At 38.0% G+C, this 270,094-nt stretch overlaps 55 protein-coding genes across 55 annotated transcripts; 25 read left to right on the forward strand and 30 right to left on the reverse strand.

Moving 5' to 3' along the window:
* The first annotated feature begins 20,339 nt into the window (after positions 1-20,339).
* Positions 20,340-22,844, forward strand: EAF02_005365 (uncharacterized protein). The gene is made up of 4 exons (XM_038901413.1): positions 20,340-20,749; positions 20,860-21,618; positions 21,670-21,844; positions 21,893-22,844. The coding sequence occupies exons 1-4, from the start codon at positions 20,659-20,661 to the stop codon at positions 22,335-22,337; spliced, it is 1,470 nt and encodes a 489-aa protein (XP_038758753.1). The 5' UTR covers positions 20,340-20,658; the 3' UTR covers positions 22,338-22,844.
* A 2,277-nt stretch (positions 22,845-25,121) lies between these two features.
* EAF02_005366 (uncharacterized protein) lies at positions 25,122-28,432 on the reverse strand (the record flags this gene model as incomplete). Its single annotated transcript, XM_038901414.1, has 2 exons — positions 25,122-26,036; positions 26,093-28,432. The coding sequence occupies 2 exons, from the start codon at positions 28,430-28,432 to the stop codon at positions 25,122-25,124; spliced, it is 3,255 nt and encodes a 1,084-aa protein (XP_038758754.1).
* A 338-nt stretch (positions 28,433-28,770) lies between these two features.
* EAF02_005367 (uncharacterized protein) lies at positions 28,771-30,493 on the forward strand (the record flags this gene model as incomplete). The annotated part of the gene is made up of 7 exons (XM_038901415.1): positions 28,771-28,778; positions 28,836-28,876; positions 28,939-29,105; positions 29,173-29,355; positions 29,403-29,696; positions 29,747-30,211; positions 30,260-30,493. The coding sequence occupies 7 exons, from the start codon at positions 28,771-28,773 to the stop codon at positions 30,491-30,493; spliced, it is 1,392 nt and encodes a 463-aa protein (XP_038758755.1).
* A 749-nt stretch (positions 30,494-31,242) lies between these two features.
* On the forward strand, positions 31,243-31,515 carry EAF02_005368 (uncharacterized protein; the record flags this gene model as incomplete). Its single annotated transcript, XM_038901416.1, has 1 exon — positions 31,243-31,515. The coding sequence occupies one exon, from the start codon at positions 31,243-31,245 to the stop codon at positions 31,513-31,515; it is 273 nt and encodes a 90-aa protein (XP_038758756.1).
* A 1,171-nt stretch (positions 31,516-32,686) lies between these two features.
* EAF02_005369 (uncharacterized protein) lies at positions 32,687-33,610 on the forward strand. Its single transcript, XM_038901417.1, has 2 exons — positions 32,687-32,779; positions 32,938-33,610. Exons 1-2 carry the CDS (start codon positions 32,759-32,761, stop codon positions 33,514-33,516), a joined length of 600 nt encoding a protein of 199 aa, XP_038758757.1. The 5' UTR covers positions 32,687-32,758; the 3' UTR covers positions 33,517-33,610.
* A 617-nt stretch (positions 33,611-34,227) lies between these two features.
* EAF02_005370 (uncharacterized protein) lies at positions 34,228-35,469 on the forward strand (the record flags this gene model as incomplete). The annotated part of the gene is made up of 3 exons (XM_038901418.1): positions 34,228-34,434; positions 34,524-34,841; positions 35,044-35,469. The coding sequence occupies 3 exons, from the start codon at positions 34,228-34,230 to the stop codon at positions 35,467-35,469; spliced, it is 951 nt and encodes a 316-aa protein (XP_038758758.1).
* A 351-nt stretch (positions 35,470-35,820) lies between these two features.
* On the reverse strand, positions 35,821-39,207 carry EAF02_005371 (uncharacterized protein). The gene is made up of 2 exons (XM_038901419.1): positions 38,662-39,207; positions 35,821-38,608 (listed from the first exon to the last, which is right to left on the reverse strand). The coding sequence occupies exons 1-2, from the start codon at positions 38,933-38,935 to the stop codon at positions 37,902-37,904; spliced, it is 981 nt and encodes a 326-aa protein (XP_038758759.1). The 5' UTR covers positions 38,936-39,207; the 3' UTR covers positions 35,821-37,901.
* EAF02_005372 (uncharacterized protein) lies at positions 35,877-37,541 on the forward strand (the record flags this gene model as incomplete). Its single annotated transcript, XM_038901420.1, has 1 exon — positions 35,877-37,541. One exon carries the CDS (start codon positions 35,877-35,879, stop codon positions 37,539-37,541), a length of 1,665 nt encoding a protein of 554 aa, XP_038758760.1.
* On the forward strand, positions 39,208-40,268 carry EAF02_005373 (uncharacterized protein). The gene is made up of 4 exons (XM_038901421.1): positions 39,208-39,321; positions 39,451-39,493; positions 39,611-39,641; positions 39,698-40,268. The coding sequence occupies exons 1-4, from the start codon at positions 39,298-39,300 to the stop codon at positions 39,783-39,785; spliced, it is 186 nt and encodes a 61-aa protein (XP_038758761.1). The 5' UTR covers positions 39,208-39,297; the 3' UTR covers positions 39,786-40,268.
* A 471-nt stretch (positions 40,269-40,739) lies between these two features.
* EAF02_005374 (uncharacterized protein) lies at positions 40,740-41,394 on the reverse strand. The gene is made up of 2 exons (XM_038901422.1): positions 41,281-41,394; positions 40,740-41,158 (listed from the first exon to the last, which is right to left on the reverse strand). Exons 1-2 carry the CDS (start codon positions 41,359-41,361, stop codon positions 40,757-40,759), a joined length of 483 nt encoding a protein of 160 aa, XP_038758762.1. The 5' UTR covers positions 41,362-41,394; the 3' UTR covers positions 40,740-40,756.
* Positions 41,395-41,434: 40 nt separating this feature from the next.
* On the forward strand, positions 41,435-41,922 carry EAF02_005375 (uncharacterized protein; the record flags this gene model as incomplete). Its single annotated transcript, XM_038901423.1, has 2 exons — positions 41,435-41,646; positions 41,745-41,922. The coding sequence occupies 2 exons, from the start codon at positions 41,435-41,437 to the stop codon at positions 41,851-41,853; spliced, it is 321 nt and encodes a 106-aa protein (XP_038758763.1). The 3' UTR covers positions 41,854-41,922.
* Positions 41,923-42,121: 199 nt separating this feature from the next.
* EAF02_005376 (uncharacterized protein) lies at positions 42,122-45,019 on the reverse strand (the record flags this gene model as incomplete). Its single annotated transcript, XM_038901424.1, has 1 exon — positions 42,122-45,019. One exon carries the CDS (start codon positions 45,017-45,019, stop codon positions 42,122-42,124), a length of 2,898 nt encoding a protein of 965 aa, XP_038758764.1.
* A 2,554-nt stretch (positions 45,020-47,573) lies between these two features.
* EAF02_005377 (uncharacterized protein) lies at positions 47,574-49,358 on the forward strand. Its single transcript, XM_038901425.1, has 3 exons — positions 47,574-48,153; positions 48,215-48,458; positions 48,529-49,358. The coding sequence occupies exons 1-3, from the start codon at positions 48,040-48,042 to the stop codon at positions 49,020-49,022; spliced, it is 852 nt and encodes a 283-aa protein (XP_038758765.1). The 5' UTR covers positions 47,574-48,039; the 3' UTR covers positions 49,023-49,358.
* A 1,109-nt stretch (positions 49,359-50,467) lies between these two features.
* On the reverse strand, positions 50,468-52,436 carry EAF02_005378 (uncharacterized protein; the record flags this gene model as incomplete). Its single annotated transcript, XM_038901426.1, has 10 exons — positions 50,468-50,682; positions 50,743-50,812; positions 50,874-50,926; positions 50,985-51,068; positions 51,118-51,168; positions 51,222-51,311; positions 51,402-51,636; positions 51,713-51,885; positions 51,943-52,148; positions 52,204-52,436. The coding sequence occupies 10 exons, from the start codon at positions 52,434-52,436 to the stop codon at positions 50,468-50,470; spliced, it is 1,410 nt and encodes a 469-aa protein (XP_038758766.1).
* A 2,850-nt stretch (positions 52,437-55,286) lies between these two features.
* On the forward strand, positions 55,287-56,499 carry EAF02_005379 (uncharacterized protein; the record flags this gene model as incomplete). Its single annotated transcript, XM_038901427.1, has 3 exons — positions 55,287-55,407; positions 55,458-55,891; positions 55,954-56,499. The coding sequence occupies 3 exons, from the start codon at positions 55,287-55,289 to the stop codon at positions 56,497-56,499; spliced, it is 1,101 nt and encodes a 366-aa protein (XP_038758767.1).
* A 459-nt stretch (positions 56,500-56,958) lies between these two features.
* On the reverse strand, positions 56,959-60,359 carry EAF02_005380 (uncharacterized protein; the record flags this gene model as incomplete). Its single annotated transcript, XM_038901428.1, has 5 exons — positions 56,959-57,298; positions 57,350-60,007; positions 60,059-60,103; positions 60,152-60,197; positions 60,248-60,359. 5 exons carry the CDS (start codon positions 60,357-60,359, stop codon positions 56,959-56,961), a joined length of 3,201 nt encoding a protein of 1,066 aa, XP_038758768.1.
* A 299-nt stretch (positions 60,360-60,658) lies between these two features.
* Positions 60,659-61,534, forward strand: EAF02_005381 (uncharacterized protein; the record flags this gene model as incomplete). Its single annotated transcript, XM_038901429.1, has 3 exons — positions 60,659-61,093; positions 61,157-61,298; positions 61,353-61,534. The coding sequence occupies 3 exons, from the start codon at positions 60,659-60,661 to the stop codon at positions 61,532-61,534; spliced, it is 759 nt and encodes a 252-aa protein (XP_038758769.1).
* A 437-nt stretch (positions 61,535-61,971) lies between these two features.
* Positions 61,972-62,435, reverse strand: EAF02_005382 (uncharacterized protein; the record flags this gene model as incomplete). Its single annotated transcript, XM_038901430.1, has 3 exons — positions 61,972-62,016; positions 62,070-62,224; positions 62,417-62,435. 3 exons carry the CDS (start codon positions 62,433-62,435, stop codon positions 61,972-61,974), a joined length of 219 nt encoding a protein of 72 aa, XP_038758770.1.
* A 2,556-nt stretch (positions 62,436-64,991) lies between these two features.
* EAF02_005383 (uncharacterized protein) lies at positions 64,992-65,912 on the forward strand (the record flags this gene model as incomplete). The annotated part of the gene is made up of 1 exon (XM_038901431.1): positions 64,992-65,912. The coding sequence occupies one exon, from the start codon at positions 64,992-64,994 to the stop codon at positions 65,910-65,912; it is 921 nt and encodes a 306-aa protein (XP_038758771.1).
* Positions 65,913-74,265: 8,353 nt separating this feature from the next.
* EAF02_005384 (uncharacterized protein) lies at positions 74,266-75,333 on the reverse strand (the record flags this gene model as incomplete). Its single annotated transcript, XM_038901432.1, has 1 exon — positions 74,266-75,333. The coding sequence occupies one exon, from the start codon at positions 75,331-75,333 to the stop codon at positions 74,266-74,268; it is 1,068 nt and encodes a 355-aa protein (XP_038758772.1).
* Positions 75,334-76,769: 1,436 nt separating this feature from the next.
* Positions 76,770-79,116, forward strand: EAF02_005385 (uncharacterized protein). The gene is made up of 5 exons (XM_038901433.1): positions 76,770-77,219; positions 77,308-77,494; positions 77,550-77,822; positions 77,891-78,356; positions 78,418-79,116. The coding sequence occupies exons 1-5, from the start codon at positions 76,944-76,946 to the stop codon at positions 78,944-78,946; spliced, it is 1,731 nt and encodes a 576-aa protein (XP_038758773.1). The 5' UTR covers positions 76,770-76,943; the 3' UTR covers positions 78,947-79,116.
* Positions 79,117-79,721: 605 nt separating this feature from the next.
* EAF02_005386 (uncharacterized protein) lies at positions 79,722-80,381 on the forward strand (the record flags this gene model as incomplete). The annotated part of the gene is made up of 1 exon (XM_038901434.1): positions 79,722-80,381. One exon carries the CDS (start codon positions 79,722-79,724, stop codon positions 80,379-80,381), a length of 660 nt encoding a protein of 219 aa, XP_038758774.1.
* Positions 80,382-80,904: 523 nt separating this feature from the next.
* EAF02_005387 (uncharacterized protein) lies at positions 80,905-82,395 on the reverse strand (the record flags this gene model as incomplete). Its single annotated transcript, XM_038901435.1, has 2 exons — positions 80,905-82,097; positions 82,161-82,395. 2 exons carry the CDS (start codon positions 82,393-82,395, stop codon positions 81,847-81,849), a joined length of 486 nt encoding a protein of 161 aa, XP_038758775.1. The 3' UTR covers positions 80,905-81,846.
* A 215-nt stretch (positions 82,396-82,610) lies between these two features.
* EAF02_005388 (uncharacterized protein) lies at positions 82,611-83,027 on the reverse strand (the record flags this gene model as incomplete). Its single annotated transcript, XM_038901436.1, has 1 exon — positions 82,611-83,027. One exon carries the CDS (start codon positions 83,025-83,027, stop codon positions 82,611-82,613), a length of 417 nt encoding a protein of 138 aa, XP_038758776.1.
* A 737-nt stretch (positions 83,028-83,764) lies between these two features.
* Positions 83,765-85,175, reverse strand: EAF02_005389 (uncharacterized protein; the record flags this gene model as incomplete). Its single annotated transcript, XM_038901437.1, has 4 exons — positions 83,765-84,020; positions 84,075-84,748; positions 84,801-84,957; positions 85,084-85,175. The coding sequence occupies 4 exons, from the start codon at positions 85,173-85,175 to the stop codon at positions 83,765-83,767; spliced, it is 1,179 nt and encodes a 392-aa protein (XP_038758777.1).
* A 349-nt stretch (positions 85,176-85,524) lies between these two features.
* EAF02_005390 (uncharacterized protein) lies at positions 85,525-89,912 on the reverse strand. Its single transcript, XM_038901438.1, has 4 exons — positions 88,141-89,912; positions 87,895-88,091; positions 86,786-87,867; positions 85,525-86,729 (listed from the first exon to the last, which is right to left on the reverse strand). Exons 1-4 carry the CDS (start codon positions 88,812-88,814, stop codon positions 86,652-86,654), a joined length of 2,031 nt encoding a protein of 676 aa, XP_038758778.1. The 5' UTR covers positions 88,815-89,912; the 3' UTR covers positions 85,525-86,651.
* Positions 89,913-94,254: 4,342 nt separating this feature from the next.
* EAF02_005391 (uncharacterized protein) lies at positions 94,255-96,171 on the reverse strand (the record flags this gene model as incomplete). The annotated part of the gene is made up of 7 exons (XM_038901439.1): positions 94,255-94,416; positions 94,487-94,882; positions 94,947-95,611; positions 95,672-95,865; positions 95,913-95,979; positions 96,033-96,087; positions 96,145-96,171. 7 exons carry the CDS (start codon positions 96,169-96,171, stop codon positions 94,255-94,257), a joined length of 1,566 nt encoding a protein of 521 aa, XP_038758779.1.
* Positions 96,172-96,726: 555 nt separating this feature from the next.
* EAF02_005392 (uncharacterized protein) lies at positions 96,727-99,263 on the forward strand (the record flags this gene model as incomplete). The annotated part of the gene is made up of 5 exons (XM_038901440.1): positions 96,727-97,116; positions 97,176-97,203; positions 97,670-97,905; positions 97,958-98,222; positions 98,270-99,263. Exons 1-5 carry the CDS (start codon positions 97,038-97,040, stop codon positions 99,261-99,263), a joined length of 1,602 nt encoding a protein of 533 aa, XP_038758780.1. The 5' UTR covers positions 96,727-97,037.
* Positions 99,264-101,655: 2,392 nt separating this feature from the next.
* Positions 101,656-106,479, reverse strand: EAF02_005393 (uncharacterized protein; the record flags this gene model as incomplete). The annotated part of the gene is made up of 2 exons (XM_038901441.1): positions 101,656-106,168; positions 106,229-106,479. The coding sequence occupies 2 exons, from the start codon at positions 106,477-106,479 to the stop codon at positions 101,656-101,658; spliced, it is 4,764 nt and encodes a 1,587-aa protein (XP_038758781.1).
* Positions 106,480-106,922: 443 nt separating this feature from the next.
* On the reverse strand, positions 106,923-107,882 carry EAF02_005394 (uncharacterized protein; the record flags this gene model as incomplete). Its single annotated transcript, XM_038901442.1, has 1 exon — positions 106,923-107,882. The coding sequence occupies one exon, from the start codon at positions 107,880-107,882 to the stop codon at positions 106,923-106,925; it is 960 nt and encodes a 319-aa protein (XP_038758782.1).
* A 264-nt stretch (positions 107,883-108,146) lies between these two features.
* Positions 108,147-109,281, forward strand: EAF02_005395 (uncharacterized protein; the record flags this gene model as incomplete). The annotated part of the gene is made up of 2 exons (XM_038901443.1): positions 108,147-108,194; positions 108,256-109,281. 2 exons carry the CDS (start codon positions 108,147-108,149, stop codon positions 109,279-109,281), a joined length of 1,074 nt encoding a protein of 357 aa, XP_038758783.1.
* A 2,891-nt stretch (positions 109,282-112,172) lies between these two features.
* On the reverse strand, positions 112,173-113,747 carry EAF02_005396 (uncharacterized protein; the record flags this gene model as incomplete). The annotated part of the gene is made up of 1 exon (XM_038901444.1): positions 112,173-113,747. One exon carries the CDS (start codon positions 113,745-113,747, stop codon positions 112,173-112,175), a length of 1,575 nt encoding a protein of 524 aa, XP_038758784.1.
* A 2,085-nt stretch (positions 113,748-115,832) lies between these two features.
* Positions 115,833-118,153, forward strand: EAF02_005397 (uncharacterized protein; the record flags this gene model as incomplete). Its single annotated transcript, XM_038901445.1, has 2 exons — positions 115,833-115,979; positions 116,048-118,153. 2 exons carry the CDS (start codon positions 115,833-115,835, stop codon positions 118,151-118,153), a joined length of 2,253 nt encoding a protein of 750 aa, XP_038758785.1.
* A 2,193-nt stretch (positions 118,154-120,346) lies between these two features.
* On the reverse strand, positions 120,347-121,783 carry EAF02_005398 (uncharacterized protein; the record flags this gene model as incomplete). Its single annotated transcript, XM_038901446.1, has 3 exons — positions 120,347-120,369; positions 120,427-121,678; positions 121,748-121,783. 3 exons carry the CDS (start codon positions 121,781-121,783, stop codon positions 120,347-120,349), a joined length of 1,311 nt encoding a protein of 436 aa, XP_038758786.1.
* A 950-nt stretch (positions 121,784-122,733) lies between these two features.
* Positions 122,734-124,782, forward strand: EAF02_005399 (uncharacterized protein). The gene is made up of 3 exons (XM_038901447.1): positions 122,734-123,077; positions 123,136-123,956; positions 124,151-124,782. Exons 1-3 carry the CDS (start codon positions 122,786-122,788, stop codon positions 124,571-124,573), a joined length of 1,536 nt encoding a protein of 511 aa, XP_038758787.1. The 5' UTR covers positions 122,734-122,785; the 3' UTR covers positions 124,574-124,782.
* A 1,578-nt stretch (positions 124,783-126,360) lies between these two features.
* On the reverse strand, positions 126,361-128,238 carry EAF02_005400 (uncharacterized protein; the record flags this gene model as incomplete). Its single annotated transcript, XM_038901448.1, has 4 exons — positions 126,361-126,710; positions 126,777-128,057; positions 128,110-128,161; positions 128,212-128,238. The coding sequence occupies 4 exons, from the start codon at positions 128,236-128,238 to the stop codon at positions 126,361-126,363; spliced, it is 1,710 nt and encodes a 569-aa protein (XP_038758788.1).
* A 317-nt stretch (positions 128,239-128,555) lies between these two features.
* On the forward strand, positions 128,556-129,624 carry EAF02_005401 (uncharacterized protein; the record flags this gene model as incomplete). The annotated part of the gene is made up of 3 exons (XM_038901449.1): positions 128,556-129,080; positions 129,139-129,306; positions 129,371-129,624. The coding sequence occupies exons 1-3, from the start codon at positions 128,774-128,776 to the stop codon at positions 129,622-129,624; spliced, it is 729 nt and encodes a 242-aa protein (XP_038758789.1). The 5' UTR covers positions 128,556-128,773.
* A 1,013-nt stretch (positions 129,625-130,637) lies between these two features.
* Positions 130,638-131,910, reverse strand: EAF02_005402 (uncharacterized protein; the record flags this gene model as incomplete). Its single annotated transcript, XM_038901450.1, has 2 exons — positions 130,638-131,522; positions 131,668-131,910. 2 exons carry the CDS (start codon positions 131,908-131,910, stop codon positions 130,638-130,640), a joined length of 1,128 nt encoding a protein of 375 aa, XP_038758790.1.
* Positions 131,911-132,192: 282 nt separating this feature from the next.
* Positions 132,193-134,109, forward strand: EAF02_005403 (uncharacterized protein). Its single transcript, XM_038901451.1, has 3 exons — positions 132,193-132,383; positions 132,529-132,776; positions 132,868-134,109. Exons 1-3 carry the CDS (start codon positions 132,301-132,303, stop codon positions 132,942-132,944), a joined length of 408 nt encoding a protein of 135 aa, XP_038758791.1. The 5' UTR covers positions 132,193-132,300; the 3' UTR covers positions 132,945-134,109.
* Positions 134,110-136,285: 2,176 nt separating this feature from the next.
* Positions 136,286-137,899, reverse strand: EAF02_005404 (uncharacterized protein; the record flags this gene model as incomplete). The annotated part of the gene is given in 4 exon segments (XM_038901452.1): positions 136,286-136,849; positions 136,867-137,457; positions 137,513-137,617; positions 137,699-137,899. 4 exon segments carry the CDS (start codon positions 137,897-137,899, stop codon positions 136,286-136,288), a joined length of 1,461 nt encoding a protein of 486 aa, XP_038758792.1.
* A 3,059-nt stretch (positions 137,900-140,958) lies between these two features.
* EAF02_005405 (uncharacterized protein) lies at positions 140,959-142,475 on the forward strand (the record flags this gene model as incomplete). The annotated part of the gene is made up of 3 exons (XM_038901453.1): positions 140,959-141,038; positions 141,120-141,820; positions 141,877-142,475. 3 exons carry the CDS (start codon positions 140,959-140,961, stop codon positions 142,473-142,475), a joined length of 1,380 nt encoding a protein of 459 aa, XP_038758793.1.
* A 1,164-nt stretch (positions 142,476-143,639) lies between these two features.
* EAF02_005406 (uncharacterized protein) lies at positions 143,640-145,181 on the reverse strand (the record flags this gene model as incomplete). The annotated part of the gene is made up of 2 exons (XM_038901454.1): positions 143,640-143,999; positions 144,057-145,181. The coding sequence occupies 2 exons, from the start codon at positions 145,179-145,181 to the stop codon at positions 143,640-143,642; spliced, it is 1,485 nt and encodes a 494-aa protein (XP_038758794.1).
* Positions 145,182-145,999: 818 nt separating this feature from the next.
* On the reverse strand, positions 146,000-147,996 carry EAF02_005407 (uncharacterized protein; the record flags this gene model as incomplete). The annotated part of the gene is made up of 6 exons (XM_038901455.1): positions 146,000-146,222; positions 146,280-146,608; positions 146,658-147,119; positions 147,214-147,514; positions 147,566-147,665; positions 147,723-147,996. 6 exons carry the CDS (start codon positions 147,994-147,996, stop codon positions 146,000-146,002), a joined length of 1,689 nt encoding a protein of 562 aa, XP_038758795.1.
* Positions 147,997-149,980: 1,984 nt separating this feature from the next.
* On the reverse strand, positions 149,981-150,469 carry EAF02_005408 (uncharacterized protein; the record flags this gene model as incomplete). Its single annotated transcript, XM_038901456.1, has 2 exons — positions 149,981-150,076; positions 150,182-150,469. 2 exons carry the CDS (start codon positions 150,467-150,469, stop codon positions 149,981-149,983), a joined length of 384 nt encoding a protein of 127 aa, XP_038758796.1.
* Positions 150,470-152,477: 2,008 nt separating this feature from the next.
* Positions 152,478-156,312, reverse strand: EAF02_005409 (uncharacterized protein; the record flags this gene model as incomplete). Its single annotated transcript, XM_038901457.1, has 2 exons — positions 152,478-155,835; positions 156,110-156,312. 2 exons carry the CDS (start codon positions 156,310-156,312, stop codon positions 152,478-152,480), a joined length of 3,561 nt encoding a protein of 1,186 aa, XP_038758797.1.
* A 3,310-nt stretch (positions 156,313-159,622) lies between these two features.
* On the forward strand, positions 159,623-162,822 carry EAF02_005410 (uncharacterized protein; the record flags this gene model as incomplete). The annotated part of the gene is made up of 3 exons (XM_038901458.1): positions 159,623-159,704; positions 159,831-159,974; positions 160,037-162,822. 3 exons carry the CDS (start codon positions 159,623-159,625, stop codon positions 162,820-162,822), a joined length of 3,012 nt encoding a protein of 1,003 aa, XP_038758798.1.
* A 3,231-nt stretch (positions 162,823-166,053) lies between these two features.
* On the reverse strand, positions 166,054-166,938 carry EAF02_005411 (uncharacterized protein). The gene is made up of 2 exons (XM_038901459.1): positions 166,562-166,938; positions 166,054-166,455 (listed from the first exon to the last, which is right to left on the reverse strand). Exons 1-2 carry the CDS (start codon positions 166,750-166,752, stop codon positions 166,449-166,451), a joined length of 198 nt encoding a protein of 65 aa, XP_038758799.1. The 5' UTR covers positions 166,753-166,938; the 3' UTR covers positions 166,054-166,448.
* A 2,849-nt stretch (positions 166,939-169,787) lies between these two features.
* Positions 169,788-172,299, reverse strand: EAF02_005412 (uncharacterized protein; the record flags this gene model as incomplete). Its single annotated transcript, XM_038901460.1, has 6 exons — positions 169,788-169,946; positions 170,000-170,238; positions 170,396-171,278; positions 171,366-171,600; positions 171,653-171,807; positions 171,859-172,299. The coding sequence occupies 6 exons, from the start codon at positions 172,297-172,299 to the stop codon at positions 169,788-169,790; spliced, it is 2,112 nt and encodes a 703-aa protein (XP_038758800.1).
* Positions 172,300-179,263: 6,964 nt separating this feature from the next.
* On the reverse strand, positions 179,264-180,472 carry EAF02_005413 (uncharacterized protein; the record flags this gene model as incomplete). The annotated part of the gene is made up of 5 exons (XM_038901461.1): positions 179,264-179,542; positions 179,652-179,950; positions 180,006-180,017; positions 180,075-180,136; positions 180,282-180,472. 5 exons carry the CDS (start codon positions 180,470-180,472, stop codon positions 179,264-179,266), a joined length of 843 nt encoding a protein of 280 aa, XP_038758801.1.
* A 3,645-nt stretch (positions 180,473-184,117) lies between these two features.
* On the reverse strand, positions 184,118-185,375 carry EAF02_005414 (uncharacterized protein; the record flags this gene model as incomplete). Its single annotated transcript, XM_038901462.1, has 3 exons — positions 184,118-184,345; positions 184,403-184,735; positions 184,797-185,375. The coding sequence occupies 3 exons, from the start codon at positions 185,373-185,375 to the stop codon at positions 184,118-184,120; spliced, it is 1,140 nt and encodes a 379-aa protein (XP_038758802.1).
* A 1,314-nt stretch (positions 185,376-186,689) lies between these two features.
* Positions 186,690-188,435, reverse strand: EAF02_005415 (uncharacterized protein). Its single transcript, XM_038901463.1, has 4 exons — positions 188,234-188,435; positions 188,037-188,163; positions 187,231-187,986; positions 186,690-187,179 (listed from the first exon to the last, which is right to left on the reverse strand). Exons 1-4 carry the CDS (start codon positions 188,369-188,371, stop codon positions 187,130-187,132), a joined length of 1,071 nt encoding a protein of 356 aa, XP_038758803.1. The 5' UTR covers positions 188,372-188,435; the 3' UTR covers positions 186,690-187,129.
* Positions 188,436-188,641: 206 nt separating this feature from the next.
* On the forward strand, positions 188,642-189,400 carry EAF02_005416 (uncharacterized protein; the record flags this gene model as incomplete). The annotated part of the gene is made up of 4 exons (XM_038901464.1): positions 188,642-188,676; positions 188,730-188,738; positions 188,801-189,023; positions 189,089-189,400. 4 exons carry the CDS (start codon positions 188,642-188,644, stop codon positions 189,398-189,400), a joined length of 579 nt encoding a protein of 192 aa, XP_038758804.1.
* Positions 189,401-192,547: 3,147 nt separating this feature from the next.
* Positions 192,548-195,907, reverse strand: EAF02_005417 (uncharacterized protein; the record flags this gene model as incomplete). Its single annotated transcript, XM_038901465.1, has 2 exons — positions 192,548-195,551; positions 195,609-195,907. The coding sequence occupies 2 exons, from the start codon at positions 195,905-195,907 to the stop codon at positions 192,548-192,550; spliced, it is 3,303 nt and encodes a 1,100-aa protein (XP_038758805.1).
* Positions 195,908-196,471: 564 nt separating this feature from the next.
* Positions 196,472-197,457, forward strand: EAF02_005418 (uncharacterized protein; the record flags this gene model as incomplete). Its single annotated transcript, XM_038901466.1, has 2 exons — positions 196,472-196,477; positions 196,567-197,457. The coding sequence occupies 2 exons, from the start codon at positions 196,472-196,474 to the stop codon at positions 197,455-197,457; spliced, it is 897 nt and encodes a 298-aa protein (XP_038758806.1).
* A 3,867-nt stretch (positions 197,458-201,324) lies between these two features.
* Positions 201,325-203,354, forward strand: EAF02_005419 (uncharacterized protein; the record flags this gene model as incomplete). Its single annotated transcript, XM_038901467.1, has 4 exons — positions 201,325-201,529; positions 201,582-201,707; positions 201,809-201,898; positions 202,036-203,354. 4 exons carry the CDS (start codon positions 201,325-201,327, stop codon positions 203,352-203,354), a joined length of 1,740 nt encoding a protein of 579 aa, XP_038758807.1.
* Positions 203,355-270,094: the final 66,740 nt, after the last annotated feature.

The raw sequence follows: 270,094 nt of genomic DNA on the forward strand, positions 1-270,094 counted from the left end.
TAAAGCTAAATAGTTTTATAAAGAATATAATATTCAAGATAGGGATAGAGTACCAGATTGATAAATACTTTCTTTTTCGAATGGCTATATATTCGAATACAAGGATCACTGATGTATTTCTTCAGAATACAGTTATATTCGATTTCGAACTTATTCGACAAGCCCTATTTAGGAGTGTTGATAAGTTGATATTATATGACTTTTATAAGGTTTTGCAATATTATAGAGTTTATATTAATATAAAATGCAAATCTCGATAATACTTTAATGAAAGCATTTCTCTACAAAGAGTATCACGATTGAATTGCGGATTAGCTTCTGAAATACTAGATTAATGAGGTATAATTATTTGTATCTATAAAATGGGCCTACCTTCCTGTTGAATTCGATTTGAGACTATAAGCCGAATCTTTTGTTGAACCTCAGAATAGTGCTCCAGCTGATTATTTAACTTTACTAAAACCTGGCAAAGTTACAAGTAATTCGATTATTTCTCTTGATATATATAGAAAACCAGTTCCATTCTAATCTGAGGATATACAAATCCCATATATACCTTTACCAATACTAAAACCAGACTTTAGAATTCTATTGGTTGATATTCCTATAGAATTACCTGATGATGGTAATGATCCGGATGATAATGACGATTAGGACGGCGATCGAGGTAATAATAATGATAGAGGCAGTAATAATAGCAATAAAAGTAGTGATAAAGGTGATAGGGATAGGGATCATTCTGATTATTCCAATTACAAGAATGATAATCAATATAATTAGAGTTATTGTCTTATTGATTTTTCGAAAATCTATAGAAATAACGATAGATATAAGGATATCAATAACTTTTTTGATCTGAAGATTTTTATATTTAGAGAATATTGTTTACAGGGTATTTATATTAATGGAGATAATTATAATAGCCTTTCCAATTATATTTGTAGATATAGCTAGAGATTATTATTAGATAAATCTTAATAGTCTTTCTGATTTGTATTAAGGTTGTGCAATATAATGATCAACAATTTCGAAGAACCTGAATATTAACAGAATATGCTTTTCAAGTGGAATAATATCATTTTTAAGGATTATATCGAGAAAAACCCATTTATAAAGCCTCAGGAAGTGTTTAATATAATGATTACAGATTTACACTTCCTCTAATATACTATTCCTAGGACAATACATAATCCTCAATTGTATTACATTAAGATTTTATCTGTGTGTAATAGTATTCCGGAGTGCTACTCTGTGATATGTAATCCTTGTTTAATTGTTGTAGAGTTTATTAATCAGATTAAAATAGATTATTAACTTTTATTGAAAGGCATTTCTGAAACTATACCCTCTACCTAAGACATTCCTTACAGATCGATATTTCTACAATAATATATCTTCGGGCTTTTTCTCTCAGAAACCTTATAATAAATATACCGGTCGATAATCCTTTTTTACATCAGCTGATAAGGGCAAGAATGATTATTACTTCCCTGGTTACAAGAAGAAGGGCTATAGATACTATAAGCATATATAAGAAGAGAAAGACCGACTTAAGACAAATTACCATACCAAATATAGCAATCTCGACAATAAAAGCTTTACAAAACGATATAATCAATTCGTTATTGATATCAAATAAAAAGATAATCGAAATAGTGATAATAATAATAATGATGACCATCTCATTAATCAGTATCTTACTGATACAAATGATTCTGGAGGGGTCTCCAGGATATTCTTTATCTTAATAGATACTTGTAATAGTTTTTCAATAACAACTAATCTCAACAACACTGCAAGCACTTATAAATTGATAGTTAAAGCATTCACTACAAACAGCGAGCAATATAGTACTAATACATTCTTCAACATCATGATTGATACAAATACGGCTAAGAGATTATCTATCGGATATAATTAGTATTTAGTATAAAAGAAGATTGAGGATATTGAATATAATAAAGCTATTACTAAATAAGTGATAATTCAATACAGCATTAAAGTAATGATTTCTATTAGTTCATTTTATATCAAGTTTTTATTTAAAAAAATAAAATAAAATGTAATAAAAGCCGATCTTCTATTCTTGCTTTCTTTAATCAATATAAACAGACTTAGATTCAAGTATAATAACCTTGATAATATTACTATTACACCTAAAGGCATCTATCCTATATATCAACAATTCAATCATACATTTTTACTATAGAATATTAATATTGAGGAACTAATCAACTATTCTATTAATAATAATAATTACTATCTTACCAAAATCGAGTTATAACAAATTTATTGTTAATTTGATTATCCATCTATATACAAATTCTATAAAATACTTAAACACTCCAAACACAATAAAGACTTTGAAACGATTAAATAGCTTATCAAGTTTTGTTATTATTATCAAGTCTATAAACAAATCACCCAGTAAATTCAAATTCTCTTTACCCAATAAGAATTTTGAGTTTAATTATATTATACTTATCAATATACTTTATATCAACAATAATCCGATTCTATATATTGTTAATAAACCATATATTTTCAAGCCGCTTGATGATTAAACAATATACCTGCAAAGCATACATAAAATAAACTCTGTAAGTACTAGATCGATATATATATTGATCCACCAGAGTATATTATTCATAATATTAGTACCAACTTCATTGAAAAAGAGTTTCAATAACATATTATATCAATATCCATTCAGACAAAGATAGTCCCTATGGAGGTATATCATTTGATCAGTATTGTTGAGAGATTTCATACACTATTATAAAGATTTTATAAGATTATTTATAAAGAAGTTTATAAACTCAATATTTGCAAGGCAGCTATACTCCAGATAACTATAAAAGGCAATCAATAATACTACCAAATCTGATGGTTTAATACCTACTTTACTTGTTTTTGGTATTTTTCCTTGTATGGTTAATACCAGCCCTTCAACACCTACTATTCAACAATATACTACCGCAATCTCTAAAGCTATAATAGAGGTTTGCAGATTATATAGTTCTATACAAATACAAAAAGCCTTGAATACACGCAATAGACCCTTTACAACTGTACTTCATGACTTGCTACCAAACAGCAAGGTTTTGGTCTAGAGAGAAGGCAATGGAACAGTTATTGGTGAGTGGAAAGGACCTTTTTCATTTATTAGTATAGAAGGGGAGATATATACTCTTGATTTATCTTATGGACCTACAAGATTTAAATCTACATCAGTAAAGCCATATTATAAGTATTTAGAAACTAAACATATTAAGGAGATTGAAGAAATTGATTATAATATTAATCCCGAAATAACTTTACCAAATTCCGGCAAAGTTATATCACCTTCTTTAGGAATAGCGATTATATATACAACGAATCCAAAAGAATCTCTCTTGGATTTATCCAAAAACAATCAGATGCTTATACTAATATCTTTCCCACGAGTAATTATACCTCAGATTCGAGCTCATATACAAGATTACTACCCCGAATGTTTTTGCTGCTAATCCCAAGGATCCTATTATATATAAGGAATCCAGAAAGAAAGAGATTAATGGATTGATAACTAAGGATATATTCGAGATTATATCATTTTCGGATATTCCTTTTGATATACATATTTTTAAATCGCGATTTGTCGATAAATTAAAAACAAAGGAATGGATATTGAATTCCGTAAATCGAGGCTAGTCATTCAAGTATATAATAATGCTGATAAAACATCTGTATTGATACAATCCCCAACAATTCAACAATTGTATCAACACATTTTAGTCTCACTAGCTGCGAGTACTCGAAAAAACAGGCACAGGAATGTATATTCGAGATATCACTCAGGCATATACTCAATCCATTTCGAACTTATATCGCACTTTTTATATCTATATTTCGGAAGAAATGAATTTATTAATCGATATGATTTTACTTGTTGTTAAACCATTATATAGTATTCTTAAGACAGGAAATTATTGGTTCCGGATATACTATACTTATCATTGTGAGAAGCTTAAGATACAGCAATCTATATATAACCCTTGTCTTTTGCATACTAATAATAAGGGGACTGGATTTGGCATTATAGGGCTTCAAATAGATAATACACTTATTATTGGGGATAATGTATTTATACAAACTAAGGATAAACAACTCAAGTAAGCTGGCTTTATGGCTAAGGATTGCAAGGAACTTATTTATGATTATTTATTAAAGTTTAATAGTATCACTTTTACACTCAAAGATAATAATATTCATCTTGATCAGAAAAAGCAATACAGCAATCTACAGCTTGTATCTACAAGATCTATGGATATACATAATATACATAGCAAGGTTTGGAAATATACTTCTACACATAAATAATATATTATATAACAAGCCTACAGAGTATACATTACAATTATATATCAACCCGAGGCATTTTTCGATCTGTTTATAGCAATATAGATGATCCAACCTGATAAGGATGATATTGTGGTGTTAAACAAATATATCAAATAACAAAAAGAAAACTTTGCTAGAGGACTCAAATACATGCTATTTGACTTAAATTCACTTAAGATTGTTATCTTTGCTAATACCTCTTTTGCGAATAATAAAAACTATTCGTTCCAAATAGGCTATGTGATCATCATAATAGATAAACACAACAATGCTAATATCATTTATTGGTTATCCATTAAATGTAAGAGAGTCATATACAGTGTTTTAGTATTCGAGCTATATAGATTAATTCAGGGATTCGATATTGGTATAGCAATCACTTCTATAGTTAGCGTTATTCTCAGCAAGGAGATTCTATTAGTTTTGTGCACTGATTCCAAATCATTATACAATCTATTTACAAAATTGGGAATGACTAGTGAAAAGAGATTAATGATCGATATCATGACATTACATCAATCCTACAAGCAAAAGGAGATCGTTGAAGTGATTTGGATTGATAGTCCGACTAATCCGGTCGATGCAATGACAAAAGGAAAGCCATATCAAGCTCTTGCTAATCTGATCAATACGAATAAAATCGATATCAAGGTAATAAAATAAGTGGAATAGGATTAAAGAAAGGGATTGGTTTTGCTAATAAGAGGTCAAGGACTTTAGCTAACAGATGAAGGATTTTATGATTTTACGAATTTCTTTTCAACCATTATATTTGAAGCTATAAAAGAGAGTTCCGAGTATATAAACAAGGAAATTCATTTCAAAAGAATGATTTTAATATAATGGCTACTATATCAAAAATATTTAGGCGAATACAAAGAAGACTAGCTTTTTCAGTAGTATTTATATAAGGCTTATTACTTCCCCTCATTAACTAGCTCTTTAAACAGAATACAATACAGATATTTAGGGGCCTACTAATGATAGTGGGAACCACGTCTCCCGTATTCCTGATCTCATTATTGAACCAACACAAATAAATAAAAACTAGGTGTAAATAGAAGATCATCTTTTTTTAAAAATAAGAATATAAAGAAAGCTTTAAAAGCAAAGGTTCAAAGTATAAAAAAGTAGTTTAAAAAAGGAAAAGCAGAAGTTGCTAAAAGAGTTTATTGATAGAAAGCGGGGAGTAAATAAATTTTTTCTTGATTTATAAGCTTCTTTCTTACTAATTGAATATAGCGATTGTATTATAAGAAATTAAAAAATATCAAAAATCAACCGAATTACTCTTGAAAAAAGCCTTTTTTCAATATTTAGTTAAAGAGGTTTCGAATCAATTTACATTTGATAAAAAGTGTTGAAAATGAAATGCTACTGTTCTTATAGCAATTCAAGAGATAACTGAATCCTTTATAGTTACTCATTTTGAGAATATATTTTCTATCCTTTCTATTTATTAATTAAATAGATTATTGATTTAATTTATAATACTATAATATTGTGCATTTTATATAAAAAGACAAACTATTAAAGATACAGATAGTATTTTTCTTTAAAGAATAATAAAGCTGGCAACTTCTGTTATTGGTGGATATTACACCTTGAGAGGCTAAACTTTATAGTTTTCTCATTAGTCATTTCTCACTAACCATTTCTCACTAGCCATTTCTTACTCGCCATTTCTCATTAGCCAGTTATTACATACTTATATTCTTTATTTCATATATCTAGGGCTAATAAATAGGTGTTATTCGTACTTATATATTGTTAATATTAAATAAGACAAAGATATTAAAAGATATAATATTAATATTTAATTAAATAAATATAAAGGTTATATTAATAAAAATATATAATAAAGAGAACAGAGTGAATAGAATTACTAAATCAAAAGTTATTAGAATTTGGAAGCTATTCTTTATTTAAAGCTTATTATAAAAAGCGGATAATAAAAGCATTTCATTATTTTCCTTTTCGTACTGTTCTTTAAGCTTTCTATAGATTTTATTCATAAATTCTACTTGAAATGGGCTTATATGCATAAATATTAGCAGTTTATCATAAGATTGGTAAACACCAGGCACTGGATATTATAGAAAATCAATAAGCTTGAAAGCAATATCAGTCTTTAGGGACTCATATTTGCTAGGGTAGTTTTGTGTGATTATATAGTATACTTAATGCCAAAGAAGTAGTGGGTTGTTGACTTGAATATATAAGGCATTAGAGTAGTTTTTCGATTTATTAAAATCTCTTAAAGATTTATTAATATAAAGTAAACTATCTGCAATTTCAGAAGAGATAGTTTTTTGAGGCCTTTTTGATGGTGTGTAGCTTGTAATAGATTGTTTATATCGCTTTGTTTCTAATTATAAATCAGTTAATAATAAAATACATCTCAAAAATATGAATTCCTTATTTTGTGTATCCTAGAGCTATATTTATTCCACCTTTTAACGCTTTTATTTGAAAAAGGTATAGAGTGTATTGAATCAGCAAGATTATTCTCCTTATCCGAAGAAATAATTGTTTGTTGCATTAAAGCTGTAGGGTAATATACAAATTTATTATTAGCTATATAAATTTCGAATAGAAATTGAAGAATCGATCAGCTCTTTATATAATGACTTCGATATCAATGATATTTTCGATTATTAGTTTCGCTTGCTTATAGAAGCATTTTCCATAGATGATCAGGTGTATAAGGCTATATAGTATCATTCTTTTTATTGAATCTAGTATCCTAATTAGATAGATTAAGAAGATATCGATACTCTATATAATGTCCTTTAATCTAAATCAAATCAATTAGATCAAATAAATAATAAAAAAAAGAGGATGTTTATATCGAATTGATTTTCTTTTTAATTTGATTATTAGTTAGATTCTCATTACTATTAGTATGTATCTTGTATTCTAAAACAATAGCTTATGTAAATTAATTATAATGAAGTATTCTCCATTTAGTGAATTGATCTGATTATTGACTAGTCTTTTGTAAATAACTTTGCATTAAATTTAAAAAAAGCTTTTTATAAAGTTTCCATTTAAACTGATTTGTAGATTTCTTTAAAATATCTTTAGTCTTAGTTTCCGGATCCATTGATTTATCCTCTCTTTTAATGGTATCGGTAAAAAGGTTTTTTTCACTTTCTAAACCACTATAGATATTATATTTTGGGTTTTAATTAGTATTATAGCTATTATCGACATCCCTTTTATCATTATTATTCTTATTACTATCTATATCGATATTTATTGAGAGTCTCTCATTAATTTCGGAATTCTGCTATATATTATAAATTAATATAATTAAAATAAGCTTTATTTGAATCAAATATCTATATATAGCTTTTCTTTTTTATAGAAAATATCTTTTTTTAATTAAAAGTGATGTTGTTATTGTAAAAGAAGCTGAATAGTGAATTTCTAATAAAAGAAAAGGAGGAGATATCATAATCTCAAAGTTAGCTTTGAGATTTGGTTGCTTTTGCTATAGGTTTAGACTTTCGTTTGGAATAACAAATTGGAGAAAAGAAACTTCGAATTTGAGATTTTCTATTTCTTTTTTATATAGATATAAATCTTTGATTACTATTGTTATTAATAATTTTCAATTTCCTAAACGCTTTCGAGGTGTTTTAAATAATAATTGTATTATTAGCTATTGAAATAATTTTATATATAGAAAATAGCTTTAAAAATACTTCAAAAAAAGATTCTTTTTTTAAAAAGAAAAGAAAAAAGAAAGATAAAATCAAAATATATTTCTTTTCCAATTCTAAGCACTTTTTCAAGATTATTATTTTATTAAAGCTTTTTATATAATTCTCAATTTTAAATATAAGGTTTTAATATCGAATTGAAGTTTAAATTGAATATTCTAGAAAAACCATAAATTATTTGGCAGATTTGATATTTAAACTATAAAACCATAGATTAATAATCCACTCTTTTTGAAACAGATTAATACCACCGCAGAATCTGTGATGGCATAAAGTACAGATTATTTCAGCGGATTCAGTATGGATTTTACATCCAAACTAGCCCTAAGAGGCTATATTTACCAACACAGTAATATAAATAGTAGTATATAAGTAATAGTAATTGGGACAAAGCTACTCCGGATAAGCAAAAAGATTTTAGTTATATTGCTCGGATTATGGAATTGGAAATTGGGGAGCAATTGCTAAAGGAGGAGAGGTGCACTTTTTATTACAATTATGGATTCAAGTGCTAGGTTTATTCTAATCAAGATCTATAATAAGTAACTCGTCCTGGTTCGATTTGTGCTCACTGTCGCTAGATTGCTTATAAAGGGGGATATAGCCTATCCACTCGTGTACAGCATAAAAAGAATGTGGCTGCTTCTCCTATATGCATACAATCGGTTATTACAGTCGGGTATAACTTATAGATCTGATTAGTTTTGTAAAATAATATTAATAGTTTTTTTTCTTTCTTGAATATCAAGATAAAAATGTTTGATGCTTAATTATAGTAGCCTTTGTTTACATCTGTATTTATTATAATTATATAAGGCATTATAACGATTTTCAATAGTTTTTCGGTACGGAAAAATATTTCAATAAAAATATAGCTATAGAATAGAGTTAATCAAATAATGTATTTTTATACTATATGTTTTATAATTTAATATTTATTAATTACCTTTTATAAAATTTGATAGAAGCTAATAGGAATTGACAAGAGTTGATATAAGCTAACAGGAGGAGATAGGAGATAGCAGGAATTGATAGGTTATCAAAAATCGAATCGACTAAGTATTAAATCAAATCAACAATAATAAATTTATATTAAATTATTTTAAAGCTTTATATATATCATTACTAACTATATGTTCAAGTACTTGAGTAAGATCTATTACAATATCTAAAAGTTCTGATAATACATATAAAGCTTGAACTAACTCTTCTATATCTTTAACAGCAATATTCTAAAATCTTTTTTTTTTGATTATATATTGTTTATTGAATGATTTTATCTTTATTTTCAATATATTTCCTTTATTTTCCTAAAGATCTTCGGATAAATAAATCTCTTTTCTGGAATCTATAAGCTTGGGATCCGTTTTATTATCTCAAGCTAACCTTATAATCAAAGAAAAAATATCCTTTTTGATATTACAGGTTATATATATTTCAGATATAATTTTTCTGAATATATTTTCAATCTTTTTTTTGAAAATGTATTAAGAAATGTTTGTTAAACAAATATAATCAAATATCTTATTTATATTGTGAGTTGAGTTTTTATAATATTACATATCAATTTGGCAATTAAGATTTATATGTTTTTATATAAGATCGATAGCTTTATGTATCTATAGCTTCCCTAACCAATTGATAAGAGATAAAGCAAGTATTCCATACTGCAATTTGGGAGAGGATATCTCTGGTGTAAATAACTATTTATAATAAAATATTTCCCTTTCATATTTAATTTAACCAGCTCTTTAGAATAGGAGTATAAGCGGATCTATTATCTGATGCATAATATTAATATTACTATATTTAATAGTTTTATTGATTATCATATATATCTTTATCTCCTAAAGTAAACGATATATAGTAGTATAGTTTGAATCAATTCCTTTACCTTTATTCCAACCTTCTTAAGTGAAAGTTTTTTGTTAAACCATCTCTATTATCTTAAGGAACTCAATTAGTGTTATACCTTGAATAGTTTTTTTGATAAATTCAATTATCTCTTTTGTTTGATGTATATCATTAATTATTTCAAGGTATTTTTGTAATGTATAATGGAATAATAGTACAATTTTTGCGCTGAATATTTGAGACAATAAAGAATGTGTTTGATGATATTTGAGTGAATCTCTTTTCTGTTTCTTTCGCCCTAAATCTAGAAGGTTGGTTTGTATGTAATGAGAGCTAGTTTTGTTAGGGGAAGGCTTGAAATGGATGTGAATTATAGTATCCTGAATTGCTATAGATATATAAAACTATGAAGTTAACCCAAGCATTCATTTTCTATATTTATAAGGGTTAGTAGACTTGGATTGCTGGATTTTAATAGTCTATATATAAGTTACTATAAATTAATTATTATATATTAATTTAAGATTGATAATGTAATCAAATAGTATGGATTCGCTAAGCTCTAAAAGAGCTAATTGCATTTTGAAGATATTATCATAAACCTTGTATATCCCATTTATGGTTTCCTTATTTGCATAAATACCATTGAATTATTAATACTTTGTTTTATTGATAGGAATACATTCTATATAAGACATTTTGGGGTATAGATTAGTTTTCCGAAATATTGATTGGATAGTATCTCCTAATATATATTTAAGTATATTGTATATAAAATGAATATTTATTTGATGAGAGAATGTATTTGCTGCAAGATTAGTAGAGTCAAGGATATCTCGGAAGTCTAAAGGAATTGTGGGATTGTATATAGCTTGTTTGAACCCCAAAAATAAAAGCTCTGAATAAAGAACAAATATAGCTATAATCAAATTCTTTATACCTTCAATATAGCCAAGACTTTTATCTCTTTTAGTTTTTTTAAAATTAAAATTATTATAAACAATTATTATTTATAGGTAATTTCCCTATACTTTGATCTCCTTTTTAGCTGTAGAAATTATATGTTTTATTTGATTATTGTAATGATTATAAACTATTGCAAATTCCAAAACCAGAAAGTATTTGGATATAGTAACACTTGATTCCATAATTTATCAAATAGAAATTAAGTATACTATATAAATAATTTAATTGATATTTGAATCAAATATATACTACTATATTAGTAATTATATAGATTTGTTAACCTTGGGTTTCCATATTTGGTTTATTCGGATAATTAGAATAATAAGAGTATTTGTTGGTAATAAGAATTATAAGAATAGAAAACTAAACCAAAGCTTTCTTCTTTATTGACTGATTAACACTAAAGAAATTGATATCACGAAATTTGTTTGAAGGGATACTTATATCGAAAGTTTGTGTCACGGATCGCACCCAATCGCAGCTGCGATCGCTCATGTGCGCGCTTGCGTACATGCACGATCACGTGTACATAGCTAGTATATAGAAGTGTTCTATAAGCGTTTTGCTCCCGATTCTGTAATTATAGATTCTAAGGATAAATTGTACCCTGCTCTTGTAATTCTTTTAAGACAAAGTATTATATTATCTACAACTCATTATACGATTATACAGCTATCTAATAACCAATCAAATAATATCTTATAACTATAATACCTTCTTGGATATATCAAGGACATTCAATATTATTTATAGGAAAAGAACTAATTCCAAGTAAATCTATTTAACAGAAAACAATAAACCCTCAATATATAGAATTATAAGTATCACTATTATATCCAATCCATTTACCTTAAAGAAACTCTATTACTCTTTCCTTCTCATTAGCCGAGCGCCCCCAGCCGACAATAATCAATCTCAATAAAGCAATGATTACAGTTCTTATAATTCTAATATAAATATTAATAGATATGAAAAAAGTAAATAGTTTGAAAACAACTCCTCGATTGAAATATTAACTCTCGAGAATAGTATATCGATATACATTTTCTTGTTATAAAAAGAATAAGTACTGATTCTTAAAGATTTTAAGAATTTACAAAATGAAATTGTAAAATTCAAAGACAAATTATTATAATATAATCTTAATATCATTTACTTATCTCAATCTTCAAGATATCAATAATAATATTATACAGATTCCCTTGCGAATCGCAAAGTCCAGACTCCTGATATTCTAGTTGATTTTATTGAAAAAGTATCTTTTATTATTGGGAAAAGAAAGAATAAGAAAAACCCCTATTCGCGAAGTCAGTCTTTGCGACGATTCCTTCTGAATACCGATAGCAAACTCCTCTCAAATCTGATTGCTTTGCTAAGCGATTCATAAATTCATTGAATACTCTATTCTTGTTTACCTATTATTACAATAGAGTATCCATATATTTCGAAGCCTATCAATCTTTTATTCAAACTCAAAGATAGTATAGAGCCGAAAGTAAGCTTCTAATAATTATTGGTTATTGAGCGACTTGAACTTTACGAAAATTCACTTATTTCGAAAGTGTAATAGCGATTTTATATAGTAGATCAGACGGAAGAAGAAATACAAGAATATATATTCTCATTATATACTCAAGTCCCCTATTTGATAAAATAGTAATTGATCAATCAGCTTATAGCTATTATAAGAACCCTGCTGAAGCCAATCATGTACAAACTGAGTATGAATACTGGGTTATATCTAATAATATTCAACAAGGAAATTTCCTAGTATAGTATTGCAGATTTAGATTATTAACTATATAAACAGAAATCACCAATCCAATAACTCTTTTTTGTAATCTGAAAAGAAAAATATTTGATTTCCTTTAATAAGCTATTAGCCTTTATATCAACAAATACTATATTATTAAGAATCTGATTATCAAGTTTATTAAGATCAATGAATTCGAAGTTATATTTTAAAAATATAATTGTTATAGAACAATTAAAGAGATATCTCTTAAAAAGCTATTTAGTAATACCAACTTATCGACTATCTCTAGAAACACTCTTTATTTATTGAATAATTCGAATCTATCTATTCAGTTTCATATTCAATATCCTCCTCGCACTTCTATTAGTTATACAGAAACCTTTAAGCTAAATAATATTCTATCTTCAGAAAACAATTTCAATTGTAATACTATTATTCTTACATTAGAAGTGAATTATAGTTTCATACTACATACAGATAATATAAGTATTATAGTTGAGATTTAAAAGATTAGAGAAAACAAAGAGTTCTATAATATAAAAGAGAATATTAAAAAAGATATAAATCAAGAAGTATAAATAGAAGTTATTAAGTCTATTTGTATTATTAAAGATTAATATTTAAATCAATATACTTAGATAGAAGTTCCCTTCTAAGCACAATCTGGGATATAAGATTCCTCAATTTGACAAAACTAATAGAAGGTAATTCTATGAATTTATTATATACATTTTCGAAAAACGGATATTCATATAATACTTAATCTCTTATAGATTCCGGAATGAATGGCTTTGCTTTTATTGATAAGATATTCCTTTCATTATTATTCCCTATATTCAAATCTCGCTTTATACTATTTAAATCACTAATTGAAGTCAAAAGCTATAATAGTATACAAAATAAAGTTATTACTCATTTCATATTTTTTAATTTCATAATTAATACTTAATAATAATCTTATTTGCTATTTCTTATTATCGATTTGGATTTATATAATATAATTCTAGATTGCAAATGATTAGTAGAGATCCGAATTAAAATCGATTATTTTAACTGATATCTCGAATAGTCTTTTAAGTATTCTTTTACTGTTTCCTTATTAAAAAATATATTTTTAACTAGAAATAGTCTTTAATAATCCAGAATCAATTATTTGAGATAGAAAGATATTGATAATCGGAATGCCCGATTGAAAGAGATGTACTATTGATTTGATAATAGATAATCGATTATAGCATCAATCATATCTAAAATATTTATTACTCTTCCTTAAGAGATTAATATAGTAATTCTAAATATAATCAAAGCTCAGATTCCAGTTAATTTGAAGAAGAAATCTATTCTCGATCAAATCTTTATTCAGTTTGTTTACAAATCCCTCCTACTTTGTATCTCTAATACATTCAATATCTATATATTCAAGTCAACTCAATTTCAATTTATCTGTAAGAGAAGTAAGGATTATAAGATCTTTATAATTATATGTATAAAGATTAACAATATTATCTCGATTTACAAATTTAATCAAAACAATAATTATCGAATCTCAACCGCAATTGCTGTTTTAAATAGTTTCTAAATCAAAAACTATTATTACTCTTAATTGTGTTATTGCAGATGTTGAAATAAAGCTTCTGATCCTCGAAGCTTATTAGCAATATTATTGAGCGTTCTCCAAGCACGAGTTCGATATCCTATCTCTTTTCTAATTATATGATTACAAGATTATATTTAAAGAAGAAGATGAAAAAGCTTTCAAATATAATTTCTTATATAAGATATCACTCGAATAGCTTGAGATCATTAAAGAATATATTATAAAGAATCTTGCTAAAGGATTTATAAAACCTAGTCAAGCATTATTCATAATACTGATTCTCTTTATAAGAAAGCTAAATGAAAGCTTAAGGTTCTATATAAACTTCCAACTACTTAATTTTTTAATATATAAAAACAGGTATCCTTTATTTCTTATTAATGAGATATTTGTATAACTCATTAGTGTAAAGATATATATCAAATTAAATATTCAATAAGCATTTTTATTATATTTATATAAATCCAGCTTTCAAAGAATATACTATTTTCCGTATTCAATATGATTCCTATAAATACAAAGTTTTATCTTTTGGATTAATAAATAGCCCTGTGACTTACTAATGATATATAAATGATATCCTATTTGACTATTTAAATGACTTTTATATTGTTTACCTCGATAATATTTTTATATATTCTGAAAACAAAGATAAATATGAGGAATATATTAAGCATATTCTCGAACGACTTGAGTCCATTAGTTTTAGGTAAATTTTAAGAAGTGTAAATTCAATATCAAATATATAAAGTATTTAGGTTTTATTATTTCTATAGATAATATACAAATTGATTCAGAAAAGATTGAAGTGATTATTACTTGGACTTATTCTATTATTATAAAGGATATCTAATTATTCTTAGATTTTTGTAACTTTTATTGCTGATTTATTAAGAATTATGATATAATAGTAAAACCTTTTTATAAATTCATAAAAGCAAATATCAAATTCCATTTTGATAAAACCTATCAAATTGTATTTGATATACTCAAAGATAAACTTATCTTTATTCCTCTCCTACAGCATTACGACTATACACTACCCTGTATACTGAAAACCAATATATCCGATAGTATAGTCACTAATATACTATCTCAAAAACATAGTAATAAATAGTTATCAGTTATCTACTTTTCGAAAATAATAATTGTTACCAAACTAAACTATAAAGTTTATAATAAAAAAATGCTTGCGATTATCAAATCCCTAGATTATTGAAAAGCCAAATTTGCTGGATCCCTATATTAAATCAAAATATATATCAATTATAAAGCACTCAAATACTTCATATTAATTAAATAGCTAAATATTTGATAAGTATACTGAGTAAAACTACTTACTGATTATAACTTCATTATTATATATTGTATTAAAAAGAATAATCCATTTATAAATATGCTTATATATTATATTAACAAGTTGGATTAATAGAATAATATTAAAAAGAAGAATTGTCTTTAGTAGCTTATAAAAAATAATTAAATGGATACAAAGATTATATACGAATCTCTATAATAAGACCTAAATGTAGTTGTAAATATCAATATATATATAATCATATCGCTTTTCAATATTATAAATTGTATTATTGAAACAAATAGATCCTATCCGAGTTTAGAAGCTTTATATATTCAGACTATCAAATTGTATAAGCATTTTATATTCAAAAAAGAACTCTTGCTTTATAACAATCAACTTTATATACCGAATACTGAAAATCTGCGAATCTATTTGATTCGCGAAGTTTACAATTCAATCTTTATTATATACTCTGATATTAAAAAGATCTATGCTTTTTTAACTAATCAATACTATTAGAAGAATATAAATAATATAATTAACCAATATATATGGAATTGCTATAAATATAAGTATAGCTCTATACCAAAAGATTACATTCCCAATCTTCTCTATCTGCTCCCAATCCTTATACAAGTATGGCAATACGTCACTATAGATTACTATAGTTTTAATAAGAATAAATACAGTTATAATAATGTATTCGTTATTATTAATCAATTAATCAAATAAGCTATTTCAATATCCTATTATAAATCAATCAATTCGAGAAATTAGACTTGCTTATATCTATATTATATATATAGATACTACAATACCCCGGAAACTATAATTTCTGATTATAATCCTCAATTTATATCCAAATTCTAGTAAGAATTCAATAATATCTTAGAAATACAAGTTAAGTTATCTATTGCTTACTATTTGCAAACTGATAATCAAACTGAGATTTATAATCAATATCTTTAATAATACTTGTAACTCTTTATAAGCTATTATCAAGATAATTAATCTGAATTCTTATCAATAATGGACTATACTCAATTCACACTTCTCTATAAATTACTAGGTAATCAAACCCTATACAAGACCTTATATAACTATCTACCCCGCAATCCTTGGGATTAGAAACTTAATTTCATTATACCTATTAATAATTTGAATATAATCAATATTAGAGAGTATACCAAATATAATAAACTAGTATTTAATCGAGCAAAAGAAAATATCTTGTATACATAAGAAAAGATATCTCGATTAGTCAATTCGCATTGCCACTTAATCGATTTCGATATAGGAGATTATATATAACTCAGTATAAGGGACTTTCTGATATAACAATCATCTAAAAAACTGGATTACTCTATTCAAGATAAATTCAAGATTATTGGTTAGACTAGAGATTCCTTTTGATTAGACTTACTATTCATTATAAAAGTCCATCTTGTGTTTCTATCTAATAAACTTCGTAAAGCGGTAGACAACCTATTTTCTGAATAAATCCTTAAACCACCACCCCCAATAAATATTATTAATAATATTGAATAGGAAATAAAGCGTATTCTAATTATAAAGAAAGTATGTTAATAGCTTAAGTATAGAGTATCATAACTGAATACTAATGATAATCTTATTTGATATCTTGCTTTTAACTTAAAAACTGCTTTGCATCATCTTTATGACTTTCACCTACAAAATCTCATTTTGCCAGAACCCTCTGCATACCTATTGAAGTAGATTTATCTCTATAAGAGTAAAAAGGATAATTATGATTTCACAAATAATAATTAATATATAAATAAAAAAGATAAAAAGAATTTCTTTAATTCATTATTATAATAAAGAAAATCCTAATTATATAAAAGGTTGAAAGTGACTGGACAAAAATAAAATATTAACAAAAAAAGTCTTTTCCTCTGCTCGATAGGCTTAAATCAAATTAGAAAGAAAATCTCTATAAATATCAATGGTTATAATTGGATGAGATATAATAGTAAAGATTGAATAATTTAAATCGAAATATTAGCTAAGTTCTTAGTTAATAGTAATAATAAGTATATATAGGATAATTACAAGCCAAAAGATAAGACGACTATTAGTCATAGTATGTACAATAATAAGGCCAAGTCTGTATTCAATTGTATCTAATTATTTATAAGTTGCCAAAAGCTCTGCTTTTATTTGAATTAGAACAAGCTAGTATTGCTGCTTTAATTTGTTTTCTTATACTGCAATTTCCATTATGCAACACTTTGTAGTTTCTCAAGTAAGGATAAAAGAAAGCATTTCTTTCGAAATGTAACTCTTTAGCTTTTTTTGTATATCAAGTTATCTCAAGAGTTAATTTTATTAAAAACTAGTAAAATTGTAACTTACCTTTACTATATTGTTATACTCAGTAATAATCAATTGGTATTGAAAAAATATCTTATATATATTTCTATCAAGCAAGTGTTTATACTTATATTTGCTAATCAGACAAAGCAAACAGCGAGATTGACCAAACAATTATTTAGGAAGTCGATAACAGATATTATTTCCCTTACCGGAAATATAATTGTATATACAGTCAATACAAATCCAATTGTTTTTCTAAATATATTATTCTTGTTGTAATACTATCTTTTTGATAACCTTTTGTTTAGAGATTCCTATTTATTGATATTAACAAAGCCAACGCTTTTATAATAAAATATATCGAATTTGTGACCAGATTGACTTTGATGCAAGGCCTCCAGAATATTTTCCTCAACTATCTCGCTATCATTTTCGAGATTATGAAAATAATATATCACTATAGTCAATTTATTAGTAAACTTCTTTCATAATCATCAATATAATTGATTAAGGGATTATATTCTTCTTTTGAATTCTATCTCAAAAAATAATGGAATAGATATATTTAATGAGTATATTAAAGATCAATCTTATCCTTAGGTATATTGCCTTTGATATTTGTAATTACACTTGTTAGATAAGTTGATTGTAAGCTAGAGATATCAAAAGAAAGCCTTATTTATATGCATTTTTGTTGTTCAACTTATCTTCCTTATTATCCTCCTTTTCGCTGATAGGATTACTATTACTTCTGCTATAGCTCGATTTCTCCTTTTCTTTAATAGGATATTTGCCTTATGTAATAGAAGAGGCAAATACTCTTTTCGTTATAAGCTATAAAGAAGTATATCAATAAAGCAAATACAAAAGAAAAATAAACAATTTATTACTATATACATATCCTTTTGCTACTTCAGCTGTACTAACAATAACTTGCTCTTACTATTGTGTTTTCTTGATAGTATAAAAGGCATATTAATTATTAATCAAGAAATACAAAAAAAATAAATAATCAAAAAAGATTTGAAAGAAAAAAGGAAATTCAGGCGATCTATATATTTCAAAGGCTTCATATTGTTACTAGACTATAAAACAGTTTCCTCCATTTCCCATATACCTTCCCATCACGAAAAAAAGCAAAATTTGCACATATACCTGTTTATTATACTATATTACAATATAAATAATAATACCTTATTGGGATTACCGATGTATCTACAGATTAGATAATTGTAAAGCTTGAGGACAAGCTTTTTCGAAAGAAGAAATAGTATTACAGATCATATCCAATTATAGCTGTGATTGCTTATATATATACTTATATATATACACAATCACATATACATAACTAGTATATAAAAACACTCTACAAGCGCTTTGCTCCCGATTCTATAGTTATAGATTCTAAGAATAAATTGTACCCTGCTCTCGCAGTTCTTCTAAGGCAAAGTGTCACAGTTTGAAGCTTTGGTTTAATAAGAAGAGCAGCGAATTCTTGTTTTAATATATTTTTAAGGTATTCTATGAAGATATTTTTGTATATTATATTTTCGATAGATATATGATTTAAAGCCTTTTTGAACTTTAATTGTTGTATTTTAGGAGTATTATTAATCCCAATATATATATTATTAGAAGCCCAACTTATTATAAACTTATTAAATAATATTTCTTTTTGATTTATTATATTTAAAATATATTGAAATTTAAATTGAGATATTCTATTAGTAGAAGTATTAGAAGTTTCAGGCTCAGAAATAACAGTTGAAGACCCAGGTAGTGGATTAAATGGCTATGGTAATAGTAGGCTAGATAATAGTAATATATTAAATAGACTTATTGGGGTATTAATCATTAGAATATCAATCATTTTGATTATTGTAAAAAGAGGTAAAGATGTATAGAACTTAATAGGAGAAGACAGGAATTGATAGGTGTAGACAGGAGAAGATAGGAGAAGGTAGGAGTTGTTAGGAGTTAACTAGAAGATATTCATTTCAAAATTTATTATAGCTTTTTTTATTACATTTTAATTATAATAATCCAAATATTACCAATAACATTTAAATTCAACTAATCAATATATTATTATTATATAGATTCATAAAATACTAGAAAATCAGGGCTTTCGAATCATATATTTACTTTTTAAATAGATTGGGTTTAAAGGATACAAGTATATCTTTAAAGTTCTTTTACCAAAGGTTTTCAGATCCTTATCAAAAACGTAACCAAATACTCTTAGACTCTCGAGGAGATAAATATCCCTCCGATCCCTGATTGGCTGAAAAAAATTTGATTATTAGTAAACAGCCAACAACACCAATACCAAAAAGATTAATAGATATAATTCAGAATTCAATAAGAAACGTTCTATCAACGAAGAGGGTCTGAATATTGAGATAATCTATATGTCGTGTCGTGAAAGTTTTTGAGCGAGGCATCGGATTGGTTATTTGTCACATGATTTGTATAATTCCGACGCTAGCGAAACGTAAACATTGAAACCCCCATGATATTGCCAACCAAACCAACGCATTCAATCACTCAACCCAGCAACCCGCGATCCCCCACGAATTCTCCTCTCGAACAATCCTAACTCGAATCCCAATGTTCATCAATTAACGCGACGATACACGAGATAATCACGCGAAATCTACCTCGATCTCCAGTTCTAAAGCGACAATCGCCCCGACAACAAGAAATTCAAGAAAGCAAATGCGCCACTAGGACATCAATGACTACCCTCGTACGAGCTCGGAACCCTCTAGAAACTCTGAAAATGAGCCAACAACCTGCGACGCGAAGAAAGAGTAAAAGATTGGCTGGTGGGTTGCGATATTTCTTACTTTTTGGGTTTGCGATTATGGGAGGGGAATGTTGGAAGCTGGATTTTTTTGGGAGTGCATTGGCCAGAAAGTTACTGACAGAAGTACAGGTTATGAGGAAGAAGATGGAGATTTTCAATTCACGCGTGTATCCAAGAAGGCCAAAACTACTGTATCTGTACCTGATCCAATGCCAGAGGCACCGCCTGTAACGACGACGGTTCCTAGGAGAACTAAAAAGGTAGCCCGCGAGCGCGAAAGCCACAATGTTACACCGGCGTCATCACCGCCTGTCAAGAAAACGAGAGCAGCACCCAGAACAAACCTTTCAACGCCGAAAGAATCGAGGGTAGAGAAGGTACAGAAACCCAAGAATGAAGTCGAACCGAAACGAGCAACCAGGAAAAGTACGCGTTTATCGACTGAGAAATTTCAAAATGGGGCCAGTGGTTCAATGAATGGAAGCAGGGATTATGACAACAGTATTGATATGATTGGCGGTGCACCTTTACCAGAAGAGTCGAACAGGTCAACTATAGAAGCTCCGAATAACACACACTCTACGGTCATTGCCTTGCCATTCAGCGATACACCAATTATAAATCGAAATAAGGAATTACGAAAGAAAGGCGGGACAGGCCAGAGGAGGAGTAGCTTGGGTATGCGTGGGAGGAGGGCAAGTTCACTCATTGACAGTGGATATAGCGCAATACCCCACAAAGAGGTCGAAACCTCGCAATTTTACAAACACATTGAGGACGGATTGCCTGAGCCGAGAAGGATGAAACAGCTCTTAACTTGGACCGGCGAAAGAGCTTTGCCGGAAAAACCTGCACATGGCGATCCGGATAGTGGTGCAAAATTGGCAGGTGAATACTTTCATCACATACAAAGTCTAGAGACAGGACTAACAAGTACAGCGAGAGCAATATCTGAAGCTCTTCTCAAAGACTTCGGGACTAATAACACATTTTCGAACTGGTTCGATCGAGAAGAAAAACAGCCGACCAGGATAACGAAAGTGGTCAAGAAACCCAATCCTAAGAACATCGAAGCAGAAGAAAACATACAGGCTTTAGAAGCACGAGTGAAACAGTATGGCTTATCTTTCCACTACCCAATATATGGGCTAACAATCACTAGACTAGAAATCGAAAAATCGCAATGGATATCCTACAAAAGGCCCACTGCTCCTCTTCCACCCCTCTTCCCAGATACGCATGGCGAAACAAACCCACTCTCCCCCACTCAGATAGATCCTACTCTCCTCGACCCCGAACAATCTGCCATTCTCTCCCTAATAACGTCCTCGTCATCTCTCTCCCTACGCGAAAACGCCTCTGAAAGACTCAAAACTATTCATCAAGAAATCGAAGGGAAAGTAGATTGTTTCTTGGACGGCATACACAAAATCGAACGATATGCGGAAACAGTAGGAAGAGTCGCGGATAAGATATTGGCGTTGAGTGCGGTGAGGCTGGAGGAGAGAGAGAGGAGGGAGAGGGAGGTAGTGGGGACGAGGGATGTGCCAATGGTAGAGGTGCTGAGGAGTTTGAGTAGGATTCTTCCCGAGGGGAGTACGAGATAATCTTGCCCGTGTCTATCGATGCAAGTCTCGAACAATTTGCTGTGTAGTGGAAAACTCCATAATTACAGGGGACTCAGTTCCGCTTCACTAGAAATTTAAGGCTTGACAAAATATGTGGGTTCAATGGCCAATCCCGGAGAAGGCCTTTGCGATGGAGATTTTATGAGGGATGGGAAATGAGTAGAGCGAAGATGGAATGTTCAATGAATGATGATAAAGCGACTTTTGGCAAATAATCTGTTTTCTTTTTCACCCGTTTTTGGCTATTTTGGTCATTGTGAATTGGAAGAGTAGATAGTAGGCTTACTTCCTTGTTGAGGTTTTTTTGTGCAAATGGATGGATTAGGGTGTGGAGAACGCAGTTTTCATGGAGTAAAGGGAATATTTTGGGGCATAGGGGTGTTTGTGGACAATGCCTGACATTGGCATTGGCATTTGCATGTTGCGATGGTGACAGTTGTAACGGTGGATTGATAGATCAAATTAATCAACCATCAAGACATATGACGGTCTTGACAAAATTGACGCTGTATGGTCTCTTGGTTTCATAAATGTGGAATGTGCGGGGTATGTAGTGCGAAGCTAGATAGCGGCTCGCTTTTAGCCTCTAATAGTCGGCTCTTCCAAGCGGCCTCCTAGTTCCTAGTCGGGGAAAGCGGTTGTCCCCAAAAATTTTGATAGGTATTTTATTCAATTTTTAAAAAAAGAATAATGGATTTCGTATTATTGAATTGCTATAATCTTATTGAATTCAACAATATAATCTACCACATTTAGCTTTAACTTTATTTGTTATAATAAATATAATAAATAAATAATAAGAATCAGTATTTTATTAACAATAATATAACTTAAAAGGTTGTGGTTGATATAATTCAATTATTATGCTATTTTCGAAGTTTTTTGGGGACAACCGCTTTCCCCGACTAGGAACTAGGAGGCCGCTTGGAAGAGCCGACTATTACCTCTTCACCGTCTATAAATCGACAATCGATTTTTAGTTTCGCTAATAAGTGTCAGGAAATAAAATTAAAGAATTATTTCGTCATTGCAATGAATGTAGTTTTATCGGATTCTAAACCCGGATCGTATATGCTGGAGAAATATTATGGTAGGGGTATTAGTAAGGAGATGGTATCGGAGGCTGCAAAACTTTTTATTCGAGAGTATGGTGTATGGGGTTCGTTAGCGAGCGAGAAAATGGGGGTAAAAAGAAGAAAGGTAGGTGAATGTTTGGTGATGTGTTACTTGCGTGGTTGTGGTTATGTTTCTGCACGATTTGATTTAATGGATTTGAAGTATTGATTTCAGTTGGGAAATTCAACTGCTTTGAAATATTCAACTCATTCGTGCATTCAATTTGCTGGAAAGCTTGAACTTACTGAAGTTGTCAATTCCATCCAGACATTTGCTATATTCATATATTAAACACGCAGAGTACTGACCAAAATTCAAACCCCCACAGCCTCACGAATCAAAATGTCAAGTCAAAGACTCATCGCCCAAATTTTACCCCTCGAGGCACAAAACATATACGTCCGCCTCCTAATCGACGGTAATTTAGTAGGCAACGTTTTTGCTACTCGCTAGCAGCACAAAAATCTTTCTATTCTGTGGATTACACAACTTTGCGTGAATAGCAAATATAGAAATCAGGGGGTGGCTAAAAGGATGCTTAGACATTTAAGAGGGGAAGAAAGAATGGTGGGGATTTTATCAAGCCATCCTTTTGCGTTGATGGCTGTTTTGAGGGTTTGGGGAAGAGGAGTAGAGGATATTAGGAGGGGTTCGGAGATGATGAAAGGAAATGTGAAGGAGGTGATGGAGGGGTGTCCGGTGGGGTATGTAAGGGAGGCGAGATTGAGAGGTTCGCTGTTTAGAGAGGGGGACGGAGGAGCAGTGGCGTGTGCCGATACGCAGTTTTGGGTCGATCATGAGGAGCCCCTTGAGGCGTTGGGGAGAGTCGAGGAGAGAGGTAGTGTTTGGCCTTTTGGAGAGTTGCCTGATGGTTGTGAATTTGTGACGTTGGTGGATGCTAAGGTAGGGTAAATAGACTTTCTAAACACTTCTTGTGTGTTTTCAAGGTTCAATTCATATCAAAACAATCATTTTGCTAATACTGATTACTTTGTTACGAATTGTCTTCTCAATGCTAGTTGTCAATTTTAGCTCACCGGGTGCTGAAAGAATCGGGAGCATTTAGCAAAATCTCGTTGGAATACCCAATTCGAACAGGGGATGACAGCTCTACTCGATAATGCAAAGATGAAGTACACACTTAACACTGTACCGTAATGAAAATATCTGAACGCGGCTCGGCCACTAGCGTAGGGTATACACTTGTGTATTTGTGTCAGGAGTATATCAATTTGCCATTAGGAGCCGAAACTGGAATTGAAATTTGAACGTGAAAGAAAAGATAGGTAGGAAAAGTTTCGAAAGAAAATCGTAAACGTTGCGCAACATAGCTCACCAGGCAGGGAACCCCCCCTTAAAATTGGATTTTGTTCCGTATCCGAAGAAGTCAAGAGGACTCATGAAATGGGGTATCAAGACTTCTATTCCTATTCAATTTCTTTTTCACAGGCCACACCGCTCTTTATGCGGTGTGATATAACGCTATTATATGCATAGCGCGTTCCACTCTATTGCATCGAATCACCCAACAACTAATATCTCCAGAATCATATTATTCCCATACACATGATGAACGCCTATAACCACCCCAGAATTCCCACGCACGCATTTTCGATTCTTACGTGCCGTCCTTCGTCTCATTCAATCTCACAACATTTCATCCGACTCCCTCAACCACGCCCTCGCCAAATCCTTCGCCAACCCTAACCTTAATACCCTCAAGATATCCACATCTGTCATCCCCGCATTGATTCCTTTCCTCCAATCCCACCCCCTCTTGATACCCCCCTTGTTCATCAGAATTCCACTCGTCATAACCGATTTATGGAATTGCGACACCATCATTGAACTTCCTACCATTGAGAAGCTCCCAGAGGTACCCGATGACGATTGACTTAATAAGTCCATGGGATTAGACCCCTTTAGACCTGAAGCGTTTTTAATGACTGTTTCGAGAAAGGCGTTGCAGACGGCATAAATACGTGGACCGATACCCTGGATATCTTCGATCGTGCGGAGGAGGATATCGATTTGAGAGGTGCCGAGGAGGGAGTCGGGCTGGTTAACGAAGGGCATGGCTTCGCCTAAGAGCGCAAGAATGTAATGAACAGGGATGACGGCCCCACGATCTTCATCGTAGATACCACCACGAATGTTGTCGTCGGAACTGATTATCAATGCTAGTAGAGCATTGGCTGCTTCCGACCTTCGGGTGATTGCACCCATTGCTGGTTTAGAACCTGGTGATAACATGACTTCTTGGTCTCTCAGGGTATAAAACCTACGGAGCGTTGCGTATCCGCTTAATGAAGTATGAACAAGTTCTGCAGCTTCGAGGTCCATGCTAGACATTTCATTTAAAGCGTTCTTTGGAGATGAGATTAATCGCCGCAAATGGTCATCAAGATTGGCCTCTGGAGGATAGGCTGTTGAGTATACCAAACATAATTGAATTAGAGTATCAAGGACATCTTTAACCTTAGCGGAATTATGAGCTAAAGCATAATACCACAAGGCTTCGCCAGGTGAAATGTTGTCTCGGGCAAGTGAATCGGCATATGACTATAGATTGTTAGCTAACTGTGTATATTGATAGCGAAAGGCCATGTAACACTTACCATTGCGATGGCTTCAGCTTGAGAACTCATATCAAGATCATTGAGTAATCGCCAAAGCTTATCGACAATCCCAGCACTATCTAGCTTAACTGTTCTCATGATTTCACCCACCATCTCTTCAGATCTCTTTTCCGAATCAAGTCGGCCCAACACAGCAATCGCTAGTTCCCATCCTTCTTTTGTTATCTCGGCGTGTCCAATCACTGCAGTCAACTCCGGTAGCTCTTGTAACGACCTTGCATATGTAATGAGAGTAAGGTCTTTGACGCCATCCTGTACTGTTGGTGCGCCAAGATTGATAAGATCAAGGTCTTCTTGGTCAAGTTCGCCGTTTGCAAGTAGACCTTGAGGTTCGGTACGAGGAAGCCACCCGGCCAACGATGCGACTTCAGCTAAAGCGGAAGATACAGGGCCGGACCAAGCGCGCAAAATACAAATGAGGGATTCAGTATCACCTTGAAATAGGCAAGCTAATCCCACTTCAACCATATCATTGCTATTGACATGAAAGTCGGTATTGCTTGCAGCTACAACCTCAAACGCTCGTTGAAGTTTGCGAAGATCATTTTCTGACTCATAATTGATGGCAGAAGCGCGAAGACTATTGATTGATCGCCCAGGAGCTAAACGTCTGTCGTCTTTCTCCTCATCATGCCATACAAGCAAACCGATAGTTGCTTCACACCAATCCTGGGAATTCTCAATGATAGGGATAGACTCTCCCATAACCAAACTATAAAGTGTAAGTAGGTTCTGGTAGATATTCCATGGTACCCTACTTGCAGCCCTCTTTGCAAGCTTACTATAATCTCCACCTAGACTACTCCTCATGGAAGACTTTCCAAATCGATTTGATTCAGGGCGAGAACCACCTTCTGCGAATTGTTTTAGATCCTCCGTAGCCTGTGATATCCGAAGTCGAAACAGTTTCCAGTCATTTCCATAGATATTCCAGTCTCCATTTATTGCCGGACATAGAGAGAGAACATTGGTCGCATCCTCTACTACCTTTTCAACATTAGTCAGGGCTACTCCAGTAAAGCCGTCCACCCCGCCTTGAGCATTGATATCGTCTGCATCGGACCACGAGTACCTCCAACCAGCACTTTTGAGGCAATTGATAACAGCTACAAGTCGCCCACGAACGACATTGTTAAGTATAGTAGTCCAGAATAAGTGATGAGAAGCAGGGCTCGGTCTGGTAGCCTGAACTTCCTCAAGTTGTTGTGGAAAAGGATCATGAAACTCCTCCAGCCAATCTAGCATGATTTTGGGAAGAGGCTTAACCACAGTTGTAAATCCCTTTTCCACCGGTTTTGAGTGATGGATTTGCATTGCAAGATGAGCCAGGTAATTAGCCTTTGCAAATTCTGAGGCTGCTGGACCTGGGCCAATGATCGAAGCGTACTCCTGCTCATTGTAGACTCCACTTCGTTCACTGTACTCCTGCCAAAGTGCCGTTAACTCGCTTGGTATGAGTGCCAAAGCACGTTTAAGTTTCTCTTCGTTGTCTGCCTTTCCCACACCCTGTTCGTAAAGTCTTGTAATTATTGCCTCCGTCTTCAATATTAGATCGTCTTCTTCATCTACGGCTGGTATTCCCTGGCTTTCAGACAGGGTTTTCGCAATTCCAGCAAAATCCGAAGCGGGCACCCTTTTACTTTGCGATTGCGCCAAAGATGCCTGAAAGTCTATCGAATCGTTCCCCATACTCTGTCGCATTTGTCCACCAGATGTGCTTGCAAACCGAACCGAATTACTGTGCTGATTGAAGATGTTGCGGTTCATTGACTTTGTTCCGCGATAGTCGTCAATGTCATCGTCCTCGTAGCTGGCATCTTCACTCTCCATATCTTGTTCGTCGTCATAAGAATCTGCGAAGCGATTGCGAGCCTTTGTATTAAATCCAGCATCTTCTTCATCCTCATAATCCTCTTCCTCCTCGCTTCCCGATGGCGATCGTAAATTCCTTTGCGACTTTTGAGATTTGTTGCCAAATACCGCTCTCTGTAGTTTTGATGCCGGTCGTGTGAAGAGAGGAGAGGAGAACTGTGGGCTCTGGAGCTCGGAATGACCGAAGTCTGATTGGGAGTGACCAAATTCCGATTGCTGAGAGTACTCTGAGTATCCAAAAGCCGACTTGTTTGGTGTTGGGCTTCGCATAGTGCTCTCCAAAAATGACGATGGCGCAGGTCCAGCGGGAGTATAAGAGCCGGCCGATGATGGAGGGGCTCCAGCAGGTGTAGTCGATGGATTGTTTGAAGTTCCAAAACTGAATCGACTATTGGTGCTTCTATTTGGTGTTGAGGGAGGGCTTGAGGAATACTCAAAGCCAGGCATCTTGCATTTAGCTGAACGTGTTCGACAATGGTAAAAGGTTGTACTTATTATGCAATTTTTTTACTCAAAGCTGTATTCTTTAATTAACCAATTTGAGCTTTGTCGGCAATGCCAATGAAGTTTTTGTATACAATTAATACCTAGGTATTCATTTACAAAAGTTCATCTACAAACCCCTGTCCAACCATTTTCAAAGAGCTATCGCGATAACTAGCGCAGAACCTTATTTCACGCGTCGACAATAAACAATTTCCAGAACGTCAATAATTGATATATTTTGGAGTCTAATTGCAAAATATTGCGCCTCACAACTGTATTGTTTCTTTGATGCTTCAGTAATGCCAAGGTAACCAATTTTCCCTTCCTCTATACATCATGGCTGCTAACATTGTTTTGTTAACAGAGAAATAATTACGGTTCAGGCCGGCCAGTGCGGCAACAGCAGTCAGTATACCCCTCGTCTGGCCATACGAAATGGATGAAATTCTAATTGGGAGTTTGGGTAGTTGGTAGTCAGTTCTGGCAGCAGTTATGTCAGGAACATGGCATAAGTCAAGATGGTAATCTTGAGGAATTTGCGACGGAGGGAGGAGACAGAAAAGATGTATTTTTCTACCAGTCGGACGACACACGATATATCCCCCGAGCCATTTTGATCGACTTAGAGCCCCGTGTATGTGCTTCTTGAGCTTCTATGCTATGTGTTGGTATATTTAGGGTGTTAATTTGTGGTTATCCAGGTCCTCAATGGTATCCAAACCGGTCCGTACAAGAATATCTACAATCCCGAGAACTTTTTTGTTGGAAAGAATGGTTCAGGTGCCGCAAACAATTGGGGAGATGGATACCAAACGGGTGAATCTGTGCATGAGGAAATTATGGAAATGCTTGATCGAGAGGCCGACGGTAGTGACTCACTTGAGGTGGGTAATCGACCAATTTACACGAACGATGAAGCTAATCTAAGCAGGGCTTTATGATGTTACACTCCATAGCAGGTGGTACTGGCTCAGGATTGGGATCTTTTCTGCTCGAAAGACTGAATGATCGCTTCCCTAAGAAGATTATACAAACATACTCCGTGTTCCCAGACACTACCAATTCTGGCGACGTTGTTGTACATCCATACAACAGTTTACTATCCATGCGAAGATTAACACAGAATGCCGACTCAGTTGTTGTGCTTGATAATGGAGCACTGTCTAGGATCGCTGCGGATAGATTACATGTACAGGAACCTTCGTTCCAACAAACTAATCAGCTGGTCGGTTTTCCCCCTTTTGGAGCCAGAGCTTGCTTTATTAATATGTACAGGTTTCTACCGTTATGTCAGCTAGCACCACTACACTCAGATACCCAGGATATATGCACAATGATCTCGTTAGCATAGTTGCCTCACTCATTCCAACTCCTCGTTGTCATTTCTTAATGACGGCCTATACCCCATTCACAGGAAACAATGTTGAACAGGCGAAGACGGTACGGAAAACTACAGTTTTAGATGTCATGCGAAGACTGTTGCAGCCAAAGAACCGCATGGTCTCTACAATTCCTGGCAAGAAGAGTTGCTACATATCCATATTGAACGTCATTCAAGGAGACGTTGATCCAACTGATGTTCACAAAAGTCTTCTCCGAATTCGGGAGCGACGGCTTGCGACATTCATTCCATGGGGTCCAGCAAGTATTCAAGTTGCGTTGACCAAGAAGAGTCCATATATACCCATGAATCACAGGGTCAGTGGTCTTATGCTGGCAAATCACACAAGTATAGCAACAGTAAGTGTCTTTAGAGCTATTTTGCCCCAAAATATTGACATCTTATAGCTGTTTAAACGTATCGTGAGACAATACGATGGAATGCGCAAGCGTAATGCCTTCATGGAGGGTTACAAGAAAACTGCACCCTTTGCTGACAATCTCAATGAATTCGATGAAGCCAGGGAAGTAGTAACAGATCTTATTGCAGAGTATGAAGCCGCAGAAGACGCAGATTATCTGAGCCCTGATGCTGGAAATGCTACTCCAGCGGGAGAAACAAGTGATAGAAGGCTTCCTTAATTGTCTGCACATTTACAGCAGATGCGTATGTTAGCATTGTTGGAGTCGAGGATTAGGATTTAGGATGGGATGAAAGGTGTGCCTAGGAGCTGAGGGTACATCGAGTGTCCTATCTACTGGCGCCTAGATATTGAGGACATTGCAATTGGCGTTTTTTACAAGGATGATTAATGATACCAAATTATGAAGAAGTTTCTAGTATTTTTTTCATAACCCTTTTTTACCATCGAGATTTCCATCTGAGATCGAATTCTACCGAATCAAATAATTCAAATTGACGTTGGTTTCGGTTTGTTCCCGGCGGTACCTAGTCTCTTAGTCATGTCATAGGAGTTTTTGCCCCACCAAAGTTTGATGCTTGACATGATCGACATCATAATTACATCACATCTTTTAGAGCCCCTCAATTTCTCAATTATCTGATGTTCCGGAGCGAAATCTCCAAACTCAACAAGGAATAATTTAGCTATGCCTTGGTACAGTACCTGAGTAAGGTGGAGTATGATTTTGTCATTGAACATGACTTCGAGAGTTCCAACGCCTTTTTAATCCCCCGTTTTCCCCCTCGTTTTTCCTTCCTTCTTCATACTACAAACAAACATCACACACAAGATACCAATTAGCAACGAATACGCTCACAAGTAACTACTCTACCTCAGAACCAGACAGTGAGCTTTCCTTCAAAACCTTTCACTCGGTCTCATCTAACAAACTCTAGAACACATACAACCCCACACACGTATATCAACATGCCAGAACAACAATCCAAAGCCGACCTCATCGCTGAGCGTCAAGCCAACCTCCCTCTCCCAGAGGATCCTCCTGTCGCCAGCGACTGGAACTCTGCCGATGCTACCAAAGTCAACGTTGGATCGGGAAGAGATGTAACTAGCCAAACCTCAACTGGCAATGCTCAACAATCTGGATTGGAGGGTGCTGCTACTGGAGGAAGCGGTGTTAGAGAAGCTGGTGGCGTTGATATGAGCAACATTGGACGCGAAGGTGTTGAGAAGAAGAACTAAGTGTTGGACCATTATGAGAATGGGTGTATTATATTTTTTAATCATTGGAATGATTGATGACGGTTATGAACGAAAATAGCATTGATGGACGGGATGGGTGGGATGAGATGCTGTATTATACGCATCGTGTATGAAATAGACATGAACTAGCTCTGGAAAGGCTACGAAAATACAAAAACTTCACCAAACCTTTTAGGCGTACTAATTGGAAGTTGCATTGTGTCCAATTCGCATTTCTAAACGAAATGTTGATTCATCAAAATCCCTTATTGTTCCTCGAATACTCGAATATTTTAATTTTCTGGATGATTCGGAAGCTGGTCGCATGAATTGCATATACATCTGGGAAAGACTCGAGAGTATTCATCTTCACGTGAATACCCCTCTTTCAAGGGCGTGTATTCCTGCCTTGATAATAAGTCTTCTGAATTAGATAGAGATCAATCAACCATTATATTTCCTCCACTGCAGCTGGTACTGAAACCTCAAACTTATTGCCTCTTTATCACTCGACAACAGCCACAACGGGTAGTAAGTATATGGGAACAGCCAACCGCGAAGCAGATAGACTGCTTGCTAATCTGATATCAGCTGATAAAACACTATGATTCTTACAATACAATGGCCATTGTGAATAAGCATCTTCAAAGCTCGGGGCCCTTAAAACCTGGGGAAGGATTTCGATGTTTGACATGCAACCAAATGCTCAACCGGATGAAAACATATTTAGTTGGACATTCAGCATCAATTTTTAAATATTCATAGATCCCTCTGCTTAAATCGACCCTTCCGTTTCACACTAAAGATTTTCGAAAGCATGTGGAAAGTATGTCACCAAGAAATACGAGGGGGCATCATTCTTATATGAAGCACGTGATGAATTACCCCTCAATTTCCAGACGCTTATCGCTGACGTCGTCCAAAATGTGCAGAAGTGCCACCACTATCTTTAGAATCTCCACAAGTCTAACATTCCTATGAGTTGATTGACGGGAACGTGCCCGGCGCCATACTTATGTAGTAGAAGTAATAACTAGTAGAAACAGGAAAAGATTTGATTAATGTGATTCTTTGAGTTTAAGAATGATGTCATGAGAGCGCCAGCTGTATATGTTAGATTTGAACAAAGCACTTCCAGGAATGAATTAAACAATCAAACAACTTGTCTGTATCTTCAAATTGCGAAGAAATAATTGCTTGAATCTTCTAATATCAAGTTTATAATCATCAATTCACATTCAAAATGTCTGGAGCTGGTACAAAGGTAAATGCTTGCTTACAACATTTCATGTTCAACTCCCTGTAGCTGCACCTCGAACTGCAAGTCAATCATGTAATTTCTATTCGATGGGGATCGTGTTGGGAATTCTTCGCCTCACACGACTCAAGTTCTATGATAATTGCTAACACAACTTGTAACAGGTCAAAGATCCACACTCAATCATAAAAGAGGGTGCCGGAGCAATAGCATCAGATTCTCTTGCAGCCGAATCTACGAGAGCTGGCGGAGGCTTCGCTGGAAATCGCGACGGCGAACCATTAGGCGTTGCAGGCGCAAACTCCACATTTGCAAATACCAATACATCTGGAGCTACTCGTCTAGATCCTGCTTCCGATGCTGAAGCACGAATGGCGACTGAAGATTGGGCGGAAGAGAAGATACTTGGAGCTACTGGTTCATACCAGAAAGATGCTGGTAACCCCAATGTAAGGAATAGCACAAGTAATGCGGGGGTCGCACCGAGTTATGTCTCCAATCAATACCAGTCTGGCGGCAACCCGAAAGGAAAGAATTTGACGGAAGGGGGATTTGAGAGTAATGATGCAAAGAATGCCAGTTTTACTTCAGAAATTGGATCAAAGAATGATCCGAGTCGACTTGCTGAGCAGAAGATGCAGAGAGAGAATGCTCAATCAGCGAATGATGCAGGCTTCCCCAGGGATAACAACGCAACGGGTGGAACTCCATATGATGTTTTAGGTGGTGATACCGCAGCTTGAGAGATTACATTTGATAAGTTCAGGAAACAGTCGAAGGAAATTGTTTGGAGATCGCTTTAATGACATGATTTGATTGAAAATAAATGAGTTTTGTATGTGATTCTACTTCTGATGCCTTTGATTGTTTTATTATAGACTTCATACATTTGCATACCCATCGAATGACCCATATGGTATCACGTGATTCGACATGCCGAAGAGGAAATTAGATCAAGCCGTTACTTCCTTTGATTTTCGAAGACTGACAAGACTTCATGGCAGGAGCACTTGTCTCGCTGACTTAAGACTGAATATTATTGCTCAGTAAGAGATTGATTGATTCACTGTGTCCATATGATTCAATCGATAGAATGAATGAAAACAACACTCAAAACTGATCTGCTCGGACTTGCCCTACAAGAAAATATGCCTGAAATTTAAGGGTATGACTGAAAGGATTCGATCAATTCAAGTCAACCATTTCCTATCAGGATCAAGTACTTGTTCTTCCCTTTTTCCATCAAAGAAATTTCTGAAGTCCTCAAATTGTTGTGGTAGAAGAAATAATTTTTCGAGTTCTAGGTCAGAGTCCATTATTTTTGGAAGTGGCGCTAGTACCACCTCGCTTAGGAAACCTCCCACCACAATTTCTCAAATATTTCCAACCAGCACTGTTACCGTTGCCATTTCGCCCATCCTTCAATTCTCCGTTCACCAGATCAATACTCCAACATGGCGGAACAACTTATCCTCAAGGGCACCCTCGAGGGCCACAGCGGCTGGGTCACCTCTCTCGCAACTTCTCTTGAGAACCCAAATATGCTCTTGTCTGGTTCCCGCGACAAGTCCCTCATCATCTGGAACTTGACCCGGGATGAGACTTCATACGGATACCCAAAGAGATCTCTCCACGGACACTCCCACATTGTTTCTGACTGTGTATGTTAAAACTCACTCAAAAATCGGTGGCTCTGTGAGACGAGCGCAATCTGCAAATTACAATTGAATGCTGAGACTTTGATTTATAGGTGATCTCTTCCGATGGTGCTTACGCTCTTTCCGCATCCTGGGACAAGACTCTCCGCCTTTGGGAGCTTGCCACTGGTACCACCACCCGCCGATTTGTTGGACACACCAACGACGTCCTCTCCGTTTCCTTCTCTGCCGATAACAGACAAATTGTCTCCGGATCCCGCGACCGTACAATTAAGTTGTGGAACACTCTCGGTGACTGCAAGTTCACCATCACTGAGAAGGGACACGCCGATTGGGTTTCATGCGTTAGATTCAGCCCTAACCCACAAAACCCAGTCATTGTCTCCTCTGGATGGGACAAGCTCGTCAAGGTAAGCTACAATCAGTCTTTATGGTACTTCAAATTGAAGTTGTGCGAAGTTTTCATGATGTTCTACAAAGTATTTGCTACTTCAGAGCTGGGGGAGACCTTGCCATGAGACAATTAACACTATTTTTCTGAAAATTGTCTTCGCACAACTCATTTGGTACCACAATCACTTACTCAGAAAATGCTAATATTCAATTCTTCAGGTCTGGGAGCTCAGCTCTTGCAGATTGCAAACCGACCACATCGGACACACCGGTTACATCAACACCGTCACCATCTCCCCAGACGGATCCCTCTGCGCTTCCGGTGGAAAGGACGGAACCACTATGTTGTGGGACTTGAACGAGTCTAAGCACCTCTACTCCTTGAACGCTGGTGATGAGATCCACGCCCTCGTTTTCTCCCCCAACAGATACTGGCTTTGCGCCGCCACCTCCAGCAGCATCATCATCTTCGATTTGGAGAAGAAGAGCAAGGTTGATGAGTTGAAGCCAGAGTTCCAAGCTGTTGGCAAGAAGAGCAGAGAGCCAGAGTGTGTCAGTTTGGCATGGAGCGCGGACGGACAAACTTTGTTCGCAGGTTACACAGATAACATCATTCGGGCTTGGGGTGTTATGTCGAGAGCGTAAGGGGGTGGTTAAACAGGCGTGTGTCAATTCATCTTGAGGTTTTACGGCTTTTCCGGGGTTTGTGGTTCCTTGTCGATTGGCAGGATGTACTTCAAAAACATGGCATAGCAAAAGGCTCATGGACATGAAAAATGCAAACAACGTAAAAAGTAATTTCCATGCATTATGATTATCTTGCCGTGCGTGTGAAAATGCTATGTTGACCCAGGTATTAATGAGTGATTGTACATGATTCGGTGTGCATAAGCTGCGGGGAACAATAATCTATAGGTAAGCTAGTGCCACTTTAACATGGACTTTCACGGGCGCGTCCCCCGAATTTTAAACGCGTTGTGTTGAAAGCCACTTTGTGTGATGATCATGAACCAAACCTATTACTTAGAGTCAATTCCCACTAATTGCTCAGCATGGTTGCTTGCCCCATTTGCGAAAAGCAAGTGAAAGCTAAAGACATTAATAGTCACATTGATTCGGGATGTGAAGACTTCATTGACACATTCTCTCCTCCACTTACTCAGCAGAATGCATTTGTTTCACAGAAACCAACCTCCACGCAGAAGCCTTCCGTCTCCAACTTCTTTTCGACACCTGCGACTAAGAAAACAGCATTGCATCCTACCCCAAAGATAGAACCCAATTCGACACCCAATTTTCAACCGAAAGTGCAGAATGGAAATACAACTGCGAAGCGGCAAGAAGATGGGAGTGCGAGTGGATCCCTGACTGTTCAGCGGAAGAGATCATTTGACGATGCCGAGACAGAGATGCAGTGGGAAAACGAGACTGTTGATCCGCCGGCGAAGAAGACTAAGACCAATGCCTTTCAAAAGGTCGCTCCGCTAGCAGAACGAATGCGTCCGAGAAGTCTAGACGAAGTATGTGGACAAGAGTTAGTTGGGCCACATGGAGTTTTACGCAGTCTCATTGAACAAGATCGTGTCCCATCAATGATACTATGGGGTGGCGCTGGCACGGGTAAAACTACAATTGCACGGTGTGTGGCTGCGATGGTAGGAAGTCGGTTTGTCGAGATCAATAGTACGTCTACTGGGGTGGGGGAGGTGAAGAAGATATTCGCTGAGGCAAGAGGGGAACTGGGGCTTACTGGAAGAAAGACGATAATATTCTGCGATGAGATTCATCGATTTTCGAAGAGTCAGCAGGATGTATTTCTTGGGCCTGTGGAAAGTGGGCAGGTTACTTTAATAGGAGCTACGACCGAGAATCCGTCTTTCAAAGTCCAGAATGCTTTACTGTCTAGATGCCGGACATTCACATTATCGAAGTTGACGGACGATGACATATTGAAGATATTAGAGAGGGCTTTGAAGACCGAGGGGCCAAATTACACCCCTACAGATCTTGTGGATACAGAGCTCTTAAAGTATCTATCTGCCTTTTCTGACGGTGATGCTCGGACGGCCCTGAATCTCCTAGAGCTAGCCATGGGCTTGTCTACAAGACCCAATGTTACTAAGGAAGATATCAAAGCGTCCCTTACCAAGACGCTGGTGTATGATAGAGCTGGCGATCAACACTACGATACTATCTCTGCTTTCCACAAGTCAGTAAGAGGTGGTGACGCAGATGCTGCTCTATACTACCTTGCAAGAATGCTTCAATCCGGAGAAGACCCTCTCTACATAGCTAGGCGGATGGTAGTTATGGCATCAGAAGATATAGGACTGGCCGACAACACCATGCTAACGCTCGCAACCAGCACATACACCGCGTGCGAGAAAATCGGTATGCCTGAATGTCGAATCACAATGGCTCATGCTACTGTGGCTCTGTGCCTAGCCCCCAAAAGTACCAGAGCATACAGAGGATTAAACAACGCATATTCTGCCCTGAGGGAACCTGGGGTAGCTAGTTTAAGCATCCCTATTCATTTGAGAAATGCACCTACGAAATTGATGAAAGAGTTGGGGTATGGAGATCAGTACAAATACAATCCTAATTACAAGGAGGGTAGAGTAGTTCAAGAATACCTACCCGACGAGTTGAGAGGCAGGAAGTTTTTAGAGGACAGGGATTTGGGGACAGAAATTGATCCGGGTGCTTGGCCTTGAGGTCAAATAGATGATTGTATTGGATATACCTGGTGCATTGCGATGGTGTTCAGGTCTATGATTGGCGTTACAACAGGTCCATACTCTTTTATGAGAATTGTTGATTGAAAGTATGTTGTTTTGGTAAGGTGTATGTAAAGTTGCGCATGAACAGCAACGGTTTATGTAGATTTACATATATAAGGAAATACCTCTCGCTCCTGCAAGAGTCCGTCCTTCATTGAGCTACCGGCTCCCAAAATTTGATCCTTTTGATTGATTCAACCCCAGAACTCCTCGCTGATAATGCATTCCACCGCCCATACCTGAGATTCCAAACCCAAATTATTATTCGTATCTTTTTTGTTATAATCCATTTCCCTACGACTCCAACGACACCAAATCCTCATCCATAGGCGAAGGTGGAGGCTGCGGCTGTGGTTGCGTTCTTTTTCTTGCCGGTGCACCTTTTCTGAAATACTGCTTCTCTGCATTAACTACCATACTGCGATCATCTAGCGCCAGCCTTGTATTTGCACTCCCACTTCCACTACCAGAATTTGTAATTCCCAGTTCCAACATGGTACGTTCCCACAACGCATGCCGTTCCTTACTCTTTGGATCTCTACCAGCCATTCGTTTCATTTCCCTATCTTTGCCCACCTTTCCAACCTTCACCAGACGTCTCAGAGCCTCCTCCCCCATCTTGGCATTCTCCGCAGCCTTCTCCCGGATTTTTCGGGGATCAGTTAAGCGTTCGCTCTCTTTGGGCGTCCATTTAAATGTATGTTTACTAGGAAAGGCGGGGAATCCTTTCGGTATATATGATTTCTGTGCCTTTTCCACCTCACCATTGAGCTCGACTCCTAATATCCTTATGACATTCTTCGTCGTAGGATCTTCCTTTGGTATAGGTTCCAATTCTAATTCAAGCTTCGGTACGGAGATTGGAGGTCGCAGATGCGGTTCTAACGAAGCGAGAGGTAATTGATACCTATTAAACGCGTACGATATATCGAGGGGTATGGGAATATTTCTTCTCGCATTATTCATCGAAGAAGTGACTTGAGCAAGTAGATGCGTCGTATCTTAAATCTCGTCAACAAAAGGCTTCTCAGCCCACAGGTGAGGATATACAAACAAGTATCGACTTCGGCACACATGGCCTCCAACGCTTCTTCCGTCGCCCGGTCAAACCCAACGTGTTCCAATGTCTGACAAATCGTTCGTCGCAATAGCATCCGTACGTCGCTGTCGAAAAGTGAAGACTCCATTTTATCGGGACGCGACAATTCGAGCTCGGGCGGAGGGGTTTGTGGGAGGACGGGCGACATGCGTTGCCTTTTTCGATAAGGCTCCTCCATGTCGTCGTCGCTGGATGTAGGTGTCGATCGTTTTCGTGACACTGGGACCATGATCGCAATGCTTTTCTGTATGGATGTTATTTTTTCGCGCCCACAGCAAGCTTTAAATAAATAAATCGCGGGTATGGGTGTGGAAAGAATGATTCATGACCGTAGTGTGAATTCAATCGAATGAACGTTCCGCGTTATCGAAAGCGTAAATTACTGCTTGTGAATACCAAAGGTTCAGAAGTATCGATCACGTGGGGCAATCGAGTTGGCAGTTGCGGATTTAGCGTTGCTGCCTCAGGTATTAAGAGCGCGCTAAAATTGGACGCTCGGCGAGCGTGGGATGCATCATGCGATTTTGAATCTGAGCAAGCAAATAAGAGATACAGAACCTGATATTCTTCCCCTCGAAAGAAATATACAAAATGGCTATCAAACCAATTACTGGAGTACGTTTTCCTCTCTATCTGTGGTGGGAAAAGTGAGGGGCTCGGAATTGGAGTTGGAAAGTTGGAAGGACATAATCGAATTAATTGGGTGAATGGAATTGGAGAATGAGCTGACCTTTTGTACTGTAGATGCTCCGAAGAGGGCTCGTCCTTGACCTTAGCGTCGCTTTCGGTATGTGGTGAACGGATGTCTCGTGGAATGCGAAGGGAGTGGGAGGTTGAATGGAGGGAGAGAATCTGCGGATATCGCAGAGGTAAAGCAAAGCAGTCAACTAACACGACCCACCAGGTCTCGGAACCACATTCGGATATGCTTTCTGGTAAAATTCTCCATGTTCAAACGGCGTCAAGGCACATGGTATTAACATAGTAACAGGTACGGATACCACGTCCCAGCCGTCCGCAAGCGCGATGCATTCTACGCCAAATTGGAGGATCAGAGAGCTGCCAATGCTGCCGCATAAGGAATGAGAATAGACAAAAGGACATAGATTGGACTAGGTGTCTCGGTATGGTGGATGGTTGAAACAGGCAGAGGTGGAGGGAAGGAATATTGCATGCTGGGAGGCTGGAATGGGTAGGCAAGCTGTACATTACCAATATCGATGATGCTTTGGCAATGCATGCATTTTTTTCTCTTCGGAACTGTGAGAAACTCTTTTGGGAGAGGTATGTGTTTATTTGGAGAAATTATGTGATGGGCGGATGAGACCTTGGATATCTTGCAACGAAAAGCAGAATCTGGGTGCACTGGTTGTCATGAGAAATGCATTGGATATTCTTGGCCTATTTGTTTGTATGGAGGCATCGAGATTGGGAACATGCGCTTGAAATATACGTTGTATCGAAATCAAGGTGCTGGGTGGTAAAGCCGTACCATGCCCTTTTGATTGATTACTTCATTCAAGCAAAGCAAAGGTTTGATATTCTTGCCATCCCCATGATATGTCGAACAACATTTATTATTATTACACATACAGCACATAAAAAGCCCTCCCAACTCAAGGCTCTCTCCATGTTCAAATTGATGACACGCATTGCGCATGAGCATGGCATCCCATCACGTGTACCATACTCCATCTGAACGACCATTGTAGAGCATAAGCCGAAGTAAATTCACCATCACCAACATTTCCAATGCGTTTTTCATCTCCTCCCTCTACTCCAACTTCCACACAACTTCCCCACCCTTCTCCCCCAACCCTCTCCATCCCTTCCCCCTAACAACCTCTTCTCTCCTCCCCTCTCCTCCAACATCTCCTCCAACACTACCCCCCATTCCAAACGCCCCAACCTCTTCCCTCTCCACCCTCAACCACCCTCTCCACCCCATCACCACCTCCGGCCTCCCCATCCCCTCAAACTCCCCATATCCACCCCCTCCCTCCCCTCAACCCCAAAAAGTATCGTCCCTCCAAACTCCCTCCCATAACTATCATGATCCCCATACAAACATATACTCTTCCACCCCCTTCAACGTGCTTTCCAGATTCTGAGCTGAAGGTCTAAAGATATGAAGATGTTTGAGATCCGACTTCTTCAATCTCTCCTCCTGTCCAGCTTCAAGTCTCTCATCACCATCTTCTTCTTCCTCTTGAAACGCTAAAAACGAAGGAGAAAATCTCGAATGCACATCGATTAATACAACGCACTTTCCTACCTTTCCATCCTCATTACTCAGAAGTGTGGTTAATATATGAATTAGCAGCGGCAAACTGTCTCCCGAAACAGACAGTCTCGGTTGATTTTGATACGAATGAGACCACAGTTCATCTAGAGAACGTATATGAGTTCTCGACGGACGGGGATCCAATGTATTTGTAACAGTTGTTAGAAGCTTGTGTGATTTATCAGCTTCATCAATTTCTTGTGTGAATGCAGGTAGATGCAAGGAAATGCAATGAGGGAGGGGAGATTCGTTATCGATAAGCAATGAGATCGAATATCCTTCCTACATACCGATTCCAAACTCTCTTCGCTCTCATCAACTTCTCGTAATAATCTCCCGCCGTATATCTCTTCGCTAGATCTTATATCCATTTTATCTTCACTCTCTCCTCTCAATCTTCAATCTTCAACCCTCAACCCTCAATCCTTCCCAAACAAAGAACAAATGACACCACCCCTCCTCCCCTTCCCACCCAGTGCCCTCCCCTTCGAATCAACCCTCACGTCCAAGTCCCAACACCGAAAAGGCTTCGACGGGAATCTCAAAAACTGTGAATTACTGGAATTATGGCAATACAATTGCGATTTGCAAAAGGATAGGGATGGGAAGTTGGGGGAAAATATTGTTTGTAGACCTGTGGAACGGCTTTTTCGTCGGTAAGTTTTTATTCTTTATTTTCCTGGGGAGAGATTGGAAAGTAGTGGATATTGCGTGTTTACCGGAGGATGAGTGATGGATGTTGATCGGTTTGTAGGTGTAAGATCGAAAGGGAACTTTTATGGTGGAGACGACGGTTTGGGAGGGAGAAGGAAGTGCAAAGTGATAGTCGCGGATTTGGGGTTGGATGCTTGTGGTTAGCGTGAACCCTTGCGTGGTGAGAAGATGATACTGCGAATTAAGATTGGTAGACGGAGAGGGCATTACACATGATGAAGTCGATGATAAAATTGATTGAGTTTTACATAAAGTATTCACATTTTTGCTTTAGATGCTGTGCGTATTTTCAATTCTCTACAGACCGTGAGACATTTGTTTGTCCCCAAATGCTTCCAAACGCCACCATTTCATGACCCATCTTTGATAGCAACTCCTTAAGCATTTCATCATCACGCCCGATACCCAATGTAGAAATTACAACCTCGAAATCGCATCCAATAGCTCTTCGATCTCCTTGCTCTTCCTCTTGCCCTTCTCTTCATCTTCCGCTGCCAAGGAAGAGTGGTCCTCACTGTCCTCTTCTTGCAAAGACTTATTATCCAAGGTATTAAGTTTCTGCCGCACCGCACAAATCTTAGCTTGATCCTGCAGCGCCTCTAGATTTTCGTTTGGGAGAACCTTCCAAAAACTCTCCGTCTGAACCATCATCTTCCAATAAACTGCTAAATTTTCATGTGCCATACGATCACCCCACACCTTACTGACCAACTCAAATACCGGCATTATTGCAAAATCTGCAAGACCAATTTCATCGCCTGCTATGTATTTTGATTCTTTGGCGTAGATATCCCATTTAGCGAGTTCGGCACGGAAAGGCTTCACGCTAAAGGGAACTGTTCTCCAGATCTTGAGTAGAGTGTTGGCTTCTTCGAAACGAGTGTAATGACGGGCGAAATGACCCGGAGATTTACAGTTCTGGGGAGGTTTATAGATAGCTTCAATATAGAACATGATTGGCATGCATCCTTCGACAGTAGTTCTGTCATGGTCATTATCAATAAACTTGATCACTGGTGTCTCTGGTACAAGCGAATCGTCAACTTCAAGACCTTCTCGTTTCCAATGGAAAGGTGGCGAAATGGTTGCTTCTATCCAAGGGATGCCGTAGTGGTTGAGCATAAACTTCACCCGGTGGTCGGCGACGGGATCTCCCGACAAAAAAAGCTTTTTATGATTCGACATGTGCAGTACGTCGAATCCTTTGCCGTAGATCTCCTGCCAGTCGAAATCGCTGTCATGATTTTCTTTCCCGAAAGCTTGTAGCATTTCTTGGGTTTGCGGTGTATCTCCATTGATGACCTGCACGGCGTCTTCTTTCCTCTTGGCAGTTGCACCTTGACCCCAAATCTTTTGTTGACTTTTATCCAGGTATGTACCAATATGTCTGAATGTTAATGATATACGTCCGCAATCGTAAGCCAATTCAGCCTTGGATTTCTCACTTGCCATTCTCTTATCTGGTCGAATACCATGTAACCACTTCTTATTGGTTTCCAAGCCCATCTTGCACAATGAATTATGTGGAAGAGCTGCCCTGCAAGATTCTCGAGGGGCGCTCTGAGATTCTGCACATACGGCGTTCTTCACGGGTTTCTTTGTACGAAATACCATCGTCCGTTGAGCTCCCAGGCTCACATTAGCAATGAAAGTAGTAGGAATGATATCCAATGTTTTGTCACTATGCTCGGAAATATTATCATTCCCATCTCGATAGAATTGGATCAGTACATGGTTCAGAGAATGACCAAGTCTTTTCTCAACTATCTTCTTGACAGTTTCAACTGTGGGTGAAAATGATAGGAGAGCAGGCGATTCATCTGCCGGGTGACGATATATCGGAGTACTGCCATCTTCTTCAATTTGACCCTGAACCGCTACAAGCCTCGGTACCTCACCACCTTGATGGCCCATCTTCTGCCAAAGGACCTCGTCCCGAATTTTCTCGAAAATCCCGCTTGCCAACGTATCGGGCAGAAGGTTTTGGATGACGGTTGTATCACCTTCACAAATGGCAGCCCTATCGGTCAATGCATTATCTTCGTCTTTTGGCATCTCCTCAAGAGATTTCTTCGTTGATGAAGGTTTTAGTTGGAGTTCCTCCTTCTCGATTGCCGGGTACTTTGAACTAGGCAGAGTCACTTCAGCTAGGTTTGGGGAATTTGACGAGTCAGGCGACGGAATTTTTGAAGATGCTAGACTGCGTTGCTTTGATGGGATAGAGGGGTCTTCTACTTCCACAGGCTTTGCAGTGTGTCTACGTGATTTCACTTTCGACTTAACCTTTTCTCTCTTTTTAGCTTCTGCTTCCAGCTCTGCTGGTGGTTTCGCTCGTCGAATTTGTGATCGCAGGAATTGACTTGTGGTTTCGAAATCGTCTTCGGTGGCTACCGTCGATGGGGCTTTGACGGTGGTGACTTGCGGGTCTTCTGCTTCTAGCTTTAAGTTCCCCATTAGATTTTCAATCCCAGTATTTCGAGATTCTTTTGGCTGTGGCTCTCTAGGTTTAGGACGAGATTTCTTACTGGAAGTCGTTCTCCTTTCAGCGACCTTCTTTTGCTTCTGTAAGCTATCAATGAGGTCCTCGCTGCTTATGACATCGCATCCCGTGTAGGCTCTGAGCTGACGTAAAGCTTCCTCATGTCTAGCTTTACTCCTGTACCCCAGACAATCCTCAATGATGGTTATGGCATAACCGTGGCGGGCAGCGTCCATTGCCGTGGCAAATACACTGACATTCGTAAGAGCCCCAGCAATGTAAATCTCTGTCACAAACTTGCCCCTTAGTTTTTGGACTAGACTGCCATCCTTGAATGCGGAATAGTATGTTTTGTTGAATACCAAGTCTTTCGTAGAGATGGGCGCAAACGCATCTGAAATGGCTGAACCTCTCGAATTGGGTTTTAGCATGCGTGATTTGCCTTCGCATTGGACTGTCAAAAAAGCTTCTGCTGCATCCCCCTCACTGCTAGCTACCGAAGGCTTGCTTTCTTCATTGGACACGGGCTCACTTTCGGGTGTCACTTTGTCGCGTCGATGTCGTAGAAGCTCGTTATCCGTTATGATGGCCTCGCTATCATTGTGCGGTTGATTGACTATCCTCGAAATCCCCTCTGTGGAAATGCTGCATATCCATATTATGTCACCAGAAGGACGGAACGGCTCGATGAGATTCTTTATATTGTCGACATAGCTCGGGGGGGTTTCGACCGGCAGCAGGCTCTCTTCTCCTATAAAATCGTTCTGCAGATCTAGGAGTAGTAGGGCCTGGCGCGTTCGTATGAACGGTATGGTTTGTTCGTCAATTTCAAACATTTGGGGCAACCTATGATGGATATCAACCAAAGTGTTTTCAGACGAATCGACTTTGCTGGATATAGAAGATTTAAAGATTGGCACTCTGTGCTACGGGCTGCACGACTCTATATGTGGTGTTTACTAGCTAAGAAATATCCATTGCTTACATTGGTCATTATTCGGAAAGACCACCAAGAGGTAGGAGCAACGTCGATGCGTATGTAGCACCGCATGATGCTGTAAGATTCCGTAGGCAACCAACACTGCAAATAATATGCACGGATCTGGTTTCAATCGAATAACAGACAATGTGACATTGGGTAGTACATAGGCGAATGCGAGCGACGGAATCCTCTTGGTTAGTCGATACGATGGAAAATGTTATTGTTGTATGTGGATGGTTTGGATCTTGACATTTAGAGTTAGAGTGGCTCGAGTGGAAATGGAATGTTTCTGTTCTGATAGAAGAAAAAAGAGGATAAGGAACACGGGCCCCGGCAATGATGACAAGCTAATCCTGTTCCGATCATTTTACCAACATTTTGGTGAGTGATGAGAATATATAATATTATATACTCGTACTGGGTAGGTGGTTAAGACATGATATATCTACTAGGTATCCATCTCACAGACATGGGTGACACATGGTTAGAGTGAAAAGTAGGGAAGAAGGAGTGAGGAAAGAAGTCAATTGATTGGGGTCTTGTCTTATTTTTCCTTCTTGATGGATCGATATTGTCTTGGCGTACGAGCGTCCACAATTAGATTGATTGACCGTTGAGAAAAGAGTTAACCGTTGATCTTCCCTCCCGGCCCCCTTCTCCCCTCCACTTCCCCCTTCCCTTCCCTTTCCTTCCCTTCCCTCCCCTCCCCTTCCCTTTGACAGTGGGCTAGGAGAATAAGCTAAGAGCCCTATCTACTAGGTCCTATCTACTAGGTCTTATCTAGTCCTATCTGTAGACAGTTAGACACTAGTAAAATGACCTCAAACGCTCAACCCTCGCAACTTAGCGAGCATAGCCCTTTTCAACATCGGCCTTTTTCTTTGGCTTCTTATTTTTCCTGCAGATCAACGCATATGGAATGGAATCCCATGTTGCATATCACTATTATCATGCCACTCGCATCTCTCACCTCTAGCCATTGACCAACGGTACGAAGAACGCACACACCGAAACATGTACTACAGCATATAAGCAAGTTACATAACCCGAAACGGTACTCAGCCCACGAATCAAATCGTCTTGTGAATTAATAATCTACACCCTCTCTCCGTAAATCCATTCACCGTCATACAGACTTCCGTCAAACCGTGGGATTTCACACATTCCTTTGCACGAACGAGCATTGTAGTCTGTACGTTCGTAAGGAATAATCTCGGAGTCCACGTAGCGGTGATCACAAGTGAAAATAACGGGGTCTGATTTGATACAACAGGGGGGAATTTGTCCGATGGAATAAAGCGAAGCGCCAAGAGAAACCTTTCGATGATACCGTTAAACCATCCATGTATCTGATAGGGGGGCGGGGAGAGGAGACATCAGAGAATATTGATTGGTTTCGTATTGTGAAGTTTGTGTTTTCTTGCATTGCACCGGAATCCATTTCCTTTGCATTACAATACGCACTTCTCTTGCGCACGTAGCTTGTAGGTACCTACCGAGCTACCTAGGTATAGTAGTCACTTTACACGAAAAATCGTCTTCCAAAGCAAGGTGTTTTGTATGTATGACGGATGTCTAATGGAAAAAGAAACACCCGGTCAACCAACGCTACATTGTATTTCTCTTCTCCCTCCCGTTCTCGTTCTTCTGGTCCCACAACTCGATGATACCTACTCCCCAGGTAGCTAGGTAGCTAGAGCTTGAGCGTTGATAAACCGTTGAGAGATCAAGAAAACCCCCTTCGACACAGCCATCGGAAGTTTTTAACTAATCATCCAAGACTCATTTGATAGATGATAGTTAAAAAACCCCCCACAAATTAAAAAAAAAATTAACAAAAAAACAAAAAAAAACAAAAAAAAACAAAAAAAAACCTTGCACTTACCGTCTTACACTGAAGCATCATATGATCAATCATCAAGATTTCATCGAAACAATTCCATTATGATCTTCGCGCTACTGCAGTGCTGTTGTCGATCTACCTGCAGCTTGAGTTACGGGGCTCGAGCGGGGGGGAAAGTGTGGTGTGGATGATACTGGACATATTAACTTTTGAACATATTGGCTCATTTGCATGAAGCTTCGACAGGCACAAATGCTTATTATTGCCAACTGTCAAACCTACTCAGCCGTCCACTTGCATATATCTCGTCGGCTATCTTCTGACAATCGATTGATATGGAAATATTTACCTCGTTTAACAATTAGACTTGACAAGCTTGAAGGGCCAGGATGGTTGGTTGAGTGTGTTACGGGGAAATAAACTATCGCCAACATTCAGAGTTTACAAAGTATTCATCCCAAAAGCCTCACATTCACATGGACAATATTCCTCGCAACTCTTACCTGCAGAGTCGTATTCCGGGACCAACCGGCTCAAAGGGGACCTTGAATGGCCAGATGTGAGGTTGCAGTGGAAGGAAGTTACTATTATGCTTTAAGTTTGGCATATCACTTGATATCGACATGAATTTTATATCAATTATCAATTCTCTTGGCTGAATTTCTCGACTTGAGTTGTCAAACTTCTTCCTCGATAAAGAGGGGGACGAGCTTGAAAAGCTACCCCGCGAAAAGACGGAAAGTATGATCACGTGCTATCGAGCTTCGAGATACCGAGGCTCGGTGATGTTGAGGTCAAGTTGGCCGACCATCCATCTCAAGCTTCAGTATTACAGTTGTAATTCACAGAGAGCTTATTGACTTACAACACTTATCTTTAAAATTTCATACCTAGAAACTTACATCTATCTGTACCAATCTTCTGTAGAAGTATATCCTACAAGTTAGTGACTTGATTAGCAATCCAATCAGCAATTCAAAACACAAGCAAGCCGCAGAAGCCTGCCCATTGCCCTCCCCCAAACAAACAAAATGGCCTCTTCCAACCCTACCTACAAATACTTTCTCGTCACATACCCAGCACCATACATAGCACATGTGCAAATCAACCGTCCCGAGAAACTCAATGCCTTTTTCGAAGCAATGGTAAGGCGCCCCTTATCCACAACCCGCACTACCTTAATCATTCGCTAACCCCTAAATCTAGTGGCTTGAATTCCGCACCATTTTCGACACCCTCTCCTATTCTCCCGATGTCCGCTCCATCATATTATCCGGCGCCGGCGAACGCGCATTCTCAGCTGGTTTGGATGTAGAAGCCGCCGCACAAGATGGCGTTTTAGCCGAAAAAGAAGGAAGATCTACAGATGTAGCGCGAACAGCGCAAGCTATCAAACGACACGTCGAAGAATTCCAAGCTTGTATAAGCAGTGTTGAGAAATGCGAGAAACGTATGTTTTCCCTCCCCCATTGTCTCCTTTCTTGAGATGAAAGTGGATTCAATCTAATCGCATCAAATAGCCGTGATCTGTGTTCTGCACGGCTACTCCCTTGGTCTCTCAATCGATATATCCACCTGCGCCGATATCCGCATCTGCACCTCGGACGTCAAGATGGCCGTGAAGGAAGTGGACATCGGACTCGCCGCCGATATTGGAACTCTCTCCCGCCTTCCCAAGGTCGTCGGTTCTTTCAGCTGGGTCAAAGACGTATGTCTCTCTGCCCGCGTCTTCGGAGCTGAAGAGGCGCTGCGAGTAGGTTTTGTGACGTACGTTGAGCCTTCAAAGCAAAATGCTATCGACAAAGCGCTCAGTATTGCGAAATTGTTGGCGGAAAAAAGTCCAGTGGCAGTGCAGGGTACGAAGGAACTTTTGAATCACGCGAGGGACAATCGATTGGCGGATAGTCTGAGGTACACGGGGGTTTGGAACAGTGCGGCGATCCAAACGAAGGATGTTAAGGATGCGATGTTGAGTGGATTACAGAAGAGAAAACCTACTTTTGAGAAACTTTGAGAGGGGTTGGAGGACAACGGATCACAATAATTTGAAAATATCAAATTTAGGAACAAGGCGGTTGAAATCTTCCACTTCTGAACTTCCCGTGCGGCGTTGCTACACCAAAAAGATGGATATATAACGCAGCACTCAGACCTGCAAGATAGCACACGGGAAACAAACCTCCAATATATGAGCTCTCAGATGATAGTTCAAAGAAGCAAGCAAGAAAGAGATATACTCAAAAGCACACTACCTACATAGACTTATCCAATCTCATATTCACATACCGCAAAGCTACAACGCTATAGAATCTTCCCAAAATCAAATGCATAGATAGCATCACAGTATTGAGACCATTCCATCCATCCATCGCATCCTCTCCTTTCTCCAGCGGTCAATCACTCTTCTCATTTCACCACCGTTTCTTCTCCTATTCCTCACACAAACTCCCTCTCCTCCCTCTTCTCCCTCTCACCCCAAACCCTCACAAGACAAGTTTAAACAAACCTCCTCACCCACTCTCCATATCTTATCACACTCTTATTCACATTCCCATCCCCCCTTCCCCATCCCGCATTCACCAGCACCCAAACAATCTAACAAAATCAATCTCATTCATCTCTCTAGTCTCATTAATCTCTCTAGTCTCACTAATCTCACTACCTAATCTCTCCCAAATTGGTTCCATTTTCTTATGAGCTCTAGTATTAGCTCCAAAATTAACTCTTTCAGCCACTGCAGGTGGTGTTTCAAAGACCTTGGGAACTCTCAGTTTTTCTCTCTCTCTAATTTTCAAGAATGATTCCCTTGCCCATGCACAACTATGATACTCCTTCTTTTGACATGGTTTTACCTACCTGTCTGTTCTTGTTTATCCAGAATATCTTTAGAGATGCCATTATTATCAAACTTCTTTCTTTATTGCTTGCCTGTCTTTTGGTTCACCATTATACTTCCCAGGTTGCTTGTGTCAAGACTCCGGTGATATCGCTCCGTTTTCTATATCCAAGAAAGCCAAGAGCAGATATATATCCTTGTCAAAAAAAAAGCCGCACAACAAAGTCGCCAAGTCTCGAAACTCAACACTCTTATGATATAAATCAGCTTTCGATTTTATCTCAAATATCTAGGTACTAAGTAGCTATCTTGTTTGAAATCCCAAATCGCAGCGACATGTTTTTAATTCCGGCCTGTCCTATTATAACAACCATGTGCTTTCATCGCTTTTTTGATGGTATCCTTGCCTAATCGAGCACAAGTATCCATGAATGATCGCAACTAATGAAGAAAAAAAGAGAATCTGAGCCAATACTACGGTAGCACCAGCCTATTTACCTGCGTTCAACAACAGAGTGTTCTTGAACTTCTTCATTGGAAATCCGAAGCTCATCCCATCACGCCAAAGAGTAAGTGAGACAAGCAAGCATCTTTTCTTGAGAGAAGTTGAACAAACTTGTCATCTACCAACCGCCGTCGCCTGCAGCCTCTTGACCACCACCAGTAGCCCAGTTGTGATCATCACCACCAGCCGCAGGAGCAGAATAGTCATCGTTAGCTGCATCGCCACCTCCATAGTCGCCGCTATCAGCTGTGGCATCACCACCACCGTAGCCGTTGACATCGCCAGCGTCCTCCTCAGCAATTGGCTCCTTGCAGCGAACCTTAGTGTGACCCACTAATCTATGTCAGTACATCGCAAAGAACAAAGACCAGAGGGATGCGAAGATTTACTTACTCTGCTTGCAGTTCTGGCATTGAACGCGAGAATAGTCACGAGGCTTTGGGCATTCCTTACCGGTATGTCCCTGTTCATGTCAGTAGTCTTTTCCAAATTAGATAAAAGGAGATTAAAGGTATTTAACGAACCTCTGCGTCACAGTTGCGACAGATCATGACACGCTCATTTGTACAATCCTTGGCTATAAGCAAGAAAATCAGCGAATTGGATAACTATTAATAGATTGCTACATGACTTACCTCTATGACCAGGTTGATTGCAATTTCTGCAGAGACCGCCATCGCCTCCACCGCCGGTTGGGCAGTCACGAGAGAAATGACCAACTGTGTTTTTTTCAATAAGATCAGAATATAAGGAGGTTGAAGTACTTACTCTCATTGCAATTCTTGCATTCAACACCCTCGGCGGAGCGTGGCTCTGGGCCTAAGTTCGATGTCAGCCTGCGTTATGAAACCCTAGAATATCGCCGAACTTACACTCCTTAGAAACTATGACCAGACTTCTTGCAGTTGCGACAAGCGAACTTATCCTCACGAGGAATTGGGCAATCACGAACACGATGGCCACTACTCCAAAGTTAGTATGCTTAAAGGAATGCCAGTGTAAGGAAACTTGCATTTCATTGCAGTTGAAACACTGAACTTGAACACGTTCACCTTCAACTCGCTCTTCGGTGCAATGCTTTACGGTATGACCAAGCTCATTGCAGCGGGAACAGAGAGGAATGCCACGATCAACAGGCTCTCCAGCATTGGCAAGTCGCTCCAAATTTTCCTCCGGGGTAGCTGGCCAGCTCTCCTTCTCTTTTGGACGACTGTGTTTACTCGACTTGCGCCAAGAAACAGAAAACTTGCGATCAAGGTTGCCCTGCAAGTCCATGTTGGTGTAGGTCTGGTTGAGTTCCTTCTCCATGGCAATGAGATAGATGGGGATGTTTTGAGTACGGAATGCATTTCTCCAATTGAACATAGGTAGCATCTGGAGAAGCCTTGATGTATTTCATGATCTCATCCTTCATGTCGTCGAAGTCACCTTCTTGAGATTGCTTGATAAGATTCTCCCAAGCAACTTCAGCTGCGACATCTTCGACGTCGTTGCGCTCGATCTTGCGAGGATTCTTACACTCAAGGATTGAATGGCCTGCAATAAAAGTCAGCCTCAGTGAAAGTGTTTAAGAGGTATTAAATTTGAACCTACCTTCCTCCTTACAATTGTTGCAAAGCTTGGGTGGAGCAGAAGGGCACTCAGATGCGCGATGACCCGATTGCTCACAGATGCGACAAGTGCCGGTGAACTCACGAGCAACTGCGGGATTAGTGCATTCTGCCTTTGTGTGTCCTTCCTCGCCACAGTTGTAGCATGGACGTGCCTTCGCAGGTTGTGTGCATTCGGCCTTGGAGTGACTGCCGGAAAGTGAGTTAGCGGAGTAACGAAAAACTGAAACATTAGAAATAATACCCTTCTTCACCACAGTTGAAGCAGCCTCCACTGCGACCACCACCACCGCCTCCATTTTCCTCACCACCACCATATCCGCCATGGTCGTTACCGGCGTCATCATTGAATTCATCTGCTGCATGATGTTCGGAAGAACCAGTTGCAGGAGAGTCATCCCACTCTCCATCACCACTGACTACTGCAGTATCTCCCGTGCCCCAATCATTGCCACCGGCAGGAGTCTCCCAAGACATTTTGAAGGACTTGAGTGTTGCAAAGATTTGATTTTGATCTGTGCCAAAAAAAATTAGTCGTGTGTTAAGAAAAATGGTAAAGGGTGAAAAAATGCGCAAGATATACCAATGTATTGCTCCAACTCAAAAGCCTTTTTAAAGTTGGTGTCAAGAAGTAAATCGAGAGGACAAGTAATAATCAAAGAGCTTAAGAAGTCAAGCTGATAAGCAAGACCACACAAGTGCACGCGAAAGGAGTGTTAATAAGAAGAGAGAGGAGGGAGACGGAAAACTTTGTCGTTGTGAAGGAAAGAAAGATTGAGAGGATGAAGGCAAACACTCAAAAGGTGGCGTCCAACTCAAGTGAATTGGCTCCCAATCAAGAAAGTGCGACTTTGATTTTCCCCTCTTCCCAATCAATCGATCTTAGGCATCTTCAAGTGAGTACGCACTTAAGAGATCGTTGATTGCGTTGATTGAAAATATAAGAGGGGAATTTCAACAAGTCAAAAGTGGCTTTGAAGTGTGCTTTTTGAGTGAATTTGAAAGGAGAAAGGAAGGAAGGAGATGGAGATGATGTTGGCGATTGTGGAGTTTTGAGAAAAGGAAAAACTGAGATCGAGAAAAAGATGCTCGCAATGAGAGGAACACATGCTTGAAAGTATATTGGATGTATAAAAGAAAGGATACATGAAGTTCTTGTATGTGTTTGTGGGAACGCGACGTGAAAGTTTTCTGTTTAAAGAAGGAAATATTGGAGAGATGATGACTTACTCACAGAGTTTTGGATTGAATTAACAGATACGAAGATCTTGAAGGACTCTGCGATCTCAATATCAGTTAAGGAAGGAAGTATCTTGATGAATTCCTTTTGTTTGGATGGAAAAAGAGAAATTTGAAGAAGTTGTTGTTGTGGGAAAGAAGGAAGAAGAAAGTGCAAAGAAGGGGAGCAGACGCTTTACTTAAAAAGGCGGCGGGCTTCTAGCGAATGTGATCCCAATCTCTTCCAATCAGAGGTTCAGATAAATATCAGAAAGGAAGCTAGTCATGATCTTTCAATTCTTATTCAAAATTACAACAATCAAGAAGTTGATCCCTGCAAGAATATTGACGGGGTATACCCCGAGTCAAAGTTGTGATGAGATTCTACCATACATCATGAAAATGAAACTCAAGAATGACACTTGAAAGTCTTTGTGGCCCCCTTCATTATTGAAAGTCCCCTTACTTTTTCGGTTCGAGAGCCAATGAGCATCTTCGTCAAATGTATGATATATTTCAGACATACCACTTCACCAGCACTGTGTTTGAGCACTTATCATTGGGTTTTACTTAGATTGTATTGAATGTTTGGACCTCTACAAAGATACATAGAAGACTTCCTTTTACCTTTCTGTTCTTCCACCCTTCTTCCACCGGTGTAATTAATCAGATGAGATTTTGTCAACAGACAAGTTTCATTGCTTGAGTACCTACTTAAAAGGATTGTTTGACAAGACACCTATAAAGTTGTTCTGACCGCAATCTGCATCGTTACAGAACTACAATTGGATTGTACCTTTTAAGACAGCATATCAAGAAGTCTCAACCTTTGATGCCTCCCCTTCTCATTATCCTGTCACTTCGCAGGCTTACCTTACTATTCAAGTAGAACAAAGCCTGTTAACAGGATGTCATAGGAACGAGGTATAAGGGATACCGCTGGGATGAGATGAAAGAGTCTTCATGCTCTAGAACGCAGCAAGTATCCTCAATTTTGGAATGTCAAACAAACGGTGCAGTACTTATTACGCGGAAAAGTTTAAGTTACAAAATTTGATCCTAGGAACTACCAATTGAATCTAAAGGCTTACCTCAGTACTATTACTCGAGGTAATTATAAGATTTTAAACAACTCTTGATGATAAATTGACGCCTCATCTGCTTCCTCGCCATTCAAGAAAGAGATTCTAACACTGTCATAGCAGTAGTACAGAAATCAAACTAGACTTCAACACTATTTCCTACATCTCTTTGCATACAAATGAGTTCCCTACTGATTCTTCTAAATAGAATGCGTAATGATCGACTTTGCCTGTCTAAAGTTGACGCATTCTATCAGCGTCGTTGAAATTTTCCTCCTCGCTCCTCGCTTGCTTACGATCCCCGAATGTGGAAACATGAGGACATAGCGAGGAATTGCGAGGGACTGCGGGGAGCTGGAACCTGACTACATTACTAAATATTATTATATGTGCTCAGCAGATACTCTAAGTCTTGTCGGCTTATAACAACGAACAATCCGCTGGTGATGTTGTGCAGCAGATCTCTTTCTGTAGTCTACCCACCACGACAGTTTCCGGTCAGTATAGGGTGACCATGGGTTGATTGTGAGTTCGTCGGACGTTCATCGAGGTTAAAAGAAGGTTTTCGACCAATTCCGACGCCGTTTCCTGAGATATGTGGAGCTCATGACTAAGATTGGTTCTTCTGTCACATTGGCTCGATTGGCTACCTATTAGTTCAACGGCGTCGGTGCATGTTCATCCGAGCTACCTGACGGCTAAAGCAGAATCTCGACGCCCAAAAACTGATGACCTTCATGAATTGATCAGAATGATAGTATCTAGGTAGCCATTGATAATTACCTAGGCTCGGAGCATCCCACTCTTCGGATAGCGATAAGCAATTGGACCTAGGTAAGTTTTGATATTTAACAATGAGAGACCCCCGCTTCGACATGCCCCCGCTATATCACGACATCTTCGAAGGGTAAATATTTTCTGCAGATTGGATTCTGTTTCTTTACACCTTGAAGCATCTCCAAGAATCTCTCAATTCCTCTCTCGCACTTTCTATTTTTCCGAAGAAATAACAAAATCATCCTTCAAAATGGTGCCAGTTCCAGAAGACCTCCCAGAGATGGAATACAGATACCTAGGCCCATCTGGTCTCCAGGTATCTGCCATCGCTCTTGGTGGTTGGCTCACATATGGTGGCCATGTTGAAAAAGGTATAGCTTCTCAACTTCTTTGGGCTCATTGCAGAATTAACATACATTAGAAAACACATTTGCATGCATGAAAGCTGCCTATGATGCTGGGGTCAACTTCTTTGATTGTGCTGAAGGTTATGCTGGAGGGGAGTCTGAAAGGGTAATGGGTGAGGCCATCAAAAGATTTGGATGGAAAAGAAATGATCTTGTTATCTCGACAAAAGTACCTCTCCATACCCCTACATTTTTACCCCATAAGCTTACAAGAGGCAAAATAGATTTACTGGGTCAAGCCAATGGCGAGAAACTTGTCAATAACATCGGTCTCTCCCGCAAACGTATTATCGAAGGCACTCACCTCGCTCTCGAACGTCTCCAATTGGAATATGTAGATCTCATCTATGCTCACCGACCGGACCGTGCTTGTCCTATGGAAGAGACCGTCCGGGCATTCAACCACCTCATCAACACCGGCAAAGCATTCTACTGGGGAACATCCGAAGTAAGCCCCACAACCCCTCAAAGTTAATTTCCATTCCACCCTCAGAACTAACCCCCCCATAGTGGACCGCTGCCGAAATCGCCTCCGCCCACTCCGTCGCCCAACGCCTCAACCTCATCGCCCCCATAATGGAACAACCACAATACAACCTCCTCGCGCGCCAAAAAGTCGAGGGCGAATTCCTCCCCCTCTACAACGAATTCGGTCTCGGTCTAACCACCTTTTCCCCTCTCAAATTCGGATTCTTGACCGGGAAATACAACACCGGTATTCCTTCCGATTCCCGTCTTGGAACATCCAAAGACGCTTTCGCCGACCGCATGAGAGCCAAATCCGGCGACGATTCCTGGAAAGAAGATATTGCCGCCGTCGAAAAACTCATGCCTATTGCGGAAAAACTCAATATTAGCATGGCGAATTTGGCCATGAGTTGGGTGTTGAAGAATGAGAGGGTCAGTAGTGCGATTACCGGCGCCAGTAAGCCGGAACAGATATTTGAGAGTGTCAGAGCGTTGAAGATTAGAGAGAAATTGACCCCAGAGATTATGAAAGAGATTGATGATGTTTTGGGTAATAAACCAGAGCCATTGGCTAAGAGATATGTTTAGATCTATCCATGGGAAGGTTAGGCTGGGAATTTATAAAAGTTACTAGGTATATAGATGATGATGAAGGTGTGGGAACGATAGATAGCGATATCTGATACTACATATTTTCTCTGTTTCCCGCGTAGACACAAAGGTTTGAATAAATATGAATTGCTCAGATAAAATCAAATAAATCTCTAGGATTTATGGTATTGCCTATTTCACATGTCATTCGGCTTGAGTGACAAAAACTACCAAAATATGTGCAAGAAGTTGCGAATCGACTTAACTTGGCCATCTCCTCCATTTCGACTCCAAATCATGTCGTATTGCTTCATTACTTTCACCACTCTCGCATCCTGCAGATACAACCATACAGATCAATAATTATACACCACCAAAATCTCTCCAGCAAAACTCATCTTTTTTCACCCCCTGAGATAAATCAAAACTCCCCATCAAAATCTTCCATCCACCCATTTATTTCTTGCCCTTCTTTGCACTAGCACTCGCCTTCTTGGCTGGCTTCTTCTTGGGCTTCTCCTCTTCCTCATCTTCGTCATCAATCATACTATCATCTTCATTACTCTTAGCCTTCTTCTTCGCTGGCTTCTTGGCCGGCTTCTTCTTAGGCTGCTTAATATATTTATCCTTTTTCAAATCGGCCTCTTCATCGTCATCGACTGGTTCTGCAATGACTTCTCCGTCATCTTCTTCCTCGAATGCTTCTTCCAAATCTGGTTTTACGGCAGCGACCTTGGCGGGCTGGAAGACGTTACTTGCCTTCATAAATGGAACAGGATGAGAACGTGCGTTATAGCTTTTGGTTCGTTAGTATTGTTAAATTTGAGAAGGATTAGTGAAGACTTACGATCTTGTAAAATTGGCTTTAGTTTGGGTTTCCAATTTGATACTTTCCATATCTTGTTCTCCAACACCCAGTTCCATGATATAGTCCCAGTCCTCCCTGGTCAAGAAATAACTGTCCATGAGATCGATCACATCTTCCACAGAATCTCTGCCCTCGACATCGAGTCGGCGAATGAGTTTGTCCCAGAGAACGGGTAAATATTGTTGACGAATTTCATGACGGTCTCCAGAAGATCGCAGTCGCATGTGTGATTGGATTTCTTTCACATAACGAGATAGCTTTCCATACTTGCTATTGTTACCAAGCCAAGATGTAAAGTTGGTTCTTCCGATCATCGAACCAGATATAAAGCTTGATGGTCGAACTGCACTGAAGACTGCGTGTGTAGGCATAAGAGACCATTGTTGTTGGGACCCGTGAATCATTCGATCAACTAAGTCACCATCGCTAATGCTCTCTGCTGCTTGGTCTACAAGTTGAAGTACTTTGAGTCTGTGCTCTTTAGGTGTATCGGAGCTGACGGCTAGTTGTGGCCTGGTATTCAGGTAGTTTTCTTGAATCATCAAGGGTGTAAATTCATGATCGTTGAAGTAAAGCTCGATCTTGTCGTTTAAGGTAGATTTGCTAGCAGGAGAAAACATGTGACCACCGAGGAGCTGACTAGTGATGTCCCATGGCTTAAGAACAACATGCTTTTCCCAAGCTTTTGACATTTCCTTGCCTTGGTCAAAATTCATGGCTGTTTGATCAAGTTTGACTGTAGATATCATATTGATGATCTGTCGGATATCCTTATTGCTGCCCTCGATAAGAGCATCGATGACTTGAACCGGGAGCTTCATACCTTCTCGATGACAGATGGTAGCGATACGTGAACGTACCATATCAACCGTTGGTCTCCTGAATGGCATGTCGAATGTCACGAAATCAAATGGCTTCATTTTCGGAAGCTTGCGGTCATTACAGATCAATATCATGGGGATATCGGTCGTCTTGCAGATTTTGGCAAGAGCCCCTACACCACCTCGATCTCCAGATGACATACCATCAACTTCATCCATGATCAGGACCAATTTCTTCTTAGTCTTATCGACATCTTTCCCGTCGCCTGCGAAATAACCTAGAACGGAAGTGTTGTTCAGTACTTCACTTAGCCCAGTTTCAACAAGTTTTTTGCTTCGAACATCACTAGCGTTTCTCTCTAGTATATCATAACCAGCAAGTTTGGCAGCCAAATGGGCCGCAGTCGTTTTTCCGATGCCTGGCGGACCATGAATAATGATGGCTCTGTAACCTCCAAGCCCATCCGCACCCCTCTTTTGAAAATTATACTTGTGCGCAGTTTCCCAGCCCTTAAGCCAAGCCTGGATCTTTTCAACTTGACCTTTATTACCACAAATTTGATTCATTTGCGTTGGTGCATACTTTGTAGTCCACAATTGCGATGACGTTGGCACTATCGCTTTGCGGGGAGCTGCTGGTATGGATGATTTTCCTTTTGCTGCAGCAAGCTTTTGAGCCTCCTTTTCCGCTTTCTCCATCTCCGCAGCCTTTATCCGCTCCTCTCTATCCATCTCAGCCGCGTCTTCTAGGATCTTCTTTTCTTCAGCTGCTTTCTTTTCGTTGTTCTTCTCCGCAGCCTTTCCGTCGCCACCATTGGCAGGCAGCGTTCTTAAAAGATGAAATAGACCATCTTCGTCAATGGTCTTAATTTTTAAAGTACGTATCTTTCTAAGTTTACTCGGGCCAGCATCCTTTCCAAGTACGACGAAGTTTGTTTTGCTGCTTGGTGCACCGGTGATTTTGCCTCCATATCGCTTGACGAGCTCTATTCCCTCATCTCTTGAGATTGTCTCAAGCATTCCCGTAAAGACAAATGTCAAACCTACCAGACAGTTTTCAGCACCTTCAGGAATTTCCGCACAACCTGCAGCTGGGCCTGAGTTGCCACTGCCTCCACCAGCTCGCCAGTCAAACTTGGCACTGTCATCTATCGGAGGAGGGGTTGGGGCTCGAATTGTTGGAACGCTGTCTAGTATTGCCTGTATACTCGAGCTCTCTGGAGCAGATGCTTTCTTGGGCGGGGCGCGAGGTTTTTTGGCGGGTGGTGGCTTTGAACTCTTGCTATTAGAGGGTTTCTTAGCAGGAGCAACGTCTTCTTCGTCCTCGGATTCCAAATCAATAGATTTACGCTTCTTGCCATTCACAGCAGAACTTTTCCCTAGCTTCTCAACTATCATCATGTCGTCGTCATCGTCGTTATCAGGCACAACAAAAACGTCTTCATCGCCTACATCTTTCATTTTGATGTCCTTATCCTTTGTGGTTGGCGTAGATTTCGACTTTGACATAACTCTCTTGGGTTTTGGTAGGACCTCTTCGTCGCTGTCAATTTCGATATAACCATCATCCTTTCGCTTGCCTGTCTTTTTTGCATCTGCTGCAAATATATCATCGTCTTCATCGAAGTCATCATCATCTTCGATCACTTTGTATGTTGTAGACGCCGTTTTCCGAGTAGAAGATCGAACATTCGCTTCAGCTGGCGGTAGTTTTGCCTTTGCAGGAGTCGATGTTACTTGTTTAGCTTTGGGTTTACTGCTCGAAGCAAAGAAGTCATCCGCGGTCGTTTCCTTTCCTTCGGGCTCTTCATTTTTTCTAAATTATCAAGTCAACAATGTAAAAAGAGGAGGAACTGGGCAATCAAACATTGATTTCTTAGGCGCAGCTTTTTTGGGTTCGGGCTTTTTTGGCCTGGAAGACTTTAGTAGGAGCTTAGCAGGATTGCTTTGAGAAGCATACAATGGTTCTTCGTCATCTTCGCTATCTTCAATAACCTTGCGACTTTCTATAGTATATTAGTATCATTCAATGACGCAAGAAATTTGAGCAACTTACTGCTCTTCTTTTTCTTAGAATCTTCCTCCTTCTTGTTCTCCTTTCCTCGAATGGGTGTAGCCGTAGAAGTTCCAGGTTTACCTCCAAAGAAGCTTCTAATATCCGCAGGCATACTGGGCGGATTTAGCATAGCTCTCCTTGAAAATACTACGAGTTTTACAGAAAACAAATTCGTTGATAGAAGCAATTGCTAGAAGAAAATGATGCTGTGAAGTACCTTGTATCTTTTTGGTTACCTACAGTACGGAATACGCGACGACCCGACGCGGAAGTAACGCGTTGCCACTTTAAATTGATTTCACCAAAAAATTACTGCTGCCTCAAATATTAGGTAAATATACTGAACCATCGAATTTGAGGATCTAGGATTTCTTTAGATTTGGTCGACAATAACGTCCATAGCCATCCACCATGAAGCCTCAAAGTTTGCAGAGCTTCACGGCTCAATTCGGGAGGCTTTCATTAGCCTCCAATACAATCCGACCTCTTGGTCCCATCCTAGCCCAAGCCTCAGCTTTCTCCGCACCTTCGAACCACACTTCCCCTCAGTCTCATCGCCCGTTTTCTAGCACAGCCGTCAATTCAGGCAATTGGCTTCTGCCTACTATGCCAGAAAAAAAGAGATCGCGGAAAGGAAGACCTCGTGTGCCGACAGGAGGATCAGCTAGAGGTACCACTTTAGTATGGGGGGAATATGGTTTGCGAATGTGCGATCATCATCGCCGTGTTAGTGCGCAGCAATTGAAGGTTGGAGAGGATGCTATTAAGGTCAGACTGAAGGGTATGAGATATCGATTGTATAAGAGAGTTGCTGCCCAAATTGGTGTATACAGCAGTGGTAACGAGGTAAGCACATGCGCCAGGGATAATTCTAAGATCACAAGAATAGAGGGCCTAATGGTTTCATAGGTTCGTCAAGGTAAAGGAAAAGGTTCCTTCGATCACTGGGCTTCCAGAATTGCTGTCAGCAAGATCATATTCGAGTTGAAGGGAGATGTACACGAACAGGTCGCAAGAGATGCGTTTCGATTAGCCGGTAATAAAATGCCAGGTCAGTAAACACCACCGCCGTATCCTTCTTATATGCTGATTTGTACAAACATAGGTCAATATGAGTTTGTCAAGAAGGGAGATCCTCCGGTTGTTGGAATCACAAAGTTAGATGGAGTCACCATGGAGGAATTGAAGAGACCAAGAAGAAAGATACCTTTGGACTCGATACCTGTCGGCTCTACTGCAGAAACTTTACCATCTAGTGTGTCGACGTCGACATCACCGGATGCGTAGGACGAGGAAATGTATATTGTATCATAGAGCGTATCGGCATTTCTAGCCCATAAATGAATGGAGATGTACAAAATCACACTCCAGATTGCAGTAAATGTTTGACCAGATTATGGGTAAGCGGTGTCATGTAGAGGTCTCAGTATACCGCCAGTTCCAGATTACTTACAACAGTCGACGTCCTCATTTCTAGATATGTCAAACGCGGCGCGGCCAAGGAGCTTCAGATAACAATATCAATACATATCGGTAACCCAGTGCTTCTCAAGAAATAGAACGACTGATTTGTAACTTCCGTTGTGATCTCAATGAAGATCATTTTTGACAGAGTAAAATACTCCATCCCAAAAGCAAAAGCATGCTTCAATAATCAATCGTATTGAACGCCACAAATCCCTGTCTGACGCCAGTGCCTTTAACCCAACGTGATTCTCTCCGCTCTATTCAGATTCCGATTCATCTTCAACCTGCGTCTCCTTGAGTGCCTAGGAGTAACCAAGTCAGCCACATCAAATAGACCATAAACGTAAAAGCATACAAACCTTTTCAGAAGTGCCTTCAAATGCACCAACTTGCTTTCTTGGATAAGCAAAGTTTCGTCATCTAGATCCTCAACGATATATTCATGATGCGACTCTGCATCTATCTTGACAATGAGAGATTTGATAGATGGATCGCACTCCACAAGGGTGCCTTGATTTCTTGTTAGAATGGTTACATTTATGTAATTCTAAGCAAACTTGTACCAGACAAAATGCGCACTTGCATCATCTGTCGGTGTATACTCTGAAGTGTTCTAGAACACTGGCTGGATGATCCAGGATCAAAGGGGCAGGCTAGTGAAAGCCTGGTAAATAACATGGTGAAAATTTGCTAAATACATACCTCTGATAGCTCGTGTCATGATGGATGTATGGAGCGCTTCCTTTTCTTTTGACTTTTGAGACGCCTGAATCCTCGTGGTATTTTATGTGCCTCTTTGATAAATGGTGAAGGTCTATTGATATAAAGCAAGTCGGCTGTGGATAGTGGCCCGTGCAGATTGAGATTCACCTTTCCTATTACGTATTTTTGGGACCAGAGCGCACCAGGAAGCTCCAGGCACTGCTAGTCTACAATATGAATTTACCAATTTCATAATGAAGCAGAATGAATATCTGTGTAGACAAATCTTAACATAGGATCGCTACTGTACCTACTGTCCTCCATGGTGCACTTTGGCAAATTCTAGGGTGTTCGAATTCAGGCTACATGGGGGCATTGTTCTACTCTTTCGCAACGAATAAATTTCTCTATAATCTACTAGATACGGTATAAAGCATTGAAAACAAATATCTGTACAAACCGTTTTCAATTTGGCATCAAGCACTCCTTACGATTTGGATGACCAGTCTGCTATGAGAATTTAATACCCCAGATTTACAAATCAAAGTATCCTGGGATGATGAATCTCGGTAATCTTCCCCCTTTATATGGTGTGCCAGTTATACCTACTTATAAAAGCTTAATGATTGCTGTGCATTCTTTCAACCAAAGTCATTGCATGTTTGAGGAATACTTGAGAGGATATTCCGGCAATCGTTCATACTACCAATGGATAATAATCTTCTGCGTTTTTCTTTTGGCGAGGACGAAAAGGAGGAAGGGTCTTTGGCTTTCATCTTATGATTATATGTTACTATGGTAATTTGAAACTGCTGCGAAAATTTATCGGAGCACAAAGTCAAAGCTTGATGAGTGCAAGAATTGAGACCTCAAAGGAGAGTCAGCTCGCTGCTGGACAAAATATTTGATCAGTTGACTCAGTCTATGCCAATGGTTATTCGATCTTGCATAGTTGCTGAAGTCTGAATGATCAAATACGTCTTCGACATCAGAGCCATATCGAGGCCCATCCTCCATAGGTATATCCGCAAAGTATCGCATCTTGTGTGGTCAAAATTATACCTTCTCGGTCACCTAACAATTTTGAAAGCCTTGTTTGAGACACCAGGTCTGCTATTGAATCTCTCATGCGGTCTGACAATCTAGTCTCCCACTGTTGATGTATTTGTTAAACATAAAATGGTGGATTTGTTGATACAAGGAAGAGTTTCAGCTCTAACATTATCCACCTTGTCACTCAGAGTGTAGGGCACTTGCCAAAGGGTGTACAACATACCCAGGGAAATATAGGTTATGAATGCTCGGCATCAACCTGCATTGATGATTCCCTGATGAATATTTCTATCGACAATTGAATAATCGATCATCAACAACCGGTCGTCGAAATCCAGCCTCCCAATCAGTACCCACAAAACATCGACAAAATCTTGAGTGTGCCCATTAGCCCCTCCTTGGAATCCTCCAACCCACAATGACCAAACCCCCCATTAGCCCCTCTGTATTCTCTTCACGGCCCCCTTTAGTCGTTTTCTTCTCTTTCCTGCTTTCACCGCGTGCCTAATTCCATGCATATATCCCGGCATTTCATCATCCCCAGCCTCACAACCCCATGTATGCACCGCCTTCACAAATTCACGCCCGACGAGCACAGCAGAGGTATCGCTATGCCAACTTCTTCGATCATTCTCTTCCTCTTTCACAACTTCTGTGACACATTGCTCGAGTTTGTATGTTATCGATCCGCTTTACATCTCTGTGTTTTAGCATTCGATGTTGAAACGTCTGGCTTCGCGATTGCCAAACTAAATTCGTGACGCTTGTCTTCCAATTTGTGGGCTTTGATACTTCTTCCACTTAGAATTTCAATAACAACGAGCCCTAATTTTGAATTTATAACTCCCTTATGTTGAAGCGTAGTATAAATTAAGATAATGAATGTTCTTTGCATATTCTATTTTATCTGGAAAAATAAAATCGGCACGGACAGAGCGGAACACGCGCCGAGCCCGTTATCCGAGAGCTGTTTCCCCAGCTCTCTTCCAATTGGTCAGTTTCAATACAAGCTTCCTAGGCCACCGTCACCGGCTATTTCGGAAAGGGAAAGACCAAGACACAAGGACAAACTGACACACTTTGAATCCATTTTGTCTAGAATGTACGGGGTAGCAACAGCAGAACGAGGCGTAAGTAAAGTGTTAGGATTTCTGGTACATATTGTATTACGTATCCTGGGTATCCGGATATCCTCACTCATTTCTTTATTGTTTATAGGATTCTTCTTGTCCTCCGCCAGAAAAGGTATACAAGCAAGGCTTACTCTCTTATCCATCCTTTGTTTTTACTCACCAGCGTGCTTGTTTGTTGTTGGAATTCGTACTCGTACAAAAGCGCGGGAATACCTTGCTTGCCACTGTTTGCGACTGCGAGAAAATAGCTCATACAATTGCAATTCTTATTAATACAAAAGAAGGTTTTGAATGACGAGTCTACCTTAACAAAGCTATACCCATATCTTTCCATCTTCCAGAGCGACTTGGTTCCTTTCTTACCCAAGATAATCATCAAATATATAGATATGCCATCAAGATATCAGAAAGATGTCTGCCAATGTATCAATCGTCATCGTTTCTCCTCAGTTCTCCTCGTGTTTTCGATAATCTTTCCCAAATTTTCCTGCGCACAGATCCCAAACGCAGTGTCAACGACATTCATCACTTCGGCTACCCCTCCTTCATCCACCCCTCACATCTTAAATGTCCGTCAACTCTCCTCCAGTACAGATCCTGACGGGGAAGAAAAATCAAGCCATGTCTACAACTACTATTTCGTCATAGTCGCTGTTCTCGTAGTCATCGTTTTCTTCCTTCTCCTATATATTACCCAGCGACGGAAACGAAAGGCACTACTCATACGACATAATGGTCAGACTGCTTTGGCCCGCGATGTACAATCGTTTGCAGATTTCAGAACGAGATTTGGACCGAGAAGAGCGGGAACGGGGCTGATGGGTATGACGATGGGATCGGTGGGCGCAAATAGAGAACGACAAGAGGGCTTGGATGAGAGGGGTGAGGCGCCCCCGGCTTATGTGGAGGGCGATAAACCGCCGAGTTTGAGGAGTGAGGATGGGGTTACTATGGTGGTTTCTCGTGAAGATCATGCCAATGAAAATGGCGCATCTAGTGTGCCAACTGTGGGGGCAGAGACTACCAACAATTCTATGGAACGAAATATGTCGGATGTAGAGTCGAGACTATCTGCGGAGCTTTCGCGACCTAGCGCTACGACTGCGAGTAATTCGGCAAGACGGACATCGATAGGGGGATCATCAACACCAATCACAAGCGCAGCAGATTCGAATGAAGAGGTGGGATTAAGGCCATTGAGTCGAAGTACATCGGCGCGTCCACCGTTAGGACCACCTACATATTCCGAGACCTATCTGGGTGGGCAACCTGATATAGCGAGACCACCTGCCGCGGTGACCCACAACTGATTTTATTCAGAAAGGAGATTGATGAGTGGGACTAGAACCTCATCTGAAATGCGATGTAGACAGTTTTAGTCGCAGGATGGCCGAATTAACATACGAACGATTTTTATATTGGTCATTTTATATGGGTTATCATTGAACGGCAGGCCGGCTAACGAGGATACGGATGGCACGGCTGGATTGGACGAGGTTCTGGGCATGGAATTGTATATGGATATCCACAGGATGTAAGGGCTTTGCGAAGGCGTATCTTTACGTTTATGAATATTAGTTATGAAGGATCATTGCGATGTGGTTATTTTGTAATACAGTCGGATCATAATAAATATGTATATCAAGGTCAAATACCCCCTATTCTAAAATTATTTTATGGTTAGAAGCCTAATAGTTGATGGTGATTTCATTCGCATATTCTAAATCCGCTTCATCTTTCTTCCTCTTTCGAGAATCTCACATCTCACATCTCACATCCCACATCTTACAGCCCCAACAAAACAAACAACTAACTCCCACACCAGTCCCCATAATCCAAAATTCAAACCCCAACACACACTACAGTAACAAATACATTCGACCCGCATACATAATTTCACAGCGCCTCCTATACTCCCATACTCCTACACAATTTTTTACTTTGAAAGATCCGTCAAGTCTGGGTAGTGGAGATTGAAACCCAGTGGAATAGATGGGATGGGTTGACTTGGGTTGAAAAGAGGCAAAGACAAGATAGGCGAATTAAGGAGGCGGGGAAGTGGATCTTTTCGGGTTATGTGTTTGGAAATGGATTTGGAAATTGTGGGTTGTCTTGGAAAGGTAGATAGATGGATGATGGGTTAGATGGGGAGGTTTGTGGGATATATATTGGTTATGTGAAGTAAGTGAAGTGAGGAGAAGTGGAAGTGGAAAGCAAGGGGTTGATTATTTTATTGGCTGTTGATTTTCAAAGAGGTAGGTTTTGGGTTTTGGGTTTTTGGAGACGGATTGGAATGGGATAGCGTGGTTGGGTGGAGTAGATGGATGGGTAGATGTTATCGGAGTTTTGGGTAGAGAATCGTTGGTAGTAAGGAGGGGGGTGTGTGTAGAGTGTATTTTTAATGTGTTTTGTTTAGATAGGGAAGATGGAGTAGTGAGTTATGAAGAATATGGGTGGGGTTTTACACCTAAGATAGGGTGTGTGGAAAACAGAAGTGATGCTGAAGAGTTCGTATATGTTTATTGTATGGCTGAGGTTATATGCCTTTCACTTCAGTACAGTCAGATGGAATCATATACATGTAGAAATTTAGGTAAATTCATTGAAGATTATGGAAATAGCTAATTCCTGGAAACGATTTGGTTGTTAGAGAAGAGTTTGTGTTGGATATAGGAATTACAGATGATGCTTCGCTACCCCTACCTGATAAATTCACAGAGTCGCATGTCCTTGTCATTATTAAAGTCCCACGTAAAATCTTGTGACCTAAGTTTGACCAGCCATTGCCCTTGCTTTTTGTTCCTATCTTGTCTAATAGAGGACATAGCTCTGCCATAGTTCGCTCGGTACGAGAGACAATTCTTTAGCGAGGAGATTCTTTCGCATAAGGCGATCTTCGAGTAGTAGGTGAAAGAAATGGCCATGGTAAATGAGGCCCAAATCGATGATTGTGTCGCAAGTATACTGTGCTTCGGGCAAACGACAATGCAACCAGGAGATTCCCACTCTTCAAAGGGTCAAATCATTCTTTATTCCATCAAAAACTTCTCCCCATTCGATAATAGGTTATTTCAAGAAACAAAACCGGAGCGTTAGAGCTCTTATAGTTTTGGCATGTCTTTGAAAAAATCTGGTAAGCGATGACTTAGGGCTAGTTTTGGATATAAAATCCGTGCTGAATCCGCTGAAATAATTTGTACTTTATGCCATCACAGATTCCGCGATAACATCAATCCGCTTCAAAAAGAATGAATTATTAATCTATGGTTTTATAATTTGGATATCAAATCCGCCAAATAATTCGTGGTTTTTCTAGAATATTCAATTTAAACTTCAATTCGATATTAAAACCCTATATTAAAATTGAGAATTATATAAAAAGCTTTAATAGAGTAATGATCTTGAAAAAGTACTTAGAATTGAAAAAGAAACACATTTTGATTTTATCTTTCTTCTTCTTTTCTTTTCAAAAAAAAACCTTTTTTTAAAGTATTTTTGAAGCTATTTTCTATATATAAAATTATTTCAATGGCTAATGATGTAATCATTATTCAAAACACCTCAAAAGTGTTTAGGAAATCGAAAATTATTAATAATAATAGTAATTAAAAATTTATATCTATACGAAAAAGAGGTAGAAGATCTCGAACTCGAAGTTTCTTTCCCTCAATTTATTATTTCAAACAAAAACCTAAATCTATAGCAAAAAATAATCGAATCTCAAAACTAACTTTGAGATTATAATACCTCCTCCTTTTCTTTTATTAGAAATTCACTATCCAACTCCTTTTATAATAATAATATCATCTTTAATTAAAAGAAGATATTTTTTATAAAAAAGAAAAGCTATATATAGGTATTTAATTTAAATAAAGCTTATTTTAATTATATTAATTTATAATATATAGCAGGATTCCGAAATCAATAAAAGATTCTTAACAAATATTGATATAGATAGCGATAAGAATGATGACAACGAGAGAGATGTTAATAATAGCTATAATATCAATCAAAACCCAAAACATAATATCTATAATAATTCAAAAAGTGAAAAGAATCCTTTACTGATATTATTGAAAGAAAGAATAAATTAGTGGATTCGGAAATTGAGATTAAAGATATTTCAAAGAAATTTACGAATCAGTTTAAATGGAAACTCTACGAAAAGTTTTTTTTAAACTTAATACAAAGTTATCTATAAAAGACTAGTTAACAATCAGGTTAATTCACTGAATAGAGAATATTTTATTATAATCAATTTATATAAGCTATTGCTTTAGAGCATAAGATACGCATTAATAGTAATAAGAATCTAATTGGTAATCAAATTAAAAAGAAAATCAATTCGATATGAATATTCTCTTTTTTTATTGTTTATTTAATCTAATTGATTTGATTTAGATTAAGGAACATTATGTAGAGTGTTAGTATCTTCTTAACCTATCTGATTGGGGCATTAGATTCAATAAAAAAAACAATACTATACAGCCTTATGCATCTAATCATTTATGGAAAATGCTTTTACAAGCAAGCAAAGCTAATAATCGAAAATATTGTTAGTATTGAAATTACTATACAGAGAGCTGGTCGATTCTTCAATTTCTATTCGAAACTTGCACAGCTAGTAGTAAATTTGCATATCACCCTACAGCTTTAATGCAATAAACAATTGTTTCTTCGAATGAGGAGGATAATCTTGCTGATTCAATATACTCTATACCTTTCTCAGATAAGAGCGCTAAAAGATGGAATAAACATAGCTCTGGAACACACAAGATAAGGAATTCATATTTTTGAGATATATTTTATTATTAATTGATTTATAGTTAGAAATAGAGTGATATAAACAATCTATTACGAGCTACATATTATCAAAAAGGCCTCGAAAAACTGTCTTTTCTGAAGTTGTAGATAGTTTACTTCATATTAATGAATCTTTAAGAGATTTTAATAAATCGAAAAACCACTCTAGTGCCTTACATACTCAAGTCGATAACCTACTACCCCTTTAGCACCAAGCATACTATATGATCGCATAAAACTACCCTAGCAAATATGAGTCTCTAGGGGCCGATATTGCTTTTAAGCTTGTTGATTTCCTATAATATCCGGTGTCTGGTATTCGTTAATCTTATAGTGAGCTGTTGATGTTTATATATATAGGCTTATTTCAAACAGAGTTTGTGGATAAGATCTGTAGAAAGCTTAAAGAGTAGTACAAAAAAAAAAATAATAAAATACCTCTATTATTCGCTCTTTTATAATAAGCTTTAAATAAAAAATGGCTTCTAAGTTCTAATAGTTTTTGATTTGGTAATTCTATTTACTCTATTCTCTTTATTATATATTTTTATTAATATAATCTTTGTATTTATTTAATTAAATATTAATATTATATTTTTCAATACCTTTATCTTATTTGATATTAATAATATATGAGTACGAATAACATCTATTCACTAGTCCTAGGTATGTGAAATAAAGAATATAAGTATATAATAACTGACTAATGAAAAATAACGAATGAGAAACAACTAATGAGAAATAGCTAATAAGAAATGGTTAATGAGAAATGGCTAGTAAAAAATGGCTAATGAGAAAACTATAAAGTTTAGCCTCTCAAAATATAATATCCATTAATAATAGGGGTTGCCAGCTTCATTATTCTTCGAAGAAAAATGCTATCTGTGTCTTTAATAGTTTACCTCTTTGTATGAAATACACAATATTGTAGTATTATAAATTAAATCAATAATCTACTCAATTAATAAATAGAAAGAATAGAAAACGCACTTTCAAAATAAATAATTATAAAGAATTCAGCTACCTCTTGAATTGCTACAAAAACAGCAGCATTTCATTTCTAACATTTTCCACCAAATGCAAATTAATCCGAAATCTTTTTAATTAAACATTAAAAAGAGGCTTTTTTCAAAAGCAATTCAATCGATTTTTGATATTTTTTAATCTTTTGTAATACAACCACTATACTCAATTAGTAAGAAAAAAGCTTAAAAATCAAGAAAAGATTTATTTACTCTCCACTTTTTATTGGTGAGCTTTTTTAACAACTTCTGCTTTTTCTTTTTTAGACTGCTTTCTTGCATTTTAAACCTTTACTTTCAAAGCTTTCTTTATATTTTTATTTTAAAAAAAGGTGATCTTTCATTTACACCTAGTTTTTATTTATTTGTTAATCTCTTTCTGATATTAGTATATGATATAGCTTCTCTATATAGTACGTTTGTAGTTTATATTACAACTACAGGATTTCCTGGAATGTAGTGTTTTCAAAACCTAGATTTGAATTATTTCAGTTTATTATAAAAAAGGTTTCAAATATTCAAGGGGTGCATACCTAAAAAGCTTTAAGAATAGGGGCAAAAGGAATAAGCATTGAAAAATTAAATATTTAGAAATGTGTATTTGTAAATTAATATATTATATATCACATAATTCAATTAATTATATTATTTATTTCTCATGGAATATAGTTATTTCAAATACGAAAATATTACAAATAGTACAAACAATATACTTTTAGAAATAATAATAATAATAATAATAATAAGCATTATATTTATAATATTGAATTTTTTCTAAGCTTCAAAGAATCAAAAAGATACCAATAGTAACTAAATCTAATAAAAAAAAGCTATAGGGAAAGTAAGAAGAATATTTGCAAAAACAAAAAGCTAGAAATGTATACAATCGAAAGGCAAAAATGATATTTAAAAAGCTAGAAGTCGAAAAAGAGAAAGATAGAAAAAAGTATCAGATTTCCTACACTTTGAAAGTACTTTGCAAAACTTCTGATTTTTTAAAGGTATTGAAGAATAGATAAAATAAAATGGTTGTACAAACTCGATTGAATATTGAAATACAATAATTCTAGTACATGGATCCAAATGAAAATCTGATTTTAATTAATTTTATTTAAAAAAGTATTAAAAACAAAAAACCTTATTCAAAATAATAATAACTCTATATTAGAGTTTGAATCAAATAATTCCGAAATAGATTTTGAGAATTGGAAAGTCAATATTGATAAGAAAGAGAAAGAGGAAGAGGAGGAATCTAATAATAAAGAAAAAAACAATAAAATTAGAAAACTTGAAAAGATTAATTTGAAAGATTAAAATATTAATCAAGAATTAAAACAAGTATAAAGGTATAATATTTATTAATTCTATAAATGCTAATATATAAGTTTAGACAGTTAGACTTTCTGGGATTTTGATTTGAATTAGAGCTTGGAAAGTTAGTGTAGAGTAGTTTATGATTAATTTAAAGAGTTTAAACGAAAAAATTAATAAAGAATCTTTGGATTTTTTATGGATAAAAGATTCATCTAGATAGGTTTATTTTGATTTTTTCTTATTAGTTATTTTTCCCTAGCCATTTCTCACTTACTATTTTTTATTTATTATTATATCAAATTATTAATATATTAATAGAGTATATTTATATCCTAATAAATTTCTTCATAAAATATTTAATTGTTGACAATGTGTTGTTTAGAGAAATCTTGTTTTTTGGAGTTTTGATATTTTGAAGCTAGAGGGAGAGAATAATATCAAGCTTTTTGGACCTAAAGAATGGTGGATCTCTAATAAGAGCTATGATTCAAAAAGATATGGATTTTGGATTTCTAAAGATGGGGTGAGATATAAGCAAGCTTGGAATCTATTCTATTATATAGAATGGAAAGAAAGATTTCTTTCAACTCCTTAAAAAATTTGAAGAAATGCTAGAAGTTATAGCAGAAGATAATGGTAAATAGAGAAATCCTAATGATTATTTTTTATTTTAATTATATATACTTATCAAATTTTATTTCAATACGGTATTGCTTTTCTTTTTCTCACGCTTTTCGAATTCTTTTTATTTTACAATAATCTTTTTATATAGTCTTTATAATTCCTTATCAAAAATAGTTTATAGATTGTAATGAAATAGAATCTAATTTGTTATTACTTGAATTTATTATTATATCATCCATAATACTTGAAACACAATTGATAATACAATCAAATTAAACTTCGAATAGATCTTCTTCAAAGCTATTTTATCAAATAAAATTATATAAAGTGTATAAAGTATAAATTATACATATTTGAATTATATATAAGTATTTTTGTTATTATATTAAAAATAGAAAGTGTATTTTAAATATTTCAAAAAAAATTTTAATCTTATTTTGTAAAGAAGAGTATTAAAGATTAAAAGCTCTTCTAATATTTTGAATATTTTATTAAATCCCAATTACTTTTGTAAATAATATCTTATCCTTTTGAATAAAATAAGAATCTACCCAATATTTACATATTCTGCATTATCTAGATAATAATAACCTTTTGAAATTTGTAAACCTTTTGAAATCAAAGTATTTGAAAGTATTTTTTGATTATTTGCAGAATTTTTTTAATTGGCTAATATATAGTAGAATTATAAATTGAAAGTAATTATTACAAGAATATTCTATACAATATACCCTTTTCAATTGAAATAAGCAGATCAATCTTTGAAAGGTACCATTGCTGGAATAAAGGTGCTATCGAAAGCTCCTAGACAATTTGCAAAATATATATGATATTTTTCATCTTTTGCTATTCGAGAAAGAGCGAATTATATAGTTGGATCTGGTAACTTTATTATTAATAGATATAATATCATTATAGTATCTAAAACTTGATAAAACCATTTTAAAACACATTAGAATAAATTAATAAATAGATTTATATAAAGTGTTTTTCATACCTATAAATTATTTCTTCAAAATGAGAAAAGGCTTTAGTTGTATTACATATAGTTCCACACTAGCCTACAATATAGAGAAATACATATAATTTTTGATTAATTGAAGTATATTGAAAGTATTATAGCTTTGTTTTTTCATGATAAAATTTAATCAAAAGTCGAAAAGTACATAAAGACATATATAGTTATTCTTGATAACATTGAGGGTGTTTAGAATCAAAAAAAGATTATATTTTAAATTTATCAGGAATACCAATTCTTTTTTTCGAAATTGAAATATAATAAAAGAGCTAATAATAGTAGTTAAATTATAAATCAAGATAGGAATAAATTGTTCAGAATTATTAACCTTATTGTCGTTTATTATAAATAAGAAAAAGGCAGTTTATAATTTAAATTATTAATAGAATCTAAAGCTATAATAAAAGAATATTAAAGAATCTACTTTTAAACTAAGCTATATATATTTTAGTATATAGAGAATAGAAATATAAAGTAATCTAAATCGAAATCAGAAACAATTTGAAGAAAAATAAAGATACCCTATAAACTTAGGTATTTGAAGTATTAATATCATTATAATATTATATGGATATAGAATAAAAGGCCTATAAGAGTTTATAAAAATGTGGATTATTTGTTAGATTGAAAATGAGGATTACTTTTTCTAATTCTTGTTTTCAATCCACACCCTTGTTTTCCCATACAAATTTAATGAAAAATGCGAATTATTTAGTGTCATTTTAGAATAATTTACCTTCTCCCACCTCGAAATATATTAAATTTATTGAAATACAGATTATTTAATAGAATCCGCAATTTGACATCCAAATATAAATTCAAAATCCGCTTTCAAAAAGAGCAGAATATTCAGCGGATCCAGTGCGGATTTGTACATCCAAACTAGCCCTTACTGCCCACCATAGACCATAAATCCAGGCTGTTCAAAGATGGCATGGTTAGACCCACTATGATTTCGTCCCAGTCTATTCTTGACAATTCGCTGTTACCAAAACTTTGCGTGATGAGGAGATGTTCGAGATTAGATGTAGCTTGTAGTAGTTGCTTCAATCCGTGATAAGCCTTGGAAGAAGGGGTGCTCATATTCCAGAGACGAAGATGGCGAAGATACCGAGCATCCGGCTCATATGGAAGTATGGTGTTCGTGCCAATGGGAGCGTCAAATAGCATATGTAGATTCAATCTTTGAAGATAGAGATAATCCAGCTTCGTACCAGCGTTAGCAGCAGCAGCAAGAAATATTGAAGCTTCTTTGTGATACCTCGCATCATGGCCCATACTGTCGCAAAAAGTTGATGTAGGCTTGACATCTAACCGTAAATGATCATATTGCTTGGGTTCACACCGTACCATAGTTAAGCGATCCAAAGAGCTGAGTTTTGGCAGCACTTGTGAAAATACGAAACTACTGAATTCGCTCTTCACCATCAAATCTTGTTCCTCACAAATCTTATTGCGAGCTTCAAAACCACGAACCATCTTGGTCAGGGACTCCGATCCTGGCTGGAATTCCACATCTCTCAGGAGATGGTTGTAATCATCTTCACCAACCGCCCTCATTCTCAACGGGTCGTAGTGTATGGCCAAGACACGTTTCGACATCCTGGGATGTTTTGAGATATTAAGCAGTTTTTCGAAACTCTCTCTGGTGAATATAACATATATATTTTTGGCGAGACGATCGATACCACCTGCGGCGCAAACATTGCTCATTAATCGAAAATTAAGTATATCTTTTATGGGGAGGTATTTGCAGACGGTCTGGATCATTTCGATGGGTAAAATTTCAGTAAGTGAAGGCCCAAACCCATCTTCCGCATCTGTGCTCATTGTGGCCCCAAGAAAAGGATCAGTCAAAGCAAGCACTAAGGTGGGTAGGAATATATTACCATTAGACATAGTTTCTAACTGTCTGCTTGTTGACAGAACATCCATCCCTTGAACAGACATTGTGCGTATGTTCAATTGCCGTTTTTAACTCGAATATCTGTTAGACCTCAGGATAAGAGATGAGAAATGTGAAGTTTGATATGGGAGACAACAGAATCTTAATCAGAGTGTATACAATAGGCAAATATCCCCCAAAAGTTTTCTTAGTTGGGTAGATCGTAAGAGAACGATACTCATATTCTTTTGACGATGTTTTAGTTGTAGAGGAGGATGTAGTCTGTCTACTTTCGAAAGACTTATCCACAGGAAGAAAATTCGCCTACAAGTTCCTACCATGGTGCAATTTGAGACCATGTGAGTGGAGCGAATACTTCATTCGACTTCTTTTGAGTATTCAATCACCAGCAATATTTGGTTTTATTATCGGGAGGCTTAGAGGTCTTTGGGGGGAACCAAGTCAATCTTCAAATCCCAAAATATCATGTTACTTCTGTCCGTCAGACTATTGTTTGTATCTGATTCTATTCAGAGATTCATTCTCGTAGTTCTATTTGTATTGAATGGTTTTACCGAGGCTTTAGTCCAATCAACAGACATCAAGTATGTGAATGTCGTGTGTTCATCTTGAAGCCATTTCATGAGTCCAAGTACTCATTGAGCGATGCTGCAATCTTGGTATTGCAAACTTCAGCGATTCGAATTGTTAGGAAACGAGTATGAGCATTTGCAAAGAGTTAAACCACACAGATCCCAATCTTGCCCAAATTTCATTGAAAGCATTTTCTCACGATTCAGCATATCGATGAAATTTATGTAGTACAGAACGTCGTCGCGAACGAGAGAGCAAGATTAATATTAATCGACACCGCTTTCCGTAAGTATATTCTGCCACTTGATCAAAAACATGTGGAGGGACGTGAAATGTTGTGTAACCAGAAGTCATTGTTTCTCAGAGTGACTCATCTTCACTCACTCTCATTCGCGTATCCTCTTTCGACCGCCATCTCCGCCGAATCTAGCTATTTGTTCACCATTCTCTTCTGCCGCATTTCGGCGGAGAATCGACAATGACATAAAACTTATCATATTATATCCCATTCAACTCATGATCCTTTCCTTTTTGATACCCAAATATGCAAGCATGCTGACTACACGTAAATCAGATAAGGTTCCTTTGATGAGAGCGGTAAGTTGAGGGCTGACGGATGTAAGCGCTTGAAACTTGGCCCAATGGGTAAAGCATTTGTCGGGGTATGGAATGCAGTTTCGAAGGTTCTACAAGATATTGCAATATCTTTGATGAAGTTTTGTTAAAGTTTCGTTGTGATTCATCGGCGGAAGTATTGCAAAATGTATTGCAGAATATGTCAGCGCATATATCGACTACCCTGCGTGATTAGGATGAGGTCCATGCCGTCTCCGTCACACCATCTCCGCAAGGCGGTCTTATGAAAAGGATTAACGTCTAATACCCGAGTGTGAGTGCGTTCGAGTGAGATGAGGAAAGAGGCTTCTATAAAGGGATTCCGTTTTGCTATGATGAAAGAAAACAATTTTGAACATTAATCGGATTCACTTTTATACTTTCCCATTACTTCTTCGAATTTTGATTACAGTTGCTTTGCGATTGTTTATTCTACTTTGATCAAGATAATAAAATAACAAGTTTGATGTCTCGAGACGACCGAGCAAAAATGGAAACCTCAAGGCCAACAACAGTGGTCTCTGATACTGATTTGGAAAAGAGTACTGCGCCTTCGATTCGTGATTCGATATCGAGAGAGAAAAAGAGCAGCACAGATGGTGCGGATTTAGAAAGTGGAGAGATAAACAATAATGGCCCAGGGGAAGATGGTTTAGAGTATCCAAAGGCTTTTGCAATGGTGATGATAGTGATTGCTTTATCGCTCAGTATCTTTCTTGTCTCTCTGGACATGACGATTGTGGTATGTATATCTTCTCTCCCTTTTGCTTTGCGACTAGGAATCACAATATATCATCATACAGTGGAGTGTAAAGCTAATATAATCTCAGGCTACAGCAATTCCAAAAATCACCGACCAGTTCCACGGCTTAGATCTTGTCGGCTGGTATGGTTCTGCATTCTTTCTCACAGTCGGTTCCTTTCAATCAACATGGGGAAAAGCCTACAAATACTTTCCGCTAAAGATAACTTTCCTCATTGCCATTTTCATCTTCGAACTCGGGAGTTTAATCTGCGGTAAGTTGTCTCAAATTTCGAAGTGTAGCACAAACACTAATTCGAAAACTCATAGGCGTTGCTCCGAATAGTACCGCTTTGATAGTAGGTCGAGCCATTGCAGGACTTGGTGGTGCTGGAATTGCCTCCGGAGCATATACAATCATAGCATTCGCAGCACCTCCCTCCCAACGTGCAGCTTATACGGGTATTCTAGGCGCATCTTATGGAGTGGCATCTGTAGTAGGGCCACTTCTCGGAGGTGTGTTTGCAGATAAATTGACATGGCGTTGGTGTTTCTACATTAATCTGCCGATTGGTGGACTCGCAGGAGCTATCATCCTATTTCGTGAGTATTTGACTAATTCTCATACTCTATATCTTAAACATACAAGTGCTAATATATCGACTTCCTAGTGTTCACTACACCTAAAAATGCAGTACCAACTCCTGCTACCCTCAAGGAAAAGATCTTACAGATGGATTTCCCAGGAACATTTACAATCATGGCCAGTCTCGTCTGTTTCTTCCTGGCTCTTCAGTGGGGTGGCCAAACGAAAGCCTGGAAATCTGCCGATGTCATCGGTACTCTCATCGGCTTCGTTCTTCTCCTCATTCTCTTCATTGTAATCCAATATTTCCAAGGCGAGCGTGGAGTTATCGTCGGCCGTTTGTTGAAAGAACGTACAGTTTCTGTAGGAATGGTATATGTATTCTTTCTCTGCGGCGGATGGTTCCTTCTACTCTACTATCTCCCCTATTACTTTCAAGTCGTCTCTGGAGTTTCGGCTTCTCAATCTGGTGTGCGAAATCTGCCAATGATTATAGGTACCACTATCGCAACCATCATCTCTGGGGGATTGATCTCTGCATTTGGCCATTTGTAAGTTTCAACTCAGCACGACATCTTCCTGAAGTCCCAACTCTACTAACACATTTCCCAGCGTTCCATTCATGATCATCGGCGCAGCCGGCGCAACAATCGGATGCGGACTCCTCTACACGCTCGGCGTCGATTCCACCTCGGCACAATGGATAGGCTACCAAGCCCTCGCCGGCCTCTCCACGGGCTTTGTTTTCCAAATCCCCGTCATCTCCGCCCAAGCTACCGTCTCCCAAGCCGATCTTTCTTCCGCGACGGCAATGGTGTTGTTCGCCCAAACAATCGGTGGTGCATTCTTCATCTCCATCGCAGAAGCGGCTTTCGCAAACCGTATCTTGCATGTTCTTCCTCACTACGCACCTTCGGTATCCCCAGCCCAGGTATTATCAGTAGGGGTTAGCGAATTGCGAAATGTGTTTGGAAAAGAGGGAGAGTTGATCGAGGGGATCATAGAGAGTTATTTGCAGGGACTAAAAGTTACATATGCGTTGGCAATAACCTGTTGCGGAATCGCAATGTTTGTAGCTTTCGGAAGTCACTGGCCGTGGAAGAACTTGAAAGGGAAGGCATCCATGAGTGGAGCTGCCTAGTTTGAGAGCTGCCGAGTAGATATGCAGGGGCGTACTTGAGGAATTTTTTATGAAGGGTAATAGACAAATTAATGACGAGGACTGGGAAATATAGAATTGGGCATACATAGACTGCTATCAAGTAATAAATGGCTAGCTCTTCTTAATTGAAATGATATAATGTTTTCTCCTCTCAAAATTCATCTATACACAATCTATAACTACTAGGTAACTACCAGGTATCTACTGATGGGTATTTATCCACTACTTTCTACCTCTCAAGAATTCCTGAAAGCTCATCATGTACTTATCAAAGCAAATTCGCCGAGAGATGTCAGACATCAGACGTCCGACTAACCGTCAAACAAGACGTTAGACTCTACTAGGTAGATAGCACGGAACTAGTAAAAATAGCTCCAACGTCATTACGACCATTACTTTTCTTCCATGAGCAACCAAATCTAGAAATTTATTTCTCGGTTCCATCTATTCGTTCATCTCCATATCAGAAATTTCTTGAGCAAGTAAAACTTTTCTTACAAGTTCGATTTCTTCATACATCTTTATATTTGGTATCCATCTTCGACGATCACATAAACACGACATACAACCCGATATAGAAAATCGACCTATCTCGAATACGGAGGACTGTTGAGACATCGAAATTCGAAGTCATATCATATACGTCATCCAAAGTTCGAACAACCATCCATATATATAACCGACGACAAATAACCCTCCCAACCGAGCCGACGAGAATTCCACCCCTTCGAATCCTCATCTCGAAACCGAAAAAATGAGCGAAACAAACATTTCAATTCCGATGAACAACCCGGATAACTCTATCCGCCGTCTCCAGGCGGCGTCGCCCATCCGATTCGACCCCCTCAACGAAGTAGCCGCCTTCGACATCTCGCCTCCCAACTCCCCTCCTCCACCCTACTCGCGCATTCCCCCACCTGACGCCCCCACTCTTCCCCCGTACATCATCTGCACCTGCAGCTCGTACGAAAACCCCACGATCCTCGTGGATCTCGGTTTCCACAGCGAACTCTCCCACGAAATTTGGGACAAATGGCAGCTGCACAAACGCCAACACCCAGAGGTCTATCAGAACGTGAATTCGCGGTCGCTCCTCTATTTATTTTTCTCCTTCGTCTTCCAAGCCACACAACTCCCGTTCGCATTCCCCGGGTACGACCCTCGTTATTTTCATTCGGAAATGTGTGTGTATTTGTCTAGGTGGGGGATACCTCACAATGAGTATTTCACACGAGAATGGGACGAGGCGCAGAGAATTGAGAGGTGTGCTTGTGCAGCGGCAGAATGGACGGTTCTGATTTTGAGCAAAGACTGCGAGGGCCACCCTCGATTGACATATGATTTGACTGGGTGGGATGGAGTCCGAATGTCTGAATTGCGGAGGATGGCGATGGCTGCGACATCAGTAATTTGAGGACATGTCGACGAGCTTTCGCATACCCGTGAGATAATTCACCACCTCATCAACGGCAAATATATCTAATACCTGGGTAGTGATAGTTGTTGTAATACTGTAGATCTCCTGCGAGCACTGGCATTGTAAAGGTTCAAGCTATTGGTCGCTTAACATGCAAGCCAGTATCGTACTTTGCAGTCAGAGCCGCTACACCCTATCATATTAGCGACGGTTCAATTTGGAATCGGGTCCACCAGAGACCCATATATTCACCAAGCCAAAGCAGGATTAGATATCAGATTAAAGCATACCCGTTGGTATGTGGAGACTGTGTCGCTCATCAACAAAGACTCTTCCGCGAAGGAGAACAGAATTCTCGCCTCCCCGCCTCGTGCCGGCACAGGCGACACCAGCGCCACGTCCCATAGTCTCAACCATAAACCGACAATCGAAGCCTCTCAATCCTCGAATCCAATCCAAAACCTCAAACCATCCAAAAGATCGAATACATCTCGAACATCGATCCCTTTTCAAATTTCCAAATACTCTCAAACATTGCCAGCTCCTGAATATCAGACTGCGATACGGACTATCGCAAGCAGACACCCATAATCATAACCCTATCTATATTTGGAGATGTCAAATGAGATATCAAAGATCTTGTGGACCAGAGTATTTAAAGATGAACCCATGTTGTTGTATATATGGATCAAGATATATATGATTCGATATCCCGGGATGAAAAGAACATAAGAGGAGAGAAGGGCGGATCTTGTGAGGTAGACCCCTCGAGAATCATATGTCGGATGGATCTGGACTATTGGAACTATATCTGCGAGAGAGGGGAGAGGTTTGAAAGTTCTGCTTCATTGTACACCCACTACTTGTTTTATAAAGGTATTAGGTAGTGGAATACAACGAAGAAAAGAGGAAAGAAGAGAAGGAAGGAAGGAAAGAAGGAAGGAAGGAGAGAAGAACGTAATTAACAGATTCCTACTTCATTGTATACCCACTACTTGTTTTTTGAAGGCATTAGGTAGTTGGATGCAATGAAGAAGGATATAAAGAAGAGAAGGAGAGAGGAAGGAACGAAGAATATAATTGGCAGATTCGCGGACAGAGAAATGGGTTAAGACAGATGAGAATGGCATAGAATACAAGAATAAAACCAAGACATTTAAAAAAGAGGTTGATAGTATCTTCCAAAAAGCTTTTTGAAAGAGAAATGCGCCGTGTAGCCCATGCTAGATTCTCAATGTCACTCGACAAAGAGTACCTAGATATGCGTATCTACATTTCCTTGCCGAAAGATGAATGAATCATAACTCATCTCGTCTCATACTCAAAGTATCCAATTCGTCTTTCACTTTATTCAATTCATCATCATTATATCATGTACCCCAATCCCCCAAGATCCCTCAAGAGTCAAAAGTCAAGAAACGCCAGGTATAAACAATCTTTTCCCCTCACCTCTCCTCACCCCCTAACTCTCCACACTCAACGCCTTCGCTCCAACCAATCTCCCCCCCTCAACCCCTACAACCCAATACTCAACTCTCGCTCCCTCCCCCGACACCCTATAAACCCTCACATCACTCCCCTTACTAGCATCCCTCACTGCCTGCACAATCTGCTTATACTGTCCCTGCGGATCCCACTCCCCAATATCCATAATCTGTATTTCTTCCGCTGCGTCTGCGGGAGCAGGATGGGCTATGAGCTTCGCGAATGTTTCTATTTTTCGTTAGCACAGATACCAATAATTTCGAAAACTTCTCAAAAGAGCGAGAAACAAACCTTCATCCGGCATTCCTCCTTCACATTTCAGCGCCACAACAACAAATGGTTCATCGGTATCACTGGTGTACCACGCATCCTTGGTTGCTCTAACCAACACGCTAGGTACATCCACATCATCATCCATCGTCTTGAACTCGGCTTTTTTATTACTGCTCGTAGCCTTTGATGTGCCAGCACTGGGATCCTCGTTGGCTTTGTCGAGGAACGCCATGTAATCTTCGTCTGATCCCATTTTGTCTGTGTAGTTGTTCGTCCGTTCGGATAGTGTTCGAGGTTGTGTACTTGTGTTTACTTCCTCCGGACTTCTATTCTCCTTCGTATTTCTCGAAATCGCAGAGCTATGCAAGAAACGCTGCTCAGTTCTAGAACTTCTCTCAGACCCAGACTCTCCAATTCGTGCTTGTCGAGAAAACAAAGTAGTAGGAATCGCAAGCTTAAATTTTCCGTCTACGCAATAACCTCTACCTTCTGTGTAGCGTCCAACGCAAAATCTCTCTGCGACGTCGTCCTTAACACCGTTGACAATTTCTGCAGCGAAGCCCCTTCGATTTCCTTTCCCTTTCCCTTTTCCTTGTTTACTCCCTCGCCCAAATCTGCCTCCAATTCTGCCCGAGGCGTCTCGAACGATGGTAAATAACCTAATGATTGCGATCTTCCCTTCTCTGGACTAACTCTTCCTTCTAATCTCTCTGTTCTCTGTGTTCTTCCTCCCGTCTCACGATAAACACTCGGTGTGCGACTTGCCGGTGCAGATATTGTTTGTTTGTTTACTTTTTTATTTTTGTTCTTCTGTTTGCGACTTCTTTCAATAGATTCTTTGATGCTTCGATAAGGGATGGCGAGGACGGCGGAAAGTGCACCCATTGATATTGACAATGTAGTGAAACTAGTAAATAAAGCTAAGAAGAGAGGGGTTAAGGAAGGACCAGAGGATGTTGTGTGATTTCGGTGACGTGGGGTAATGGGGAATCTCTCTTTTTCTTGTTTGTGCAACTTAAGAATCTATATACAGGGGTGTTTGGTGGGATGACGATTTTTACAATTGAAGAAAGATAGAGGATATAGGAGAGAAGGGAAAAAAAGAAAATTACTCAAGGGATCACTGGTAGATTGAAGAATGCAAAACAAAGTTCACTATCTTGCAAAGAGAACTTATATCAGATCGAGTTATAGAAAGTTTGATTCAAGTGATTGCTAATAAAGCCAACTCGTAAATTGTTCCTAGGGTCTCAGTGCAAGGTCTGTTAAAATTTGTTGGAAAATACAAGGAAAAAAGGGGTCAAGAGGTCGAGAACGAGGTCCGTCAAGTGCTAGCCGTAAATATAATACGATAAGAACCATCTTGTCAAATTCTTTCACTGTATTGAAACCAACATGGCCTGGATCAAAGTTCTCAGTTCTCACAATTGGCTGGGCTCGCCAAAACATCATCATAAGTTGAATCATTATTGAAATTATTGGATATCATTGACATTTCTTCATTGATGGAATGCTAGTATATCCATAGGTAATCATGGACTGCTTTATTGCACATATGATACCCCCACCGACTACACCTATCGAAACGTAAGAAACCCGAAATGCGAAACCAATTTTTAAATTTATGAGGATTGAGCAATGTCCTTCTTGAGGGTACCCAAGAATTGGTGCTTCTCCTCGGCGGTTTGGTAAGCACCGTGACCGAACTTGGAGGATGTATCGATCCATTTCAACTCAACCTTCTCCAAGGCCTTTCTTGAGGTGTGAACGAACATGGATTTTCTGAGAGTCATGACACGCTTCTTAACACCTGGAACGGAACCCTTGAGCATGATGAAGTCGTTCTTGACCTCACCATATCTGACAAAGCCACCCATACTGAAATTATGTTAGTCAATGTGATACTGAAAGTGACATACTGTTAAAACTTACGGGGTGATGGCCTTCTTGGAGACATCGAACTCGGTGGCGGCGTTGTTGGGGTCGTCACCACGTCCGATACGGTAGACCTTGTGGTTGCAAGAGGTACGATGATGGTATCCATCTTGACCAGCACGGGCAACAGTCCATTGGACGTGGGCTGGATGCCAGGCACCGATACAGGCGACCTTACGGAGACCCTTGTGTGTCTTTCTGGGAAGCTTCTTGGTTCCCCATCTGCTGGTGACACCAGAGAAACCGTGACCCTTGGTGACAGCGATGACATCAATCATCTCATCTTGCTCGAAGATGGAGCTGATCTCAACTGGCTTCTCGAAGAGACCGCTGGCGAAGTCAACCTTCTCAGCGACGCTACCTCCGTTAACTTGGATCTCCATCAAATGAGCCTTCTTTTGTTTGAGAGGAGTCTTTCTGATTTGAGTGTGGGCGAGGACACGGACGACGGTGCAGTACTTCTTGATACGCTCGAGTTCACGGGTGATGGAAGATCCGCTGTTCTCGGAGTGCTTCTTGGCGTACTTGGTGAAAGCCTTCTTCTTGCTCTTGTACCAGTTCTTGTAGAATCTGCGCTTAACTTCGTCGCTCAAATGTTCGGCCCAGACGGTTGTAAGGGATCTGAGACCACGGGGAGTCTCAATGTAACCCACTAGACCAACAACGATAACCTAAAAAGATATTAGCCATTGGCTTAAGCCAAGCGGGCTGCGTTGCTCGTACCGGTGGTGTCTCAATGACAGTCACTGCTTCAACGACCTCCTTCTTGTGTGTCTTCGCACCAGGACGGTCGAGGTCGCGGACAATGGTAGTCATACCAGCCTTATAACCAAGAGTGGCAGTAAGGTGGACTGGCTTGGTCTTATCATCCTTGGGGAAACTGTTTGTAATTGAAAAGTTAGTAAATGTGATCTTCCTTCAAAAAATTGATTTGCAGACGGATATCGATAAATTCGTAAAATCCTCAAAAGTCGCAAAAGAATGGAAATTGGGGTAAATGCTTCACCTCTTGACCTTTCCGCGGTGACGGCTTGCTCTCTTTCTTGGGAGATAAGCAAGGGATCCGTGACGGGGAGCTTCGAATTTACGGTGCGACATGTTGGCGGTGGTCGACTTCTTTAGGTGTTGAGGTTCAAAAGTTCAGAAGGATTCAATGAGAAAAGTTCACGAATATTGAGAGTGTGCGATTTCTCGGTTTAGAATTATCTTAGTGTCCCAAAAGTGGCTTAGCGTTCAATTGAAAAAAAAGTTCTGAATACTTGCCCCATCAAGTCTTGGCATCAATAATCGAGACCCTTCGCTACACGTGATCTAAATTCTCGCGGTTTTCTAAACCTCTTGTCTCATGAAGCCTTGGAGAAGTCTTTGTACAAGTCTATTATTATTAGTACGATTGGCCGTTTATATTGTTTATATTGTACTATGAAGTTGTAGAGTGAAATCGCGGCCATTGTATATATAGATCGTGTTTCTGTGTCTTTTATGTTCATCGTCTGCCTGTCTTGACTTTCCACACTCCGAAAATTGCAATCATATGTAACAGTTGAATTATGTAACATCAGAAACACGTGAAGAAGCCCAGTGAAATATTATTGAAGTCTCTTTACTATCATGACACTGGGTATCGGTATTGGTATGGGTACACCCTCTAAAGGTTTCGACACCTCGCTCCTCAAATTCGCTCATTGCCTCGCGAACTCTCAACCCCAATTTCCACCTCTCTTTCGAGTTTCTCTTAAACACCCATTCATTTAAATTCAGCCCAGTCATTCCAAACTATTCATATCAAAGTCGATCAAAGGATCCCACCCACATTGCAAAATCCAATCAAATACAATATCAAACCAGAGACCAAGCCAGCCAAGCCAAACCAATTGATCCAATCCAATCAGTTAAGTCAGTCAGTCAATAAGGTCAATCCATTCATTCGTTTATCCTCACTTCCACTCCCCCAACTTCCCCCTGCCTATTTTTTTTTTTTTTTTTTTTGGTAAAGATACCCATCTAGAGCTCCGTTATCTCTCTTTCTAAATTAAACACAATAATCGAGTTGTGAAGGTCACTCCATCTGTCAACTCAAAAACTTAAACTGAAAACTGAAAACTTGTAAAATATGAACCAGTGGTATTGTTGTACAACAGCGATAGCACAAAGGCTTCAAAATGCACTTTAAACATAACCAACAACAGTTGGTGTGAAGCTAGAAAGGCAAATCAATAAACGTGCTTGATGCTGAAAAGTATAAAACGCCGACGCCGCTATGCAATTGTGTATTTGTAGGCGAAGAAAACAAGATTAATAACAAAAACGCGCGCTCTTTTGTAATATTCGGTGAAAGAAAAGATGAATCGAAATCGCCAGGCGCCGCCATGTCCGACCGCCTTCTATATGTCCTTTGGCGTGTGAATATTCGTGCCACGTCTCGAGGGGTATATGATTCGCTTTTGCGCTTTTGCAAAGCAAAGTACGTCCTTTATACAAAAAGTTTGTGAATGAAATGAAGAGTCTTTAGCATTTGTCGACATATTCTGTAGCTGGCTACTTGCATTTGTCGACAAATTGATTTGTAGCTGGCTAGTCGCACTTGTTGACAAATTGATTTGTAGGCCACGAGTAGCCAGCGTCTGACCAAGTCGTATGATTTTGATTTTTCTAAATTCATTAGCATGGTGCTCTGAGCAATTGAAGAAAGTGATAAATCAACTTACATATGCCTTCGGGAACTTTTCGATGTATTCGGTGGTTGGGTATCCTTCAGGGTCACAAGTGACCGATTCGGATCCTTCTTCTTGATATATCCGGATGTAATCAAAACGCATGGTAGCGGGGAATAGAGTGTTCAAATTAGGCATCATAACTTCGGAGAAACTGGTGCCCATTCCCAAATTCATGATAACAGTCATAGGCTCCTCCGGCATCGTTCGTTGGCCAACGTTTCCGTTTGGCCTCAATGCACGGGCATCCATTTTCCAAGTGTACTGATCACCAACGAACCATGTCACCTGTCCCTCGGATCCAGGAGTGTATTCAAATCCATACGTTTGATATCCGTGGCCATCATACCAATCATTGTTGAGCCAAGTCACTGAAGACATAGCTTGTTGATAACCTCCACCTCGGTAGGTGTTCACAGAAGTCTGTTCGTTGTCATAAACCTCAACATAGTTGTAATCGGGCATGTAGAATATGTCGAATGGGGCAATCTGGTAAGATTGAGATGCGAAACCTGTACCCGTTCCCCAGTTCTCCGTCATGAATGCAATGCTGGCTTCTAGTGCATCAATTTCAGGTGCTGATCGAGAATTACCTTTTGAAGGATGCGTTTGGCCCTGGCACGTACAAGCTGGCAGCTTCATACCGGGTAACCAACTGATACCATCCGATGAACTTTGATTTGCCGTGATTCCGTAATCGCAATGATCCCAATAACTGTAGGGCCACATGCCCTCTGTGGTAGCTAGGTAACCGGGTCGTCCCAAATTGCCCATACTCCAGAAACCGGGCCAGAAACCGGGCCAATCTCCTCGGCCAGGTAATGAAATGCTAGCTTCCACACGACCACCCTTAAAGCACAACTTATTCCACGATTGGACCATCCCAGAGCGATAATTCAAGTTGTGACTTTGAAAAGCGTCGAACTTGATGTTCATAGTGCCGTTTCCGGTCGTTACAGCATCGGGATCGTACCATTCCAAATCCTGAGTAGCACCATACCAGATATCCACGGCTTGAAAGAATGGATCATCGCCATCGTAGAAAGTTCGTCCATCGGTATTGAATTCGTCAGAAACTAAGATCATTTAGCATTAAACCAAACTCCATGATGTAGAAAACCCTACCACAAGCTTCAATTTGGTGCCATCGTGAGCGGTCTTGCTCTTGACGGAGTCTGGAGTATCCGGATCTATGAGACCCGTTCTCACATTCTTGAGAAGGGAAACTTTATCTGATAAACAATCTGCTGCTGATGCACAGGCACCATGAGTAGGATCGATTTTGTCTTTCACGAATGTACTAGACAATAGTTAGCAGAAGTTTTCCCGGCGATCGATTAATAACATACACAACTGGATATGCAACGAACAAGGCCAGTACGCCCAAGACGATGAAGATCAATCCTCCAACGTTTGTAAGACCTCTCCGATTCCATATATCGCACTTATCCAGGTCTTTATCACTTGGATCCGGGTTGTGAAGGTAATCGTCTTTCTCAACATCTTCTGGGAAAAGTAATAATCCTGCCGATGGCATGATGTTATATTTTTCGGAAACAGTTTGTGTATTGATATTCTCATCATCGCTGTCGCCGGCTCTCGAAGAAGCTCTCGAGTCATCAAAAGGTGAGCCAAATGGTCCTGCTCGACTGTCTCGACTTCCCGCCTCTGAGCTCCAACTTGTTCTGCGTGACGAAAACCCTGATACTGAGGGAGAAGGTAAAGGATAGTCGGAGTATGATGATGATTGATTGTTCGCTGCAGGCCGTGATCTCGAAGGAGGAAGTAGCATTTCATTTGACTGAGCCACATCGGGTGAGCCATATACTTGAGGGGCAGCCATGCGTGACTGTTGCGAGCCTGAAGTCGGTGGTCGCGGCGGCGGGATCAACTGCCTCGATTGACCAGGAGTTCCTGCAGTAGAAGGAGAGGTAGTAGATGAATTGAGCAGATCTCCACCACTGCCCGAATTGACTGTTATGTGAGGGGGCCTTCGCCCGGAGCCACTGTAGGAGTGGTCCATATCGACGATAAAAACGAGCCCAAATTAGAATCTTATGAGTGCAATGGCATGTGCTACGTCAGCCAAGGCGGTTGTGGTTGATGTTCTGGAATGTGGAATTCGTAACGGGTTCGTAAAATGGAAGAGTGAAAGTAGATCAAGAACACGCTCAATTCCTTTCAAAGTTCTCGGGCGGCAATCAACAGCAAGCTCGGATCAAATCGTGAAGTTCGAAATTCATAGAGTATTATCGTAAAAGGTATCGAGTGTCGTTAGTTTTAACGGCTGAGAAGTGAAGGATGAAGATTGAGGTCTTCCAGATGGCCAGCAGAATTTACAAAGAAAGGAAGTGTATCCAAGAATCCTTCTTGATCGAAATGAGAAGGGAGTGAGTACAAACGAATGTCAGGATTAGAATCAAGGTCGAAGTCGAAGTCGATGGTTGGATTAGAGTTTCTTGAGATCCTTTGGAGAATATCTCAAATACTGTGTCTCTTGTGTAAAAAAAGGTGTTTTTGTTATCAATGGTTGGTTGAGATTGAGATTGAGGTTGTGGTTGACAAACTAGGGCGTTCAATTCAACATGAAGTAGAAATCTTTTGGCGTCAGATGAATGAATGAATGCTGGTTGGGTGGGTGGATGGATAGATGGACGGATGGATGGTGGCGCGGATGAAAAGGAAATCAGCAGGCTTTCGGCTTTGAATCAAGTTTGCTTTCTTTAGAACATGCAGAAGTAGAAAATGCGCAAGGCAAGTTGACCGGGAAGGTTCAAATGCAGATTGCTAAGGGTTTGTTTGAGACTTTTGAGATGTTCTTGGGTTGTTCTTTTCCTCGCACGTTGTTATTTTGGAATCGTTCAATCTTTCAATCGTTCAATCTTTCTTTCCTAGCACCGCCTGGGTATGTAGGTAGGTATGTACCTGGGTAGATAAAGTAAATGAATGGATAAAGGTTGGTTGGTTGATTGTCGAGTCGAGTCGAGTCGAGTCGAGTCGATGTGATTTGATTTTGAATGAGTGATTGATTGATTGATTCAGATGCAAAGTGCCCAGGTGGTTTAAGCAATCCTGTTTCCCCTCCCAAATCCACTTATAACTTCTCTCAATCAAGGACCAGCTCTCGCCGCTAAACAGCATTGGGTATGTTACGACACATGCGGATACCATTTATTACCCAGGCGATATCCATTTATTAGCTGCAATTAAAGATTAATACCTGGTAATCAAAAAGAGGGCGGAAGCACATTCAAATTTCAATGGCACATTGCACATTGCACACGCAAGATTGCTGATTGCAAAAGATTAGCTAGGGTGGCTATGGTAGGTTGTTACCATATCCCTAAAAGGGGGTCCCTCCCCAGAAGAAAAAAAGAGGAAAGTCCAAGGGTTTTTTTTTTTCTCATCACCATCCTGGACTGACTGATTGAAGAAACAAGGGTGATTGGGCCTTTTTTTGTGGAATTGTCAAGAATTAGAATTACTAGCTCAGGTACGAGGTAGTACAGTAGGTACACATGTGAAATCGAATAATCGAATCAATCCGGCAGAACCTTTTCTCGATTCCAATATCAGAACATATCAGAATCTTCAGAATACTTCAGAATATATCAGAATCTTGATACCTGGGTAGGTCTTAATCACATTATAGTTATACACCTTTTAACAGACTACCTATATATCCTCGAGTATTGATCATCCAATTCAATTATACCATCCGCTTACGCTCGTGGGACTAGCCCTTCAATCGTGAATCCGTGAACCAAATCCATCCTAACTTCTAACACACCCATGCCGTCCGGTTTGGTGCTATGTCAAGTCTGTTTCCAGGCCCGTTCCAATGGTTTCCGCATATTGGTGAAGCATAATCGCCGGATCTATTCTCAAAAGCTCCTGGTCGATCAATAAAAGGCTTCTAGTGATTTTAGTTTGATGAGTCGGACCAATTCTCTCTAGAGAATGCACTGTAGTCTCATCCAGACTCGAGCCAGACTCGCCAGAGTACCGACATCTCACGCCTTCTCACGCTTTCTCACTGCCGACTAAAATGTTAGTGTGTTGGATTACAAGCGCATGTGCAGTACTCTCCTCTCTCCTTCCTGTTCATCGCTTTCTCTCCCCTTAACGCTGGGAAGGTAGGATGTTCTTTTATATCTCAAACGACTATATCGATACCCAATAGGATTTTTCGACTTTTGGAGCCCGCAAGTCATGACTGCCTCATATTCCTCATCTTGGCTGCTATGATTGAGTCAATTCCCAAGTAGAGAGCGCCGCTCTTGTTGGCTGACCAGCATGCTAACCATAAGTATTCTTCGATCAATGCAAAAAGGCTGCCTACCTGGGTAAGTAATGCTTTGTTTGTTTTCGTGGCTCTATTTTCAGTAATCTGTTTACTCAGCGAGCTCAGCTGGAATATCAAATAGTATACCTAGTTCTATTGGACTCTAAACACCAACAACAGACGACCAACCTCACCGAATAGTGGGCAACCCAACTACGGTCTACCATCTCGTCCAGCAGTAACAATATAGCTCATCACAGGATAAATCTGTCACTCACAGGCTCACAGCCTCAACTTGTTTACGCGTCCAAAATAATTTAAGTGGCACCTTTGCCCTGGCTATCTATTAATACCCCTAGCTACTATCAAAATTCAATGTGGCCCGCTTCTTGACCATCGTTCGCTTTACGCGATTAGGATTAACTTGAAATGCAGTATCCTGGAAAGCATGCATGTAAAGAGGACTTTGGTTTGAATCCCAGATATCCTTGAGCAATGGGCATGCTGCAATCTGAAATCCCCTTCATGACCTCATCAATACCGCCGAATACAAAACTCTCTGGTGACTTGTCTTTTTTCTGACCTCCTTTTTGGATTCTCGACCAATTACTCGTTCTCATTCTCTTGCTTCTCAAGTGAGCAATATCCAGCCTCCAGATTTACTCAGCAAAGGACAACGGCGATCACAATAACGGTTTTTCCATATCCACTTCACTCCAATTCTGAAGATCTCATGGCAGATCCAAACTGTCTTTTCCACTCAGAAACATGAAACCCCAATCAATTCCGGTGAAGCTTACCTGGCAAGCGTACCTGGTCGTTACAACTTACGGAGTACAAAACGGAGTATCGTACTCGTAGAGTCTTTTGAGCTCAACTCGTTCATCAGCTTGCATTTGCATGATGGATCAATATCGGAACAATTTCCCACGGTAATCCACAAACTATCATCAATGATCAGACTCTACGGAGTAAAGGCGACTTCTCTCACGTGATAAATTCCTCTATCCGGAATCAGGATGCAAAAAAGTAATGAGATCCACTGCTGTGATATTTCTGTTATCTTCCATCTTTTCGTGTAAAGCTTGGCGGCGCAGGTACCGGTCGGGATGATGGAATGCGTGTCCGTCCCTACATGCGTATTTGATATCATAAAAAAGCGTACGTACGGAGTTCAAACTTATATCGGTAAAGGGGTGTGATTGAAGGATTCGGGTTTTGCATCGGGTTTTGCATCGATTTTTCCAAAGAGTCTCGTATAAATATTAATATGTACCGCAATTTCAGATTATAGTGCCGGGAAGCTACCTATGTAATGGTACTTATAACCACAAAAGATCGAAGGAGGCTCTGGGATCTAGAATAGTTTCATATTCACGAAGCTGCTGCTACTATTGAAACGTTATAATCCGCATGTTACTGACATCCAGTACAGACTATACAGTACTTTCCTCCTCAACATCGGTACCTACCAGTCATTATACTTTCTTTACAATTCTACGCCTACATTCTTACTTTATCCTCATATATTAGCCATCCCCAAAGCTTCAAGAGTCACGACATTCGATACCTAGGTCCTGGAGCCTCACAGTCCTCTTGCAGAACCGTGAAAGTCTCACATTTCCTCAAGTAAATCATTTATGTCATCATACTTTGTTCCATCACCAATCACCCAAATGTCAAGGATTTCTCTTGCCTCACTCTGATCCTATCGGTCTGAACCAGGTGTAAGGGTATATAAATTGAGGATCTACCGTAGATTACAATTTATAAAGATATGATTGAAAGCCAATATGGTGGGCTTTCAAGACATATGAAGCATCCAAGTGGCATGTATGTATTTTGTTTCATGTTTTTTTTATGTCGATTACTTTTGCTGCTCGTATTTGAGAGAGTTAGCATAGAGGCTGTGCAAGGGAAGGCCCGTTTTTATTCTCGAGTTGAGTTGATTATATCGCGGTTATGTGCAAGCATAAAGTTATGCTTGCAACGTCGACCCACGAGCTCCATTGTAAATCGTTTAGCAAGGAAATAATACAAAGTTCACTCTGTACATAAAACTTTCAACGGTTTACCAGAATTGTCCTTCCATTCTGTGGAGCGCTTTCGTCCGAAGTTAAGTACGTACACTTTATGGACGTACTCGTTAATATATTCCAAATTGTTGTTACCAGATTTCGAGTTCGAATGCCCGGACATGAAGGAGAGAAACTGCGACAACTTGGCAGATTCTGGACATCAAAAGGATCGACGAAGAATAGTCAATTATCTAGCAGTGATTTATTGTCTCATAGTAAACAAATTGTCACCGCTTTCTTGACAAGTGCCTGTGTTTACATCAGAGATATTGTTTCATGCTTCAGGTAAGATGGGCTTCACAGTCTAGATTTGAGATATCAATACCAGATGCAAGAGTTTCATACCTTCTGCCAGACTCAATAGACTCTTGTTCTTCATCTTCAATAGTGTGTTTGGAGAGCGAGGTTTCAATTGGGATTCACGATGGGCAAGCGTTGCAAAGAGAGTGGCGATGTACACTATAACCGCTTGAATCAGTCCAAATTGATTGAATTCCAGCTCAATAGAATGGATCTGAACATCGTATCTACAAGTTGTAAGCTTTTACAATTTTGATATATAACTCTGATTATATGTATATACCCAGAGATATTTGCAATGTCGTATGATCTTTACTGGTAATTAGTTGCGAGATTTCCTGCGAGAATTATGGACAGCTTGAATTCAACGAGAAAGCATACAACGTGACGATGAAATTTCTAAAGTGTCGGTTATCATTTCATTCTATTCCATCGCTCGCCTCTGTTGAGATACAAAGTTCAGTCTCAAAGAACCAGAACGATATTCTAGAAATTATAGGTACGCTCTAAACTAAACCTCAAACATTAGAAGAATACTTTAATGTCATTTCCGTAATTTCTATTGTCCTTACAATCTTGCACAGCAATGGGTATAGACCCAGCCGCAGGATGTGTTCCCCAATGTTCAATCTAAGTATATACATAACACAGGATCGCATGGGACAGCGAGCCAAGTAATCACGTATGTCATCCAAGTACACAGCACCAATTCAACAATTCAACAAATAGTTAATATTAATATTCGGGTATCCAATCTCTGTATCCATGAGGGATATAATCATAACTTCATAACTGATCCATCATGCCACACCCATGGCTGGATTGGCACCAGTGCGATGCTTCTCAAGGTCGCCTTGATAGTGCTCAACATCAACCCCGTTCTTGTCGCTAATCTCTTGAGCTCTTCGCTCGATATCTGCGGCGTAGCCAGCATTGTATGATGCTTTGTCTGTTCCAGGAACCTGTTCTGCTGTTAGGATTTGGGTTTTTTGAATGTGTAATTCGAGTTGGTGATAAAAAGGAAGAACTTACGAGAATGGGTGCATGAGTAAAGAGATAATTCATCTCTTCCAAAGGCTTCCTCGCAGTTTCGGGCAAGAAGAGGTAGAAGAATAGCGCGTTGGTGAAATTGCAAATGATGAAGAGGAAGTAGAATTTGTATCCAATGTTGGTCATGGCCATATCGGTGATTTGACCGATCAGCGTGTTGAAGGCGAAGGAAACCATGGTTGCGATCGAGACACCCTTAGAACGGGTACGGGTGTCAAAGATTTCGGCAGGAATTACCCAAGAGAGAGGTCCGCAGGTACAGGAGAAGGAGAAGTTGTACAGCCAGGTCATGATGATGAAACCCCAGGAGGCGCCGATGTTATGGTTGGTGGCGGGCGGAAAGCTGGCGATGAGGACACAGGCAATGAGGAATGTGAGCTGGACCCATTGTTAGTATTTTGTGATCTTGTATGTAGAGAAGGTGAGGAATTGGATGACTAACCATATTAAACAGATTGCCCCAAATCAAAGGCCATCTTCGTCCCAACTTATCGATGAACAACACGCAACACGCTTCTCCAAGCAAAGCAATGATATTGTTGATAGCTTGATATTTCAAAGCATCACTTCCTACAATGCCAATCTGTCCATAGATCTTTACGGAATAGTACTGGATGGCGGAAACACCAGTCATTTGAACCGATGCCTGCAAGGCACACGCGATGAATAATCGACGGAAAGATGACTTGTTTGTGAACAATTCCAAGTAAGATTTTGCCTCATGCTCGTGCTCATACGTGATGCTGTCTTGGATTTGATCGAATTCGGCTCGAACCCAGGGATCGTTTTCATCCCCATGGGCGTGCAATCTGGCGAGCGTCTTGAGTCCCTTGTCTGGGTATCCGTGATCGATGAGCCAACGTGGAGATTCGGGAAAGAGGAAAATGAGACCGGCGAGAACAACGGCGGGGAGCATCTGGAGTCCCAGTGGCAAGCGCCATTGTGCAGAGTTGCCTTTGATGCCAATGTATGTTCCGTAACTGATCCACCCGGCGACGAGAGCACCTATTCCCAACATGAATTGTTGTAAGGATGTGATGCGACCTCGAATGCTGGGATGTGCGATTTCTGCTTGGTAGAGGGGGATAATCATAACGAGGAAACCAACTAGTGATTGTTTGTTAGTGATAGGTTGCTGGCGCAGAATGCTGGGTTTTGAAAGCTTACCTCCTAATCCGGCAATCCATCTACCGGCCCAAAGATAATGAATATGCTGTGCACCTGTTTGGAGACCGCCTCCGAGTATAAAGATAAGACATCCTGCAAAGATGGTCCACCGACGACCGAATCTATCTCCAACTGGTCCTGCAAGACCGGAACCACAGAAAGCTCCACCCGTGAAGAAGGAGACTACAATACCACTGAGCCAGTTAGTTTTGTATCGTATCACTGGAGGAAGGTCTCTTACACTTCTGTTGAAGTTGGTTTGAATTGTTCGACAAATGTTTCACTTGCAACGACTTCTGCGATAACACCTAATTTACTGTTAGAGCTGGGATATAGAGTCTTGATTATACAATCTACGCACCTAGATCATAACCATAAAGAATAGAACCCACAGAGGCGAAAACACCCACGAGGAACTGTGATTCAGTATTAGCAAAGATCGAGAACACTGAGTTTCAACACATTAATCTTACCTGATAGACTTTTGGAGACAGAACCATGGCTGTAACAATGCTCGAAAGCTACAGTATCAAATAAAGAAATGTTCCCAAGAAGAGATACTGATCGGAAGGGATCATTATTTGCATGGGAAATCTTCACATCTTATATGCTTCACCTCACTTCACAATTTAGCAACACCAACAACATGCCATATGATAATACGCTAGTTATGCGGGATCCTGGGGAAATGGCACCTGGGAGCTCTCGACATGGCACTCTACAATAGTCTTCTAGCTCTCCGCGTTGAGGAACCAGCCACTCCCTTGCTGTGATTCGTTCTTGAGCATGTTCCTGTGCATCTTAGTGGGCAAGGGTACTTTTGGCTCGCTAACGCCCATTGGTACGCATCTGCACGTTCGATAAATGTACGGTAAATTCGTCCTCTCCCAAGATTCCAAGCACTTTTTTGGAGATTGACCGCGGATTGCTCTTGCTCTATTGTGGAGGGCGTGAGCAGACCAGGGTGTGCCAATTCCAGCGTGGGGTGCGGAGACGTACAGGTTCGCTTGTTGGTGGCTCGAGATTTTCCATCCAGTCAGAGGGGCTCGCTTGTCGGGAGGCGCGTGCAGCTTCGGATTAAATGGTGCAGTGGCTCGGAGCAACGTATATGCGCACCAATGAGCGCACAGGACTGTGACCGACTACCCGCACGCTTCTGGTGTGTGCGCGGGGATTTGTGAGTCGATGTCGTTCGTGTCAGGTGGATAGGGTGGAGACGGGAGACGGTCTTCAGGTCTTGTTAGATGCGCTTCCGAGGTTTATTAAGATGGCAGGATTCCGTGGGCAGCGCTTTGTGTTGTTTGTTTCATCCCGTGAGGCACAGAATACTACTCGGATCTGAACAAGGGAAAGAGATATTGACACGATGACGACGTTTACGAGGATACCCGATGGGGAGACGCCTTCGATTAGTATTGATGCGTCGAGGAGGTTGTCCAAGATCGGTATGTTTGAGAGAGCTTCATAAGTTGTTTGATGTGAAAGTATACTGACTTTGATATAGACCCTATGATATATGGAGGGTTTATGGAGTGAGTGGTACTTTTTTATATCTTGAAAAGTCTGGTGTCGTTTGACTACTTGGGGACAAACGTACGAGGACTTGTTTGATATCCTCTAAAACCAGCGTCTCATCTAAATTCGCATGATCCGAGGTTTAAATGAGATTTCCATATGGTGGTGCTCGCTAAAAAGTTGAAGCGAGAAGCCATCATGTGAACTATATTTTGACTAGTTTTCAAGAGAGTTCAAATCTCAAAGAATGTCAAAAATGTCATTCTGTGCAAATACTGTCATCTACTACACATTAGACCTTCTCGAGTGGGAAAGTCCATGTATACAGCACAACCGGTTGAACACGCAATGTCATTTCACAACATTCTATTCTACATCACCTAAAGGTTCCCCATATCACGAGCTGGTAGACTGGGAGATAAAATACATACATCTCAGCTTAAAGCCATTTTCCCTATTTGTATATCTGCTCACACGTAGTAGACATATGGGCCGTTGCATATACGGTGGAATATACGATCCTGGAAACCCTCTCTCCGACAAACATGGTTACCGCACGGATGTCCTCGGTGCGCTCCGCGAACTCGATATTCCTGTGATTCGCTACCCTGGTGGAAATTTCATCGCTACATATCACTGGGAAGATGGCATCGGGCCTAGAGAAAATCGACCTGCTCGACCTGAACTTGCCTGGTTAGGAACCGAGACGAATGAATTTGGTATTTGTCCCTGTTAGTTGTTCATTTGAGCTCGGAAGCTAACAGTATCCAGGAACTGATGAATTCATGCATTATCTCAGTGTTCTTTCAGAAGGAAAGGAAAAACGAGTCGAGCCCTATTTCTGTCTCAATATGGGAACAGGAACATTGACTGAAGCATTGGCATGGGTAGAGTATTGCAACGGTACTCGAAATACCTACTATGCCAATCTTCGAAGAAAGAATGGACATGAAGAACCATACAATATCAAATACTGGGCACTGGGGAACGAAGTTTGGGGACCGTGGCAAGTTGAGCAGATGACTGCTGAAGACTAGTACGTTGAATCTCCCACTCCAAGAAACCAATACTAAATAAATCCAGCGCCAAAAAGGCTCTCCAATGGTCCAAAGCTCTTCATCTCCTCGACCCATCCCTTCAGCTCATTCTCTGTGGTGAAACAGGTCTTTCCCCCTGGGATCTCACCGTGCTACTACCCAATATTCACCACATAACCATGCACAGCATCCACATCTACAGCACCTCATCCCAACATCTCCCCAACGCCCTCTCACCCCTGCAAGCAGAAACCGCCATCGAATCCGCCGCCTCCCTCATCCAAATCGCACGCATCCAAGCCAAGATCCCTCCTTCGGTACCTGTCCCCAAAATCTGTTTCGACGAATGGAACGTATGGGATCCATTACGTGCACCTGGAGAAGAGGGAGCCGAGGAAAAATACACTCTAAGCGATGCTCTGGCCGTTGGTGTATGGTTGAATGTTTTTATTCGACAGAGTCGATATGTGGGAATGGCAAATTTGGCTCAGAGCGTCAATGTCATTTCTCCATTGATGACGAGTAAAGATGGGATTATTAAACAAACGACTTGGTGGCCATTATGGCTGTATAGTAAGTATATGCGCGGATGGACTCTAGGGCTGCATGTGAGAGGCGGGGCGTACGAAGGAGTTCAGGAGCCAAAGTGGTTGGGAAGTGTAGTGGGTGAACAGGGAGGAGCGAGCTGGTTGGATGTAGCGGGAAGTATCGATGAGGATGGAGTGATTAGTCTGTGTGTTGTGAATGTGAGCGAGGAGGAGAGTTTCGAGACGGATTTATTGGGGGTAGAGGGGGAGGTTGAGGTTTTCACTATCACTGGAGATAATATCAAGGTGACAAATACCGCGGAGAAGGAAGAAGTGGGTATTAAGGAGAGTAAATGGGATGGAAAGGGTAAATATACTTTTGGAAAACATTCTCTTACGATGTTGAGATGGGCAACGGGAGAGAAAGTTGTCGAAGTCAAGAGGGGTGAGGGAGAGAGATTGGATACGAGAAAGTTGGCATGGGCGGGTGATAGGGAACTTGAGAGATCCTAAGTATATTATAGAAATATAATTGTTAAAAGAAATGTGTGCAGGAAGTCTAATGGGCTACTCGCTAATGATTAGTGTTAATCCTTTCAACCATCCATGCCTGAAAAGTCATGAGTTTTGCCAGCTTCCAGGTACCTGCTCCTAGTCTATTTCCTTTACTCTAGATTACTTTTTCTCAAGAATGGTACGAACAGTGGTATGACAAAATCAATGGCTTGAGAGGCTTAGGTACCAGTTCTCAGTGAACTCTTTTCATTGCTCCAGGTGAAACGGTAATCCTGACTTTATGTACACCAGAAATTTTGTTAAGCGATTTCTTAGAATGAGATGTCATTTAATTAGTATTATCATGGCCCAACACGACCGGATTTGCATATATAGTATCTAAGTAACCATATACCCGAAAACAATATGACTCCATTGCAGGTCAACAATCCCCCCATATAACAAAAATCCTATTAATTCGCACAACAACGAAATATCCCGGCTCGATATTCAGCAATATTTCTATATGAAAATCGTCACCTCCATATCCACTTCCCCTCCAAAGAACAACCGCTTACCACAAACTCACCCCAATCTAACATTGTCCCTCATCTCTCATCACAGAACGCCCGCAACCATCACAGCTCCCGCCGCCATCAAGGCCACTTTCCCAGCATTACACAATCCACAGGAAGCTCCCGCAATCTCTGTTCCTCCCGCAAGAATCGGCTCATGCCTAGTCAGCTCAAGTTAGCATCTATTTCTCTCTACTCCAAACCAACAGCATCGCGCCACCCCACTTCCCCTTTCTTTTCAAGCCCCAAGAACCAAAAGCCAAACACAATAACCCCAACCCAGACTCATCTCCAATCCAAGTGCCCACCCCCAAACAACAGAGAGAATACACATACCATCCACAATGAACAAAAGTCTGCAGCGTAACACAACTCCAATAAGTAGTCAGATGATATTTTTCCTGAAGCCGAATCTCTTCTGCACTTGGCGCGGCTGTGATTAACGGATCTTCTCCACTCGTTTCGCTCGGTTTAGAAACTTGGAATCCTTCCCGAGGATTCCCATTCCTCCAATCTTTTCGAGCCAGGAACGGAATCAATGATGACGATGCAGAAACAGTAGTTGTAGCCGTGAAAAGCGGAGTAGGCGCCGAAAATAACGAAGCAATAATAACCGGCAAGAAATTCTAGAAGATGAGTAGTGAGAGAGCTTTCATATTTATTTCAGGTACCTGAGTCCTGAACCCGATCGAACTCGTATTCTGTACTTCAGGAAGTCTAAACTTCCAGACTGACTTGGAGACGACTTCGGGCTCGGGGTGTTTTTAAATATGCGATTGTTTGTTTCACACTCAAGCTTTCCGTTCAGCAATCGAAAGGTCGAGAAAGAGAACGGAGTTTCGAGGACTGAGGATGCGATTCGAGATCGAAAGCAGGATTCTTTGGGTAAATGCAAATGATGACTGGCGGGGTAGAATCCGTATATATGTGGCGCGGGGTGAGATGGTGGCTCTTTAAGGGTAGACGTATTGGACCGACTGTTTCGAACAGGGAAATTTGTATCTTGAATATGTGTACTTGAGAATAAGTAATAGCTAGAACTGATATCAGAAGGCATCCAAGATTTTATATACGTGCATATGTATTCAAAAGTAACGGAAAAGATATTGCGACAAGAGACATATATGCGCAGCATAGCATAGGGATGTAAGATTACATGTGTTCGGTATAACTAAACCCCTACATACTTGCGAATCAATGTATCACTGAATGAACCTTACTCATCTTGAAATCAAGAAATATAACTTCAAAGAAAATGAATGGAGAGAGGTAGAAACAGTTCTAAAAGAAGAATCCTAAGCCCTATCAGCAATCAAGAACGATCGAGAGCCAATGCATTGTTCTTGGCTGAACACCGACTAAACGAGGTCTTGCATACATCAAAGATGAGATGAAACGAAACAAAAAGAATTCCATACAACTATATTGGAAATCAAAAGAACAGCGTGGAATGAGTCATTTGAATAGGGTTGATAACGGAAGGGAAGATCAAGGAAGAACATCACTCCTGAAATGTAAGAAGCAGTAGATTCAAGGTAGGTATTAACAATGAATACATGCGCCACCTTTATGCACTTACCAGGAGAGACAATCAACTAGAAAGTAGAATGAAGTCCGATGTAAACACGGGTTTTAAAGATACAGAGAATGCAAAAACATAAGTCAAGAATGATTATCTGTTATTGTATTAATTTTTGTAGCTACCTGTTGTAGCTTGTTATTCTGCTAACTGCTGCATAATCCTCTGCTACGTCTCTCTCTACAAATAATATTTGCGTAAATCAGCACACCATTCGGAATGAATCTTGACATTGAATTTCCGGTATCTAACATGCTCAGGATCTCTTTCTGGAAGTTTTGGTGTTCAGAGAAGTGTTTGTTGCACCTCCCAAGCTATTACTGCCTTGTCTCTTTAATCCTCTCAAATTACTTTTTGTCTTTGCTCCCCATCCTGCCTCAAAATCTTCATCCCTGTTTGAGCCTTCACCGTTCAATTTCTCCTTTTCGGGTTCGGGCTCTACATCGCTTGAAAGGGTCAGATCCATGTATTGCGAGCTTTGTGGTGCTTTAGATGTTTTAGGCGTGGTCTGATCTTCTTCATCGGAAGATGGATCAAATGCAGCAATGGTCTTCTTTGATTTAATTTCAGCTCCCTTTGGTTCAATCTCGGCTTTCACCTGCACTGTATCCGACTCTGAGTCTGAATCATCAAAAACCACCAATGCTTGCTTACTCTTATCACCTGCCAGGATTGCTGAAGACTGTGTATCGTCGAATGCTGCTAATGTATTTCTCGTCCTAGTAACAGCCTGCGGCTTTTTTGATGGAGGCTGCGAAGCGTTCTCCTCAGGCTTCTTCAAAGACTGCGAAGGCTGGCTGAGAAACTTTTCAACAGTTGGAAAATCATCTGAGGAAGGCACTGCCTTATCATTGTTCTCAGTAGGATTGCTAGTTGAATTGGATCGGTGTGGAGGAAGTTCAAGCTCATCGCCATCACGTGTTGCCATATCCATTGTAACATCTGTATTGGCGTCGTGAAGTTCCTGGTTTCGTATGTTCTCAAAACTGAAATCTGGTTGCCGTCCATGGTCAGTGACCAAACTTGCGAATGATGATTGCCCCGATAACTTTGGGTCTGCTGCTCTACAATCTACCTCAATCGTGTCAAGTGTTTGGTCTGTCTCAACTGGACTAGATGCATTTTTACGTGGCTGAAGGGCTTCCCACGATGCCTGAGCCTTGTCAACATTGATTTTCTTGATGGTTGGCTTGGTCTGAATGCTGGGTACATTTGGAGTTACCTGTGGCACCCTTGTTATTAAGTCCTTTTGAATAGTTGATTGAGATTCTTGATTTGCAGACACTTCTGGTTTATCGTGGTTTGAAACGCTTGAAGGTTCTTCAGATCCTACAGTGTGCCAACTCGATTGTTGCCTGTCAGGAGAAGTGATTGACTGTGGTTGTCGGATCGGTGAGCTCGAACCGAAACCATTGAATTTTGGCGAAAACGAGGTTTCGTCAATTTCATCCATTGGCTCTGTCCTCATTCCATCGTGCTTAAGCGCTTCTTCACCCCTTTCCAAATCGTTGAGAGCAAAATCTCGGACTATGGAGGAGGGCACATTAGAGCGAAATCCAGCTTCCTTGATAAGATGTGAAATATTTTCCTTAGCACTATCAGTGATTGATTGCGGTAATGCTTCAGCTTGCAGATACTCCAGCTTCGAATTATGTGGCGTACTGATTATGTCTGCAGTTTCGGCAGGAGCTGGTGGGTCTGTGTCATAGTACTGCGTCTCTGTGACATGGGAACATTGTGTTTCATCTAAGTTTTCGTTGCTTGGAGTCACTGAATCATCAGTCGCCATGCCATTTTTAGAGATTTCGGTAGACAGGCTTACTGGGGCAGGGGCGACAATCTTCGGTTCGACAAAATCGTAGAAGGTGATGACCATTTCTCCATTGTCCTCTTCCTCTTCATCCTCTTCTTCATTAGGCATTTCAAACTTTCCCCAGATCCTTTCTCCATTTTCATCGTAATGCTTCACTGGATAATCTCTGTCTCTTCTTGCCAAAGAAACTGTGATATCACCGTTATCGTCGACGGACAGAACGGAGGCTGTGCGATAAGCTGAAATCTGTGGTTGCCATTTTGTAGATTCGTCCATAAGCATTTGCTTGAAGGCAATGATCATTCCAGATTGTACTGTGTTTAGTTCTAGATTTGGCAGAGTAGCTGGATCTTCTGGGAGTTCGACTAGATCAGGGGTTTCTTGAACAAGATCTCCCATATCAGTCCTGAGCTCCACACTCTCAACCTGTCTCGCTGGTGGCTCCGTCGATTGTGTCTCCGTGACATCTTCCTCGTAGCTTGGCTGGTATGATTCGTCAAAATACTCCTCCTGTTCTTCAGAGTAGTTTTGCTTTCCATTGCGTCTCTTTCGTTTCTTTGAACCTTGTGAATCTTCATTGTGCCCTTGGGCCTGGTTCTTCCTCTTGCCACCTCTATGATTTTGTTGCTGCGGATCCCATCGCTGAACGAATGGAAACGGTGGCTCGCTTAAAACAACACCTTCTTGACAACATTCGACCGCTCGATAGACAGCAACCTTATCTCTCCATCCATCGTTATCAACAGCGAGAATGTCAGTCTCTTGGGCAAGAACTTCTTCAGGTGGATTAACAGTTTTAGAAACACGAACATGCTTCATCAAGTCATTACGAAGCTTGTCCTCGTCCTTCTTCGTCTTGGGGTTCTTCATACCAAGCGCACCAAACAATAGTCGACGACCGGCACCCACATCCAATTTCGCTCGTCGTGATTTGGCTGGTTGATTTTCACTTGTTGGTGTGGAGTCAGAATCCTCTTGTGGACCCAAATTGGCGATGTCGGAATCTTCAGTAGGGTTCTCGGATGTATCTTTGCCAGTTTTAGGAGCACCGCTTACCATTTCGGGAACATCGACATCCATGGTATCAACCACGGTTTTGCCAGTTGTTGGAGACACCTCGATACCACCGGACGCAAGAGACACAAGCAATTCACGTCGCCGCGCCTCGAACTCGTCGGCTTCGGAGAGTGCTTTTTTTGTTCCATTCTGAATTTTGACAGAGTTGGCGTTGGCTCTCAATACTTCTAGCGCGGCAGATACGTCTTCGGGAGAGGTGCTATCATTGATTTCTAGCTGATTAAATTCAGATGTTTTAGTGTCCTCTGGAAGAATTCCTCGCTCTTTAAGCTTGGCAAGAGCGATACCCTGTTTACGACGCTGATTTCTGGAGTGCGTTGCTTTCTTGCCCTGTCTAGGAGGCACAGGAACTCGTGATTTTGGAACAAGTTTGTCGGTAGGTGGGTTAGGCTCTTGCTTAGCAGCTTCAAACACTGGCGCGGCCTGTTTACTCGATTTAACTTCCGGTGCTTCATCATCACTCGAAGAATCGCTCGAAGAATCGCTATCACTGTCACTATCAGACGATGAGGATGATGCGTCGGCAGCCTCGCTAGAATCGTCTCCGCTAGATGAATCATCGCTATCATCACTACTGCTGCTTGAATCGGCTTCGGAAGACGATTCTGAAGAATCGTCACTATCAATGGATATTTCGTCCTCATTCGACTTACGATCTATTGCCGGTGTGGAGGTAAGCCCGCTACCTGCAAAGGTGCTATCATTACTAGTAGAAATGGCTGCGGGGCCGGTTTCAAACTTGGTATGTTTTGGCTTTGAGTCGGGAGCACCCTCCATAGCTTCAGCCATATAAGATAATGCTTTGCCTGAGGTAATTGAACCTGGGGGTAAACCGTGTTGATCAAAGTGTTGAAGTAACGCATCTTCCTCCTCCTCCTCCTCCTCCTCCTCCTCCTCCGAGTCGGATTCTTCATCGTCTAAATCCATCTTATTGGTTGATGCCGGACCATTTTGCTTGGATGTGGCTCCTACTTCACTGCCTTTAGAGACTTGGGCTCTAGACGAGACCTTCGGTGACTTGTGATGATTAGGAGATAATTGTAAGATAGAGCTTTTCGGCTTAGCAGGAACGTATCCTCGAACCAGAGCCTCATAGGCGTGGGATATGTCTCCATCAGAACCTTTTAAGACAAAGTTGATAACGGACATGGAGGCGTTAGGAAAAGCAGTATGCAATTTGCAAATTTTTGCTCTTGTTGATGGGTTCTTGACACTTGAAAGGACAGCCCTGTCGGCAGCAGATAGCTTGTCAACATCACTTGACTTTTCCGTTTCATTGTCGGGAGCGGTTGAGTTTGGCTGGTCATCTTCAAATCCCTCAAAATCTTGCTCCTCATCCTCCTCATCTTCCTCATTTTGCTCCTCCATTCCTGGCTCAAAGTCGTCATCGTCTTCTTCGTCATCATCTGCAAAATCTGCATGAAGGACGAGTCGTCGGTCATCTGTATTCTCAACCTCCTCATCACTCTCTTTATCGTCATCCTCAAAATCTGCATGAATAACTAATTGTCGATTTTCTGTGTCCGCGACTTCCTCGTCGCTTTCTTCCTCTTCTTCTTCCTCATCCTCGTGATTGTCTGCATTTGGATCAAAATCATCGTCGTCATCGTCTTCTTCTTCTTCGTCGTCAACTTCTGGTCGGAAAGCAATTCTTTTGGCTGCTGGCTCATCTTCGGCGTCCTCTGAATCCTCATCCTCATCGATTGTAATTCTGCGTCGTTTGCGAGGGGGGATCTCAATTTCCGGGCGGTTTATTGGTCTTCTTAACATAGGTCTTCCAAACGCGACACCGTCAACCAAATGTCTCCCATCCGCCGAGATTTGGTGCCTTCCAGATATTCTTCGCGCTCGCAGATCATTAGTAAGAAGCGGGCGAATGCTAAAGAATAATTAGTATACATTTCTCGCAAATGTGTAATGAACGCAAGCTCAAACTCACATTACTTCATCTTCTTCCTTCATTACTTTATCAACAGGCTGAAAGTGTAAACATTCATAATTAAGCCCTCCCTTCCCCTTCACCTCAACAGCATAATCCTCCATCCCCCATTCTGTAGATTCGATGGGGATTACATCATTGATTTCATTTAGTAATTCTGACACTGTAGGTGCGGATGTTGAGGTATTGACATCCCAGATAATGGGGCAATCAGGAAGATTGTGCCTGCGCACATTTAAACGTAGTCTCATGTCGGCGATGAGGAATGTAAATCGACCCGACCCGTTTGAAGCTTTTAAGACTTACCTAGTACCTAGCTAGGAAATGCAATGCAGAGAAGGTGTGGGGAAGAAAGCACGGCGTTTGACGCGAAAATGGTTTCGCGAACTCCAAAAATAAAAAAGAAGGTACGGGCAATCACGTGTCAGACTTAGATATTCATTTCCCTGGGAGATTGCTCCTGATGAGCTCGATGGACGCTTAAGTGCACGAAAATCCCTTTCATGAAGCGTTTCTGGTCTCTTTAAACGAGCCATTCGATATCAAGAAACTTCTTCACATGCTGCACAGATTTTAGGACTTGTATAAACTAGCAAATACGCATAGAGTGCATCACGCGTAAAATTTAGCTAAGATAATATCATTATGAAGAACTCTGGTATCCACTAACGCCATATAATACTCAGGAAACATCTCAATCTCTTCGTCTATGTTTCTTCCCTGTGTCCACTTCCGTGGCAGAGGGTTCAATGGTTACTCCTAAGCTAGTCGCACCAAGAGCTTTTGCACCACCAAGACGTCTACCAGCGCTGTCTTTATTTCCAACCCTGTCGTGTTCGGTTTCCAACAATCGCATCTCAGCTTCCTCATCTAACATCGTTCCGTCAATTGTCAAGAACCCTCTCTCCTTATCATGATTTGATTCAATCTCCTTCACTCGAAATTTCACGGTGCCTTCAATTTTCTTGCCCTCTCCATCCACATAATAGCCAATTCCATCTTCAGCGTATGTTGCGCCTTCTTCAGCTTCGGCTTCCGCATCCTTCTCTTGGTCCTGTACACCGACCCATCTCCATCCTTTTGGTAATCTTGCTCTCTCGATACTTGCATTGAAAAGATTCCAACAGACTAAACCCAGATGCCCTTCATTTTGTAAATTGATATAACCCTCTAACCAAGCTCCCTTCTCCGGTTTGAAAAGTAGAAACTCAGCAGTCACCCAAGCCCAACTGACCGCATATTCGTCCAAGTTCTGTAAAAGAGTAGAATCTCCATCGTTACCAAAGGCTTTTTCTGCAAATCGAGGGTTACTGTAGGAAAGAATAACTCCATTGAATGGAGGATAATATGTGAGAATGAGTGGAGAAAGGTGTTCGGCGCATAAACCTTCGAGAGGAAATTTCTGAGATACTGGTGCTAAGGGCAAAAAGATTGAAGATGTCTGTAGATGGAATGGCGATGTTTCAGCTGGTGGTTGTATCGAGGAGGAACTAAGTGTAGCCGTCTTTTCGGATCTGTGTTTCTTCGATCGATGTCCTTCTTCCCCATTCTCACGTTTTCGTTTTTTCTCGCTATCTGTTGATTTATGCTTCTTTTCCGACTTGCTCTTATGTTTTTCGGGAGAGGCCCCGGCGATTGTTGATTGTGAAGGCATTTCAATTGACATTCTGTTGTTATTAACTTTCAAGGCTATTGATTTTTTTCGTGAACGTCTCCCCCAGAAACTTTTACTGCGGCCGCTAGCGTACTCCGATAAGATAAGCCTTTTGTCGCAAACAAAGGATAAGTGGCTTTACTCTTGCGGATACATTTCCAATATATAAAATCTACACAAGGGACTACAACTTTCTCTCCTTTTGCAAGTACATGTCTTCTATATCCTGAAAACTTAACAACGGAGAGGGTAAAGTTCTAAGAGATGTCTAACAATCTTCTTTCTTTAGCTGGCTGGACCTTCCTCCCTAATGTAAGTTGTCCCCTAATACAACCATGCAATTTATATACTGCTTCCTAACACGACTCTCCAGTTGGTTACAGGTTGGGTCCAAACTTTATGGTACGGACTGACAATACGTGTTGGCGATCCAAAACCTCAACCCGGTTCCCCAAAATGGGTCCTACATCGCCGGCGCATAAACATATTAGTCATATCTACATATCTCCTATACACAATCTACGAAGCCGACTGGGACATTCGCAAAGCAAGAGATTTCTACCAAGATCTGGGAGTCTCTCATTCGGCGACTGAACGAGAAATTAAATCGAGATTCAGGCGGCTGGCAGCCATTCATCATCCTGACAAAGTTTCATCATCTTCCCCTTCCTCCGAGGGTTACTTTGTCCATTTGAAATTGGCACAAGACACACTTCTTAACCCCGCGAGACGATTCGCATACGAAAGATTTGGACCAGAAGTGATAGCGTGGCAACATTGTTCAACAATCAGAGACTACCTTGCCCATGGCATGCAGACGATCGCGCCCTATTACGGCATCGCTGGGATATTCATGTACGGGTTGAGTCTTGCTGGCTATTTGGACTGGGGCAAATACTGGCGCTGGATCACCATAATCATGCTCTGCGTATTTGAACTGCACACAGTTTCGCGTCCATACTTCCCCGTTGTTGCAACGAACATACTAAATCCAATCCTCACGAAATTTACATCACATCCACCATATCTTCCATTTCAATTAATACAACTCGCTCGAAAAGCGAGTCTCACATTATACATTGCGTTTTCCCAGCTTGGCCCATTACTACAACCACCCACAGCTCCACAAAACGGAACCCCAGAAGCTGTGCTGAAGCAGCAACTTGATCGATTAGAACAAGTTGCAAAAGCTGCAGAGGTCGATGCGTCTCGACTTCACGCATTGGAAATGATTCCATTTGTCAATGATCCACAGGCGATGAATGACGTAAAGGGGAAAGTCAAAGAATGGCTTGTACAAAATACTATAAGGTCCGATCCAGAGGTGAGAGATGCAATGGGGACTGTATTGAAACGCAGAAGAACGGATGCCCCAGCCGGCGCAAGGGGTAATCGATAAACTCATATCGGGCTGGTGTTTAGCTAATAAATTAAATTTTACCGGTACATATCTTCAGCCCGGGTTCACGAAAGTTTCGAATGCCATGTTGTTCTTACATAAACTATGAACGGCATTTCCACATGTTTTTTACTTCTTTCTGAATCTACCCAAGTTGAGCCGGAATTCTACCTTCTTTTTCTCAACATCGGCGGCCGAGATGCCCCTTCCTACTCAAGCGAATGGATCTTCTGCAAATTAAGCATTTCTGCCCCCTTACCTCATATCTAATGATCTTGTTTTGTTGCACATCTACTCAAGCCGCACATACATTAGGTCTTCATTACATGGCTTTACATGACTGCCACGTTTTTTTTTGTCGACAAAGGGCACCTATCACTCGATATGTTGGAAATTTGTTGCACATCGTAACAGGGACAAGGGTCATCCCGTTATTACTCTAGTCGCATATTCCGGTAGCCTTGCTTTGTTTTGAGTGAGATGATCTGTCCCTATGTTTGTTGTTGCTTGTCTACCTCTGCCGTGTCCACGTGGCTGAATACCCCTGTGCTTAAAACTCGCTTGACAATGATGTCGTTGTACTAGTTTATTATTTTCTTGAATTTAGTATCATGGTTTCCAATTTGTGCGTTGTCTCTTTGTTGACAGGGGAACAACCCCCAGAATCGGCTCTTGGTGTATGTCCCCGTGTTTGAATATCTTGAGCTGTCTTCAGTCAAAGTAAGACTTGGTGCGGACTAATTAAAGTGTTGAGCTTCTTACTGCTACAGTTGCAAATTGTTTTTTTAATCCATAGGGCTCTTACCAGTTGCAGTTCGATTGAGCTAGGTGATAAACTTGATGAACACTACGCCCATCGCTACCCGTCTACATAGATGCATTTTCTATTGTCCATATGTATCAAAGGGAATCCACAAATTGATGTCAACCAGACCTTGACCTCCTACTAGTACCCTAGACACTCGAAGTATGGCAATCCGATATGACGATATAGATAGAAGTATGGAAGTAGTTCGAACTTCAGCTCGGTTCAGTTCACACTATCTACAAAACGATGACAATACAGTCTGTGGCCAACACTATGTTAGAACCACCGATAATTCAGTAATCTAACGTTTGTATGAATTAAAGCTGAAATTTCAGGCCCTTTCATTCACAATGAGTTTCCACTTGCAATTCATTGATAGGCTTGTACCACCTTTCAAACCACTCCTGAATCCCCACTCAAATCAGTCTAATGCTACCAAGCGCCTCATCACTTGTCTTCCCCTCACTTCCTGCCACTTGATCTAGTTCGTTTTCCGCACTACCTTCTATATCTCTTGCTATGTGGCGCAGACCAATTATCCTCCCTCTCGATATTTGTCCCTTCAGCCCATCCACACAGGCCGGTCCCACAACCCTACATCCACTAGATATATCCCGTTGGGCGAAAGACTCAACGAACTGAGATGCGCACTATATTGTCGATCTCATCACTGTCTTGTGAACTCCAATGCGTACGGAGAAGACAACAAAACAGACTTTTGCTTCAGAGCCTATGGAGCGCAGGTAGTTTTGAATGTGTGTTAGTTATACTTGAGGTCGTAAATCCGAGACCGCATTGATTCAAAGGTGGTTTTGATTTTCAGGCCCCAGACTGATGCAAAATAACTGCCAAAATATCAATCAATTACACAAATCATTCTCGACCATTTTCCGACTGAAACTATCATTTCAACATTGGATTTAATCTCAGGAGAGAGAGTTTTCGCAAAGTAATACTATTCTAGAACAAAACGTTCGTCAACCAGATCAAGTATCGAGGTTGGTCAATTCGAAGACTAGATGACAATGCAGGGGTGTTATTTGATTATTCCCAAGCCGTGAAGATCAGGAAAGACATCTGTAGTAAGTACATTGCAGTACCTAATCTTATAGAGCTTACCAACAACCAACATCTAGCTGCGGATCTTTAAGCCAGGGTTTTGGTGACTCTGAGCGAGTTTACAACAGATTATATATGTATCGTGATAGAGTGTGTTAGTTTGGAAAGGATTGTTTTGTATTACATTGTAATTTTTGTCACATCTACCTACCTATCAAGTATCCAGATACTCGCTTTTACCTAGGTATATCTAATTTAACATTCCTCGCTCTAATTCTTACATACATTGACCCCCATTATCCATTACAATTCTCATTCCCCAACCCCAAATTCTTCAAGAATATACATAATGAATAAATCCACTATTCTATTTCATATCCCATCTAACTCCCTCGTGATCCTCTCTCGTCCATTATACTTCTATAAGTAGCTACGCATAGCTCATTCCACAATTTTCATACATTCATGTTTACAACGGACTCCGTGTATTTGTTCCGCGCTTTTGGCATTACTTGCATTTCAGGCGATTAGAATTAGATGGTAGAGTATCAGAGTGTTAGAGTATCCTGTGCGATATGCGGAGTGGATGCTTTGGAGGATGAATTGTGAGGAGTGGGGTTTTAAATTCTGGGTTGAGATGTGTATATGTCTTTTAGACAGTGTTGAGAAAACCGAGATATCTTAACAGGTTGAGTAGAATGGTGTGTCGTTTGTGGGCGGATGACGATTGACGGGCGGATGACGATTGACAGGAGAACTATAGTTTACGAACGTGAAGTGAATGGATCGGGGAGTATCTTACCAGGAATACAGTTTGATGATAATGGCAAAGTTGATGATGAGTATATTGTGACACGTGTTTGTGCATCACGGAACATTATGTCACTTGGATGTTTTTATAAATTAGAATAATATATAGTTTTACAGGTGATGTAGAGATGTGGCTATATACAATATCTTCTAGACCGACCTCACATCATATCTACAATATTCTCGATAGATATATACAAAAAAAGTAAACTTACTATACGATATCCTCCGCATCTCTTGGTGTAGCTAGAGTATCATTAGTTACCCCTGATTGAGGATTGGCCGCCCTCTCTTCTGCAGTCTTAGCATTGGATTTTGTTATCAGACCTCCAGTCCAGATTAAACATGGGACAGCGCCAGCCAAACTGAATAATCCCAATGACAAGGACATTGTGCCCCATCCTGAAGAGTCTTCAACATAACCTGCCCAGATTGGACCGACAAGAGTACCAGCCGCATAAGCGGTGATGAAGAGACCATACGCTTGTGCATATGCTCCGTTCTTTCCAAATCGACCAGGTATCTGCTTCTCCTTGGCTTCGACGATATATGTAACCTCGGCCATTAATCCTGGCATGACACATGTCAAGGAGACACCGATTAGTGCTAGTAATGCGCAGAGAAGAACTTTCTGCTTTAAGGAATTGTGCGTAACGAGTCGAAGGAGAATCCAAAATGGTGTTGCAAAACAAAACCCTGCAACACATGGCCAACGTGGACCATAACGATCACATGCCCAACCAACAACAGGTGCCGAGAAACTGGGAACCACCAAAGCAAGAAAGATCAATCCTGCGCCAACGGAATTCCAGTGAAAAGTATCTTGAACGAATAGAGGAATAACACTGTCAAATGATGACATCAGAGATGCTTGAACCACACATCCCCACAGCCCAGCACAGAGCCTTCTGGACTTCAGAAGAGAGAACATTGCAGGCCATTTGCTAATATGTGGGGGACTAGTTGGCGCAGCTTCGGTAGCACCTGAGGGTTTGCTTTGTACTACCTTCTCCTCATCCGTGTTTGTAATGTTTTTATTCCGTGCATCGGTAACAACTGCATCCTCATTACGATTCGGCGAGATTGATGAATCTGAACTGCTGTCAGAATTGGTGACTTCATCGTCTAACCATTGCTGAGCCATTTTCTTCTCGATCAATACTAAGCGAAGGAGAATATCCAAGACTAATAATCCAAAAGCCATGTAGAAAACGGCATAATATCCAGCTTTCTCATACACAATCCCTCCCAACAAGGGAGCCACTAGAATCCCAAGAGTCATACTCAAGCTCACCCAACCTAATGTTTCTCCAATTTCAGCTTGTCCAACGGTATCGACCAACAAGGCTAGTCCCACAGTCCACACAACGGCGGCACTCAGCCCTCCGAATATGCGTCCTACAATCAGCAATGCGACCGACTTTGCCAGGCACAGCATAACCGTAGAACCAACCATTGCGATCAAACCTATCAGTAGTGGCAGACGCCTTGATGACGAGTGGTCGGCGTACCATCCTGAAATTGGGCTTCCAACGAGTAATGCTGCGCCATAAACCGCAAGTAACACAGATATCCAGCTCTGGACCGAAGATTCAGGCACACCTGCGCGCGAGGTGAGTGAGAAAGGCACGACAGGTACGATGATTCCGTAAAGAAAAATATCGGTAAATACTGCGACACATATTGTCGAAAGGATAAATGTTTTCGAGGATCGAAATTTCAGGAGATAAGGTGGCGGCGAAGATGGATCGACTCTCCTGCCTGAGATGAAGTTCTGTAGATGGCCCATATTCTAAGTCTGAAGTCGAAATTCTTTCGAAATAATCTGCGACATGCTGTACAACGGTCAGTGTTCTCTCGCGAAGGTGTTACCTATATACGTCGTAAGTAATAGCAAAAGCCGCTATCAGGGGGAGCGAGTCGACGAGTGACATTCCATTTTTTATTGAACTCCGTACAGTACGTAAGACAACGGAGTTCGGAATGGCTCGCTACAAAAGTTGGATCTCTTTGCGAGGGACGTACGAGGGACGTACGAGGGATCCTTTTTCTTGGTCCCTTCAACTGACTCTTTTCAGTCAATGTTCCCACTTATTAGGTAATCACTTCGCCACGGAGGTGGGTGTCACGTGTATCGCATATTTACCGGTATTTTATACTGCATCTCGTACATATCGTAGAGCAGCGTTTCTGATTGGCCATTCCACTGGCTCTCGCTATCACATATGAGTTCCGGAACTATAGCGAAATAGGAAGGTACAACCCTCTTCTTCAGGAGCATTATTAATAATTACCTAAGCTTGGTTCTCTCAGATCACAAACTAAATGCGAGGTACGAGTATATTTACGGAGTATATGTCATGATCTCTCTGCTGATTATTGAATTTACCACCACGAAATATTGTACGAGGAAACTCCATCGGACTCTCAATTTCAAAGATCTGAATGAGCCGGGACCACATTGTGAAGGTCAGTAAGAAGGGGAGGTTGACAGCTTGAGAAATCTCGCTTTCGAAAGATGATGCTATTCACATGTCCACACATCACTAAGTAGAGATGGCACTATCGATACTGCTCGGGTATGCTTGGAAAGATTTTTGTCAGTTGCGAAATCGTCCTCGTTTCGACATCAGCGAAGAGCAATTTTTGGATTTCTTTTGCTTGGGACTTCTTTTACCCTCTGAATTTCGAACTTCTTCTTGGCGACGCAACTCAATCTGACCGATTCTGTTTTTGTCTCAGATCTGTGTTGATTGCGGGTTTTGGAAAAGTTACCAGTGTCTTTGATAGCGCGGCTCTTATCATTTCACCGCCTCTTAAACTGTTTGATACGATGATCATTTTGAGCCTCACTTTACCCCACTTTCCCTGGGTGAACCAATTTCATTGTTTTGTTTCTGTCCCAACTCGATATATTAAACTGATGCTGGTCTCTCCAACCGTCCGAATTTGAGGCTCAACAGACAACTACTCCATATTCCCGACGTGTCACCCGGTTACATTTCCGAAATTGTTTGAAGGCACAACCGACATTTGCAGGCATGTAGGTCAAACTCGATTCGTCCCGCATGTCACTTGGCGAGTGTAACACAACTGTCTCTTCCGACTCAGCCTCCATCTTATTTCATGGTAGTTCTACCCCTGCACTCATTCCCACATGCCAGATGAGGCAACGAGATGCCTCGTGGATACTTTTACAAAAGCGACACTCCATCATGTGTGCGTACATGTGTATGTATATGCGTCCCATTTTGAATACTTAGGGGTCGTTCACCACAAGTAACGAAAGAGCAGTAGAATTGGCCATATGACCTTTTTTTCGCGCGATTCTTGAGAAACATATGATTTAACGAATTAAGAATCTGGAGATACACGGAAAGAAAAGAGTCGTAAGAGCCTCAAAAGCAGGTGTGGGACTTTTAGCCGAAAGGATGTGATGATCGCCTCGTAGTGTCAACTAAATTATATCCTTGTTGAATCTGCAACTAATGCCTAGGTAGTGAACCTAATTAATCAAGATCGATGGAATATGAGGCTCTTCGCGCAACGTGCGCGATTTTTTTGTATTTCATGTCTGCTTTTGGGATGGTTGCAGTTCAATCAAAATGCAACTATGATAGATACGAATGTTCCGAATCTCTCGTATCACTCTGAGGCTCAAAAGAGCCCGCCTTAAAAGTCCGCAATCACGCAGCCTCCTTGTAAGCCCGTCAACAGTCTTTTTTCTCCAGATAAAAAATTATCTTTCTTTATTCCGGTCCTTTGATTTTCGTGCGCAATTTGCATGTGGGTATCAATTGCCCCATTGTCCTTGGGCCAAAAGCTAATATCGGTTGTGCAGCTAAAATTCCTAGTACCTTTGCGGAAATATCTGATGTTTAATCTGCTCTCCCTTCCATATGAAGTCCTATCCAATGTTATAACAAACATCAATTTCGACGATGTTTTTAATTTGGGCCTCTCTTGCAAAGCATTGAAGTACTTACTTACTGAGGAAAGCATATGCAGATTAATTGTACAAGTAAGCTACCCGCTTCGTCATCAACATGACTGCGCGTGCCACGTAGGTGGCTGACAAGGACTGTATAGAACAAGATACCCTTCTGCAATGAAGCGTTGTCAAACAAGCATACTGCTGGTCTTAGTGCGTCGGCTCTTCGGAGAGTTGCGAAAAGGCGAGAGGCTTTCGCTACTGTCAATCCGTACTCAGTAGCAACTATTGGTTTCGGGGATGCATATCTTTATTGCAAAGGTGTCTTGTGTTATACTCTCGATGACCAACTGAGAGTCTTGAATCTTCATGATTCGGCTTGTCGTGAAGCCGTTGTCAGCATTCCAGGAATGTTGAGTAGTGCTATCTCAGAAATTGCTTGCAATACTAAAGGTATATTCCAGGTGTTGTATTGTTCAGACAGTATAATCTCATGTGTCTACAAAACCTCAGGCCTAGATGCAAATTCGTGGCTCATTGCATTCAGCATTGAGACTAGTGAAATTCTTGTTGTAAGAGAATTGGACTCTATAGAGAGATTGTTTGTTCGCCACGATGGGCAATATCTCTACTATGGCACACATTCGGAATTGGGCTCAGACAATCACAAGAAATGGGTAATACATGGCTACAATCTTACCGAGAGAAAATGGTTCGACCACAAAGTACGCCTTCCAGATATGGTAGGGTCGGAAATCGGATCAACCGTCTGTTTTGAGCTTAATAACGGTTACTTCTATGCACTCTCAAATCAGACATCATTTGAAGTTGAGGAGATAGATTGGACTTCATTCTATCATTGCATCAGATTCCCCCTCGCTTCCCCTTGTGAAGATTTGACCGAGAGAACTGAGAATCAGAGTATGTGGCGGCGTCAGCACGAAGAGGGTCCAATCGATGACCGATGGACAAATCTTCGACTTGATATGGATGAGAATACCGGAGAACTCAGAATTATTGAGTCTCGAAAGGAATGGTATCATGGAGCAAGCAGAAGCCAGCGCACTTACTATACTACCCCTATTATTTTCCCGTCAGAGTTCGATGCTATGGATGATGATCTATATTTCGCGTCGGACGCCTCTTCTTCAGAGGCAACAGCGTCGTACTCCGTTGTTTCAGCTGGCCCTTCTTCATCAACAAATACACAATCAAGTACCTCGGAGGATTGCAACAGCTACAATGACCGCGATTTAAGCGCTTACCCCGACGATCCCCTTCTACGACTACTTGTGAAAGACGACAATCCGAATTATATGCCTTCGCAAAAGAGACTCCCGCAATTTGTCCATCCAGGCCACGATGGATCTTCTAATCAAACATTCACACTTGCCAAATCCCGGATTCGATATTATGACTCTTCTTCGTCCACATTTCTCGACGTTGTGGATGACCCTCTTCCCACCGACTGGCAAGGAAAACAAAGATTACGACTTCGCGCCGGATCCCGAACAATCGGCCCACCCCTCGTTTACCCTCCGGATCATCCCTCTAAAGCTGGACTTCTGTGCTCATCAACTGATGTTGAAGACGCCCTAAGCCAAATGTACAAGCAATCAGATATTACGTACTGGCCCCCGGCACAAGATCCTGAAGTAGCAAACGAAGCCTTGGACGAGCTTTACAAGCTGTTAAATCCGCCCACGCATCTCGGTAATGTGGAAGGTACTGCCGATGAGAGAAGTCTAGTGTATGTAACAGGGGGGTATGATAGTCCTCAGGCTATTATTTTTGTCAGTTTCGATCCGGCAATCAAGTTAGCGGGGCTGAAGAAATGGGGTGGGATGACAAGGAAGGGAGTGGGTGAGGGGCCGCATATTGATGGGAGGGCTACTGGTCATACGTTTGATGTGAGTGCGCAGATGGGGGATGCGGATCTGCACGATCCTCAGATGATGTACAGGGATGTAATGGAAGCAGAGATGACAATTGGAATCGACCAAAAAGGAAAGGGCAAGGAAAAGGGAACGGGAACAGGCAAGCACTCGCACACGACGGTAGTAGCCGGAGCTGCTGATGCAAGTGATCATGCATATCTCAACATACATGAAACGTTCAATCCCTCCACTGCAAAAGCATCATGGATGTGGCACGAGAAAGCCATGTATCAAGACATCGGGCTCGGGTATTATTTCGGAAAGGATCGAAAACCGGCAGTCCTTAACGGTGGGGAAAAGGGGAGGCACACTCTTTTTACTTCTTAATTCATACCTTGAGGCATAAATTGCTGGCGTACATCATACTCTATACATATCTAATGCACATTCCTATTTGATAAGTACAAACATTAACCTCCGCTTTTGCATGCTGAGTATGCAGTGTCTTGAAGAAAGATTGATACATCAAATCGTGTTTCAACGCATATGGCAAAGAGTGTAACTATGCATATCGCCTGTCGGACATGAATCTCGGTGAATGTACAACCGTTGAGAGAGGGGTAAAAGCCATATTTCTTCAATAACACGCGGCATATATTGGAACCAACATTACACATGTACCGGGCGAGGCAAACAAGACCAGGTGGTGTTGCAACGATGCGGGGACAACGTTCTCGATCTATCGAGCATGTCGAGACATGCATACTGTCTGGCAACCATAGCTAGCTACATAACTAAGATATCCTCTCATATCCCTCCTTCCCTCGCTCTACTTCTATCCAAACGTAACATCTCAGTGTGCAAATCGTGCATACGGAGACAGCGTCATCAGATTCACACACCATGCTCTATCTACATAGTGGCAAGGCAGATTTTGCCTGTATTACCTATGCTCACATTTCATACGTGCAGAACTTCCAGCCTCAGATATAGCTGGCATCTAGATTCCCATCCCGAAATAGGCGTATCTATAATCATCATCATAATCATACGCATACTCAAGCTATCTATCCATCCATCTAATCATATCCAAGAACCTAGCCCATGCAGTAAGAAACCCACCCTTTGATCTCCATAGAAACCGGGCGTAGAGCTGCTCAGCTTACTTACTTACATGCATATATTATATTATATTATATTATATGATATGATATGATACTATCATCCATCTATCGACTCTCATGCATGGTATCGGACCCCTCCGAAAAGCACTACAGTATTCCCGATATTCAAAGATGGAAATGTAATAAAATAAAATAAAGTAAAATAACGAGTTATCAGATATCTGATCATTCATTCTAGTTATTACAAGGCACCTAGATAGACATACGATGCGGTATTTAGTTAATAACAAATAGTTAGTTACCTGGCACCGACCCCTCATTCCCACGGGCATCTGTAATCTGTAATCTGAAATTCGAATTCTAGTCGCCGACGATACTTAATTTTCCACGCACGCACACACACGACGACAAAAGGACTAGGTATTCGGTGAGCAGACTTAGGAATCGGGGTAGCTAGCTAAGACTCAACAAGGCTGTGGGAGGCTTAATGTACAGGTGCATAATCTTTGTCTACTCATCACATACTACCCACCACCCACTAAGCACCATCCCATGCCTCATCTTCATCTTCGTATACGTTCAGCCTCTGTCGATTTATGCAATAATAAAAGTTTAAAAAGTAAAAAAAGTAATAAAAAACCCAGTTTCGGTGTATCATATCCAATCTAAAGATAAATCACAAGTCATCTATCTACACTACAGTTCTATCACACAAACAAACTCCATAAACCGCCAATCAATCATACACAAATACTCGATTTGTATCGACTTTACACTCATTTATTTATATACCTACCATTACTCATTCGTACCACGCACAAACATATCACAGACCTGCGTTTTAATTTCAACCGAAAAAATATTTTCCGCATATGTATATCATATCATATCAAATCATGCCGTGTAGCCGTATGTCGTGTGTGCCCAGATTCTCACTTACACAACACGAATGACGGAGCCGAAACTGATCTTGTATAATGAATGCATGCGCCGATGGAGGGCAAGGTATCCATGAAAGAATACCGATCTTGTTTACTTGCATGGTAGGTATGCTCTTGCCTGCTCTTGTCCGGGGTTGTTCAACGTAATTGAGGCCGAAGCATTTTTCGCAACACTAAAATCCTCTTCGTGCATATCGGTGCTGCTCAAATGGCCTCAAACAGAAAGATGTCATATCAGCCAAGAAGGCTTGACCGCAAGCTCTCAATTCATTCATCAGAAAGTAAGCATCGTATTAGTTATTTGGTATGTAAGTACATGCTCAGATTCACACTCGTGTCTTTGTCCGTCGATTCCTCTGCTCCGAAGTCCTACTCCGATGCACCGTGTTGTTTTTCAAGTAAACAGTGTTACTTGTCTAAATGCGCAATCCCAAAAGGTCCCCGGGAATATGATGATTCAAAAGTTTTGCCATGTAAGGGTATTGATAAGAATTATTGTTTTCAGGCTTATAATCTTAGTTGACTTTGACATAGTTTCCTGAATATTGGTGTTAACTTTGGGCAATGAACATGTGAGTGATACGGAAAGACTTACCAGGGAATTGCCCTTGTTTTCCGTGAATCTTTCCAATCCACCATTCGTTCTCATTACTAGTTCTCGTCACAATCTCAATTGTCTCTCCAGCACTGAAGCTTAAATCACCCTCTGCTTGTGCCTCATAATCATACAGTGCGGTAGCAGTCTCCGCTGCTGGTGCACCGCTGAGTCTCGATGGCTTTGGTTTTGGTGGTGGAGGTGCCGCTTTTTTCGCTTTAGCGGCAGCGCCCCACGAACTACCTGTCGACGCCGATCGCATCACGCTGTTGCCAGGATTCGTAGGAGATAACATCGAAGAGTAAGGTGGTGGTGGCTTTTCCGATGATGAGAAGTCAGTAGATGCGCGGCGGTTTGGAGTCGTAGTCAGCGCTGTGGATGTAGATGGCTTGTTCTCAATGGCAAGACGGTTGGGTCCACCGAGAGCAAGAGGTTTTGGTGGACGTCTGGCACCTGTCGTCTTAAACTTCACAATGGAAAGGGCTTCTGCCTGGTCTCGGATATCGCCTCGTTTCGCCTCAAACCCTTCCTCGATATCAAGCTGGAGATTAAAGTATCCAATATCACATCCTTGCATCCTCTCGTGTAGGGTATAAAAGACGTTCAGTTGCATATAGTAAAACGATTGAAACAACGGACGAATAAACTCGCGCTCCAACGTAAAAAGTTTGGGTAACTCGTCCTTCAAGAGGTCATTATAATAATTGAACTCTTGAGTTGCTTGTTCAACATCATTCTCCGCTTTATACATAGCTTTCTCATCCTTCAAAGTCTTCTCTTTCTTGTCTTGTAGTTTCTTGAGTGTAGCTCGATGTCTGTCATAATCTAATTGCTTGTGTTGGCGTTTGAGCGCAGTCTTCCTGATCACCTTGATAATGTCTAACAATTCATCGGCAGGTCGAATCACTCTTGTCTCAATCATTTCCAGCTCTGGTTGTAGGGTCGCCAAGAGGTCCTTGCAAATTCCTTCGTATTCTTCGCATGCCCTGATTCCCTCTGGATTCCCTTCTTGAACCAGGGAGTCTGGATCGGACATTCTTCCTGAAATTGGTTTGTATATTTCGGCGATCGCTTTAGAGAATTCAATCTGATGATTCATCATGCCATTAATAGCTTCAAAGTATTTTTTACTCTCATCGTGTAGCTTTTTCGTCTCGGTTTCCAACTCCTGGAATCGCCGTTCCGCATCAATATAGACGGCATCTTTTGTTTGTTCCCCTAGATTGAACTTGGCTTTGAACGTTTGAGGCGCCTGTCAATCAGTCAGTCAAAATTGCAAGAATCCCCGCGATCCGGCTTGATAATGTTCAGTCATACTCACTCTGACCAGGGATTTTTGAAAGCCCTTGAAGGACATTTCCCAATTTTAGCTTCAAAATCTAGGAAGAAAAAGCTCAGGGTGAAGTTTTTGAGTTGATTAACAGAAGGTTTTGTTTGTAGCGTTGTATGTTTATTGTGATGAGTTGTGATGTTTGAAGTAGAAAGATGCCTCTGGTGGTATTTCAGGGTTGTTTTCTGTAGTACAGACGATGACGAGGAGTGGCTGAGCAGATCTTGTTGACGGCGGTTTCTATCAGCCCCGATATGCTTGGTATCTTATTACAAGTCCCTAGCTATAGGAAGAAGGATTCGCAATGGATAACAGCTGATAACGCCTAGCAATAGAGGACGAATAGGTCAAGAATGGGTAACAATAATAAATGAAGTATATGAAGGTATTCCCAGGTCAGATATGTCGAAGTGGAAGAAAACTTGCTTTGGCGCGCATTCAAAAGTCAAAATGTTCATGAATTGAATTTATGGAATCGTCGGATCGTTTGCATCAACTCACATGGGGGGGGGGTATAACACGGCATTCTCAACAAGCATGGGCCTCTAAATGCCAGGGTAAGACGGAACCTGGAATGCATAAAAAGTTTATGAAGTCATCCCAATTTTAATGATAATTATGAAAGAACCTTGTCTTCCAGGTTGCTCTGCCACTGCCACTGCCACTTTTGGATTTGATTACTCAGCAAACAACTACATCTATCTTCCAATCTTGATTGGTCGTTTCAACAAAAAATAAGCCGAAATCATGCTTTCATGCCTCATATCTATGGCTCGATAGCCCATCAATCCGATTTCCCGCTCCCGCTCTTTTGACCAAGGTGGCCAATTACATTGCATATTCCTTTCAATTTTCGGTGATTCGCAAGACAGCACGGAGTTAGGACGAAACCTAGTACAAAGAGAGTTTAGCTTTATTTTAATCCAGTAGAATTTCAAATTCAAAAGTCTCTAAATAAGAAGCTCAATAGTTTCCCCTCAGTGGAATTGCCTTCCACTCTGATATCATCAAATTCACCGTTTATCATTCATGATAATGTCGAGTTTGGCTTCAAAATCATTGAGGCAGGCATCGCGCCTTTGCTTAAAACAATCATCTCCAGCTGCTGGACTGCTGAGAAGCTCCGCGTTTGCTCGGGTGGCGTCCATCTCAAGGAGGGGTTACGTTTCCGAGACGAAGAAGGATAGCGCTCAAGTTACTGTTGATACTGCGATCCGATCAGAACAGAAAGCTTTCTTTGAAGAGACTGGCAAACATGCTCAGGATCAATCAATATCTGGAACTTCCGTAAATGCTGATGCGATGATGAGTCCCATGGCTGGTATTTGCCCCTCGCACAAAATTTTGTATGTGAAGAAGTTTAACTGACATCGGCTTAGGCGTGCTTAAGCAAGCTACTGTCATGGACGAAGGCAACAGACCAATTTACTTGGATATGCAAGCTACCACCCCGTTAGACCCACGAGTATTGGACAAGATGCTGCCTTTCTATACCGGCTTATACGGCAACCCACATTCGAGAACCCACGCCTATGGTTGGGAAGCCGACGTGGCGACAGAAGAAGCAAGAGAGCACATTGCCACACTGATTGGAGCTGACCCAAAAGAGATTATTTTCACGAGTGGAGCTACTGAAAGTAACAACATGAGTGTTAAGGGTGTGGCGATGTTCTTTGGCAGGGCCGGAAGAGAGGCATATATCACAACCCAAACAGAGCACAAATGTGTATTGGACAGTTGTAGGCATTTGCAAGACGAAGGTTTCGATGTTACATATTTGCCAGTGCAGCAAAGCGGCCTGGTTGACATGGCCGAACTTGAAGCCGCTATTCGACCCGAAACAGCCCTTGTCAGTATCATGGCAGTAAATAACGAGATTGGTGTTATTCAACCGCTCGAAGAAATAGGTAAACTCTGCCGCTCAAAGAAGGTCTTCTTCCATACCGATGGCGCACAAGCTGTTGGAAAGATTCCTCTGGACGTCAATGCGATGAATATTGACTTGATGTCAATTTCATCTCATAAGATCTATGGACCAAAAGGTATCGGTGCATGTTACGTACGCAGAAGACCTAGGGTCAGACTTGACCCAATCATCAGTGGAGGTGGACAAGAGAGAGGTTTGAGAAGTGGAACTCTCGCACCTGCGTTAGTGGTTGGCTTTGGTGAAGCTTGCCGGATTGCAAAGGAGGAGTTAGATGTAAGCTTCGATATTTCTTTTCCCTTTTTTGCTTACATGATGACCTACTTTACATATGCATGGCTTTCCTAGTGGCCTCCTTGCTTGCAAGTTGAGGCTTCTTTGACGACTCACAGTACCTTGTCTGATTTTGCAGCTCAACTATTTGAATCGCAGCAAACATTGAAATTGGGTCTATGCTAACAATACAATAGTATGACCATGCTCGCGTCAAAAAGCTTTCGGACAGACTCCTCAAGGGCCTTCTCGCAATGGAGCACACCACTCAAAATGGCGACCCAAATCATTTCTATCCAGGATGCGTAAACGTTTCTTTCGCTTATGTCGAGGGAGAATCTCTTTTGATGGCACTTAAGGATATTGCTCTATCATCAGGAAGTGCTTGTACATCTGCCTCCCTCGAACCCAGTTACGTCCTCCGGGCACTCGGTAGCAGTGATGAGAGTGCACACAGTAGTATCAGATTTGGTATTGGACGTTTCACCACCGAGTCTGAAATCGATTACGTCTTGAAAGCAGTCGAAAACCGAGTCACATTCTTACGAGAGTTGAGTCCACTTTGGGAGCTCGTACAGGAAGGTATTGCTTTGGACAGTATTGAGTGGAGTCAGCATTAAATTTTTGCTAACAATCATATGAAATTTGGCGGGGTATTGGCGTTTTGTGATATCACTTCAGCGGGATGGAGGCTCTTTTGGGTGTAACATAGCGAATGATTGGGTGAAAATAGTACCCTCCATGTATACTGATTAAATGATAATGAATGCAACAATAGCATATCAAATTTAAGTACATCTCACCTTTGAGTTGGATGGTTTTGAAAAATCTTGAGAGGTCTTGTGAACATGAATTCATGCATGTATGTTTCACCACAGTGCAAGACAAACATCCGAGTCAACGATGATCACCCACCATTCCCCTCCGTGCCTCCCTAGCCCTAGATTGTTCTAACCGATGAAGGAGTCGTTCTTGTAGTGTGGAAGGGAAGTGGTGTAAAATTATTAATCCTATGGATCTACGATAGCTATGTAAAAATATATTGATCCACTCGCACCTTCCATATTTATTATCCCTACCACCGACACGTCAACCAAGCTCGCCAGGTGAAGAATTGCCCAACTAGATCCACATCTCACATCTCAACCCCACCACGCAGTGAATCCCCCACTTTCTGTCTAACTTTTGGAATCTCTCCAGTGTCCACTTGTTCTGCAAAATGTTGATTGCACACACTCTCTCCCTCATGCGATTGATTATATATTACACCGATCTTGGAGCTTGTATGGAGGTGGAAGAAAGCAAACGAGGTAAAAGATCAAAAATACTACTACGACGAAGGGCCTAATCCGGGATCGAACCGGAGACCTCTTACAATTTAGATTGGATAACCCAAAGCAAGATTCTACCACTGAACTATCAGGCCGTTGAGAGATGTTGGTCTCTTTTGATGAAGGAGCAGTGGTTGTCTAAGTATATAAACAAATGATCGGTGGGTGTGGAGAGAGGTAAGCGAAAAAACAGGCCGCAATTGACCACTGGCAAAGCCCTTCTTCAATAATCCAATTGTTCTATTTCAATTTAAAGAATTAAATTTTTAAATAGTTTTATAACATGAAGAGTATTTAAGGAGTTGTTCAGTATCAATAACTTTTGTAATTCTATTAATTGGTTGGTTTATTATAGAATTTATTAGGAGGATTAATTTTGGCTTCTTTTTTCTTCTAAGTAGAGAGTAGATAGAAGTAGTTTGTCTAATTTAGTATAGCTAGGTACCTATCTAGTACCCACAGTACTGTATATGTAGATATTATATAGAATAGGAAAACTCAAGACGTGTATACAGAATCGTATGCTTAAGTTCTTGATCGAATATAGACAGATATCTTTGATGAGATATCTAACTGTCCATTCTGGATTTGTAACTTGTAATTGATATTAATATTCTATAAACCTCTCTTTCTTGAGATTTCTTCAGTAGTATCTTGGGGATTAGATGAGTGGTCCAATAATTCTTAAAAAGTAGGTAAAGGAAGGGGAGGAGTAGAATTGGGATGTATATCCTGACAGAGCAGATATGAAATGTATTTTAGCAATTGTTTATGTTGGTTCTGTGGGTTTCATAGGAAGTATATCATGCTGTAGAATGTAGAAATTTAGCAGCGAGGCAGCTTCAGAACTATGAAAATGTCAAATGTCAATCAATATCTTTAGCGAAGTTCTATCTTGAAGGTGAGCACTTTCACGGCAGGATAACGAAAGTTTGCAATAGTGAAAAGAATAGCTGAACTGTAATAAATGTTTCAATTTATTAAATTTTGGGTAGTTTACAATTAAGTGTTCGCTTCTCTACACTTTTGGAATCCCCCTTCAAATTTTTACATTGGAAAAGACATGACAATTTCCATCAAGTCAAAAATTCCACCAGCGTTCCCAACATATCCTTCATCAATTTCTCCTCACCATCTCCCTCCTCATCTCCTCCTACCAGGGTATCCAATTGCTCTTGTATCGTCTCCTTCAATAAATTCAACCCCTCATCTCTCTCCGCCAATAATTCCTGAATCTTCTTTTCTGCCCCTGCATCCTCCGCCACTAACCATGCCAAAATAACATCAACAGTCTGCAAGCAAAACAATCCCGCGTCCATCCTTCTCGACAACCATTCGTCTGCCATCTCTTCTCTCTCTTCCGCGCCAAGTCTCGTTTGTTCTTTGCGGATTTCCGTATCTACAGATGATACCCGTGCTGCATAGTCTCGACGAAGTTTTCACAAGCTTGCCTATCTTTTCATAGTGCTTCTCTACAAATTGGCAAGCGTACGAAGCCGACCGGCTTGATTGGCAGGCAGTAGACGCAGTAGACTTGAGAATATCCCTAGTACATGTTCGATGGTTTGACCGTCGATTTTCTTCATGAACATTCCGAATACTACCTTGAGACCCGCCGCCTCTACCAGCTTTTCACAAACGTCTGCGCCAGATTGTCCTCCCAATGCATGATCTAATAGTCTGAGTGCGCGTGATTTACTCATTTTGCCCTCTTTGACCATAATCAAACAAAGTTCGACACCTTCTGCTTCAACAAACTTTTGTTTTCCTTCTGGCTCATCAACACAGCAGGTTAAGGAGTCAAACACGTTTTCTACGAATTCTTCTTCCTCGGTTCCTTTAATAGGATCGCGTTTTCTGTAGGCTGCCAATATTTGAAGTAGGAGATCGACACCGTCTAATTTGCAAAGTTTCCGTCGATTCAGTGAAGATGATTGAAGGAGAATTGCCATAACTTCTGCCGAGTATTGTTTGTTCTGGCTCACTGGCGACTCTTTTTTCGGTATTCGATTCAGTAACCAATTCAGTATGTTTGTCTCCTGGCCAATCTTCTCCGCAAGCGTTATTCTCGACGCCAAATTTTCCAACACAGACAATGCATGGTATACACCACTCCTATCCGATTCATTGTTTTCATTGAACCTCGCAAAATTCGAGACCAACAGATCTAATAAATCCGCCTCAATCATAGCATCCACAATTTGATTCCACTGTTCTTGTTCGGCCTCCACGTCTTCGTCCGTAAGTTCGCTGATAATCTCCACGGCATCAATCGCAATATCTGTATTTTCGTGCGCCAATAACCCAACCAAGCTTCCAACGCAACCTAGCTTCGCAAATTCTCCATATAATTCAGGATGTTCTGATAGAATACTTAGAGCTTTGATATCTGCATCTAGGTCCGCTTCGCTCCCCATAAACTTTTGCGGATCGCTTTCAAATTTGGCTCTCAATTCCGCGTTCTTCGTGATCTTCTTCTCAAAGTTCAGGGCCATTTTCCGTAACCACGCCGAGTCGATTTTCTCAGGAACGATCTCTGCGCTTTCTTGTCCATCCATATAGTCTAATATTTCAGATTCATCTTTCGTGATACCACCACCGAAAAATCGGCCCTCTTCATCGTCTGGAATATCTGGTCCATAGTCTTCTTCGTCGTCACCATGCGGAGCGGAAGGTCCAGCTTCTATATCATCATCCTCTTCTACTGCCGGTTGTTTGCCATTATTTTTCGCATGGCCACTCGCGGACAATTTCGCGGATTTGTAGATTTCATCTAATGGATTGCTTAGCAACGAGTTGGAGTACGAAAGAGGAGGGTTGCTAACTTGGATCTCGAGTAGGCTCTAATTTGCGCTTATGACTGGGTAAAGCTGGCTTCTGCAAGAATGTTAGACGGGAGAACATGAGCCAGAACATTATATGCGCACCTTGAACAAATCATCAATACTTGACATTGTAGCGGATGAGCTCAGTTCGAGGCTGCACGTTTGTAGGGGATTATCACTGCGATTGTGATACGGTGAGCATCGCAGGGTTGTGTAAGATACGCTCCTCGAAGGATTCGGCGTAATAAGCACTTCAATGGAATTCTTGTGGAATTGGCATTGAAATAAATCTATGGTTTGTTTATTTAACCTTACTTGAGAACTTATAACTTTGGAGCTCCTTGAGCTTAATCTGGGCCTTGCTTAGTCATTGTCTTCTTCATAAGGCTGGACTGGACTTCATGTCATCTTTTTGTCTTTGATACTGATTATTGTATTACAGTGACCTTTGTTGCATATTGACGTTATCCACCGTGGGGAATATTTTTCCCGAGTTAGAACGAATACGGGTGATAAACAGTTTCATTTCTGATCTTGAATACTTACCACTGAGGAATACCCAGCCTTGATTCGAAATTCCTGGATTGGCCATACATTAAAACGATTGCCTTTTGATATTTAATCCGTCTGAGAAACTCGAATTCGCCGAATAAATTAAATAAACATGGATCTTTCAGAATCAGGAGGGTTCCTTCCAGATGCTCTTCCCTCCCCCTCCCCAAGCACTACTTCAGTCAGCTCCACCTTGTCCAATTTACCACAGCCACGTGCGAAACCTCTTCGTGCTGGATCAGGAAAAGAACAAGCTGCAAGGCGCTATGTTGAGAACAGGCTACTCCACATCTCGAGGCGATACACTAAAAAATTCGAGGAACCTGAAGAAGGAGATTCGGTAATCGGCTATGTAAGTATGAAGGAGGTAGCTAAGGATCTTTCCGAGATAATAGATGTGTTGTGGCTCTCAAGTACACGTACGTAACGTACCTTAACTCATGTATGATCCTTGGGATCTTAGACTGACTGGAATAGCGAATTTACAAATTCCGTACTTGCTAAATGTGGCTCTGGTAATGACTACATATCCAACAAAGTTCCCTCCAGCGCCGGTTGCAACCTTTGCTGTTCTGAGAAAACTGGATCATGCATTTGCTAGCTTACTGAGAGGAGAAGACTCGATTACTGGGGAGACCTTACCGGGTTTCTAGCGGGTAGGGAGAGCGGGGAATGAGTCAGACTGATATGGTTAGATGCAGAAGTATAGTTGAAGATACCAGAGTGATGATCGTAGACGTCATGAGTAAGGAAGTTGAACCAGAGCTCGAACCTGAGAGCGGCGTCGAAGACAATGGTGACAACGGAGCCGACGGTATGAATTTGGATGAGGAGGACGACTCGGAATACGACAATGATGAGCTTGCCATGGATATTGCTAGAGTTTATGAGGCAACAATCATGGAGCTCGGCGAAAGGCTGGAAAGTGGTCCTAACATTGGAATTGGGCACAACGATTCATGAAGGGAACAAATCTTACAGTCACGAAAGGTTCTTAGGGCAAACTTGTATGGATTCTACCGAGTCAAATTAGCTGAACTGTCAAAAAGGTGAGGAGCTACCCCGAATCGGCGATACTTTTCGTCGGCAAGGGTTCCGATGGAATGAAGCATGCTTCTCCTACATTTGTGGCCCACGGATGTGAAAAAGCCAAAGGAAGGAAGTATGAAGTTGGTTGTATGGACTACCTATGAAGACCCCAATACTCGTGAGAGGGATGAGCAGCCTGCCTAATGCCACGGCGATGATTCGCCATGCATGTTAATAGATCGAGGAGGGGACTGTGGAGATAAAGGGAAGACTGCGAAGGTATTCCATCGAGGAAGAAGACACAAGTGCGGTATTAGAGGATCTCAGAAATGGAGAAATGAGAGAAATCATTAACCCATGCGACCTTGTTAGGGTCTTATACAACAATGTCAGTCCCCTGTGTTGAGGAGCCTGCACTGTACTTATGATATCAATCGACTTTATTTGAATCAATCCTATTAGTACCATTCAATATCTATCTTGCCTGCAAGCTTACCGACCTACATCACTGTGTGTACCAATTGCTCATCTATGTTATGTATTCAAGATAAAATTCCTACATCGACTACCACAGTACGGAAAGAAAAGTTCAGATATTCTCAGGTTCTTTTGACTTTCGTGCTTGTTTGTTGGCATGATCATAAATCGCTTTAGTGAACACTATCAAACTAAGCCGGTCATTCCCAAAAATCAGGACTTTTGTTGAATGTCTGGAAAATCTAACGAGTTAACTACAGCGGAAGTTAATAAAATTGACTTGGAATAAAACCGCTGATGTACAGCCAGTCTTACTCTTTCTCTTCAATCGAAAGTTCATCTTAAGTTATCATTCAAGAGACATGTTAGGAGGGAAACGAATAGCTCTGCTTGTAATGACTAAGTTTTCTATTTGGAAAATTATATCGCAGCTGTTTAATTTATCGCATTTCCTCTTTCCACTTTCCACATCAAGTTTTCCGAATCCAAAGAATCTCAATCCCCTCTCCCAACTCTCCATACCACGGCCCTTCCTGTTCACTTCTTTCCGCCACTTCAAACCCTACCCTCTCCATTTGCCACTGTTTCTTTTTACACATCTCTACGAATATTGCATACGTCTCGGCGTTACGTACTGTACTTGAGATTAACACTTCCACTTGTGGATACAGATCAAAGAGGTCTTCAAGCGTTGCAACCAAAGAAGGAATTACAGCGGGAGAGTAAATTACGTCTGCAGCAAGAATTAGATCCAATGGGGTCTGGTTTGATCCGGCGGTTGACGTTGGGTTGGATGATGAGCATTTCGATGATAGGAATTCGGGAAATGTCTCAAACTCCCCAGTTGGAAGCATGTGACCCCAGGTAAGTTCGCATATGCTTGTTTTGGAGGTCGTATTTTGAGATGGCGTAGGAGTAATGGCATCTGTTAGGTTGTTGAGAAACAGGCTTGTGTTCATCAAAGTCAACGTTTCAGGGCTTCCATCGGTAGCCAGAACGTGCTTTGCGGAAAGATATTTGGCGCACAGGATTGATATAAAACCAGTTCCACATCCAAGTTCCAATATCGTTTTGTTGGAGATAAGATGAGGATTGAGAGATATGTAAGTTGAGAGGTGAAGAGCGGCTTCCCATGTCCGAAGGCCTGTGGTTCCGGAACCAGATAGAAGGGATGCAGATTCGAGGATGGTTATTGTTGGAGTTTGCGAAGCTGATGAGGTAGAGGTAGAAGGAATAGGAGGAAGAGAGGAGATGGTATAGGTCACATAAGATTGTTGCTGAGCAGCTGTAGCTTCTGAAGGAATAGGGGTAGAAAGAAGAATAGAAAGTTGGCTCATTAGATTATCTGATATTCCCTGGAGAGAAGAAAGACATTGTCAGAAAATTTGGAAAAAGAAACAACGAGAGCTTTGTGTCATTTATTCTCACTGATACAGAGGTGCTGAATATTTGTATTGAAGAACAATTAAACTAAAGAAACAGCATCTTATGCATACCTACTTGTTCTTCCCAATCGTGAATACTGTTCTCGATTCTTTTGGTGAGTTCTTTCAGAGTTTTCAATTGATATCTCTGAGGTGGTGGATACTCCAAAACATTTTCCTCAAATAGTCTTGAGTAGATGGCTTCCTGGAAGGCATCATCTCGAAGATATTCTTCATCTGGGTATTCGAGATTTGGTAGAAGTTGAAGATATTGACGACAAAACCTGTCCAATTGATGGTCCTTGGAAAGAATAGGCATTTCTGATTCAATTCCAAGACGAAATTTGTCAGAATATTTCACAACTTGATGAATACTGTAGTCAAAGACAATCACTGGATTATTTGAGGATGAATAAGTCATCGATATTGAATGACCTTGGGGTGTTCAAGGACAATCGGAGCAGGTTTGGCCACCATAATATTAAGGCATCAACCTAGGGTTTCTGACCTTTCGGATCCACTGCTTCGCACATTTTTGCTGCTTACTAATCAATTTGGCTAGTCTTAGCGCAATTCGACTTACCGAATGTGAGAGCCACTCGAACTTTTTTGCAATCCTCCTACGACAGCGACATCCATCGACAATCTATATCACGACAACTGTCTCGAAACTTCGCAGACAGGCTGATCGACTTAGATAATCGCAAAAATGGCCGACAATAACGCCCCAGTTACGCTGCGAACGCGCAAATTCATTCGCAACCCTCTCCTCGGCCGAAAGCAAATGGTCGTGTAAGTCAACATCATTCTTATCGAATCCGCCACCTATTTCGAACAATTACAGTATTGAAGGAACACTATTCAAGTGCCTTTGGAGTACAATGAGGGATACGGGTATCTATGAATTGGAAGACTGATGATGGATTTTTTAATATAGTGACATCCTCCACCCAAACCGTGCCAACATCTCCAAGGATGAGCTCAGAGGCAAACTCGCCGAACTCTACAAGGCTAGCCAAGACCAAGTCAACGTTTTCGGTCTCCGTACCCAATTCGGTGGTGGAAAGACAACCGGTTTCGCCCTCGTCTACGACTCCCCAGAGGCAATGAAGAAATTCGAACCCCACTACAGATTAGTCCGTGTTGGATTTGCTACCAAGATCGAGAAGGCCAGCAGACAACAACGTATGTTACAGTCCTTGTCCTGGTTTGCGAAATTGTTTGGGTGGAAGTGAATTTGACCTACGAATTAATACTGACATGTGCTGGAATTTAGGCAAGCAACGCAAGAACAGACAAAAGACACTCAGAGGTACTGCGAAGGTCAAGGGTGCCAAGAAGAAGAAGGAGTAGAGCACTCGCTTCATCTTGGGGTGGGAAATGGTTGGTGTTGTTGGACCTGGGGATTGGCTATGTGCTTTGTACGCATCTGCATCGATCCTCCATCGTATCATGCTTTGGTGTAATTAGGGAACGAAAATAGAGGCATGATGGCATGAAACCTCTAATCGGTCTCTATTAGGTCCACACTACAAACTTCAATCACGGTGTTTTGCTCGTTCATTACGAAATCTGGTTTATGTGCAGCATGGTCATGGGTGATATAAAAATGGAAATATGCTTTTGCAACCTGGAGGTTGCTATTCCTCAAATTTTACTTTTTTCTTACATGGCTCTCTCCCACCTCCCATGTCACCATTGCATCATGGACACAAGTATTCATCTGTAAAGATGCCTTTGACCGTTTCTGCAAGCGCTTTTTGACATGTCATTTTATGCAATTTACCTTCTGTCAACAAAGTTTGCCTCGTGCGCCACTACAAACTTTATATCGACATTTCAAGCTGAACTGCCCCAATTTCCCCCCTTTTGATGTTACAAACCACATCGCGTCCTGCAAGCAAAACTATGTTAGGTAGGTATCGCTCCGTGCTTCGTTTCGGTCCGTACCTTGTTCAATCGCTGTTTGAATCTCAGTTTCTTTACATGTTCATCTGCATTGATTGCGGAGATGACGGACGTCTCTCTGTTATACAAGCACTGGTACCCTTCAGCTAGCTTGTGGTTCTTTGCGTTTCACATACTTGCTGGAGATGAGATAGTGGCATATCTCACATGCTGGGCGGACACAACTGACTTATGTGACAAGAAATGAATGGCATTGTCAGTACGAATGAGCACAAAAAGAACGTTCTGGATCCAAGGCGACAAAAGTTCCTATCTCATGGACTTAAGGCTCGGCTCGTGGACTTTCCGAATTGCTCCTCGGGGAGGAGATTTCGGAAGCCTGGCCTCATTTACCACGAGGTCCAGACAAGTTACAGATGGAGGATAGCACTTAAGTGCAAGTTGGAGAGTAGAAATCTAAGCTTGAAGCTTGAGATATCATAAATTACTTTCCTACCGATAATCGAAGTGCATCCAAATATCAAGTATGGCACTATCTCATATCGACCTTCAGCAACAAACATATCAATTGTGATTGATTTAGACAGTAGATAACAGTGAATGTGATTGAGAGATTGGCCACTGCGCGAGGCAAAACCATTACCATGTTGGCACCATGTACTGTACAATGACATGAAGTTCATCCTAAGTATCTGCTGTGCTTCGCTAGTACTGAGAAACCCCAAAAATGAGACATCGATTGTACAAGTAGATGCAGTGCTCATCCGGTCTTCAACGTTCAGCTTTCCCTACCATGACCCTTATTTCTCCCCCAGAAACAGAGAATTTTAAGGGAGCCAGGCACAACGCTTTATTCTTCACCGTATCCCAAATCATTAGGGTGGGTGGGGTCTAATTCCTGCCGTGTAAACATTTGTGATACCTTTTGTGTAACATAAACTTCTACTTTACATGCGCTTTTTGTGGCACGAGGTCGCTTACTCCTCGCAGATTGCAGCTTTGAGATTTCCAATGCCGTGACAAGGTCAGTTCATCTGTGATTGGTTCAGGAAGGATGTGTGAGTTGCACCCGGAAATCTTGCTTTTGCTCTATCAAAACGAAATTTTTAAAAGTCTGGCATGGGCACCATCGCCAAGAGCTTAGGATCGTCTCGTTTCTTCCTGCTTTGGCACTTGGGGAGGCTCTCTGCATCATGGCATAAGCAGAGAAAATATTTTGGGTCAATATTGGTGATTGTGACCAGGAAACACAGTCAGAAATTTGGTCAATTTGGTCAAGTTGGTCAATGTTTAGACCAGACTGGTCGAAGATTAGTCTCATCTGGTCGAAATTTGGGCCAAAGTTGGAAGGAGCTATGATATTAGTATAATGATCATAATTATTATTAAGTCTGACTGCTATCAGCGTGTTGCTGTGACTATCCGATAGTACCCAGTACTGTATGGTGTATCCAACACCCAAAGAAGCGCATACATTGCGCGTTAGCAATCAAGCAGTACTTGAAAACTTGAACATTGGACGTATTGATACCAGTATCGTACGACAGACACTCTGGTCACCACCAACCACACCATAATAAACCCAAAAGTTCTGAATATCAAACAACATTTGCAAGTGAGCTCGAGCTCAAGGCGATGCCCACATTTTCTCTTCCATCCGCCATAAGTCTTTTACCAGAATTTGTTGTCTCCATGAACGTATCTGTAGATCAAAAAGAAAAACATAGGACAGGATAGAAATAACAGGGAAATATCGACAAACTACTTCTCCCCCATTTTCGCTCACGTTTTGCGTCTTCTTGTCTTGTCTTTCCTATTCGCGTCGAATTAAGAATCAGAACTAAAGAAAGTGTTTTTAAATAATAAAAAAATAAACACAATATAGCCACGCATATTTTCACTGCCTACTAATCTCCTTTTCTTCGCTTCTCCTTCGAAGTAAATACTCCCCCGCCGAGAGATCTCCAACACACTTGCCCCAGACCTAAAAGAATGTGCACTCCATTTCCAGCTCAATGTACGCGCGAGCCCATTCGATTCACCCCCCAGCCGTACCAGCGATAGTACTCGAATACCCATCTATTGTCCCTGTTTACCACTTATTCGCCGTTTCCTGCCCGTTTCCCATGATCCTTTGGCCTGTAACACTGAGCGCTTGTTGACGATGATTTATACTCCTTTTCTTCCAACACGTATTACTTTCCTTAACCGAATTCTACCATGCCATCGTAATTCTTTCTTCCTTGTCCGACACAACTCTCATCTCACAGAAAATTACCCCATATTCGGTGGATATTTGTGACGGACTCGAAAATGAACCCTGAAAGCAAGAAGAATAAACGCAATTGACCAAGCCGCTCCTGGTGAGCGATCTTGGAATATATGAACACAATGCACACAATGAACAGTTGATAAGAACAAAGACGAGAACGCCAGTCTTCTTCCACCTCCCACCGATTCAAACCCTATCCCCCTTTTAAAGTATCTTTTGTCTGCCCCCCATTTCGCCATTTCCATACCAAACAAATGTGACCAATGAATAATTACTCGCACGATTTTAACAAAAACAAAAATGAAATAAAATAAACGAAAGGAAATAAACTAGCTGAGGTGTTAGGCCCCACGTCGGCGGTTTTTAGGTCTTCGAGATTTAATATCGTCCCTTTAATCAAAGTGGGTTTGTCCGGTGTAAAAGTAGATTCATAGTTTCTTCCTCAAGTAGATCATATTCTGCCTGTCCTTTGAACAAACATATCATGGATCCGAGCGTCGAGCAAAGACCCAAATTATCTCGACGAAAGACTTGAGACATATTCTCTCGAGGGCGCTGGAAGGCCATCATGTGAGACTGGGGGCATTTGTGAAGGAAGTTGCAAGAGCCCATGATTCTGCATCTGAGTGGGTAGGTTTGGGGTTGGATAATGACTGCATGTGTGAGGAACATACGTTTGTCCATTTGCTAATAGACTACTTCCGCTGCCGCTAGACTTTCGGTTATTAGTCGGCCATGTATTATCAGTGGTGTTGGTCTGACTATTTTGACGACTTTTGCTGGGCTCGCTTCCACTGCTTGTTCCATAGTGGCTTATATCCGTGGTGGACTCATTGGTCTGAGTGTAATACAGATTGCCATTAATAGTTGATGCATCATAAATTTCCGAATCTTGCTGTGATAACGAAGATTGTTGTCCTGATTGGTAAGCAGCAGTAGCAGCGGCTGTAGTGATTTCGTGAGGGTTGCTTGTGGAAACACTCATATACGGATTTGTCAGGGGCATTTGAATCGAGAGTTGATTTTTGCAGAGCTGTTCACGTTTGAGCTCATGAAATCCATACGGCTGGAGCGAGTTCTGTGAACTAAAAGCACCGTCATTTGTGGACCCGTATTGTCTGTTCGGGTATGGAAGTTGCCTCTCGGTGGTGGTGGCAACATTGAGGGCAGCTTGCGAAGATGTGGTGGCTGCACTTGCAGTTCCATAAGATGGGATGCATGTGTTGTTTGGGACACAAAATTCTTTGATTCCGAGTCAACCATTGAGCGCGCATTATAACTTTGATATGCAGAATTATAATTCGCTGTAGCTTCTGAGTCCATATACATTGGCGCCGGAGGGTTTACGCGTGTGCGCCCATTGCTCTGTACTGGATAATTAGACACAGAAACGGAATCTTGTGCTGCCACTTGATACGGGGTTGAACTTGACAAATTGAATTCGGCAGGTTCTTCGGTGAAGTTATCGTAGGACGAATTGAGAAATTTTGGTCCTTGGAAGCCATAATTAGAATAACTTGGGCGAAGAAGATTAATACTATCGGGACCCAAGTTGAGGGTCTGTAACGTCTGATAGTAATTGTTGTTGTACGAGGCGTTTGAAGGCATTCGGTACATTGGGCGCAAACTATCATCAAAGCAATCAGCCGGAAGATCCTTTGCTTGTTCTAGTCGCATAGCCGTCACCTAAATTACTTGAGTTAGTATTTATCGTTTTGAACAATAGGCTGGTCGGACGTACTCTCAAGAACTCGCATGGTTCTGAAGAGGACTGTTTGCAGTGGTAACATGGCCTGCCATTGTCTTCGCCGCTGCACCGAATCTTGCGCTTTCGGCATCTTTGACACTACGAGAAAGTTTGATCAGTAAATTCATTCAAAGCGGTGGAAAGTTCACAGTGCAGTAAACAGAAGTTTGGGTGGCATACTGCTACCTGAATTCTGCGCCTCATTTGATGATGTCCCGGTTCGGTGTTTTCTGGTCCACGATCGTTGCTTCGTCCATCGCTATACGTTCGAGGTGGGTATGAGTGATCGGAGCGTTCTTGAGCCAGTGGATAGCTTTGACCGCGCGGACCGCATCTACGGAAGGTAGGCTCCTCCTCTGCGAAGTATCCTCGAGTGACCATCTGAATTCGATAAGTAATAGATCGGATGTTATTTAGATCTTCATCGGTGCACTGCCTGGCTTACCTTCAAAAGATCTTGGGAAGATTTGAGAATTTGAAAGCAGTTGGGTTCAACTTGTGTACAAAAACAAATGTGTCAAGCTTCAATAGGATCCGAGATGAATCAAGGACCTGGGGTTTATCAAATCCTGGGGCTGTCAGGCGAAAGCAAGCATATTATAATGGTACAACAGAATTGTGATGTTTGTCTTTATGAAAGATTTCCTGCATACTAGTACTGCCAAACCTGAGATATGATTAAAATAAACAGAATAAATGATTTAGCTTTGTGGCCCCTTTGCGGGCTTATGCATCTGCTACGTAATTTGGAAGATCGACAAGTACTTCCGGCACTTAAGCAAACAGCATAAACTCTGGGGCATAGATTCCAGCTTCCTGGTTAGCTTTCAGGGTTAAAATTTCTCAGAGCCTACAGTGGATGCAAATATTCAATTTATGATGAGACTGTCTCGATAAGTGAAACAATTTCACTGTAGAACAAAGAACTCATGAGCCTCAGTAAGCTCATCTTACCTACTATTTAGGTGGCATATAAATTTGGAAATTCATGTAGCTTTCCGTATTCGCCCCCATATGTGTTTTTTGACACCTACCAGGCTAGGAGCAACTTTACTCCTTCTAGACAGAGCTACATATCATTGTGAATGACAGATAACGACATTTGCGCCTGGTAGCATTGCAATGAATTCAGCAAACAATTGAATAAAGATACGAATTATGGAACAATTATGAACCTACAAACGATGTATCACCGCTGGTGCTTGTCATACTCTGCTCTTCAAATCTTGCGCTACTTCGCTCCTCAATTCGTTACAGGTAAAAGAGTCAATACGCACCCACATTTTCAATACGGGGTACGTAACACATATCTTGATGCAGGAGAGCAAGGTCTAATCAAGTCCATGTCAAAACCTTGGAAGTCTAGCACTATTCCAGCACAATTTGACTGAACGCGCCACTGTCAGAGAAGAACCTCAAACCCTCTCAGAGTTTAGCTCTGATTTACATGATTATTCAATCACATTTAATCAAATTTTGCTCCTTCTAATGGAATTGGAGCAAACAAGCCCAGCTTAACGAATTTCCATTCCTGGGTTGTTTGCTTCTAGCCGAATTCTGGCCACAACCAAGCAATGTTGTATAACTTCTTTCTGCAGTGCAGTATATTCCATTTCTCTTTGGAAACCGATTCAAACGGCTGGCAGGGTATCTGAGTTTTTTCTAACAAGGCGATGCTCAGGCAATGCAACGTGACTGGTGCGAACATCAGTTTAATTACATCAATGTAAATTCTGGTATTACAGATGGAATAGCACAGATGGAGAGCTTTGGGCTCAGACGCTTAAGAGAAACTCTGTCGCTTCGCACAATTTCTTTTGCGCCAATTCGAGTAGAAAGCAAGTGAAGTCTTCGTAGTACCGATGATGATGATGTGCGAGGTGGTGTAATAGAAATAGAGCAGTACCAGTTAGTTACTTCAAATGCTGAGAGAATACAAGCCAACCATCGGGATGCCGATGACTACGGGCTTCCATTCTGTATCTCGAAGCAAGATCGTCTTCTCGTAGAATGCGTATATTATGGGAATAAAGGGCTACATATCGAGATAGCTAGCAGTTGTTAAAAGTGTCACCAAACTATTGAGTATCTCCCGGGCTTTGGTGTTAGATCTATTTTGATAAGGTACAGTCCGGTCGAGCTGTAAACTCGTGAGGATCGGGCCATCGAAGCCCTGGCATGGCATCAGATTTCGGCTTACTCTTTGTTGATTCTATAATTGCGTGACTTTGAAAGCATTTTGTAAGAAGACGCGGCGGGAAAAATACTTCCCCGAGGTGGACCAAATCATGGCGTGCATACCATGCAACATCATAAGAATTATGGGCAGTTATTGATAGATCATAACGGGTGGCTGCTTCGCGTGCTCTGCCAATATCTGTGCAATATGCGCGTATCCGTTTCGCATAACTGACGAGGGCCAATGAGAGCCACTGAAGTCCAATGACCTGGTAATGGATGTTTCTTCAAATAAAATGTAGTGATATGTTACGCCTTCCAATGCAGGCTGAAAATCTTGAGCAGACAGTAATAGCCACTTTCCTCGAAGATGAAGGCCAAGACGTTGCGCTGCCTCGTTGGAAGCCAAAGGGAATGGTGGTTTGCACAGATCGCATTAAGAAATGTAATCTATAGTACCGAAGCTACGGTGCAGCCGTGCGGTGGGAGCTGCATGAAGTGATCGAGATATAGATGCCCTCAGCATGGAGACCTATCAACGGCTCCTCGGACGTTTTATTTTCATCTACCCGCCCCTTTGTCTGCAGCCATTTCGGATACGAAATTTGCGAGTCCAATAGGAAGAACAAATCTTTTAGCGACAGCATGTTGACCAACAATTGACACCTACTATCTTCAAGGCTGCGCGAAGATTGGATGAATATTCGGCGCGCATAGTTTAACATGCAGACATCTGCGCATTCTTCAAGACAGAAGGTACGGGAGTGGCACGTGATATGTGAGGCAAGCGTGTCTCCGTCGTTTCTGTTTTCTTCATCAGATGAAGAGCGAGTTGGAGGATGTGCATCTCACTTACTCAGATATTTTCTCGGGCATTGATTCAATTGAATCAATTGAGCCGTACTTTAATTGGCTGGAGTTCAAGTGATTTATGAAATGCTGGATATGAATGGAGAAATCTTCTTTCCTAGACTCAACACAATGTTTGACACCATGGCTGTCGAGGGCGAGAATTTAGTTAAATGATGAAGTTAAGGAATATGAAATCGAGTATACAGGAGCTCAGGCGGTTACTTGAAGAGGGCTATTATATGTATGTGAAAATAAAGAAGCTAGAGCGCCATACTGCTGTGATTGGTGATTTGCGCTTTTAGTTTCGCAAAGTGACGATCTTGTATTTTAGCCGCGGTTCCGCGCTTGTGCGATGATCAACTTACCTGCATCACAGCTTCACAACCCGGCATCGGCATTATTCAACAATCATGAGTGTCCTTCTTGAGACCTCTGCTGGTGATATTGTTATTGACCTACTGGTCGATTATTCTCCTAAACTTTGTGAGAAGTAAGTCTTGAATCCCAATGCCTCCCCGTGTCTTATGAAGTAGCTGAACACATAGATACTAAGACGATCGCGGTAATCTAGCTTCTTAAAGCTCTGCAAAATCAAATATTATAATTTTTCTCCGATCTATGGCGTACAGAAGAATTTCTCGTGCCAAACTGGCGATCCGATAGGACCTGATTCGAAAGATAGCGACGGGGGGAGCTCAATATGGGGTTTATTAGAAGGCCCAGCGAAAAAGACATTCAAAGCAGATTTTCACCCAAAATTAAAGCATGCGGAAAGGGGAACTGTCAGTATGGCGACCGCGCCGTCAACGAGAGATCCAGATGAACGTCTCGCAGGCAGTCAATTCATAATCACTTTGGGAGACGACCTGGATTATCTGGATGGCAAGGCAGCTATATTTGGCAAAGTGGTAGAAGGATTCGATACGCTCGAGAAAATCAACGATTCGTTTTGCGACGAGAAAGGACGGCCTTTGGTAGACATACGAATCAAGCACACGGTTATCTTAGATGATCCTTATGATGACCCGGCAGGTCTTGTCGAACCACCAGAAAGTCCTGTGCCTTCCAAAGCGCAACTAGCCACGATTCGTATTGGCGAAGATGATGATTTGAATGAAGAAACAGATGTTGAGGCTGTTGAGAAACGGCGACGAGAGCGGGAAGCACGAGCGCAAGCCTTGACTTTGGAGATGGTTGGAGATCTTCCTTTTGCGGAAGTCAAACCACCTGAGAATGTTCTTTTTGTGTGCAAACTTAATCCAGTTACTACAGGTAGTTTCTATGATTTACATTGATTATCATTATGAACGCTAACTTTCTATTTTCAGATGAGGATCTCGAACTTATTTTCAGTCGCTTTGGCAAGATCCTCTCTTGCGAGGTGATCAGAGATAAACGGACAGGGGATAGTTTACAGTATGCTTTTATTGAATATGAGGACGAAAAGTCATGCGAACAAGCGTACTTCAAAATGCAAGGCGTTCTCATAGACGATCACAGAATCCATGTCGACTTTTCCCAAAGTGTATCAAAATTATCTGATACCTGGCGAACGGCAACAAATTCGAAGCGAAGACAGGGAGGCGGCGGCTTTGGTGGTGTTAGTGGACTGGAGAAAAAGAGGCAGTATAGAAATGCGGAATATAGCTCGGGACCAAGGAGGGACAGATACGGTATGGTTATCGATGAGGACGAGCTGAGGAAGAGACATGAAAGGGAAGGAAACCCCGATGAGAGTAGGAGAGAAAGAAGCAAAAGTCCACGTGAGGAAAAGAGAGATTATAGTTCTCGGGACGACCGACGAGATGGTGGTCGGAACAGGGAAGGTAGATATGATGATAGGGACCGCAGGGACAGGGGCAGATATGACGACCGTGATAGGTATAGAAGCGACCGAGGCCCACGGGATGACTACAGGCGGCGATAGTGATTCTTGGGAAGATTGAAAAATCTGGCGTTATGGAATGTCTAGGAGACAAATGGAGGAAGGCTCACATGATCCGTATCTAAATTGACTGCACATTCCATTTTCAATATCTTGACGGCAAACCAAAAGCTCAAGCACATACATAAATAATCAATTTTAACCCAATAACTACCCAAAAATACTATACCACGACGGCATACCACCGCGCAAAGCACTCATAATTTGATGTCATTTGAACTTTACAGTATCACGCGAAGCGGAGATCATTGAAGTGATTCAATATAGATATGAATGTAGATGGATTGAATATTTGCATGTCAGTATAAGATATGTTTTCGTCTTACTTTTCACCTAATTCCTAAGTGGTTTTGGAGTCGGGTCAAGTTGAGATAGTCCTGTAAGTATAACTTCTGGGAGAGGAAAAGGGAGAAAATGAGTGGGATGGGTTGAACGTGATGAGGCAGATGGAATGAACGACGAGAAAAGTAGGTTTGAAAGCATACCTAGATGTGCAAAGACAGAATCACGGATGAGATTGATGTAGACAGGTGAAAATATCTGGACACACCATCATTCAAATCTTATGCTGTTTAATGTTCAAGTGTTGTCAATGTCAAACATTCCCTCAAGTTGAACATTTGAAAATGCCTCCCATTCCCATCTATAGTAGGAAACTGAAACCCCCTTCGCATGTATTCTGTATTTCTAAAGAATTTTGCGTTTCGTTCTAAAACATGATTCATTGGTAGTTAAAATCTCATTTCATTCTCTCTTCCGCTTCCCTCACTCTAAAGCTGTGCTGAGTTACCAGTCTGTCTGCCTTTTGAACTTTAACGCTCGAGGTATCCTTCCCTTCCTTGCCATAATAAAGCATTTTACATGTCTTCCAATACTCCCCCCCTCAATATGTCATAAATATTATATGACGTATCGGTAGTACGTGACAACTGTATTGTGGATTGATATCGCTGACCATTGGGCTTTTTAAACTTTGCTCGGAGCTTAGATTTTTGAACTTCGAAGCGATTTAGTAAGTAGGCAACCAGAGCTCGTTGGTTTGGCAGTTCATTAGAGATTAAATTATTCAAAAATTCCTTCTACGCCTCACTTAATTGCTTTTTGTCACCATCGAGAACGAAGGGGCGTTTAACCATTTCCACAATATCAGCCTGTCCGCGAAGCCTCGCCCTTTTGATGCCCACTACTCAAGCCCCCCTTCTCATCGATACCGGGCGCATTCTCGTTCGTAACGCCACTATACGCAGGTCTCGAAGTGCCATTCGCTTGGGTAATGTCTTCCGCCAAAGCATCTTCATAAGAAGGTGGAGCATCATCTAGAGCCGGTGCCCCTGGCGCCCCAACTTGAGGTGGAAATGCCGGATCAAAAGGTGGCGGTGCTGTGTTGACTGGAGGTCTTACTGGAATAGGGGGATGAGCTGTCATGGCGTCTAAAAGTGCCGCTGGTGGTTCAATGCCAGAGAAAATTTCAATTTTGAATCTAAGAGGGATTGATATTGTTTGCGACTGAGTTGTGTTAGTTTTTGTTCACGTACCCCTGAAGTAATTCATGATAAGACATACCTGAATCTCTCCTGGGTAGCCATAACCTAATCCAATCCTCACCTCAAGTTCGTATCGACGAGCAAGATTGCAAGTGACAAAGGAAGGGGCAACGGTATTTGGTAGAGGAATTGCATCCCATAATTTGCTATCTATGGCTGTCTCACTACCGATCGGATCGTCCGGTGATCCAATAGGAATGGATAGTCCAGTCAAACTCATCACAACCCAAGTACTTGTTTCAACTCTAATAACATCTGAAGCCTTTACTTCAGTGGTACCAAGAAGGTTTACTTGCAAAGACATGAGAAACACATGCTCAGGGCTTGTGTTAGTTCTTCTAAGGAGAATCCTCATTGGTAAAGGCTTATTGCAAGTCAAGATGGGAGGACTAGGTAGTCTAGCATCGACTTCTCCTTGCGGGGACGTATTTGATAGCTGCTTAGTTTTCTTCGTGAATAGACCCTTTTTCGCATAGGTTGGTCCCCCATTTTGGAACATATACGGCCGTTTTGCAAACGCTTCATTTGTGGTCTTAGGAGGCCTTGGAGCTTCGATCGGTAGAAACTTAAATCCAATTGTTGATCTTCTATTCTCCTTAAACATTGAGGGTCTTTGTACAGTGACTTTGACATAATATCTTATCTCGGCTTCCCCCGGAAATCCTGTAAGTGAAGGAGGTAATGTCCTTTTAACATGTGTATACTGCATCTGTTGCATGCCCTGAATTCCAAGACCTCCAAACCCACTACCAGGACCCATTTGTTGCGATGCCGGATCATGGCAGCCATTATTAATGGGCAACTTGATGCGGAATGGGTACTCATGTTGCCCTGCTCTTAGTGTATATGAACTGATGATTGCTTTGTTGGGAAACACTTCTGCGACCTTGTATAGAATCTTGTGGTTCTCCTGACATATTTCCTGTCTATCTCGCCTCGAATAAAGTGCAGGAGGATTGTTGGGACCTTGTGTGTATAACATTTCTGGTGGTCTCGATAGACGGGTTTTGCTCTCCCCCTCGACCTTCACGACTATTCTGCTAACCGCTTCATCGCTTGTAAGGTTCAGAATGACTCTGCCGCTGATGAAATCGAGATTCGTGTAAAAGCTATGAGGATTGTCGAGTTGTATTCGAACAGACATTTTTTTGGTCACTAAATTATATGGTGCGAAATAACGGTTTGAAGATTAGTATCTGACTATAGAAAATGAATAACCTTTGAAAGCTTTCCAACGGCTTCGTACTGTTCGCACTGTTGGATGATTTGTGGCTAGGCAAGTTTCAAGTGCTCAGCCTCGTTGCCCTTGATTGGGACTGCGCGTCCAAATTGCTTTGCTGTTTGTAGAGGTCTCGTACGAGATCCGAGAACTCCGAATACGCTCGTTAATGGCCAATCAATTTATGCATGGAGCATGTATGGAAGATCATCCATCCATTCTTTGAAGGAAGCTATTTGATAGTTCGCACAGCCCTGTGCGCTATGCCAGATGATGCTGTTTTAGGAATGACGCTCAGCTCACCGGGGGTTTCTTGTAGCTTGTCCGTCAGCCCACATCCCCCATCCCTGTTGTTTACTTTAATCAGACTTCATCCCGTAGAAGTTATTGGATTGTTATGATCGATATAATATTAATGAATGCAGTGGCAGGGCAGAATTTCAAAGACTTCAATATCACCTACCAAGCCGCGTAATATTCTACTCCAATCTTCAGTGAGATTGGAGATAGGAGATAGGAAAGAATTAAGGGCCATCGAAGCTGGTAATGGAAAGACTGATAGAGATCAGAATGTTCAATATCGGGTTTCTGCAGTCACATAGTCAAGACCTAGGCTCTCTATCGCCGTGTGGTACATTCAACTCGTGGCACATCTAAGTTATTTCGTACGTTGTATTCGTTCTACATAATGAGTACACTTGGTATACGGGGGCTGTCCCCTATAAGGTTACTGTACAACCCTCTTACAACGACTGTCTATTCTGCGTTTCTATTCTCAGACAACACATGGCCAGAAATGCTACAATAATCAAACTTCCACTGACGTATATAGGGATGCTTGGATTGGATGCTCCAACATTCGCTGCGATGAGAGGAGCAATTATTCCACCAAGTCTATTCAATGAGTGGGCAATACCACAACCAGTTCCTCTACTGGATCCGGGAAAGGTTTCTGGAGTATATGCACTACATGTTGTTAGTACAACATAACAACTTTCACGTTGATAAAGCTGATTGACTCACTAAAGAATTCCAAACATGATATTCTGGAAAATTGATGCTGCGCAACCAAAGCCAAGCTGAAAGCTGCTGTCGTTACGAAGGGTGAAAAGGAAGAAGCATACTCCGGCAATCATCGTTGCAAAAGCCATTGGTCTCTTACGGCCGGCCACATTGACAATATAGCAAGCCAAAAGAGACCCAGGGACAGCGGCTGTACTTATTATCAAGTAATTTCGATAAGTGTCGGATTCGCTTTCAGTTTTATTGCCGCCTTTCAAATATTGTGGTAAGAAGGAATTGAATAATGGATATCCTATTCCAATAAAAAGCCAAATGATCCACAATAGAGCCTAAATAAAATTAAAATCGGAGAATTGAAATACTCGGTACACAACTTACAGTGTTTATACCCAATTCAGCATCTCCAAACAGTGGAGAGATCTGCCTTTTTGTCTCTGGTCCGAAAGATGCAATTGCTTGACGTACCCGTACCTTGATGCTTGAATTCACTACATTAGTTACCTCTGCTGTCCCTCCTATCTCATTAAGAATTTCTTCGGTGAGCCACGTTTTAGTGCCGTTCTTATGCGCCAGAGCACGAACAGATCTCACAGCTTCCGCTTGCCTGTTCGAAGCAAGGAGGAATTTCGGTGACTCTATACTATCAAAAAACCAGCGAGAGATGGCCATTGCCAAAGTTATAGCACCCATGGTGTATAAGAAAAGTCTTAGACCACGTCTTGCTTCAAAATTTGATCCAAGGAAGAGCCATGCAAAAAGTGAAGCCACAACCTGCCCAATCGGCCACCATACAGACAGAAGTGTCAAGTAAATACGGTCTTTGTGTGGTAGAAATTCAAGCTACTAAAGCATCAGCAAGCAGCACTATGGAATATTAAACAAACGCAATGTCTCGAGTTTGAGGCGGGACTCCACGTTGAGGATGTCGACGTACAAACATAGTTCCATCTACCGGCAGACTACCTCCTACTCCAAGTCCAAGTACCCCGAGAAAAGCTGCCTCGGCGATAAAATTTGGTGCAATTCCTGTCAAGAAGGCAAATATTCCAGCAATGACTAATGTTGAGTTGAAACCGAGTCTTCTCCCTATTTTGTCCGATCCAAAACCCCAGCCAAAGGCGCCAAGTGACAATCCAACATTTAAGAAGAGAGTGGCATACCGAACATGTTGATCAGATACACCATAAACAACAGAGGAGGTAGGCAGGATTAACGCTACTCCCTGGAGCCAGAGACTAATTTTTATCAGGGTCTATCATTTTTAGGAAATGGGAGGAGCAATATACTTATCCGCCGCCCATCCCATACCACATAGTACAAACAAATACCATTGATATTTTCCCATACCAATGTCACTGATCGCAAGCTCTAGAATTCTAGATTTTACTATTGGGGAGTCAGTATGCATGTCCTCTCCGATAACTTATAAGATTAACGACACACATTCTAAGTCCGAAGCTGATGACCCAGTTCCTCCAATCTCATCCCTCAGCTCTTCTACTGTACGTGCGACTATCGGTGTCGAGCTATCTGCACTTTCCTGACTGTTCGCACCAGATGGCAAACTTCCATCACTCTCTTGTCTGCCCAGGCTATCCTCAACCGATCGACTCTTCCTCTTGGGGGCATCAGGGAGCTGCTGTATGTGATCTATAGGCTTAGTAGCGTCCAGATATTCGGGCTTTGGTTCCCCAATTCGCAGACCGAGAATCTTCATTTTCACTCCGAAGTTGTTGTGTGGAAGTTGCTTGGGAAGTGGTGCTTTTTAGTTGATTGATCGAATTCACGATGGTTGCTTTTTGGGTGAGTGCGTCTGATTGAAAGACTGAGTAGTTTTGAAGGTGCTTAGGACTTGTTGGATTTGTGATATTGCGAGTTGCTTTTGGTTGATTGATTGTGATTTTGCTATTTGATGTTTAACACTTTCACCTTGAAAATAATATTCGTATCTTAGAAGATAGAAATGCGTTTCGATTGATTGATTGATTGATGCTACTATCCGAAGTCGAAGTTGTGACTGTCGATTATATTTGGTGGATGGTTTATTGGGTTCCCATAATCTAGGAAACTGTGTATGTTTTCTGTTCTTATGTTTTCCGTATGCATAAAGGTTCAATAACACAGGTGTTATGGGCTTTGTATATATAAAAATTGTGTTGAAGGGGCCTATTGCGGGATTGGGGATTTACTTTATATACATGAAGGGAACTTAGTCTTCGAATCGTGGCATTATCATAGTGTTATGTAGAAGAAGTTGCGAGCCTAAATAGGCATATAACGTATGATAAGTTCGACGCCAGAGTCCTAAGGGGTATGGCTGGTCCAATGGTAACCAGATCCATTTTCAATAAAATTCATTTTTCTTATGTCCACGCTAATTAGTGACCATTCTGCAAGTCATTGAGGTACTGGACACTTCTTGGCGTCAACTAACACTTCACGCGAGTTTTATTAGCGTGAGGAATATTACATGTTCTATGGAAAATTCGGCAATTTTTTAGATGAAAGATCTTGAGGGGAAAATTAAGGCCTTTCACAGACTTTAAATATACCAATTTTCTATTCTTCTCGTCCGGCGACTGCTTTAAATTGGCTTGACTTAAAAATCATCTTGACGGACTGTACTACGGAAGAAAACAGTCAATCAGAGTTTGTTCTATCCGAGAGAGATGCTTTTAGCAATTTTAGGTGCCTCTATGAATGATGTCAGTAATAACGTTTCCAGGCATCTCAAAGTCAAATCCTAGGATTACAGGTACTTTTCTGTCCCAAAAATGATGATGGGCAACTGAGTTATATTGAAAGTTTGTTCGAAAAAGCTTATTCGTATTAGCGAACAAGCTAAGTGCACTAAACCTCCCCATGATCGACGTCTGTTTGGGGGGGATGGCTATCATCGCATCTCCCACTTTTTCTGCTTCGGTCTTGAGGATTTCTTTTCCTTTTTGGTTACTATGGTTGATAATTTAATAATTCCAATCATGCCAAATTGTCTCCGGACTTTGGGATGTCACACTACCGTATCATTTTTCTGGGGGTCAGTCTGCTTACTCAGTGTTGTATCGTGTCATGTTTTGTTTCCAGCTTTTAATTCAAACTATTCAAATTGTAATTCAACGCGAGAAATCAATGTCATCAGATGGTTTATTCGTTCTCTTAGAGTTTCCTACTATTTACATACCACAAGTAAGAATACGATGCGTTAATACACAGTATCTGACCCTTCTCTTTCTGTCAAGAATCCAGAGTCTTAATATCGCAGCTTTCATGGTCTTCCTTATTAAACTCTCACTTATCCTTTGAATCATGATTAGCAGTTGTCATGCATATAAATACTTCTTCTAAACCTCCCCAAGTCCATGAGAAATATACATATACATTATGTGCGTGTATATATCATAGTAGATTATTCTATAACGAAACATGTCACATCAACAATGACCGAAATTTGGTCTTTGTTCACACTTCCAACTTTGCTTTTGGTGGTTAATCCTTAGATTACCCATTGCTGAGGCATTTTTAACAATGTCCGTCACGTCCCCCTCACTGATATGTTACACATTACTGACAAATTTTTCGCTGATATATCTCGCTGGTGTATATTTCGTTACCACACTCCTATCCAACCTACACTCCTCTTTACATGACACTCCTCATCATAACCCTACCCACCTCATCACCCACCCACCCCTCACCTCACCTCACCATTCCTCCTCCTCCTCCTCCCTCCCAAAATAATAAAACCCCTCATCCGTCATCTCCAACCCCACAAAATCGCATAACCTATCAGCTGTGCTCTATACCGCATAGATATTAGCCCCACATATTCCAACACGATGTTTCAACATATCCATGATTCAAATCGAAGTCATCTTGATGATTCTACTCATCCTTTGAGATACCATGGAACAGGAAAGGAGAAAGGAAGGAAGGAAGAAAGTGATGAGAAAGAAGAAGAAGAAGAAGATCAAAAAAAAACTAACCAACACAACCTCCGCAATCCCAGAAAGTACCGTCACGGAAAGGTTCTCAAAACTATAATCTAGCATGAAAAAAGTCCAGGTGGAGGCGATGACGAGGACGCTGAAGAGGGTGAGTATTATGGTGAGAAGGTAGAGAATGCTGATGAGGAGGGTTTGGAGAAGTTTTTGGGGGCGCAGATTGAGGGGTAGGGAGGGGAGGGGAGGCATGGTTGTGAGAGGGAGGGGGAGTGAGATGCTGGTTGTTGGTTGGTTTGGAGGGATGGATGGATGGTTTAGAGAGATGGAGGGATGGATGGATACTGGACTGCAGAAGCGAGCTTGCGAGGAGAGATTTGTGATGAAGTGTGATGAAGTGTAGAATGTGGATTTCGACGTCGAGGTCGATTTCGTTGAATTGTTTATATTCCTGTGCAAGCAATAGCAATAGCAATAGATGTTGAAATAATAGCAATGAGTTAAAAGTTCCAATGATCTTCCATATCTCCTTTCCTTTCCTTTCCCTCCCATTTATTCATTTTCTCTTCAGCTCTTGCCCAACCCATCATTTGAGAATCGAGAGATTTTCCTTCCTTCCTTCCTTCCTTCCTTCCTCATCAAACACAAACGCACTTTCTTCATCCTTTCTCTCCTTCTCTTTTCTGGGTAAAATTGAACAGGATAGAATACCATAAGATATCACAACTTCAATGACAAATAAATACAAACATGAAGAAAGCACTAATTCACCATCTACCTACTACCATCTACCTACGACTTACTCTACGACATACATAACATCTCTCTACACGTCCTTCTTTTCCTCTTCTCTTCTCCCCTCCCTTTACCCTCACTCCAGCACTCCAAAAAGCAAAGCCAAAGCCAAAAGCAAAATCAAAACCAGCGCCTTCTCAAATCCCGTTCCCAATCTTCAGAATCTAGTCAGATACATATATCGACCTACATACAACCCCCCTTCCTCCTCCTCTCACACCATCTCTCTCAATCACCATCTCTCTCAATCACCATCTCTCCCCTCATCCAACAATCCAAGCAGATCGTATATAAATACACACATCACGTCACATCACATCACATCACACACACAAACCACAAACAAATACATCCTAAATCCTCCACCCTCCATCCTCCATTACACAATAATATCTCCAATATAAAAAAACAATTCTATTTACCTACTCACTCCACTACCCACTACCTAGCAACTATTTCTCCACTCCAAACGACAAACTTCCTCTCTCCCTCTCTCCCTCTCTCCCTCTCTCCCTCACATATCCATATACATGCACATAAATAAATTCCCAACCCAGTCACTCAAGAATCCAGTCACTCAAGAATCCAGTCACTCAAGAATCCAGTCACTCAAGAATCCAATCACCCAAGAATCCCATCCAAACCAAAACCCAAGAGCCATAAAACGAAAGAATCCTCAGTAACCTACCTAGGTACCTACCTACCTTGCAGTTATCCATCCATACAAGTTCAAAACACTGACCAACCACATCACACACCCATCCATTACACCACACGTCAAAACCCCCTAACCTCAATCTCGCTAATTTCGAGAAGAAGAAGAAGAAAACACTAAAAGAAAAGCATCAAAATTTGCACATCACTTTCCACTATTTTCATTCCAATATTATCAATTTCACAAATTCAATTCTCATTTATTGTAATTACTTCACATAAATGCATACCAAATCTTGCAGCCAAATATCTCAGCTCATTATTACAATGTACACATCCCATCCACTTCAGACCTAGTGGTCTAATACCAAGTGCAATCAATTAGACCAATCCCTGATCATCCATTCAAGTTTCATGACAATCATGATCTAGGGGGTATTTTTCCACCATGAAAATTAAAAAAAAGCCATGCCCTACCATATGCTATCCTTTCATGCCATGTTCTCGCATGCTAAGAAAATCACACCTTACGCAGCCGCGTTCAACAGAACATTCATACGCCAAAGCCATGTTGTGAGATTTCCGAAATAAATTGAGAACGCCCTAACATGAAGTAGCAAAAATTAGTGTACGCCAAACGATTGGTTGTGTTCGTCCTCCATCCATTTTCCCTAAAATCAACGCCGCTGATAAGCACCTATGCAAAGAAGCTAATTCATCCAACCCAAAAAGCTGGTCAATTTTGCAAAACTCCACGCCGCATGGTGCTCGTGTATTCATGTGTCGTAACGAAAATCCAGCAAAGAAAAGTTTAATCATCGTCCAATTCAATTATCTCTATCACGGTATGCCTAACGTCATTTGTTGATTTCTTTCTTGGCCTTTCTTCATCTATCGAATCGTCGTCATCGTCATCAGTGGTTGACTTTCGTTTATGTGAAGGTTGCGACTCCACTTTTGGACGCCAAGTACCATTCGCCGCGACTAGGATGGTTTTCACGTCAAGCTTATCTTGTTCCTGTAGTTTGTCTCTCACAGAAGCTAGGAATTCATCATACCGAAGGCTGTATGGACGTGCATCCTCAGAGCACAGCGGACACTTCCAAACGTCAACCATACAAGGTTGATCTGGTCGTTTCGGCTTGCTTGGGCGTGTCGACAGGAAAGTTGCGAGATCAAAACATTCCCGATGCAAACAATTCTTACCGCGAACAGGGATTTCAAAGATTCTCGAGGTAAAAGGATCAGTAAGACCAATGGAAAGATCAGTGACTACTATCGAAAGTTCATCGTCGTCCTCTGTCGGGCCTGCAAGCTTTTTTTTAATCTCTTCCACGACCGTTGCTGCAGGAATGCTTTGTTCTTTACACTTGTCCATAATTTCATTGTGCTGTAAAATCTCAATCTCTTCCACAGCCAGAAAATATTCCCTTTCTTTAGTTGTTGTAGGTAACTTGGGCATCGATATGGTAATCTCGTTGGTCCCAGAATTTACATAAGGCGTGATATCGATCGGAAGATCTCTCCCATGGTGCCATTTGCGTCTAGCCTCCAACTCATGGCTATTGATATCCACGAAGATCATTTCGGGCCACACCGTATCCGAAACAACCCATCTCGAAATTGGGATTTCATTTGCATCTGCGACTGCTGACACACATCTCAATCGAAATTGAAGAGATTGCGATTTGACTTCTCGGACCATCAGACACTCTTTGGCAACCAATTTATCACTAGAAATACGCGTCAATGCATCGGCAGAAATCTGGAACTCTAATCTGTTGAGTGAGGATTCGAAGGGGATCTTCGTTGGAGCCATGGGAAAATCCTTCACAAATTGATAAAATCTGCGAGAGACGCCATCACAGCCAAGGTTAGGAGTAGCGATAGTAACAAGGCGAGGACTGCGAAGGTTCGCTTGATGAAGAGCTTTCATATCTGGATCTGGAATTCCCTGGGGGTGTATAAAACCAAGGGGGGGGATGAAAGACCTTTTCATGGGATCGGGCATGTTGCTATATTGTATGCACTCTTGCTCTTCAATGGACATCGGCCTTGGGTACGGAGGTCCTTGGTTCCCTTGAGGATTGTTTCGCATATAAATAGAACCACTCATCAACGGAGACACACGCTCGCCGGAAACGCTATTATTTCTAGTACTATTTCTGCTAGCATTTCTTGATAAAACTGGCTGCTGCTGTTGCTGACCATTGATTGGATGGTTGTCTCTTCTCGGATGAGCTTGACGCTGCGGTGCTAAAGGTTGATGTTGGGCTTGCTGCTGTTGAGACATCTGATGCTGTAACCAATGTTGTTGCTGCTGTTGATGTTGTAGATGCTGCTGATGCATTTGAATTTGTTGAAATTGTTGAGAACTCATTTGTTGGGGATTGTTTGGGCCATACTGTGCTGGGACATTCGCCTGTTGCATATATGGTTGTGGATAATGCTGTTGTTGTCTCATGTCGAATCTTGGGTCAAAATTATATTGGCCTTGAGGAAGTCCCTGATTTTGTGCTATGATTGGTGATTGAGAACCATTGCTCTGCAAGACCGATGGCGGGAATTGAGAGCCATTACCACGCAAGATAGGTGACGAATATTGGAATCCTTGTTGGACTGGCGACCCCATAGATAAGGCTTGTATGGGAATTGCACCAGGTGTGTCTACACCTGTACGTGGTGTAATACTTTGATGACTACCGGTCGCACTTGCCATCATTAAAGGCGATGAAGATCTAGTGAACGAGGTTCGTATTTGACTTAAAGTTTGACCAGTTTGACGATTTTGAACATGATTTTGCTGCGGAGTATTCTGATTGGAATTGAAACTCGATCCCATTAGATGAGGGTATGGTCCATTCGGAATCCTTGAGGTTTGGCCGATGCTCGAGGGAGTCGCTGGTGCTGCTGTTGAAGGTTGCGGAGCAATATTCGTCATCATCTTCTGGCGCGCTTTCAAAGATATCATCATATACTTTTGTATTATGGTTTTAGTTCTCTCTCGAATCTCCTTTTCCGAGGGTGGTCGAGAAGTGTTATATCGAGCAGCAAGTTCTCTGTGTCCGATTCTATCTTGTTCAAACACTTTTTCCATTTCATTACCATATCCATCATCCACAATATTAAGATTGCGCCTCGTCGCAGTGAATACAATATTCTGTAAAGTCGGTGACAAGAGCCCTAATTCATTAATTAATTCATCAACTAGCGGCGGGTGGCCTCTGCTCGCACATATCCTCGTTAGTTCCGACCAATTAGAAACCAACTTTGACAGAAATGTGCCGACTTCTTGAACGATTCGCCGATATGGCTCGGAATTTTTCATCAAATCAGTAAAGGGACTTGGAAAATTAGCAAACCATCGAAGGTGATTCGGTGCCATGCCTTCATTGTCTCGTATCAGCTGACCAAGTATCCGAAACGCATGAGTTAGAGTCACTGAGTCTGGAAGCTCAGTTATGCCTGTAATATCTTTACGGCTTGTATCCCACACACAAAACAGCTGATGTGTTGCAACATAATGGGCATCATCAGACTTGCAGGCAGTTTCCATCAAACTGAACCTTGGCTTTTCAAGCGCAGAATTCAAGCTGGCCATACCCCCATATCGTTCGATATACTTCTTCACCATTTCAGCACGGGGCTTCAAAGAAGGCATGGTAGGGCGAAATGATGGCCGCCCTTGAGGACGCTGCGCATGAGAAAGCATTGTTTGATCCACTTGAGCCTGGACGGCTGGTAATATTTCCGAATTTCTTTTGGTAACAGATGGTGCCCGACTGCTTATATTTGGGTCTGAAGAGGACTTGGGCAGTGAATCCCGGGATGGGTTTCCAGTTGAAGTGATGTCCGCTGAGGTCTGCAGTTGAGAGGTTTCTTCAGACAGAGGAGGCCTTGCAGATATTGTCACTGTGCAAGGTTCGTCGGGCTCGCCTCTCGCTGCGTCAGGGAGAACTCGAGGCTGGGCAATATCGGAATTTGAAGGTGTGATACATGCTTCTTGCAGAGCTTGGCTTGTTGCGATTGTGGCATTCACTCTCGAAGAACCATGCGTGCCGGGGAAGGAGGCGGTGTGCGTGTTTTGAAGAGGGACACAATTTTGCGCCAGTCCGGGACTCGATGATTCGTTGCTTGTTACTGGCGAAAGTAAAGTAGTGGTCGAAGTTCTGATGATTACAGTAATTAGCCTCAAATCATTGAATGGAGCTTTGTTTGTGATGTGTGCCTGATACAAGCAGGCATTCAAGGGTCGCAAACAGCATCTGGAAATAGAACCAGGACACCTGGCCCATGGCAATGATGTGAACTTCAAAGTCTGAAGCCCACGGGATACCCGTCCATATCTATCTATGAATAAGTAGCCCTTTGCACCAGCCACTCGATACAATGTTCTTGTGCTCGAGTGTGTGGTTTTCAGTCAGTGAATTGGATGTAGCGTACCTTTGAGGATTATTCGCATTGCTCTGATCTGACGGTTTAGTGATGCTAGGACGTCGTGGAGTCGGTCGAACTGGTGCCCCTCCTGCGATCATCCAAGATTTTTGTCGAGACCCGCCCAAAAAGGCGTTTAATGTGGCATTAGAGGAGACAACATCTCGTTCGGTCATGGCAGAATTGCCCTCTTTATCGGGCGGTCGGCGCATGTCTCAAGTTTGACGTTGTCGAGAATTCATTGAATCCGTTTTGGTAACAATTCAAGGTGGATTTGAAAAGCATCAGAGACCTTTCGTGTATGAAGGCGTATCGAATGTTTTTCTCCTCAATCCCTCGCCTTTACCTTCACCACGTCCACGCCCTCTGTTCCAGATCTTGAGAAGTTCGTTTTGTGGAAAAAGAAAAAGAAACCAAGCCCTGACTTATAGCATACTACCGTATGTGAGATGAGATGTTCTGAACTAGGATTGCCGTGAGGGACATGTGATATTTTCTTTCTTCCTTTCTTTTAGTATATGAAGGAATTAAATTATAACAGGAAATATGACAACAGAATTCAAAGTAAATTGAAGAAGTTGCTTATCAAAAGTTGTTGTTGTGTGAGGGAGACAAGTCGAGGTCGATGAATGAATGTTTTGATGAGGTTCAGTATCCGTATCAGTATCGAGAAGGCAGTAGGTACCTAGCGATAACAAACAACCTCAAAGGTGAATGGATGGTGAATAAACTCTGCAAGGTGAAAATCGATAATAACCAATGAGAGTGAGATGAATCTATTCTCGCATTTAGAGGTCAGGAATACATTAGATAGGACATCATGTTTTCATTCAGATTTATTGACATGGAATATCATCCATCAAGTTTATTGAAGAATGGTTTCTTGTGTTGCATTATTTCGGTGGGTAGGTCTTTAGGAGTACTGGATAGATGATATGGACAGAAGGATAGGAGGGTCGAAGAATAGAAGGATAGAAGGGTAGAAGGACAAAAGGGTAGAAGGACAAAAGGACAAAAGGACAGAAAGACACAAGGACGAAAGACCTACCTAGGTACATGGTCGTCATTTCCATAGTGAGATAATTCCTCTTGAAAGGTGTAAAGATACAAGCAACGATTAGTTCATTACATGAGGGGTTGAGGGGAATGAGGGGCTACAAACAGACATTACAGACATTACAGACATTACAGACATTACAGACATTACAGACATTACAGACATTACAGACATTACAGACATTACAGACATTACAGACATTACAGACATTACAGACATTACAGACATTACAAACATTACAGACATTACAGACATTACAGATATTACAGATATTACAAACATTACAGATATTACAGATATTACAGACATTACAGACATTACAGATATTACAGATATTATAGATATTACAGACATTACAGATATTACAGACTTTACAGACTTTACAGACTTACAGTGTATCAGTGTATAGTAAGAGAGAGTATTTATCTAGTATGAACAATATACAAGCCGCTCACCTCTTTCTAGCCTGCTTCTATTGCTTATTAGTTAGAGTTACTTCATATGTAGAATATACCTACCTGCCCAGTAGTCATGCTGTACACTCTTGTATGCATAATTGAGATGATATTATGTCGCATCCAAATGGCGAAAAATGCAAAGGCCATCAGAGGTTCTTTGGTCATGTGGCTATAATCCTTTCTGGATATATTGGTGGCACTGCTACAGATATCGTATATAGGATATGGGATATAGCATTTCCTCGTGACTACTACCTGCGCATTGGAGGCGTGAAGCATGCATTGAGAACTTCGAAGACGCATGGATTCTGGATTGAATGAATCTATACCAAAGTACACACTGACGAATAAGTATAATAACCGACAAGAAGTATTTGATATCCACGTGGTTTCCATCATGACTTAAGAAAGTCGAATATTGGTGGCAACGCAATGACTTTCGTTCAGACTACCGGGAAGTGGGTTCACAATTCCCCTCCAAGGATTACGAAGAACTCATATTTATAGATCTCCGGTTGGTTGTTGTAACTTACTTGTAAGCGGCAAGATTGTGGGTAAGGGTCATGATCGATTGTACAGACTCCAGAGGACCACTTGCCTTGGCTTCAGCTTCGACAAATCAAGATACAAGTCAAGATACGTACTAAGGACGTACTAGGGAGGTAGATGGAGAGAAGATGGAGAGAACCATAGAAGACTACAGACTCCAGTCCAGAGTCCATGGCAGGCAATTCCAAAAAGCAAAACGAGCCGTCGGACGCATGGGTGATGATGAGAGTGATGGAAATTCAACACCCATCCGCCAATTGGATCCTGTCATTGGAGATGTATGATATGTAAGAGATGGAACCAAGGTGAATGGATATGTACACTTCCAGGTTATCACCCACTTTCCCAAAGCAGTGAGTAGTGAGTAGTGAGTAGTGAGTAGTGAGTAGTGAGTAGTGAGTAGTGAGTAGTGAGTAGTGAGTAGTGAGCACTTCACTTACCTATCTACGAAGTACGATTCTACCCATCTACGATTCTACCCAGTACTAGTAAGTACACCTAGTAAGTACTTACCTAGTACTCACCTAGTCTTCATAATCCATTGCTCGACAGCTGAAAGTAAAAGTCGAGCCCAATTACCCATACTTTTGCTTCCTTTTTTTAGACTTCCCTTAACCTCACAGACCAATATTTCAACAAATCTAATCCCCCAAACTCACTTAAATCATAAATCATACTCCACTTGCTAAACTAAAAAAAACCATATACAAATGGGAGATTATATATAGGCCCTTTATATATATATTATATATACCTAGTATTATACAGCCAACTAGTAGCTGCATACATTACCAGGTACCCTTTGCATTGCGATACGCCGACAACTCTCAATTCTCAAATCTCAACTTTCAACTTTCAATCCCCTCCCCTCCCACCACCACTCAATTCCCCATTATTTTTATTATCATTATCACACTTCTCCTCACTCACTCACTCACTCACACACACACACACACACACGCACTCACTCACTCCCTCACTCACTCCTTACCTTACTTCACTCCAGATAACATTCATCCACTCACCCATCACTTCAATTTCTATTTTATATTGCACGACTCAATTATGTCCCCCTGATTCAAAGACACCTCCAATCCACTTTATCAGGTCTTTATCCTCTATCCATTCCTGTGCTTTGCACATCGTGGTGCACCAAAACATCCAGCTCATAAACCTATCACTGGTGGTACTATACCTGCTACTCATGTTGCGACAACGAATTCACTTTTGTTGTTGTTAATGCAACCCGAAAACACACGCCTCTGCAAATAAAATTCGAGTCACCCAACCTTCAATCTTCAGACTATCGTTCTGCGACTACCGTCTGGTTTCAATAAGCATATATCAACTCAAAAATCCATATCACAAACGAGTTCCGATGGTTATTTTGTAAATAGTAAAGGACCCTTGGGAGGACAAGAAATTGTTGAAAGAGCAGGATAGATAGAATTGAACAAGATGGAACCCCCCAGGACAATGGAGTCCAATCATCGACCAGATGCAATGCGACCAGAGCCTGGTTCAACTTTGATTGTAATTCGTAAGTTATATCTACCTGGGTTATCATGGGGAATGGAAGTATGATGGCTATGGAATACCTACGCATGCAAAATTGCTCCAATAAATCGTCATGTGAGGGAGTTCTGCCACTAATGATTAAAATTAGATGATTTTTCTGCCCGCAGTTCGGATGAGCTCAGCTTATCAAAAGGAGATCGCGTCGAATTAATAGAGAGAGATGATGAATTTGGGGATGGATGGTACCTTGGAAGGAGTTTGGTAAACGGATCGAGTGGTTTATTCCCAGAAGGTAAGCTTCCCACAAAGGAATGGATGTCGCATTGGGTATCGAAACTGATATATCATTAAAAGTCTACACTCGATTAGCTCCTCGTGGAAACCCTTCCCATCCAAATCTTTCGACATTTCAGATGTCTCAACTCGGAGTTCTGCAAAATCCGCTGCCTCAACCATCCCTTCAAAAGCCTCCTCAAACGATTGCGCAGAGTCCTTCTGCTGAGACGACAGCTCTGCCCGAGGCCTCGGGAGGCATTCCAGATATCCTGTCTGTAGGTCGATTATCCTCATCTCCAACTTCAATTGAATCTCCCACAAACGTTACCCCCAAAATAATATCACCACTGAGTGCAGTGAGTGCGAGTTCGGCTGCGAAATCTCATGTCCACGGTCAGGATAGTCCAGTCATGAACGAAACTTTGAGTGTGATTGACGAGCACATAATAGATATGAACCACATCGTTGGTTCTGTACCGAAATCGATCAATGACTCGGGAAGTGAATATAGTAGCCATCACAATGATGCAAGAATGTCATATATCAATGGTGAGGAAACGGATGAAGAAGAGGAAGACATACACACTCTTGACGAAGTTAATATATGGACACCCGAGCAAGTCGCAGAATACTTGTTCACTGTAGGAGTTGACAAGAAGCACTGTGAAGTGTTTCGAGATCAAGAAATCACCGGGGATGTCCTTTTGGGCATGGACCAAACGTCGGTTTTCTTAAAGGAATTTGAATTAGGTTCTGTTGGACGAAGACTCAAAACATGGCAAAAAATAAAAGCCCTCCAAGACGAAGTAAATGGTGAAACGCCAACAAGAAGGAACACTGGTACATACGCTGGTAGTGAAATTGGCTCTGAGGATGGCGGCCGCCGCGTTCGTAGTGGTGCTTCATCAACAATGCTACCAAGAAACCTCAGTCTGAGTAACCGGCCTGGGTCATCATCAAATAATATTCGGCAATCTCATCAGCGTCCGTCACGAAACGACTCTGTCACAACCTCATCTCCAATATCTCCCAAAACCCCGCAAGGCAGTCCAAGAGTTCCGGGGGAAAAGAGACCTTCTGCTGCATCAATCAGGGATTTACATCACTCTAGACAAAGTTCGGTTGGTGAATTCAGTACCACTAATTCACTCATGAGCACAATTGCAGCAGATAAACCCCAAGGTGTATCTTCACACCGGAAACAAGCCTCATTTAACAAAGATTGGTCACTTGGTGATGCGACATCCGCCATATCCCAACGACCTTTATCTTCGAATCGCCCGTTATCGTCGGCTGGTCTCACGGAGATTACCACCAAAGGATCTGCTGATCAGCCATCTGAAATTATAGCCCCCCCAACTAATTTAGATATTGATCGAGGATATTTTTCGGGTGGTGAATTGGAGGGTCGGCAGAGGAACGTGCTACGTAAGAGAGGTAGCACAGCTGGACACTCTAGAAATTCTAGTTACACTGATGAGCAAAGATTAAGGACTGCCACAACAAATTCAAGACATTCAAGATTTGGTAGCGTCGATTCTGTGAGAGAGACGACACCACCTACCGCAGCACAAAAATATTACGGCTTATCCGTAAACGGTCGTCGAAGAACCCCCTCTGAAAGTTCCGTCAATTCACCTCCTCGACCAGTACCACCCCCGAAGGACGATTTCCCACTCGTTACCAGACTTCAACCAGAAAGATCTATGGATAGTATAATGTCGCCCAAATCACCAAGTCTCCAACAAAATTACCCTAACGATCGGTTGTTACCTGTCAAACCAACAGGATCCTCTAGCCATTTCAGCATGCGCGCAATTTCTGATGCTGTCACCGGCCGTGAGAAATCCCGTATTACTTCACCAACAGACGCGGTATCATCCTCAACAAAAGAATCCCCACTTCAATCGCCTTCAAGAACTGGTTCGAGCACACCTTCAGCTGGTCCAAGCTTTGAACTTGATCCTGCAGACGATAAGACGGCTATGATTAATCCGAAAGCATCGAGAAAGAAGTCCAAGAAGGAAACTAGTGCCTATACGCGGGGCCTCGAAAAGAAAACGCCCCAGGAGCAGATGGTCGGTGCAGATTATAGTGGATGGATGAAAAAGAAAAGTTCAAATCTTATGACCACATGGAAGCCCAGACTTTTTGTGTTGAAGGGCCGCCGGCTGTCATATTACTACTCCGAGACCGATGATCAAGAGAAAGGATTGATCGATATTTCATTCCATCGAGTCTTGCCAGCCGACACTGATCGCCTTACTGGTCTTCATGCCACTCTCACCGGTGCCACAAATAGCCCTACAAGTCCGATTAATGCACAAGGAACCATTGCATCGGCGGAGGCAGATGCCGAACCAGAATCCACATTAAGCAAAAGTGGCGGTGATTCTATGTTCATTTTCAAACTCGTTCCACCACGAGCTGGTCTTTCCAGAGCTGTCAACTTCACCAAACCTACTGTGCACTACTTCGCAGTGCCGAATATCAAACAAGGTAGATTATGGATGGCCGCACTAATGAAAGCTACCATTGACCGAGACGATTCCAAACCTATAACCACAACTTATCAACAAAAGACTATCTCTCTTGCAAAAGCCCGACAGATGCGACACCGTCCTCCAGCACTTATGAACCTTGATGAAAAGGTCGAAGAGGAGACTTTGAAGACTCCGGCAAGCGATAAGCATGGTCTAAATATACATGGTATCATCTTCGATCGCGACGAGGGTGATAGTGGCGTTTCTGGGGTTTCGAAACGAGAGAGTGCGAATACAGGGACTAGTCATGTACCGGAAAGTGCGGGCATAAGCAACACCTATTCGCCAGATACCGATGTTGCAGAACCACAAACTGCTTAAGGTGGTACTTCAGAGGCTGCATGAGCAATGATGATTGAGATGTTCGCACGCATTCGATTGTTTACGACTGATGGACGAACACAAAGAAACACATCGAATCTTTTCTTCTTTTCACTACTTCACTTCGCATTTCTTCTTTTTATCTAATTTTTTCGAGCAATTCTTCGTTCCTGGCTCAATACCAATGAATATCCGCCGGGACGTTGAAAGATGCATACAATTTCAGATATCTATATAATATACCCCGTTCTAATTCTGGTGTGATGTGCAAATGGTGGGAATTGGGTGGTGGGATGTGGGTCGTTTTGATAGGGAAATGGAAGGGAATTTAGGTCGGCTTGGGGATGGATTGAAAGATCGGAATGGATGGGGTTGGTGAAGATGGATTGGTTGGGTTGGCGGGTTGGATTGGGGAAATAAAGAAACATCAACCTCCTTTTCCTTTTTTTTCTTTAAAACGCATATCGGCGTCACACATACCCTCTCGATAGTTGAAGAAAGTTACTTGAATGGGAGACAGATACGGATGGATTGATGGAGGGAGAATAAATCATTGGCATGACAGGATGATAGGATTGATGATTCGCCTTTTGGAAAGGTTGCATTGTCAACAGTTGTGAAATTTGAGGGGAGAGATGAGTGTCGAATGGGGATGGAGGAGATGAAATATGAAAGGTATGGAGAATGAGATTTATGTAGCGAATTGAAGTGAAATGAAATGAGATGAGAAGAGTAAAAATTTCAATTTGAAAGCTACATTTGGGCGTGAGTTTAAGTGGGTGAATGTGATTATGAATTTGAATGAATGTGACTATGAAAGTGAAAGTGATGAAGCACTTACCTAGATAGGTTATCTTGTGAAGCTGGAGATGAAACGAGAGTGGAAAATGGAGGATGTATGGATGTAGATATGGATGTGAAGCAATATAGTATATGGGATTATTTAGATAAGTTGATGGTTAGGGAGACTCGCTAATTTAATACGGATATGTAGTGCGTGCTCTACGTAACCGAAAAAAGCGGCGCAAATTGAGTACCCTTTCAAAGATCTTTTTTAATAGATTATAAATTCATTTCAAATTAAATATTGAAATTTTAAAAGGTTAAACGAAAATTTGAGTCTTTTCTGTATTGGTAGTAAGTATTTCATTATTTAATATTATATCGAGAAGAGATTTTAGTTGTTGAAATTTTTTTTAATGGTGGTTAATTTCCGCCGCTTTTTTCGGTTACGTAGAGGCGTGTTAGTTTATTAGTTTATTTGTTGATTGGTTGATTAGTTGGTTGATTGGTTGGTTGATTGGTTGTTATAATGTGTTTTTTAATATATTTTTTGATGTGTTTTTTGATGTGTTTTTTGATGTGTTTTTTGATGTGTTTTTTGATGTGTTTTTTAATGTGTTTTTTAATGTGTTTTTAATGTGTTTTTTAATGTGTTTTTTAATGTGTTTTTTAATGAGCTTATATACATATATATATATGAGTAAGATTATGTGTATGATTATATATTTATATACCTATCTATCTAGATATAGTATAGTGATATATATATATACAAGAGATCTGAGTCTGGCTGGATATTTATATATTTATATATTTCCTTGTTGATTGTAAGGATTATGAGGTGGAGAGGTGAAGAGATGAAGAGATGAAGAGATGGAGAGATGGAGAGATGGAGAGATGGAGAGATGGAGAGATGGAGAGATGGAGAGATGGAGAGATGGAGAGATGGAGAGATGGAGAGATGGAGAGATGGAGAGATGGAGAGATGGAGAGATGGAGAGATGGAGAGATGGAGAGATGGAGAGATGGAGAGATGAAGTGTATATTTTCAATCTACAAATGCTCTTGGACTTAGACTTGGGCTTGGACTTGATTGGAAAGCTTGTGGGAAATATTCTGGGGCTGGATGAATAGATAGGTAGATAGGTAGGTAGATAGAAAAATGAGTAAATAGATAGATAGATAAATAGATAGATAGATAGATAGATAGATAGATAGATGAGTGGGTAGATGAGTGGGTGGAAAGGTAATCGTCATGAGACTTTTTTCTAACTCGTTACTTCTATTCTGCATCACTTCCCTTTCCATTTCCCTTTCCATTTCCATTTCCATTTCCATTTCCATTTCCATTTCCATTTCCATTTCCATTTCCATTTCCATTTCCATTTCCATTTCCATTTCCATTTCCATTTCCATTTCCATTTCCATTTCCATTTCCATTTCCATTTCCATTTCCATTTCATCAATAACCGAGCATCAACAATCATCATCTGTGTTTCTAATTAGATAGAATAGGATAGGATAGTAAATATTGAATATTAAGTATATATGAGTATATATAATTTGGATTGCAGTCTTGTGCTCATTAAATGAGATGTTGATCAGTAATATGAGATGGGTTTGGGAGGGTGAGAGGGTGAGAGGAGTATATTGGTTTATCTGGGCTGGTGTGCCTGGGCTGGTGTTTGTAGTGATGATGCGGATTTGGGAGGTTGGAATTGGGGATGGAATTGGGGTTGGAGGTTGGAGGTGAAATGAGATGAGATGAGATTGAATAAGATGAAATTGAATAAGATGAAATTGAATGAATATAAGATTTGGAGAGGCGAGTAAGTAATCAAAGACACACTTAGACAGATAGATAGCTTACTTAGCTTCCGCTGACAAAGTAGAGCGAGATATATCGAAAGTGATCAAACAGCTGTGATAATCCAAAAGGATTTTGCAAGTAAGTTATCGATCTACTATGTATAGTGCAAAAATTATCTTTGGCAGCCAACAAGCTTATTAGATATGACAGGAAAGATTACTAGATAGCGCAGAGTCTTCGAATGGTTTGTGGGCGGGAAGAGTGCCAGATTTTGATGCTTCGTGTATGGAATCAGAGGACTGGCTTGGAGCTTGGTCTGGAATCTTACTCGTGATTGTTTCCACGATGAGCTTTATGATTTATGCTTGTGGTTCAAATTCGTAGAATGAAATAGACAGCGTGAGGATGTATAAGATGGATCACAAGAGATATAATGTGTAAAGCTATTAAGTGCCCTTCTCGTTGTGTCACAAGAGCTGTCTGAAATTCTATGGCTTGAGTTTATTAAAAGCACTTGCTTCCATTACTCTATTGAATTCCATCCCAATATAAATCAGTTCCAGACTCTCACCACTCACCCCATAGACTTATAATTTGCCTCACCACTTCCACCCTTCCCTCTTTCATGAAAACAATCGCACCTAACCTACCCGCCCAGCCACACCACAACCAAATCTCAAGAAACTCCATTACAAATCACAACCGCATCCAGGAATAGTGCATATAGGAAGTAGAGATCCATTCGTAATAAGTAACCACGCCTCATTTCCATCCCGGTGTATACACATTCCGAGTTTTCTGAATCATCCTCGCGATGTCAAATCCCATCATTTTTATACCCGTCCTTCATGCATCCATCCTATCATACATTTCTTCCACTGACTGCTTTATTTTCATCTGCGACCTAATCCATTGTACATTGTTGTCGTCATTAAAGGTATCCCCTCTCATCATCATCTCTTCTGCCTTTCCCATCTCGATTCCGCATATCGACATTCCCATAGCATTCTCCATCTCCATCGCCAATCATTCTTTACAAACTACACCACAAATCATTAGCCCAATCTGCATCTCAATCCCAATCCGCATCTCAGATCCCCTCCCATCCAATCCCATCAAAAAAAAAGAGAGAAAGAAAGTACTCACGGCGGCAAAAGATACTCGCTCCAACTGCTCGAAAAAAACGCAACCGCAATGCCAAAAACCCCAATACTCCTAACCACACTTGCATTCTCCGGCGCCGTCAACGCAGTATACGTGCTTGCGAAATAACCTTTTGATTGAGCGGGGCGACGGCCTGCGCGCTCGACGACTACACGTTGGGCTTTTGGTGCCATTTTATGGAAATTTTAGATCGTCTGTATGTGAAGTGTGTGAGGTGTTCTGGGGTTGTTTCTGTACGCAGAGGAGATGAATTGGAAGGGTGTGTGTTTGAGAGGAAGAACTTGTTGCGGAGCGAGCTTGAATATTCTTTGATGCTAGTTGGATATTGAGGAGTTTTTGGTTATGATGATGATTAGTCAGCACATGGATGGAACACGTGATTGGAGGGGAATTTGGGGGTGAGCTGAAGATGTGAGGTTCTGGGAGAAACAGTGAGGATATATTTGAGAAGGATATTTCGATACGAGGGTATGTGTAATTGGGGATACTATCATGGTTGGGATATATTGGCATGGTTCTTTTCAAAACTTCAAATGGGAAATGATAGCAGCGTTCCTCAAGCTTTACCACTGCATCTTTAATTACCCATCTCCTAACAATTGCGCATAGTATATTCAAAATCTCTTAATCAACACAGCATCAAACTCCCGCCTTTCATCAATCAAAACCAAAGCCAGCTTTCCTACAATTTCCTACAATCCTAGTAATAATAATTAAACTCCCCAAACAAGCCCAGCCCAGACAGAAAATCTCTAATCATTAGGTTACCATGATAGCTTTACCAGCACATATCAGAGAATCTCAGCCCTCTCACATACTCCATAAACATCACGTTTCCCATCCCACCACCTACTAAACTCTACTAGTACTCTGGCCTGTGACCCACTCAATACCTCATATAAACATGAATATTCTGCTCTCCCCTTCCATCACTAGACTCCGAAAGTGTGATTCGGAGACAGAATTTCTGAGAAGCTCCAGACAGAAAGAACAGAGCAGAAACTTACATTTGAAGTCAAATTCCATCCATGCCCCAAAAACGCGTAACTTCTAATTTCACAATCTTCCAGATCACCCTCCATTTTCATCTCCACTACACCATACTTCTTCCACATTGCAGATATCTTCGAGCTTTTCTTCTCCTTTAACCTCTCTCTTTGATCCTCCAGCCTTCCTCGCCGATTCTCAAATCTCTCCTCTCCCATGACCCCATCCCGCAAATACCACTCCGCCCTTGCAACATTCCACTCCAGATCTAAACCTTCCACCAACCATCTCTCCATCCCGATACCTCTCAGAATCCTATAATCCCCTCCCCCACCCCAATCCACCAGCCTCTTACCCTAATCCCACACATAGAATCCCCTCTGGAGAATCCACAGTCCAAATCCAATCCCAAATCCAATCCCAAATCCAATTCACCTTATCACTATCCCTCATCCCTTCTCACACACATAGAACAAAAATAAACCAAACCAAACCAACCAAACAACCTACCATCTTTTCATTCTTTTGTTTCCTCCATTTCCCTTTCTTCTCCTCAAAGTTCAAAAGGACATCATCCATTATTACCCCCTTCCCCCGTTCCCCGTTCCCCTCAAAAACAAATACACACCCATCCAAACCTTCCCCTCCTTATACATATATATATATATATCCATCCATCCATCCCTCATCCCTCTATCATTCATCCCTCCACAACTCCACAACTCCACAACTCCACAACTCCAACTTTCTTCCCCAACCCCAACCCAACCCCAAACCCACCCCAAATCCAATTCACCTCTCTATATCCACCTTCCACTCATCTTCCTTCCACCTTCCATCTCATAAATACATACATACATACATACATACACACACATATATATATACACATAAATACACACCACCCTCCATCCCTCCCTCCCTCCCTCCCTCCCTCCATTCCTCCCTCCACCCAATACAATCCAATGCAATACCATAAAAAAACCAATCCACAAAAAACAACTACCTCCATTCATCCATTATCTCACTTCCATTCTCTCACTTCCAACTATCTTCCATCACCATACCAACTACACCATACCATCACCATACCAAGCACACCAACCACAAATTTAACGAATCACAAAACAACCAAGGACCAAGCACCAACTTCCCACTCCACTCCCACTCCCTCCAATCCCTTCATCTCCTTACCATACATAACATAACATAACACAACATGCATAACAAACATAAAATAACACAACATAACAAATATAAAATCTACTATCCATCTACTAACTATCTATCCATCCATCCAGCACACTTAATTCCCATCAAATAAGCACACACATCCAACGAACAAACGAAGAAAAAAAAAGAGTGGGCAAAAAATCATTAAGAAAAATAATCGGCACTGCACTGCACGGCACTGCAATGCATGCATACCACTCACCCACCCACCCACCATCCCCACTACTCCAATATAATCCATGCTGCACCTAAGCAATCAATCTACATCCTTTGCATTACCGAGCCCCTTAAAATGACCCCGAAACAAATTGCGTCAAAAGTCAATAGTCAATAGTCCCTTTCATCTTCAAATATGATAAAATCACGCTACTAAAAACATTCAATCATTGAAAAACATATATGTTAATAATCTTACTCCAAATTTGCTTTGGAAAATAAACAAACATCTTCTCGAGTCTCCTAGTGATAAATCCCGCCCTGTAAAAAAAGAGAGAGAGAGAACTGGACCCATCAATGATAAATACACAGGATTCCTCCCTTTCCCCAAGAGATCCCAATATCCGTTCCTACGCAAAAGAAATATGGTGGATAATAAACAAGATAGACTAATCATTTAAACAAAGTAACGCCAGTTCCCATCTCATAACTTTGCCCAGTAAGAATATGCCGAGAAAGTCATAATATGAGCCAAGTAATTAAGTACTTCCTTTGACTGATCAAAAGTATAATAGCGTAAACACAAAATGAAAACCACTCCCCTCCGTTGATCCCTATCCAACGTCACACGATCGTGTCATGTCTTATGTAAAAGGAGTTTTTTTTAAACACTTGCAACAACCACCACCCCTTTCTAATCCTTTCTGAAGTTCCAGATTCTTTTTCACATTTGAGAGTCCATGCGCCAGGAAAGCTCGAAGTGGTATGATCCGATAAACGCCAAAGTATGCTCGAAAACGCCGGTAAATTGACCCTATGCACCTGAATTGCTTCAAACAGTCTCGGATATTTCATTTTCTCCTAGATAAGGATCAAAGTTATAATTGTCATCTGCACCACCAGTAGAATCATTCAAGAATGAATCAAAGTCAAAGTCGGTAAGAACATCCGAATTTCCATTCATGGGATTGTTAAACTCGAGCATATCAAACTATTAAAATTGTATTAGTGAAACCCAGAAGAAATGACATGTGATAGGCATACCGGTTGATCATTCATTGGGAATGCATTCAGAGGATCAGGCTGCGACGAGGCAACTCCAACGTTCGGGGCAGTCGCCATAGGTTGACCATTGACGGGCTGAACAGCACCGTTTGGATTTGGAACATTGTTGAAAGTCTTCGTGTGAACCGGGGTGATCGGGGTCGCTGGGGTGGGGGTAGCGGCTTCTTGGGTTGGATCGGCGGAGGGTGTAGCACCAGCGTTGAGGTTTGCGGCGGATCCTTTCTTTGTAGCCCGCTGTTATCAATGTCAACATTTCTACCAAAAAATCCATTAAACGCTAAGAAATTTACCTTGTTTTTGTTTCCTTGGTCTCATTCTTCTTCTTGGGGTTTGCCTTGTTCGATTGCTGAGGTGTTGGAGGTGCAGCAGTGCTACCTTGAGGGGACGATGGTTGTGTTCGTCCGTTCGCGCCAGCGTTGGCAGGAGCTGCGGGTGGAGGCATATTTCGTTGTTGAGGTGTGCCCATAGCTTGTGGGGGTCCTTGGGAGGGGTTGGCAACCATGGGAGCGCCGCCGTTTGGACCATTCTGCCAGTTGCCAGCTTGCTGTCGTGCCATCATCATTTGCTGCTGTGACATTCCTTGTGGGAATCCGGGATGGGAACTAGGGGGTCGCATGCCGTTGGGCATCATGTTACCATTCATATCGTTCATCTTGTAGAATTGTGGGTTCATGCCTGCATCCATTTGCCCAGGCTGTCCCATGTTGAAGTTCATTGCGCCCGGCGATCCTCTATTTTGACCTTCGGGTAGAGGAGATGGAATGCCTGGGTTATTCATGTGAGGTGTTCCTCGCTTCATCTGCTGCTCGCTTGGGTTTGGCGAGTTCACTGATCGAGGACCACTTTGTGGCGAGGTTCCTTGGGGGAAATTGGGCCCATTGGGCCCCATGCCAGGTCCTCCGGGACCTCCCTGGCCCTCAGCGGCACCCTGTTCTTGGCGTGCCATCATTAGTCTCTTCTTGTTTTGTTGCTCAAGCAACATCAACTGCATCTGATAGTCTTGTAAAGCATGGTTACCTTGTTGGCCACTTTGTTGGCCACCGGGAGCACCTCTCACACCGTTTTGACCCATTTCACCCGCGCCGTAACCATAAGTAGTCATTGCGTTCACATCAGCACCTTGCGTCATCATGGGCGATCCTTGGTTGGGGGGGCCTCCAGCAGCTGCACCAGGCATTTGCTTTTGTTGCTGATGTGACAAACCAGCCTGATATGCTTGAAGATTCTTTTGTGGATTTTGATTTGGGAAACCCTGGAACTGCTGAGCTGTCAGATTTGAATCGATACCATTTGAAAGTGGCAAACGAGCTGCTTGAGCAGTATTGCTGGGGGCGGTTTCTCCCACCTGTTGGCCTGGAATTCCAGCAGTTTGTCCTCTTCCATTAGGTCCCATGCCACCTTGTTGATTAAATCCGGGTCCTTCAATTCGTGGTCGCTTGGATGGGGATGGAGCGTTCTCGGCAGATCCTCCTGGCGATTGAGCTCGTTGTGGATGGTTGCCGTCCGAAGGTTCTCTCTGCATTGCTTGTTGTTTCTGCATCTGTTGCATTTGTTGCATCTGTTGCATCTGCTGTGGAGTGCTGTGACAGTGATTGATTAGCGTTAGTATGACAAGCAAAGATGGCTACTCACGGTTTGCCTCTACCACCATTCATCAATGCTTGTCGTGCAATTTCATTTTGCATTATCGCTGGGTTCATACGACCATAGGCTGCACCAGGATGCATTCCATTTGGATTGAGAGCACGAAGCGAAGCCTGCTGTTGCTCTGCCTTTTGGCGCGTTTGCTATCAAGAGTTTAGTTAATGCTTTTAGTGAACCTCCAATGGTTGAAATACCTGTGTGTGAGTGACATAGGCAAGAACGTTACGTGATGGATCCCCCGAGTTTCGCTGAGCATTGAACATTTCCCAGAAAAGGCAAAACCATTCATAAAGAAAACAGCCATTTTCAGGAGATTCCTTGGGAAGGTTTGGTAGAGGAAGATCACTGGGCCTCTTTGAATCGATGTCATCTTTCGAATCGTCTCCCTCTTCCGCGTCGCCCCGATTGAGGCTATCTTTCTGGACGTTGATTTGTTCATTCAACATTGTTCTGGCGCAATCAAACATGCCACTCTTGAGAAAGTATTCGTAAATGTAGGTGTTCAGTTGCGATCGAGGGCTAAAAGAGTTGCCATCTTTCATCGTAGGATGTCTCGCAGCTCCACCGGGTACCCCATTATTCATCATGGGGATACCAGTTCCAACTGGACCACCCATGTTTGGCATACCGGACATATTGACGTTATTCATCGTCGCAGACTCTGAACGCGATCGGGTAGTGATAAGTCAAGGTGAGCGTGAATTTTACAATCCAACACTCGTGTAGAAGAAGAAGAACCGTCCGTCAGCCACAGCTCTCTGACGCGAAGCGGTTGTAGAGCGAAATGTCGCACGGCAGAACGGTTTGAATTGAACGAAACCGAAAACTATCGTTTTTAAATATTCCAACTTGTATATTATTGTGACTGTACGTGGCGCGCCAGTTTGATGTAGATTGAATGGGTTTGAAGGTGTGATTTCTGGTGTAACTGAGGTATCTGTGTCTGTGTCTGGGGGGGGGACCTTTTTAGTGGAAGCCAAATGCGATAAACTCCGGGGGCTTGTTTGATGCGAGAAGCAATAGCGTCTGAAGGTTATTGAAGAAGGCTATTCTAGAAGGAAGAGGAAGATTGAAAAGCTCTTGCTTGGGATGAGATTGCGCAAGTGAAGATATTCACCATGCAATTATTAAGGGTAACTGATATTGATACCGTGGACGAGACTTTTCAATTAATCGAAATGGGGCGGTAGTGGTGGTGATTTATGGGTTGTAGTTTGTCGTTGTAATTTGTATAAAGTTTCCAAGGTGGGTTTTTGGGGGGTGTGTTGCAAATAATAAGAGACTGAAAAATACGCAGGGCGTGATGTAAACTGCTTCCCGAGAGGAAGGTGCGTTTTCTAGGTATCGGGAGTGTTTCTAATATTTCTTTCCTCACTCTCTCTCTCACTCACTCTCTCTTGTTTTTTTTTCTGGTGTTCAAAGTTGAATGGTCGGAGCTGGAAGAAAGCTTGGGGGGGAGAGAATTGAACGAACCAGGATTCGCCACAAAAAATAAATAAGGAGTGAAGATTAATAAAAAAAGGAAGAAGGAAGAGGTCAAGATAGGATTGGAAAAGTAAAGATATTAAAGAGATATATGAGATGATTTCGAATCAGATGATAATTGATCCCCAATTCTCTTCCGAATGGTCACGGAGTTATGTGAAGTGCGAAGAGGGAAGAGGGAAATATAAAAGTGGTAGAATTGGGAGAGGAATAGTCATAATAAGTTGGAGAGGGGGGGGAGAGAGAGAGAGACCGAGAGGTAAGGTTCGATAGAGAAGAGAGAAAAAAGTGGAAGATTTGGATAAGAACCAATCATATCAAGGTTTTGTATCGACTAATCTACAAGTGGCCTTAGCCTCAGCCTACGAGTGATGCTGCTTTTGAGATGAAAGATATATAGAAGAGTAAGAACAGATTGATTGACCATCACCCTTCACCCTTCACTTCCAACAAGAAGGATGGTGATGTTATTTATTTTGGAAGAGAAGTTTGATGATTTCAAATGAAAAAAGTATCTAGAGAGTTCGAATGATGGGAAGTATCAGGTAACATCCATTGATACTATACTCATCATGCTGCTTTCTCATGTGGAATACTGGGTCGGTATGTATGTAGAGAACTTTATATCTTCCATCTAGCTACAGTACTAGGGAGGTATCTGGCTAGATATCTATCTATTATCTAGGTCGTCGGTATCTACGAGTCCTTTTCGGCGATTCCGCATAGACTTTGCAAATCCCTGGATCGCAGGTAATCACTCAATACGGTGAAGTGATAACTAGTCGGCAGGTACTAACCTCGAAATCATTTCATTTCATTTCATTTCTTCTTGCTTGGTATCTTTGCCCATCGTGATTACCTAATGAGTCTGTAGTCGTAGTATATTGCAATACCTACCTGCCTCGGAAGCTACATGATTTCGTGGTTTTGCCCTTCAGAGATATATGGGAATTCTTGGGTTCTTTGGTTCTTTGGTTCTTTCGTATGTATGGTAGGTAGCTGCTAAATAATAGATAGGTAGGTATCTTCACCTGCATTTCATTCTAGAAATCATACAATCTTTCATCAGTACCTACCTACCTACCTACTACCGACCTCCGTATCTATGTACTCGAGTACCTTCACCGACCTTCATCTTACGGAAGCAACAACCATAATTCATGTTGGTATACTACGCAGGACTGGGCAATCAACTTCCATACGCTTCTACTCTCCTCTATAACCCAAATCCATCTCTCTCATCTCTTGGCTTACCTAGATATAAGTCATTCCCTCGATGAACTATCATTCGAAACACCCATCCAAGTTTCGCTTGCTAAAAGTGGCATGCAAAGTAAGTGTAAGTGTGACATGATTTCCATCATCACCAGCCCTTCCATTTCAGATGGCCTTGGGTGATCTGGAAGAGATGCATATAACATGCAATTCTTTTCCATTCCATTCCTCCAGGCGTATCATCATCTTGAATGTAGGAAAAGAATGATTCTAATCAAGATAAATCACGGTGAGGTCACGTGATATCGATGGCAATGGCATTGCTAATGATCAGTGTCTACTTGTTAGGTAGGTAGGTAGTATATATGCTAGAGTATATCATGACGTTACGGTTTGTCATTTCTGGTTTCCAAGGTTTTTGTATCGAAATGCAAATCATAGGATACATTGGAGTTTAAGATCCTACCTAATTATAAATTAGAAGATGGCATGAAACTAAAAGCATCTGTTCAATGATTGGGGGCCAAAGTTTCAAGGGATCAATCAAATTGAATCAATCAATCAGTCAATCAGTCAATCAATCAATCACTCAAACTACTGTACCCAATAAACCGAGCACACCCGAGCTATCAAGGACATCGATTTCCGAAAGTTTGGTTCACTGTCTCGACTGTCTACTTGGGTATAAAAAATGGAAAATACCTGGTGCATATGAATTGTTTTAAACCATGTGAGTAATAAGTATGTAGGTATGTGTATATATATATATATATATATATATATATATATCTATGTCAGAATCATCTTCTCAATCATCTCACACACTACACTCATAATGATATCCAAAGCTCTGCCAATCCCTCCCTCCCCAAAGTGCAAACTGTGCCGTCCAACGGCTTTTAATCTGATGAGTATCTGTTTCACCCTTTGAATGCTCCTGCAGTGGATCGGTAGATCATCTTAATAGGTTTTAGGTATAAGTTACTCTACGATATTACTCCATGAGCCGTCCGCCCCCAAAAGTTGCTCCGTAAGGTTACTCTCGGAGAATATTACTCAGCCTTGGGCGTGGGGTCCAAAAATCATTCCATCGGTAGACGCGACACGAGTAGGTGCAGCTGCTGCATTCAATATTTCCCCAACATTCCCCCAATCTTCCCTTTCCCCCCTTTCCACTTATCAACTCTACTCTTCTATTAACATCATACATTTATCATGCATTTCATATCATTTCATTTCGTCGGTGAATCAATAAAACATCTCAACCCATTTATCCCATCTCACAATGAGAAATCTACAAGTTGTAGAAGCCAGCTTGTTCAAAGATTACCAATGTCTCGTAGGTAACGCACGGAATGTTCGAATCGAGGGTCGCTTCAGATAGTGAATTAACATGAGAGACAAACTTCTTTCCCTAGTGGAATCGTTCAAGATGATTAGACATGTCTTCACATGAATATCTCACCAGTCAAAAGACCTCCCTATCCACCCCGCATTTTTCTCCTAGGGCTGTAGATCCCCTCGGATCTCCCGGAACGTTGGTGATTCATCTCAGGGGTACCCTACCAGTACCCAATACTGAATCCACCATCTCAACTCCAATAACTTCGAGTAGGTAAATAATTACTGACGCTTTGTTCTGCAATAGAGCTGGATGGTCACTCGGTGTGAAGATACGTATGGGATAAGACACAAAAGTCATCCTGTCTAGATACATGAGATCTTTAGTCCGCGAGTCAACTCGTGTATAGAGTGTAGCTATCGTCTCAATGAGTGTCATCACATCTGGGTTAAACCATCTACCTTCTATATAATGCGTTCGTTAACAATGCAAGAAGATTTTCCTCTGACTATGAATGTGTAGGTATCTTCTCAATCTTGAGTTCAAATTCTAGTAGCCCTCAGTTGAAGTTTTCATGCACTCATCAGTTTTCCATCTACCAACTATTCCTACATATGATCAATCAATCTTGTTCAGATTTCCATCGACGGTATCTACAGATAGAATCGAAACAGTTTTCGAAAACCCTCTTCATAGATCAGTTCCTCTATCAATCTGAATAGGTATCATGCTACCAAACAACCACGCAATCATTTCAAGTCCATAGATCATGAGATATTATATAAAAGTCATCCTCAAAACACTTCAATATAAAGCTCGATCTACACGCAAAGCTTCCTATCCACACATTCAACCGACCATTGCAAATACACATTTAGCATTAAACCTCATCATCCAATCTTCCATCTATCCATCTTCCACCTTCATTCATCACTTCCTCATATCACCACCTCTACTTCCACTCGAATTCCTATATATTCCTCAATTTCGCATACCGAACTTCTGATTCATTCATCTTTACATCAAGACTAGATAGAAACAATCTTTGAGAATTTCATTTGCTGTTGTTTGATATGTCACATATCATATATTACATATTCTATCTATTATACATAAATATATACATATATAAACAAGGACTCCTCAACTTTCCAAACTTGAAACCAAATATAATCCGAGTATTCCAAAATACAATAACAGCACTTGTATAATTATTCATATACATAGATACTCCCACTAGTATAATTCTCCTCGCAAGTCTCAATCTCAATTTAAATCCCATTCGCTAATATATCATTATATTATTATCTTGTGAAATCTATATCTCTTCTATTTACCCCCTCTCAAATGAGAATATAAATACACTTTGATAAGAATAGAATATTATAGTAGTATAGAATGAAATAGAATATTAGAAAAAGAGCTTAGTTAATTAACTCTTTCTATACAATGAATCAAATAGTTCGAACCGTATCTGATGTGATTGTAGTTTCGAGATATAAAGATATACAAATTAAAAAATCCGAGCATCAAAAAATCATAAAATCTTTCTTTAAATTCTTTAATAGTTAAGTTAGTGTTGATAATATATTCATTCTATCTATATATCTATCTGTATTTAGATATTAACGAAGTATTTATCTTTTATTCTCTATATAAGAGATCAGAGATCAGAGATCAGAGATCAGAGATCAGAGATCAAGGATCAGAGATCAGAGTAGACGTCAAGTGAATATCTAGAAATCTCTTTTTCTTTTAAGAGAGAGAGGGAGAGGGAGAGAAAAATAGAAAGAATAGAAACATAACATATCGATCTCCAAACAATCCATCCACCCATCATCAATCCATCCACTCATTCATCTATCTCCATTTTCCCGAATCCCCATATATAACCTAACTCAGTCAGACTAAAATTCTAAAATTCGAATCTCAATCATTTATTACTTATTACTCATTATTCATTATTCATTATCCACCCACTATCTACTCACTAGATATCTATTAAAACGAGGTCATTAGAAATAAATACACTTCTCTCCCCTTTTTCTCTCCTCTTCCTCTCCCCTTTCACTCCTCTTCTCTTTCTCTCCCTCTACTCATCCATCCACCCACCATCTATCCATTACCCATCCGTCCATCCACCATCCACCTCCCATCACCACCTCCCATCCACCATCCACCATCTACCACCCACCATCTACCACCCACCACCCATCACAACCTCCCATCACCATCTACCACCCACCACCCATCACAACCTCCCATCACCATCACCATCTCTCACCTCTCACCTCTCACCTCTCACCTCTCACCTCTCATCCTCAGCCTCCCTCCCAATCCCTCATTAATATCCCCATTATCCATCCAATCATTCGATCCAAATCCAATCAATTTTAGTCAATCAACCTATCTTTCATCTAATACCTACACTCCCTACACCTACCACCTCCTCAGCATTCTTATCATACACTTGTACATATATGAACACAACACCTATTACTCAAAACTCCAAAGTATTAAACACTTCAATATACCTTATAAGCAACTCATACGTACTCACCCACTCACTCACTCCATTTCATTTCACTCTACTCATACCCTATGTCACCTACCCTCCTACCCTCCAAACCACAAACCCACATACACACACCACACACACATCACATCAAATTTTACAAAACTCATTTTTGAACAATCGCATCACTCAATTCTCATCCCTATTCCACCTCCCCTGAATCTCCACACACCCACTCCGTTCAAAACTATTCCTAAGCACATAAAAGAAGAAGTCAACAAACGAAGATCGATCAACAAAAGTCTTTCTTTTCCTTTACGTCCCTCAATCCACCAATCTAGACCTAAGCCCCCAGTCCAGCCTAGGTACTCTCAAGCCCAAATCCGTTCCTTTCCTTTGGGATCTCCTCAAATCGTTCATCGTCCGTCCAACTAAATATCTTATCACTTATTTCTTATCGTTGTTTGAAATTCACCTTCAACAAAGACCAACTCTCCAACCATTCGTGCCTCACAGCCTCTTGCTTGCTTTGTGATTAGATCATATGTGAGATTGAACCCATGATTTGTTCATAACATCACATCATTAAAAATAAGATAGAAAAGAACTTTTCGCCGGTTTGCTTTTGCTTTGCAAGTCGCCCAAAAATCTTGAAATCTATCTTGTAAGATGAAAACCACAAAAATAATGGTTCCACGTCGTCAAAGGTAATGTTGTAGGTATTTACCGGGTTGCCAGTTCGTAAAGGGTATAGGAAATGGATATCGCGTGCAAAAATGCTTTTTTTTTTAATTTTTTGTTGAACATATCAAAAGAAACATGGGAAATGACTAAGCGCCGAAAAGAAGCAATCCGTAAGGTTTTGATATAATGCTTATAATGCTGTTCGATCTTCGCACACCGAGAAAACGAGTAGACGGCCTTGGATCAATTGATGTTGTCCAAATTACAAATGAGAGACAAAATACGATGAACCAGTGTAAGAGCAATGATCGATAGTTCATCGAGGCCTATCGAACAATGGCATCCCTAGTAAAGGGACCTATGCAACAGGAGCTGCAACAGGAGCAATTGAAGCACCTTCCATGTTGCTAACTATGCCGGCACCACCCTCTCCAGCGAGGTTATCATTGAGTCCCTTTGATGGACAGTCACGAGCAATGTGACCTTCGGTTCCACAAGTATAACAAGTCTTTCCAGCCTTGTTAACACCACCGTTGGGGCTAGTGCACTCACGGGAACTGTGTCCAGTTCTTCCGCATGCATAGCACTTCATGGCTTGAGCCTGGCAATCACGGGCAAAGTGGTTTGGACCACCACACTATCAGGAGTTAGTTTAATGTAACCGAGGCCCTAGACCGAAGTGTTGCCGACATGACATGCTACCGGAAGATTCGGGACATGTGGCAACCTGAGAGAAGATTGCTTACCTTGTAACAAGTGGCTGGGCGAGGTCCGCCAGCAAATCCACCGCGAGGAGCGAATCCACCGCCAAATCCACCACGAGGAGCACCAAGTCCACGTGGAGGACCTTGCATTCCGTTGTTTGGGTTTGGGCAAGCTCTAGCCAAATGGCCAGGAATACCGCAGTTGTAGCATCGACCGGTGGTTCCAGCTCCGCTGATACGCAAAGTTGGACAGTCGGCTTGAACGTGTCCTAAACCTTGGCAGTGGTAACACTGCTTAGCCTCGGTAGTTCTTGGCAATGGGCAACCATTCGATTCATGTCCTACGTACGTCGCATTAGTATGACAAAAAGCTGTGCTTTGCTTTTGAAAGCTTACCAGGTTGCTTGCCTAATTACCAAAAGTATTAGTCTTGTTCATTATCGAAGGCAGTTGACATGTACTCACAATTGTAGCAAAGACGTTCAGCAGAAGCGCAAACTTCTGCATAATGACCAACGTTTCCGCACCTGAAATATCAATGTTAGTGTTACCCTTTGAAACAAGAATGTTGCACAACCCCAAAGAAGTATTGAGTTCTTTGGAATGCCGCCAGGAAGACCAATTCCAGAGCTAAGCATCCCTTGATGTCCGAGAGAAAGTGGAGGCACTTACTTGTAGCAAGCACGACGAGATAATGAAGACATGGCTACTAATTTATGTGTCTGTTGTGTCCCATCATCAGCACGGCAAATAACAAAGGCACCATCCTCCGATTCCCATTCTTTAACAATCCTCCTGCATCTATGTGGTGACTCATCTACTCCATCTGATCTTAACCATTCCTCAACTGTCGAAGTCGGCATATTGGTGATTGTTGCTGTAAGAATATTTGGCGATGAGGTAAGTTCGCATTGAAATATCCACCAGAAGAACGTTGCAATTACATGACCAGCATCATCGTCAGGCTGCAGGGTGTACAAATGCTGTGCAACCTTTGAGTATAAGATTGATATCGTGGTACTTTGTTGATATGCTTTCGACAACTTTGTTTGTTCATATGGTAAGGATAGTCGTTGTACGTAATATTGAGGATGGAGAGATCGGATGTTGGAGAGGTTTGAATATCATCAAGTAGATGTGCCACCTTATTCTTTGGTTTATTCCACATCCAAAAGACATTGTTCAACTCTTGAGGACGTAGGATCGTAAAGAGTTACAAAGCCCGAGCCGGCGCAGGCCTTTCAAGTAGTTGCCTTTTCCTCCCTCCCCCTCCCCTCTCGAAACAAAATGCAACCATCAACGAATCACAAAGAGGATATGAAAATAAGCAAGTACTCACAGAATAGAATTCCTTTGTTGATTTTCCTTCTTAAATTCCCGTTCTTGAAAAATATATCAACCTTTCCTTCAACAACAGCTACTTCCTACTTCCTTCTACCTCCCGTGATACAAACGTTTCGCGAAAGAGACTGCAGAATTGTGTGTGATGTGGTTTTTATTTTGTGGAGGGATTTCGGAAGGCAAAACTTCAAAAAGGATGTCCCTTTGTAACCTGGAAAACTCTAGCTTAGCAAAGATCCTAATTCTTGAGAATGGGTCTAGTCTTGAAAGAGATTAGCTTCTAGATTAGGATAGGGTGACTAGTGCCAGACTTGGTTTAGCTTAACCGCCCAATGGAAAATCTAATGGTGAATAATGAATGAATGGTAGTCCAAGGTGGGTGGTCTAAGGGTGGGTTACTAGGTAGGTAGGTAGGATCAGGGCAGGGCAAAAAAAACACGAGTGAATTTGGATAAACGAACTAGTGGGAATGAAATGAATGGGAATGAATGGGAAATTGGGGAAATTGATGGATCTGATTGGGTGAGATGGATAAAATAATGGGGAATCACTTGAATACTTGGAATGGGGGGTTAATCAATCAATATCGGTTGATTTTTAACAATTGATGGTTTTACGGGTACGGTACGGTACACTAGGTACACGCTATGATACGGGAGGATATACTTTCCAACTAACAACTTGGTATTGACTCTTGAGGAAAGTATGGAATATGGAATCATTGGAATGGAAATCTCATGGTAAGATTACATTCCAAGAGGTCAGAAGTTCCTGTCGACTTTGTCAATTCGCCTGTTGATCTCGAGTAATAAGAGAATTCAAGATATTGGCTGATCTGGTGGATTGATAAAAGTGATTTGTCAGGATAAGTGTTACCTAGTATATCAGGCAAACACGGAGTAGTAAGTGATTGAGAGTCTCGAGTGAAGCAAAAGCCTCCTCGTATTGAATTTCGTTTATATGTTTCGACTCTAGAGTATATTTAACAGAACGAACCATGTACTCACACCAGAGACAGACTACCCAGAGAGCACTTGGAACAGAGTTGCAAAGAAGAAATAAAGAGAACCGTCCAATCAAAGTGCATTTCCCTCAATGATTTCCCACCTTATCTAATCATCCATCACTCCCTTCCACTTACTCCGAACGAAATGGTTCCTCAGCTCCGAAATCACATGTTGCAATTCGATACTTGGGAAGGATCAGAACACACAGAGCTTTTCTACCACCACAGCAATCCTCGAGTATTACCAAGAAACCCGATCTCTGAACTTCCAATGCCTACGTAGGTAGTAGGTCATCTGGTAATTATCAAGCGCTCAATCCAGCCGAGGCGACCGAGAATATTCAAATCCAAGTCTCTATCCCCAAAAGATACAATGCAATACAATACAATACAATACCACACATCCTCCACACTCTTCCCATCCTCGCCATCCTCTATCCAGCACTTCCCACAACTACCACTCTCCCCTTCACCTCTCACCCACCCGGCCACCATACCCCTCGCTCTCGCAAACCTTTTGCAGAGGAATCTCTACTACACCTACCCTCTACCCAGCTACCTCCCTCCCTAGTAAATAAACCCCCAGTGCAAGTTCTCGCTGCGCCGCCCCCAACCTCCCTCCACTCGCTTTTACCTTTTGCCGCCTTTTCCCAATCTTAATTTTCTCCCATATTATATTCCATATCATACTCCCTACTCAATTGAATTCTAGATATCAAGAATGGCATTCTGCCATATTGGGTATATTCATCGTTGTACCCCATGAAACTTAATAGACCTACCAACCTACGTAGATAGACAAGATAGATAGATAGATAGATAGATACAGAAATCCCGATATAATTATCACTGTAATCCGTACAAATTTACAATTACAAGAGATAAAATCACAGATTTTCTACGAGTACAGTATCTGGAGAGTAGCTACCTAACTAGATATTCTCCCATACATATGTACATCCATCAAACAGTAACAACTAGGTATGTATCTAAATAGACATACTTTATACAGTGCAATTACATCCACCCATCCTCCCGATCCCAAAACTTTGGTACAGAATCAACAACGAAACGGTTGAACCGCATCCCATTTCGTACCTTACCTTACCTTGCCTACCTAGTATCTAATTACCTACTCGAGCTCTACGTAACCGAAAAAAGCGGCGGAAATTGACCACTATTCAAAAGAACTTTAACAACTAAGATCTCTTCTCGATATAATTTTAAATAATAAAAACATTTAATATCAATACAAAAAGGACTCAAATTTTTGTATGCTTTTTTCAAATTTCAATATTTAATTTGAAATGAATTTATAATCTATTAAAAAAGATCTTTGAAAGGGTACTCAATTTCCGCCGCTTTTTTTGGTTACGTAGAGTCGAGCTACTCCATATGCTGCACCCAACAATCAGCCAATCCAATCCAATCAATCTAATCTACCTCCACACACCCGAGCAAGACATCTTGCACATGCATGCCATGCAAACTCCCACGCGTAATGACAATACGATGCGGCTCTTTTGAAATTTATTACTTGTTACTTGTTATTTGTTACTTCTGATATTGTATATATATATTTTATATTCACATCTCTTCCAGAATCTAGAATCTCCACCCATCTATCCATCTATCCATCATCCATCATCCATCATCCATCCAATCGATCCAATCGATCCAATGATCTCCCCCATCTCCACATCTACGCACCATCTCTGCATCTAAGCCAAGACTAATAATATCTAAACTTCTAATCTCTACCTACTCCTACAACACACTCCCCTCCAAATACTGCATTGCATGTATTGCTATATATACATGTGTCTCGCCTCCATATTCAACACCCTTTCCACTTTTCCACCAGATACACATAAATAACCATGACCAACTCAAGAGCCACGAGAGATACCACCCACAAAAAGTAGAAAGACAGAAACAAAAGAGAAAAAAAACTCCAAACACTATGCTAAACGCTATCAATATTCCACAGGTATGTGCATCTAAACGCCCCAGATCAAATCAAATCAAATCAAAAACTCCATATCTCCAAGTCCAAAATTGTGGAATTCGATTTTCCCAAACATTTAAAGAATTCGAACAAAGCCCATCAAGGGTTTATGCTCATAGTGTTTTATTTTCCATGTCCGTTTACTGGTCATGGTTAGTTAGTTATACGAGGCCATTCCGATCGATCAGCTGGATGTCGAGGTAATACGTCTTCTCCCGTCACCGTTGAACGAGGTGCTGCCTCAATTACATAATCAATGCCATCATCAGACATATATGACGGGGGACGATTAGCCGTCGAGGGACGTTCGGATATTCGAGAGATGGAACGATTTAACGCTGCTTCATTTCTTTGCCAGAAAATCCGATTTGGATCAACCCTCTATTTATACTGTTAGATGATCGTGTCACGTCTTCACTACGGATTGAAGTTACTTACCACCGACTCTCTCCATAATCCATAAGCTGGAGGCGGCACTTTCGTAGCTTGACTTTCAATACCTGCTGCTTCTTCATCTCTGGCGAGCGCGACGGGTATAGGGACTGAGGTTTCGGCATAACCTCCAGGTCCAACCATCGATGGGAGACGTCGTGGATTTGGTTCTCTCTCTATCGGCGGTTTCAAGATCATCATACAGAGGCGAGTCAAAGAATGGCAGAAGAAGATAGTAACTATCAAGATAATCAAAATTAAGAGAACGTGAAATTGTTGGCTCTCATCCTTATCTGACAATGCCAATGCAAGATATATCGTGAGCACCAAAACGAGAAACTATAAATTACATTAGAAAATTGTGGGGGAAAAGAGATGTGGAGAAAAATGCAACACATACCAGCCCAGATATTAAGGAATGCAATATCTTTTGGCGTATTCTTTTGTTCCGGATTCTTGGCGCACAGCCTCTCCCACTTTCTTGCGTTCCCCTTGGAGTTCCCCTTCTTCTCCTACCTCTATCTGCTAAGTCGGCTAGATGCTGCTCAGCAGGATCTACACTAAGAAACCTGCGCTCCGATCGTCTTCGCACTCGAGGTGGTATTGTCGAAATGGGAGACGACACTGCTGGAAGTTGTGTAGATTGTGAGAGTCTACTATTGGAACGAGTCGCGACAGGAGGAGGACGACGTTCTTCATGTCGAGGTAATGTTGGTTCAGCAGCAGCAGAGTTTCGGCGCGTCGAGCTTCGACTTGTAGTAAGGCCCGGAATATGGATTCGAGTTGATGGCAGATTGCTAAGGCCAACCAATCGTGGAGCTTTTGGACTTTCTGGGGAAGAACTCCTAGCCTCAACGCTTGATCGTCCCGAGAACATCGAATTTAGCCCCCCTCGAATTTCCTCCAACCTCGACTGACGCCTATCCGATTCGCCCGATGGCACATCCCTCTGTCCACTCTCATTCTGTCGTGGAGGCATTTTCATATGCTACTTCGAAATATGTCGCGAAATTAGTGAATAGAGACAATGTGCGATTGAAACAATATCCTTCCTTCTTAAGAAAATTAAGTTGCTTTTGTTGTTTGCGCTACCCACGGCGCCCCCGAGTTGTTTTATTTTCCACAGCGAGAGGTTAGGCCCTGTCAACACGACCTTGTATGATATAACACGAAGACATTAGATCGAAGAAAAGGTGAAATTATCGTGGTAAACAAATCTACCCGTCCTCATTGCACGCCCGAATCGAAAAGCCAGCAATCGTTCGCAAATCAGTATCCACCAACCGACAGGATATGCAGGTAGGCAGCAGAAGGATCCGGAAAGAATATGGGGAAACTGTGATGTAAAGTAACAAACCCAGATGCACAAAAGAAAGCGCAAAGACCAAGAGATGACCAAGAGAGTGAAGAGTGAGAGAACAATACGAAACGTCCGAGAGAGAACTCCTTCGCTCTACGAATGAGTCTCGAATAGTCAGAAATTGCTTCGAAATTGACCACTAAAAAGGGACGTAAGGGTAAGAAGGAACGGAGAACACAGCTCACGGACTTCAAGCTCAAGCAAGATATGCAAATATACACAAGATGCGAACAAAAAAAGACAGGATAGGAGAAAAAGCTTTGGCCGATGATGATGATTTCAGTGGACTGTACCAGGTAGTTAATTTCGTCCCAGTCACTACTCACTCCTCTATTTTGGTAGGCAGAGAAAGAACGACAGAACCCCCTCAAGAAGCTGGCTAATAATTATTGATCTCTCATGTCTCATAGAAGACGACTAGAAGATGGCCATGGGTAGCAAATAATTTGATACAATACCGGATAAATCTGCGACGAAAATAACAGTGGCCCTGCATATCAAGATGTTTGACATATTTCCAATTGCGAGCCGCATTCAGGGATGTAAGGATGTGACTTGTAGATTAAATTTGTTTGGGTCTAAATGAAGTTTGACCTGGGACATATTTAGTTCGAGGTGAAGCCTTTCAAATCTTAAGTCTGTTTCAGGTGAAGGTTGTGATCCACCAATCAAATTTCTTCCTTCTTTCTTTTTTCAGGGGGTTGAGCTCGTCTAATTGATTAACCGCGCTGCTTATGATGAAAGGTCAAGACCTTGAAGTTTTGAAGAAAACGCTATGATTTATGCAGAGAGCACGGATTAGAAACATCTAGATTACCTACATAGGTAGGTAGGTAGGTATGTAATGATTTCAGTAGCAAGAAATATGAAAGTACGGTATGCATCTCACGAATGCAGTCAATTCACATGAGATATTCTTGGTGTTTACACAGGTGTTTGATGATACAATCTACACATTTATCTGTACTTCTATATTTTTACAGATAAGATCCAGCCACCCAGCTCCATACAAATTTTTAATTTTGCAGATCTCGTACTGTGGCGATTTTAATCAGCAATATATTGCGTGGCTTGAACCAAATATATTGATTTGGATTGGTGAGGGGTAAAGGTATGAATGCTTTTCATAGCATTTATCCATGCTTGTTCAGGTCTTCCAACTCTCTCGTATCAATTACACCATTGCCGTCGATTGAAAACATCTGTAAGGCTAACCCTACTCGCATGCGCAATCCCCACCTATCCCCTCAACGCCTTCCGAATGGTTTGCAGAGCTTTTCGTAAGCTTCAAAGTTCCTGATTCCTAAACTCCGAGTTTCTGCAAGATTTTTGTGGTTGGGTATCTTTTCATTGACTTTGACCTCCTCCTTATCTCACTTCAATTCTCCCAAGAGCAATGTACGGTCCGAAGAAGCGGTTAGAACTAAAAGATTGTTAGTAACATAAGGTGCAGATTTGGAGGAGGAAATCTTACTTATAGGATCTTTACCAGGCGATAACTCGGCACAGTTAACCGTTCCTTTATGACCAGGTAATTTGTACAATATTTTACCGTTCTCATTGTTCCAAACAACAGCAGTGCCATCTCCAGCACCAGCCGCGATTTTCTTTCCAGTCGGATCCCAGCTTGCCCGAATCAAATTCTTCTCCATTCCTGCCGGCGCGCCATCAAAAGTTCGGATATGTCGTTCAGTGGGCGCAAATGGTCTGATATCCCATGTTCGAACCGTCGAGTCCATGGAATTCGATAAAAGTGTTTGAGAATCAGGCGAAACTCGAAGCGATGTAATCGTATCTTGATGGCCAAGCATAGAATATACCACAGCCTTTCTCCTCATGTCCCACACCTTGATATCATTGTCAATCCCACCGGAATACAACTCATTTCCAGCTTCAGCTAATGCGACAGCCGTGACAGGGAACTCAGTAGGGATGAAATCGACAGCAGCTTTTGTCCTTGGATCCCAAATACCTATATAACCATCGTCTGATCCACTTATGAGAAGTTCCTCTCCTCTTTTACTGATATCCATGCAATTGATTACTTCTTCGTGTCCAACATGTCTTCGTATCCTTGTACCGGTTTCTAAATCCCAACTGGCTAGATGCATGTCTGCAGATGCTGAGAACAAGGCCGTCGAGTCGCGCGACCATTGTAAATCTAATATTGCGCCCTTATGCCCGGTTAAAGTTCCGTAGTTTTCGCAATCTCCATATGTTCTCCATAAATCTACAAATAATCAGTATGCACGCAATAAAGAACTAATACGTGATACTCACTAATTGATCTATCCATTGACCCTGAAGCGATGTAGTTTCCATTGGGATCGAATTTGGCAGCAAATACCTCTCCTGAATGCCCTTCCAATTGCATCACTGGAGCTTGTAAACCACTCGTCCGAGGTACCTATTTTACAAAGGTCAGTCAGGCGCCTCGCAGATAGCGGATTATACCATCAATATTGATAGGTACGTACTGCTTGAATGAGCGCACCATTGCCAGTTGAACCATTTGTGGTGGATAAAGCTGTGCTCTCATTGCCTACATTCTGTCTCTTCACAACCATCTGAGATGATCCAAAGGATCCAGAAGCTGGACGTTTTCCAGAAGACATGATTATAGCTTCTTCCTTCAAGCTACGCGTGATTTTTCGAGAAATGATATGGATGTTTTAAGCTGCGCGTTGTTGGCACCAAGGCTCAGTAGCAGAACGCAATATGAATTTCTAAAAAAGTACGCTAAAGTGCGGCCGCCTATCCGGCTTGTGCCTGGACCAGCTTCCAGCTTCAATGGGAATATTATTATGTAGCAAGAACAGCTTCGGAACATGAATTGATTTCACAACCCGATTTCAAGTGCAGTTTAAGAATTATAAGACACAAGTATGGCTTCCAACAAAGCCGCGAGGATGGGCGAGGAGTAAGTAATCTCTTGTCAGTCATCAAGACGACATATACTAATGCGCAACTCAGGGTCTGGAAGTAAGTACACCAGCAGCACGAGAAACACTTGCCATATCTCACGATGGCTAATCAGCATCCAGAAGTCGTGTAGACAAAGTCAATGCCGAGCTAGTCACTCTCACCTATGGAACCATTGTCGCACAACTTTGCAAAGATTACGAAAATGATTATGTAGAAGTCAACAAACAACTCGATAAGATGGGTTATAATATTGGGCTACGTTTAATCGAAGATTATCTCGCCAAGTCAAATACCATGAGACGTTGCTCGAACTTCAGAGAGACTGCGGAGATGATTTCCAAGGTACGGCTTCAATTGGTATTGTGCGGACTTTGCGAAGCATACCTAGTGCTGATAGAAAACAATAGGTTGGGTTTAAGATATTCTTGAACATCACCCCAGCGGTATCGAACTGGACGAGCGATAACAAACAATTTTCCCTAATATTCGAAGAAAATCCCTTGGCCGACTTTGTAGAATTGCCAGACGATGGAAGAGCACAAGATGAGTTATGGTATTCGAATATTCTCTGTGGGATTTTGAGGGGTGCACTGGAGATGGTACAAATGCAAGTTGAGGCTCACTTCATCAGTGATATTCTTAGGGGTCATGATTCAACTGAGATGAGAATTACTTTGGTCAGGTATATTGATGACGAGATGCCAATGGATGATGATTAGGAATCGGGTTGTTCTAGGCGGCGTGCATATTTCTGGCGTTTAGGGATGGGTGTATCATTGCGAGGATTTTGAAGACATGGGATCTTTATGGCTCAAGGTAGATTATAAAATCTTTGATTTTAATGTCAAAAACTAATGTATGATGTTGAGACTGTGTAAACTTGGTAGTTCGGTAAAAGTATCTATCTACGTTGATGACTTGGTAAGATGTGTTTGTCGGTATCTTGGCGTGATCGTTGGCCCATCCTAATTTTTTATATATCTTCTAGCCTGCTTGACAACTCGACAACTTTCGTCTGGAAGTTTGACACCTCATGAATTGGAGCGAGAGTTGGGTATGGAGATTGGCAAACTATCGTCCGTTGTTGTCGGAGAATGGACAATGACTGAAGTGGCATTCAAAATAAGGAAATAAGGGTCACAATGCATGAGTTTAAATGAAGCCGGCGAGGTGCTGGGGATGCTGATGAATCAAATTGTAGCTGCAATTCAAATTCTCATGGTATAGTATTCATTATAATGAAATAGATGGGGTTGATAGAACAGTTCAATAGATAAGTTAGGGTTCGCTCCTCTCTTAGCTCCAGAAAAGAGGCAGTCGTGAGAGAAGAAAATTCTCAGCGGTGGAGCGGAGGATGGGGTGCCGTTGAAAGGAATGCTTCATCGATGGGAATCTCAAAAAGGATCATATTATCACTGTGAATGAGACCAACTAAAGCTCAGTGGCTCAGAAGATTCAACTATGAGGCTCAGTAGTACGTCACAGGTCGCTACAGAGGCATCTTTTTCCTTGTCTCAACGCGAAAATGGGCAAAATCACTCGCAAAACCGTGGGCAAAGGTTTGTCTGTAAGGAGGGAAGGACTGAAATGATGGGGGCATGGTATTTGGGTTGGGTCTGTACAAGTTGTCTCATAGTCTTGATCAACCTTCAAGCGGTTTTTACTGTTTCACAAAATGTATGAAGTACAAGCTAGCTGGCCGGAAGAGCTCCAAAACAATCATTTTGCAAACAGACGAAGAAGAAGCTGGCGAATCTGAGTCCAAGGTCGTAACCCACCACCCAGGTCTCAGAACTTGAACGCAACGGAGGTTCGAGGACTACATCTTCCATAGGAATCTAGAGAAGAATAAAGGACTCTTAACAGAACAAGAAGCGAGGGATTACTCTTTCATTATGAGTGCGTTTACCACTTTCCATCTCAAATTTACATAGGTAGCTATCTTTTTAGTGATAGTTAGGACGAGAAGTAGATGATCCGTTCTCGTCATGCTAAACCTTTAAACCTCAGATTTTGACCGTCATCTCAGATAACATACGTCACAAATATCATTGCCACTTCAAAGTTTCGGAAGACATAGCTGTTATATGCTCAATTCTCTTTGTCATTGCACCACGATCATTCAAAACGTGGAATCCTAGACTTTCCGGAGTGTATGCACCATGGAGGCGAAGTTTTGAGTGTCACAGATATAAAAAACTAGGCGATGATCATCGAGATTCGATTCAAGTGTCGACACTGTGATCCATCATAAAATGGTATCATGGATTTTGATAGCTTCAGTCCATCTACACTTATAGTCTTGACGGGAAGCAAAGGTTTATGTAGAGTGAGGTTCAAGTTGTTCCAGTATGCAGATCCTGCCATTGAAAATTGCTTTGAACTTGTAGTTTTAGCGAATCCCCCATGACATTCCAAACACCACTCAGCGCATCTACAGACACGCGCAACGTCTTTACGGTGCTACAGAGGGGTAGAAACTTAATTTCTGGTCATCAAGCATTGGAAGAAGAGAGTGCTTGTTAATGGTTTCATTCACGAGAGGCATGGTTGTCATTACACACATGGAAGACAAGGGGTCATGAAGGGGATAGGCATAGTAGTTGAGATGCTCGAAGTAGATAGGCAGAAAACAACAATGGGCTACTTCAAGGAATACATATGGCGATAGAAAACTTGGAAAACCCACTGCGTTTTGATGTGCGAACAAATTAGACTGCTTGCGAAGGCGGACCTGGCAAAGGATACTAAAATTTCAGGGGCCGCAAGCGAGCTGAAAGAGTCAAACACTGGAATTGATGAAACGCTCTACACCTGTGGTGTCCACTAATGATAGCAGTGTATAGTCTGGCTTTACTAAAGCAAAAACAGCTAGTGCCGTCCGCGATCGCGCGACCTTGTGCTTAGATGAAAGGAATCTCCGAGCGTTTATGGATGGGACATCTTGAGTTCAATGGCTCTGATTGCTTCGATGCTACTAATGGTTCTCCACTGCGAAGTATAGTCACCTCGTCTGTTGCTATAATCCTTCGATCTGGTGCTTGCAATATGATGAAAGGAACTGACTGGCAAAGAGATTGTTAGCTGCGACAGCGGCGTGTGCAGCGATTTGAGTGGTGTTTGTTGGTACATCTATGAGCCCTATTAGTCAAGGAATCTTTGCTTTCTACATACATGGATCTCGAAATGTTAAACGTGAAAATTCACAATTGACATGTCCACCAAAAGGGTCTTCTACGGGACTTTAAATTGAGCGGTCAAGATAAAATAATGTCTCACATGATCACTTTTAGGTACAAGTTTGCTAGCAAGGCGTTGAAATTTCTTAGGTACTGCAGATGTGCCAGTATCTATCTTGTTTGCATGCATGGTCATAAACCAAAGCTAATATTGATAGTGTTCTTCTCCATGAGCATCAGCTTGAGGAATGAATGTTACAATATGACATGCTGAATAGATCATGAACCTCACCATCAAAAGATTTCTGTCTCTCGTTTAGAACAACCACATCAGCCACCGTCAAAATATCCTCTCCCCTATAAAGCAATCTCCCTACGGCCATAAACAATCTAAATTTGGCACCACTCTCATCTTCTCTCCTTCGACACTTTAGCAGTCTGCTTAGTTGGCATTTCATGCTTGCAGTAAAAACCTCCCTACATATGATATATGTGTAGATGCTCACGCCCTAGATGTGTAGGTACGGAACTTGGAAGGTCGATTATCGATGAAGGATAGATCGATGAAATTCGATATTGGTTGCTGGCCGCACAGAGCAGCGAAGAGCCATCTGTTGATCCGGAAGGAATATCCTTAGTATATCATGATTATGATGTCCTATGAGAATGGACCTTGTCAACGTAGAATCAGTCATAACCTCCTCCGATCTGGCTTGCAAATGCAGTAGAAACACTCTTTTCATCATCATCGAAACGACGACCACTTAGTAGAGAGCTTGTGCCAAAGACACTGCCAGCATCGCCAGTTTTGTAATCAGCAATGCGACCACCTGATTCAACGTATCGCTTCAAGCGGTCAGATTGACTCAAACTAGTTTGCTTTTGTCCTTCGTGAACGCTAACACCGAGGCTAACACCTCCTTGACCAATGCCTCTGCCATCTGTAACACTACTGCTTGTGACATCAGTGAACTCACTAGCGGCAACGGATTCTCCAGCTATGCTCTCAGGTCCACGCCCACGACCCTTTTGGCCATTGGCACGTGGACCTCGTGAGTCAAGACCAGGCCAATTGTCAAGACCGGTGAGAGGGAAGTTACCAAAGCCGGCAGGATAAGCGGATCCGACACCCACGCCGCCGAGATGGGATGAGTGAACCGAAGAAACGTCATCCAAAGCAGAACTCATCATCGAACCAGTATCAGTGAAATCCTGTAGTGGAGGGGCTTTGTTATTGCCATTTCGGCCGTTGTGTGGCAATCCCATTTGATAACGTTGTGGGCCACGGTAAGTTGTCTTTGGACGACTAAATTGTAGAAGCGATGTTTGCAAGTTTGAAAGTGGACCTTCAACAAGACAGCTACGATCCTTGAAATGTTGCAACAAGTAATGCCATAGAGGATGCTTTGACAAAACCTTTGGATTACCAACAATGACAAGACCGTACTTGGCACGTGTCAAAGCTACATTGAGACGTCTAGGATCACTCAAGAAACCAATACCTTGATGATCGTTAGATCTTACACAAGAAAGAATGATGAAATCTTTCTCTCGTCCTTGGAAGGCATCCACAGAAGCGACCTCAACCTCCTTATAGTGCTCTTTCTTAAAAGAACCAGCATTCTGCATAGATGTCACGACATAACTGCGTTGCCCTTCATATGGAGTGATGACGCCAATATCTCCAGGTTGGACTCCAGCCTTGAAAAATCGAGTAACAATCTTCTCAACATTTGAGGCTTCAGTTCTGTTGAGATAAGAAGTACCCGAAGCAGAGATTTCCTCGTTACCAAGATTGGACCAGAACATCATGGGTGTATCGGCTACAGGCCAAGGGAAATCTACATCACGACGAAGTCGTTGTTGCATTGTGACACCGTTTTGTAGAGAACCATCGTAGAACATGTTAGACGGAAATTCAGAAAGACATGGGTGCATACGATACTGAACGTTAAGTCGGATGGGGTTGAGGCCGAGGTGGACTAAACGCTCGAAGAGTGACTGGTTCAGACCTGCCTTTGCGGCCTTCTTGTTCATGATGACGGGTCCCAATTGTTGATGATCTCCAACCAGAACCACTTGTTTGCATCCCAGAACAAGTGGAATCATACATTCTGGTTCTGCGGATTGAGTAGATTCATCGATGAGGACTGTTCTAAATTTCATTTTGGCAAGTCTTGGGTCTCCGGCTCCAACACAAGTACAGCAAATAACATCAGCGTTGCTCAAAATCTCACGTTCGGCAGCTCTTGTCAATGCCTTGAACTTCTTCTCATCTTGACTTGACAATTCCCCCAACTCGCTCTTCAACTGAGTAAGTTTGGCCAACTCGTGATTGCTATCATTCATGCGGACCTGCTCATGCAAAGAGAGGAAACCAACAGATGACTCGACATCTTCACGGGATTTGGCTGTAAGACGAACAACTTTGAGTTGAGTTCGATGTATACGCTCACAAAGTTGATCGACGGCAACGTTAGAAGGAGCACACACAAGAACTTGACCACCATTGACCTTAGCCAAATGATAAATGACTGTGGCTGATGTGACTGTCTTTCCAGTTCCCGGAGGTCCTTGAATGAGACTCAAAGGCTTTTGCAATACGCTCTTGACGGCGCTGATTTGACTGCTGTTCAATTCTGGTAGACCAGGAACGCTGAATTTCTTGGGCATTTGAATTTTCATTGGAGCTGCGGCCACCTCGTGACCGAGAAGTTTGTGGAAAATGTACCCTGATACACTCATTTCGTCCACGGCGAAAGTCTTCATGGCAAACTGCATGCGGTCGTAAGATGTTGCTTTCCAGACATAGTCGGCAGAAAAGTTGTGGGTGCATTCTGTTGGGACTGATTTATCGTTGCCAACTTTTCGTAGTTCGATGGTCACTTCATCAGATTGATTGTTCGGAATTTTGACCACATATCCAACACCCTCCCAGACAGGTCGTAGCTCGCCTTTGTATTTGAGTCGCATCTCATCGCCTACGGCGAGCTTTACATCACCAAGCTCTATCTTTGGAAGAATGAAACTGGCCAAATGCTTGTTATTCAAACCATAATCCCAACGAATGATTAAACCATCTTCAGATTGAGCTTCCTTAAGCTTGCGGTCGTAATCTGCCTCAATCTTGACTAAAGGTCCGAAGACATTTTGATATTGATAGGCATCATCGTATTTAAGAAGGACAGGGGCTGGATCATCATCAATTCCAGCAGCTTTTTCCAAATCGGAAAGGGTAGCGTTAACATTGTCCTTCCACATCTCCTCCAACTTTGCAATCATTGGCGGCGTGAGATGTCGGGCGCGAAGCTGTTCTGCGTCTGTAGGAAGAGAGACAAGCCAAGACAAAAAGGATCGATCCTCAATCAACGGTTGCCATTTGGACACATCCCAACTCATATCCTTCGAAGATGGAGCAGAGGCGCAAGGTTGACGGCATAGAAGAACCACCACTGTATCCGATTTCGCAGGAATGAAGCCGAGGAGAAAAACATTTTTTATACCGCAGTTGTAGCATTCCAGTACAGTATCTCCGAGGGTCGACATTGGGTGTAATTGAACTTCCTTATGTCTTGCGCGAACAAGGTGATTGACAATATGCGAAGATGTAGCATTTCCACGGGCACTGCAGAACCATTTGTTGCATCCCAAGCACTTAACCACACAGCTTGGAGAGTGAATCCCACAATATCTACACATCAAATCAGCCCGGCTCAGGACAATTTAGATCGTTGATAGTTCAACTTACGCGCATGCGTGTGCTGGTAGTTCCTTCTCATCCTCAAGACCTCGAAGCCCAAGAGTTTTCATACCATCGACTGGAACACTTGCAAGACTCTCGGTATCATCGTCATCGAATACTTCCGTCTCGTTGTCATCATCATCGCTTCTTCGTCTGCTGGATCCCAAACCACCATGACCTCCGTATTGACCATATAACAAGCTTTCATCCGGATCAATGTTTGAGAGATCATCTGCACCGGCGTTGATTGCTGCAGCAGAATCGGATATGAGGTGGTTCCCAACGTGGGCGAAAGCGCTTTCCATGATGACAGTATCTCTAGATACTACGCAAAACAGTAAAAATTAGAACCAGCTGTAGTCCAGGGGAATAGAAGAAGAAATCGAATTAACCATTGGAGATCCCGCTATAATACAGTGAAAAATTAATGCTTACAATAGATTGGATAAATTCCTTATGTTTGTGGAGGTAGCCTTTGTGGCGGGAGGGCGGCGCAAAGGTTTTGGAGATATTCTTAAAAGCCGGACAAGACTTTCAAGTCATTATCGTAACTTTGACCGTAATTCACAACTTGTCCTGCAGAAGTTTGATATCTCTTGTATGATATTGAGGAGCCCAGAAGGTATTTTACCAATGTTGGTCGGGTTGGTGGAGTACTCGAGAAGAGATGCACAGTTGCTTTTTTGATTGTGGGATTTAATAAGTGACATTGCTATTTGGGTGCTTAGCGCGTGCTGATACTGATACCGATACCAGCCGATAAAGGTTTGTGATGGAAACTTTTTTTTTCTGCTTGACCTCACAAAAAAGCTTCATACTACCCCCCTCGAAATACAAACTCTCTTTAAGTCAAATAGACCATTGCGAAAATGATTGTAAGTTGTATTCACATCAATCATCATATACTTATTTCCCTGTAATGTCGTTCCCAATCCAATTGACTAATACATGCTGTGTTCTATAGCGCAAACAAGCTCGACAACGACGAGATTACCTCTATCGAAGAGCCTTAACACTTCGAGATGCTGAGATCAGTGAAAAGCGCGCAAAGCTTCGAGCCTCTTTAGCATCAGGCAAACCTTTAGATCCATCGATTGCGAATGATAAAAAACTACGAGAAGATTATAAATATGATGAATCACGACCAGATTTGACGGCAAACGAGGAACTTGACTTAGACGATGAATATGCTCAACTTTCTGGAATCGTTGATCCCAGAGTACTGATCACAACTTCAAGAGATCCTTCATCAAGACTTTCTGCCTTTGCGAAAGAGATCAGATTATTGATACCAACTTCAATCCGTCTAAATCGAGGAAATCTCATTTTACCAAGTCTAATTACATCCGCCCAAGCATCTGGACTTTCTGATATCATCCTCCTCCATGAACATCGTGGTACACCAACAGCCTTGACGCTTTCACACTTTCCTCATGGGCCCACGATATCATTCTCTCTACACAATGTTGTTTTGCGCCACGACATCCCCAATAGCTCCCGTGGTACGGTCAGCGAGTCTTATCCCCATCTAATCTTTGAAGGCTTTACATCAAGATTGGGTCTTCGAATCGTCAAAATCTTGAAGCATATCTTTCCCCCAAGAGAAGCGATTACAAATAAAACGAAAATGGGAAGCAGAGTTGTCACATTCAAGAATATTGAAGATAGTATCGAAGTTCGACACCACGTGTTTGTTAAGACGGGATATCAAAATGTGGAACTCGCAGAAGTTGGACCTCGTATGACGATGAGATGTTTCGAAATTAGAGGAGGAACTTTGGAGAATAAGGATGGTGATGTTGAATGGAGGATGAACCAATATACGAGGACTTCCAAGAAGAAGGACTACCTGTGAGAGTCTGGGATATGGTTATTTGCTTGTTTGTTTAGCGTGGAGTTTGGTGGTATCAACTTACTGTTGCGAGGTTCAAAAGATTACAAGTCGAGGTCCTTCTCCATCGACATATCTACCAAAGATTGTGACAAAGAAAGAAATATCCGCAGATAACAGAGGTAGTAGCCATATGGTCGCGACGACTCTGCATGCCTCGTCTACCGATATGGAAAGAATCGAGAATGTACCAAGGAGGGGTTGATGCATCATGGGTACGATGTGATCTGAAAACAGTCTATGGTTGGGCATTATTCAGATCCCCTCATTTCTGCTACCTTGTTATGCATTTCGGCTTCTTTGTTCCAACTTCGGTTATGAGCGAAGCAAACAAAATTAGTGTAGGTGTCTAGATGCATATGTTCAATCACAATGTTCATTAATTTGTCTTTCAAGCTCTTTCAACGCTTTGTCGTAGTTGTCTTTGAACATGCTACTCGTCAAAGATGCTAATTATCCATCGACAGAAATTGGAATTGAGCCAAACGGCAAAAGTCGAGTTTGTTTTATGTTCTTCATGTTTGTTTGCGCAAGCATTCGACCAAAATAGGAGATATAAAATGATTCTGCGGATGCTCCGAGGCTCCTTGGCTGCCCAATTCAAATCTTGGCATATTCATATCTCTCCACCTTCAAATATTTCAAAATCTTTTATCGTGTGTGTGTGTGTGTGTGTGTGTGTGTGGATCTGATGCATACCAAGTTTTTTTCTTTAAATGAATTTTTAATTGTGGCCTTTCCATTGTTTACTTGCCGGACACAATTTTTCCGTTCACGATTTAGGACCATGCGAGTTTTCGAGATGAGAACGACTCCATCGCGTATTGTGTTCCTATCAGGGGCAACGAGACGAAGTTTGCACTATTGCTGTCATGGACACAAATCCTCACAATGTTTTGGGAATATATTGACAGATACAGGGGCAACACGAGATAACCTTGCTTCGAATTTTGTTGTAAGAAATCGATTCATACTGCAGTCTTAAACCCTTTCAAAGTCTTTTTCAATATTATCAAAGGCAATGCTGACACGAGCAATGGCAGCACTCTGTTCCCGTAGTCTACTTCTATCCTTCGTGTGTAAGCAAGACATCACATAACTTCGTGGTGTTCAGGGTTCAGAATGACAGGCTCAAATTGAAGGAACATGCTAAAGTAACCCTAAACCTACCTTGTTACCTCTGGACAGAAAGGTTAGCGAGATCAATGGTCACTGTAAGAGCTGACAGCCCCTTCACGATTTCACAGCCGTTCCTATCTGAACAATTAGGTTGCAATGCTTATGTCCGCAAGGATTATATGAACAGGCGCGCAAGATGAAACCCAATCTCGGGTTTAAGCCGAACCGCGTTACCATCGCGACTGGTTCATCTGAATGAGATCTTATCTGGATTAGATTCCCTGTGACCATGTGGAATACCCTGCATTCCCTTGTTTACGACGTACTTTGTACAGCTTTCCTTCTTGTATTGTTCATCATTACTTCTTTTGGGAGCCGACATCATTCTTAGTTCAGCTCATCGAATTCCGAGTCCTGAATTTTCCAGCGCGTAATAAAGTGTTATTTTACGTATGGTACAATTAGTCACAAAGTCTTTGTGATATGTACTTGAAGAAATCTCTCGCGAAATACGAGATGGCAATCCAAACTACCTACTATGGAAGGAATCAAAGTTCTGGTAATATATTAGATGCTGTTCGTTGTTGCCTCTTTAGAATTGTTAAGGTAGTTCCATACAGAGTGGGGGGGGGGGGGGGGGGAAGGAGGTTCAGGGGTCTACTTTTCACAAAACCTTCGGCAAAAAGGAGGAGTTAGTCGCAGCAGTGGCTCCACCATCAGGAAGTAAGGTTCCGATCAATTGTGGATTCACGATCATTGCTTGTTTACTCCGTAAGCCCCATCAATCATGTGGCTCAGTAGTTCCTGAGGATGTTTCGTCTTGCCCTATCAAAAACCGAACTCTTAGCTTTATCAACGCTTATTCGCAATACAATACTGTTTTCTTCATCCTTGTATTCTTGGCATTCATTTACGGTCCCGAAACTTGAAGATGATGATATGTTGTAAAAGTTTACAAATTAATATTCACGAACTAATCGAACTACTCAACGCAATCGACCCAGTATTCATGCACGATGTATGTTGCAGGTCATTTTCTTTACCTTAAAAGTTCCGGACATTTCCTTCACTTTCAAAATTCCGGCCCGGCTCTTTAACTACAACCTGTGCAATGTCAGTAGGTACAATCTTGATTAGATGGGAAGTCCTGGTATGTCTTGGCATATCTCGGTCAACTGCCGGTCCTGGGGGTTCCCTTGACAATACTATGATACTATACTACAATACACTATTCGCGGGGTGGTATCAAAAATCCGATATTGAAAAGCGTCGTAAGCTCTATCAAGTCCCCTAATCATAACCCATGCGAGATAAAGGTGCACAGACGGTCCCCAAAAGCCTTTTGCCTGCCTTTTCTAACTGGATTACGATTTTTCTGGGGATATTTGAGTAGTACGTGGACTGAATCTGTGCTGTGTCCGGAGATCGTCATATAATTTTACCTGTTCCTCAGAGTTTAATGTACTTTAGGAAGTGATCAATACAGATGAGGCTCAAGCAAACGGCAACTAATGAAATCTGAAATCTACGTTCATACAAGCTTAATCCTAAAGCTTAAGGCGTCGTCTTGTACATTCGGTAAGGTACCCGAAGGATTTTATATGCAACAGCGCGATTACGAAGTACAAGGAAAAGGAAACTTTGAGTGGGCATATTGAGTATGAAATCTTACCAACTCAACAGACCGTGCCTGCTACTCATTAGTATATCACTCACCATTCTGGAACCAGTTTTGTAAAAAGTTACTTTCATTATCGATTCTGAGAACGGTTATGAAATATGGAACCCAAGCCGGGGGCGAAAGCCTTCCGCTGTGGGCTGAGGAGGCTTACCGACTGTGTGAATTCTTAGCACAAATCTATAATTCGTGTACCTGCAGCCACCAGTAAGCAATAGTTGCGCCGTGTAAGTTATCGATTGTGACTGACGTGTGAGGACTTACCGATGAGGAAAAAGTGGCTTGTGAATCCTTGCGGCTTATAACCACAATGTGAGAAATAATTCTCCGAGTTGTTGTGCTCACTACTTCAAGCAACGAACTTTCCGTCAGGCCCCGAAAGACCGAGATGAATGCAGATCATCGAATACGCTCAAATGTGGTAATCCTTCCAGCCAAAGGATTGACGAATGTTGATTGTTTCAACAGCAGATGTTCTTTGAATATGTCTCCACGGTTTTCGGCACGAACTGCTGTCTTCCCCTGGAGTAGTCTATTAATGTATCTTTGATGGCGCTAACATAGCTCCGCGTTGGGAAGCATTGTCCATTTCTTCAACTCTTCCATATTTCAGATGGATCTTGAGGTTCTCACCATGCATCTGACTTACCACATTCGTAAGCCAAGAGATGTCACTGGCAACAAAAGCAAAAATTCTAAAGACATACTGCACATGGATGGGGTTGAGAGAGTACGTATACCTCCCATGCAATGCAACCCAGCACGGCGACAAAGCATTCAAGGCTACGCGAGCCATCAGGACAATATCGGACTTCACTATGTTGCCGTCAACGTCTCGAACCTAAGCTCAGAGGTGGATACGAAGCTGACGGGTCGGTCTAATTTCAAGAGCTTCACTTTTCTATAAAGTCAAGATGTTTCGCCATGAAATTCCTCTCTTCAGTCCTCATCTCATCCTCACCACAGTCTCTTCTTCACAACTCCCTATCTGGAGAACACAATCTTTTCAGTCGTTTTTTGTTTAATTCATAATCATGAAATATTCTACAGTCTTTACTGCCCTCACTGCATTCTTTGCACAGGTATCTGCATCAGCTATTCCAGTTGTTCGTTCACCACTCACTCCTCGTCAAAACACCACTGCCTCTTGTGCAAACTCAGCTACTTCCAGATCTTGCTGGGGAGAGTATTCCATTGATACCAACTGGTATGATGTTACTCCCACTGGAGTTACTAGAGGTATGTGATGTCAAATTCCGATTGATTAGTCCATCATTAACCTAATTTACAGAATACTGGCTTTCAGTTGAAAACTCTACCATCACACCTGATGGTTATACTCGCTCAGCCATGACCTTCAATGGAACTGTCCCAGGACCTGCAATTATAGCAGACTGGGGCGACAATCTTATAATCCGTAAGTCTCCAGTTACCCAGAGAATCTCTTTGTCACAACTCGAGGTCCTCAAATATCATTCTTTCTGAGTTTGGTTATCTTTACTGACTAAATGATTACAGACGTTACCAACAATCTTGAATACAACGGTACATCTATTCATTGGCATGGAATTCGTCAACTAGGAAGTCTCGAATATGATGGTGTACCCGGTATGTCTTTAAAAGATCGTCATCATGCGATCACAAGAACATCCCCCCTTTCTCTCCCATCCCATCCCATATTCCCTCCTCTCTGCACCCACAACTATTTCCTATCTTATAGAGAAAATAACTAACATCAAATCCAGGTGTAACTCAATGTCCTATCGCTCCTGGAGATACCTTGACCTATAAATTCCAAGCTACTCAATATGGAACCACTTGGTATCACTCTCACTTCTCTCTTCAATATGGTGATGGACTCTTTGGACCCTTGATCATTAACGGCCCTGCTACTGCGGACTATGATGAAGATGTTGGTGCAATTTTCCTCCAAGATTGGGCACATGAATCCGTTTTCGAAATTTGGGACTCCGCTAGACTTGGTGCTCCTCCAGCACTTGAAAACACTTTGATGAACGGAACCAACATCTTCGATTGCTCAGCTTCTACTGATCCTAACTGTGTTGGCGGTGGTAAGAAATTCGAGTTGACTTTTGTCGAAGGTACCAAATATAGATTGAGATTGATCAACGTTGGAATTGACAGTCACTTCGAATTCGCCATTGATGGACACACACTTACTGTCATTGCCAACGATCTCGTTCCAATTGTACCCTACACTACCGACACTCTTCTCATTGGTATTGGTCAGAGATACGATGTAATTGTTGAAGCCAATGCGGCAGCAGACAACTACTGGATTAGAGGAAACTGGGGAACCACCTGCTCAGCCAACATGGAAGCAGCAAATGCTACGGGTATCCTACGATACGATAGCTCCAGCACCGCAGATCCCACATCTGTTGGAACCACACCCCGCGGCACTTGCGAGGATGAGCCAGTTGCCAGTCTTGTTCCACACTTAGCATTGGACGTTGGTGCATACTCTCTCGTCGACGAAGAGGTGTCGTTCGCATTCACCAACTACTTCACATGGACCATCAATTCTAGCAGTCTACTCCTCGACTGGAGCTCACCAACAACTCTCAAGATTTTCAACAACGAGACAATCTTCCCAACTGAATACAATGTTGTCCCTCTCGAGCAGACCAATAACGAGGAGTGGGTCGTATATGTCATCGAAGATCTCACCGGCTTCGGCATTTGGCATCCTATCCATCTCCACGGCCACGATTTCTACATCGTAGCGCAGGAAGCTGATGTGTTTAATCCCAAAACGTCGCCAGCCAAATTCAACCTCGTCAATCCTCCACGTCGTGACGTTGCGGCACTTCCCGGAAACGGTTATCTTGCCATTGCATTCAAGCTTGACAACCCTGGTTCCTGGCTCCTTCATTGCCATATCGCATGGCACGCATCTGAGGGATTGGCAATGCAATTTGTAGAGTCTCAAAGCTCGATTGCGGTCGGGATGAGCGACACTGCTATTTTTGAGGATACTTGTGCAAACTGGAATGCTTATACTCCTACTCAGTTGTTCGCTGAGGATGATTCGGGGATTTAAGGGATTTCTGTTGCCCTGTGTAATTCCGAATCATTAATCGGATTAATTGTTCGTTCATGAGGATGTCTTTCTACATCTTTCAACCTCCTCTCGCTTATTACAACACACCACTCAATACTATCACGGATGTCATGAGAAACGCAGAGTACCTTCATTCATACCACTGCACATATTTTTATTTTTTATTATCAATTGTCTATTTCCTTCAATTTATTCATTGATTCATCTATTTGTTTGTTTTACTCTTACTTTACTTCCTTCTGAGTTACTTCGCGAGCGAGCAGTACATATTGAGTATCTGCATGGTCACTCGTTTAGTTTAGATTTCTGGATGATGGTCAGAAAAGAAGCATAGGAATACAGAACTTGCTTGCTGACTAGATTCGATTGCTTTTATTCCCTTGGTTTGGATATCTTTGAACGGATGGGAAGGCGGTTACTCTACTCATTGTGTATATTATATAGTACATAAATATATATTGCTTAGTGGATTTAAATGGCTTTTGTTCTTGATGATTGTGATTGTGATATGATAGATAAATTGATGTTGATGTAGTAAGCAATGGACTAAGTAAGTCGCAAGTCAAAATCATACTTCTATTGAGTATGCTGCAAGGCATTCTTGAAGTACTTAAATTAAATTGAATAATAAAGTATCTCATGTTTGAATTTCTACAAGATGGAAAGACATATAGGCCAGGCCGTGTTTCGAACCTCTCATCTTGCTCTTTCTGGGGTTTAGGCGTGAATATTTCTGATGTATAACACAGTGATGGATAGGTCATGATTAAGATGAAAGGTTCAGTTACTGGGTGGACATTGGGGGGAGGGGCGGTTGCGATATACGATAGATACATTGGTATTTACTTTTACACCCGGTCGATTCTTGCTATCGTATGGAAGTTCCCAATAACCTGAGGATATTAAATACCATAAATACCTATGATACCAGTCCATGAAGATCTATAATTGCATAACGCATAGTGTCCGATACACTCAAAAGGTTTAAAATTGTAAGAGTTCTGGAACCTACTTACCGCACCCCTATGACAAATGTAACAAAATCCCTGCAAAATTCATGTTTTTCTATATAAATTAAAATACTATATAATTAATTCAATTATTAATATTAAATTATAAAAAAACTTTTTAATAAATAATATAAATTATTCTTTATATAACGTAACTTGACTAGAAGTGGGTTATGTCATGATTGTCACGGTGTGGATACACGTGACCGATAAGCGATAAGCTAGGCCCTGTTAGGCTAGCTTATAAATGAAAATTCTGTATATCTTTATATTGGAAGATCCTGTATTGTAACTCTTCGAGCTACATCTTAGTCTACACCCTATACCTATTATTCTTAGCACTATTGAATATAGATTTCTGATTCCGTCTACCTACCCTGTAATACTATATAGCTCCTATCAATATTATTATAATAACAATATCAGCTCCGCATCTGTTTAGTTATCTGAAGGATATCTTTAAATTTAATATAGCTATAATAAAGGATTCTCAAGCTTGATATCAATATCTTCAGTCGGCAGTTGCATATACTATCGAATTGAAAAAAGCCAATCTATCCCTCGAACATAAGGTTCGAGAAATATTTATTAAGAGATATATTGAAGTTTTCCTGTGCGAACAGATTGCCATACAAAATATCCGTTTGTTTGATTGCCTTACTGAATCTGTATTTATTCTTATTACACTCTTTAAAACAATATTTGCTGAATTTGTTCTCGAATTGTCCGATATTATTATACCCATTCTATTCGTTACTATTCGTTTGAATAAATATATTCCCGATCTCAAAGAATTTGATAATTTCCGATTCGATCTATAAAGATTTGTTTAATAAATATATATAAAGATAAGCTTAAACTCCAATTATTTCCTTATTATCTTTACTTATCTAATTTATATCACTAGAAGATTCATTGAAAAAGCTTATAAACTAATTTTCTCTAAGATTATTCACAGTATTTTGCAATTTATTGATTATAGCCTGCTTTTGAAATACTTAGAAAACACTTTTGGGAATTCCAATTATAAACAGAATATCTAGAATCAATTGTACCTACTCAAACAAAAACATCTTGATTTTAGTATCTATTTTGCCGAGTTCCAGAAACTAGTTCTAAAAGGTGAGATGCCTGATAATACTCTAATCCCGTTGTTATTCCAAGAAATCTTCCGAGAACTATAAGATATACTGCTTCACAACCTACTCTCATCCTATGATTTCTAGAAATACTTTGTTTATCTATAATAACTCGATAATCGATTCTATTAGTATTAATAACAAATCTCTCAGAATTATTCTATTACTTCTATCTCCACTAAGAGAAAAACTCCTATTCTGTTATCTGAATTTGCCTATAACTCTGTAATCCAATCTTTCTATATAAGCAAGGCCGTTTTTTTGTCTGTTTAGAAAAGAGATCTTATAAATCTCAGCTCCTAATATTGTATTACTAATAATAATTTGTTCCAAAAGGAATGAGAAGAATGTTATTGCTATAGCTTTGCTAATTATTTGATTCAAGACTACCCGCATTCTAATACTCGCCCTATCCAGCTTAGAATTAGGATTTCCAATCCACCTAGATACAATCCTGTTCCGAGAAGCTCATTAAGGAATAGAATATCCGTCCAATCCTTGTCTCACTTCTTGCTATGATTACCGCTCCGCTTTCCGGCCAACTTATTCGAATCAGGAAATGGGATTTACCTAGTTTAAATTATCATTAGGGCAACTTTCTGTATAAACTCTATCTGTCTACTGCTGTTACTTAAGGATTATCCTTGGAAGATAAATTGAATAATTATACAGATCTAATAATTCTATTTGTTATCCTATTCCTAGAAAAAAAGATTCTCTCAATCTATACTATAATGGATAGTGGTTGTGAAAGGATTACCTTTGCTAATCGAAGTTGGATATTATCCCAGAAGATTCCTGAACACAAATTATCTATTACCTTTAAAGTTATTGAATTCAATAGCAAAATTCTACCTGGAAACCGGGTTATATCCTATATTCGTATTAGACTTAGAATTAATGATTATACCGAAAGAGAATCACTCTGTATATAACTGAAACTAGCCTATTACCCTATAATATTAGGTATAGCCTGGCTTAAGAAGCATAACCCTTATATCAACTTTACAACAAACTCCTTCCAATTCGATAGCCCGTATTGCTACAAATTCTATAACACTCTGTCCCGCCCATTCTAAATAAAAGCTCTTTCCGATATTCCCCTGAAAGCCTAACCTATATACCTACCCGATCGCCCTGAAGGCCTCAAGGATCGAAATATAACTGCAATCTCCCTGAGAGCCTATTCTGTATACACTCATCGGAAGTATAAAATGTTCCAGATCTCCGTTAAATAGATTGATAATATTCTGAAAAAGAAGAAAGAGTTTGATTCGAATAAATCTTCTGTTCAAGTTCTGAAATTGGAAAGATATATTTTTCCCTATAGAACACTGACAAACTACTATTGTATTAACTGTATAATTATGAAATCCGATTCCAAGAGGGATCTATATTGCCCTTTGGAGTTTTGTATACTATATCCCGAATCGAACTCAAAGTTCTGAAAGGATAGCTAAAGGAAAACCTGAAAAAAGGGTTTATTCATTCCAGTTTCTCTTCTACCATATCCCCGTACTGTTTATCAAGAAAGCTGATGGAGGTTTTCTATTTCTATATCGATTACAAAGTCCTGAATAACCTATCCGTAAAAAATCGATACCCGCTATTGCTAACTAAAGAATCCTTAAATAATTTGAAAGGGACAAAAATACTTTAGTAAGATTAATATTATCTTTGTTTTCAATAATATCAGAATCAAGAAAGAACAAGAATATCTGTTACGGATCGCACCCAATCGCAGCTGCGATCGCTCACGTGCGCGCTTGCGCACGTGCACGATCACGTGTACATAGCTAGTATATAGGAGCGCTCTACGAGCGCTTTGCTCCCGATTCTGTAGTTGTAGATTCTAAGGATAAATTGTACCCTGCTCTCGCAGTTCTTCTAAGGCAAAGTGTCACAATATCTGACTACATTCCATACTCGATTCAGTCTGTTCGAATCCCTAGTCATGCTATTTGAGCTGATAGAGGTATCTATTACATTCCAAAGGTTTATTAACGATTCCCTATATGGATATCTGGATATATTCTATACTGCATACCTGGATAATATATTGATATATAGTTGTACCCGAGAGGAACATATTCGCTATATTCAAAAAGTCCTATAAACACTGAGAAAAGCTAATCTATTTACAAAATTCGAAAAATGCGAATTCCTGAAATCTGAAATCATTTTTCTTAATCTAATTATAGGAAAGAATAATATCAAATGGATTTAGAGAAGATATAGATTATTATAAATTAGAAACTATCCGAAACTGTCACGGATCGCACCCAATCGCAGCTGCGATCGCTTATGTGCGTGTTTTGTGCATATGTACAATTATGTGTATATAGCTAGTATATAGAAGTGCTTTATGAGCGCTTTGCTTCCGATTCTATAGTTGTAGATTTTAAGAATAAAGTGTAATTTTAGTCTTATAGTTCTTCTAAGGCAAAGTATTTTATTATTATAACTCATTATACGATTATCTGGCTATTAATAATCGATCAAATAATACCTTATAATTATAATACCTTTTTGGGTATATCGAGGATGTTTGATATTATTTATAGGAAAAGGGCCTGATTCCGAGTAAATCTATTTAATAGAAGATAATTAAACCCTTAATATATAGAATTACAAATACTACTATTATATCCAATCCATTTATTTCAAAGGGACTTTATCGTTTTCCCTCCTTTTGCTGGTCGAGTGCTTTTAGCTGATAATAGTTAATCTCAACGGAGTGATGGTTATAGTCCTTATGGTTTTAATATAAATATTAATAGATATAAAAAGGGTAAACAAGCCTGAAAATGATTCCTCGATTGAGGCATTAACTCTTAAGGGTAGTATGCTAATGTATACTTTTCTGTTATAGAAAAAACAAATGCTAATCTTTAAAGACTTTAAGGATTTGTGGAATGAAATCATAAGACTCAAAGACGAATTACTATAGTATAGTCTTAATACTACTTATTCATTCAATCTTTAAGATATTAATAATAATATTATGTAGATTTCCTTACAAATTATAGAATTTAGACTCCTAATATTCTAATCAATTCTATTAAAAGGATATCTCCTATTATTGGGAAAAGGAAAAACAAGAAAAACCTTTGCTTATTGAAATCAGTTTTTGTAATGATTCCTTTTGAGTATTGATAGTAGATTCTTTTAAATCTAAGTGCTTTATTAAGCGATTTACAAATGAAAGAAGAGGTATAAAAAATATATGTTCTTATTATATACTCAAGTTCCCTATTTGATAGAATAGTAATTGATTGATCAACTTACAATTATTTACAAAACCTGGTTAAGCTGATTATATATAAATTGAATATAAATATTGAATTATATCTAATAATATTTAATAAGAAAACTTTTTAATATAATATTATAGATTTAGATTATTAATTATATAAACGGAAATCATTAATTCGACAATTTTTCTTTACAATCTGAAAAGAAAAATATTTGATTTCCTTTAATAAGCTATTAGTTTTTATATTAATAAATATTATATTATTAAGGATCTGGTTATTAAGCTTATTAAGATCAATAAATTCAAAGTTATATTTCGAGAATGCAATTATTATAGAACAATTAAAGAGATATTTCTTAGAAAGTCATTTAGTAATACTAATTTATTAATTATCTTTAGAAGTATTCTCTATTTATTGGGTAATTCGAATCTATCTATTTAGTTTTATATTCAATATTCTCCTTATACTTTTATTAACTATATAGAAACCTTCAAGCCAAATAATACTCCATTCCAGGAAACAATTTCAATTATAATACTACTGCCTTTGTATTAAGAGTGAATTACAGTTTCATGTTATATATAGGTAATATAAATGTTATAGCTGAAATCCAAGAGATTGAAGAAGATAAAGAGTTCTATAATATAGAAAAGAATACCAAGGAGAATGTAAACCAAGAAGTGTAAGCAAAAGCTATCGAGTTTGTTTATACTATCGAAAACCAATGTTTAAATTAATATACTTAGATAGAAGTTCCTTTTTAAATACAATTTGGGATATAAGATTTCTTGATTTAATAAAACTAATGAAAATAATTCTATAAATCTATTATATACACTTTCGAAGAATGGATATTCATATAATACTCAATCTCTTATAGATTTCGAAGTGAATAGCTTTGCTTTTATTGACAAGACACTTCTTTTATTATTATTCCCTATATTCAAACCCTATTTTATATTATTCGAATCACTAATTGAAGTCAAAAGCTATAATAGTATATAAGGTAAAGCTATTACTTATTTCATATTTCTTAATTTCATAATTAATACTTGATAATAATCTTATTTGTTATTTCTTATTACCGATTTGAGTTTATATAATATAATTCTAGGTTACAAATAATTAGCAAAAATCTGAGTTAAAGTCAATTGTTTTAATCAATACTTCGAATAGCCTTTCGAATATCCTTCTATTGTTTTTTTATCAAAAAATATATTTTTAATTAAAGACAGTCTTCAATAATCTAGAATCAGTTATTTAAAATAGAAAAATACTGATAATTAGAATATCCAATTGAAAGAGATATATTATTAATTTAATAATAGATAATTAATTATAATATTAATTATACCTAAAATACTTATTACTCCTTCCTAAAAGACTAATATAATAATCTCAGATATAATTGAAGCTCAGGTTTCAATCAATCTGAAGAAGAAACTTATTTTCAGTCAAATCTCTATTCAGTCTATTTACAAATCCCTTTCGCTTTATATCTCCGATATATTTGATATTTATATATTCAAGTCAATTCAATTTCAATTTATTTGTAAGAGAAATAAGAATTATAAGATCTTTATAATTATATATATAAAGATTAATAATATTATCTCGATTTATAAATCTAATTAAAATAATAATTATCGAATCTCAATTATAGTTATTGCTTTAAATAGTTCTAAACCAGAAACTATTACTATTCTCAATTGTATTATTATAAATATCGAAATGGAATCTTCGATCCCCAAAGTTTATCAATAATATTATTAAGTATTCTTTAAGTACAAATCTGATATCCTACTTCTCTTCCAATTATATAATTACAAGATATACTTAAAGGAGAAATGAAAAAGCTTTCAAATACAATTCTTTATATAAGATATTACTCGAATAGCTTGAGATTATTAAAGAATATATTATAAAAAAACCTTATCAAAGAATTTATAGAATCTAATTAAATACTATTTGCAATGCTAATTCTCTTCATAAAAAAGCCAAATGGAAGCTTAAGGTTTTATATAGACTTTCGACTATTCAATTCTTTAATATATAAAAACAGATATCCTCTATTTCTTATTGACAAAATATTTGTATAACTTATTGATATAAAGATATATATCAAATTAGATATTCAATAAATATTCTATTATATTTATATGAATTCAGTTTTCGAAGAATATATTATTTTCCATATTCAATATAGTTTCTATAAATACAAAGTTTTATCTTTTGGATTAACAAATAGTCCTGTGACTTATCAATAATATATAAACAATATTCTATTTACTATTTAGATAACTTTATATTATTTACTTTAATGATATTCTTATATATTCTAAAAACAAAGATAAATATAAAGAACATATTAAATATATCCTCAAACAATTTGAATTTGCTAGTCTCCAGGCAGATTTCAAGAAATACGAATTCAATATCAAATATATAAAATATTTAGATTTATTATTTTATAAACAATATACAAATCAATCAGAAAAGATTAAAATGATTGCTATTTGGATTTACTCTATTATTATAAAGGGTATTCAATTATTCTTAGATTTTTGTAACTTTTATTATTGATTTATTAAGGATTATAATATAATAGTAAAACCTTTTTATAAATTTATAAAAACGAATGTCAAATTTTATTTTGATGAAATCTGTTAAATTTACATTTGATATACTTAAAGATAGATTCATTTCTATTTTTTTCTTATAGTATTATGATTATATACTATTTTATATACTAAAAATCGATATATTTAATAATGTAATTGCTAGTATACTATTTTAGAAGCATAATGATAAATAATTATTAATTATTTACTTTTCAAAAATAATAATTATTGCTAAACTGAATTACAAAGTTTATAATAAAGAAATACTTGTAATTATTAAATCCCTAGATTATTAAAAAGTCAAACTTGCCGGATTTCTGTATCAAATTAAAGTATACACCAATTATAAAGTGCTCGAGTACTTTATATTTATCAAATAGTTGAATATTTAATAAATATACTAAATAGAATTATTTATTAATTATAACTTCATTATTATATACCATACTAAAAAGAATAATTCTCTTATAAATACATTTATACACCACATTAACAAATTGGATTAATAAAACAATACTAAAAAAAAGAATTGTTTTTAATAATTTATAAAAAATAATTAAATGGATATAAAGATTATATATAAATCTTTATAACAAGATTCGGATATAATTGCAAATATCGATATATATACAATTATATTGCTTTTCGATATTGTAAATCACATTATTAAAGTAAATAAATCCTATTCAAGTTTAGAAGCTCTATATATTTAGATTATCAAATTATACAAATATCTTATACTCGAGAAAGGACTTTTGCTTTACAATGATCGACTTTATTATAAAAGAGTAGAAGGTAGTAGGGTCGTAAAGTAGTCCTTCGCAAATACTATAGATAAGTTATTGAGATGTAGTGTCTCCAGTAGAGGAAAGGAGGAGAAGGCTCTATATAGTATATCACAAAATATACAAGAAGATAAATGAAAACTGACTGCTTTCTCTAAATTATACAAAAAAAAACCTATAAATACTAACTATAGAAAGAGGTCATATAATCAATATCAAGTTTCGCTCATATTCCTTTCTATATAGAAAGGTTGATCGTCCCGATCAAATCAAAAGGAAAAAAAAGCATATCCTGAAGGGAAGAGAAATAAAAAGAACAAGATGAGGAAAGATACAGGCACCGATACTCCCAAGAGCAGCGATTTGTTAATCAGCTTTTGATATTAATCGATATAACTTTGCTGAATTTTGGCAAAGTTATAATAAACTAGTAGTTCAATAGCTTAAAATTGTCTTTGGGGCCTTTTGTTGAACCCGATTGTTCTATCAACTTAGAGTTTCAATGTTTTTATCCTATTTGTATCGTTAGGGAATTTTCTTTTGTATTTCAAACTCCAATCCCTTTTTTATCTCCAGGGTTCTGTTATGCTTAGGTCTTTTACATTTTGGAATACTCGAGGATCCAACTTTGCTTTAATCTGAGTCTGGATCTGGGTTCTCGTTTGAATCTTCATCTAAATCTTAACCTAAATCAGAATCAGAATTCTTGTTATTATTAAACAGAATAAATTCGATTTCTCTTTTATTATCCAATTCAATATATATACCTTTATGCTCACCCTTCAGGAGATTTTCAATAGTTTTTAAAGTAAGATTTGTTTCTATAACTTTTTTTAACAAACTTGGTATTGTTAAATGCTTATATAAAAGAAACTTTAATAACTCTCATGTACTTTTTATATTACTGATCGAAATCCTAGTTATTTATAATAAAAAGTCTCATCGCCTTATTGAAAATAGATATATCATTTTAAAAGAGTTTACTAATAAGAGTTTGCTTAACAGGGTTTTATAAAGTTAAGTGATATTCAATCGGGAATCCGGGAATTTCGTATTGCTTATTACCGGTAACGTATTTATCGAAAATGGGTTTCAAGTTGTAGTAGGCTTTTATAACATCTTTGTATTTTATTCTATTCCTAAAAATAGAATTTAAATTATTATTAGGAGCTAGTTTTATTGTAGTATATAGAATGATGGATACAGTAAACGGTCTGTTTCCTTAGCTATTCGTGCTTTGCCTGAAGCTTATCGGGTTATTATTAATAATGAGAGCCTAAGATGTATTGCTTACTTTATTGAATTATTCAGATTTAATTAGTTTAGTGTAATCTACATACTTCTTTTTCGAAATTATATCTTAAAAATATTCCTTTCGAAAAGCTTACTAAATTTTCCAAAAGTTTTTTTAGCAAGTTTATGCTATATCATATTTTATTCAACTTCTGCTTTCACCTTGCCATAATGAACTCTGTATATCAATTCGTTAATACCTTTGTTTATCAAATAGATAATATATGCGGTAAGATTATTAGTATATATTATATTATCTTTTGCATATAGTTTTCTTATATTATTATATACAAAAATATAATCAAAAGCTTCGCTGATTTGTATAATAACTATAGAAAAAGGAATAAAGATCAAATGGAACTCTCGATCCATATGTTATAGCACAATATTTCGCCAAATTTTTAAATCTTATCGGAAGATTTACTGTTAGAGAAAATAATAATAATAGTAAACAAAGTTGAGGCTCATCTTTTTGTAACAATTATAATAACAATATATTTTCATAGATTCTTGAATCAATGGTGTAAAAGTCTCCCTATGGAAATAGAGATATTGTTCCTTTAATATGTAAGCACCAATCTTATAGATATCAGTTAATCCAATTGAAGAAGCTTATACCAATACTAATATAGCAGCATTTCGATTAACGGGTTTGAATTTGAAAACACCAAGGAGTTTATCTCTCTGTTCTTTGCTAGCTATAGGACTTTCTTTGAATTAATGAAAATGCTTTTTGTAAATACGGATATTGTCAATTCGATTCCGATTCTTGTACATATATTGAAGACATTTAACAACACCTTTTGATTGATATAGACTGCTTTGAGATCAAGAATATCAGCGAATTGATAGATATAATATCCATAAAGATTAGAAGACATTTGATCAACTAATATTACTATTGCTTGCTAATCGATTTGCTTCACAACATACTTCTCTTTGAGTATGTAAAACCAATCCTGGGAGTTTAGTGCCTCCTAGCTATACTTACAGGCTTTGGATTGGGCGATATCTGTTTCCTTTTTATCCTCTGATATATCACTTCCTTTCTCTGGAAGATTACCTTATCGAGGTACAATCTTGTCTATTAGGTATTCTTGAAGAGGCTCAATGTTTTCATCAATTATTAGTATGCCAAATCTTTTCTATCTTTTTAGATTAATAACAACATCTTCGGAGAGTAAAGGAAATAGAACATCTTGAAATTCAATAATAGAATTTTCAACAGGCAGGGTATTCTCAGAGTAGTTTATACTAGTCTCTCCCAATATACTAACTATATTATATTGAAGATTGAGTTTATATCATTATTTATTATTTTATTCAAAAACAATATCGGAAAGATCTTTATCAAGAATCCTAAAGGCATTCTTGAATTCAAAGAGCATCAGATATCTATTGATCCGAACATCTGCTTTTGGTTTTGCCATTAGCCTATGTATGAGTTCTCTGTTGACTAATTCCAATACTATCTCAGGATCGGCTATTCTAGCTAGCTTAAAGAGCTTATTCTGAAACTTAGTTTTGTAAGTTATAATAAAGATTGTAGCAAATATAATACCTTTTTGAAAATAACTTTAATATATACTAATCTTGCTAATAGCCTTTTTCCTCAGCTCACAGGATTTTTCTATTTGCACAAGAATATCCTTATTATTGATCTTATCTGCTTTATTGTTATATATACTTTGATATATAGATTATCTTATAGGATTAGTATTATAACTATTTCTGTTAGAATATCAGCTTTCGCCTTTTGCATTTTCGCTTAAATATTGAATTCTGTGAACTTTGCATACTAAAGTTTTTCGGGAAGTCTTTGAATAGTCTCAAAAGTATTCAATATATTAGTTAGTTAGATATCACTAATTATTATTATTATATTATATTGTATATATTGTAGTTGGACATTCAAATATTGAATAACTAGATTTATGTCTTCAGGCTGCTTTGAGACACTATTATCTTCAGATTGATCTGTTATTATAAAGGATTTTCGTATAAAAGATAATTTTGCCAAAAAGTAATAAAGTTATAGAGACTCTTGAAATAATTGAAAAAAAGAATTACTTTAAAGTAAGCAGCAAGCGTTTTTCCTCAAATAAGATAAAGGGTTATAATTGAAGAGAAAAAAAATTATAAAGAAAAAAGAACTAATACAATATAAAAAAAATAAAATAAATATAAATAATCGATTTTGGGGAAAAAGGAGAGGTATTTATTTCTTTGTAAAGGATATCTTTATCTAGCTTTTTCAATTCTCCTTATTCTTTATAGAATAAAAGAGAAGGTATACTTGAAGATGAATTCTGAAAGAAAAAAAGATTTGAAATTTTCAAATAAGAATAAGGACAAATATTTTTCCCCATTTAAATTTTTGATAAACACCTACCCTTTTTATTATATAGGAAAAAACACTATTCTTATTGATAAACTGATAATCAGAATTTCTATAAATATATGATTAAAACCTTTTGAGGTAATTATTGAGGCTTTAGAAGTTTTGTCTGTTTATATATAATCCATCATTATTTCTATGTTATCAAAATATTGATCTATTCGATTTAATCAATATAATTCCAATAAGGCTTTTAATAGATCCTCATATTCGATTAATTGTCCTCCTCCTTATTTCTTCTTTCAGAAATAAATAGATATTCCCTTTCTCTTTTAACAAATTTCTTAAAACAAAAATCTATATAGATTTCATTAATTGGGGTGCTATCTATCTCTTCAAAATATAAATACTTTTATTTAGATTAGTAGTTATTATTCGATATAGCCCAAACTATCGGTATACAAGCTTTCTTTCTCACAATATATCAATTTTTGACTATAGATCGTATTGGAGTATAATATCCCTTGCTATAATATTTTTGTTTATTATATTGTTATCTTTATCAAAATGTGTTTTCCTATTCAAACAATAACACTTTTTCCGGAGTACAATTTCTTTTATATCAATATCCCGTATTTCCAGTTATCAAAAATATAATACTAACAATTCCATTTAGATCGTTATAGATTCCTAATCAAGGATTCTCCAAATACAAAACCTTGTTTCAATAAATAGCACCAAATGGTGGCTATAAATCATATAGAATGGGGTGAGATTAGTTAGTCAGTATATTGTAATCCTATCAGCAAACAACATTATATTGAGATATCTAAGCCAACCTCCCTTCCTATTTATTATTTTGAATAATCTATTAGTAATGGATCGGTGCTCTTTCTCAATTTAACCATTTACTTTAGAGTTATACATAGAAATTTGTATTGTGCTGTTATTATATTTTTTCAGGAAATACATTATATATACTTTATTCTCCAATCCTCTATTAATCAAAACCTTATCAAAAACAGAATATCGATAAACATATTCCAAATAAAAATAGTCATAATTTGTAAGATTGTATTCCGAAATACTTTTCCTTCTATTTATTCTAACAAATTATCTCTCAGAAATATAAGATATTTATAATCATTGTTAGAAGATATATATAATAATATCTAAACCATATTTTATTAATATATACTTACCCATATAGGATATAAAGGCTTTTCTTAAAGATTCGATTATTGAAATTGGACAATTTGGATCGGAATTGACAAATTTCTTAATAGTTTTTGTATATCCCTATCCAATAATATAAACAGAATACCTTATCAAAAGTGCTTTTCACACGTTTATACCATATGTTTTATATAGATTTCCAATAAGCTTATTTTGTTCTTTCTAATCATCAATTATTTTCCTTAAAAATAATTGTTTTATACCAATCTTAAAGAAGTAATTGTTACGGATATAGAAACCGAAAGCTCTTTCTTGAAATTTCTGAAGGCCTTTTTTGTTATACTTTCAGGTTTTTGTAGTATTATTAGGTATTTGGCTATTTCTTGACTATCCTCATTATAGATCAACTTCAATATATAATTTTACTGGTTTTTAATAAAGTTATGAGAGACAAGAATATTTTAAATATTGTTTAGTTTATCAATAATCTATTCATCAATATTATCATCTTAAGCTTTTTCTTGTTAAAGTTTGAATAGAGTACTTGATCTATAGAAAAGTCTATTTGTTGTAATATGAGTTGTCCTTTTTATATATTAAACTTCAAAGTCAAAGAGCCTAATTCACACAATCCATCTTATCATTAGCATCTCTGGGAGATCTATTACAGTTCTATTCAATTGAGTAATAAGGATTTTAATATCGATTTCGAAAATAAAATAAACTCTGTATAAATTGTATCTATACTTTCGAAGAGCCTTAAATATTCCTTTACATTCTCTTTTTGTAGTATTGTAATTCTTTTCCATATCATTCCATAAATTACTCTTAAATCTAATTACTATACACTTATCATTAAATTCTTAATCTAAAATTATACTCCAATTATCGAGGCTAGTGTTTATGCCTAAAATAATTATTCTAATGATTAAGATATTTTTATAATTTAATAATATTTAGGGCAGAGAGTTTAATCAATTCAGTTTTCAGTAACTTTATAGCTTTCGCTTATTCTCTTATCCAAACAAACTTCTAATCTTTCTTTAATAAGTAATACAATAGTTTGGCTTTCTAAACGAATTTCTCGATCCATATATAATAATACATATATACTCCCAGAAACATTTGTATTTCACTAATATTCTTGGGTTCAGATCAATTTATGATTGAGCAATCTTCGATTATTGTGAAGTCCGTTCTTTCAGAATCAACTATATATCCAACGATTTCCATATTATTATAATACCATTTTGATTTTGTATTAATCAAATATCTTACCCTTTTTATATACTTTAGAGTTTTATCAATCCCTTAAATATATTCAAGGATAAATTTCGTATTCCAGAAATTACTTTTTTATTATTAAAGTTAATCTTAGATTCCTTTATCCTTATATTATCTAGAAACAATATTGCTATTCCAAGTACTAGATCATTTAAAATTTTATAATGATTTTATAGAATTGGGTAATAGAGTTTATAATACCTTAAGGTAATATAAATATAGTGTAACAATCCAAAAGGTATTTGAAATATAGTTATATTACGACTTTCCATAATTAATAGAATTTAATTATAATCTAAAAAGAAATCGATTAAAGATATAATTCGATATCCTGCGAAATTTTTTATAAAGGTATTGGTATCCAGAAATAAATTAGTATTTCTGATTGAATATTTATTAAGTTCTATTATTACATTTATTAATTAATAAATATCAGAAATCTTTTTTTTAATCAAGAATCATGAATTTCTATAAAGACCATCCGTATACTTAAGAACTCCTTAATCCATTCTTTTATAAAGCATTTTCGAAATAGTTTCAATTAGAGCTTTTGGAATTGGAAAATCAGATATCTATTATGCTTTATAAAGGATAGTCCGGATTTTCTGTAGAGAGGCTATTTCTTTCTATATATGTTTTATATAAATCTAATTAAAAGTGAGAGCTCCTTTTTGATTTAATAAATATATAAACAATAGTTTTTATTCCTAAACAGAAAGTATTTTTCCAAAATCGATTTCTTTCCGTTTTTCTGAAGTTAATCAATAGCTTTTCAGTTTTTTATTGAATCAAGGAATAAGATAATCTTTCTATTTCTCTAATAGATATAGATAAGGATTCCGTTTTCTATATCTTTCTAACTAATTGCTTCTTTCTCCCGATCTTTTATTTATTAAATTTCTAGATTGATTTGAAGGAAGCATCTTGGTCGCTTTATTTTTATATAGAATATTGATATATAATCTAATATAACTTTGCCAGATTTTGATAAAATTATATTTTAATAAGGAACTCATATCCATTTTGATATACTACTCTTTGAGAGTATCAGACTCTAATTTCCTGTAAAGCAAAAAGAAACGAAAATCTTTTGCTTAGTATATTATATACTCGCTTGGTTCTCCCTATTATTATCTATAATCATGATGTATTGGCTTCCATTTTTGTATATAAAAATAACTTCACTTATAATAATTCATAGTATTTCCAAAAGCAAATTATTGTATATATTCTTTATTACAAATAAACTAATAATATTTGATATATTATTAAGAGATATTTGTATATCCTTATAAAATCCTTTTAATGCTTATTTTTATAGAACTAATATCAATAACCATAATTTGTATTAAATTTATCAAAAGATTTAACTTTATTGCTAGATCAATATTGATTAAGTTGATTATCAATCCGGAATCTGGGATTGCTTTGATAGATTTATAATTATTAAGAGATACTCTAATATAAGGAAGATCTTCCTTATTATCCTGAAAGGGTATATTTACTATATTGTAAATGGCTTCCAGATGAATTGTCTCTAGAGCTCTAATATATTCTATTAATTTGAAAGAAGTAGAAAGTTTATTAATTATTTTTATTATGAAACTATTAAATGCTAAAGATCTTATTAGATCGTCTACCTTCATAGTCCACCTCTTCCATATATTGGGGTATTTCTTGATAATGAAATCTATAATAACTGGGATCTCGATTGAAAGTATCTCTCGATCAATAACTTCTATTGTACTATAATTATTATTCATTATATAGAAAATCATTCTCCACTTTGATTTCTTAATCTTATCTAATATCTTTTTAATCATAATTTCTATAATAGAGTCTTCTGCATTATAAGGTTAAGTATTCCTAGAACTTTCTTATATAATACCCTATGACAATATATCAATAATAAATTATTAACGATTAAACTTAAGGATTTTATTTGTAAATAAAATAAAAGGTTTTGAAAGATACTTGAGTATACTTTTGTTACCCTATTTGAATTATTATATAATAATCTGCCTCGCCTTCTTTATATATCTTTTATAATATTAATATATTTTTGGATTATATATATCTTATTATTCATTAGGATATTAATTGATTTACCCTTTATATTCACAAATTGCATAATCTTCTTATTTTCCTTAGACTTCATTTAGTTATCTGAAGAGCTTATATTCTGATTTTCTTAACTAAACTCGGGCTGCTTTTATTGTTATATATAACTGAAATAGAATTATCTAACTTGTTTTTAGATTCCTAGTTTAATTAATCCATCTCATTATAATATATAAATCCTTTTTTGATATATTCTCAAAAAATTAAATAATCTTTTTTAAGATTATATTCCTTATTTCCAGATTATTTATTATTATAATTATAATATATCTTCTTGTAGACTGAGTATATAGCTTTCAATATTTCAAGATTAATAATAGTATTATCAATAATTATATTAATAATAATAGGGGGGAAAATCTGAATTAACTTATGGATTGCAATCTGAAGTATTTCTATAATATTAGAATCAAAAAGAATCCTTTTTATCTTAATCTTTTCTTTAATTTTAAATCCTATTATAACTTGTTCCTTCAGAAAAAATGTGAGATCTTTTAGAGCCTTAATTATTTTCTTTATCTTATTTATTCTTTGAATTATTAAAACTTTCTTTTTTTCTTGTGTTTTCTTGATTGAAGTAATAGATTCCAGTAATTCATTAAAATCAGAATTCTTGTTATTGCTAGTATTAAGGAGGATATATTGAGATTCAGATTCTATATATTATACTATCTAATTATATACTTTATTTCAATCCATTATATTGGGTTGCTTTATATTATATTTGATTATAATAATATATTTTCGAGAGACTTTAGACTGTATATTCCTAAGAAAGAGTTTAGTGACTTTGCTTTTTATCAAGGCTTTGTTCTTGATAAGTTATTATATAATTTAATTAAATTGTTGAGTATAATAATTAAGATTCTTAATTTTTGTGTTTTCCTTTTTTTTGTACTTTTTGGTAAGCTTTTGCAAATAATTATGAAAATATATTTTTTAAATAAGGTTGTTATTGAGATATTCTTTAAAAAAGACAGATTTAAAATACTTTTCCTAATTCTATTTTTCTATCTGTTATTCTTTTATAGCTTTAATCTTCTCTTGAAATGAGTATTTTATTTAGAAAGATATATATATTCAGAAGTCTTTAGCTTATATTCAATAATTCCGAAAAAGGTATTCCATCCCCTTACATTATTTAATAGCATTAAAACCTTTGAATCATAATATTCCAGTTATTTTAGAAAGAGAAACTAAAGATACAAAAGCTTTGAAAAAGTAATTCAAGCAGGCTGTAAACTGTTTAACACTAAGGTTTCCTTTTATCTGTTTTGAATCGAATTTTTGTTAGGTTTTTTATTATCACTTATCTTTCGATTAGCTGGAGCTGTATTTAGTTCTGGAGAGTTCTTTTCTTGATTGTTAATATTAATAATATCAATATTAAATAATAAGTTTGAGGATTTAGATTCTATAATAAATAGATTATTATTTTAAAACTTAATTCCAAAATCGAGAGTAGATATATTATTGATTAATTGTTATTCTATACAGAACTATATTGATATAATATAAGAAATGATTGAGTAGTTAAATAAACAGTACTTTTGAATACAATATAAGTACAGATTCTCTTATTCCCTCTCCTAATAATTTTACCAAAATTCGGTAAAGTTATATTTTCCGTAACTCCTATTCCCTTAAACCTTATAAAAGGAAAAAAAATTAAAAAAATATGATTTGGCATCTTGTTATGGGGAGCTTTAACTACAGGTTTCTCTTGGAAATACTTCTGGATATTCTGATCTTGAGTTGAATAAGTCTTTTTTATAAATAGTCTTTTATTTAGATTAAACAACAATTCTCCTCCAATCTTATTGTGGATTATTTTGAGTTTTTTAGAACAATCAGGTTTTATTTAGATATAAGCGATACCGGAGAACTAAAAGGTTTTTCAGAGAATTCAAAATTTTCTATACCTGAATACAGGAAATGAATCTTATCCAACCCTTTTTAGATTTATTTTGTAAAAAAGAACTTTCCTTTTCAAATCAAATTGTTTATTCAGATTTCCGTAAATATTATCAAAAAGATTCTCATGAATTGTTCTTGTAGCCTTTTTATAATAATAAGGTATAATCCATTTAAGAACAATACTATCCTATTTCAGGTTTATATAAAGCTATAGATCAATTTTGAAAGAGGGATTGCTTTTCCCTTTTTCTATTTGTCATCGAACTAACATTATCCGACTCTTTTATAATACTAGGTAACTCTTTGTTTCCCCATTTCCTATCGACTTTTCCAAACCAATAACTTTTTGTTTTTTAAAGCAATTCAAAAGTTCAGGTTTGTATATATTTCCTGACCTTTTAATATTCTTTTTTTTGTATAAATCATTAATGTAAAAGAATAAAAGATAATAGAATTATAAAGTAGTTTTTTACAAATACTATAAATAAATCATTAAAATATAGTATCTTTAATAGAGGAGAGAAGGAGAAGACTTTATATAATATATCACAAAATATACAAGAAGATGGGTGGAAACTGATTGCTTTCTCTAAACTACATAAAGAAGACCTATAAATACTAGCTACAGAAAGAGGTCACGTGACCAGTACCAAGTTTCGCTCACATTATATACCGGATATCGAAAATCTATAAACCTATTTGATTTGCGAAGTTTACGATTCAGTCTCTATTATACACTCTGATATCAAAAAGATCTATATTCTTTTGATTAATTAATATTATTAGAAGAATATAAACAATATAATCAATCAATATATACAGAATTGCTATAAATATAAGCACAGCTTTGTATCAAAAGATTATACTCCCGATTTTCTCTATTTATTCCCGATTCCTATATAAGCATGGCAATATGTTATTATGAATTATTATAATTTCAATAAGGATAAATACAGTTATAATAATGTATTCGTTATTATCAATCAATTGATTAAATAAGCTATTTCAATATCTTATTATAAATTAATCGATTCGAGAAATCAGGCCTGCTTGTACTTATATCATATATACAGATATTACGGTATTCCGGAGACTGTAATCTCTAATCGTGGTTCTTAATTTATATTCAAATTCTGGTAAAAATTCAATAATATTTTAGAAATACAAATCAAGTTATTTACTACTTATTATCTACAAACTGATAATTAAACTGAGATTTATAATTAATATCTCTAATAATACTTATAATCCTTTATAAGCTATTATCAAAATAATTAATCTGAATTTCTACCAATAATGAACTATACTCAACTTATACTTCCTTATGAATTATTAGATGGTTAAACCCTGTATAAGACTTTGTATAGCTATCTACCCCGCAATCCCTAGGATTAGAAATTCGACTTTATTGCATCTATTAACGATTTGAATATAACTGATACTAGAGAGTATACTAAATGTAATAAACTAGTATTCGATCAAGCAAAAGAAAATATCTTGTATATATAAAAAAAGATATTTCAATCGATTAATTCATATTATTGTTCAATCAATTTCAATATGAGAGATTATATATAGCTTAGTATAAGAGACTTTTCAATATAATAATTATTCAAAAAACTGGATTATTCTATTCAAGATAGATTCAAGATTATTAATTAAACCAAAGATTTCTTCCGATTGGATTTATTATTTATTATAAAAGTCCACTCTGTATTTCCATCTAACAAGCTTTACAAAACAATAGACAATTCATTTTCCGGACAAATCCTTGAATTATTGTTTTTAATAAATATTACTGGTAATACCGAATGGGAAGTGGAGCATATTCTAGCTATAAAGAAAATATACTAATAGCTTAAGTATAGAGTATTGTGGCTGAATACTAATAACAATTTCATTTGATATCTTGTTTCTGATTTAAAAACTACCCTATACTATTTCTATGATTTCTATCTACAAAATCCCACTCTACTAGAACCCTCTATACACCTATCGGAGTGGATTTGTTTTTATAAAAGTGGAAAGGATAATTATGATTTTATAGATAATAATCAATATATAAATAAAAAAAACAAAAAGAACTTCTTTAATTTATTATTATAATAAAGAAAATCCTAATTATATAAAAGGCTGAAAATGATTAAATAAAGATAAAATATCAATAAAAAAAGTCTTTTCCTTTATCTGGTAGATTTAAATCAAATCAGAAAGAAAGTTTTTATAAATATTAATAATTATAATTGAATAAGGTATAATAGTAAAAACTAAATGATTTAAATCGAAATACTAGCCAAATCCCCAGCTAACAATAACAACAAGCATACACAGAATAACCACAAGCCGAAAGACAAAACGATCCTTAATCGCAATATATACAACAACAAGATTGAACTGGTATTCAATTGTATTCAATTACTTGCAAGCTACTGAAAGCTCTATTTCTATTTAAGTTACAATAAACTAATACTGCTATTCCAATTCGTCTTCCCATACTGCAACCTTTGCTATACAATACTCCACAGCTTTTCGAATAAGGATAAAAGGAAGCATTTCTTTTGAAATGCAACTCTTTAATTCCTTCTACATATCAAGCTATCTCAAGAATTAATTTTACTAAAAGTTAGCAAAAGTTATAACTTATCTTTACTATATTACTATATTCAATAACAACCGATTGGTATTGGAGAAATATCTTGTGTATATTTTTGTTAAATAAATGCTTACACTTATACTTACTAGCTAAACAAAGTAAACAACAAAATTGATTAAACAATTATTCAGAAAGTCGATAGCAAATATCATTTCTCTTACTGGAAATATAATTATGTATATAATTAATACAAACCCAATTATCCTTTCGCATATATTGTTCCCATTATAATATTGTCTTTTTTAGTAACCTCTTATTTAGAAATTCTTATTCATCAATATCAACAAAGCTAATACTTCTATAATAGAATATATCGAATTTGTAATTAGATTGATTTTGATACAAGATCTCTAGAATATCTTCCTCAACTATCTCACTATCATTTTCGAGATTACAAAAATGATATATTGCTATAATCAACTTGTTAGCGAACTTCTTTTTATAATCGTTAATACAATTAATTAAGGGATTATATTCTTCCTCTGAATTCTGTTTCGAAAGATAATAGAATGAATATATTCAATAAGTATATCGAAGATTAACCCCACCCTCAGATATATTGCTCTCGGTATCTGTAATCGCATTTGTCAGATAAGCCAACCGCAAGCCAGAAATACCAAAAGAAAGCCTCATTTATATGTATTTTTGTTGTTCAACTTATTTTCCTTATTATCCTCCTTCTTGCTAATAGAATTACTATTATTTTCGCTACAATTCGATTCCTCCTTTTCCTCAATAGAATGCTTATCTTGTATAATAGAAAAGATAAACACTCTTTTTGTTATAAGTTATAAAAAAGCATATCAGTAAAGCAAATACAAAAGAAAAATAAATAACTCACCACTACACACACATTCTTTTATTACTTCAACTATATTAACAACAACTTGCTCTTATTACTATATTTTCTTGATAGTATAAAAGGTATATTAATTATTGATCAAAAAATATAAAAAAAATAAATAACCAGAAAAGATTTGAAAAAGAAAAAGAAATTCAAATGATCTATATACTTCGAAGGCTTTGTACTGTTATTAGGCTATAGAATGGTTTCCTCTATTTTCTATATATCTTCTCGTTGCGAAAAAAGCAAAATTTGTGCACATACCTGTTTATTATGTTATGCTATAATGTAAATAACAATGCTTTATTGGGATTGCCGATGTGTTTATAGATTAGGTAATTGTAAAGCTTGAGGGTAAGCTTTTTCGAAAAGGGGAATAGTGTTACGGATTGCATCTAATCGCAGTTGCGATCGCTCACATACATGCTTGCGCATGTGTACAATTATATATATATAGCTAGTATATAGGAGCGCTCTACGAGCGCTTTGCTCCCGATTCTGTAGTTATAGATTCTAAGGATAAATTGTACCCTGCTCTTGCAGTTCTTCTAAGGCAAAGTGTCACAGAAACCATAACCGATATATAAGCATTCATTGGGTTTGCAAACTTTTATTATCAATTTATTAAGAACTTTTCAAAAATAATCAGCTTGATAATAAAGCTAATCAAAAAGAATATCCTGTTTCTATAGAATAATGCTTATTAAAATACTTTTAATCAATTAAAGAAAGTGTTTATCAAAGCCCCTATTCTGATTTCCTTTAATTAGAAAAACAACGACAACAACGGATACTAGCTATATTATAACAAATTATATTGAAGGAATCTTATAATATCATGATATCATCAATGTGCGGTCGTGAGCGATCTGTTGTGCTGCTGAGCGTGTCGGGCCGCGACCCAATCGCTTCAACAACAATGATAATAATCATATCAATAACTGAAACAAATGGAGATAACGATATATAGTCTATTTACAAAGCAATAATCAATTAATTCTATAAGGAGAATAAAAAGCAATAAATAATCCTAAAGATCGTAAATGCGATTGATATATATATTAAAACCCTGAGCAAAACGGAACTGAGTTATACCAATACATTGAGATCTGTGTGTATTGATGGTATAATCAAGACTATAAAATAAGCTGGGCTTATATAGAAAACCCCTATACTAATCATAAGAATAACCCTAAAGGGAATTGCTAAATCCTATACTAATATACTTAAAACTGAGAAAGCGTCTCAGATACCGAAAAGCGTTAAGGTGAGTATACCCAAAACAACGGAGATGATATAGAAATATAAACAATAAAAGTAAAACAGCTATATAATCTTTATAAAAATGAGAAATAAGTAATAGATAATTACTAATAATCTTTTCGAATTGCAATTAAAGATTATAGAAGTAATTCCTAGATTAAGGCTCAAACTGATCCCCTTGCTTTATTACAATAGGATAAAGTGAACTCTGAGATATAAAACATTAGAGAAATACAAGAACCTTTTGCGAGACGAAAATTGTATACAGCTGATTATTATATTTGATATAGATAATACTCAAGCTGTGGAGATCTGATATAACTATATTGTACCTCAGGTCTCTTACAATATATTGAGTATACTTATAACATTTCTAGATATAATTATTCGAAAAGAGATCAAGATATAGATAGAAGAGGAACCAATACAATACAAAGTCTTTAAATACAGAATAAATCTTTTTACAGGAAGGGCTAACTAGATTGTTAGTTTCAAAAAGACAATAAAACCATTTCGGCTATTTAATATTAATGAATACTTGAAGCCTCTTAATAGATTGCAATACCCTCAACTACAATAATACTTCAACAAATGCTAGTTATACTATAATCTATATATATATTATCGCCTAACTCGTTATTCTAGGTACAGCGAATTGACTATTAAATATATTAATAGAAAAATCCATAAGCAATACCAAAACAATACTTAATATACGGGATGCCTAGAACTCTTTCAATCTGTATACAGCAATTGCCCTGTAATACTACAATCAATCAATAGAAAACTAATCAGACTCACTTATCAACAAATAAGAGAAATCAGAATTACTAACCGAAAAAAAACTCAGGAAATATATAAAGGAAAGGCATCTACTCCAACGCTAGCCAAACAGCCTTAAATAATTATCTCTAAACCCCCTGTACCGGGAGCCCGCATTACTATTTACAAAAACGAATAGCAATTAATAAATCAATTATTCAAATAAACCCAATCAAGAAAAAGCCTCTTCAACAATCCGATTTATATTTTGAACCATAACCCTTTACATTGCATTAATAAAGGGATAAACTATAATATAATAATTATAGCTGAAAAAGCCTTTTTACCTCCCGATTCTGAAATAAGCGAAAGGAGTAAGTCAAATACTAATAAAGTTGCTATTATCTCTATATAAATTATATAATTAATACAAACTTAATAGAGGGAAGGGGATTTATAATTATATAAGCAAATGTGAAGTACGAACACTTCAATTATATTACCCTTCTATAGATCACTGGAAAGGCTGATATAAATATTATCTGTATTCAAGAACCCCAATTGTATAATAATTCGGCAACCCAAAATTATACTGTATATAACTGATATCAGCCAATTAATATCTAAGGAACAACTAATAGCCCTAAGCATAAACTATAAGTAATCATCTATATATAAAAAAAAGGCAATTTGAAGGTTAGATAAATAAGGCAAACCGAAAATAGGGATTTACTTTGAATTAATATTAATAGATACTCGATTCTTAATATCTATTGTATCCCATTTGATTTACTGATAATAAAATATATATTCGGATTAGAGATTGCTTTAGAGATTGATACAATTATCGGAGGTGACTTTAATACTAAGTATGATCTGTGGGAACTCGAAATAGCAATTGTCAATCAAAGTGATACACTTATATAATAGGCTATCGAATAAGGAATAGAGTATATTAGAACTCCTAATGCCTTTATGTATATAAAAGGATACATTCTGGATCTGACCTTTTCCAATCTAATCATTACTACAATAATAATCGATAACGATTTGTATAACAACTCTAATTATACCACTTAAGTCACTACCATCTCGAATAAAGGAACCTTTGAATACAAGCAAGCATATATTCGGATATACAATTCAGATTTACTTTGCCTGATAGATATAATAGCCAATCGCTTAGTGAACCTTCAGAACCCGAATTTCTAATCTATTTACGATATCAATAAACTGATCACCAGACTCACAAATACACTAAGCGCCTCTGTAATAGCTATAGAGCAGAAAGACTGCAAACCCTATTGATTATCCTTATAATGGATCGATGAGTGTAAGGAGGTATACCGAATATACATATAAACTAGAAAAACTGGAATTACTAACAAAATGGCAATTGTCCAATAAGATTTATAGAGGGTTGTGCAAGTATCGAAACGAGTTTATTGAACTAAATACTTAGATGATATATAGAACAATTAGGAACTATACAAAGTTATGAATTAATATAAGCTAATTCTAAAAGCAGGCCTCAAGGTCTTTCCTTTAGTGATTGAAGACAAAGAGATTATTGATATCAGGAAAAAAGCCGAAGCACTTTTTATAATAATATTTAATTATTTCAAAGTATTAAATAATCTATAATACGATTCTCTATAGGAACAGGATTGTTAAACAATTTTATTATAAAAAAGAATAATTACTATAAAGGAAATGGAAAAACATATAATATGTCACGGATCGCACTCAATCGCAGCTGCGATCGCTCATATATACACTTATGCATATGCACGATCATGTGTATATAGCTAGTATATAGGAGCACTCTACAAGCACTTTGCTCCCGATTCTGTAATTGTAGATTCTAAGGATAAATTGTACCCTGCTCTTATAGTTCTTTTAAGGCAAAGTGTCACATTATCTACAACTCACTATACAATTATACAGTCATCTGATGGCCGATTAAATAATACCTTATAATTATAATACCTTCTTAGGTATATCGAGGACATTCGATATTACTTATAGGAAGAGGGTTGATTTTAAGTAAATCTATTTGATGGAAGATAATAAACCCTTAATATATAGAGTTACAAGTACTACTATTATATTTAATCCATTTATTTCAAAAAGATTTTATCACTTTTCCCCTTTTGTTAGTCGAGCGCTCTTAGCTAACGATAGTCAATCTTAACAAAGCAATGGTTATAGTTCTTATAATTCTAATATAAATATTAGTAGATGTGAAAAGGGTAAATAGTCTGAAAACGATTCTTCAATTGAGGTATTAACTCTCAAAGGTAGCATACCGATATATACTCTCCCATTATAGGAAGAACAAGTACCGATCCTTAAAGACTTTGAGAATTTACAAAACAAAATCACAAGACTCAAAAACAAATTACTATAATGTAATTTTAGTACCACTTATTTATTTCAATCTTTAAGATATTAATAGTAATATTATATAGATTCTCTTACAAATCGCGGAGTTCGAATTCCTAATGTTCCAGTCAATTCTATTGAAAGAGCATCTCCTATTACTAGGAAAAGGAAGAACAAGAAAAACTCCTGTTTACAAAGTTAGTCTTTATAACAATCCCTTTCGAATATTAATAGCAGATCTCTTTCAAACCTGATCGCCTTGTTAAATAATCCATAAATTCACCAAATACTTTATTTTCATTTATCTATTATTACAGTAAAATATCTATACATTTCAAAGCCCATCAATCTTTTATTTAAACTTAAAAATAGTATAAAACTAAAAGCAAGCCTCTAATAACTATTAATCACCGAGCAATTCGAACTTTATAAAAATTCACTTATTTTGAAAGTATAACAATAATCTTATATAATAAATTAAATGGAAAAAGAGATATAAAAATATATATTCTTGTTATACATTCAAATATCTTGTTTGATAAAATAGTAATTAATTGATCAGCTCACAGCCATTTATAAGAATCTAACCGAAGCTAATCATACACAAACTGAATATAAATACTAGGTTATGCCTAATAATATCCAACAAGGAAACTTTCTAGTATGATATTGTAGATTTAGATTATTAGTTATATAGACAGAAATCACCAATTTAATAACTCTCCTTCACAATCTGGAAAGAAAAATATCCGATTTCCTTCGATAAGCTATTAGCCTTTATATCAATAAATACTACACTATCGAGAACCTAGCTACCAAGCTTATTAAGATCAACAAACTCGAAGTTATACTTCGAGAACATAATCATTACAGAATGATTAAAGAGATATCTTTTAGAAAGCTATCTAGTAACACCGATTTGTTGATTATTTCTAAAAACACTCTTCGCTTATCAAATAATTCGAATCTATCTATTAGTTTCACATTTAATATTCTTCTTATACTCCTATTAGCTATATAGGAATCTTTAAGCTAAACAATATTCCATTTTTAGAAAACAATTTCAATTATAGTACTACCACCTTTATATTGGGAGTGAATTACAGTTTCATGCTATGTATAGGTAATATAAATGCTATGACCGAGATTCAAAAGATTGGAGAAAACAAAGAGTTTTACAATATAGAAGAAAATGCCGAGAAGGATGTAAACCAAAAGTGTAAGTGAAAGCTATCAAATCCGCTCGTATTGCTGAAAACTAATATTTAAAATCAATATACTTAGGTAGAAGTTCCCTTCTAAACGCAATTCGGAACATAAGATTTCTTAATTTGATAAAACTAATGGGAGGTGATTTCATAAACCTACCATGCATACTTTCGAAAAACGAATATTTATATAATACTCAATCTTTTATAGATTCCGGAGCAAATAGCTTTGTTTTTATCGATAAGACACTCCTTTTATTATTATTCCCTATATTCAAATCCTGCTTTATATTATTCAAACCACTAATTGAAATCAAAAGCTACAATAATATACAAGGTGAAGCTATTACTCATTTCACATTTCTTAATTTCACAATTGATATTCAATAATAATCTTATTTACCATTTTTTATCATCGATTTAGATTTATATAGTATAATCCTAAATCGTAAATAATTAATAAAAATCCGAGTTAAAGTCGATTGTTTTAATTAATATCTCAAATAGCCTTCCGAGCATTCTCCTACTGTTTCCTTATCAAAAAATATACTTTTAACTAGAGATAGTCTTCAACAATCCAGAATTAATTACTTAAGATAGAAAGATACTAATAATCGAAATGCCCGATGAAAGAGATGTACCACCAACTTGACAATAGATAACCAATCATAGTACCGATTATATCTAAGATATTTATTACCCTTTTCCAAGAGATTAATATAATAATCTCAAATACGATTGAAGCTTAGATTTCAGTTAATTTGAAAAAGAAACCTATTCTCAGTCAAATCTCTATTCAATCTGTTTACAAATCCCTCCCATTTTGTATCTCTAATATATTCGATATCTATATATTTAAACCAACTCAATTTCAACTTACCTATAAGAGAAATAAGGATTATAAGATCTTTACAATTATATATATAGAGATTGACAATATTATCTCGATTTACAAATCTAGTTAAAATAACAATTATCGAATTTTAAACCGTAATTACTACCTTAAACAATTTTTAAATCAGAATTATTGCTGCTCTCAATCGCGTTATTATAAATATCGAGATAAAGTCTCCAATCCTTAAAGTTTACTAGTAATATTACTGAGCATTTTCTAAATACAAATCCGATATTCTACCTTTCTCCCGGTTATATAATTACAAGATTATATTTAAAGAAAAAGATGAAAAAGCTCTCAAATATAGTTTCTTGTATAAGATATCGCTTAAATAGCTTGAGATTGTTAAAGAATACATTATAGAGAATTTTATTAAAGGATTTATAGAATCCAATCAAGCATTGTTTGTAATACCGATTCTCTTTGTGAGAAAGCCAAATAAAAGCTTAAGGTTCTGTATAGATTTCCAACTACTTAATTCTTTAATATATAAAGATAGATACCCTCTACCTCTCATTAACAAGATATTTATATAACTTGTTAGTGTAAAGGTGTATATCAAATTAGATATTCGATAAGTATTCATTGTATCCATATGGATTCAGTTTTCAAAGAATATATTACTTTCCGTATTCAATATGATTTCTATAAATACAAAGTTTTATCTTTTGGACTAACAAATAACCCTACGACTTATTAACAATATATGAATAATATCCTATTTGATTATTTAGATAACTTTTATACTGCTTATCTCAATGATATTCTTATATATTCTGAAAACGAAGATGAATACGAGAAATATATCAAGTGTATCCTCGAATAACTTGAGTCTATTGACCTTCAGGTAGATCTCAAGAAATATAAATTCAATATCAAATATACAAAGTATTTAGGTTTTATCATCTCTACAGACGGCGTACAAATCGATTCAGAAAAGATTGAAGTAATTACTATTTGAACTTATTCTATTATCATAAAGAGTATCCAATCGTTCTTAGATTTTTTATAACTTTTACCGCCGATTCATTAAGAATTATAATATAATAGCAAAACCTTTTTATAAACTTATAAAAGCGAACATCAAATTCCATTTCGACGAAATCTGTCAAATTACATTTGATATACTCAAGACAGACTTATCTTCGCTTTTCTCCTATAGCATTATGATTATACACTACCCTGTATACTGGAAACCAATGCATCCAATGGCGTAGTCGCTAATATGCTATCTCAAAAGCACGGTGACGAATGGTTATCAGTTGTCTACTTTTCGAAAACGATGATCGCCGCCGAGCTGAATTATGAAGTTTATAATAAAGAAATACTTGTGATTATCAAATTTCTAGGTTATTGGAAAGCCGAACTTGCTGAATCCTTATACCAGATCAAAATATATATCATTATAAAATGCTCGAGTACTTCATATTAACTAAACAGCTAAACGCTTGATAAGCACGCTGGGTAGAACTACTCATCAATCATAACTTTATTATTATATACTATACTGAAAAAACAATTCATTTATAGATATATTTATATGCTACACTAATAAGTTGGATTAAACAAAATAATATTAAAAAAAGAATTGTTTTGTAACAGTTTATAAAAGATAATCAGGTGGATATAAAGATTATAGTACGAATCTCTGCGATAAGATCTGGATATAATTGTAAATATCGATATACACACAATCATACTGCTTTTTGATATTGTAAATCATATTATTAAAGCCAATAGATTCTATTCGAGTTTAGAAGCTCTGTGTATTTAGATTATCAAATCATATAAGCATTTTATACTCAAGAAAGAACTCTTGCTTTATAATAATCGACTTTATGTACCGGATACTGAAAATCTACAAACCTATTTGATTTGTAAAGTTTATGATTCAGTCTTTATTGTACATTCTAGTGTTAAAAAAATCTATACTTTTTTAACCAATTAATATTATTGGAAGAATATAAATAATACAATCAATTAATATATACGGAATTACTATAAATGCAAACGCAGCTCTATATCAAGAGATCGCATTCCCGGTCTCCTCCACCCACTCCCAATCTCTATACAAGTATGGCAATATATTATTATGGATTATTGTAATTTCAATAAGGATAAATACAATTATGACAATGTATTCGTTATTATTAACCAATTAACCAAATAACTATTTCGATATTCTATTATAAATCAATCGATTCGAGAGATTAGGCCTGCTTATACCTATATTATGTATATAGATACTACAATGCCTCGAAGACTATAATCTCTAATTGTGGTTCTTAATTTATATCTAAATTCTAGCAAGAATTCAATAATATCTTAGGAATGCAAGTTAAGTTATCTATTGCTTATTATCTACAAACTAATAGTCAAATTAAGATTTATAATCAATATCTCCAATAATATTTGTAATCTTTTATAAGCTATTATTAAGATAATTAATCTGAATTTCTATTAATAATGGACTATGCTCAACTTATACTTCCTTATAAATCATTAGGTGATCAAACCCCGTATAAGACTTTGTATAGCTACCTACCCCATAATCCCTGGGATTGGAAATTCGATTTCATTATGTTTATTAACAATTTAAATATAATTAATACTAGAGAGTATACCAAATATAATAAACTAGTACTCGATTGAGCAAAAGAAAATATTTTGTATACACAAAAAAAAAATATCTTGATTGACTAATTCATATTACTACTGCTTAATCGACTTCAATATAGGAAACTATATATAGCTTAGTATAAGGGACTTTCCAATATAATAATTATTTAAAAAACTGGATTACTCTATTCAAGATAGATTCAAGATCATTGGTCAAGCTAGAGATTCCTTTTGATTAGACTTATTGCTTATTATAAAAATCCACTCTGTATTTCTATCTAACAAGCTCCGCAAAACGGCAGACAATCTACTTCCCGGACAAATCCTCAAATCACTATTCCTAATAAATATTATTGGTAATATTGAATAGAAAGTGAAGCATATTCTAATTATAAAGAAAGTACACCAACAGTTTTAAATATAGAGTATTGTAACTGAATATCGATAACAATCTCACCTGATACCCTGTCTTTGATTTAAAAACTGCCTCACACTACCTCTATAATTTCCATCTATAAAATCCCATTCTACCAGAACCCTCTGTGTATTTACTGGAGTGGATTTATCTCTACAAAAATAAAAAGAATAATTACGATTTCATAAATAATAATCAATATATAAATAAAAAAGATAGAAAGAACTTCTTTAATTCATTATTATAATAAAGAAAATCCTAATCGCACAAGAGGCTAAAAGCGATTGGATAAAATGAAATGTCAATAAAAAAAGTCTTTTCTTTTGCCCGGCAGATTTAAATCAAGCCAGAAAGAAAGCTCTTACAGACATTAATAGTTACAGTCGGACAAGGCATAACAGTAAAGGCTAGATAGTTTAAACTAAAATACTAGCTGAATCCCCAGCCAATAGCAATAACAAGTACACACAGGACAATCACAAGTTAAAAGACAAGACAACTGTTAGCTGCAGCACACACGACAATAAGGCCAAGCCTATACTCAGTCGCATCTAACCGCTTGCAAGCTGTTAAAAGCTCTATTTCCATCTGAGTTAGGACAAGCTAATGCTGTTACTACTCCAATTCGTCTCCCTGTATTGCAACCTCTATCATGCGACGCTCTGTGGTTTTCTCGAGCAAAAATAAAAGGAAATATTTCTTTCGAAATACAACTCTTTAACTCTTCCCGCATGTCAAGCTATCTCAAGAGTTAATTTTGCTAAAAGCTAGTAAGTTATAACTTATCTCTGCCATATTGCCATACTCAGTAATAGCCGATTGGTATCGAAAAAACATCTTGTACATATCCCCATTAGGCAAGTGCTTATACTTATACTTGCTAGCTAGACAAAGCAGACAGCGAGATTGACTAGACGATTATCCAGAAAGTTGATAGTAAACACTATCTCCCTTACTGGAAATACAATTGTATATACAGCTAGCACAAATCCAGCCGTTCTCTCCGAATATATTATTCCCATTGTAATACCATCTTTTTTAATGATTTCTTATTTGGAGATTCTTATTTGTCGATATCAACAAAGCTAATGCTTTTGTGATGGGGTATATCGAATTTGCGATCAGGTTGATTTTGATACAAGATCTTCAAGATATCTTCCTCAACTATCTTGCTATCATTTTCGAAATCATAAAAATGATATATTGTTGTGGTCAACTTGTTAGCGAACTTCTTTTTGTAATTATCAACACGATTAATCAAGAGATTGTATTCTTCCTCCGATTCTGTCTTGAAAGACAATGGAATGGATATATTCAATAAGTATATCGAAAATCAACCCTATTCTCAGATACATTGCCTTTGGTATCTATAATTGCACTTGTTAGATAAGCCAACCGCAAATCGAAAACATTAAAGAAAATCTCATTTATATACATTTTTATTATCCAACCCATCTTCCTCATCATCCTCCTTTTTACTGACAGGATTACTGTTACTACTCCCACTACAACTCAACTCCTCCTTTTCTTTAACAGAACATTTGCCTTACGTAATAGAAAGGTAGATGCCTTTTTGCCATAAATTGTAAAGAAATATATCAATAAAGCAAATACAAAAGAAAAATAAACAATTTATTGCTGTATGTATATCCTCTCGTTACTTTAGCTACACTAACAACAATTTACTCTTGCTGCTATATTTTCTTGATGGTGTGGAAGGTATATTGATTATTGATTGAGGGATATAAAAAGGTGAGTTGATCGGAAAAGATTTGGAAGAGAGAGGGAAATTCGGGTGATCTATATATTTCGAAGGCTTTATACTGTTGCTAGGTTACAGGATGGTTTCCTCCGTTTCTCATGCGCCTTTTTCATCGCGGAAAAAAGCAAAATTTGCGTATATACCTATTACTTACTACGTTTTGCTATAATGTAAACAACAATGTCTTATTGGGATTGCCAATGCATCTACGGATTAGATAATTATAAAGCTTGAGGGTAAGCTTTTTCGAAAGGGGGGGTAGTATCACGGATCACACCCAATCACAGCTGCAATCACTCATGTGCGCACTTGCGTACATGCACTATCACGTGTATATAGCTAGTATATAGGAGTGCTCTACGAGCGCTTTGCTCCCGATTCTGTAGTTGTAGATTCTAAGAATAAATTGTACCCTGCTCTTGCAGTTCTTCTAAGGCAAAGTGTCACATAATAAGAATTAGAAGCATGTTATCCGAAATTGATTGAGCAATTGTTCACTTCTTTAAGGCATGCTAGCCTAGCATAAAAAATATAATATATAAGATTTTCGCAGTCTATCTTAGGCTCAACTATTACCCTAATAAATGAAAACTTGTTGAAATAATTATACTGCTCAAAGTTGATAAGAAGGATAGAACATTTCCGAGATTATAAAGACTGATTATATTGATATTATATATTGGAAAAGAACTAGAAAGATATATCGCTAGTCAAATGTATAAATGGCCATAGATATAATGTTATTAGCTCTTAGCATTATAAAGCATTATCGAAAAGAGCCGATATTGATTTTACAGCTGCCTTTACTTATAATACTGAGTTTGTTTTAGCAACTAGCAAAATGATCATACTATTCGAAGATTGGGTGGAAGAGGCCTCTATATTGACTATATAATAACGCGTGTAAGCATATTGATCTCCCCATAGTATTATATGAGGGGATCAATATGCTTGTCTATAGTTCGTCTAATCTAGCCCGTTTAGATAGCTGTATTACTAATCACTACACGTGCTTAGCACCAAATAACTTCTATTCCTTTTAACACTCCCCCATAGGAGTTACCACCTTTGATCTCCCTGATCTTCTGCACCTCTACTATCTCAATCCCAGTATGTTTTTGAACCTTTCGAAATACTACTCTCGCTAAGGGTTTAGTTTATTCTATCTATTACCATATCCGATATATTAATGTAACTAGTTATCACTTTTTCTTTTTTAATAAAATCCTTAATAAAAATAATAGTATATATCGATATACTTTGATTATTCATATAAATACAGGTTTTTGGTTAAAGCAATTACTTTTTAATTATTGCTTACAATTAAACATATCTCCGTATACAAATATATATTCAATCTTTCCAAAATCTTTAAGCATTTAAACTAATTATCTCCCTTACTTGGTGAATATCATTATTAATATATATTCAAACTCAGTATTTAATATCACTATTGAATTCTGTTTCTTATTAACCCACAATATTGGTTTATTATAGAATATAGTAATTCCCCCAGAAATACTTTTCTGATTATATCAATTACTTGCTCAGTTTGTATCAATGAAGACTTTTATAATATCTACTGGTAGATTATATTTCTTTACAATTTAGTATTATACTCCCTTAAATCTATATTTGAATTTCTAAATAATTATAGCTTTTCAGATATCGTATTAAGTTCTTTATTTCTATTCTATAACATTTCACTAGCTTTGCTATATATTGTGATAGTCAATCTAATACAAAAAAAAATATCTAGTCTTATATATACCATTGGATAAATAAGACTACTTATAGCTTGTTAGTATTTAGTAATATCAATCAATTCATTATCTTTATAATAGGTTTATAAATATAAATAATTAGTAGCAGATATCTTCTTAATATAGTATTAAGTATATAAAATTCCGAATTTTATAAGTATAACTTTCAGATATTCTTTTTAATTTAATATAAGAAATCTATTTACTTGATTTCTTATAACTCTAATATCTAGAATTTTATTAATTTCCTTTAGATTTTTAGTATTGAAATGTAATGAAAGTATTATAGAAAACTAATTGAATTAATCTTTTAAGGTTAAGAAAGTAATTATATTATCGATATATATTAGTAAATTGAATTAGCAAGTAGTTATATATATAGAGATACAGATTAGCGAGACTTTAAATAAAACTCTAATTAATTAATTGAGATTTTAAAAATTACTCTAATCTTATTTAGCTTGTTTAAAGTTATACAAATTTCTCAATGTGTATAAAATATATTTATCTGATATCTTGAATTTCTAAGGTAGTGTGAGATATATCTTTTCCTTGAAATAGAATTTTATAAAAATATTCTTTATATCGAAATACTAGTATTCCGAATTCTTTTTTGTAATGATTGTTAAGAATAAGTGGAGTATATCAAGTTGTATTATAAAAGCAAAGGTTTTGTTGTAGTTTTTTTCCGAAAATTTGATTAAAACCTTTTGCTATTAATTGTAATCTTGAATCTCTCAATCTTATTATCCTTTATTTTTATTATAAATACCCATTTTGTTAAAACAAGATTCCCTTTTTTTAATAAAATATATTCTTTTTAGATATTATTTACAATCAATGAATTATCTCTTCTTTATAGCTTGTTTCCATTTTTCTCTATATTTAGAGTCCGAAACCACTTAATGATATATAGTAGAAATAGGAATTCCTAGAATTTATTCTACAAAAAAGACTGTATCCTTATTTGTAGGGTTTTCTAAAATTACTTACAGGTTTTGGATAGTTTTTGTTTTAAATATTTATATTGATTCTTGGTATAAAATAGTATGAAGATTATAGTATATTTGATAATATTTTTATCTAGATCTATTATGAATATTGTTATATTACTCTAATCAGTTTCTGAATATACTTATCTAATCCATTATTATTTTACTTATATTTTCGAAAAGAGTATTTTTCAGGTATATTTATATCTATAGGTGTAATTAGAGTTTTAGTTGAAGGTTGAATTATAGATATAGTATTTGATATCTTTGTCTCTATTGTTTCTGAAGGTAATATTAGATTCTTAAATAAATTAATCTTGATAATATTTCTTTCACTATCTTTATTGAATTTTTGAATATTATTTATTTTAAATATACTAGGAATTATTATTTTTAGAGTCTTGAGGATAGCAATATCTTATAATAAATCAAATAAGCATTCTAATTTCTCTTACACTTTATAAAGTCTATCTTTAGATCTTCTATTAAAAACAATATTCTTTATATCTTGAGAATCTAATATTAAATTCCTTATTCTCAAATCTAGATCTCCTCCCTTTTTGGATTCGTTTATAATCATTTGACTTGTTTATATAGTATAATCTAATTCCAATAAATATACTCTAATATATCTATTAATTATAATCAAATATCCCATAAAAATACCTTCTTAAGCTATATCTCATAACTTGTTATATCGTTAATCCTTTAGGATTATCTTTAAATTAATATATACATAGCATTTGCTTCCCCATATTCTATAATAACTAATATCCAAAGTTGATCCTATAAACACTTCGATCAGACTGACCACACTATTATCGATAATCGGTTCAGTATTTGTTCTGTTCCTGTAATATACATCATATTCAATAGCTTCATTTTAGAATTCCAATAGTAATCCGGATTCCTTTAGTATAGCTCTCATATCAGCTTTAACAATATTAATATTTTTTTTAATAGCTTTATTCTGATAAAATAATACTATAATTATTAATTCTGATTGGGTTTCAGAATTCTATTCTTTAATAATTTAGATTAACTTTGATATATTATTAGTTTAAGTAGCTACTATCTTATTATTAATATTAAATTCCAATTCGATTTTCTATTTCTTCAATTTTGATATAACTTTATCTTTTGTTTTTAGAATCAAAATTCAATTCATTTTTATTCAATTATTTATGATTAATAAAAAATAATGATTTTCCTTATAATGATCTTGGGAATAGATTAATAATATTAAAATGAATAAGCTCTAGTCTTTTTGTTTTATGGGGATTAAATTGTTTTGAAATTAGATTCTTTATCTTGATAAGCACACAAACTTCACATATAAAGATCTTGAATAGAACTTTGATCGGCTTTTTTAATATAATAATTTTATAAAGATTTTGTATTTTCTCTAAATTAAGATAATTAAATCGTTTATACTATAATAGATAAATTTCTAGATCCTTTTTGATTTTGTTTGAAGAGGTATTTAGAGTGATTTTATTTGACTCAATATTACTAATAATCTCTATGCTCAGTAAAGCAATATCTTTATATCCTTTTGCAATATCCAAGATCATATAAATTCCTTTATTCATTTTTACTTTAATAATATTTATTCTATTCTTTCGAAAATATATACAATCTGAATTGAACCTGCCCTTAAATCCAGCTTTATAGATCTTTTTGCTAAAAAGGAGATTAACTTCTAATCTCAATATATATAATATTTTTAAAAGTAAAACCATATCCCTATTTTCTAGTTCTATTGTAGTAGTATTTATTCAATTATAGTATATAACTCCCTCACCAACTTTTATCATCTTTCTTTTTATTTTCTTAATATTTCTAAAAAGAGAAAGTTGGTTAGATATATATAAGAAAATATTAGTATCTATATACTAATAAAAAGGAGTAATTTTATGAATAAGCTCTTTAGATATACAGCACTCTTTGTTATCAGATTCTTTTTTGTTTTCTAATAAATCAAAATCAACTAAAAGATTCTCACTATCTACAAAATAAACTTGATTATTTTTCTTAAAGAATAACATTTTAATTATCTTTTTAAATATTGTTTTTCATTATTAGACTCTATAATATTTGCAAATTAAAGTTTATATAAATAAAAGATTTTTGTAATTATATAAAAGTATTCTTTTTATTTATATAAATAATAAGCAGAGAATTTTATATCATCATTTTGTTTTTGCTTTTTAAATAGACTTAATTCTTTACATTCTTTTTGTTGATTTGGGATTATATACTTTTTATTAGTAATATAAGCTTGTTTTATCTTTTTGATATTGAATTCTTTAACTATAAGATACTTAATCTTGTCTTCGACTATTAATATACTTTGAATACTTATAGTATCGATTATTATTTAATAATCAATTGGTAGACTTCTTATAAGGATTAAAAAAAAAGCTTAATCTTTATATAATCTTTGAATATAAAATTAGCTGCACTGAATTTATATTAATATTCCTTGAGTTTGTTTCAGGCTTCATAATAATTATCTCTAATTGATTTGAGGATTTAAAAATAAATATCTGGATTATTGTTAGATACAAGTTTATTGTGATATCACTTATTCTTGAATATTTGGATTTCAAATAATTCTATAATATATATATTGTATTGTATTTATTAACTAGTATTTTATCATTATTACTGAGTGATCTACATATATATAAAAGTGCACTAGCTTTGTTTTTTAAATATATAATTTTCTTTTCAATATTGAATTTGATATATATTATTATAATATCTTTAATAATCGAGAAGATCTTAATACTATCAATCTCTATTTCAAGTTCTCTGATTCTTATATAATCCTGAAGTGTGAATTCAATTGTATAAAAACCAATCCTTTCCTTTTAATTGTATTTTCATTTGCTGAAACCATTCTTGTAAGTCTTTTAAATAAAAGTTGGAATATGCTTAGCTTGTTCTTTGATATCGTTCATTTTGGTGTCTGTGCAGAGAATTTGCAGAGTTTTTTCTTTTTTTTTTTTTTTTTTTTTTTTTTCTTTTTTTGTATAAATAATACCATACAGATTTGTAATTATAAATATATAAATATAAATAGTATTACATACTTTTCAATTCTACGAATTAATAGTAGTGATTAATTGTAATACTGTATATTAATTGTAAAATAATGCTATACACTCTTCAACTTTACAAGCTGGATATAAGGTAATATTGTATATTCTTCAGCTCTGCGAGCTAAATATAATATTGATTATATCAATTCTATCCAGAGATTATACTAACCGGGTTTTATAATCTATTCGAAGATTGGATGGAAGAGGCCTCTATATTGACTATATAATAACACATATAAGCATATTAATCTCCCTATAGTATTATATGAGGGGATTAATATGCCTATCTATAGTTTGTCTAATCTAGCCTGTTTAGATAGCTGTATTACTAATCACTATACGTGCTTAGCACCGGTAACTTCTATTCCTTTTAACACATACTAATAATAATAAATGTACAAAATGCCTATAATGCATTCCTTAAAAGATAGCTTTTACAATATATAAAGAAGCAGGGTTGGTCTATGGTACTCTTACAACTCATTGATTTATTTCTAACTAAAAGATGTATGCGTGTAAGGCTTGAGGGGATTACAATACAGGATTTCCCGGTCATATATAGTACTCCCTAGGGATCACTACTTTCCTCTATTCTGTATACCTTTTACCTTGCTGAGCTTTTTAATCAAGATAAAGTATAGTGTTTCGGATATACTGATAATATAGCTATATATTATACATCTAAGAACCTATTTATAAATATATATATGCTCTGCCAAACCGTTTAATACATTTTATAATAAGGAAATCAGAATAAGATCTTTTTCGCTTCGGAAAAGTTTGAGCTATTTTATATATCAAGAAAATATAAAATTACAAACCCAACTATAAGGATAAATCGGGATCTAATTATCATATTGATTTCTTTAAAGCTTATTAATGGAGTATAATCAATCTTATACTGACTTAGCATCTTTTTTAATCAGTATTTAATATTTCTATAGTATATCAAAATGTATACTGTAAAAGCTATATGTATTATATTCTATATTCGATTAATAGCTTATATAGTTTATGAATTATTTGTAGTCTATTTACAAAAAGCGATTATTATCTATATACTCCCTATCGCCCTCTTCAACTCCAAAATATGATTCGATAGGCTATACAAATAATACTCAAATACAGATTATATTCCAATTAGTATTAGAATCAAGAAATATATTGATTTAGTTAGCAAGACGATTCATAATACAATACAGGGAGCTTTATCCATCTATAAAACAATCCCAATAACTACACTCCTTATAGAAACTAGTTTCCCAATTAGAATTATTGTACTAAAGCAAGCTAGATTGAGGTTTGTATTTCGGTTTTAGATAATAGATACACAATATCTACTTATAAATCAATTGAAGCTATACATCAGGAAAAAAGGATGAGATATAAATACTCTAAAAGGTTTCAATACAAAACTACAAAGAATAGGACAGGCAATCCCTACTATTAAGTGCTTCAGACTCTTACAGTTTCATTTCTCTCCTAAATACCACATTAATCCAACGAATAATATAAACAAAGAGGATTGTCACGGCGCCAACTACATGATCTGTAGTTGCCTTCGTGCCTCAGGCACAGCATACTAGCGCGCCCTACTTCCTATAAGTAGGGCTTCACTCTTCCATAGCTCTTCTACCCTTATGGTACAATATAAGTCTTTATCCGTACCTTGATAGTTTGTACCATCTTCAAATAAGCTATCACAGCTTTATTTCTTATTTTATTTCCAAAGCCCTACCGACATCTTGTTTCGATTGCACCGATTGTATTTATCATTGATTTATTGTACACCTTGTTGCTAATATTTTGAACCTCAAAAAGTGCCAAAGATGGGTGAACAAGCATTTGCACTAGAAGTGTTTACATCTGGCTTACCTCCGCAGTTCCTTTTCTTAAACCATATTCTCAATTCTGCTAAAGCTGATATTTCTTCTTTTACAGATCTATTCAATAATCCAAACGCTGTATACTTCACTACCACTCAAGCTATATTTGAATCGATCGAATCAATCGCAGGCTCATTACAAGCCCAAGCTGCTGTTGCTCAAACCCAAGTCACTGATGCTCAATCAAAGATTGTCGAATTGAAAGACACAATTGAGATATTGAAGATTGCTATTCGCAATAATTCGCAAGCTTCACTTTGTCGCAAGTATTTCACCGCCCCCGAAAAGTTCAGTGATAATAAGCAAGATATCACAAAACATCAAGATCAGTACACGACTTTTCATAGTGCAGTCAATCACTGCTTGATTGCAAATTACAAAAATGAATCAGAGTTTCAGAAAATCACATTTCTTATTAGCCTATTTTCTGGTTCTGTTTATATGAACAATCAGATACACTTTGATACAATTACAGACAACGCGTATGATTCCGACCTTTGGCTTTCTGGATGGCGCATTGTAGCAGGTATCTGGTATGAATTAAATAAGCAATATTAGACTCTAGATCTCTCACACAAAGCTTTTATAGATTATGATAAATGTAAAATGAAGAAGACCTTATTTAATAACTTTATTACCAAATTCAAGCAGCTCGCTATCAAATGCAAGAAGACTGCCGAACAACAAGTCGCTGATCTTAAACTCAAAGTCTCATAAGAACTAATCGATGCTTCAATTAATTGCCCTAATAAACCTTTTGCCGCTGATATCGATACGTGGGTAGTCTGGTAGCAAGGTATTTACGATAATTTAGAGGAAAAGATTCATCTTAACAACTAATGTAAGAATCAAGGTATCAATTTTAGTGATCAGAAAAAACCTAATGAAAAGAAACCTGCTATCGCTACTGTAATACCTATGCCTGATTCTTCTGAAGATTCTATACAACTGGATGCTGCTCGCCAAGGCCAGTGACCCTTATTACGTTATAATAAAGAACAATATCTAGATCTTGGCCTCTGTCTTATTACAAAAAGCCTAGTTATATCAAATTCAACTGCAAAGAAAAGCAATGCAACAATGTAAAATATAATACCAACTCAGGAACTATATAATATCTCGATCGTCCCCCTGCTACGAACCAACACACTCCGAATATCCACCGTTTTCCTGTTACCGATTACTATCACAACCTCGAACCCTATCGCAACGCTTATAGCCCTACTTACCAGAATACATTCCCGTTTGCTAATCATTTCCCGACTGCCACAGCACTATTTCGATACACCTCTTCAGTCCCCACTAGCAGTAAAGATCTGGGCGGATTTGTTGAAGGCTCCGTATATTCAGATGATAATAGAAATTTAATTCCCTAGTTAAGCATATTAAAAGATTAACCTTGATTCATAGTCGCGAATCGAGATTTGTTGTGGAAAGTTTGTCTTTATGGATTAAGAGATCGGTTATATCTAGAGATCCTTTATATCTTAGAACAATGAATAGCAAATCTCTTAAAATCTCAACGGAAATTTTCCTTGCGCCTAACGTAATCATCCCATTCATTGGTTTAATAGATAATGAAGCCGCAGGATATGGGTTTATAGATAGAACCCTTATATCCAAGCTTGGTATTCCTACACATCCCCTCCCTACTACCCGCAACCTGTTACTTGCAAACGGAAGGACTTCTGATATTCTATTTCAGTATACACTGTTAGATCTATGGATTAATAATTATAAAGAAATTGGCTTATTCTATATTACTAATCTTTCCGACACGGACCCTATGATCTTTGGTTTTCTATGACTTCAGTGTTATAACCCTACCATTAATTGGGCAACAATGACTTTTAAGTTCACATTCACATACTACTCCAGATATTGCTGCCCAGTTAACTCTACTGCAACTGTTGTCCCCAATCGTAACGATGTGCCGATCCCAGTAGACATAATGCTTAATCCAATATTATGTATACCTATTTGGAAGTCTATTTTGAAATCTATTTCGAAGAAATCTACCTCAACCTTATATTGTGCCTTTACTGAAAAAGTTATCGATGAAAATCTTCAGACTCCCTCCTTCTTATTTCAAGACTAGTTGATACTTTGGAATACGATCCTCCGACTCTAGCTGTGGAGAAGAATATTAATAGAAACCTTTACAATATAGATCCTGCTGATCCAATGCCACTCGACTCAAACCACCGTTACACTCACCAAATCAACAAAAAAACAGAAACCCGCACCAAGATGATATCAAACCGGCCGATCCTGAAACCGGCCCCAACGCAGATCATCACAGGTTTTAGGATACACAAAAGACCGCTACGAAATCAAAACGTTTTACCCCTATTGAACCCTCTATTGCTATAGAAGCCTTCTGAGGAACCGACTGACACCTTATGAAATATCCGACAGAAAATGAACGATATAAAGTTCCTCACAGCTAATAGCTTTGTTCAATTCTGTAAAGATCAGGAAGCTTATATTACAAAAGTAACCTGGGATGAATTAGATAGAGCTTGCGAGTTACACCGTATAATAACAAACGATCCTATTCAACTATGTGCAGTATTATGGAAAGCGATATCAAGAAGTTTATGGAAAAGACTGACCGATCTGTACCATCTACAATAGAGATTCAAAGCAAGCTACCACCCTGGCTTCGCAATCTGTTCGCTGGGTTCTTACCCTCCCTCACCAACGAACTCCCGCCACGACACTCTTGGGATCACAAGATCGAGATCATACCAGGCAAAGAGCCCCCATACAACAAAGGTCGCCCAATGTCCCCAGCCGAGCTCCAAGTCGTTTGCAAATGGCTCGATGATAATCTAAATAAAGAATTCATCCGCAAATCCCGCTCCCAATCGGCCGCCCCACTTCTTTTAGCTGCAAAGCCCGGGGGGGGCGTTCGAATTTGCCAGGACTACCGTGGACTGAACAATGTTACTATTAAGAACCGTTATCCACTGCCACTGATCAAAGAAACCCTCGATGCCTTATGCTATGCTAAAGTTTATATCAAATTGGATATCATCGCTGCATTCAATAAACTACGGATCGCGGAAGGTCACAAATGAAAGATTGTTTTTACAACTTGTTTCGGCTTATTCGAATCCCTGATAATACCTTTCGGCCTTTGCAATACTCCTACCTCGTTTCAGAACTATATCAATCATATTCTTTTTGATCTCCTGAATAAGAATTGTACAACATACCTAAACGATATCTTGATCTACTCTGAAAATGTTACAAATCATTGAAAACAAGTTCGTAAAGTCGTACAGAGACTTATTGATACTGGATTACAAATTGACATTGACAAATGCAAGTTCAAAACAAGGAGAACAAAGTACCTCGGCCTAATCATTACTCCTGGTGGTATCGAGATGAACCCCGATAAGGTTAAGACTATCCTCGAATAAAAGTTGTTAACTAAGCTAAAAGACCTTTAACACTTTCTAGAGTTTGCTAACTTCTACTGATGCTTCATTCGCAACTTTTCTAAAATCATGGAATCTTTAAACCGCCTGCTGAAAAAAGAGAATATATGGAATTGAACTGCTGATCAAGAGAATGCCTTTAAAACCTGAAGCATGCCTTTGCCTCCATTTCAGTTCTTGTAATATTTGATTACCACCGTCGTATAATTGTTGAGATAGATGCTTCCAACTAGGCTGCAGGCGGAGTACTCTTTTAGTATAACAATGAGGGCCGACTATGCCCGGTTGCATACTTCTTTTCAAAATACAACGTTGCCGAATGCAATTACGAGATTTATGATAAGGAACTACTAGTTATCATCAAGTCCTTAAAAGAATGGAGACCCGAACTATATAGAACTCAAAAGTTGTTCGAGATTATTACTGATTATAAGAATCTAGAGTACTTCACATCAACAAAGATGTTGAATCAAAAACAAGCTAGATGGGCTGAATTCCTAGCTGGTTTCAATTTTTGTATCATATACAGATCGGGTTTTAAAGCAGTTCACCCCGATACACTGAGTAGAAAAGCAGAAGATCGCCCTGTACACACCGACCCTAATAACAACCGAATCAAGAATCGCTTACAAACAGTTCTCCCGAAAAGAGTATTCGATATTGCTGTATTCAAGGATCTCATCCGACAAACAAATAACAATATCGATCTCACCGCGGTGCCTATGGGTATAATCATCTCTGATACTGAAAAGCCGATCGACAATCTTATCAATAAAGCATACGAATCATCCGAATTGGTCACTACCATACATAAAACACTTCAGAACCCAACTGCTCGCCATTGGCCACTATCGATCCGAAAAGACCTCCAAATCGCTCTTCAAGACTATAGATTAATCAATAATAAAATTTTCTATCGCGACCACCTCTTTATTCCCCCCTCCACTAAACTTCGCACCCAGATCATATACCGAACACACTCCACTAGTCCAGCAGAACATCCCGGTCGAGTTAAAACTATTGATCTTGTCTCCCGCACATACTGATAGCCCAATATATCGAGGGAAATCGAAACTTACGTACAAGCCTATCAACTCTGTTTTTGAACCAAAGCCTCCCGTCTTGCTGCACCCGGATTCCTAGAATCCCTGCCAGTACCATTCCGCCCCTGGTTCGACATCTCCATTGACTACATTACACCACTACCAATCAGCGAATGCTATAGCAAAAAGCATTAATATATCGTCACAATTATCTACCGCCTAACGAAAATACATCATTTCATCCTGGTTATAGAATTGTCCGCAAAGGAGCTCACCAATCGGTTTGTCGAAAAAATCTATTGCCTACACGGTGCACCTGACAATATAATATCCGATAAAGGTTCACAATTTATATCAGAATTCTGGAAACACTTATCCAAGCGTCTATCGATCACTTTGAAACAATCCTCCTCGTTTCACCCCAAGTCCAACGGACAAACAGAGAGGATCAATGCCATAGTAGAACAATATCTTCAGGCTTTTATGAACTTCCACCAAGATGACTAGTACAATTGGCTCCCACTCGCGGAGTTTGCACTTAATAATACCACCTCAGAGACTACCAGCGTATCCCCATTCTTCGCTAACTACAGTTTTCACCCACACCTCGACGTTGAGCCCTCTTCACCTGTTCCCCCAAACCTATCATATCAACGCAAACGCGAGTTCCTAAAGGCCAACGAGATTGCAGACCGATTTGATATCATCCTAACAAAATTGAAAGCCCTAGCCGCTCAATCCATTCAGAGATATAAAGATTACACTAACAAGACTCGCACCGACACCCCTCTATACAAAGAAGATAACAAAGTATGGGTTAGTACTAAGAATATAAAAACCAATCGCCCGATAAAAAAAGATGATAACAAATAGGATAGCCCCTATAAGATTCTAAAAGTTTATAAACAAGCCTGTCTACTCCAGCTCCCCACTAGTTTTAAGATCTTTCCAGTATTCCACAACTCATTACTCCGACCACTCCACCGCTCACCTGAACTAGCCGGTCAAGAAGCGATCAACAAAACCGAATCCCACCGAAACCAAGGCCGTATCCTAGAAAGAGATAACGAAACGAATGAGGAAACCGAGCAGTAGGAATTCAATAAACTACTTGACTGCCATAACGAGGATGGATTTCACTACCAAGTCAAATGGAAACATCACCCAGCATCTTGGCAACCCGCCGAAAACCTTTGCGGCTAGGAAGACACAATCATCGCTTTCCATTTAGCAAATCCAGATAAGCCAGAACCGCCCGCTTGGGTAGGCTTTAAAAGATCTACTACTCCTGATCCCCCGCTAGTACTTACACTAAGCGCACCCCCGAATCGAGGCCGAGGCAGACCTAAAAAGCTCCGGCAATTGATTACTACTCCCAAGAAAGTTCATTTTAATCCAATAGTAGAAATTAGAGTATTTTAGTGTTATTTTGTTTTCTAAAAGGTCAATTGGTATTGCGATCGTGGACCGATCGCCTTGAGCGGGGGGTACTGTCACGGCGCCAACTACATGATCTGTAGTTGCCTTCGTGCCTCAGGCACAGCATACTAGCGCGCCCTACTTCCTATAAGTAGGGCTTCACTCTTCCATAGCTCTTCTACCCTTATGGTACAATATAAGTCTTTACCCGTACCTTGACAAGGATACTACAAAAGCATTTAAGAAATAATGGGACTTAATCCCCCAAGAAAACTACTTTATATTTTCAGATAGATCTGAATAATACAATAAACATAATCATTGTATAGGATATGGCTTTACAATCTATTATGACAAGTAATAGATTGATAGCGGCTATAGCTATATATACAAATAGTCGTATATTTTTGATATTAAGGTGATCAATATATAACAGGGATTAGAATATCTTCTGAGTATTATTGATTGTCTTTATCAGGAATGAATATAGTTATATATTGATAGCACTTCAATAATCTAAGGAATACAAGGAAACGCTATTATTTCCTTTCAATAGATATACTACAAATACTATCAAGCAATACAACATTACAATATTGTAATTAAGTAATCCTCTAAATATACTGAGATTAAGGGCAACAAGACAACCGATCACCTTACTGATCAGAGCACAACTGGACTGCTTGACCCTAGCTTATCCTGCCTCCCTATAGTCAGTGTCACGGATCGCACCCAATCGTAGCTGCGATCGCTCACGTGCGCGCTTGCGCACGTGCACGATCACGTGTATATAGCTAGTATATAGGAGCGCTCTACGAGCGCTTTGCTCCCGATTCTGTAGTTATAGATTCTAAGAATAAATTGTACCCTGCTCTTGTAATTCTTTTAAGACAAAGTGTTATATTATTTACAACTTATTATATAATTACATAGCCATTTAATGGCCAATCAAATAATACCTTATAATTATAATACCTTTTTGAATATATCAAGAATATTCAATATTATTTATAGGAAAAGGGCTGATTCTGAGTAAATTTATTTGATAAAAGATAATAAACCTTTAATATACAGAATTACAAGTATTATTATTATATCCGATTTATTTATTTCAAAGGGACTCTATTGCTTTCCTTTTCTTGCTAGCCAAGTATTCTTAGTTAATAATAATTAATTTTAATGGAGTAATAATTATAGTCCTTACAATTCTAATATAAATACTAATAGATATAAAAAGAATAAACAGTCTGAAAACGATTTCTCGATTAAAATATTAACTCTCGAGGATAGTATATTAATATATACTCTTCCATCACAAAAAGAATAAGTACTGATTCTTAAAGACTTTGAGGATTTGCAAAACGAAATCGCAAAACTTAAAGACGAATTGCTATAGTATAATCTTAATACTGCTTACCCATTTCAATCTTCAAGATATCAATAGCAATATCATATAGATTCCTTTATGAATTATAAAATCCGAATTCCTGATATTTCAATCGATTCTATTAAAAGAGTATCTCCTATTATCAGGAAAAGGAAAAACAAGAAAAACCCTTGCTTACAAAATTAGTTTTTACAATGATCTCTTTTGAATACTAATAGTAGATTCCTTTCAAATCCGGTTGCTCTATCAAGCAATCTACAAATTCATCAAATACCCTATTTTCGTTTATCTATCATTATAGTAAAGCATTCATATATTCCGAAGCCTATTAATCTTTTATCCAAACTTAAAAATAATATAAAACCGAAAACAAGTTTCTAACAGTTATTAATCACCAAACAATTCAAACTTTACAAAAATTCACTTATTTTGAAAGTATAATAACAATCTTATATAGTAGATCAAATAAAAGAAAAGATATAAAAATATATATTCTTGTTATATACTCAAGTCCTTTATTTAATAGGATAGTAATTAATCGATTAGCTTATAGTTATTTATAAGAACCCGGCTAAAACTGATTATGTACAAACTAAGTATAAATATTGGGTTATGTCTAATAATATTTAACAAGAAAACTTTCTAGTATAATATTACAGGTTTAGATTATTAACTATATAAATAGAAATTATTGATCTAACAATTCTTCTCTATAATCTGGAAAGAAAAATATCCGATTTCCTTCAACAAGCTATTAGTCTTTATATTAACGAATATTATATTATTAAAAATCTAGTTATTAAGTTTATTGAGATCAATAAACTTGAAGTTATGCTTTGAGAATGTAATTATTATAAAATAATTAAAAAGATATCTTTTAGAAAGCTATTTAGTAATACCGATTTGTTAATTACCCCTAAAAGCACTTTTTATTTATCAAATAATTCAAATCTATTTACTCAGTTTCATATCTAATATTCTTTTTATACTTCTATTAGCTATATAGAAACCTTCAAGCTAAATAATACTTTATCTTCAGAAAACAATTTCAATTATAATATTATTATTCCTATATCGGGAGTGAATTATAGTTTTATATTATGTATAGGTAATATAAATGCTATAGTTGAGATTCAAGAGATTAAAGAAAACAAAGAGTTTTATAATATAAAAGAGAATATCAAGAAGAATATAAACTAAGAAATGTAAGTGAAAGCTATCAAATCCATTTACATTACCGAAGATCAATATTTAAATTAATATATTTAGATAGAAATTCCCTTCTAAATACAATTTGGAATATAAGATTTCTCGATTTAATAAAACTAATAGGAAATAATTCCATAAATCTATTATGTATATTTTCGAAGAATGGATATTTATATAATACTCAATCTCTTATAGATTCCAAAACAAATAGCTTTGTTTTTATTGATAAGACACTTCTTTTATTATTATTCCCTATATTCAAACCCTGCTTTATATTATTTGAATCATTGATTGAAGTCAAAAGTTATAATAATATATAAAGTGAAGCTATTATTTATTTTATATTTTTTAATTTTATAATTAATACTCAATAATAGTTTTATTTGTTATTTTTTATTACCAATTTAAATTCATATAATATAATCCTAAATCGCAAATGATTGATAGAGACCCAAGTTAAAGTCGATTGTTTTAATTAATACTTCGAATGGCCTTTCGAATATTCTTTTATTATTTTCTTATCAAAAAATATATTTTTAACTAGAAATAATCTTTAACAATCCAGAATCAGTTATTTGAGATAGAAAGATACTAACGATTGGAATGCTTGATTGGAAAAGATATATTACTGACTTAATAATGAATAACTGATTATAGTATTAATTGTATCTAAAATACTTATTATTCTTTTTCAAGAGATTAATATAGTAATTTTAGATGCAATCGAAGCTTAGATTCTAATCAATTTAAAAAAAAAACCTATTTTCGGTTAAATCTCTATTCAATTTGTTTACGAATCCCTCTCACTTTATATCTCCAATATATTCGATATTTATATATTCAAGTTGATTCAATTTCAATTTATCTATAAGAAAAGTAAGGATTATAAAATCTTTATAGTTATATGTATAGAGATTAATAATATCATTTCGATTTATAAATCTAGTTAAAATAATAATTATCGAATTTCAATTACAATTGTTGTCTTAAATAATTTTAAACTAGAAATTATTGCTATTCTTAATTGTGTTATTACAGATGTCGAGATAGAATCTTCAATCCCTGAAGTTTATTAACAATATTATTAAGTGTTTTTTAAGTATAAATCTGATATTTTATTTCTCTTTTGATTATATAATTATAAAATTATATTTGAAGGAAAAAGTAAAAAAGCTTTCAAATATAATTCTCTATATAAAATATTACTCGAATAGTTTGAAATTGTTAAAGAATATATTATAGAGAATCTTATTAAAGGATTTATAGAATTCAACCAAGTATTATTCATAGCACCAATTCTCTTTATAAGAAAGCCGAATAGAAGCTTAAGGTTTTGTATAGACTTCCAACTATTTAATTCTTTAATATATAAAAACAGATATCTTCTATCTCTTATTAACAAAACACTCACACAACTCGCTAATGTAAAGATATATATCAAATTAGATATTCGATAAGTATTCTATTATATTTATATGAATTCAGCTTTTAAAGAATATATTATCTTCTACATTCGATATGATTTCTATAAATACAAAGTTTTACCTTTTAAATTGACAAACGACCCTATGATTTACTAACAATATATAAATAATGTTCTATTTGATTATTTAGATAATTTTTATATTATTTATTTCAATAATATTTTTATATATTTTGAAAACAAAAATGAATACAAGAAATATATTAAGCATATCCTCGAACAACTTAAATTCACTAATCTTTAGGTAGATCCTTAAGAAATACAAATTCAAATATCAAATGTATAAAGTATTTAGATTTTATTAATTTTTATAGATGGTATATAAATTGATTTAGAAAAGATTGATAGTGATTGTTATTTAAATTACCCTATTATTGTAAAAGATATCAATTGTTTTTAGATTTTTATAACTTTTATTAATCATTTATTAAGAATTATAATATAATATAAAATCTCTTTATAACTTTATAAAAATAAATGTCAAATTCTATTTCAATAAATCTATTATTAAATTGTATTTGATATATTCAAAGATAAATTTTATCTTTACTTTTCTCCTATAGTTATTACAATTATATATTATCTTATATACTGGAAATCGATATATCTGATAGTATAATCGTTAATATACTATTTCAAAAAGCATAGTGATAAATAATTACTAATTATTTATTTTTCGAAAATAATGATTTGTTGTCAAATTAAACTATAAGTTTTATAATAAAGAAATACTTATAATTATCAAATTCCTAGGTTACTAGAAAATCGAACTTGTTTAGATTTCTATATCAAATTAAAAGTATACACCAATATAAAATACTTGAGTATTTTTATATTAATTAAATAATTAAATATTTGATAAATATATTGAATAGAATTACTTGTTGATTATAACTTTATTATTATATACTATACTGAAAAAGACAATTCACTTATAGATGCGCTTACATACCCGTATTAATAAGTTGGATTTAACAGAATAATATTAAGAAAAAGAATTGTTTTTTTAAATAACTTATAAAAGATAATTAGATGGATACAAAAATATATATAAAATCTCTATAATAAAACCTGGATATAGTTGCAAATATCGATATATACATAATCATACTACTTTTCGATATTGTAAATTGTATCATTGAAGCAAATAGATTCCATTCGAGTTTAGAAGTTCTGTATATTCAGATTATTAAATTGTATAATATCTTATACTCGAGAAAGGACTTTTGCTTTATAACAATCGACTTTATATACCAAATACCGAAAATCTGCGAATCTATTTGATTTGCAAAGTTCATGATTCAGTCTCCACTATTATACCCTAATATCAAAAAGATCTACACTCTCTTAGTAAATCAATATTATTAGAAGAATATAAATAATATAATCAATCAATATATACAGAATTGCTATAATTACAAGTTATAAACTTGTATTAAAGAGGATTGTATTCCCCGAATTTCCTTTACCGCTCCCCATTCCCTTATACAAGTATGGCAATAACATCAATTATGGATTACTGTAATTTCAATAGAATAAATACGGTACAATAATGTATTTGTTATTATTAACCAATTAACCAAATAAAGCTATTTCGATATTCTATTATAAATTCAATGCAAAAAGACCATTGTCCTCCGCAAGGAGCCTGGCTGGTTCAGTGGGTTAGAGTGATCGGGTCACTCTCCTACGTTCTACGACTTATGGCTATAGCGATCTGATCCACATGGATCCACCCTATATTGCGCCTCATAGGCCACCTTAGTGTGGACCTCCTGACACAGCTCCACTGAGCTCCGACAATCTACCGCTAACCCTAATAGAGCTTTTCTATTATGGGCCGCAAAAGCGATCGATCGAATGCTGAGGGGGAACTGATCCCCCCTCCAGCCGCCACCACTGCGCCTATGCGCCATTCCGCTACTCAGCGGAACCATCGTTCCGGCTGCTCCTCTCGAGCGGCCCAATAGCCGAATCCTCCGCTCCTCTGGAGCACCATCACACACACACCCGCTTCTTTGAAGCGGCACACCTGTACACACCGCTCCTGTCCATAAAACATGGTTCTATGACAGAAGTAATTGTACAATCAGAGCGCTCCTCTCCATGAGCAGAAGGAAGCGCTAGGAATATGGGGCCAATCAAAAACGGCCCTATTTGCGATCATTACACTGGCTTGTTTAGGATATATAGAAGGAACTGGGTTTACCCTGTGAGGTTTTACTAGCGTGCGCATCAGCGCCTTTCTGTATTTGTAACTCTAGATCTAGCCACGTCTTTCATACCCTCGGGAGGTCCTCTACAAGACGTTAATCACTATAAATAAATAAATAAATATTATAAATCAATTGATTCAAGAGATTAGGCTTGCTTATACTTATACCATATATATAGATACTATAATACTCTGAAGATTATAATCTCTGATTGTAATCCTCAATTCATATTCAAATTCTAATAAGAATTTAATAATATCTTAGAAACACAAATCAAATTATTTATTGCTTATTATCTGTAAATTAATAATCAAATTGAGATTTATAATCAATATCTTTAATAACATTTGTAACCCTTTATAAGCTATTATTAAAATAATTGATCTGAATTCCTATTAATAATAAACTATGCTTAATTTATACTTCCCCATAAATTACTAAATGATTAAACCTTATACAAGATCTTGTATAACTACCTACCCCGCAATCCCTAGAATTGGAAATTCGACTCCACTATACCTATTAACGATTTGAATATAACTAATACTAGAGAGTATATCAAATACAATAAACTAGTATTCAATCGAGTAAAAGAAAATATCTTGTATATATAAGAAAAGATATCTCAATCAGCTAACTCGTATTATTATTTAATTGATTTTGATATAGGAAACTATATATAACTCAATATAAGGGACTTTCCGATACAATAATCATTCAAGAAACTGGATTACTTTATTCAAAGGAGATTCAAGATTATTGATCAGACTGGAGATTTCTTTTAATTGGATTTATTATCTATTATAAAAATCCACCCCGTATTTCTATTTAGCAAGCTTTACAAAGTGGTAGACAATCCACTTTTTGGACAAATCCTTGAACCATTGCCCCCAATAAATATTACTAGTGATATCAAATAGGAAGTGAAGTATATTTTAATTATAAAGAAAGTACACTGATAATTTAAGTATAGAATATTATAACTGAACACCAATAATAATTTCATTTGGTACCCCATCTTTAACTTAAAAACTGGCCCTATACTATCTCTATAACTTCCATTTACAAAATCCTATTTTATCAGAACCTTCTATGTATTTACCAGAATAGATTTGTTTTTACGAGAATGGAAAGGATAATTATGATTTTACAGATAACAATTAATATATAAATAAAAAAGACAGAAAGAATTTCTTTAATTCATTATTATAATAAAAAAAATCCTAATTACACAAAAGGCTAAAAGCAATTGGACAAAGATGAAATATCAATAAAGAAAGTCTTTTCCCCTACCCGATAGATTTAAACCAAACCAGAAAGAAAGCTTTTACAGATATCAACAGTTACGATCAGACAAGACACAACAACAAAAACTAAATGGTTTAAATCGAAATATCAGTCGAATCCCTAGCTAATAGCAACAATAAGTATATATAGGATAATTATAAGCCGAAAGACAAGATAACCCTTAATCACAATACACGTGATAACAAAACCAAGCTGGCACTCAATTGCACCTAACCACTCACAAACTGCCGAAAGCTCTATTTCTATCTAAATTATAACGAGCTAGTATTGCTACTCCAATTCATCTTTCCGTATTGCAACTTCCGCTACGCAACATTCTATAGCTTCTCGAATAAAGGTAAGAGGAAGTATTTCTTTCGAAATACAACTCTTTAGCTTCTCCTGCATATCAAGCTATCTCAAGAGTTAATTTTGCTAAAAACTAATAAAAGTTATAATTTATCTTTGCTATATTACTATACTCAATAACAACCAATCGATATTGGAAAAACATCTTGTGTGTATCCCTATCAAACAAATATTTATATTTATACTTGCTAGTTAGATAAAGTAGATAGTGAGATTAACTAAACAATTGTTTAGGAAGTTGATAGTAGATATTATTCCTTTATCAGAAATATAATTATATATATAGTCAGCATAAATCTAACTATCCTTTCGAATACATTATTCCCATTATAATATTGTCTTTTTTGATGATCTTTTACTTAGAGATTCCTATTTATTGATATCAATAAAGCCAATATTTCTATAACAAAATATATTGAATTTACGATCAAATTGATTTTGATATAAAGCCTTTAGAATGTTTTCCTCAATTATCTCACTATTATTTTCGAAATCACAAAAATAAATATATCGCTATAATCAACTTATTAATAAACTTCTTTTTATAATTATTAATATAATCAATCAAGGAATTATATTCTTTCTCCGAATTTTGCCTTGAAAGATAATAAAACGAATATATCCAATAAGTATATCGAAAATCAACCCTATCCTCAAGTATATTACCTTCAGTATCTGTAATTGCATTTATTAGATAAGCTGATTACAAACTGGAAACACTAAAAGAAAGTTTCACTTATATGTATCTTCATCGTCCAATCCATTTTCCTTATTATCCTCCTCCTCACCAACAGGATCACTACTACTCCCATTGCAACTCGACTTTTCCTCTTTTTCAACAAAACACTTGCTTCACACAACAGAAAAGACAGATGCTCTCTTTACTATAAACTATAAAGAAGCATATCAACAAAGCAAACACAAAAGAAAAATAAATAATTTATTGTTATATATACGTTTTTCCTACTGCTTTAACTGCGCTAATAACAACTTATTCTTACTGCTATATTTTCTTAATAATATAAAAAATATATTGATTATTAATCAAGGGATATAAAAAAAATGAATAACCAGAAAAGATTTAAAAAAAAGAGGGAAATTCAGGCGATCTATATACTTCAAAGGCTTTGCGCTATTGTTAGACTATAGAACAATTTCCTCCGTTTCCTATATGCCTTCTTGTTGTGAAAAAAAGCAAAATTTGTGCATATGCTTGTTTATTATATTATACTACAATATAAACAATAATGCCTTATTGGGATTGCTGATATATCTATGGATTAGATAATTATAAAGCTTGAGAGCAAGCTTTTTTGAAAGGGAAAGTAGTGTTACAAATCACACTCAATTGTAGCTGCGATTGCTTACATACACACTTGCACACATGCATGATTATGTGTACATAGCTAATATATAGGAGCGCTTTATAAATGCTTTGCTTCCAATTCTGTAGTTATAGATTCTAAGGATAAATTGTACCCTGCTCTCGCAGTTCTTCTAAGGCAAAGTGTCACAATCAGCAAGCTTTTTTTTTATTCTATATATCAAATATCAGTACTCCGAGAGTAAATAGTGGAAAGAAAAAAGAGACCTGATTTCCGAAATATATAATATATGGAAACCGGTATATGATATCTCAAAACCGAAAAGCCTTAAGCTCTTTTATAAAATACTATACAGACTTATAGTGATACAAACTGAATACAATAACTTTGCAGCCTATTATATCAAATTCAATTATAAAATAATATAAACATCTATATATACAGAATTGAAAAAAGCCTATTATATTTCTTTTAATATTCAATCAATAATCAGATATATAATGATTAATTACTTACATCAAATCGACTTCGATCCGAATAAGATATAATAGTATATATTAACCATATTCTACAAATACAATATAGTTTTACTAACCTTCTCATTAAATCCAGATTCTATACTAGAATATATTCAAACTACACGAAACTATACAAATTCCAATCTATTTCAATACTCTAAGAATGAGCTTTTTACCCCAATTAATCTAAGATCTATACCAAACAATCATAAGTGCTTCGAGCACTTTCCCGATCGATAGTAATCGATCTGATCATTTGCCGATACTCGGATAGCATACGAAACAAGGCCCTCTGAAACAGAACTATAAACCCTTAAACAGAATAGTTGTAGGATTGCTATAAGCGATATTGAGCGGAGGAATACTAGAGGTAACAAGTCTCTAATTAGCTAACATTACACTACTATGAGCGGCTGGAACGCTAGCGGCCCGTAGGCCCGCTCCTTAGTACATCTAGAATACCCCTTGGGAGGTCAGATATTAGACGTTAATCACTATAAATAAATAAAATAAATTTAATTAGAAAAAGGAGATAATCCTGGAAACTAATATATATCACGGGGCAGGCGGGCGGGATAGGGTTCTAATAACTTTGCCCTAATCTGGTAAGGTTATACTGATTCGGATAATAGGTTTCAGATTGAGGATTAAGATGTAGCTCAAAGAGCTATAATACAGGATCTTCTAAGTTAAAGATATACGGAATTTTCACAGCGAACTAGTTTGATTAGATTCTAGCTTGCTTATACTCTGATGTGAGTGCTTCTTTTGGTTCTTTTTGATAGGATTAGTATATTATGTAAGCTTATATTGTAATATTATCCTTCTTTTAAGGGTCGAGTTTTGTTAAGGCGGCATATTACGATTTACAATCTACAGACAGGCGGGGTTTAATCAAGTGGAACCGGGTTTATTAGGGTATTTATAATAGAAATTGCAAATCAGTTTTTATACGTCTTTTAGATAGTTTATAGATTCTTTGATTGGTGTATTGTAGCCAACCTATCAAATAGTATATTTCAGGTAAGATCCTCCACAATCTCTTCTTTCCCAACAGGAATTCAGGATTTCGGTAACCTCAAAACGCTTGAAGCCATCTACTTCTATAGGGGGTGGTAGTGGATTACACTGCCCAGGAATAGGATCATTATATATAGAATATAATAGGTTAATATAAAAAACAGAATGAATCTTTATCGAGATTAAAAGCTTTAGTTTATAGGTATAAAGATCTATCGGATTTAGGATTTTGAAAAACCCGAGATTCTTTCAATCAAGCTTTTTCTATAAATATAGAATCTTAATATTTCTAGTATCAGTTAGATTAGATCATTAAGCAAGTATTTATAAACAAAGGAATGATAAATATTAGTATTCTTTGAATATTGGGTTTGACTAATAATTAGTTTAGTTTATAAATATAAGGAAATGATTTTTATTTTAGCAATGAATTCTTTAGTATCTTATATAGCAAAACGATTATTCTGGGATAATACAAGCTCAAAGCCCAGGCAGGGATGAAATCTGTAATTCAAGAAAAACAGGGTTATTCGGGTATTTTCGGATTAGATATTGTTGATAGAGAATTCGGTAAGTGGGAGTCACTCTGTCTAATTGTCTTACAGATAGGCTATATACAATTAGAGATATTATTCCAGTATTATATTAGTCCTTTCGATTTGTTTATTAGTTTCAGAATAATAAGTAATTAAAAACTTAGTAGCTATATCTAAGTGCTTGCAGATATATTTCTAGAATTCAGAGACGAATTGAGCTTTACGATTAGATATAATAGTTAGGGGTAAGCTGTGGAGTTTCCAAATATTCTTCCGGAACAGATAGGCAACCTCTTCGAAGTTGTAGATACCATAGCAAGGTAAGAAATGTTTCATTTTCGTTAATCGGTCGACTATTACTATAATAACATCAAAATCAGTACTTTCGGGTAAATATATAATGAAATCTATTGAGATATCTTGTTAAACTCTTTACAGAATCGGGAGCGAGTGGAGAACTCCTTCCTGGCCTTTGCGATTCGGGGTAGTGCGGTGGCAACTATAATAGTTACAGATTTATTATGTAATATAATTGTAGTATCCAGGCCAATAGTAGTTTCGGAACAGTAATTCGAAGGTTCGGGTATAGTGTGGGTGACCAGTAGCGGGCGATTCGTGATATAGGCAAAGCAGATAGGTTTTCAGGGGATCGTGATCGAAAACGTATAGTTTCCCTTAGTAGTACAGCAGATTATTGTTTTCGATACACTTGACAAAAGTGATTTTCGAGTGTTTCGGGAATTCCTCTTATAGGGATTTCAGGACAGATTCGGGTACAGGGTCGGCTTGGTAGCTTTTGTGGAATAGGGTAAGCAGATCGATAGGAAGGTTTAGAGGGTTTTCTGGGTTCTCTAGTTGTATTGTAGGGTTGGGTATAGATATAGTATATGGGATTACAAGCTTTATAACTTTACCATTTTCTGGTAAAGTTATAGTATCATTGGAATCCAAGTAATTGGTAATATCGGTAAGGTCGGGATTTCTCTAACTATAGGTAGTTACAGCAAAGTGTACTTTCTTAGTAATTTTGAATTCGATTAGAATAACAACAGTAGGAAACAGATCGGAATCCAGATTCTCTTATTTCAGAATAATATGACTTTGGTATAAAAGGCATTCATCCCCCTCTTTAAAGAGATCTTCTGATCTCCTAATCAGTATATCGGATTTGGCACCTAGCTTTTCAGGGCAATAAGTGATTTGGAAATTAAATCGAAATAGAAATTCGGATTAGCAGGTTTGATAATGGTTTAATAGCTTTGTTATAATAAAGTATTCCAGATTTCTATAATCAGTAATCACTTGAATTAGTAATGCAACATCTTCTAACTTGAAATGTCATTTTTCGAAGTAATAAATAATAGCTAATAGTTCTTTATTATAAATCTCATAATTATATTTAGCTACTGAGTGTTTTTTAGAGAAAAATGCAATAGGTCTAAGTACTCTATTATTGTTATATTGAAAGAATACTCTAATAAATATATAATTGAAGGCATTGGTTTCTATAATCACTTTTTTTCTCAATTGAAGGAAATCAGAACAGGTGCTTTGATAAACGCTTGCTTCAATTGATCGAATGCTTCTTGACAGATAGAGCTTTACAGAAACAGAATATTCTTTTTAGTCAGGTTTATCATCAGGTTGATAATCTTCGAAAAATCTCTAATAAATTGTTAATAAAAGTTCGAAAACCCAATGAATATTTGAATATTGGTTATGCTAGTAGGCGGTTTCCAATCTATGATTATTCGGATTTTCTCTGGGTTTATTTGAATATTATTGTTTTTTATAATAAGGTTTAGAAATTTGGTTTTGGATTTCAGGAATTTGTACTTTTCGAATTTAGCGAATAAGCTAGTTTCCTTTAATGCTTGCAGAACCTTTTAGATATAGCGGATATATTCCTTTCAAGTTCGACTATATATCAGGATGTTGTTTAGGTAAACGGTATAAAATATATCCAGGTATCCCTGTAGGGAATTATTGATAAACCTCTAAAAGGTTGTAGAAGCTTTTATCAGCCCAAACAATATAACTAAGGATTCAAATAGTCCGAATTGGATACGAAATGCAATTAGGTATTCTTGTTCTTTTTTCATTCTTATATTGTTGAAGGCAGAAATAATATTAATCTTATTGAAATACTTTATTCCTTTTAGATTGTTCAGAGATTCTTTCGTTAATAGTAAGGGATATCAATTCTTAATCGATAAGTTATTCAAAATATGATAATCTATATAAAACCGAAGGCCTCTATTAGTCTTTTTGATAAATAAGATAGAGGAAGTGGTAAGGGAAGAGCTTGGTTGGATAAACCTTTTTCTAAGATTCTTTTCTAGCTATTCTTTCAGGGCTTCTAATTTGGGGTAGAATATAAAATACAAGATACCAAAAGGAGAAACAGCTCCTTTTTTGAAACGGATCTCATAATTATATAATTGATAAGGAAGTAGTTTTTCTATATTCTTTAAGAAAAAAACATTTTTCCAATTTCGAAACTCAGTTAATAGATTTTTAAGATCAAATATCTTCTTTTTCTTATTTAGAATATTATTAATTTATTCAATTGATATTTAAAACATTTTATATTTTCGGTAGGCATAAGCCGAATAAGCTTTTAGGGAGATTGTAGTTATATCCTTATTCTTTAATCTTTCGGAACGGGCAGGCAGGTGTATAGGTTAGGCTTTTAAAGGAATATCTAACAAAGCTTTTATATAGAACAAACAGAACAGAATATTACAAAATTCATAGCAAAACAAGCTATCGAATTAAAACAAGTTTGTTACAAAGTCGATATGGGGATTGTATTTCTTAAGCCAAGCTATTCCCAGTATAATAGGATAATAAACTAGTTCGATTATAAATAAAATAATCTTTTTCTCGATATGATTGTTGATTCTAAATTCTACTTGGATGTAAAAGGTAATTTGATTATCGAGCAGAGTATTTTTGTTGAATCCTATAACTTCGAATACTGTAGATAGTTGGTGTATTAGTATTTTCTAAGAAGATATTCAATTTCGATTTGCAAAGGCAATTCCTTCATATCCATTATCAACTATAGCATATGTCGGGAAAGTATCTTTTTCCAAAAACAAAATAATAAATAGAATTATCAAATCCATATAATTGTTTAGTTTATCTTCCAAAGAAAAGCCATGAATAGCAGTAGCAAATAAGCAAAGGGTACACAAAGGATTGTTCTAATTGCAGTTTAGATCAGGTATATCCCATTTCCCGAACTGATTGAGCTGGTTAGTGAACAGGAAGAAGAATAAGGTGGGGAATGGATAAGGACTCGGTCTTTTAAAGAACTGTTCAATATAAGGCTGGTTTTTGTAGGGCTGATTGTAATAATGATAACTCGAAGTTGAATAGAACAAGTATCAGGGTATAAGCAGTCTTGTATCAGGTGGCTAGCAGAATTGTAGTAATAGCATTTGCCACATTCCTGCTGTGAGTCCAGGTTCCTAGCAATGTATTCCTTTTTTTCTAAGCTCAGATTCATTGGATCTCCAGAAGTAGATTTCGAGTCAGCGAGTTGTAAAGGTGAAGTAGTAATTATTCTCCAAAATAAAGTTTCGAAAGTAATAGGATGAATATAGTAAACTTATTATTAGTATTAATAGAATCGGTTATCGAGTTGTTATAGGTAATTAGCATATTAACAAAATTCACGGGTCGGAACAAGATTATACAACAGTATATCTTATAGTTCACAAAAGATTCCTTGAAATAGGAATAGAATTAGAATATTATTAGGCATCTCTTCTTTTAGAGCAAGTCTCTAGAATTCCGCAAAGAAAATACTAAAATCGAGATATCTTTGTTTTTAATATATATAGTTTATTCTATGCGTTTTGTATTTGATTAAGATTCCCAAAAGCATTTTCGAGATATTTGAGGAGTGTGGTATAATTAGTGAATTGAGGAATCCTATAGGAGATCTTAGGTAGTATAAGCTTATATGCCTTTCTAGTAAGTCTTTTAGCAATGTAAATCAAGTAGGCAGAAGTTATTGGGAATCTATTATTATTTGCATTCAATTTTCTATATATTTGTTGAACAAATCTGTATAGGTTGGAGCGGATGCTATTAAACTCTTTCGGATTGGGGATATACTTACTCAATCGAGTGATTGGAGTAGGTACAGTAGATTCGGGGATAGAATTAGCAAGAGTTTCGGGAGATATAGTTTCCAAACAAGCAGATATAATAAACATAGATTCAGTAAGGCAATCGAGTAGACAGGCATTTTGAATAGTAATCTGTTTATGTAAAACAACTTGAATACATTTGCGAACTAGAAATTCGAAAATTTCGTATTCGAGTGATCTGTTAATCTCCTCCAGTTTGGTATAATATATAGATACCAACTAAAAGTATTGATATCAAATCTGGGGGTTCTCCGATACAAAAGCACCAAATTCCAAGGAGTCCCCAAACCGGCCAGGTGGGTATAGAGTAGTTATTGCAAAAGCGATATTTTAATAGATAAAAGCTATATAATATCACGGGGCAGGCGGGTGAGATAGGGTTCTAATAACTTTGCCCTAATCTGGCAAGATTATATTGATTCAGATAATAGGTTTAGATTGAGAATTAAAATATAGTTTAAAGAGCTATAATACAAGATCTTCTGAATTAAAGATATACAGAATTTTCATAGTGAGCTAGCCTGATCAGATTCTAGCTCGCTTGCGCTCCGATGCGAGCGCTCCTTTCAATCCTCTCCGATAGGATCAGCATATCACGTGAGCTCACACCGTGACAATATATCGGATTATATTTCCGTGAAAATCCTCTCTCAATATAATAAGAAGGGGATTCTAAAACCTGTTATATTTTTTTCAAAGAAGTATTTCATTATTAAGTATAACTACAAGATCTACGATAAAGAACTTCTGATTATTATTTGCTGTTTTGAAGAATAGTATTTCGAACTTAAAGGTACATTATTTTTGATCTAGGTAATTATGGATTACAAGAATCTGGAATACTTTATAATAACGAAACTGCTAAATTATTGTTAAGCCTGTTAATCCGAATTCCTATTTCGATTTAATTTCCAAATCATTTATCGCCTTGGAAAGTTAGATACCAAGTCTGATACTCTAACCAGGAGATTAGAGAATCTCCCTAAAAAGGGAGATGAATATTTCCTATATTAAAGCCGAATTATTCTAAAGAAAGAAAACTTAGATTCTAATTTATTTCCTAATATCGATATATCAAAAGAAGCCAAGATTACCAAGAAAGTACGATTTGCTGTTATCACATAAAACCAAAAAAACTCTAATGCTATCAATCCTCCTAATTCTATTATACTCAAATTTGAACTCCTACCCATTATATCAGAACCTAACCCTATAATACCTTTAGAGGATCGAAAAACATCTCTAAACCTGCTTACCAATCTATTATCCTTATTCTAAAAAGACTACCAAACTGATCCTGTTCTCGAATCTATCCTAAAATCCCTACAAAAGGAATCCCCAAAACACCCGAGAATTACTTTTACCGAATGCTTCAAAAACAATAGCTTGTTATACTATCAAAAAAAGCTATATATTCCTGATTATAATCCTCTGAAATCTCATCTGCTCTATTTATATTACAAGTCCTCTGCCACTAGTTACTTATACTATACCCAAACTTTCGAATTGTTATCCCGAGATTACTATTAACCTAGCTACTACAATTATATCATACAATAAGTTCACAATTATTATAATTACTACCATACTGCCCCTAATTGTAAAGACCAGAAAGGAGTCCTCCGCCCGCTTCCGATCCTGTAAAGAGCCTGATAAGATATCTCTATAGATTTCATTACACACCTGCCTGAAAATACTAACTTTAATACTATTATAATAATAATCAATCACCTGATCAAGATAAAGCATTTCCTATTCTGCTACAATACCTATAACTTTGAAGAAATCGCCTACCTATTTTGAAAGAATATCTAGAAGCTTTATGATTTACCTTTAATAATCATTTCCAATTGTAAAGCTCAATTCGTATCCGAATTCTAGAAGTACATTTATAAGCATTTGGGAATATCCGCTAGACTCTTTATTACTTATTATTCTAAAACTGATGAACAAATTGAAAAAGTCAATGTAATACTAGAATAATACCTTAGATTATATATAGCTTATTTGCAAGACGATTGGATAGAGTAGCTTCCACTTGCTGAATTTTCTATTAACAATATCTAGTTCGAAAATACCCGAATGATTTTGTTCTTCTTCAATTACAGTTTTCATCTTCATTTGAGCTTTGAATCTACCCCGTCCGAAAGTAATCATTCTACTATAAAAGATATTGAGGAATTTATTTTCAAAATAAAAGTAATCTCTTTACATTTGAAGATAGAATTGATTGTTAGCCAAATCTGATACTTGAAGAATACTGATTTCTATTATTTTTTTGTTCATTAATATACCCCCAGTGACCTGATTTGGCTAAATATCAGAAACATCAAAACCCTGTGTTTATAAAAGAAGTTTGATTAGAAGAACCTTAGTCTATTCAAAATCCTAAGCCTGATAGATCTTTATACTTATAAACTGAAACTCTCTATCTCTATAAGGATTCACTCTGTTTTTTATATCAATTTATTATACCCTGTACATAATAATTCCATTCCTGAATAATATAATCTATTACCACCACCTATAGAAATCAACAGCTTAGAGTATTTCGAAACCGCTGAGATCCTAAATTCCCATTGGAAAAGAAAAGATTGTAAAGAACCTTATTTGAAGTATACTGTTTGCTGGATTGATTATAATAAGCTAACCGAAGAATCCGCCAGTTACTTGAAAGATACATAGAAACTGATCCGCAACTTCCACCATAGATACCCTGATAAGTCTGGATTTGCCTGATCTGAATTGCCCGCCTATAAGATTATAAACTATAACTTGCCGCCTTATTGAAACTTAGTCTAAAGAAAAGAGATAATATCACAATATGGATACATATAATCAATAAGCGATAAGCTAAGCCCTATTAGACTAGCTTATAAATGAAAATTCTATATATCTTCACATTAGAAGATCCTATATCATAGCTCTTCGAACTACATCTTAGTCTACACCCTGTACCTACTGTTCTTAGCATTGTCGAATATAGATTCCTGATCCCGCCTGCCTGCCCCGTGACAATGATATGGGTCACAAAAATCATATTTTCCTATTTGACCTTGTTCTATATGCTATAGAATGATCTACAACTATCATTGATTTAACTAAATTATTATTATTCTTTTCCTTTTCTATTTCTCTTTCTATTTGATCAATTTGATGTTTGGATGGTCTATTATGTCGTTGTTTTGGTAAGGGTGTTTGTTCAGCCTTTTCGATAATTTTCAATACTTTTTTAGTATTAAATATAAATTCACCTTTTAATTTTATTTTCTTTTTATTTTTTTGTTTCTTTTGTGTTTCAAGTAACTCTTTATGTTCTTGAAGTTTCTTTCGAAGAATAGCATTTTCAGTATTTAAGCTTTCAATCTGATGAGTTATTCGCTTTGTATATCTTTATATTAGAGAAGTAAGTAGATTATTAATAAATAAAGCTGAATTGAATACTTTATTTGCTTGTTGTAGCTTAATATCATTCAGAGGAAAACTATTAAGCAAAGAGAGATCTAGATCTTTTGGGTTTGCTGGTGTATTTGGAATAGAAAGTGGTGGTAAAAGTGGGGTTGGAAGATTATTTAGAACTTGATGAGAACTAAATGGATTCAAACCTGCTTCTTTCCATTCGCTTTTGATATTTTGATAATTAAAATCTTTTTCTTTTATCTTTTGAAAAAGCTATATCCAATCAGATTGTTATATTTGTTGTATTCCTGTTGTCACAGGATCACCTTTGGGAGTATTCAGAAGCTTTATTGCTAAGCTAAACGCCTAAAGACTAGAAGGTAAAACTAGAAGTTCTATCTTAT

The sequence above is a fragment of the Botrytis sinoallii genome, assembly GCF_014898435.1.
Source record: "Botrytis sinoallii strain Bc 23 chromosome Unknown BSIN_008, whole genome shotgun sequence".
Classification (NCBI taxonomy): domain Eukaryota; kingdom Fungi; phylum Ascomycota; class Leotiomycetes; order Helotiales; family Sclerotiniaceae; genus Botrytis; species Botrytis sinoallii.

Coding starts and splice junctions, on each gene's coding strand:
- EAF02_005365 (XM_038901413.1), top strand. CDS start 20,659: ATGACTACCCTCGTACGAGCTCGGAACCCTCTAGAAACTCTGAAAATG. Junction 21,619..21,669: donor TAGTGGTGCAAAATTGGCAG/GTGAATACTTTC, acceptor TAACAAGTACAG/CGAGAGCAATATCTGAAGCT. Junction 21,845..21,892: donor TTAGAAGCACGAGTGAAACA/GTATGGCTTATC, acceptor AACAATCACTAG/ACTAGAAATCGAAAAATCGC.
- EAF02_005369 (XM_038901417.1), top strand. CDS start 32,759: ATGTCTGGAGCTGGTACAAAG. Junction 32,780..32,937: donor TGTCTGGAGCTGGTACAAAG/GTAAATGCTTGC, acceptor AACTTGTAACAG/GTCAAAGATCCACACTCAAT.
- EAF02_005371 (XM_038901419.1), bottom strand. CDS start 38,935: ATGGTCCCAGTGTCACGAAAACGATCGACACCTACATCCAGCGACGAC. Junction 38,609..38,661: donor GTGTGCCGAAGTCGATACTT/GTTTGTATATCC, acceptor ACGAGATTTAAG/ATACGACGCATCTACTTGCT.
- EAF02_005373 (XM_038901421.1), top strand. CDS start 39,298: ATGGCTATCAAACCAATTACTGGA. Junction 39,322..39,450: donor CTATCAAACCAATTACTGGA/GTACGTTTTCCT, acceptor TTTGTACTGTAG/ATGCTCCGAAGAGGGCTCGT. Junction 39,642..39,697: donor ACATTCGGATATGCTTTCTG/GTAAAATTCTCC, acceptor ACATAGTAACAG/GTACGGATACCACGTCCCAG.
- EAF02_005374 (XM_038901422.1), bottom strand. CDS start 41,361: ATGGATATAAGATCTAGCGAAGAGATATACGGCGGGAGATTATTACGA. Junction 41,159..41,280: donor GCGAAGAGAGTTTGGAATCG/GTATGTAGGAAG, acceptor AAATCACACAAG/CTTCTAACAACTGTTACAAA.
- EAF02_005377 (XM_038901425.1), top strand. CDS start 48,040: ATGGCCTCTTCCAACCCTACCTACAAATACTTTCTCGTCACATACCCA. Junction 48,154..48,214: donor ATGCCTTTTTCGAAGCAATG/GTAAGGCGCCCC, acceptor CCCTAAATCTAG/TGGCTTGAATTCCGCACCAT. Junction 48,459..48,528: donor TGTTGAGAAATGCGAGAAAC/GTATGTTTTCCC, acceptor CGCATCAAATAG/CCGTGATCTGTGTTCTGCAC.
- EAF02_005385 (XM_038901433.1), top strand. CDS start 76,944: ATGTCTCGAGACGACCGAGCAAAAATGGAAACCTCAAGGCCAACAACA. Junction 77,495..77,549: donor ACTCGGGAGTTTAATCTGCG/GTAAGTTGTCTC, acceptor GAAAACTCATAG/GCGTTGCTCCGAATAGTACC. Junction 77,823..77,890: donor AGGAGCTATCATCCTATTTC/GTGAGTATTTGA, acceptor TCGACTTCCTAG/TGTTCACTACACCTAAAAAT.
- EAF02_005390 (XM_038901438.1), bottom strand. CDS start 88,814: ATGGACCACTCCTACAGTGGCTCCGGGCGAAGGCCCCCTCACATAACA. Junction 88,092..88,140: donor TTCGTTGCATATCCAGTTGT/GTATGTTATTAA, acceptor ACTATTGTCTAG/TACATTCGTGAAAGACAAAA. Junction 87,868..87,894: donor AGGGTTTTCTACATCATGGA/GTTTGGTTTAAT, acceptor AAATGATCTTAG/TTTCTGACGAATTCAATACC.
- EAF02_005399 (XM_038901447.1), top strand. CDS start 122,786: ATGATAATGTCGAGTTTGGCTTCAAAATCATTGAGGCAGGCATCGCGC. Junction 123,078..123,135: donor GATGATGAGTCCCATGGCTG/GTATTTGCCCCT, acceptor ACATCGGCTTAG/GCGTGCTTAAGCAAGCTACT. Junction 123,957..124,150: donor TTGCAAAGGAGGAGTTAGAT/GTAAGCTTCGAT, acceptor ACAATACAATAG/TATGACCATGCTCGCGTCAA.
- EAF02_005403 (XM_038901451.1), top strand. CDS start 132,301: ATGGCCGACAATAACGCCCCAGTTACGCTGCGAACGCGCAAATTCATT. Junction 132,384..132,528: donor GGCCGAAAGCAAATGGTCGT/GTAAGTCAACAT, acceptor TTTTTAATATAG/TGACATCCTCCACCCAAACC. Junction 132,777..132,867: donor GAAGGCCAGCAGACAACAAC/GTATGTTACAGT, acceptor GCTGGAATTTAG/GCAAGCAACGCAAGAACAGA.
- EAF02_005411 (XM_038901459.1), bottom strand. CDS start 166,752: ATGGCACCAAAAGCCCAACGTGTAGTCGTCGAGCGCGCAGGCCGTCGC.
- EAF02_005415 (XM_038901463.1), bottom strand. CDS start 188,371: ATGTCTTCTGGAAAACGTCCAGCTTCTGGATCCTTTGGATCATCTCAG. Junction 188,164..188,233: donor ATGGTGCGCTCATTCAAGCA/GTACGTACCTAT, acceptor TTTGTAAAATAG/GTACCTCGGACGAGTGGTTT. Junction 187,180..187,230: donor GCCTGGTAAAGATCCTATAA/GTAAGATTTCCT, acceptor ACAATCTTTTAG/TTCTAACCGCTTCTTCGGAC.